This window comes from Sarcophilus harrisii, chromosome 5 (assembly GCF_902635505.1).
Source record: "Sarcophilus harrisii chromosome 5, mSarHar1.11, whole genome shotgun sequence".
In the NCBI taxonomy this organism is placed as follows: domain Eukaryota; kingdom Metazoa; phylum Chordata; class Mammalia; order Dasyuromorphia; family Dasyuridae; genus Sarcophilus; species Sarcophilus harrisii.
In genome coordinates, this window is record NC_045430.1 from 25,126,620 (window position 1) to 25,414,977 (window position 288,358).

The 288,358-nt window shown below is 36.4% G+C and overlaps 5 protein-coding genes across 11 annotated transcripts in view; 2 read left to right on the top strand and 3 right to left on the bottom strand.

Annotated features, from left to right (window-relative positions):
• Positions 1 to 33,315: 33,315 nt before the first annotated feature.
• SLC17A8 (solute carrier family 17 member 8) lies at positions 33,316 to 86,539 on the bottom strand. 2 transcript variants are annotated; one of them, XM_003771063.2, is made up of 12 exons: positions 86,439 to 86,539; positions 70,456 to 70,708; positions 62,891 to 63,009; positions 58,931 to 59,045; positions 55,788 to 55,875; positions 48,366 to 48,452; positions 47,323 to 47,462; positions 47,053 to 47,202; positions 44,412 to 44,544; positions 39,851 to 39,961; positions 34,815 to 34,942; positions 33,316 to 34,067 (listed from the first exon to the last, which is right to left on the bottom strand). In XM_003771063.2, the coding sequence occupies exons 1-12, from the start codon at positions 86,537 to 86,539 to the stop codon at positions 33,723 to 33,725; spliced, it is 1,770 nt and encodes a 589-aa protein (XP_003771111.1). In that variant the 3' UTR covers positions 33,316 to 33,722. The 2 variants fall into 2 exon arrangements, with proteins under 2 accessions (XP_003771111.1, XP_031794233.1); XM_031938373.1 differs by lacking the exon at positions 47,053 to 47,202.
• Positions 86,540 to 96,208: 9,669 nt separating this feature from the next.
• SCYL2 (SCY1 like pseudokinase 2) lies at positions 96,209 to 158,074 on the bottom strand. Of its 3 annotated transcripts, none has more exons than XM_031939587.1 (19): positions 157,990 to 158,074; positions 142,703 to 142,907; positions 121,574 to 121,731; positions 115,232 to 115,376; positions 113,596 to 113,745; positions 112,386 to 112,607; positions 111,884 to 112,000; positions 111,254 to 111,379; positions 110,107 to 110,283; positions 109,812 to 109,823; positions 109,585 to 109,707; positions 107,702 to 107,815; positions 106,462 to 106,594; positions 104,552 to 104,670; positions 102,077 to 102,177; positions 100,781 to 100,847; positions 100,544 to 100,636; positions 98,476 to 98,595; positions 96,209 to 97,837 (listed from the first exon to the last, which is right to left on the bottom strand). In XM_031939587.1, exons 2-19 carry the CDS (start codon positions 142,877 to 142,879, stop codon positions 97,196 to 97,198), a joined length of 2,796 nt encoding a protein of 931 aa, XP_031795447.1. In that variant the 5' UTR covers positions 142,880 to 142,907; positions 157,990 to 158,074; the 3' UTR covers positions 96,209 to 97,195. The 3 variants fall into 3 exon arrangements, with proteins under 3 accessions (XP_031795447.1, XP_031795448.1, XP_031795449.1); XM_031939588.1 differs by lacking the exon at positions 157,990 to 158,074 and adding an exon at positions 157,244 to 157,765; XM_031939589.1 differs by lacking the exon at positions 109,812 to 109,823.
• A 118-nt stretch (positions 158,075 to 158,192) lies between these two features.
• On the top strand, positions 158,193 to 182,049 carry DEPDC4 (DEP domain containing 4). 2 transcript variants are annotated; one of them, XM_031939591.1, is made up of 10 exons: positions 158,193 to 158,382; positions 159,847 to 160,258; positions 160,349 to 160,494; positions 169,537 to 169,723; positions 171,818 to 172,044; positions 172,390 to 172,532; positions 172,628 to 172,753; positions 176,086 to 176,164; positions 176,261 to 176,337; positions 181,014 to 181,100. In XM_031939591.1, exons 1-9 carry the CDS (start codon positions 158,247 to 158,249, stop codon positions 176,311 to 176,313), a joined length of 1,509 nt encoding a protein of 502 aa, XP_031795451.1. In that variant the 5' UTR covers positions 158,193 to 158,246; the 3' UTR covers positions 176,314 to 176,337; positions 181,014 to 181,100. The 2 variants fall into 2 exon arrangements, with proteins under 2 accessions (XP_031795451.1, XP_031795450.1); XM_031939590.1 differs by lacking the exon at positions 176,261 to 176,337 and having other exon boundaries at positions 181,014 to 182,049.
• Positions 182,050 to 184,930: 2,881 nt separating this feature from the next.
• Positions 184,931 to 221,110, bottom strand: ACTR6 (actin related protein 6). Its single transcript, XM_003771061.4, has 11 exons — positions 220,901 to 221,110; positions 216,251 to 216,368; positions 213,591 to 213,659; positions 211,888 to 212,011; positions 209,053 to 209,188; positions 208,701 to 208,757; positions 207,263 to 207,361; positions 207,096 to 207,174; positions 203,376 to 203,547; positions 189,808 to 189,946; positions 184,931 to 185,544 (listed from the first exon to the last, which is right to left on the bottom strand). Exons 1-11 carry the CDS (start codon positions 220,966 to 220,968, stop codon positions 185,415 to 185,417), a joined length of 1,191 nt encoding a protein of 396 aa, XP_003771109.1. The 5' UTR covers positions 220,969 to 221,110; the 3' UTR covers positions 184,931 to 185,414.
• Positions 221,111 to 263,066: 41,956 nt separating this feature from the next.
• Positions 263,067 to 288,358, top strand: part of UHRF1BP1L (UHRF1 binding protein 1 like) — a 77,514-nt gene continuing 52,222 nt past the window's right edge. For 2 of the 3 annotated variants that reach the window (XM_031938875.1, XM_031938877.1), the window contains exon 1: positions 263,067 to 263,146. In XM_031938875.1, coding sequence (XP_031794735.1) covers positions 263,103 to 263,146 — 44 coding nt within the window. In that variant the 5' untranslated portion in view covers positions 263,067 to 263,102. Of the gene's footprint in view, positions 263,147 to 281,254; positions 281,394 to 288,358 lie in introns of all 3 variants that reach the window. The other variant, XM_031938876.1, reaches the window with a different exon arrangement.

Consider the following 288,358-nt stretch of genomic DNA (forward strand, 5'->3'; position numbering starts at 1 on the left):
TTACTTGTGTTCTATCATATTTCATTTTGTTAACTATTTCAATTACATAGTGGGGCATGCTAGGGCATGTTTGACAACTCTCTTTTAGACTGGCAGTTCTCAAATATATTAATCTCAGGACCCTTGTACAGTTTTACAATTATTGAGAATGCCACTCTCCCCTAGAGCTTCTGTTAATATAGATATCTATCAGTATTTATCATTTTGAAAAAAACACATTTTATTATAATTATTAAAATAATGTTGATCCCATAGACCTGAAAGGGTCTTGGGGAATTTCAGGGATCCTCTGAATTTCTGCTTTGGAACTTTCTATTCTTTGATTACCTGTAGTATTTGAGAGCCACATCTCACCTCTTTTTCTCTTGATAATCACTTTTTCTTACTGACTTTGTCATATCAAGCTTCTTCTTTTTTCCTTCCTCTTGATCCCTTCTCTCCTTTCCTTGTGCCTTGGTGCTCATTTTCCCTCTTACTCCCTCCAATTCAAGCTATGCTTCTTTGGATTATCTTCAAATTCCGAATTTCTCTTTCTTCAAACTCAGTCTCTGGGTGCTTTGTTTTGTTTTTTAATAATGCCAAACCCTGCATATTTTATTTTACAATTTATTTCTCTTTATCTTAACTTCTTATTTCTTCTTTTCTCTTCCCTTTTCCCCTTATATTTGATAGATATAAAAATAATTCATGGAAGTGAATTTTAGAGCGGCAGAAACAGTAAAAGTCAGCGTAAAGCAGTCACTGAGCCTAAAACAACTTGAGGACACATTAGGTAAGATCTGATCTCCAGCAAACCATAGGGGCAGCCTCAGCTTCTGAAATTTTCACCCTCATGAACTGTGTGAGTTGAGGCAGGGGATCTTTCCTCTTGTCCTGGACTAGAGATCCAGATACTGACCAGATACAGACCAGTTAGTGGCTGCAGGGGAGGAGGAGCAAGCACATCTATGAATGTGGTCTCAGAGGTGGACCTTGCGGGTTGGGGTCACTCCCAAGAGAGCAGAGTCCCTGGTTTCTGTTTCTGGGCACAAGAGGAAACTGATACTTGTAGTCACAAGGACTGCTAGAAGCAAGAACATTTGTGGTGGAAGTGGTGCTAGGGTCCCTGGCTTTGGTTCAGAAGCAGAAAAAAATGACCAAGGTATGAGCTAGAGAAGTAGTGACCACATTCAACTTTGAATTTACAACATTAAAAAAACCAAGAGGTCAAATGTCCCCAGAGTTCAAAAACCAGCAAAATGAGAAAATCCTAAAGCCTCAGACATTATTCCTCATATCCTGGGAGTACAGTCTGACCCTAACATAAAGTTAACAGCCAAGAAATGAGTAAATAACAGAGAAAGAACACAACTGTAGGTAGTTACTAAGTGATAGAGAAGATCAGTGTTTAAATGCAGGAGAAGAAAGACAGTAAAGTCAACCCAGCTATTTGTAAAGCTTCAAAGAAATATGTAAAATGGTCAGAAGTCTAAAAAGAGCTATTGGAAAGCCTTTAAAAGAACTTTAAAAATCAAATAAGAGAGGCTGAAGAAAAATAAGGGGAAAAATTAAATGATTGCAGGAAAACCAGGAAAGTTAAGAAAAGAAAAAAACTTACAAAAGAAATAATTCCTTAAAAATTAGAATTGGGCAAGAGAAAGCTAATGATTTCAGAAGACATTAAGAAATAATAAAGTAAAATCAAAGCAACTGACCAGGAAAACATTGTTGGACTATGTGAAAGTTATGATAAAAATCATAAAGAGTTTATACTGTATACTTCAAAAAATTATTAAAGAAAATTGCCCTGAAGTTTTAAAACTAGAAGTAAAAATAAAAATTGAAAAAAAATCTACTTACACTGCCTGAAAAAGATCACAACCTGAAAACTCATAGGAACATTAAGGCTAAGTTTCAAAGCTCCTGGGTCAAGAAGAAAATATTATAAACAACTGGAAAAAAAATGTAAATGTTATAGAGCTGAGTTGCAGTTTCTACATTAAAAGATTGAAGGGCATGTTATATAGTACTCTAATGAGCAAAGAAGCTAGGTTTGCCACCAAGAATAATCTGCCCCAAGCATCATATGTAATGGGGATAAACTGGAACCATTCCCAATAAGATCAGAGGTGAAACAAGATTGCCCACTATCACCATTACTATTCAATATTGTGTTAGAAATGCTACCTATGCAAGAAACTGGGAAAACATTTTTACGGTCAAAGGTTCTGATAAAGGCCTCATTTCCAAAATATAAAGAGAATTGATTGTAATTTATAAGAAATCAAGCCATTCTCCAATTGATAAATGCTCAAAGGCTATTAACAGACAATTTTCAGATGAAGAAATTGAAATTATTTCTAGTCATATGAAAAGGTGCTCCAAATTACCATTGATCAGAGATATTCAAATTAAGACAACTCTGAGATACCACTACACACCAGTCAGATTGGCTAAAATGACAGGAAAAGATAATGATAAATGTTGGAGGGGATGTGGGAAAACTGGAACATTGATACGATGTTGGTGGAACTGTGAACGGATCCAAGAAGAGTAATTTGGAATTATGCTCAAAATGTTATCAAACTGTGCATACCCTTTGATCCAACAGTGTTTCTACTGGGCTTATATCCCAAAGAGATCTTAAAGGAGGAAAAGGGACCCACATGTGCAAAAATGTTTGTGGCAGCCCTTTTTGTAGTAGCAAGAAACTGGAAACTGTATGGATGCCCATCAATTGGAGAATGACTGAATAAATTATGGCATATGAATGTTATAGAATATTATTGTTCTGTAAGAAATGACCAGCAGGATGATTTCAGAGAAGCCTGGAGAGACTTACATGAACTGATGCTGAGTGAAATGAGCAGAACCAAGAGATCATTATACAAGAATATACAATGATCAATTCTGATAGATGTGGCTCTCATCAACAATAAGGTGATTCAAACCAGTCCAACTATTCAGTGATCAAGAGAGCCATCTATACCCAGAGAGAGGACTGTGATCCACTGAGTATAGATCACCACATAGAATTTTCACTCTTTCTGTTGTTTACTTGCATTTTTTCTTTCTCAGGTTTTTTTTTTCTTCTTGATCCTATTTTTCTTGTGCAGCAAGATAACTGAATAATATGTATATATATATATTGGAGTTAACATATATTTTAACATATTTAATATGTATTGGACTACCTGCCATTTAGGGGAGGGAGTGAGGAGAAGGAGGAGAAAATTTGGAACAGAAGGTTTTGTAATAGTCAATGATGAAAAATTACCCATGCAATATGTTTTATAAATAAAAGCGTTAATAAAAAAAATTGAAAAAAGAATAACCTACTCAACAAAGCTAAGTATAATCCTGCTAGAGAAAAAATTTAATTTAGTGGATTAAAGGACTTCCAGGTATTCTTGAAAAAAAAAACATAAGTGACCAAAATTTTTGACTTCAAAAATCAGGAGGAAGAAAAAAAAAAGTAAACACAAAACACTAATCATGAAAAATTTAATAAACTCTTTATTACTTATTTGAGAAAATGTTATTTGTAACGCTTTAAAATATTATCATTACTAGGGTAGTTTGAGAGAGTATATATAGATAGAAGACTCAAGGTTGAGTTGATTAGGATAGGATGATTCTAAAAAATAAAATTGGGTAGGGAGAGGTAAAAAGAAAGCAAATTATTCATACAAAAGAGGTTTGAATAGAAGAATTATTACAATGGAGAGCAAGAGTGAGTGGAAGGTTGGTAATGTGAGAATCTTATTCTCCTCAGAACTAGATTGAAGAGGGAATAAGTTATACTTCTCATTGGGTATAAAAGTTTTTTTATTAAACTTATAGAAAAATAGGAAGGCAAGGGGATGAGATAAAGAAGGGATTTTTAGAAAGATGTGTGGATTAGGGACGCAGTAGAGGGATAGGGTAAACAAGAGGGATAGGAAAAGGATAAACAGTGAGGAAAAAATAAGATAGTGGGAAATATTCAAATAGTAATTATACCTTTGGATATGAATTGTATAAACATCCATTAAAACATATAGTATAATGGATCAAAACCAGAACCCAACAATAAGTTGTTTGTAAAGAACAAATTTTAAAATGAGAAACAAAAAATAAAAGGCTAGAGTAGAATTTATTATGCTTCAGCTGATATAAAAAAGCTGGGATAGCAATCATGATCTCAGACAAAGTTAAAGCTATAACAGATTTCATTAAGAAATAAACAAGGAAACTACATTTTGTTAAATGGTACCATAAAGAATGAAATATTATCAATACTACACATATATGTACCAAATGCTATAATGTCCACATTTTTAAAGAAAAGGTCAATTAGTTAATTATAGGTAGAAATAAATAGCAAAAGTATAATAGTATAGAATTTCAACTTTGCTCTCTCATAATTATTTAAATCTAATTTAAAAATACATAAGAAAGGGAACAAGGAAATGAAAAAGGATCTTAAATAAGCTAGATATGATAAATATCTGAATGGGGAAAAAAGAGGAATATACCTATTTCATAATGGTTCATTGACTATATACTAAACTATAACATCTTTTTACTTAAATGCAGAAAAGCAGAAATATTAAATGAATCCTTTTCAGATCATAATGAACTATCAAAATTATATTTAATAAAGAACAATGGAAGCACAGATTAAAAATTAATCAGAGATTTTATAACACAATCTTTTTTTTGTTTTTTTTATTATAACTTTTTATTGACAGAACATATTCATGGGTAATTTTTTACAACATTATCCCTTGCACTCACTTCTGTTCCGACTTTTCCCTTCCCTCCCTCTACCTCCTCCCCTAGATGGCAGGCAGTTTTTATAACCCAATCTTAAAGAATTAGTGTGTTAAAAATAAATCATAGAAGCAATAAGTAATTTTATTAAAAAGAATGATAACAATGAGCTAACATACCAAAACTTATGGAATACAACAAAAGCAATAATCAGAGGAAAAAATATATATCTAGCTGCTCATGTCAATAAAACTGAGAAAAAACATAATTAGGCATACAATTTTTAAAAACAAAATTTTCCTAAAAGAACAAATTTAAAATCTCCAATCAAATAGTTTGGGCACTGTTGCTAACCTGTTATGTAATCTTAGGTAAGTCACTTGCTTTGTCTGGATGTCAGTTTTCTCTTTAGTAAAATGGAGACAGAGTGATCTCGCAGGTTCCTTTCAAGCCTAACATTCTATGGTTCCACTGGAATGGTCAATTTTGAGGACTTCTTAAGGAATGACCTCACAGGAAGGTTTCCAACCAGTGAATACTAAACTAGAAAAGGGAAAGCTTTTGAAAGATAGCCAAAATTGTCACCAATTTATAATAAATTTTATCAGAGCAAGATAGCCAAGTAATCCCCTTAGATAAGCGTCTATCAGGAGACCTAAATCAATTGAACAAAGTTTCATTTGCCAGAAATGGTTTCCGTAAAAGCACTTGGTGGCCATTAACAAACAATCCAGATCTGTGATTTCCTTACTGTGAAGAATTCCCATTATGGAAGCTACTTCCACTAGGATGGGTTGACAACATAATAATATAAATGTAGCATCATAGATTTAGAGATGAAAGGTACACAGATGAAGAAATGAGTCCCAGATATGTTAAGCAATGTACACAAAGTCATACATCCTGGTAGCAAGAACAGGATGAGGATTATGGTTTTAGAGAGGGGCTTCCTAATTTTTGGTGTCAATGGCCCTTCTTCTGAAGCCCATCTCTGAATAATATTTTTGAATGCATGAAAATATGTAAAAGTACAAAGAAAACTAATTATATTGAAATACAACTATCGAAAAAATTAAAAACAAGTTCACATACAATCTTGGTACTGATTCCACATATAGTCAGCAACTAATAAATGTTGATGAAATACAAAAAAACTTAAATGCATACTCTTTGTTTTATTTTCTTTTGTCTTTTTCTATTCTGTTTTTTTCTTCTTTTTTTGTATTTAGTTCAATAAAAATTAATTAAAAGACCTAAGTTAAGAACTCTTCTGAGAGTTGTCAGAACCACTGAGAAGTACAGTGGCTTTTCTGGAGTCACATAGTCAGCATTGTCAGTGGTAGAACTTGAATCCAGATCTCAAAAGCTGGCTATACTTTTTCTTGACATAACCCACCATCACTCTTAGCAACATACATTTTGATAACACATTTTAATTTTGAAAAGTCAAATTAGCTTAAATCAAGGTTTTGTTTCTCTTTTAATTGCCCAAGATTCCCAGAGGCATTTCACCCTTGCTCATTGTCAATCTCTCTTGACTAATTGTAAACTAAATTCTGGCTTGTTGTGGGGGAAAAAATGTTCTCAGGCTTTCTTTTATAAACAAAACAGAGGAAATACAGATACCCTACAATCAGGGAGGGCTTTCCAGGACTTGAGTCAATCCAATGAAAAAACATACAATTTATTCAGCCTCTGAAGACCATGTTTTTACTATCAAAATGTATTCTGAGAAAGACACAATCAACTCCAGAAAAAAAATAGAAATAGAAGTAGTTCCAACTAGCTCTATATTGAATAAAGGATGAATGTTTTTTTGAAGAGTGTTCAAATAATGCACTATTGTTATATCTCTGAAAGAACCAAGGATAGTTTAATTAACTTTTTTTATGTCTTTCTGACTAATCAAATGATTGGATAAATTGCTCAACCTCTTAAACCACCAACTCAAACAGGCAGACCTCCATATTGACCTGAACGGAATCTGCAGTTCTATAGGAGTTTCTAAAATTGTTTTTACTGCATGATCCCCAGTACGATTGTCAAGAAGAAAAATGAGGAGTTAGAGTTCTATCACAATTAGAGAGCCTTGAGTATTACCAGAATGTAAGACTTATACAACTGACCCTGGAAATCTAGTCAAGTGGACCAGAAAGCTGGGGTGATGATACTTATTAAATTGGATTCCCAGGAGTACTGGTATATTACAGATATATAGGAACAGATATATGTAGAAACAGATATATAGGATCATAGTTATAGGATAGGAAGTGACCCAAGTGGCACACTACTCCAACTTTCTCATTTTAGAGATGATGAAACTGAGCTCAAGGAGAATAAGAAGACACTTGCCCAAGATCACCCAAGTTGGAAAAACAATGAGCAGAGGTTGAATCTGAACCTGGAACTTTGGTTTTGGATGCCCAAAACCTTCCTGAACCAATATAACTTAAAATTAACAAATAACAATATAACTTGGAATAAAATAACAAAACTTAGGATTTTATGATTTGGGTACTAGAAATCATATGATCTAAGAATTCTTAACTAAAGGTCCAAGAACTTACATATTTTTTAAAAATATTTTAATATCTATTTCAATATAACAGATTTTCCTTGTAATCCTATGTATTTTATTTTATACATTTCATTTTTCTTAAAATGGGGTCCATAAGTTTCACCAGACTGCCAAAAAGGTCCAGGTCCCCAAAAAGATTAAGAACGCCTGATTTACACCAACCCCTTTATTTTATAGATTAAAAAAAAAACTACACTTAAAGAGATGAAATGCCTTGTCTAGCATCTCATGGGGAAATAAAAAAATATCAATATTCAAAAACAGAGGATTTGAGTTTTAATTCCACATTCTTTCCACTGGAGATAGAATTTGGAATGGCATGGGACTGAACCAGTTGATCTGTGATTTCACTGATGTGATTAATCTCCTATTAGGAAACTCTGTCAATACAAATTGGTACTTTTTCTGCAATTTTCAATCTTGAAGAGTTGTCTAGAGTAGTGGTCCTCAAACTTTTGCTCTCAATCTCTTTATCCTATTAAAATTAATTGAGGATCTGTCCAAAGAGTTTTTATTTATATGGTTTATAGTTATAGATATTGATCACATTAAAAATAAAAACTAATTATGAATTTGTAGACTCTCTGAAAGGATTTCAGAGATTCCCAGGATGCTCTGTACCAGACTTTGAGAACCATTGATCTAGAGCATCGTAGTGACTTATCTAGGATGACACAGTTGATATGTATCAGAGGTAAGATCTATATCTAGGTTTTTCTGATTCTAAGGTCACTTCTCTACATTACCCCTCAATGCCTCTCAGGATGGAATTCAGTAGGGATATTTGTTGTTCATTAGTTTTCAGTTGACTATTCATGATCCCTTTGGGACTTTTCTTGGCAGAGATATTGGAGTAGGAGGCCAACAGGGTTAAGTGACTTGCTTAGGATCACACGGATAGTAGATAAGTTTTCCTGACTCCAGGCCCAGAGCTCTATCCACTAGCTGGCTAGCTGACCAAAAGAGCACCCCAAATTCAGAACTAGGAAAAATGGATGGTGATGGCTAAGAGAGAGCTTTCAATTAAGATCTAAAAAAGAATATCAACATTATGAATACCACAAAGAGGAATGGGATGTTATGGCAAGGTAGTGAGTCCCTTCCACCAAAATTGAGGTCTTAAAGAAAGACTTGTTTAGTACCTTGTTGAGGGGGATTTGACTAGATAACCTCTCCAATGCTGAGAATCTGCATGCTTTTTATCTGTGTTCCACTGCTTCTTTCCAGCCTTTTACCATAACCAAGAATTATCCATCAACAAGCATATTAGTGCATACATGGCAAACATTGCTCTAAGGAATAGGGAAAACAATAAAATGTAAAATTGGCTCCTATCCTCGACAAGTTCTCATGCTAACAAGAGAGACAACATGTGGACAATTACAGATATACAATGTAAATATACCAGGAGTAGAAGACAGTCTAAGAGGAAAAAAACCTAGAACAAGGCTTCTTAAACCAGCATCCATGTCTTATCCATGGACAGATTTCAAGGAATCTGTCACCTTGGATGAGAAAAAAAATATTTTATATAATTTAAATTAAGAAACTAATTTAATTTAACTAATTAAGAATTGAAATTTAAATAATTAAAAATCTTTATTTCCACAATCCCATAACTGAAATTTGGCATTTCTTTTAATTATGAATCTAGGTAACAAGCCACAGAGGTATTCAAAATCCCTGTGGCTTTGTCAACAGTAGAAATTGCAGGTATTTTCTTTTCACTTTGTAGTTAGTACAAATCTCTCAAAATATTGTTTCCATACTGATCCCAATTTCCAAATTACCATAGCTATTAGACCTGCCACTAGATTGTATGTGATTGAAGTCTTCCTGACTACAGACAATGTGATTGTCTGTATTTGTATTTGTGTGTATTAAGTATTGTATTTAGTGCATTTAAAACTTGATTCAAAGAAACGATCCCTGGAATTCACCAGACTGTCAAAAGGGTTCATGACCCAATCAAGGTTAAGACCCCCATTGTAGAGCTTCTCTTCCTTTGTTCTGCAGTATAGTGAAAGTTTTCAGATTTCATGCTGGGTCATACTTCGGTCATTAACTTCATAAGTCCTTGGAGAAATAATTGTTCTATGTATTCAATTCAGTTGATGAATAGTTCTATCAAAAGAGACTAGTATAAAGAGATGGCCTGTTTCAAATCTAATTCCTCTTCTCCAAGTTTCCAATTGGAAATTCTCTAAATTGAGAATCTGGACAAGCCATGTCATCCACCTTAGAATAAATGGTTCTGATTAAAGATTATACTTCACTTTTAAGTTATATATTTACATAATTATTTGGATTGCATCAACTTCCCACCTACCCATCCAAAAAGTCATTCAATGTTTTCAATTTTTCTGTGTATAGTTAAAGATGCTGGAACATCTCAGGTTAGAGGCAGCCAGTGAATTCTGAATAGGGCAAAAATGATAGCTTTTTAGAAATTGTTAAAATAAAATTCTGATCAAATATTGCTAAAACAGTGGGTTCTTACAGCATATTCAAAAAAGAGGAAACATAATCTTCCTAAAACTTGAATCGGAGCATGTTCATTCTATGTAGTCCAGTTCCATTCAACAAACTCCAATGGCTACCTAGAACCATCAGAATCAAATATAGAATTCTCTGATTATCTTTGATAATACTTCGTAACTTGGAATTCTCCTACCTTTCCAGTCTTCTTATACTTTATTCACCTCCACATACTTTGAGATCCAGTGACACTGGCTTCCTTATTTATTTTTGGGTAGGACAATCCATTTCCCAACTCTTGATGTTTTTGCTGTGATACCCCATGCCTCGATTGCTCTTTTTCCTCATATCCACCTCCTGGATTCTCTGGCTTCCTTCAAGTCTAAGCTAAAGCCCCATCTTGCCTCTGTTGATAATTTCAAATTTGTCCTGTATGCAGCTTATCTGTAAATAGTTATTTGCATATTGTCTCTCTGGACTGTGATAATTTCAGGGTCAGGAACTGTCTCCTGCCCTTTTTTGTGTCTCCAGCACTTCGCACACTGTCCGACACAAAGAAGGTGTTTAATAAATGCTTGTTTTGATTTGATGGTGTAGTGAATCAAGTGCTAGATGGAGTGTAGTTGGGACCTCTCTGACTTGATGGATTTCCAAAGATTTAATGAGTCATTATGTCCTTTATCATATACTGGCCTGATGACTAGAACTGTTTTCCTATATGGAGACAGACAGACAGAGAGATAGATAGCTTCTCCTACTCCAAAGAGTAACACCAAATGTTCACCTGTCCAAAATGAATTCATAAAAGAACTCAGAAAAGACTTTAAAAATCAAATGAGAGAAGTTGAAGGAAAAATTTCAAATAAGAACAATTTAAGAAAAATAAAACAATTATGAAAAGAAAATCAATCAATTGGAAAAGAAGGTCCAGACTCTCAAGAAAGAAAATGATTCCTTGAAAATTGCAAACTGAGCAAGAAAAGTCAGCAAAGTTAAAAGATATAAAGAATACTAAAACAAAATATAAAGAATGAAAAATAGAAAAGAACAAGAAAAAGCTCATAAGGAAAACAACCAATCTGGCAAATAGATCAAGGAGAGAAAACATAAGAATAGTCAAATTACCTGAAAGCTGGGATCAAAAAAAAAAAAAAAAGAATCTTGATATAGTAATATAAGAAATAAATAAAGAAAACTGTCCTGAAGTATTAAAACAAGAGGGGAAAGTAGAAATAGAAAAAATTCACTGATCACTACCTGAAAGAGATCCTATGAGGAAACCTACAGGATAATCAAATTCTAAAACCTGCAAGTCAAGGAGAAAATACTACAAGTAACAAGAAAAATTTCAAATATGGTGGAGTCACAATTAGAATCACACAAGACCTAAAAGTGGCTACATAAAAAGACTCCAGGTCTTGAAACTCTGTCTATCAAAGAGCAAAAGAATTGGGGTTCTAGCTAAAAATACCATACCTACCAAACATAAGCATGATCCTGAATGAAAAAATGAATATTCAATAAATTGCCAGACTTTCAGGGTTTTGTTGCAAAAAAGACCTAAACTTAATAGAAAATTTGATATACAAAATCTAAGAGAACCATGGGTAGACATCAAAGAATAATTATAAGAGACACAACAAGGACAAACGGTTATTGTTTTATATATGGAAATGTAAACTGTATTTCTAAAATTGTCATTAGCAATTGGGCAGTTTGAGAGAAAGTTGGGATTAGAATTAAATATAATGTAATTCTAAAAAGCAAAGCACATCATGTGTAAGAGAGAGAGAGAGACAGAAAGAGAGAGAGAGAATGTGTGTGTGTGTGTGTGTGTGTGTGTGTGTGTGTGTGTGCGCGCAGGCAGGCACACATGCGTGCCTTCTAAATTCAGAAAGAAATAAGAAGGTAAAGGATAGGTAATGGGTAAAAGATAAGGTAAGATTTTTAGAAAGAACACTACTCACATCACATCTGGGTTAAAGAGAGAACAACATAGACATTTAAAATGGAATAAAAGTCTTCTAAATTTATAGAGAAGTAAGAGAATGAAGAAATAGGATAAGGGAGCAGCATAGAAGAGTGGGTAGATTAAAAGGAATGGGATAAAGAAGGAACAACATACATATTTGGAAATTTATGAAAGTCTTCTAAATTCAGATGGAGACAAAAGGGCAATGGGAAAGGATGAGGGAAGAAAATAAGGGAGGGATCTTTGGAGGAGGGGATTAGTTAAGTAATAGGAGGGCAAGATAATGGATAGAAGTAAAGCAGAGGGATCAGGAGGGATAGGAATTAAAAGATATACATAAACATTAAAAAAGATCAGGAGTAGAATTTATTATGTTAAAAAAAAAGCAGGGGTAGTTGTCATGATCTTAACATTAAAGCTAAAATAGATTTAATCCAAAGAAAAAAGTAGGGAAACTATACTATTTGGCAGCCATATTAATCAATATTGTTTTTCAAATATTTATTTAAATAATGAGACATTATTATAAGATTGGAATATTGTAGTGTAGGAAATGACAGAAAAATATGGAAAGACTTGGACTTATGAGGGAAGATATTATCTACCTTCAAAGAAACAAAGAACAAATAAACATAGTATGGTTTTACATATATATATATGAATGTGTAAGTTTATATATATATATGTGTGTGTGTGTCTGTTTATAGATATTTATATGTATGCATATGTATTACATGTGTATGTGCATGTCTGTGTGTAAGTACATATGTACATGTACACACATATATACATATAAGTACATTGTGTTTGTACACACACATATATACATGTATATAATCTCTGCATTTAATTATAGCCTTCTGAGAAGGGAGGGAGGAAGGAAAAGGGAAAAAATAAGAAAGTTATAAGTGCATAGTACAGAACAAAAGAAAATCTACAAGGAAACAAAGAAAAAATGGACAGCTCTGAATAGAATGTATAATGTTTATAATGGAAATGGAAACATTGCTTTATATTTTGAATCCTCTCTTGTTCTGCTGTGCACATGGCAATGTTTGTTCTTTTCTTATTGTGTATTTGTTTAAAATAAATTAATTTAAAAAGAAAATTTGACACATTAACTACTTCCTAATGAACATGCAATATGCTGTACTGATAGTCCACCATTTTTCTGTGTTTCAACATGCATCTTCTGGACTACAAATTGCATTGATATGAATTCTGATATCTTTCAGTATTTTTTAAGTTCATTTACATAATCTAGGTCATTTTAAATGTTATCCTTCTTATTATGGTACATTCTACATCAGTTCATGTATGTCTTCCTAGGTTTCTCTCGATTCTATTATTTCTTAAAGCATCTCCTGCCATTTATTATCATGAAATCCCCAATCAACAAGTATATACTTTATCCCTAGTATATTCCTACCACAAATAGTGCTCCTACAGATTTGTTGTTGTTTAGTAATTTCAGCCATATATGACTCTACATGATGCCATTTGGGTTTTTCTTGGAAGAGACATTTGAGTAATATTTTTTTTTTCTCCAGGTCATCTTAAAAATGAGGAAACTGAGGCAAAAAGGATGAAATGACTTGCCCAGAGTCCATAGCTAGTAATTGGTGAAACCAGATTTGAATTCATGAAGATGAGTCTTTCGGATTCCAAAGTTCAGTGCTCTATCCATTGTACCGCTTGGGTGCTACAAACATTTTGGTGTATTTTGGTGAACCTTTCTTTGTTGACCTCTCCAGAGTATATGCCCATTGGAAAGACTGCTATTCCCTATCATTGAATAGCTCAGTGACTGTTCACACCATTCTGAGCTGGTTTCCAGTAAGAAGAGGTTAGATCCTCCAACATGGACCTTTCCCTTTCTTCAATTGTCATGCTGTTATTGTTATTTTAAAATAATAATCCTGGGGCAACAATGTTGGTACAAAAATGAATGTGTAGAAGCTAAATCAGGACAACTTCCAAAGAAAAAATTTGCTGATAGTTGTCTCCCAGCCTTCCCTGATAGAGAAAAGGGACTATACAATGTTATTTGAAAATAGAACCCTTCTGAGAATACTGAGTTGTGTTGAGTGAGGCAATTTATAAAAGCCAGCTGTCCAGTGACTTGCAATTATTTTTCAGGTTCATTAATAAAGATTAATTATAGTTAGCCCTTTCAGTTTAATCAAAGTAAGAAAAGTACATGTTTTAAAGACTGGAGAGAGTGTACTTGAGCATGTAAGTAAATGATTCCCTGTTGGAGATCTCACATCTAATATTCTGTCATGTAACTCGTGCATGGAGCCAAGAAGTGACTCTCCATCAGTACGTATTCATAGAGACTCTGCTGTTTCCAACAACCCATATTCCTTTAGCATTTTCTTCAAACAGAAATTATATGAAACATTACAAACATCATCTTTTTCTGTTTTGTAGATGGGAAAACTGATGCTCAGAGAACTGATTTGCCCAAAGTCACCTAGTTAAACAAGTGTCAGAATTCAAGTCCTCCAGACCCTGCAGAGTCTTGCCTGAAGAGTTACTTGATTTGGTGGAACCAAATTGGTTCTCAGTCAATCATTAAGCATTCATTAAGCACCTACTATGTTCCAGGCAGTGTTTGAGCACAAGGAAATAAAACAAATGCAAAGGATATTTCCAACCCTCAAAGAAGTCACAATTTTTGTTAATTAATCTAATTAAGCATATTCTGTAAAAACTTGGTTTATAACAAGAGCCTTTGTGGCTTCATACAATCTAATAAACATTTATTTATTTGTTTGTTTATTTTTTGCTGAGGCAATTGGGGTTGTGACTTGCCCAGGGTCACCCAGCTAGGAAGTGTTAAGTGTCTGAGACTAGATTTGAACTCAGGTCCTCCTGACTTCAGGGCTAGTGCTCTATCCACTATGTCACCTAGCTGCCCTCTAGTAAACATTTATTAAGAACTATCTATGAAATGCCAGGTACTGGAAATATAATTAATGAAAAGATAGTCTATACCCATGCTAGGAAGCCACATGAATTACTTAATCTAATTAATTAATCATAGCCTATCAAAAACAACTAAAAAAAGTCCAGTTTAACTCAGTAAACATTTATTTATTAAGCACCTATGATATGCTAGCCACTGGAAATACAGTTAATGAAAAGAAAGACAATTCTTGCCCTCAAGAAGCTAACAATCTAAAGGAGGGAATGACACATAAAAGGAGGCAGGAAAGGGGAGGGATGGGACACCAGAGATTCCTAGTGTAGGGGCACCTTGTTCTGTGGAGTTCAAACCAGATAAAGTAGCATCTTTTGCTTTCATCAAGACAAAATGGTGTCAGATTAACTCATTTCCTTTTTTGACATGATTACTAAACCAGTAGATGAGAGAAAGCTTGTACATATAACTAACCTATATATTAGCAAAGAATATTTTAAATCTCTTATGTAGGCTACATGATGGCCTACTCTATTCATCCCAAGTTGGTCAGTCAGCCACTCAATGTTTATTAAACTTTTAATGTATATGTGGTACTGTATTAAACCATTCTCAAAGAAAAGTTAAGGTTTAAAAAGGATTAAAAATTATCAACCAGGAGTATCAACCAGGAAGAAGATTAGGGCCAGATTAAGAATGCCAGGCTAATGAATTTGGTTCTTTATCTTGTAGGGAATAGAGAGCCACCAAGTCTTTTTAATAAGAGAATAATTAATGTAAAAAATACTAAACCTTTCAAGAGGAATCTGGCAGCAGTATACAGAAAGAGGAAGCATTTTAAGAAGGGGAGTGGTCAGTTGAAGGTTTCAGAGGGGCCAGGAAGAAAGTCTGAGAGAGGCCATTTAATTTGTCAATAAATAGGTTTAGTTTTCTTCATGATGCTTTAGCAATAAAACTATATATAAACATATAAAGCACTAATAAATGGAGTGATTCAGGAACAACAAAATTACATGATTAATTTTGATGGACGTGGTTCTTTTCAACAGTGAGGTGATTCAGGCCAGTTCCAATGGTCTTGTGATGGAAAGAACCATTTTCACCCAGAGAGAGGACTGTGGGAACTGAATGTGGACCACAAAACAGCATTTTCATCTTTTTTTATTATTGTTTGCTTGCATTTTGTTTTCTTTCTCTTTTTTCCTCTTTTATCTGATTTTTCTTGTGTAGCATGATAATGGTGGAAATATGTATAGAAGAATTGTACATGTTTAATATATATTGTATTACTTGCTGTATGAATAGGGAGGGGAGAGAGGGAAGGGAGGGTGAAAAAAAATGGAAGACAACATTTTGCAAGGGTTGAAAACTGAAAATTATCTATGCATATATTTTGAAAATAAAAGCTTTATAAAAATAAATGCTAGTGATTATTGTTGTTGTTATTATAGGAGGCAATTGGGGTTAAGTGACTTGCCCAGGGTCACACAGCTAGGAAGTGTTAAGTGTCTGAGACCAGATTTGAACTCTCCAGGGCTGATACTCTATCCACTGAACCACCTAGCTGTCCCTCAGTAGAGTATTTTTTGAAGGGGTTATTTGGATTATTACAGTCATGGGTTGGTTAATCATTTAAGGATGCTAAAAGCAAGTTATTATTGTTATTATTATTATTACTATTCTGATATAATACTATTCTGAAGCAATGTGACAAAGATCAGAGTTCTAGACCAGAGAACAGAAGAGAGACCTGAATTCAAATTCTATCTTTAACAGCTGTGCATGCACACAGGGTTAAGATTTTAAACCTGTGTCTCAGCTTTCTTACCTGAAAAATGGGCACAATAATATGCACCAACTTCTTCATGAAGTTGTTATGCAGAAAGTGCTCTGTAAGCCTTGAAATGTATAACAAAAAATGAGTTTGTATCATTACCAGATAGCAAAAAGCGTTGCTATAGATACATCTGCTTCCCATGTTGATCAATAGAGGCAGGAGACAATAGGAATCTTTGACAAGTTTAGTCTCTGGCACCTTCTAGACATAAGAACCTGAAGGTCTGCACATTTTCTTACTGGTCATCAGGAGAAGAAAATAAATCTCCTTGAGGGCAGGAGCTGACTCATTTTTGCTTTTGTATGTCTAGTATTTCACATACTGGCTGACTGCATTCAGAGCCATCTCCAGTCATCTTGATCTCTATTCAGCCAGTGGATCCAATAGTTTTGGAGGAGAAAGTATGATGGTTCTCCCTCACTTAGATCCAATTTACTTGTAACCATGACATCCCCTCCCTGATATTATGGTCCCCTTTGGGAACAGAGGACAAACTACAACAACGGCCCATAATAGATACTAAATAAATGCTTGTTGATTTAGGCTGGATGTCAGGTATACATTTGCCTCCCTTCATCTATCTGAGCAGGGAACCACCAACCAAATACAAGTTATTTGGAAGGAAAACAATTAAAATGAAGCCTTAAAATGGCCAGATCAATCAATTGGCACTTTTATTAAGTTCCTTTTATGGACCTCGCCCATGGGATTCAAAGTCGATTTTAATTGAGGGAGACAACATGTGTATACATGGATTGTTTGCCTTCTCATATCAAAGGGTAATAGATTTCGAACTGGAAGGAAGCTGGGAAGCCAGCCAATCCAAACCTCTTATTTTCATGGAAGAGGAAACAACGGCCCTGGTAGGGAAAGTGGCTTGCCCAGCTACCAACCCCAACAAGATTCTGACCCTTTAAGAGAGAATGGTGAATGACTTCATCATTATAGAGAACTGCTAGAATGGAAAAACATTTCCCCAACATTGGTACTGATGAACTCGACAATTACCCATTTCTGTCTTGAGGAGCTTCCTGGGAACATTGATAAGACAAATGACTTTCCCAGGATCAAACAGCTGTATGTATCACGGCAGGACCAAATGTCCTGACTTTAAAGCCTGACCTGCATCCATGGTATGAGGCTGCCCCTCACCAATCAAATATGCCCTTTATAAAATCAGTTAAATATTTGTTATAAACATTTTCTTTTTCTTTTTTTCCTTTTCTCGTGGAGGAAGGAGAGAGGAAAAATGTAAATACATGTTCATTAAAAGAATTCAATTTTTAAAAAAATGGCTAGTGACTGTTATCATTTTTAGGAAAAGAAACCGAGGTAGGTGATAGAATTCCTGACTTTTTCTCCTCTTCCTTCTTTTCATTTTGCCTGCCAAACTCACTAGGTCTCAGACTTGCCCAAGGAAAAAACTGTCTAATGAGACTGATAAAAATTCACATCTCCTTAATTAAAAAGGAGATGTTCAACAGCCCCATTCTTACATAATTACACCAGGTGCTTCTGGCTTATTTCAAATCCATAGGCGAGTGCACAGGAGGCTGGGACCCCCAGAGGGCTCCCCAAGCCCACTGTCAACCACTGAACAATGACAGGTGAGGTCTCTAGCCCACAGCAAGCAACCATCCACCTGCTGTCCCCAAAGAGGTTCCTTCTAGATAATTATCATAGCTCATTAATAAGAAACAGTACCTTGCATTGGCATAATGCTTCCAACCCTTCAGAGCACTTTTTAGCTAGCAATTAGGTAGCACTTGATGGATTGCATGCAAAGTGTTTCACATCCATTGTTCTCTCCTTTGGCCCTCATAACAACCCTGAGAGTAGGTGCTGTCATAATTTGGCCAGGGTTTTACAATTAGTAAGTGAATGAGTCAAGATCTGGTCTCAAATCTCCCACCCTCCTGGACCAACATTCTAACCACTGTGCTTCCTAGTTGCCTAGGACTTAATCATCTCAGTTGAGATTCACATCTCTCTAGGAAGCAAATGGAGTAGATGTCAATGTGCTAATTTACAAAAGCCACTCTCCTCTGTACCATGGACAGCACAGTGAGCATAGAAAGGTCACCCTGCTTGAGAGCTGGAAGCAATTTCAAAGATATTCTTACAGATGGGGAAACTGAGGCTCAGAAAGATCAAAGGTCCAAAAAAAATCACAGATCTATAATAAGAAGGGACATCAGCAATTATCTATGTCAATCTCCTTATTTTATAGGTAAGGAAGTTAACGCCAAGGGGAGTGAAATGACTGTGCCCTTAGTCACCCACGAAGAAATTTCAGAGATGTCATTTGAAATCAGATTCTCTGACTAAAGTTTTTATCGTTGTTCAGTTGTTTCATTCTCTTTGTGATCCCATTTGGCGTTTTCTTGACAAAGATACCGGACTGTTTTACCATTTTTTTTTACTTCTCCAGCTTAATTGACAGATAAGGAAACTGAGGCAGACAGGTTAAAGTCACTTGCCCAGGATCACACAGCTAGTAAGTATCTGAGGCTGTATTTAAATTTAGGTCTGATTCTCCTAGCTGCCTCTAGGTTAAATGACTTGCCCAAAGTGATAAAGGGTAATATTTGATTCCCAGGTTGCCCAGGCATTAAATTGCACCCCACTTCTTCCATACCAGTTTAAGTACTGAAGTGTCTATGGTCACTTTATTCTCTAGTAGTAACCTACCATAGAAGGATTTTATTGGGGAAAGAGAAAAACAAAACTTGTAAAAAAACAACAGAGAGCAGCTAAGTTGTATCATGGATAGAGCCCCAGGACTGGAATCAGGAAGATCTGAATGAAAATTCCACTCCAGACACTTATTAGCTATATGACTCTGCACGTCACTTCCCCCTGTTTGCCTCAGTTTCCTCACCTGTAAAATGAGCTGGAGAACGAAATGGCCAATCATTCCAGCATCTAGCTGTGTGACTGCACAAGTCACGTCCCCCTATTTGCCTCAGTTTCCTCACCTGTAAAATGAGCTGGAGAAGAAAATGGCAAACCACTCCAGTTTCTTTGTCAAGCAAACCACAAAGAATAGGACACCGGTGAGACAATAATAACAAAAGCAACATAAAAGGGGAGAAGCTGTTCAAGCCAGAGAGGAGAAAAATGTTTTTTGTGTATTTTCTTGAAATGTTTTTGCCTTGAAGTCAGTAGTTCATTGTCAACGTAAGTGGTGAGAATGCTTTCCCCACCATGCTGAGCCAGCCTCCCCTGCCTCCCAAGATGTTGCTTAATTATTGACTCAGGGTTTTCTGATCTGATTCTTACAGTTCTTGAGCCCTTTAGAAGTCAATAGATAAGCTTCTGGAATAAACAAAACCTTTGTCACTGGCTTGCTTACTCCCTACTGCAGCAATTTTTGACACAAGGGTGGCCAAATGCAATTGCAACAGGGACCTTTGGACAGTAGGAACCATAAACAAAATGGTCTGTTTAGAAGGCTGTCATTTTTTTCCCAGGAAAGCAACAGGAATTAACAAAATACAGCAATTCCAAGACCGTCTCCTAGGATACCTCCTTTCATCTACCCAGAGACTAGTGGGAAAAGAGTTTTATATTTCAGAGGGAAGAGAACTAACTCCAGAATCAGAGAATCTGGATTCACATCCCAACTCTGCCACTTCCTGTGGGACTCTGTGGAAGTTGTTTAACCACACTAACCTTCAGCTTCCTCATTTGTGAAATATGATGGATGTGGGGGAGTGGGGATAGGGAAAGGGTGTGTGGGTGTAGGTGTGGACTCAATGGCCCTGAGATCCATTCCAGCTCATGTTTCTATAGGCTTTCAAAGCACTTTCCTTAAACGTGCCAAGGTAGATGGACAATATTAGTGTCTCCATTTTTACAAATCATGCAATTGAGGGGCTCAGGTAATTATCAAATGATTTATTTTGAGTTCCCCTAGCTAGGATGTCAGAACTCAAATTGAAAACAATGTTTCCTAATGATACATCTAGAGCTCTTTTTTCTTTCTTTCTTTCTTTCTTTCTTTCTTTCTTTCTTTCTTTCTTTCTTTCTTTCTTTCTTTCTTTCTTTCTTTCTTTCTTTCTTTCCACAAATGTATTTCTGCAATGTTCTCTTTGGGGTAAATGTTACACTATTTAATAACAAGATTTTCAAATTCATAAGGAAGAATTAAAAAATTATGCTAATAGATTCTGCTTCTTTTTAAACAAAGAACTAACTCCCCCAAAAAGAAGCATATGGGGTAATAAGATAAAGCTAACCTCTCAGAGAAAGAACCAGATTCAGTTCCTCCTTTGACACAATCTGGCTATGTGACCCTGGTCAAGTCATTTTTAATGCCCTAAACAATTCGTTGAGACTATTAGTTGTATTTTTGCACAGATTGAGGAAATGGCTTCATCAACGCCAATTAAAAAATAGATTCAGATATCGTTCCCCTCCCATAAAAAAAGAGAATTCTGTCTGCTTGAAACAAAAAAATCCAAGAATGTTTCCAGACACCAACAAGATTTCCATCCTTCATATGACACAATTAAAAAAGCTGTATTCACATCATTAAAGGTAAACAACTGTAGTAGATAGGGGCCTATGAAAGAAATATCATAAAGTAAAAAATTGACTGAATGGTTTAGCTTATTAAATGGCCAGAAAGAGACCTGACTCTAGAGCCATATAATCTGAGTTCAAATCCTTCTTCCAGCACATACAATCTATGTGACCTTGAGGTAGTCATCTTAACTTCTATGAGTCTCAAGTTGTAAAGGGCTGAAACTCTGGGTTAATGTACTGAGGTCAGACAACCAAGTACTTAAGGCTAACTCCCGATTGGCCAATACTCTATTAGCATATACTTGGAAAATGGCGCTTCCCACTATTCTGTGCTGGTTCAATCTTTTGGTGTATACAGAGAATTGTAGGAAGGATTAGGGGGTGGAGTAAGACAAGCCAGGGGGACTTGGGCAATAGAGGTGGAAAAGGAAGGTAGTGGAGATCCTGTGTCCATCCAATTCACTTCTACCCCTAAAGACCAAGAATAAAAACCAGGACTTTTGCTTATCCTGACTCCGGCTGTTTCTAAGGTATCCAGAGTGCTAACTCAGTCTTCACATTCAGTTTCCTCACTTATAAAAACAAATTGAACATAATGATTTCACGGATCTCCTCTAGCTTTAAATCTGTGATCCTATAATGGGGAGACTGAGTGGACTGTACAATGCAAGTCCAAGTCCTTGGAGCATTTTCAATGGATGTTGTGGTCATATATGTTCATGTGCACATGTGCATACACACACACATACACACACCTTCCATGAGCTTGACTGGAACTCCAAATGAGCCATAGACTTTTCATTTCCATCCTACTAGAAATGGAATCAAGAATTTCTAAGGAAAATGGTTATCACTTGTTGGTGGAAAAAAAAAAAAGTCATTAAAAATGTGGTCTTCCTTTACAAATAATCTCTAAGGGAAGTAAGCAGAGATGTAGGACCACAAAGCCAGGCTCATCAAAAAGGAATCAGGAAAATCTCATATTTTCCTCCATAGTATTAAAGATTGTTTTTGAACAGCTTCAAGAGCAACCATGACCAATCCTCTCAAAGACTAAGTTATGAAAACTGCTGTGATTAATGAAAAGGCTCGAATGGTTGCTCTTGCTGTGTGTAATCATGATCATCAGCTGAAAACAGAAGCATAATAAATACCATTAAAAGAAAAAAAAATGTTCTTTCACTTAGAAGGCTTACCTGAGTTTTAGGCCGATTTATTCAAAGTGCCTCATCAGCCTTTCAATTAACTCCTCCCAAGGACTTTCTCATTATCTTTGTGGGAGGTTTCCATTAATGCATCCTTCACATTGTGTGGTCAGTTCTAAAGGAAGGGTCTTAAGTTATAATCGAAGAGTTTAACGCCCTTTTCACTCCCCAAATATACTAAATCATTGGGTCTCAAGAAGAAAAAGAATTGGAAACATCCTCTTCTGCCTAGGCAATGTAAAGTGTCTCAAATTACCACCCATGATGTCATTGTTTTTCATTAAAAATGAAGAACAAATCACAGCAATGGACTTTGAGCAAGTCACTTAACCTCTTTGACTCGGTTTCCCCAATTGTAAAGTGGGGATACAAATAGTACCTGCTTCATGAGGCTGTTGTGAAGATCAAATGACATAATGTTTTGTAAAGCAGTTAGCAGACCGCCTGACATATAATAGACACCTAAATAAATATTAGCTATCATCATCATTATTATTATTCTATTATCTAAAGGAAAGGAAGTGGGGAAGACCAAGAGTATATTCCTAGAATGGAAGGAGCAGAATGAAAACCACAGAAAGATAAAGAACATCTTGTTTCTTTCATCCTCTATCAATCACTGACCGACTGTATGACGGACACTACAGTCACAGTCAGACTATTAAAAGATTTGAGTAATTCATTCTCTGGGAAATGTAACCCATTATAATTTAGATGGTTATAAAATACAGCTTGAGGGTCATGAATGGTCACACAGTTAGGAAACAATACACGAGTTAAGACTTCTATAGTCATGGGTTTATAAATTTGCTTTGGAAAGGAACCTGAACATCTCCAAACTGCTACAGAGAGTTTAAGTGAATTGTCTAAAATCTGTCAATAAATAGCAAAGCCATGACTTAAAGACAGGTCCAGATACAGCAAGTGAACAGTGCATTTTAATTCCTGTTTTGACTGAGTAGAATAGAGTAGTTCCATTAGAGAGGAATACGGCAGGTGTAGTATAGCAGCTTCCTTCCTTGTCTTCTCTCTTTATTTGAATCTTATATCCCTGGCTCAGGAAGCACCAAAGACCAATAGAGAAAAATACTTTAACTATATTCCTTTCCTACTTCCCAGGAAATTGTGAGCTAGGCAGGTTCAATGGAGAGGTTAGTTCCATTTGGCCTCAAGCACAGTCAGGGAGGTGATGCTATCTATTTCCAGTATGGAACAAGAAAGAGTAAGATGGAAAATAAGTCTTTTTTTTCCAACTCTACCAAGTCAGACTTTTATATCTTCACAATGCACAAAAAATTGCTAGAAAACTGGGGGAAGGAGTCAAACTCCCTTTTGACATCATATAAAACCTCCATCAAAAAGAATACTTTTTTTTTAATTCAAGCACCCCAGTGTGTATGTTTACACAGGCAAATGATAACAGATATAGAGGACTTCAGGGTTTACAATGAATTTTACAAATATTATCTCATTTAATAATCACCACAACTCTGAGAGGTAGGTGTTATTATTAGCCCCATTTTACAGATGGGTTAACTCAAGATGTCTATGATCCAAAGGAAAGGAAAGTTGGGATCTATAAAGAGATGAGTCTGAGAGGTTAAATGACTAGTCCAAAGTGACAAGGCTAGAGCATGGTTTGGATAGAATTTGAATTCAGATCTTTCTGACTTCAATTAGAACTTTATTCACTATTTCGAGCTGCCTGTCAGACACTACATACAGTTATACTGTGGCTTCATTATATTAAATTGCTTTGAATTCCAAGAAATTCACCTATCTACCTAAATTCAAATGTAAAAATGTATCTTCAAGCCAATTAGAAATTATTTTTTATGTCATCTAGGATTATAAATTCTGTTCTCTAATAGTCTGATAATGTAACATTGATTACATATTTATGAATTTATCATATGTAATTATATATTGGGCAAATCTCTCATCAAATTTCCCCTCATTTTTTTCTTTGTTCCCCCAAAACATCCTCCCCCCATTACTTCTGGATTTCCTCTCTTACCTGCTGCAATTTGTAAAGGCCACCTACCTGGTCTCCCTAATTCCAGGATGTCACCATTCCAATCTGCATCATGTTATATCCGATGATAGGCGGGTTCATCTCAGTGTATGTTGGAGATTTATTATATTTTAATGTGTGAGACAATGTGGAACCTTGTTTTAATCTGCTTTGACTTGTCTTCTTTATCCACAGGAGATAAGGAGTGACAGGTCAGCTCAGAGATCACATAGGAACGTGGGCAGATAATCCTGTATTTTCTGGATTAAACCTAACATTACAGAATATACCAGTAACTCCAAGCTATAGAATCTTAGTGTATAAAATTGTAAAAGCCGGATGGGATGAATTAAGAATTCTTATACCTGGAGCAAACTCAGTCAAGAGCATTGGTCTCCAAGAAGGGATAGTACATCTCCTAGAAAATCCAGATTGTGCCAAAAGTTCCTCCCCTCTCAATTTTAGGAGAATATAAAGTGAAAGTGGGATAGGATCCCAGAAAGGGGAACTACAGAAACAAGGTGACCATGGACTAGATGAAGGAGCAGGATGGGGATCAAGGGAATTCCTTGATGAAAAAGTACCTTGGATAAAGCCCTGACTATATCCAGTTAGGAGTTGAGAGTTGGGAATGCTGGGATTTGGTAATCTGAGTCAGCAGGTGCCATATGTGTTGGAGACCATAATTGTGAGAAATGGATGGGCATTTATTTGATTTCCACAGTTATGAAAATTAAATTGGAGAAATGAAACTTCAATTAGGAAACTGAAGCTCACTAGGATATTAAAGAATAATCAAGGGTGAAGATTGTAAGAATGGAAGCTGCTTGGGGCAGGGACTGGCTATGTAATGAGGGATGGAGATTCAGGTCATGTAATTTCTGTAACGTCCAATTAACGAGGAATCAGGGAAGTAAATAGGATAGGAAATAAAATATGTCTTTGGAGTTTCAAAAGTATGTCTACTAACTTAGGCAACCATTCTTACAAAAATATAAATTAAATATTTTCTGCATTCATTAGTAAGTCTGCGGAATTCTTAGTAAGATATTCTGTTCCTTACAATAAGGTAGCCAGATACTTTTAGCCTAGAGGAAGTTATAATGGGTCAAACTGGTACTGGAGAACTTTTGGGATAATCTCATTTTGATAGAATAGATGTTGCTAACAGTATGAATTTGGATAAGAAATTTGGGAAAAGCTAACTAGTCAGATGACCTGCTTTGTCCAATTGTATTATGTTTAAAATAAATTTATGTATTTTTTTTTCATTCCTCTCTTCTGTTATAAAAATCAGCTCTGTAAATCACTTCTTGTCTCTATCACTTAAGAAGTCAGATGATCTGGCTTAATATGCAAATGTTTGCTTTGCAAATTAAATCATTGGTTAGTTTAAAAAATGAAGAAGAAAACTAGCTTAGGAAGCTGGAAGACCACCTACTCTTGGACTAAGTAGATTTCTTTTACATGTTAATTTCCTTATTCTGCTATATTATTTGTAAATTTGTATATTCTCTTTTCTCTTATGAATATATCCAGGATTTTTCTTGTGCTGTATGATAATTGTGGAAATACATATAGAATTGCACATGTTTAACATATATTGGATTACTTGTTGTCTAAGGCAGGGGATGGTGGAAAGGGAGGGAGAAAAAAACTGGAACACAAGGTTTTGCAAGGGTGAATGTTGAGAACTATCTATGCATGCATTTTGAAAATAAAAATCTTTATTAAAAGAAAAACAGAGTGGTTGGGAGTTACCTTTAACTGAGAGAAATAAAGACTATAACCACTGAAAAAAATTTTTTAAAATATATCCAGGACCTCCAATTTCATTGAATAAGAGAATATACTTTATCTATATGGTTTACAATCTCCTTTATCAAAAAGCTTCTTAAATTGTGAATTGTGATTGCATATGGGGGGCACATAATTGAATATGAGGGTCATTTATGATTTTATTATTTATTTATTTATGATATATTTATGACTTATGAATTTATGATTTATTATCAGAAATTTTGTATGCCTAATTTATACATCCACGTTGTATAAATTTTTCAGGTGAAAAGGGGTTATGAGTGGAAAAAGTTGAAGAAATCCAAGATATAATAGTCTTAAAGAATAGCCTGAGGCACTGTCAGAGAATGTCAGAAGGGAGAGTTGAACCCAGGTCCTCCCAGCTCCACAATCCCCCCTGCACACTAAAACCTGATACCTCTTATCATGTTTAAAAAGACATGCACACCAGAAAATAAACTTTTGGCGTCTGAAGAGAGAGATTTAAAAGGATGATGGAATCATACACAGCTGGGTGGTGCAATAAATAGAGCACCAGATATGGAGTTGGAAAGAAGTGAGTTCAAATCCTGCCCAGACACTGACTGGATATGTGATCCAGACTGAATGGAAAATTAGATATTTCTTCAAAAGGAAAATTATAAATTAACCAAGCTATGGAATTAGGTTCCTAGTCTCCCCTGCCTTTCCACATTGGCAAATAGTTCCCAGACATGGGGAGAGGGAGCAATTCTGGGAGAGTGTAGAGCAGCCTGATTCAACCCTAATGTACGCAGCTCATACACTGAAAGCCCGTGTCTCAGGGTCAGTAACAGGTATGTCTGTTTAAATTTGAATCTATGTGTTGCTTCCCCATTCACTGTAGTTTTTGCTCTTAGAATGTAAGGTCACAATCTCAGTCAATGAGAATAAGGGGGAGGGGAAGAGGAGAGGGTTAATATTGCATTAGGGAACCTATATATTGTCCCTTCTGTCTGCCCTTAGGGCCCCCATTTTCACCCCTCCAGATGGTGAGAAAGAGTGCCTTCGGAGAACCAAATAAACTTTCTCCTTGCACCTTAAGAGATGGCTGAAATTTACTGGGTGAATTGCATACCACACACTGTAAATCACAATTACTGTCTGCCTCAGTTTCCTCATCTGTAAAATGGGAATAATAATAACAACCCTACCTGTCTGGATTGTTGTGGGGGGAGCAAATAAGATATTATTTATAAATTGCTTAGCACAGTAATTACCATATAAATATTTATTCATTGCCTTTCTTAACACTCTCTTTGATGTAGACTTGGAAGGGATTTCCCTGTTTCTCCACCAATCCCCTCTCCCAGACAGCAAGCACAATGAAAACAAGCACAATTCTTCTAAACATATTTCTACATTTGTCATGCTGTACAAGAAAAATCAGATCGAAAGGGGAAAATAACATGAGAAAGAAAAAACTCCAATAAAAAAGGTGAAAATACAGTGCTTTGATCCACATTTAATCTCCATAGTTCTCTCTCTGGAGGTGGATGGATCTCTCCATTACAAATCTATTGGAATTGCCTTGAATCACATCATTGTTGAAAAGAGCCCCATCCATCACAGTTGATCCATCACATAATCTTGTTGTTACTGTGTACAACATTCTCTTGGTTCTACTCACTTCACTTAGTACTGAATGTCTTCTAAACACCATTTTCATTAGTCTAATAAACAAAAGTATCTACTTGTGACAGAATCCCTGAGGCCATTTTGTCCTAATCCATCCATAGCCAAGAATATTCCATATTATGTGTGACAATCTGGGTTTCCATTTAAAGACCTACAGATAGAAACCTTTGGAGATAGCCCTTTCCACTTTTGAATTAGTATTCCAAATCCAAATTCCTTATATTTCTTGGTCTCTTATAACTTCACTGGCTTCCCCTTGCCCAATTCTAATTTTCAAAGAATTTTTTCCTTCATTAAGACTCTGGATCTCCTTTTCTAGTTATTTAACTTTGTTTTTCATAATCTTCTTGTTTGAATGGTTCCCACTTCCTTTTTTTAGTTTTTCCTCAATCTTCCTCATTTGATTTTTGAAGTCTTTTCTGAGTTCATTAAATTCTTTCTGGACAGGAGACCTATTTTATTTATGTCTTACTCTGAAAATGAACCCTGGTCTTTCCTATTCCAGCAGTAAGTTTTTATGGTTGGGTTCTTTCTTTTTTGCCTGTTCATTTTTTTTTAATGAGCCCTTCCAATCTTGGGACGGAGAGATGGTGTCTCTAGTTCACTTCAACTCTCCCTTCTGTCCTGGAACACCCAACCAAGAGTTCCCCCATCCTGCAAATGTTGGCAGGCAGCTACATCCCTGCCTCATTGTCTCTGCACTCACCAGGTTTGCTGGTTGCTTCTCACTCATCTCTGGGCCTGGCATTCTGATCAGCCCAAACTCCCTCAGTCTTCCCGATGGCAGACCCCCCAGATCTGCACACAGATTTTTCTTTGGCTTGGATTAAAGATCCATCCAAACCCAGCTAGCCTCAAGGTATTTCTGTGGAGCTAATCTGGAAGTGTCTGCATTTCATACTAGTTAATCCATCCTCCCTCCCCTTCTTCTAGTCTTCTTGGATTCTACAGGAAAATTCCTATTCTGCCCCAAGTTTTATTTATCATTATTCCATGTTCGCCCTGAGGGGTAATTTTGTTTCATTTGTGGGGAAAACCTGAAATACTTGGAATTTTCTGACCTACTCCATCATTTTCCCAGAATTCTTCCTCAACTGTAAAATGAGAAGGTGGGATTAGAAAGTCCTTTGCAGTTCCAAATCTATGATCCCATAGAGAAGGTGGTCCAGTGGATAGAGCACCAGGTCTGAAGTCAAAAAGACTCATCTCCCCGAGCTCAAATCTGGTCTCAGACATTTACTAAACTGTGTGATCCTGGGCAGGTCACTTCAACCTGTTTGCCTCTGTTTTCCCCATCTGTAAATGAGCTGGAGAAGGGAATGGTAAAACACTTCACTATCTTTGCCAGAAAAATCTTAAATTCGATCACAAAGGGTCAGACAAAAATGAAAAAATGACCCAACAACAATACTGACTCTTATCATTCCCCTTTTTTGTTAAAGTACAGTGGAGCACAAGCTCTGAAAGCAGAGATTCTGGATTCAAATGCTGCCTCTAATGCTTGGAATTGTTTAAATCACTGAATTTCTTTGAATATCCTTCCTCATCTGTAAAATGATGAGGTCAAGCTATATGCTTTCTAAGATCCCAACCAGTTCTAGAGCTATGATCCTATGAGTTCTAGCACCTAATTATGCATTTTCTTGAAACACCCTCTCATCTTTTATGGACATCTGTTAGGGGAAAGGAATCTCCTCAGCTAGACAGTAAATGCCCTGAAGACAAGGACTCTATCATATATTTCCCAGATCATTTCAATATCCAGCATAATTGAGTTCTTGATTGAAATGAGGATGATGTGGGGGCTATATAGAACAGAAGCATATTATGAAGCCTAAAGTATTGGGGGGAGGGTATTAAATTGTTCTTGCTGTGATGTGGCTGTTGATCACGATATCCACATAATGTTTTTTCTCCACAATATTCTACATTTTGAGAAGCAACATATTATTTTAGAATTTAAGAATAAATTCATTTTTTAGACCTTGTTATCTGATTTCTGCCTACCCCACTTCCCACTTCCTACTTCCTAATAAAGTCCAAGGTTTAAAAATTAAAAGAAAAAAAGCCTTAAAAAAAAACCGGGGCAGCTAGGTGGCACAGTAGAGCACCAGCCCTCAAGTCAGGAGGACCTGAGTTCAAATTTGACCTCAGACACTTAACACTTCCTAGCTCTGTGATCTTGGCCAAGCCAGTTAACCCCAATTGCCTCAGGAAAAACAAACAAACAAAACAAAAAACCCTACCTCCTCCCTCAACCTACCTTGTTCAAAAATTTCATAAGGTCATTAATATTTCTTGGTCCCCTCCCCTTTCTTTATTGGCCCAGAAAGACTTACTCAAAATAGTCATCTGTGTACCTTTCTTACCTTCTTCTCAGGTGTGAGGGACTATGGGTAAAAAAAACCATATGTAAACTGCATTTATTAGTTCTTTTGAATGCTTCCCCCGATTTCTTCTTTATTCTTTGACACAAAGGCTTCTTCTCTGGGCTTCATTCTTAACAATATGGACTTTCTTTAGCCAACATAGAAACCTCTTCACACTGAGAGGTCACGTTATCCATAGATTTCACACACAGAAAATACCCAATGATTTTCAGCCTCTCTCTTTCATTGACCACTTTCTCTCAGAACTTCTGTTTTAAGAGGATCCTCAAGTCAGCCATATCCTCTCCAGGCTACTCTCCTAATTAGCTAAATTTTCTTTCCTATTGTCCCCCTCCTCTTACAGATATCAGGTTCCCCCCTTCACTTTCTTTTTACACAATGTCTTCCCACATTAGAGTGTAAGCTCTTTGAGGGCAGGGATTGTCTTTCTGCTTGTATTTATATTTCTAGTACTTATCACAGTACTTGGCAATAGTAGTCATTTAATAAATGATTGTTGACTTAGTAGAGAAAGAGGCAAAGAAAGATACATTCACAAATAATGAAAGCGACATAAAAATAAACAATTGTTAAAAATTTTAAATGGCTATGAGTGATCAAACAGCTGCTCATCATGTGAAACATATGGCCTAGCAAGTGGGTGGAGACAGATGCAAATATCATCATCTTTCCAACATACTCGTAAAGCAAAAGACATCATACAAAATAAAAGTTTCTCGTTTTTTAATACCATTGACTAGGTTTTCTTGACAAGTTTTGAAATCTTAAATGACGTTGTTTAAATGACATTTTGTCCCCAAACTTGAAATTCCTATATGTGAAACTGTTCATAATCCAATAAAAGGACATTATATCATGACTTTCAACAGAATCCTATGGAATTCACAGGATTAGAAAGCTTCATCTCCTCTTTTATTGTCCTAATGAAACATAAAATGTCTGAAACCATAAATTATTCATTTTTTAAATCAGGAAAACAATTATATATATTTTAATTTGCCACAATAAGTTATCTATAGATGCTAACAGGATAAAATGATACAGCATGCTTCATTTTTACCCTTAGAGTATCCAAGGATGGTTGATAGTCTAAAAGTTATTGATGACTTTAAATATATACACACATACACATATATATGCATATTAATGATACAGTGCATTAATGGATCATTAGGTCAGTATGTCAAAAATATTTTCTTCAAAACATGCTGTTTCCTTTGGTTCAATACAGGGACCAGAAACACTGAACAGGTTAAATTCTGAACTAAAGGTAAACTTCACCTTTGGCCCCTCACGATTAGAATTTTCTTTGGAAAATAGAAATGTCGTTTTAATTAACAGTAGACATAAAAGGTCTGTTTTTAAAATAATACTCCTCTTCATGTCAACACTGCTTACAAGAGACATTAGATAGAATATCTTATTTTATTGCCTTATAAGTTCTCCATGGGTGAAAGCCTCCATCATGTTGGGGGTGAGGGGCAATTAACCAGACATGGACAAGAGGTGAACAGGATAAGAAAGCATAGCCAGGTCACAATTGGTAATTCAGGAAATAATACTTACACATGGTGAGATCACAGTTCTGTGTCAAATCATAGACATCACACATGTTTCTAGAAAAAGGATCAGTTAATATTTCCCAAGATGACTAACATCTTTTCATAACTAATTAATGTAATATGTTTGCCGTATCTTTAAAATTCCCTTGAAAATTGGGGTTTTGTTTCTTCCTCCTATATGAGATCTCTACAGATTCCCTCGATTATTAGCACTGCAATTTTTCTGTATCCCCATATTGATTTCACATTCCACATTTCCATATTTATCTGCACACAATTGGGCCATCCTGACTGTTTTCATAAGTGTCTCTCCTTCCCCACTGCTGGATACACAGTATTCTTTTAATGATAGCTCACTGATTTAAATTAGACCATATCTTTTATTTTAGAAATCAATCCTTAATCTTCAAATCAGCATTGTTATGGACAAAAGTATTAGATGCTTCATATGGGATTTTGCTTTTTCCATCAGATCTTCTGTTCAACTACCAGCAGAACAGATTGAAGAAATAAAATAAAAAGTGGGAGGATTTTAAGAAGCATCCCACCTAAGACAGAATATAAATTTGTCACTCACCATGTCAAATCCACTTATAAAAATTCACTTACTTTTCTTTTTTTTTCTAAACATCTATAGGTGGCTATCTGCCCAATCAATAAACATTTATCAAGTTCCTACTATGTGCCAGACACTATGCCAAGCACTTCGGATACAAAGAAAAATAAAAAAAAATTCCCTGATGTCAAGAAGCTCAGTTTAATCGGAGTCCTTTTCTTTTTGTTACATCCTTGAGATAATGAAGAGGTAAAGTTGGCAGGATATCTGAGCGTTGGTTCTTACCAACACTGAGTAATGCTCAGTTTCACGGGCAATTGGTTTCCTAGACTGATAAATCTCCCTTGCTACATAAGCATCTGAATCTGGATTCTATCTGACCCCTCTACACCTACAACACTCTTACTAATTATGAGTCCTACCAACCAAGAGTTCACTTCTAGTATATCAGCTAACCCTTTGCCATCAACCTAAGCTAGGGGAATTGAATCCCAAACCAATTTAGTAGATAGATTAAATCCCTGAACAAAAACAGTATCTCAAAGTCACATTTTGATATAGTAGCCCAAATACCCAGGGAAATACCTCATCTCAGAGGTGGAGAAGAAGCCTCTGAGGTCAATTTGTCCAATTTCTACTGGACCAAGAAGGCATTCTGCAAGAAATTCAACAAGAAGTCATCCAGAGTTTGTTAAACATTTCCAGTGAGGAGAAACCAATCTATTCTCGAAATAAATGGGGTTATTGGTAAGAAGAGGAAAATAAACCTACCTCCTACATAATGATAGTGTCCCCCAAATCTCAGTAAAGTTAGAAACTATTAAAGTTTAAAACTGTACTAAGACTTTTGAGACACCCTATGCATATAAATGTATATTTACATAATGTCATGTTTATTTGGGGGATAAATTAGACTATAAGAAGAAGGAAGGAAAGAAGCAAGGAAGGAAGAGAAAGGAGGGAAAAAGGGAGGGAGGAGGAAGGAAGGAAAGAAGAAAAAGAAAAGGGAAAAATTAAAAAAGGAAGAAAGGAACTTGAAGGAGGAAAGTAAGAAAAGAAGGAAAGTGGCTAATCTATCGCCTAAATAAATACTGGAATAGACTTATGATTTCATTAGCATAAGGAGCACCTATTAGGAAATCTCTACCAATGGGGATGGATACTGGCTTTGCACCTTAAAATCTAAGAAAATTCCTAGAAAATGATTGAATGATTTGTCCAGGGTCACAGAGCCAGTATGTGTTAGAAGTAGGACTCAACTCCACATCTCTCTAACTCAGCAAATGAGAGCAGATCTGTAGCGTCCCACACCATTGTTGCCTCTTCATCAAACATGGGGTCCCATGTCTTTTCTTTTCATCCTATAGCACTCAATGTCTTGGCAAGATCTGCTAGGGAGGAAGCAATAGCTATGGATACTACAATGTCTGGTTTCATGGTACACGGAGGCCTGGAATGCTGAAACAACTGGGCATTTTCTTACACTAGGACGTGTCTGGGAAGTATTCCCCTTCATACTGATAGGATGATTGCTCTTCCTCATCCATCATCAGTCCCCTCTGCCCCCTCCATTCATTTCGCTGGATTTCACTATTCTGAGCGGTTGCCCCATAGGACATTTTTTTCCTCGGACAAACAAAAGTCCCGTGGTTCAGTTCCATCTCTTCCACCAACTCATCTTGGTCAATAATGCCACACTTTTCCTCACAGAGATTCTCTGGATCTGCCCATTCCTGTTTCTCCCCGGAAGCAAAGACACCATAGAAGATCACGCCACTGTAGTGTACCAGAGCAGCTATGAGGAAGACATTCTGCCATTCTTCCCGGGTCTAAACAATTACATTAAACATTGTTAGATATTTCAAGCCAGAAACAAAAAGAACCCATTAAAAATAGCTTCTGCTTTCCTTGCTGTTCACTCAATTTGTCAATGGCAGAAGAAACTGTATGCAGGACTTCTTAAACTTTTTTCACTCATGACCCCTTCTCATCCAAGAAATTTTTATATAACCCCAGTATATAGGTATATAAAATAGGTCACAAATCAAATATTTTCTGATAATAAATCATAATTTTGCAATCCCCACATTCTGTTATACAACCCCATATGGGTCGTGTTTAAGAAGTTTTTGCTCTAAGTGATGAACAAGAAGCTATAGAGAAAACAGGGTTGACTTGGGTGGACCAAGATTCATATCATAATTAGGAGAGCTAGAAAAGGGCCTTAGCTTAGTGGTCATTGAGTCCAATACTCTCACTTTTCAGACCAGGAAACCGAGGCATAGAAAAGTCATGTGACTTGCCAAAGTTACAGAGCTAATAAGTGACCCAGGTATCCCTGAATCCAAGTCTAATACTCTATTAAATTATATTGGTTTCTAGGAGCTGAGAAGTCTGCTCCCTTTAGTTGACAAACAGGATCAGATAAGAGGGCTGATTAAGTGACAGAACTGGGACTAGAATCCAGGTCTTCTGGCTCTCACTCTGGTGGTTTTCTCATGTTCCCATCTTGTTTCCCAACCCAAGGATAACAATAAAAAGAAGGTCCATTGGTGTCTTTTACAAAGAGCACTCACCTTGTGCTTAGTCATTGCACCAACAATAAGAGGGCAAACCATTCCAGAAAGGGTCCCCACACCATTGGAGATCCCCATGAGAATGCTCGCATAGCGTGGGGCAATATCCAAGTGGTTAACGTTAAATCCTAGGACAAAATCAACACATTAAAGTCACTTTTCTAGATGAGGTCAAACACTCAAGGAAATCTAGAATCTGAGTTGGATTCCCTGGCCAAGAATCACTTGACCCCTAGACTCAACAAAAGGTCATTCTCATTTGTGTCATACATCCCAAGAAGAGAACCTGCAACTTCTAGAGCCAGTTCATTTTTGAATACCTTGAATTGAGAGCTGGTGGTATAGTGGTATAATGGCTAGAATGTTGGACTTGAGTCAAAAAGATATGAGTTTGAATCCCACCTCAGACACCAACTAGCTAGATATATAGTAAGTACACAATCCATGGCTTTTTCACTCATTCATTCATTCATCCCACATGACTTTCAACTACTTGAAAAAGAATTTTTTCTAAATGTCATTGTCTTCTCCAAGTCAAATATTTGCACTTCTTTCAAGCAGAGCCTATATTTTATGGTCCCTTACCACCTCGTTGTCCAGACTGTCCTCATCTGGATGTGTTCTAGCTTGTTAATGTTCTTTCTTTCTGTATCAGTTTCCTAAACTGTAAAATGGGGCTAATAATAGCAACTACTTCAATGTTGTTGTGAGGATCAAACGAAATAATATTTGTAAAGTGTGAGCACAAAGTAGGTGCTTATTAAATATTAAATAAACTTTCTGTCTTCCAAAAATTTGATCTGATATCTATGCTTTCATACATGCTAAAGTTTCAGGGTATCAGGATTCTGAAAAAATTTGAAATTTTTTTACTTTAAAAAAATTTGGTCAATTTATCCATAATGCCTAAAAATGTATGAGGGGAAAATCATTTTTCTGTCTCCCTATTTGGGATTTTCTTTTTTGACCTCTGTTTCTGGAGAATTTTAAGAAATTTTCCCCCACTCCCACCAATCTCTCTATTTTTTTTATTAAGCACACCTCCTCTTTTATGTCAGTGTGCCAAAGTACCAGACAACCAGAATATAAAACAGCAGTCAGATTAATTATACCTACCGCCTGATTGGGATGTGATAAACACTTTATTAGAAAAGAGCCCAGAGATAAAAAGCAATTAATATGATTGTCAAGCATTATGCTCAGATACAAAGACTGTGCATTTGCTTTTAGTTGGAGATAATACAAAGAAAGTCTTTGAGATTTTAGTAGCATATCCTCTGGAGCTTGAAGGAGATTAAACCATTAGTAACCCAGAGAGGCTGATAAATATTTGGTTGAATATGGCCCGGACCTGTCCCCTTACCAGCTATGAGAGAATTAGAGTGGGTAACTCAATAAGTTGAGTTCCAGTCTCAGCTATCTCATTTATTATCTGTATAATCTTGGGCAAGTCATTTTCTGAACCTCAGCACCGTCATATACATGAAAAAGTGAGGTTGGGTGAATGATTGCTAAGAACCCCACCCCTTTTCATAGGCTAAGAATCTATTTCTGTCATCAAAACACTGCAGTTGTTTTATGTTGAGTGCCAGACTTAGCATTAAGGAAATCTGGGTTCTAATTCTACCTCTAATCCTTACTGGCTGACTGACCATGAGTATAATGCAGGGTCATAGATTTAGAACCATAAGGTTCTAAACCATAGCTAGTTTAATCAGTCCCTTCATTTTACAGATGAGGAAACTGAGGCTTGGGAAGATTATATGATTTGTTGTCCACAGTTATATGGACAATAATTATCAGAAATGGGATTTAAACTCTCATCTTTTGCCTCCTGAGCCTACAGTTCCAGGATGTATCCTGACTGGTTAGAATCACTCTCAAGATTTGTCATAGATGCAATCAACATGAATGAATGATTTCCTATACCAGGCATTCCTTACACAGAGGAACTTCCAGATCCTTCATGGAACGGCCTTCATCCTGTCCTATCTATCAGAAGTCTATTTGTGGAGTGTCTCCTAAAATGGCCCCATCTCCTTTTCCCTCACATCCCATTTGACAATCATAAATGTACATCAAGGACATACAATTTTATCCTTATAGTGAATTCTGAAACAAATCACAAACCATCTAAAACAAGAGTTCTTAACATGGAGTCCAGACACTGCCAAAGAGTCTGAGGATAGATTTCTGAGAATACGTGAACTTGGGCATGGACATGAACTTGAATGGGGGACAAAAGTGCATCTTTTAATAATTTCTTTCCTTTATAATTCTCTCTATATTTTATTTTGTACAGCTAAAACCATAATTCTGAAAAGTGCATAGACTTCACCAGGCTGCCAAAAGGGGTCCGTGACACACGCAAAAAGATTAGAACCCCTCCTCTATCATTTATAATTCCAGAAAGTTGAGGATCTTAATAGCAAACACTTAAATAAAGCTTTTAAATTTGGAATCTCAGAAAAGTCATGGAGGATCATACAAGTTACATAGTAATAATAAGAAGAATGAACTCATATAATACTTTAAAGTTTGGAATCCTAGAGAAGTGCTTAAGGATCCTAAAAGTTACAGAGTAATAAAATAATAGCTAACACTCATATAATACTTTAAATTTTGGAAATCCAGAAAAGAGTTTGGGGACCCTAGAAGTTACAAAGTAGTTAATAATGAGGACCCTAGAAGTTACAAAGTAATTAATAATAATAGCTAACGCTTATATAGCACTTTAAAATTTGGAAAGTGTATATACATGTGTGTATACATATATAGATGTGTATGTATATATATATATGGGTATGTGTATGGATTTTATTATTATAACATATTATTAAATTAAATTTTATTAAATTATTAATATAATTTGTTGGTTTATAATGATAATTAAATTATTAAATATTACAGATGTGTATTTTAGATAGCTAGATGTACCAAGTGAATTAAGTAGATGGTATTATCCATTTTACAGATGAGGAAACTAAGGCTGAGCAAGGTTAAATGACTTGCTTAGGTCACAGAGTTAATAAGTAAAAATCTAAGTCAAGATGTGAACTCCAATTTTCCCAACCACAGATCAAGCACTCTAGGTATCAACCAGGCTACCCAGTTGACCTGGGTCACAAAACTTGTTAGTGCCTGAGACAGACTCTGAACCTAGTCTTCTTATACTCCCTTCCCTCTGTTACAGACATGTCTCCTTTAATTTTATATGTCCAGTCACTTGAAGGCTCTATTCCATCTTGCCCTAATTTCTAGCTGTTCATCTGCCCTTAAACTTGCCACATCTCTATTTCTGATCAAGACACCTTTCCAAACCAAGCCTGACCTGTTCTACTACATATTGATAGATTCCATTCAGCTCTGAAGCTGTGCTAGTCCCCCCAACCCCCCATTATAATTCTATGTAATTCAGGCTTCTTAGTGCCAAAAACACGAACAAATTGATATCTTTGAACACAGGAAATGAATCTTCACTGTGTTACTAAGTTATCATGAAGTGAGAGGCTATTTACGTCATTCGGCTTTTCATAGCATCCGAAAGGTGGAAGAGACCTCAGAGATCACCCAACTCACCGTCTCTTCCTTCAGTGGACGTTTATTAAGCTTGAGAACTCACTACTCTCCAAAGCAGATTGTTTCATTTTGGGACAACTCTAATTATCAGGAAATTTTTCCTTATATTATCAAACCTGACTTTCTGAAAATCTACAAATCTTGGTTAATTTTGCCCTGGCTGATTAAGCAGACCAAGTCTGAATCTTCTTTCTTGTGATCACTTTTCAAATCTTTGAAGATAAAACAAAACGATGATCCATTTTATAAAACTTATCTCTGAACATCTTTACTTTTTCCCTAATTCCTTCAATCTACAAATCACAGACTTGGAACTGGAAGTGAACCTCAGAATTAATCAAATAATTGATCGACTGATCAAGGGCTATTTATTATATATCTATTATGGACCAAACACTGAGGAAATCACCCTATCCAGTACCTTAATCATTTTCAAGTTCCCTTATCATGCTGACTATGCTTCCCTGGACACCTATCAGCTTGTCAGTGTCTCTTTGAAACTTAATGTTCAGAACTGGACTTAATTATATCAGTGTGATCAGACTTGGGCAGAATAATGTGAAGCTATTACCCTCCCTCACTATATGTCAACAATTTAGCAGAAGGAAATAAGATTGTTTAGCTGGGGGAGAAGACTCAAGGGGCCCATAACTACTCTCTGTCATGTGGGGAGGGATTAAATTTGGTTTATTCCACCAGGAGGGGAGAAGCAGGGGCAGCAGGTGAAAGTCTAAAAGAGATTGATTTAGGCTTGATGTTAAGAAAAACACTGTAACGATGAGAGTTGTCCAATATTCGAAGAAGATTATCTCTAGAAGGGGTAAATTTCCCTTTGGAAGTCTTCAGGCAGAGACTGGAAACTTGTTGGGGATCTTGGAGGATGATTTTTCTCAAGCAACTGATGTCATCAAATCCTAGATTTATAGTTTGGAGACCATCAATTCTACCTTACTTTCTTATATTACAGGTCTGGAAACTGAGGTCTAGAGAAGTTAAATGTCCACATTCATATACCTAGTGTTTAAAATAGGATTTAAATCCATATCTTTCTCTCTCCAATACCAATATCCTATTTGTGACTATTGAGGTCACCTGCCCTTCTCATATCTTGTGGGAAAGGGAGAGAGGAAGGGAGAAATGGAAATCAAAATCTTCCATTCTAGAATAAATGGCCTGAAATGAACCCCAAAAGGACATATGATTATGGCCTCACATCATATTTCAGTTTTTGGCTGTCATGTTATGCTGTTGACTCATATTAAGTCTGAAGTCCATTAAGACTGACGAGATCTTTTTCAAATGAATTATTTTCTAATATAACTGGAAATGAAGACTATGCAAGTCTTCTGTTGAGTTCCCACTCTCTTAGATCTTCAAGCTATCATCAATGATATCACAAAGGATGTTGCTCCAAACAAAGCCCTCCCACCCAGCCCCCCATAGACCTAATATTTTACCTGAAATTGCAAAGCCACTGAATCCTACAGCCAGCACTAGGAAGGAGATGGCCACACCTTTGGTGTGAGAGAAACCAACCACTAAGAGTAAGGTGGCTTCCATGCCAAAACCTGCAAATGGAAAAAAAAAGGAGGGGGTGGGTAAATTTCATTTTATTCCAAGTAATCTAAGTATGGATTGTCCTCAAGCCCCCATATTAATATGCCCACACAATTCCTGCATATGATTCATAAACTCCGATACATTATAACATCCCATATGTATTCCAGGAACATACCAGTCTTCATAAATTCATAACTTCATAATCTTCATAGTTATTCAATTTTTAAATGTTAAGTATTCATACTTCAATTCTGTGATTTGCTGGTATGAACACTTTTATCAATGTTCCATTCCATCAAGATTTTGTTTTATAAGAGTCAATATAGGGATAGCTAGGTGGTGCAGTAGATAAAGCACTAGCCTTGAAGTTAGGAGAAACTGAATTCAAATCTGGCCTCAGACATTTAACACTTCCTAACTGTGTGACCCTGGGCAAATTACTTAACCCTAATTGCCTCAGGAAAAAAAAAAAAGGAGAGAGAGAAAGAGAGAGAGAGAGAGAGAGAGAGAGAGAGAGAGAGAGAGAGAGAGAGAGAGAGAGAAAGAAAGAAACACACACCAATGTGACCACAATATTCATCACAATATTCAATTCTACCTTATATAGCCCATCTTAGCCAGGAGAACTGGAGAGAAGACTCTTCAAACTTACTAAGATGGTACCACTGAAGGATTTTAAGCAGAGGAATGCTGGGATCAGACTTAATTCGACACTATTGGGAAGGATGAATTGGAGGATGGAGAAACTAAAATAAGGAATATCAGTCACTTCTTTAAACACACACACATACACACACACCACAAGTTGGTTTTTCCTTTTGTTCTGATTCTTTTTTCTCAACATGACTAATGTGGAAATGTGTTTATTATGATTGCCTTCTTGGGAAAGGGAGAGAGGAAGGGAGAAATGGAAATCAAAATCTTCCATTCTAGAATAAATGGCCTGAAATGAACCCCAAAAGGACACCACTTTCTGTAATTTTTGTCAAGTAGTGGTATATTCTTATAATCAAAGTTAACAACTCACCCCTTCTTGAAAAGTCTTTACTATCCATTATAATTAAAATCTCACCTTAGTCACAAACACCAGCCGTATGACCTCAGACTAATCATTTAACCCAGATTATCTTGAAAAAAATCACAACTCTGAGGTCAATTTTTAATCCATTTTGTCACATTCTTCCTGCTTCAGAAAGGGAAACTAATACAGAATGATTCTTTCCAGTTCACTAATTTAGGTACTTGGAGTGGCCCTCGTCTTCATGCATATATATATATCATATAAATGTGATATAAAGTCCAACAAGATACATCACCTCAAAGAATTCAGATCTGGAAGGGACCTTAGAGACCATTTAGTCCAATTTCTTCTGTTAAATGACAGATGAGGAAACTGAAGTTCAAAAGGTGAAAAAACTTGGAACCATAGGATCATAGATTCAGAAACCTTAAAGGTCATCTAGCCCAGTCCCCATCTTTTTAAAGATAAAGAAACTGGAGTGAAATAATATATCCAAAGTCAGCAAATAGCAGAACCAAGATTCAAACTCTAATCTTTTGACTCAAAACCAGTCCTCTTTCCACAATATCATGCTGCCTTCCCACTAATTTTGAGGCTAGGACAAAATGAAATTGGGGTTAATATTCAATAAAATGGATTTATATTATCAAAAGAAAGAACTTTTAACTAGAATGGATAATAAAGATTTCTCAGGAAGGGGTGAGTTACTGCCTATGACTACTAGAATATACATATACTTGACCAAAGAAATTAATGTCTTTTTGGGGTCTGTTTCAGACTACTTATTCTAGAATTCTGACTGTATTGCACCATAACACTTTCCATATGTATCTCCATGGATCCATCAAGGAATATGTATGCTATATTTAAAATAAAATGGTCAGTGCTTTAAATTCTGCTTCCATGTGTGTTGGAAGAGATCATCTTTTTGGAACTTCATATTTTTTCTTTTAACATGAAGGTTACCCAAAAGATTTTATTCTCCACTTCCATCTTCCTCCAGCTGCCTCAGTCAATGTACAATCAAACACATCTGTTCACAGCCCTATCCCTCTAAGACCTAAAGCTGGAATTTCTTGAGTAGGTTAATTCTCAGCTCTAGCAATTGTGTGAAAATCAATAGGGGGAGGGAGCTGATACATCATTAGACCTGAAAAAAAAAAACTCCAAGAAGCAAAAACCCAACATGAGTTTCTGTAGGATGGTTAACTAAGTTTTCAAAAGCAGGTTATCAACTTGTCTATTTGTGTCTACTTGTCTTGTCATAAACAGATGTTGAGAACTACATTTCCATTGAGACTGGATGGTCTTTAACTGTAGGGTGAAAAACTCAGAGAACTGAGAAAAAATTAAGGGAGAGACTCATCAAATGAAATTAGAACCAAGAATAAAATGGAAACTTTAGAGTTTTTGCCATTTGATGGTGAAAATCCCAATTTAGACTGAAAAAGCTTCAAGCTGACTCAAGAGAACCAAGGCTATATTTATTTAAAAGCAACAATAACAACAATATATATCACTTCAAAATTTAAAGGAACTTTATGTTCTTTCATTTGATTATCACAAGAACCGTACGAGGTAGGTACTATTTACCCCCATTTTACAGTTAAGGAAACTGAGGCAAAAAGTGAAGTGACTTGTCCAGGATCACAGGTCTTTCTAGTTCAATATGCAGAGGTCTACTCAATGTACTTGTTAAAATTCCATATGAAATGCCCGTGTTCATTGGAGAAAGAGCAAGGAAACTACTCAGAGTGTTTAAACAAGAAGCGCTCTATTAAAATTCAGCAGGTATGGTGGATAGAGTGTTATATTTGAGATCAGGAAGATTTGTCTACAAATCCTACCTTAGGTATTATCTGTGTGATTCTGGACAATTCATCTACTCTCTCCCAGCCTCGGTGTTCTTATCTTAAAAATGGGAATAATAATAGCATTTCTCTGCTGAGTGAAGTGAGTAGAACCAAGAGAACATTGTATATAATAACAATAAGATATGTGATGATTAAGTGTGATGGGCTTGGTTCTTCTCCACAATATAGTGGCAATTCAGGGCAATTCCAATAGCCTTGGATGGAAATAAACTTAAACTTTTATTTGGCATTAAAATTGTATAGCATTTATATTGTTATAATTATCACCACCCCAAGCTGGAAGACATGGAGAGTCATTATTAGTTCTTTTATTTTGTTTTACCTTGGTCAAGTAACCAGAAATTTCTTGGGACGAATTACTTGAAAGGCAGTCTCGGTTGAGAGAAATACAAAGAAACTGACACACCTGAACAAAAAAGCTACTGAAAGAGCAGGGGGAAAGGAGAAGGACAGAGGAGAGATCGCTCTAGCCCACTATCTTGGTATTTTCCTATTATAACTAAATATTTTACTAAGCTCTGTTCTTATCTTCCTGGAACATTAGAATTGCCTTTAGCATCTTCCAAATTCAGGGCTCTAGGGCAAGGCACTAGTCACCCTATCCTAGTTATGTCTCTGAACATAAGACAAGAGGAAGCAATTTGCTCTAGAGTGTCCTGTTTGTTCTAAGCAGACATTGCTTTAACTATTGTTTCAGGGCATGAATAGAATGGGTCCTAGAGTCAAAAAGGCAAGAGTTCAAATCTTACCTTGGATGCTAGTTGAGTAACCCTGAGCAAGTCACTTAACCCTACTTGCCTCAGTTTCCCCATCTGTAAAATGAGCTGGAGAAGAAAATGGCAAACCATTCTAATATCTTTGCCAAGAAAACCCCAATGGGGTGATGAAGAGGCAGACATGCCTGAACAACAATGACAACAATAACAAAATAACTATTGCTTGCCTGTGAGAAGAGATGGAGGAGGGCCCAGATCTTTATAGAGTCAGAAACAGTTATCAGTAAAAAAAAAAAAAAAAAAAAAAAAAAAAAAAAGGTTTATAATGTGGATCCAGGAGCATCATCCCTGGAGTCAAGAAGCCCTGAATACAAATCCAATCTCAAGTGTCTGCACTTGATACTTTACTAGCTGTGTGATCTTGGGCAGGTCACTTAACCCCAATTGCCTTGCCAAAAAAAAAAAATTTAAATTCCTCTAAAGAACATCACAAGATAAAACTCCTTATTAGGATTGATCCATCTAGTTCAGATAGATTCTTTCTCCATAGCTTTACCCCCTGGCACAACATAGATCATATAATCCCATGACCTTAAAGGGCACCTGGGTAGAGTGATACTGCAGAGTCATTAGTTTGTATGGAAAAGATCTTGGGATATTAATGGTCTACACACATATTCATTTAGCATCACTGCCGATAAAGAGATGGCTTTCATTTCAGGCCTACAATTACCAACTATTAAATAGATTTATTACTATTTATTATATAAATTCCATAATGTTTGATATTTAAGATTAATTTTCATCCCACAAAAGTTGCATAAAACAGCTCAAAGATTCACAATACCTCCACAATTCATGATTTTGCGTACAGCTGTTGTTGTTAAAATCTTTCTACTTCTTAAATAATCAGCCAACTGTCCTCCAATGGGCACAATGATTGTCATGACCATATGTGGGACTGCAGACAAAAGACCCACCTGGAATTAAAAATTAATAATAATTAATTACTCATATTTTTGTCTACCTTCTTTATCATTGGGCTAGCTAATTGTCCTGTATTTCTTTAGTTGTGGAAATGTAAATCAGACTCCACTGTTAGGCAGGAACAATAACAACAACAGTAACAGCAGCAACAAACTTAGAACTACTCTTTAGCAAAGAACTAGAAACACAATAGTAGAACATTGAATGATGAAAGGCTAAAAGAACTGTGATCCATGAACGTAATGGCAGGTGAAGCAGTGGCTAAATTACTGGGCCAGGAGTCAGGAAGAATTAAGTTCAAATCTGACTCTTATTTCTGCTTGCCTCACTTTTCTCATCTGTAAAACCTGCAAAAATTAATAGCATCTACTTCCCTAGTTCATTGTGAGGATTAAATGAAATAAAAAATGTGAATAATAATTGCTTAGCGCAGTGGCTGATACATAATAAACACTATATAAATGCTAGTTATTATTATTAGCTATAGTTATTAAGGGAATTTTGCTGTGTTGTAAGAAATGATGAATGGGATGAATATAGAGTAGTAGGGGAAGATATATATGACTTGATTCAGAATTGGGCTAGCTAATTGTCCTGTATTTCTTTAGTTGTGGAAATGTAAATCAGACTCCACTGTTAGGCAGGAACAATAACAACAACAGTAACAGCAGCAACAAACTTAGAACTACTCTTTAGCAAAGAACTAGAAACACAATAGTAGAACATTGAATGATGAAAGGCTAAAAGAACTGTGATCCATGAACGTAATGGCAGGTGAAGCAGTGGCTAAATTACTGGGCCAGGAGTCAGGAAGAATTAAGTTCAAATCTGACTCTTATTTCTGCTTGCCTCACTTTTCTCATCTGTAAAACCTGCAAAAATTAATAGCATCTACTTCCCTAGTTCATTGTGAGGATTAAATGAAATAAAAAATGTGAATAATAATTGCTTAGCGCAGTGGCTGATACATAATAAACACTATATAAATGCTAGTTATTATTATTAGCTATAGTTATTAAGGGAATTTTGCTGTGTTGTAAGAAATGATGAATGGGATGAATATAGAGTAGTAGGGGAAGATATATATGACTTGATTCAGAATGAAGTACACAGAGCTAAGAAAATGAAATATATCAGAGTTTCTTAAATCTTTTCCACTCGTGACTCCTTTTTGCCCGAGAAATTTTTATACAATCCTGGGTATATAGATATATAAAATAAATATGCAAATCAAACATTTACTGATAATAAATCATAAAGAAATTTATTTTAAAGCAATTCTTTATAATTTTACCACTTATTAAAAAAAGAAAGCAAATTTGCATACTGTTAAGATGGATGTCCTTGTTTATTAAATCTTGGTGGAACATTCAGTACTTTTTACTGTTGTCAAATTTTTCATGACCCCTCCCATTCAGTTACACAGCTTCATATCGGGTTGTAATCCACAGTTTAAGAAATTTTGATATAAATGAAGATTACAAAAGAAAGAACAACAAAAGAATAGAAAATGAGTACACAAAATTATAGTGACCCAAACCTCCCAAAGAGGAGGTTTGAGAAAGTTTCTTCCCCCACTACTTTGCAGAGATAGGAGATCATAAGAGTAGAGCATTGCATATAACATCAGACTTTTTGATATGTTGGCTAAGATTGTAGAATATTTCTATTCCCCCCCCCTTTTTTTTTGGTATTACCTACTCTGGTATCATTTCTCTAGGAAGGGGAGGAGGGAATAATACATGGAGACGTGTAGGTCACATAATAACAAAAGATATCAATAAAAAGTCCCCAAACTTATATATTTCTTCTCACCTTCATACTTTTGTACAGTGTGTGAACTCCTTGACAAGGAGCACACTCCTTGCCCTCTGCTTCTATTGAAATCTTTCTCTTCCTTCAAGGGCCATCCCAGTGCCACCACAAAGTGTCATAGATTTCAAGCTAGAGAGCATCTAATGTAAAATTTCCCTCTTACAGATAAGGAAGCTGAGGCCCAAAGGAACTAAGTAAATGTGCCCAGGAGTCATGAAGATAGTACATCACAGAGTGGGGATTTGAGCCGCAGTCCTGTAATTTGAAATCTTTCCACTTAACCAAACCATAGATAACATTTATGTGCTTTGGGATTGAAAAAGCACATATCTCATTAGAGTCTCATGACAACCTGGTGAGGATGATACAGAAATTATTATACCCATTTTACAGATTAGGAAAATGAAACTTGAAGTGTTTAGACGATTTACTCAGTCTCATAGCCAGAGAAGCAGAAGGTCTGAGATCTGAATCCAGATCTTCTAGACCCAAATTCAGAACTTTTTCCACCATACCAAACAAGAGGAACAGGGCCTGAGGGTGGACAGACATATCCAGTCTAGACAGCCAAGGGAGAGGGTGAGAAAATAAGCTGCTAAAATGGGTAATTCACAGGTGTCCCAAATCTGCTACAAATGGTTCCCAAAAGCATTTACTAGAATCTGATAAGGTACACTTGCATTTACCTTGCTTATTGCAAAGCCAAAGACTTCTTCAAAGTAAGCAGGCTGACTGATCAACAATAAATAGAAGGTCCAACTCCGACAAAAGTTGGCCACAATGATGGCATAAACGGGCATTGATGTGAAAAACCGTTTCCAAGGTGTATTAAATTTCTAGAAAAGAAAAATCATGAAGTTTTTGATGAGGAAGATTCACTCTCAAGGGAGCTAAGTAGCAACTAGGGAAAATTCTTATGGAGAAGAAGCCAGAGGCTGATGCTGAAGGATACTTACCTCTAGACTGACTAGGTTGGCACCTTCTCCTATACTTGTCTCTATGTAGGTGCGCTCTTCCTCGGAGATAGTTGGGTGAGAAGCAGGGCACTCATAGGCATGCAGCAACCAAAACATATACCAAATAATCCCAAACATCCCTGTGTGGGGAAACAATGATGGTCTGCTCACCGGCACAGAATAATGCTCACTTCTTATTTACTTCCACCTCTCTTAAATATTCAAATTTGAAAACACCTTTCAATAGCCCCAAACAATTTTGCACAATTGCAAGCAACCAAGACAACTGATTTATGGGACAGGAAAGAAGAAGCCACTGCCAGTAGCTCCAAAAAGAGGCTTCTTTCCTCCCTCCTTTCCTTTCTCATTCCTTCCTTTCCTCCCTCCCTCCTTTCCTCTCTCTCCATCTCTCTCTCTCTCTCTCCCTCTCTCTCTTACTCTCCTTTTCTCCCTCTCTCTCCCTTTCTGACTCTCTCTCTCCCTTCCTCCCTCTTTTTCTGTGTGTCTCTCTGTGTCTGCCTCTGCTTGTCTCAGTCTCTCTGTCTCTCTCTGTCTCTATTTTTCTTTGTGTGTATCTGTCTGTCTGTTTATCTCTCTGTCTCTCTCTATGAAAGCAAAGACCTCCCAGGCTACTAGTGTTCCAAATTTGGTTCTTATATTGTTGTTCAGCCATGTCTGACTATTTTCATCCCATTTGGGATTTTCTTGGTAAATATACTGGAGTGACTTGCCATTTCCTTCTCCAGTTCATTTTATAGATGTGGAAACTGATGCAAACAGAACTAAGTGACTTGTTCATCATGTTCATTTTTAGTGACAGTTAAATAAAAATATTTCTGAATTCATTTCAAAACGCCCATTTTGATACATAAAATACAAAATTTTAAACTGTCTTTTTTTGTATAATTTATTTATTCCATTTCTGTACTGATTTTTTTTCTTGTTCTTATTTTCCAAGAGTGTAATCTTAGACAAACACCAAGTAAAGTAAAATGTTATCTCTCTGAGTCAACAGGATAAACTCGTGAAGTAAAATAACTCACCATAAATATAAAAGACCGAGGACCATCCAATATACTGCACTAATACTCCAGCCAATGGCATGGCAACCACTGCCCCAGCATATGAACCTGGGAATGAGAGAACCATGAGAAATATTGACCATCTAAAATATTAGCTTCTAGCTCTGCAGAGACAGGTCAGATAAACACAAGGCCATGTTGAATTTTGAATAACAAGACTGGAGAACACGCCAACTCTCGTGACACCATTAAAGAAGAATTCCGGGAATGGAAGACCAGTATTTCTTTCAAATACCATTCATGTCATGAAGAAAAAATTGTTTGGAAGGAAGAAAAGAAATGAAAATGTCAAATGAACATTTTAAGAATACACAGAAGAAAGCAAAAGGAAGTTCAGAAGGGGCAGCTAGGTGATATAGTGGACAGAGCACCAGCCCTGAAGTCAGGAGGACCCGAGTTCAAATTTGACCTCAGACACTTAACACTTACTAGCTGTGTGACCTCGGGCAAGTCACTTAACCCCGACTGCCTCAGCAAAAAAACTAAAATAAAATAAAATTTTAAAAAAGTAATTTCAGAAGAAGATATGAGCAAAAGATCACATTGTTAATTTAAATCGACACGTTAAAAGTTGTATTAATCAATAAACAAGCATTTATTAAGAGCCCATGATGGGTTAGACACTATACCAAATTCTGAAGATTCAAAGAAAAAGAAAACACAATCCCTACCCCGAAGCTTACATTTTGTCATGGTTATCCTATAAGATCAGTAGTAGAAATATTTGTAACTTTAGTATGCTAATAAGGAACTTAAATTTCAGAGAGGTTAAGTCACCTACTTAGGGTCGCACTGGATACTGAAAATGTTTAGAAACATTTTAGAAAAATACACAGGAGAGAAGGGAGCTTAGAAAGGGGCCCAGAGAACTATGTTAAATTAAATTTATTTCAATACACACACACACACACACACACACACACACACACACACACACATATATATATATATATATATATATATATATATATATATATATATAGATGGTGTAATGGATAGAGCTTTGGGCCTAGAATCAAGAAGACTTGAATCCAAATTTATCTTCAGACATATGTACTAATTGTGTGAGCCTGAGCAAGTCACTTAACCCTTTTTGCCTCAGTTTCCTCATCTATAAAGGAGCTGGTGAAGGAAATGACCAACCATTCCAGTATCTTTGTCAAGAAAACCTCAGATGGGGTGATAAAGAATCAGACATGACTAATCAACAAAACAACAATAAAATATACATGTACATATTTATACATATAATTTTTTGCTAGTTTCACACTTAAGGCTCACAGATCATAGCTGTACAGTAACCCCATTACCTCCTAGTCTTCCGGAGAGCCACCTCCTTATCATGCATGACCTTTGCTATTCCATAAACCTTGAGTCCCATTTTCTAAAGGGTATTTGGCAGAACCTTGGTGTATGTAAATAAGGGCTCCATGAAAAGATTCTGATTAATCATGGATAGACCAGCCTCACTTCTAACTGGGAACAGGGGAGAGACAGGGAGAATGAGAGAGGAGAAAGTCCAGAACCACGATTAGTGCACTATGCCAGTGAGAGAAACTCTGTACCGGCTTTCAGAGGGGTGAAGCTTTGGATATTCAGGATTACTTCCCAATCCTTTTAATGGCAACTGTTCTACTCCTAATGCTCTAGCAAGACCCATCCATCTCTTCCTTCTATGACCTATTTTTTAACTTTACTTTCTATTTTTAATTTTTTTTCTTGATAGTATTTTAATTTTCCAAATCCATATAAAATAGTTTTCAACATTCACTTTTGTAAGACTTTGTGTTCTAAATATTTTCTTCCTCTTACCTCTCCCTCTCCTAGATAGCAAGCAATAGGATATAGTGTAAACATGTGCAATACTTTTAAACACATTTCCAAGTCTATAGCTCTCTATACCTATACCCATTTCTTCATCTGTAAAATGAAGATAATAATGTACTTCCCTTCTAATGTTAAGGTAAAGACCAAATGAGAAAACACTGGTAAAACACTTTGCAAATATTAAAATGCTATATATATTTTGAGTATTATTTTTAGGGGAGAGGCAATTAGGATTAAGCTAATAAGTATTTGAGACTGGATTTGAATTTAGGTGTTCTTGACTCTAAGGCTGGTGTTGAATCTACTGAATGACCTAGCTGCTCCAAATTGTGGATGTTATTAATGTTCTTAGAATCATATAGTTGGAAGGCACTTTGGAGACCATAAACTTCAACTTCCTCAGGCACACGGTAATTAGGGAACTTGTTTAAGGTCACACAGCTATTAAGTGGCAGAACCAGGATTTATTAACTTGTAGATTTGTACTTATAAAGATCCATAGAGAGAGCCAATGAGGAAGAGAAAGCTGAGACACAAGAGGTTGTTACTTTTCTTAAGTCATCACACAGCAAGGAAGTAAATTATCGGGACGGTCTTGAACTCAGGTTTTCTTGATTGCTGACCCAGGGCCCTAATCGACTTTATCAAATTCCTCCCTCCAATATTAGTATTCTTTACACTAGAACCTGTTTAATCTGGTAAATACTTATCTATTGTGGCCGTTTATCATGTCTAGACATGATTATAAATTTTACAAGGCATTGACTAATTTTGGTGCTCTCTAATCCCATAATTCCTAGTCTGGTGAGGGGCATCAAGTGAACTTCCAATAAATATTAACTCAATTGAAAAACTCTAATCTGAGATTTACCCTTGACCGTGGATAAGAAGTAGCGGGCTTTAGGAGAGTCAACAGCAATTAGAAGCAAATTGCTCTTCTTACTCAGTGCTTCCTTCTACCTTCCATAACTCTAACCTCTTATTTCAATTCATCTCAAATCTGTATCTGTTGGTTCAATCTCTATCCTAATCTCAAATCAAATTCTATGATAATTGATAAAGCAACAAATTAATAATTACCTTTGTTCCAGCTCAAAGGCTTTTGTCTATTATTATTATTAATATATCATAATTAATTAGTCATAGATTGTAGTTTTTAATCTGGAAGGGACTTTAAAGGCTTCACATACAGGAAAATAAGGAAACTGAGAAGATAAGTAATTTGACCAATATCACAGCTATATCATCAGATCATAATCTTTGAGCTACAAAGGGTTATGGAGGCTATCTAGTTCATCCCTCATGAGGAAACTGAGGTCTCATAAGATTGAATGACTTTTCTAGGATTATACAACTATGACAAAAAGATCAATTATTGATTAAATTATTATTAAAGTATTGATTATTGATTAACTCTTTATTAAATGATTAATTGTTGGTTAAAAGTTAGAAGGATGTGGGAAACCATCACATCTAACCTTTCATTTTACAGAAGAGGAAGAAAATCAAAGAGCTAGACTTTCTCAAGATCACACAGCTATTTTGTACCTGAGATCACATTTGAACCCTGATCTTCTTACCACCAAGACCACTAAGGTCCCAGAAGAGACTCAAAAGCACAGGTAAAGGAACAAGTCTTAGCAAGAATGATGAACCCTTCTTAATCACAAAAAGGTCCTAGTAGAAAGGGGGAGTAAAACCATAAAGGGGTTCTGCTTAGAGAACAGCAGCAGAAGGAACTTGGCTACAGAAGGTGCAAGGTCACCTGCTAAGAATGAATCAGGTGAGAGGAGGGCCAGGTCCCCAGAAAAATGCAGAGGAGCAAAGCAGCTGCTTTACAGAATGAGATAAATAGATTCGAGCAAGTAAATGATCAGGTTTCCAAGTTAAAAGGGGGACCAGCTGAGATTTGGTGAATGGTTGTAGAAGACCTTATTAGCACAATCACCCAACATTTCCCAGTAACTACCAGGAGTTAAAACAAAAAAGCTACACAGTGGAAGGTGTTGAGATCTAGGGAATGGCAAAAGGATTGGCAGAAAATCAAAAGGGTGAGGGATTTTAGGGTGGCTGCAAATGCATCATTGAATTAGCTGGCTATGGGGTGGCAGGCTAGGCAGACAGGCAAATGAAGTCATAATTAGGAAGATTTGTTATTAAGAATTTAAAAGATTAGAGGATTCTATGAAAGTCAAGAGCAAGGGCAGTTGGTGTGAAGAAGTGGGTTAGCCATTGATTTTAGTCCAAATGGGTGATTTTGGTGTTTTAGAACATACTGGGTTAATGTCAATATGGAAGAAGTTATCTATCCCGAGCATGACCATTGATTTATGAGAAACCCTGCACTGTTTAGCCATTTTATAAATTACTTGAATAAAGACTCATATGATTATATATTATTATCAAATTGATAATTTTATTACAATATATATTCTATATAAAATATATAATTATATATATATATATATATCCCTATATTGATACTATAATATCAAATCTTCAGATGACATAAAGCTTAAGGAAATAATTTAATTAAATTAAATAATTAAAATGACAACGAAGAGGTAGGATTTGACAACACTTCAGCAGATCTGAAGTTTTTAGACCAATTACCAAAAAGGGAATTAAATTGGAAGAAAAGAAAACACATTTGGGCTCAAAAATAGACTTTAAAGGCCTGTTGAAGAGGATGAGAAATAAAAAATATCATAGGGTCAGGGTTAGTGAATTGCAAACTCATCATTTTGACTCTGGTGAAAGCCGTGGATTCCTTCTCAGAATAATTTTTTTAAAAGAAATAATAAATTTTAGTTAGATGCCAGTAAAAATAAAGATGTTATTTTTTCCCCATCCAAGTTTATGGACAATGTGAAATCTATCCATAGACCTTTTCAGGTTAAGGACAAGAATTATTTTTGCCTTTTTCTATATTCCCAGCACATACACAATGCCTGGGACATAGTGGGTACTTAACACTTTTTTTGGACTGTTTTATTATTTGCCCTTTTGTATCCCCAGCACTTAGCACAATGCCAGACATAGGTAGGTAATTAATAAATGCTTATTCAATGATCTTTTTGGGGGGTGAGAGGGGGATGGGACTTTCTTTATATCCTGAGCACTTAGCATAATACTTGGAACTTGCATAATTGATTTGATTTAAGAATCCTTGACTTAGGGAAAATGTGATAGTTGTTTTTAGGTATCTGAATAACTGAAGACTGAAGAAGGAATGATTGGGTTTTAACTTGACAAAGGTCAAGGGCTTTAGATTTTCTAGCTAAGGTGCGGCCTTATCTTAAAAGGATTCTCCAAGTTGAAAAAGTTCTCAAAATTATCTTACCCAATCCCTATATGATTATGATCTACTTTACAACAGCTCCAATGAGTAGGTAGACATCTTTATTGGAAGGGTTCCCAGATGGGGAACTGACTACCTTGGAACAACTCTCAAGGTTAGGAGGGTTTTGTTCGGATGTTTTTATCAGAACCAGGAGCTCATTCATGGATGGGACTCCCAGTGAGAAAACCATCCATCCCTGGAAGCTGATCAGTAATTACTCTCCAACTTCTAACAATTCTCTTTGTAACTGCTATCCAGTCCTCCAATTCCAACATCTAGGGCCAAAACTAATCCTTGTCATTCTTATACCTAAAGATAGCTATCACATTCCCCCACAGAGAGGTTATGTTATTTTCCCAGAATCACCCATCTAGTTTATGTCAGAAAAAGAACATGAACTCATTTCTTCTTGGCTCCAAGTTCAACAATCTTGCTGCCATATTACATTACCTCTCTAGAAAAAAAAAGAGCCAGAAATGAGTTAACTAGGATCTGTGAGATCACTGGAATGGGGGACCAACAGGTGAGGAAATCCTCCTCCCACAATAAATTGATCCCTCTCTACAGCACAGTCTTAGCTACGTGGGACAGAGAAAAATGTTGTGATTTTCCCACAAGCACACAGGCCACAACAAGGCCTGGCTGACCCCTAAAACCAGAGACCCAGGAACTATATCACACTATTTCTGTAGAGAAGGAACCAGAAAGGGACAAATTTTAAAAAGACTTAAAAATTCCAACGGACAAAATCCTTGCCCAAAGGCAAAAGTAAAAAAAGTTCTCAGAAAGAAACCTGACATGCAGGTTCTCTCTGGAATGAGTCACGAGAAGTCCCATTTACATTCTGATGAGTGTTTCAAAACATTCCCCAGTTCAACATGTGCTTTTAAGCATGAGAAAGAATATGGAAGAAAACATGAAATGTTCTCTTTCTCACTGGAATGACTAGAGATATCACCTAAGCAGCTCCTTTAGGGACAACAGGAGTATTGTTTAAGAGGAAGAGGTACCTCTCTAAAGTGAGTAGGGGATTGCTGATTAAAAATTAACCCCTTGTCCAGGATCTGTCACTTCCTAAATACTCAAGATTTCCTTTGCTCCTTATTCATGCTAAGTAAATCCATGGAAAATTTATTTTTAAAATAAGTGATTAATTAATCATCAGTCCAAATTAATTAAAATTAATTATTAACTTTTAAAAATTTATTAAAGTATCTTGAAAAATGATGTGAATAGGGTAGAAATATATAGATAATATGTACAGAACATGGGATTAAGGGATTCAAATTCTGACCTTGCTACTAACTCTCTGAGATGTGGTTTCATCTTAGAAGTTATGACATCCAATTATGTCATTTTACAGGTGAGGAAACTGAAGACCTAAAAAGGAAATGTCACCCCTGATTACCCAAGTAGAAAATGGCAAAGAAGAGATTTGAATCAAAACACCATAATTCCAAATACAGGGTTTTTTCTATTATAACGGAGTTCTTTTGCCCATCATTTACTTTCTTGGTATGGTAGATAAAGTGACAGGTCAAACTTGAGTTCAAATCCAACTTTAGACACTTAGTATCTGTGTAATCCTGGGCAAGTCACTTACTTCTATTTGCCTCAGTTTCCTTATCTGAAAAAATAAGCTGCAGAAGGAAATGGCAAACCATTCCAGTGTCTTTGCCTAGAAAACTTCCAATGGGGTTATGAAGAGTCAGACATGACTAAAATGATTGAATAATTACAACAAACACTCACTTATAGTGTTGATTTCTTCCTCTGTAAATGGAGAGGCTGAACTCATTGATCTCTAAGGTCCTTTATCAGCTCTATGTGAGCCTATAATCCTTCAAAAAAGCTGGGGGAGACTTACATGAACCAATTCATGATGAAGTAAAAGAATTAAGAAAACCATGTGTGCAATGACTGTGACAACTGAGGCAGAAAGAACTAAAAAATGAAAGCAACATTATAATGACAAAGTATCTTGATCATGGCAAAGAGTTGAGAAAATGTCCTCCTCTCTAGAGAGGGAGAACTATGGATGTGTCTGTTGGTTTCCCCAAACTGCCTTTTTTTCCCCTCTATTTTCAAAAATTCTTTGCTATAAAGAATGGTTCACTAACCAGAAAGAATATATCTGCAAAGAAAGGCAGTAGAAAAAATAAAATGATACCAGTAGGTAATTTTTAAAAATTTTATCATTCAAAAGTACTTACCACAGAAGGAGGTAGTTGCCAATCTGCTTCTTTCAAGTGGGGGTGCCCATTTACTCCACATCCCATGGCATGCTGGGTAGGTAACACCCTGGAAAATGTGTCAAAAATAAAAAAGCATTATTTGACCTGGCTTCTTTTCCTTTATCTCTTAACCTGGCTCCTCCTTATCTAACATGAGTCATTATTTTTAGATGCAGACTATATGAAATCCCCAACAATTCCATTTAATTAATTAATAATTGCTTTAGTTTGCGGTACACTGAAACGAGACCAAGGTTTCTTTAACACCCATCAAATCCCAGAATATTAGAACAGAGAGAGTCCCAAGACGAGCGACTTAAAATCAAGGAAAGACTTTTGAAAATCATTTAGTCCAACTCCCTTCTTACCCTACATATGTGAAAACTGAGATGCAAGGAAGTTAATTATTCATCTGTCCTACATCCTTATGTCAGATGAGGAAGCTGAAACCCAAAGCAGAGGATAATTTACTCCAAATTATCAAGTAAGTTTAGAACCCAAGCCCTGTGATTTCCAGTACACGTGTCCATGTGAATGTTTTGCTACATTGTGCACCCTCCCCTCTCAAGCAAAAATTGCCCTTTGAAATTCATACATTTACCCCCAAAATCAAATGTTTTGAGCATTTTATGAATGGTAGATTCATAACAGCATGGTGGAGAGAAAGCTGATCTTCATGTTAAGAAGTTCTATCTCTAACACATGAACACATGCTGGATGAGTTTTTTACCCTCTCAGTACCACAGACAAAACTCATAAAATAATTACAAAACAAGTACTAATGATCATTGATGGAGGGAACTTCCTCATCAAAAGTTCCCCCTCTCAATGAACTCAAAAAATCTATTCCTACAACTCACCAAAAGAGTAGAAACCACACAGGTTAGGGAATCAAAAGATCTGGGGAGAGATTCTCAATCTGCTACCAATTAGAAGAATAAACAAATCACATAATCTCTATTGGATCCATTGGTTAGATGAGAAGACTAGGCTAAATAAAATAAATGACCAACCTATTCCTTCTAGATGTAACATTCGGGGCTTTGCAGAACTATTCATCCCATGGCATATTGTACTAGCAGACCACATGGAGGACTGTGTTCAGTTCTGAGCACAGCATTTTAGGAAGGACATGAATAAGCTGGCAAAGAGGGCAGCTAAGGTGGGGAGGGAATTCCAAATCATATTTTATAAGGATCCCTCAAAGGATTTGGCCTGGAGAAGTGGAGATTGAATAAAGACATAATAGCTGTCCTTGAGTATTTGAAGAATTATCACATACTAGATTTATTTCAAGGCAGCTAGGAGGCACAGTGGATTGAACATAAGACATGGAGTGAAGAAGAGCTGAGTTCAAATCCAGGTTAGACATGGACTAGCTCTGTGACCCTGGGCAAGTCACTTAATCCCATTTGCCTCAGTTTCCTCATCTATTAAATGAGCTAGATCGGGAAATGGCAAATCCCTCATTTCTTTGCCAAGAAAACTCCAAATGGAGTCAAAAAGAACTGGACATGACTGAAATGACAGAACAACAAAAGGATCACAGGGACACATATGTGAGAGGCAAGATTTGAACTCAGGATCACAAAGGCCAAGTCCAGCTCTCTATATCCTATGCCAGCTAGCTCCCAAGTTATGGGAATGCAGATCTGTTTCAATACAAGAAGGAAATTGGAGAAGGCAGCTTTACAAAATGGATAAAAAGAGGTAACCTGAATGAGCGAGAAGAGGGTTCAAACAAGGTTTTGCAAAGGTGAATTTTGAAAACTATCTTTGCATCTATTTGGAAAAATAAAATACTATCAAAACGGATAAAAAAGAATGAGGTTCAAGGCCTAAATTCTGACCTTGAATAAGTAATTATAGGCAAATAAATTAACTTCTAAACCCACAAATTCCCACCTCTGATGCTTATCATCTGAGTAACTTAAATGTAACTCATACAACCTTTGTGGATCTCAATTTCCTTATCTGTAAGAAGAGTGTGTTGAAATAAGTCCTAAGTTGTATCTAAGGTCCTAAGTTGTAGAAAAATTGCTGAGATGTATTTGTAGGAGGAGTTTCTTCATAGGTGGAAAAAATTTCCTCACCAGGAACTTCAACCACCAATGAAATCACATGTCCTAACAAAAAAAAAAAAAAAAAAAAAAAGGAAGAGTTTATAATGATTAAAGGAGTCCAAGATTAAGATGGGCAGCCTCCAGCTCTGGTGAGCTTCCTACTACTTGAAATATTCTAAGATAGATGTTCTCTATTTGTTGTAGAAAAGATTATTTTAAAATGGGAAGTCAAAGAAGAAAGAAAATGGAAGACTTTGTGGTATCTCTATGCCTTCTAGTTCAAAGTACTTTATGATACTATCTATCACCCAGTAGAAAGAATGTTTGATTTGCAGTTAGAAATGCTATTATTCAGTTTTTTTCAGTCATGTCCAACTCTTGGTGATCCCATTTGGGGTATTCTTGGCAGAAAAACAGGAGTGGTTTGCCATTTCTTTCTCCACCTCATTTTACAGAGGAGGAAACTGAGGCACACAGATTAAGTGACTTGTCCAGGGTCACATAGCTAGTAAATATCTGAGACCAGTTTTGAATTTAGGAAGAGAAGTCTTCCTGACTTCAACCCGGCATTATATCCATTCTGGTGTTACCTACATACACCTTGAAGTTAAAGTCTAAATATTGTTTCTAGATGATAGACTCTGGCCAAGCCATTTTTGAGGGCTTGGTCTCCTCATTTGTAAAAATAAGAAGATTGGACTCAATGGCCTTTGAGGTACCATCCAGTTCTAAATTTGTGATATTGTGTGAAATAGTCAACCATTGTGTTTTATCTTGAAATGACATGGGAACATTTTGGAGACAATATTCACTTTTCTAATAATAACCAGAAATTGAAAAAAAGCAGGAAAATAGTCAATCAACAAGTATTTATTAAATGTCTACTATGTATGAGACACTACACTAGGTGCTTGAGATATAAAAAAAAGTGAAACAAAAAACAAACCAGAAAAGTGGGCATGGAGTTTCCATCCTAAAATTATACCAATAAAAATGACATTTAAAAGAACTCCATTATCCAAAGCAAAATATAAAAGTAATGGAAAATTGTTCTCCTACCTCCACCAGACCCTGTAGAATCCTGACTAGCATAACACAGCCATAATGCACTCGAGCCGCAGAAGGGATGAACATATTCAGGGTCGATGTTAAGAAAACAGCAGCTCCAAATACCCTAAAAAGAGAAAAGGAACAAAGAGATACTTGTGACTCATGAACATGGTTGTTTGGGGGGGAAAAATTAACCCTGGAAGAAAGAACTAATACCTGCAATAGATACAAAATTAACCCAATAGAATATGATTCCAGTGCTTTCTGGAGAGAGGACAGAGGTATACTCCAGAACCATGATTTCCTCAATGTAGGCGACTTCTGGGATGTAAACTCCATTTACCAATGCAGATTAGCAACTCATCTATAAATAAATGTGTTTTTTCCTATAATCATTTGTCAGTTGTGGTTGAAAGTCTGGGGTTTTCTTGACAATGATACTGAAATGGCTTGCCATTTCCTTCTCCAGCTTATTTTACAGATGAGGAAAGTGAGGCAAAAAGGGTTAAGTGATTTGTTCAGGGTCAAACAACTAGCATATATCATATGAAGGAAAACTGCTAGTGTTTCTCGTTACCTTCTTCAAAAAAAACCTTATCTTATATTTATTTTGTACACATGTTGCAAAAATATATTGCCCACATATACAGACAGTTGCCTAAATCTTGTCATTTTTCTCTCTCCAATATCTCACTTTTCGATTCACACATTCTTGATTTACCTTCTCATCACTTCTCACCTGGAATATTGCAATGGCCTCCTAATTGCCTTCCCTGCCTCTAGACTCTCCCCTAAACTCCCAAAGGAAGTGATTCCCCCATTCCCCCCTCACACAATGCCTTCCAGTAGCTTCTCATTAGCTCTAGGATCAAATCCAAAAGTTTCCATTTGACTTTTAAAACTTTTCAGTCTTTTTACAAATTTTTCCTCTTTACACACTCCACTGAATTTCTCGTTTCTCACACACAGGCTGCTGTTTCTCACCTCCATGCCTTTGCACTGGCTGTCTCCCATGCCTGGTATGTATTCCCTCCAAGCTTCCATCTCTTTGAATTTCTAACTTTCTTTTAAAAATCAGCTTCTGCAAGAAGTGTATATCTGTCCCCCTCAGCAGCAAGAATTATATCTTATGTTTACTTAAGGTAATGGAGACAGAACATGCTCAGATTTTCCCTTCCTGGTGAATTCTAGAAAGTATGTAGAGATAGGTGGTTCTGCTCGGTTCTGGTTCTCTATGAGGAGAGTTGGAGAGAGCCATTCATGACTCAAGAATTTACAAAAATTCCCTAATTGAATCCTGAGCCAGAACTCAGTAAACTTACCAAAGTTTCTTCTCTTCTCTCCCTCCACACACTCTACCTTTTCACTCTCTCTTACTTTTGGCTTTTAAGAATTAGGACTCATTTGAAATATCTCCTGAGAACTGAGCATAGGAAGGGGACAAAACCAATTCCCATCCTTGATTGTCATGTGTACATGAGCACATGGCTGGCTTTAGCATTTGTTCATTTTTTATCTGTGGTGACTGAGTATCTTGAAGAGGTAGTCTGGGTCACCTTATGAGTTTCCAAAGGTCCAAAGATCCTGGAAGGTTTATGAGGTGATACTTGGATTGTAAAAAGTGCTAGCATTGGACTCATTAAGGACTCAGACCCCAGACTACAAGCTGAGCCCCCTGCTTGTCTAGCACAACAATGGATTAAACCATCCAAGGGGGATACTTCCAGAGAAATTAAGTCATATTGTTGATAATAAATACAGCTAAGATTTGAACTCAGATCCTCTTGGTCCCAAATCTAGATCCCCCCAAAATATACCATTTCTTCTTTAGTATTCTCGAGACCCAGATTAACTCAAAAATATCTATTGAATACCTACTGTATACAAAATTGAGATTGACATTTTTAAGGAATAAAAAATATGCATCTTACAAACAATAACTATATTTTGTTTGAATTTTTTTATTATTTATGCTTTTTGGGGAATCTGGTTTACAAAGTATTTTCTGAAGAAGAACTTAGTCAAATGCATCTCTAGAATCAGAACTTGCTAATGTGAGAGCATTAAGATAATTAAATAATATATAATATATTGGAGAAATAAATCTCTTTTGCCCCAGATTATTAATCTCTTTCCATATATAAATAAAATTATACAAGTGTAAATTTTACATATGAACAATTATATTTACACATATATCCCAAACCTCCTCAGTTTTAAATCTCCTCAGTTACTGATTATATAATTTATGTTAATTGTAAAGTAGTAAGTAATAACAGAAAGATGGCATAATTATTCATTTAGCTATAAGAAAAATCACATTCAGTAATGCTTAAATTCCTTGGTGTAGAGACAGCCAGATAAAATAGTGGATAAAGTACTGAATGTGGGGTGAGACAGACATGAGTCTCAAACTTATCTCAGACATTGAAAAGGGGCAGGTCATTTAATCTCTTTAAAATACTACCTCACAGATTGAAAAGAGCAAATAATTTGCAAATTTTTAATCACAAGCTAAATTTCACCTGTCAATGTTGCTAACTTCAAGTGACTTCTAGAAACACAGTCCCATCATTCATTTCACTCAAAATAAAATCTCTTCTCAAGGTTTTAGGGTTAGAACTAATTCTAACTTTAAATTCTCTCAATTTTTTAAGTTAAATTAGTTCTCTCCAAAAAAGTTCTGCCTCATTTACTGTGTTATCCAATTTCTCTAAAACCATAGTTCTCTTTTTTTTAAAAATAACTTTTTATTGACAAAACATATGCATGGGTAATTTTTTACAACATTATCCTTTGTACTCTCTTCTATTCCGACTTTTCCCTTCCCTCCCTTTACCCCCTCCCATAGATGACAGGCAGTCTTATACATGTTAAATATTAAAACCATAGTTCTTTACACATTCCCTGGTGATTGATCAAGATAGCTCCAGGAAATTATCCCCGCCAGAGGTAGCGTGTTCCACATCTGAACATTTCCCTGTGTGTCTTCCCACCATCCAGTCTTGGTCTGCTTCTTGGTGATTTAGACTTCTTATTCCTAATGGTCTCTTTGGGACTAGGCAGAATTAAGCCTTTAAACTCTCTTCCTGGGACAATCCTGCCAATGTTTCTATGTTACAGAAATCAATTATCTTTCCCCATCTCCTTAAGACCTTTCTCCTGGGAATTCATTATCTCCACTTCCTGCAGTGCTTCTCATGTAGCACGATGCCCAATTTGATCTAATGGTCCAGTGACCATCCTAGTCACCCCTTTCCAGTTTACCAACGTTCGTTCCTTTAAAAAATGACCCCTGAAATGAACGAATGAATGAAGAATGAATAAGAAAGCATGTATTAAGCCCTGTGCCAGGAAATCAAGACAGCTCCTGTCATCAAGAAGTTTATATTCTAATGAAGGAGATTTGGGAAGGAAAGGAGAAGACATGGTTTGGAAGTGGTGCTTAGGGGATACAATGAAAGAGTCCAGAGTGATTCCAGGGGCTCATTCCTAGGTTCTAGAAGGACAAGGATGAAGAGGATGGGAACAATGGTGAGAATCCAGACAATATGGCTGGGAAATGATGATCAGGACAGAGCAGGGTGAGACAAAAGCCAAGAGAGAAGTTACTTAGGATGTCATAAGATTCAGAGAGCGAAAACTGAAGAGGACTTTAGAGCACAACATTCCCAGATGAATAAAACAAGCCTAGGAAAGGAAAATAAATGACTTTCCTAGAGTCATAGAGCAAATCATTGGTACAGCCGGAGCTAGCACCCAGATGTGCTCTTCCTGCTCAACACCAGTCAAAGGAACATGATAAAAGACCTATTTTATTTAGCAAGGAATACACTGAGTATCTGAGGATTTCAGACCTCCAGGTAGCCCCTGGCCTTACCACTAGGGAAAACTGAGAACTGGACAAATTTTGTAGACACACAAAGCAAAATATAAAATTGATGAGTGTGTTGTTCCAGGGATTCTTACCTATTTGCAGCAAATTTATTTGAGATGAAGCCTCCTGGAATTTGTGTCATTATATAGCCCCAGAAAAAAGATCCGTGGATGAGTCCAACTGTCTCTGGGTCCCAGTTAAATTGGGCACTCTGCAAATGAGAAAATAAATCATCTGGGATTTGTGAGCCATCAAACAAAGTCTAATAATCATTTTCACTGACTAGCCCAGGGGTCCTCAAACTTTTTAAATAGGGGGCCAGTTCACTGTCCCTCAGACTGTTGGAGGGCCAGACTATAGTAAAAACAAAAACTTTGTTTTGTGGGCCTTTACATAAAGAAACTTCATAGCCCTGGGTGAGGGGGTAATCATCCTCAGCTGTCGCATCTGGCCCACGTAGTTTGAGGACCCCTGGTCTAGTCTATTCAGGGAATTTTTGCCTGGGGACCATGAACTTTTTTTAAAATATATTTTGATAATTATATTTCAATATGGTCATTCCTTTATAAATCAAGGTATTTTATTTTACGCATTAAAATGTGATTCTGAAGAGGAATTTATAAGCTTCATCAGATGATGCAGTGGATAGAATGCTGACACTAGTTGTGTGACCCTAGGCAGGTCATTTCATCCTATTTGGCTCAGTTTCCTTATCTGTAAAATAAGCTGAAGAAGGAAATGGCAAACCACTGTAGTATCTTTGTCAAAACAACAACAACAAAAAAAAGACCTCCAAATAGGATCACTAAGAATTGGACAAGCTTAAAAATGGCCAAAGATTTCAAAAGGAGCCCATGATATCAAAAGAATAACAATCCCTAGTCCACTGGAATGGCTCTGTTAGAGTACTAGTTCAGTTAAAAAAAAAAAAAGACATAAGTCATAGTTCCTTATATATTCTATATATAGTTCAGACATAAGTCTGAAGGGATCTTGGAGACAACCCAGTGCAATCTCCTCATTTTACATATAAGTAAACAGAGGTTCAGGTAAGTTAAACTAAATTCAAAATTGAGATCCGGTACAACAGTCTCTCATCTGTTAAATGATAATATCCATCCTACTCACTTATCAGGTTGCTGTAGGCCTGGAATGGGAAGACAACATTGTCCAGTGGAAATTGCTTTGGATCTGATATCAGGGGACCCGAGTACAAGCCTGGGGCCTTTTAGGGATGATAGTAATTCCTTTTGTAAAATGTGGAAGCTGGACTTTAAGGCCTCTAAGATTCTCTCTTAGTTCTAGACCTGTGACTTTACCCAAGCTGACTTGAACAGGATGCTCATCCTTCTCACTTCTGCTATTTGGAACCACAAGGTTCAGCTCAAATCGATTTCCTCTCTGAACCATGCTCATGTCTGCTGCCCTCCCACCAAACAAATTGCTTTGTTTTTGTGTGCATACACAAATATGTACACACACAAATATTTGGGGGTTTTTGCCTATGTAAACCAAGTATCTGGTCCAGATGTTGTTATTATTCAGTCATGTCCAACAAGATCCCATTTAAGGTTCTCTTGGCAGAGAGATTAGAATGATTTATCATTTCCTTCTCCAGCTCATTTTACAGATGAGGAAACTGAGGCAAACATGGGGAAGTAACTTGCCCAGAATTAACAGAGCTAGATATTGGAATGGTTTATCATTTCCTTCCCCAGCTCATTTTATAGATGAGGAAACTGGGACAAGCTTGGGGAAGTAACTTGCCTAGAGCTATACAGCTAGTACGTATCTGAAACTAGATTTGAACTCATGAAGATGAGTCTTTCTGATTCCAAAGTCTAATGCTCTATCCACTGCACCATCTAGCTGCTAGATAATAGGATCATACATACATGTGGAACTGAAAGAGACCTCAGAGGGCATCCTATCACCTTCATTTTATAGATAAGGAAAACAGGAGGATAAGTGGCTTGTCCAAGATCACATAGGCATATTGATGTTCAGTTTATCTTTTAAATTGAAGTGAAAATGCTACAAAAATTCAAAGTATTTTGAATAGATTAGCCTTGAAATAATTCTCAATACTCTTGCCTTCTTCCTAGGCTTTGATTATGGTACACTTTAATCACATTTTATTTTATATATTTCTCTGTTGGATTTAAACAGACATTTCAAAGAGCAAATGTTAAGGGATTTCTACCAAACTGAGTTGAATTAACTAGTATTCTGGAGACTGGACAAGATAACCTTTCCATTGCTGTGATCCAGGATGGCATTTCTTCTCCTCATGGAAATGGAGATTAGAAAGCATTTCAGTTCTGAGCTACACAGGAATGAGAACGAAATTGACAAACTAGGCCCATTTCTCAGATTTGTTTTAAATATTGAAAAAATGAAAACCATATTCATCCTGGAACTAATAACTTGTGCCACTACCAAGATGATGAAGTTATGTTTCTTCTCTTCTTCATAAATTTTCTGATTACAAATATAGTATTCATTTATTTAAAAAAGAAGAAGAAAGGAAAGAAAGAAAAAGAGAGAGAAGGAAGGAAGGAAGGAGAGAGGATAAGAGGAAGGAAGGAAGGAAGGAAGGAAGGAAGGAAGGAAGGAAGGAAGGAAGGAAGGAAGGAAGGAAGGAAGGAAAGAAGGAAGGAAGGAAGGAAGGAAGGAAGGATGGATTTTAGCATAGACCATCTAGGTTCCTCCTCCTAGCCCAAGGATTTCTCCATAGCTTCTCTCTCTCTCAGACATTTCACTCTTCATTATAACGTTGAACACGTTCAGCTATGGCGATGAAGTCACTTTTTTCCATTTGGTTAAGAGCCAGCTCTCTCCTTCCCAGTCCCACCCCTACTCACACACAATGTCCTCCGGTTCCTCATTTTCTGCTTAGCCCAGCAAAACTGTGTCTTCTGTCTTCTTGCTATGCTTGGGATTTATGGTCAGGAAGAAGTGCTAGACTTGGTTAGAAAGACTGATATTCTAATCCCATTGAAGAGTCTTACCTGCTACAATCCTAAATAAGTCACTCAATCTATATCAGCTTCTGTTTCTTTATCTACAAAATGGGAATAAAAATAATACCTACCTCACAGAGTTGCTGTGAGACTCAAATAACATCATGCATACAAAGCAATTTGCAAACATTGAAATGCCACTTAAATGTTAGCTATCATTATCCACCAAGGCATCATGGGATGATACAAGGACTCTTGCCTTGGGGTCCAATGGACCATTGGTAGATTTCAAGGGATCCATGAATTTGGATGGGGGAAAACATCTTTATCTTCTAAAGACTTAACATTTCTTTGAATTATGAATGTGGGCCACAAGCAATCATTCTGAGATGGGGTCCTTGGGTATTTCCAGACTGCTAAGAAGATCCCTGACAAATAAAAAGGAACCCTTGGCATAGTATTTACCATTCTAGCCTTGGAGAGACTTGGGCCCAAGTCCTGAATCTATCACACACTGGTTGTGCATGCTAGGCAAATTACTCTCAGGACCATAGGCCACTCTCTAAGACCATAAATCTCAGAAAAAAAATGGTTAAAGAGAAATTCTTCAGTTGGGCATTTTCTATACCAATGACATCAGGGGTCAATCTCTGTCCCTATTTTCATTCACAGGGTTTTTGAGAGAATCAGATGAGATAAAATATAAAAATATTACATTGGATCATAAATTTGTAGCTGGAAAATCTAATTCTCCTTCTCCCTTTCCACTTTACAGATGAAAAAATTAAAACACAGAGGAAGTAAAGCAATTATTTACCGAAGGTCACATGTAAATGTGACCTATTACCATAATCATCATCGTTATCATTTTTTTATTATCATCATTTTCCTCTTTCTAAAAAAAACTAGCTAGTAATATGGAAATATGATTAAAATGGTTGTACATGTATAACTTATACCAGATTGTTTACTGTATTGGGAAGGGGTGAGGTAAAAGAGGAAGGAAGAGAAAAAAATTCGAAACTCAAAATCATACAAAAATGAATGCTGATATTTAACTTTCATCAGATTGTTTGCTGCCTTGAAGAGAGGGGAGGTAAATGAGGGAGGGAGAAAAATTTAGAACACAAAGTCTCACGAAATCAGTGTTGAAAACTATCTTTACATGTACTGGAAAAATAAAATACTATTAAAAAAAACCTCATTATAACAAATAAAACTAATTTTTTAAAATATTTTCTCTCAAAAAATGAATGTTAAAAATTATCTTCATATGTAACTGGAAAAATAAAATCCTTTTGAAATTTTTTTAAGTTTTAAAATAAATAACCTATATCAAATAGTCAATAGCTGTATAGAAATATTAAAGTAAAAGACAGATGGAGACCAGTATAGTTCATAGACATAACTGGCCTCCAACAACATCCAAAGTAAGAATTAGATCCGACATAACTGGCCTCCAACAACATCCAAAGTAAGAATTAGATCCCAGTTTACCATATGTTATACAACTTGTGAGCTGGAGACTGATAGAGGCTGGTGGAGGGAGAATATATTAGATTAGAATCGGTTTTTCCAGGGGGTCCTAGTACAGATCAGGGTGGGCAGCTGGAACTATGGAAACTGCCCAGCAACCATTGTTCTGGGCAATTTTATCAAAATGTTTTTCCACAAAGCCAGAGCTATTGACCCAGCCCTATTTTTCCAGGCAATAAACAAATACAAAGCATAAGTCATCTTTTTCTAGGCTTCAACGGAGGGCTTTTAATTAGCTGGGCTTGCTAACAAAGGACTGAAATAAGACATGATACACATCTGAAACCACGCTGATATACATGAGCCTTCAGAAAGAATGCCTGAGACCCAGTTCCTGAAAGGCTCCAGGGGATTCTTAGAGCACACATCCCCCACTGGAACAAAAAGGGAATAATTAGTAAGAAGCTTCTCTGTGGTTGTATTTGCTCAGTGTGGGCCATTCACCACCAAAAACCTGTGATTGCCGGAATAAAGGGAGCTTCCATCTTGAAACCCTAAAATCTTCTATGTTTCTAAAGTCCCCTAAACTAGATTTGGTTAGAGCACAGTAGTTTCTGACTAAAGAAAGTATCTTTCTTCCCTTTACTGAAGAGTGGGCAACTACTGAGGGATGGAAATGAGCTTCTGTATTGGTTAGTTTTGCTGACCGTCTTTCCCCTCTTCTTATCATTCTTTTCTATTCTTTGCTAAAAGTTCATGGGGAGAGATACAGAAGATATCAACTTGGAAATGAAAGTGGTTTAAAAACAAATATGGATGAAAATGTTATTTAAATATCTATTTTATTTTGGATAGAGCCTGAGAGAGAGAGAGAAAAAGAGAGAGAGAGAGAGAGAGAAAGAAAAAGAGATTGAGAGAAAGAGAGAGAGAGATGTGTTTGCATATGTATAATATATAATATACCCCTATATGTAATACAGCCGTATATTTAAACAAATAAAAATATAAAGATATTTTATATGTGTGTATATGTACATATGTATATATGTGTCTCTCTCTCTGTGTGACACTTTGTCTCTGTACATATGTTTCTATTTCTGTCTCTGTCTCTATCTCTCTGTTTCTCTCTGTGTACACACATACATATACATACATACACACACATCTATATAAGATGTCCAAAAAGTACTAATGCAGTTTTAAGCTTTAATAGACTTCTGAATCACCCTGTTAGTGTAGATATATAGTATGTGTGTATACATACACACACACAAACAGATGCACACATTCTGAAGAGAAAGAAGGATGAGATAGGAGGGAAAGAGAGATGGGGGAAAAGGCAGAAAGAAAAAGGAAGGAGAAAAGGAGACAGAGATAAAGAGATAAAGAGAAGATGGAGAATGGGAGAGTGAAAAAGGAGGGAGATAAAGGGAAGAAGAAATAGAAAGAGATAAAGAGAAGGAGATAGAGGAGAGAAATGGAGACAGAGGAAGGGAGAGTCTTTATTAACTACTTACTATATGCCAGACACTGGGGATATAAATACAAACAACCAAGACAGTTTCTGCTCCCAAGAAACATAATTTAATAGAAGGCAACACACAATGATTATGTGTTAATGTTGGGGAAATGATGGGAAACGAGGTGAAAAGCCATGAGTATATTCTTGGTCACTGTTGGGTTGGAGCCAGGGATGGAAGCTACGACTTTAAACTGCATGTAGGAAAAGACTTAGGAGTTCAGACCAGTCTCAATCCTGACCCTCTCTGACTATGTGACAGGTCACAGGTAGCAAGCGGCACAATGGATAAAGCACAGGGACTGGAATCAGGAAGACCTGAATTCAAATGTGACCTTGCTAGCTTTGTGATCCAGGCAAATTATTTGTCATTTGTTTGCCTTAGTTTTCTCAACTGTAAAATGAAGATTTTTTTTTGTCTACTGTTATTTTATTTTATTTTTAACATTTTATTTATTTTTTTCTGTTTATACATGCATGTTAACTTTTTAAATATATATTTCTTTATGAACCGTGTTGAGAGAAAAAAAATCAGAACAAAAGGGAAAAAATACAGGAGAGAGAGGAAAAAACAGAAAAAAGGAGTGAACATAGCATGTGTTGATTTACATTCAATCTCCATAGTTCTCTTCCTTCCTATACTGTAGGTTTTCTAAGGACAGGAAACTTGTCTTTCTTCATATTCCTAATGCTCAGCACAATTTCTGGCACACAGTACCACATAATAAATGCTAACTGATTTTGGATAGAGCACCAGAGCTGGAGTCAGGAAAACTCATCTTCCTGAGTTCAAATTTGGTTTCAGACACTTACTAGCTTTGTGACCCTGGGCAGATCATTTAACCCTGTTTTCCTCAGTTTCCTATCTATAAAATGAGCTGAAGAAGGAAATGGTAAACCATTCCATGTCTTCCCTGATACAAAATAGAGCTTATTTTTTACTTTGTTTCCCCAATGCCTAGAATGATGTCTGGAACATTTTGTTTTTAAGGAAAGACAAAGATGGAGAAATGGCCTCTGAGTCAGCATGACAAATAAGTTGGATTGGAGTCAGGATGATCTGAATTCAGATCCTGCTTCTATAATGGCCATGAGCAACACATTTAACTGCCTCAATTTCTCTTCATAACTGAAGAATGTAAGCAAAACAAAACAATGCATCAGACAAGTTTCACAATAAATGTTTCATTCTGTGCTTATAGCTGTCCACCTAACTACTAAAATGAAGGAGGTAAGACTTTAAAAAAAAAAAAAAGAGCCTTGTTAGACCTCAATATGGGAGCTGTGGTCAAAATGACTTATATTCTAGTCCTGCTGACACATATTATTTCTAGGTGAAAAGAAAGTTCTTTTACCATTGGAAGTCCATCTACAACAAGCTTACTCAGAATCACACTTCCCATATCGTGTCAGAGTTGGGACTTGAACTTAGGTCTTCCTGGCTTTCAGACCAGCCTTATCTATTATATCATACTACCTTGATGACTATTTAATAAACACCTTTTGTTTAACTGTTCTAGCCTAAATGGGATGACATAATCAGGATAGCCCTACCATTCCATATAAACTGAAATGGACTCCATCTTATAATCTCTACCTCATCAAAAGCATCCAATTGGAAATTAGTGATTTGAGGGTAAGGGTTTAACCAAAGAATTATCTAAGGGGGATGAATTCACCATATAAAACATTCACCTACCTGGACTTCTGGCTTCCCATCTATATACACAGTACTATTATTGACCATCTCCACAATGGCAACGCCAAGGTTACAGCGAATCCCAAATGAAATGCAGAAACCCAGGCCACTCATGATGGCAATGATGTAGCGCTTGGGTACCCCACAGCAATAGCAGTCACATCGAGGGCCACTCTGAGTTGGAACCTGCACTGGCTGCCCATCTTCATTCAGCTCAATGTTGTCTTCCTCCACATTGGTCCCATCAATTTTTCTGAACAAGTAAAAGAAACAGGAGAAAAAGGATTAGATTTAATTAAAGAAATTCTATTGAGCATGGAAGGAATAAAATAATTATAATTATAGGAGCAGGTCATCTAACTAGCTACCATCTGCCATGTCCTTGAGAAGCCAGGTGACATCATGAATTGACTTGAATTAGTCAAGAAGACATGAGTTCAAATTCTGCCTCTGACACTTATTAATTATAAGATTCCACCTTCAAGTCAAAACTTCTCTCAGCCTATTTCTGCATCTGTAAAAGGGGGCCATAATTATTCCCATTAGCATCTATCTCATTGGATTGTTATGAGGATTAAAGAAGATAATACATGTAAAGTGCTTCACAAACTTAAAAGTGTAATATGATTTCTAGTTATTATTATGCATTTTTCTTATATGTGTCCATTTATGTATATTTTATCACCTCAGTTACAATGTAAACTTTTTGTTATCTTTCATTAAAGTCTTTTCTTTGAATTCTTTGACAGTTAGGTGGCAGAGTGGATAGTGCTAGTGTAAAGCCAGGAAGATTCATTTTCATGAATTCAAATCTGGCCTCAGACACTTACTAGCTGGATGGACCTGGGCAAATCAATTAACCTTATTTGCCTCAGTTACCTCATCTGTAAAATGAGTTAGAAAAAGAAATGGGAAACAGCTCCAAGAAAACCTCAAATAGGGTCTTGAAGAGGCAGGCACCACTGAACAATAACAGCAACTTAACATAGTACCTGGAACATAGTAAGTCCAAATAAATGCTGATTGATTGATTGATTGATTGACTCTTATTTTTAATTTACTTATTTAATATTTTCCCTCAGTTACATTCAAAACAATTTTTTTACATTGGTTTTTAAAATTTTTGAGTTCTAGGTTCTCTCATCCCCATCAACAATTAGGAAATCACTAGTTATACAAAACGTTTCCCTAAAAGTCAAGTAGGGAAAGAAAACATAGATTTCCCATCCTAATGAAAATAAAAACTACAATAAAAAGTAAGTTGAAGTAAAAAGAGAGGACTCTCCTTTTTTTCTGAGAACATCCTGCTCATCATTTCCCATAGAACAATAATTTTCCATCACAAACAAATACTATAGTTTATTGAGCCATTCTCAAATTGATGGGCAGCTCCTCAATTTCTCATTTTTTTGCCCCATGCTTTGAATAATTTTTGTACACAGAGCTCATTTTCCTTTTTTAAAAAATTCTCTTCCTCTGAGGTTCTCCTGACTTTAGGGCTGGTGCTCTCTCCACTGTGCCACCTAGCTGCAACCCTCCTCCCAGCATTTCTCCTATAATGAAGAAACCTTATCCAATACATTTTCAAAAGTTTTTTTTAAATCTTACCTCCTTCATTTTAGTAATTAGGTGGATAATTATAAGCACAGAATAGAACATATGTTGTGAAATTTGTCTGCTGTGTTGATTTTGCTAAGGGGAAGTTTGCATATTTAAGATGCCCACAAACTCTTGTGCCATTTTGAGTTTTATAGGAAGCTCTTATGCAAACTTTACATGAGAAGATGGAGGATCTTTTGACATTACAAAGGAGCGGGGACTACTCCAGCTATCCACCTGCTACCAACTCAGTCATCACTCCACCAGCCTATCTCCTCCTCTTCCTAGCATCCCTGCCATCTTTTACTCTCATTCAGATCTTTATTAATTTTAAACGGCCCTAAGACTTGGGATACAATGTCTTTTATAGATTCTAATTGGTAGAAGCTTTCTTCTCCAATAAAATATCAATTCCTTGAGGGCAGGGACTGTTTCAGGTACTGTCTTTGTCTTCTGAATATCTGGATCAAAGACTTAATGTGCAAATACACCTGACCCATCTGATGGCTAGATAAGCCCTCCAGTAGTGCATGTGGCCACTCTCCCACACACTGTGGTACTTGTATGTGTTCTCCCATAGGTTCGTCATAGGGGGATATACCCAAAATACTATCGTAGCAGGGGTCCTCAAACTTTCAAAATAGGGGGCCAGTTCACTGTCCCTCAGACTGTTGGAGGGCCGGACTATAGTAAAAACAAAAACTTTGTTTTGTGATCTTTAAATAAAGAAACTTCATAGCCCTGGGTGAGGGGGATAAATGTCCTCAGCTACCACATCTGGCCCACAGCCTGTAGTTTGAGGACCCCTGTTAAGAGAGTCTCATTTCTTCTGACATAGGCTAATCAATCAGAGGAAGAAAGACAAAAATAAAAGACCCTTTAACTTTAAGAAGTCTACATTCTAAGGAGACAGTAGAAGCATATGCAATATATACAAAAGTGATCAAATAATTTCATGGTAATTTGGAGGTGGAGAATCATGTGACATTACAAGAGTATGGAGGAACACAGATGGAGAAACTGTAGTGGACAGAAGTTTAACAAGCTATAGTCATATAGCTCACAATCGATGTTGAATTTGAATTCAGGTTTTCCTCATTCTCACTTTCTGAAAGAGGGCTCATCTTCTCTCCCTAGCATATATTTCCCTAATGACTTCTTCTAGGACAATGCCTCTTAAATTGTGGGTTGTGATCCCATAGAGAGTCAAGTAAATGAATGTAGGGTTGCAAAGAATTTGGCAACAGTAAATGGTATCAAACATACTGCCAAGATTTAATTCTTTATGTAAAAATTAAAAAGCACCTCCATCTCATTAGTATGCAAATATGCTTTCATCTTTAATAAATGGTAAAATTATATATATTTACATACCAAAGAACTGTTTTAAAATAAATTTCTTTATGATTTATTATAAGTATAAGCTTGATTTGCATACCTGTTTTATGTACCTATGTTTCCAGGGTTGTATAAAATTTTCTCAAGTGAAAAAGGGGTCATGCATGGAAAATGTGTAAGTCCTGTTCTAACACTAACAGTGAGCACTGGTTCTAGAATGAGGAAAACTCGAGTTCAAATTCAACCTCACTTGTGAACTATATGACTCTGGGGCTTGCTAAACTTCTGTCCACTATGGTTTCTCCATCTGTAAAATAGGGATAATAATATCTACTTCCCAGAGGATTGTAAGGATCAAATGAGATATTTGTAAAACTCTTAGCACAGTGCCTGGTACACAGTAAGTGATTGATAAATACATGTTCCCTTCCTCTTCCCTTCCCCAAGATATTCCCTGCTCTCAAGGAGTCAACAGTTTTTTTTTCTTTTTTTATTAAAGCTTTTTATTTTCAAAATATAAGCGTGGATAATTTTTCCACACTGATCCTTGCAAAACTTTGTGTTCCAAATTTTCCTCCCTTCCCCTCACCACCACCCCAGATGGCAAGTAATCCAATATATGTTAAACATGTTAAAATACATGTTAAATCCAATATATGTATTCATATTTCTACAATGATCATCCTGCACAAGAAAAATCAGATCAAAAAGGAAAAAAATATGAGAAAGAAAACAAAATGCAAGCAAAGAACAAAAAGATTGAAAATACTATTTTGTGATCTACCCTCAGTTCCCACAGTTTTCTTCATCACAAGATCATTGGAACTGGCCTCAATCATCTCATTGTTGAAAAGAGGCACGTTTTTCAGAATTGATCTTATTCATATAATCTTGCTATCGCCATGTCAATAATCAGAGTTAACATTCTAATAGAGGGAAATAACCAAATAGGGGATCATTGGCTAGGGAATATGGGAATTTTGGTCCAGAAAGATACAGAGGTGGTCAGTGGATCCATAAGTAACTTGACGTACATTCTTAAATTAAGAATTCAATTACAGAGCAAAATTTTCTTGAATGCTGTCATTCATCCCTTTATATAGCAAGAGTTCAAATTGACTCATTGCATTTATTGCCTTCTTTTTTTATTAAAATTATTTGGTTGGAGAATTTTATTACATGATAGTTTTTTCCATAATACCTTCGGTAGGCCTTATTTCAGAAGTATTCCATTTAACAAATTATTTCAAACAAAACTATTCAATATATGAGAAGCAGAGTGATGTAGTGGAGAAATAGAAGTCATGGGGCTGGTATAATTTCACTTTCTTCATTGGTCTCCCATTGGGAGGGCGGGTTAGGCTCACTTTTCCAGAAAGAAAGAATTTTGAATTTTTAAGGAAAAAACCGTGTTTCAATTGAGGCACACATACATTATTCTTCATTCATTTAAAAAAGAGACTGTAACTCAACCTAAACATCATTTATCAAGAAGAAAAATTCTTTGTACCTTTCCCATTGGCAACACTTGTAATGGTATTTATAGAAATGTTCTGCCTCTGACTTTGTCTCTTCCTTCTCCAGTTAAGCAGACAATTAACAACCAAGTCCCCTGACTCAAAAACCAGTGTTCCTTCCATTGTAAGGAAGCCAAATAGTTAATGGGAGAGTTCAGCTAAAATATAAGTCATTAACCATCCAACCTCCCTAAAGTACAATCTTGGCAACTCCTCATGCTCCCGGCAATTTGCAGGCTCCAAGCGCATGTTAATTGGAACAAGAAGATGGTAACATTTGCTCTGATACATATGCCATTTGTTCATCCTAAAATAATTTAAATCCTTACAGACCCTGGTCATTTCAGATACTGCTTTGATTCACACTGATGTGTGTGTGTGTGTGTGTATCTATCCATATATCTCTATATATTTATCTATGTCTACCTATATAGCTATCTACCCATCTATATCTATATATTTATATCTCTATACCTACATATACCCATGTATGTGTGTTTATCCCTTTAGCAGCCAGGTGACTAGTAATTAGCCATGACAAGAGTGGAGAAAATGAAGTATTTGCTCAAGTCATGCAAAACAGAGTAGAAAGTATATAAAATATACATTGATCTTTGCAAACAGGTCATGTCATTAACATCCCAGAACTTGAGGTCATCTGATCCAATACCCTCACTTCTCAGAAGGGAATGCTGAGATCCAGGGCAACCAAGTGACATGGTAAGTCACACAGGCTACTGTGTTAAGAGATTTGAACCCAGGGCTTTTGACTGTTTCTACAAATACTCTTTCTTTAGAGGCAATTTCAGATTCTCTCTTTTAATACAGAAGTCATTAGTTATGGTACTGTTGGCAATAAATCACTTTGGTATGGACACTAAGTGAATCTACACACACACACACACACACACACACACACTCACACACTCTTATGAGGTAGCATTCTAGGAGTTCAACAATTCCACACACAGCCAACAAGAGCTCTGAGTCATTTTGTTGTACTCATGGGCTAAACACACAAATCCACACTCATCATTTCTGGTGGTGTTATTATTGTTGTTGATGCCTTTTGCATCACCTTCTTCTCCAGTTATATCCCTCCTCCCTCTCCTTCTCCTGTGAATCATCTCTTTTAATGAAGAGTTTAAAAAGAAAGAAAATAGAAAAAACCCCACAATTTGTCAAAAACTAACAGGTATATCGTTTTCTTTTCAAAGGGTTGCAGAAAGCTATGAAAAACAACCTCTCACAGATAACACTTGAGAAATGCTGAACTGATTAGGTCCAGCAAATATCTTGTCCAAAGTGCAAACCACCAGGAAGATAACTTCTGGGCTGTCAAACAATGGCCTCCATCAAAATCTTTTCACTGTTGTATTTTGAGGTTCAAAAACAGTATGTTGTTAAGGTAAAAGGTAGAGGAAGAAGTATTGATTTGGGAGGAAGGGAGGGAAGGAAGAAAAAAGGAAGGGAAGAAAGGAGAGAAGGAGGGAGGGAGGGAAGTAAGGAGTGAAGGAAGCTTGTAGACAGAGAGATCACATAGGTGGCTATTGCAACAGACCAGTTCAGGTCTCTATCAGAGATAGAGAAATCCTGAACTTGGAAGGCATTTTTGTTGTCATTCTGGAAAAGAACTATGACATCAGGAACATGATGCTATGACATGCAAATGAATTGGTTTTGAGTAAGGGGGAGGCTGTGCTGCCACCAGCCTTATTTTCTTCTCCAGAGCCATCTGGTTCCAGTGACCAGATATAGATCAGAAATGGAGATGGCCCCCTGAAGGTCATTATATGAGTAAAGTGAAAGACACAAATGCAAGAGTTGTAAAGGGGGATTTGAGAAGACTTGGCAATTGATTTGAGATAAATGCGGAATGGAGATGGGTAAGAGAAAGGGTCAAAGATTACCCCAAAGTTGCAAAGTTGCATCTAAAAGGATGATGGGGCCTTTGAAGTCGACTTATTGACTTCCTAGAATGCTACTTCTTAGAAGGGGAGTCATCTGCTGTCCTGGCTCAAAGTACAATTAAAGTAATTTCGTGTCAGTGGTCCTATAACTGCCATCAGAGGCAAGAATTTGAAATTGCTTCTGGAAAAAGTGCACTGGTTCTGGGATGAGAAGACCTGGATTCAAATCCCCCTTGTGACACTTGGTATCTGTGTGACCTTGGTGAATTCAAAGGAAGAAGTATTTGAGGAAACAGGGCAGAAGGAAGATAATATACTCCATTTTTAGACACATTGAGTTTGAAATGTCTGAATCAACCAAGTGGCCATTCTCCAGCCAGTACTTGGTGATGCCCAGAAACATTCAAGAAATCACTTGAAATGTTAACTTAATAGTTCAGCAAAATGTCCTTAATTTATACCTCATAAACTTGGGGGCTTTGCCTGAAGGGCTGAGCTACAGTTTACTTTTGCTTTCTAAGAATACTTATAACTCAGCATGGTTAATGGCAAGATAGTCCTACTTCTGACACATACTAGCTGTGTGACCTTAGGAGAGTCATTTCATATGTTAGGCCCTTAAAAATTCTTAAGATGCTAAGTTGAAGAGCAGATGTTAATAAATACTGGCAGAGAAAGCTTCCTCATTGAGAGATGAGGAGAAAGAGAAGGAAAAAGAGGAGGAAGAAGAAAAAGAAAAAGAGAAAAAAAGGGAAGAGAAGGAAAAACAAAAGAAAAGAAAGGAAGAAAAGATAAGGAGAAGGAGGAGGAAGAGGAGAGAGAAGAGGAGGAGGAAGAAGAGGATGAAGAGGAGGACAAAGAGAAGGGGAAGGAAGAAGAAAGATAAGAAGGAAGGTGAAAGAGAAAGAGGAAAGGGAAAAAAAGGGGAGGAGAGAGATGGTATTTGTGTAGTACCTACCATATGTCAGGCATTGTGCTAAGCATTTACAAATATTATAGTTGCAATATGAATAGTATCATTTTTATTCTCACAACCCTAGGAGGTACTTGCTGTTGTTATCCCATTTTACTGTTGATGAAATTGAGGAAAAGAGACATTAAGTGATTTTCTTGGGGTCACACAAGTAGTGAGTAAATGTGTATTTGAATTCAGATCTTCCTAATTTTAGGTCCAATCCTCTCTTAGATGAGCCTCCTCATGGTCACATATACAAAATAAATACAAGAGAATGAGAAAGAGGGAAAACATTAGCACCCGGGAGAGGGAGCAGGGGAGATAGGTAGGTGGATATTGTGGATAGGAAAGATTAGATTGCTTCTAAGGTCCCTCTAAGATTTTGTTTAATAGATAAATTTTGGAAATTGCCAATAGCTTGAAAAAACCTCCAGGAATAGAAGGTGAGTCTATCCTGGAACAACTATGCACTGAGGAAAAACAGTGATCCTGGATCAAACAACACATAGGTTCAAAAATCCCATCTATGATGTTTGCCCTTCATGTGTAACTTTGGACAAGTCCTCTCACTTCAACAGGCCTCAGTTTCCTTACTTGTAAAATGAGGGATTTGGACTAATGTCCTCTAAGGTTTCTTAAGGCTCGAGATCTATGATTCAGTGAACAAAAATGATTATTTCCTTACTAATTTTCTTGATTTTATGAGTTTCTGAAGCCAAACAAGAAGAATCCATTACTTAAAGGCCAGCCTACAAGTGGAGAGGTTCTTGGAGTTTAGCTAGGCTGGTCCTCCAACCCTTCCCAGTGTGAAAGAAGCGGCTGAAGTCTCTGCTTTTCTATGATAACTTTTGAAAACTCAATATCACCCCTATACTATGGTGAGTCTTCAGCAAAGTACTTAATTGGGAAAAAAAAGAAAGTACAGCTGGTAACCAGAACTTTGGCTCAGGTCTCAGAATTTTCTAACAATAACTGCATTTACAAGTCCTTTAATCATTCTGCCTTGAGCTGCTCTTTCACCTATGCTTACCACCCCAAGGTAGCCTGGGATCCATGGTCCCCTACATCATGACCCAGCAACAGAGGTAACCCTTTGGGCCTCTTGCCCCAAGCACTAAGATATTTAGTTATCACTCAGAAATGAATTTCTTCCTAAGAATTAGTCACTGAGTTTGTCAATCAACATTTATTGTTGATTATTAAGGAGCTTACAATCTAAGGATTTTAATGACCTTCTCTCAAAGCTTCTTTTACTCTTTTTTTTCCCCTGAGGCAATTGGGGTTAAGTGACTTGCCCAGAGTCACACAGCTAGGAAGTATTAAGAGTCTGAGATCACATTTGAACTCGGTCCTCCTGACTTCAGGGCTGGTGGTCTACCCATTGCATTACGTAGCTGCCCCATTTCTTTTACTCTTGAGGCCTCTCAAGAACAGGTCTTGAGATTTGTTCAGTCTTTTGAACTACATTCTTCACAGAGATGCCAAACTCTTGTTATTTCTCTAAATACAGGTGAGGGAGCTCTGTCGGCTCCATTAGTGTAAGCCTTCCTTCTCCATAGACAATTATCTACGGAACAGGGAGCCCCACTTCTGAAGGAATGCTAATGAGACATGTACTTCAGCCCTTGGGAACTGCCAAAAGTATTTACTCACAGTTCAAATGTTCACAGTAATTGTGGAAAAACTTGGGGGGAAAAAATCTGGACCAACAGTGAAAGCACTTCCATTTTATTCAACCCATGTGCTAACTTACCTTTAACATACTATAGTTGGCTTTCTACTTCCACCTTTGATTTTTCTTTTGCTCCAGCACAGCAGTGATGTGCCGAGGGAGTCAATGTTATCAAGTGGAAGAAATGTTGACTCTAGAGTCATAGCACAAAAGTTCAAAATTCTTCTGTGGAAATGTCTGTGTGATTTCAAGGTAACTCCCTTTATTTGTTAAAATGACAGAGCTAGAATACCGGAAAAAAGCAATATATTTGGAGACAGAATATGAGTTCAAATTCTGATTTTCCCCATTTCCAAGGTCCCTTCCAATTTGGAAATATAATACATTTCTAGGACAGGAAACTCACTACTTCACAAGGTCTCCTATTTTATGATTGAAAAGTCCTCAATGATTAAATGAATGGACTTTCTTTTCTATTGAACTGAAACTTGCCTCCTAATTTACTTGTGGTACTCTAGGTAGAGTGCTGAATTTGAAAATAGAAAATCTTGGATTGGAATTCCACTATAAACCCTCTAGAACAAGGAGAGCCACTATCTCTAGGACTGATAGTTTACTCATACATAAAAACAAGAGCTCTAACTCTAGAACTAGCGTGCTACATGACCCTACCACTTCTTTCAACCTCAGTTTCCTCCTTTGTAAAATGATCATAATAGTGTTGAGGTCAGGAACCAAATGTTGAGGTGTAGACCACATGTTTTGGTCTACATTTGGGGTACCTAAATGAAATTAGGGTTTAGTTAAGGTCTAGTGGCAGGTTTGGGGTACAGAGAGTCAAACAGAGTTCCCCTGCAACTCCCTTGGATTTGGTCCAAGGATACGGCGGTATATGAGGTCTAGTAGCGATTCCCAATAAAGGCATTTATTGGCCCAGAGAACTAGACTGATAAAAGAGGTTTATTATTGAGTTTAGGAGTAGGAGATAGGTGAAGGTAGAGATAAGGAGGGCACTGGACAGAGGGTCCAGTGGACAGAGGGTCCTCACATAGCGACCATGTTTGGAATCTCTGCAAAGAGGGATTCCCAATGTGGTCCTTTTAAGTCGGAGACTTAGCTCGAGGGGCTTTGGGGTGTAGCCCTAGAGTTGGCTCAGATCCGGGTGGGGCTGGGACAGGTCCAGACCTTCTATTGGAATTCAAAGGGACCAGGATTTGTGTGTCAAAGGGTAATTTACATTAGCTAGGGGGGTTGGGAATCAAAGATTGGAATCTTTCCTGCATTATTAGCATCTACTTCCAGCCTTACTTTCTCCCAAATGATCTATTTTTAATGGTTTTAAGTCTCAACTCCTAAGAGAATACGCAGTAATTCTAAATTACCGATTGCTTAAATCTTGTCATTATGTGCTTGTAAAAGAGCCTTTTATATTATTGTTGTTCAGTCACGTACAACTCTCTGTGACCCCAACTGGGATTTTTTTTGCCAAAGACCGGAGTGATTTACCACTTCCTTCTGCAGCTCATTTTACAGATGAGAAATATGAAGCAAATAGGGTTTGTGACTTGCTCAGGGTCACACAGCTTAGAGGCCAGATTTCAAGTCAGGTCTTCTACATTTCAGGTACTAAACTTTTATTATTAAAATTATGATTTTATTAATATTATTAATATTGATTATATTAAACACTAGTTTGTGAATAGGAAATAAATACCTGCACTTACCTGATATATATTATACATTGAATGACTTTCTATCCCCCAATTTGTGAAGACCCTGAACATGAGATAAAACCCAATTTTTAAGCATTTTCCCCCAGAGCATTGCAATGGAAATGTTAAGAGTTCAAGAAAGGAAATCTAACCCATCTTTTAAAGCTAGTGTTCTTAAGATTTTTCTAAGTCATGAAACTCCCAGAAGTCTGATGAAATCTACAAACCCCTTCTCAGAATGATGATTTTAAATGCAAAAATGCATAGGATTACAAAAGATATCGATTGTATTGAAAGATACTTATCAAACTTTTTGTTAATGTTTAGATTAAATAGGTACAATTGTTTTAAACATATTTGTCATGTTGTGTGAGAAAAATCAGACCAAAAGAGGGGAAAAAATCAAGAGAAAGAACAAACAAACAAATAAAAAGCTGAAAATACTATGCTTCAATCTATACTCAGTTTCTATGGTTCTCTCTCTAAATGCAGATGGCATTTTCCATCCTAAGTTAAATGGAATCATCAAACTATTATCTTAAGAAAAAAAAACTAAGGGCAGCTAGATGACATAGTAGATAGAGAGGACCTGAGTTCAAATCTGGTCTCAGATACTTGACACTTCCTAACTGTGTGACCCTGGGCAAGTCACTCAACCCCAATTGCCTCAGCAAAAACAAAAAAATAAAACCTAGTTCATGGATCCAGATTAGAACTCTTGTGTTAGACAGTGAGGTTCCACTATTACTTTACCCAGTGAAGATGATGAATGTCAGTTCAATGCAGAAGACTACATAAATGAAGGATCTCTCTTTCATTACTGAGCCCAGTAGCCCTTCTAATTGTTACATTTGCTGCCAAAGGTGAAAGTTTAAATAGTGTATTAGAAATGGAAATAATCACCACCCGACACCGGTGGTCCCAATAACAATAATCGCTGAAATTTATATAGCATTTTGAAGTTTGCAAAGCACTTGATATATTATCTCATTAGATTCTCACATCAACCCTCTGAAGAAGATCTCGAGGTATCATTGGACTCATTTTGCAGATGAGAAAGCTTCTGTCCAAGAGCATTTACCACAGCCCCCTGCCATGGGGACTATGTAGCTGTGACAACCATCAGGTCACAGTTACACGGAGCAAAAGGAAGCCATAGATCTTGATCTTGGGAAAGAGGCAACTGTACAACTGTTCCTCCTTGTGGAGAGCAAGGGCCAATGCATGGAACTTATTTCCATTCTAAAGAAATGCAAATTTTAAGGAAACTTCAACTCTGAAAAAACTAAATTTCCATTGCATTTCCTCCTAAAGAAGCAAAGGTGGCGGGAATATTAAGTTTTGCTATGACCACCATTTATTAGCTTGAGCTAACCCTTTTCAAAGGAAGCAAAATCTGGTGGATCTGATTTCAAGAGAGTAGGACCTGGGTTCAAATCCAAAATGGGAACTAGCTAAACAACTATGGAAAAGTTATTTCATTTCCTTGAGCCATTTTCTCATCTATAAAACTAGACTGATAATACCTATGGAATCTCCCTTGTAGAAAGTTCAAAAGATATAGATCGAGTGTTAGAAAGGACAGTGAAGGGTACCGATTGAGACAAATAGTCTCTTCTTATACATTTGGAACCTGAAGCACAGGGAGATTTAGTGACATGGGAGTGGGGTGGAGAGTGTCACATAGCTAATCAGGATCCAAAGGCGAATCTGGATTTAAGTCTTTCTGACTGTAAGTCCATTGCCCTCTCCACTACTTCACACTGCCTACATATAAAATATTTGGGAAACCATCAAAGTGCTAGATAAATGTAAGGATATTTGGTGATTTGCTTTTTTTTTTTTTTTTTTTAATCTGTGATGTTTTCAGTGAGGAATTAATTTCTTCCACTAACATAGACTAGCTACTTATTTGTAACCTCTGTCTTGGGTAACCTGGGGGAACCCAGATAGGAGAGATGAAATGATTTGTTCCTGGTCACAGAGCTAGTATGTTTCAGAGACAAGATTTAATTCTTCTATGCATTATGTTTCCCTCCTTCTCCTAAATGCCACTTATAATGATTATTGTTGTTATTATTTCTTTTTCCAATATCTCTTAAAGTTTTTTTGTGAATTGGCCCCCTTTGATAGCAGTCTAGTAATAGCTATGCATAGATGCCTTCTTAGAATCATATTTTTTAAATATATAAAAGGCATTGGATTGCAAAGGAAATCAATTATATCGAAATATAGTTTTAAACATAATTTTTAAAAGTTGAATCTCATAGAGGAAAAAACAATATAAAGGCATTAGATGGAGGAGGAGGAGGACTGGTATTTCTGAAAACTTACATTGGGAATGGGTTAAATATGGAAACATGCATATATACATACACACACACATAAATATATATACATACATACACCATGGAGATAGTATATAGAAGAGTGTATAGATTTATGTCTGTGAAACTAGATGTACAGATTAATGGGAAAGGGATAAAAAAGGAAGGACAGGGATAGAATAAGTAGAACAAAAAAGGGTGTAGTAGATTAAAGGGAGTGAGATAAGGTGTGTAGAATACTGGGAATGGGATAAAGAGAGAAGGAAAAGATGGGGGGGAAAGATAAGGGAAGGATTCATGCGGGGGGTGGGGAAGGGGCACGGATAAAGTATTAGCAAGGCAAGCTAAGGAATAGAATTAAGGTTAAAAAAAAGGAAAAAAAAGGTTGGACCTCATGTTAATAACCCCTGTTCTAAATGGCAAGCAAAGGCAGAAGGAGCTGAGATAAAGTACTAAGGGATGGGGGAAGAATTGTATGTTTGTTATTTCTATAACACTCTCGCAGCTATCACATAACCCATGTCTAGGCATTATTCAAGGAAGACTTTCAGAAGTATTCCTCTGATCTCTTTTCCATGAAACAATTCATACTAGAGAGAAGATTATATTCCCTAAGAGATCAGGAAGTTGTTTAGATACATACTTTAAAGTCACCTGCTAGCCTAATTGCTTGTAACCAGCATGGGGATTCAAGAATACTGAGGTCTTTGTTTTTCAGATCAAAAATTTGGGGTAGGTGGGTGGGAAAGGGGAAAGATAATACACCTATAAGAAACCAAACATAATTTAAAAAACCCCACCAACTCATCAATATTATCAGAATGGCAAATTTCTAACATCTTGAAAACAATCATCCCAATCTGTGTGACAATATAATATTTATAAATGCTGTAATAAGGAGAGTTTCCAAATGGGACTTTTTAATTTGTTCATTGAAGGCTTCCTGCCTTGCTTCTACAGCAATTTAAGTCATATTGACTGTCCTATTTAAGAAAGGGGAGGAACTCTTTTGTGTGGTTAGATTATCATGGAAGCATAGATTCAGAGCATTAAAGAACCTAAGAAGTCATCTGTGCACACTCTCATCTTACAGAACAGGATTCCGAGGCCCAGGGAATCAATGAGAATTGCCCAAATAAAGTAATAAAGTAGCAGAATTGGGATCCAAACTCAAGTACAGAGAAATTAGAAATTGTCTGATGGGGCACTGGGGTAAAAAAAAAATCATTATGTTCACGAGAACCTGTTGTAAGCATTTCCTAGGCATTACTCTTGGTAATGAACTAGCATTCAATCTACTAAAGGTTTATTGTGGGTCTGGTAAAACTTTGGATCAAGAGGAAATTTCAACCAGGTACTCAATTCAATTTTTCTAACAATATTTGCTTAAAAATTTTTTTTAAAGAATGATTTCGCCATCGAGGAAACCATCTGGTTCCTTTCCACTATCTTTTAGGACACTCAGGCTTAAGAGAATTGTGATTATTTAAGTATAATGAAATTATTAAATTAAGTATTAAATTAAATACCACTGCATTAGTCCATACACTTAAGGAGAGGTTCGATTTAATGCATTTTGCAGAGAGGTTCTCTTTATGAATCAACTTTTCAAATTTAAGCAACCACAAATACTTATCAAAATCTATTTGAAACTGACAAGGTGTGTGTGTATGTATACACACACACATAAATATATATATATATATATAATACATATGTATATGTGTGTATATATGTATATATACATATATATATATACACATAAGTATATAATAGATATTTTCTCATTCCTAAGGAGAAGTGATCAGACCACCACAATCAGAATACTCAGATCTTAAGAAAGGGAGCTTACTTTTGTTTACATGGTGATAAAACTGATGAATCACTTGTATTTTATGTTCAAAGAAAAAAAAAAAACACCAATTCTTATCACAAAAGATACACAGAAACTTAGTGTCTCTTTTCAAAACCCATAAATTAAAATGTCCCATCCTTTCAAATATTTGAAACTATTTAATCATCACCAGATAGTTTTTTAGAAGCATTTCTTTTGATAATCACACATTGAACTATACTTTTGAAAATGGTTTTCTTTCTTTTTGCACAAGCTCTGAGAATCCTCCATTTCCCATGACACAAATCCTTAATCTTTGCTTCCCTCTAAATGTGAATGATGGGCTTTTGCTTTTTGATGACCTGATTTTATTATGCTCAAACTATTAACACTTTATCCTTCTGACCTTAGAAAAATTACACGTGGAGATACCTCGGTAATTTCTAAGTTTAAAACACTTGTATTTTAAATTGTGAAATTTTGTACTGAAATATTTCATTAGAAACTTAATATTAAAGTGCAACCCAAACAACTCATCTTACTGAGCAACTATTCAAAATAGCATTATCTGTAAAAACAAAACAAAACAAAAGCTAGAGCTACCTAAATGTTCTGGGAGAAGGGGAATGGTTAAATAAATCGTGGTCCATTCACATCATAAAATACTGCAGTGCTCTTATGACACAAGTGTAAGTAACATAAAGAAAGCTGGAAAGACCTTTCTGAAATAGTGCAAAGTGATGTCATCCCCATTTACAGTAATAGAATTAAGACTATTCATCATTTAGAGGGTAATCAAATTTTGCACGAGAGCTGCATTTTAACCAGAAGTCCTGTCCACCTTCAGCATTGCCATCTTAGCAGGAAATGTAATGCCCTCCCCCCAATCTTCTCTAGCTCAGAGTTATAGGGTACCCCCTTTATACCACATTTTATTTCTTCAATTTCCTTTCAGTCCCACTGAGGGAATGGAATACATCTCTGGGTGTGTTCTAGTCTCAACACATAGATTTGGGATTTCTCTTAAAATCTCTTATAAACATACTACACTGCCTGATCTGTTTAGCCCACAAGGTAGAATTAAGCCTTAAACTTGAACTTAGCAATCAAAACTTTTACCTTTGGAAAATGCCCAGCGAGTCTCCAACCGCATTCTTCACACCCTCCTTTCCAGGCTTCAGGAATTTTTCTTTGAAGGTAGTGAACCCCTTAAACGGCATGGTGAATGAGGGACCCCTCTAGTGGGTTAGCAGCAATCATTCACTGTCGGTCATTCTTATTCATTTCAATTTGAGATGCCCATGCAGAGCCCTCCCAGGGAGACAAGTAACCACTCTTTCCCCCTGGAAATATCAGGAAGATGAAATCCAATCAAGTTCTTCCAAGATTTAAAAAAAAAAAAAAAAAAAAAAAAAAAAAAAAAAAAAAAAAAGGCAATGGGATATGGGGTCTGACAACAGTCAGGCTGGGGAGACTCCTTAGGAGAGCTAAGAGGGAGACAGGATGCTGGGAGCTCTCTATGCATCGGCAGTGAGGCTCAAGGCAGACTCCTAGGGGCTGCAGGTGGAGATGCTAAAGGGGATCTCACTGGGTGACCTGGGAAAGAGGCAAATCCCTATGTCTTTGCTTCCCGCTGGTCATGCCTTGATTGGGTCCGAACTCTGGGCTCCACCCCCACCTGCCTTTTTCCTGAGCTCAGCTGTGTGTCACTCCCAGATCCTCTTCAAGGGGATGCTATAACCTGCCCCTCAGCCACTCGTTATTAATAGGCTCTCGTCCAAAACAGGCATCCAGGAGCAAAGTTAATTAAACATTTACAAGTTCTCTTCCAGCATGGAGAACAGACACTCTGCAAACAAATACCCAGATACCTTTGGCTAAAGAACATCACTCCTCATCGGAGAGGCAGTGGGCATGGGGCAGAAAAAAAATGAGTTTAAATTCTGACTTGGTCACTCACTACCTGTGTGAATTGAGTAGGTCCCTTAATCCATCTGGGTCAATTTCCTCATTTATAAAATGAGATGTTAGGGCTGGGTGGCTTTCAAGATCCCTTCCAGCTCCATCAACAGCTTCAACAGGGACATGCGGGGAACATTTCAGGAGAAAGATAATTATTACTTTACATTTTGAAAAACTTAGCAAAGTTTATTTAGTTTTTTCCTAATCTGTGGTTTAATCATTTTGGGTGTCCAATTCTTCATGACCCCATTTAGGGTTTTTGTGCCAAAGCTACTGGAATGGTTTACTATTTTCTTCACTTCGTTTTACAGATGGGAAAACTGAGGTCACACAGCTAGATACTGGAGTGGTTTACTATTTCTGTCTCCGGCTCATGTAACAGATGAGGAAATTGAGGCAAATAGGGTTAAGGGATTTACCCAGGGTCACACAGTTAATCTCTCCAGCTGCCCATCCTTCCTAATCTCCTTGTACAAGAACATAATGTATATATATATATATATATATAGAGAGAGAGAGAGAGAGAGAGAGAGAGAGAGAGAGAGAGAGAGAGAGAGACACACACACTCTGACTGATTAAGGTAGCCAGTGCTCTAAGGTCACTATCCAAACTATAAGTGAAAATGGGATAAAAATCAGATCAAAAGGAAAAAAAAACCACGAGAAAAAAAGGCAAATAACAAAAAAGGTGAAAATACTAAGCTTTGATTCACATTCAGTCTTCACAGTTTTCTCTCTGGATATGAACGGCACTCTCCATCACTAGTCTATTGGAATTGTCAAGGCATAGATTTTACAGTATGCAAAGCTGTTTGTACCTATAGCTATCTAATACAGTGGGCTTGGAATCAAAAAGGCTTGAGTTCAAATCGTCTCAAGCACTTCTTTGTTTGATCTTGAGCAAGTCATTTACCCTCTGTCTGCCTCTGGATCCTTTACTCTAAAATGAGAATAATAATAGCACCTGCCTCCCATTGTTGGTGTGAGAATCATATGTGTATATTGCTTAGCACAGTGCTTGGAACAAAGTAAGTATTTAATAAACATGTTCCCTTCTCCTCTAGTTAAAGTTTTAGAACTAAAAAGAACCTTAGAAGTTTTGTAGTTCAATCCACTTTTTAAAATGTTTATTGAAAACTTATTTTTCTTAGTACTTTCATTTCCAAATATCTCCCTCTAGTATTCTACCTAGTGGAACATTCAAAGGGGAGGGGGAAAAGGAGGGGAAAGGAGGGAAGGGGAAGGAGGGAAAGGGGAAGGAGAGGAGGAGGAAAGGGAGAAGGAGGAAGGGGGAAAGGTGGTGGAAGAGGAAGGGGGAAAGGTGGTGGAAAGGGAAGGGGGAAAGGTGGTGGAAAGAGAAGGGGGGGAAGGGAGAGAAAGAGGGAAGGATGAATTTAGGAAATTTAACAATATGGTGACTTGAACAATATATAAGTTGTTCTACATCTATCTTCTTCAGAGAAAGGAAGTCTCCTGTTCTCTAAAATCCATTTGTTGTTGTTTTTCACTTGCATTGTTATAAGAATAATAATAGCTAGCCTTACATAGTACTTATAACGTGCTAGGCACTATACTAAGTATTTCACAAATGTCAACTCATTTAATCTTCACCATCATCCTGGGAAATTATTGTTCACTTGTTTCAGTCAGGTTCAACTCTTCGTGACCCAATTTGAGGTTTTTTTTGACAGATATATTAGAGTGATTTGCCATGTCCTTCTCCAGTTCATTTTACAAACAAGGAAACTGAGGCACAGTCTCACAGCGAGGCCGGGTTTGAACCCTGGAGATGAGTCCTCGAGTCTGGGCCTGCTTTATTTCCCTCAGTCTTCGTGCTTCCTAGGCCTGGGCTGGGAGGAGACTGACCTGCAGCTGCTTGTGTGCCCTCGCTGTTGCAGACAGGTATCCCTGAAAATGACTTGGGCTACAGCGACACCTCCTGGCCACCATGAAACACGGCACGTTTGCACAACTGGCTGAAGCAGAGGGATTTTGCTGTTCTTTTGTCAAATAGAAAGGTTTTCTCATTTCTTGGTACTGGGGGAGAGGGGGGAAAAGGAAGCGGGGGAGGAGGAGAGGGAGAAAGAATCTACTACAAGGTAATAAACCTGTTGAAGAACTACAAGATGTTTCCACAGACTGAGTCCCACTTCATCTCAGGTCAGCTCAGCTCACTGAGCAGAGGATCACAGATTTACAGCTCCAAGGGCCCCAAGAGCGCACTGAGCTCAAACTCCTCATTTTATAATAGGAATTACGAACCTTTACACACAAAGCGCTTTATTCTAGTCTCCCCAAAACCTTCTGAGTGTGTTTCTCCACTTGCCCGGGCCAGCCTTCATGACCACAGACCATGAGGACACCACGGAGAGCACTCACTCCTTCCTCTGGTTTAGGGCTTGGAGGCTGAAGGGTTGAATTTGTGGAAAACTAATTTGTCATTTTGTGTTTAAAATGTGTGGCTCAGATTCTGACTCGGTCTTTCAGGGGGCCTTCCTTTGACCGCTGGAGGACGGCAGGGTAGCCGACACAGAGGACAGAACGTTTGATATGGGGCAGCACCGGTGTCATGCACACGGCCTAGACGAGCTGCTCCATCCAAGCTGCCAGCCAGCGCTCTCACCTCTAAACCTGGCCCAAGTGGATCCATTTCTGCTTGGGGGATGGGAGGCCAAGGTGGGGGGGGGGGGACTGTTCCCTAATGAAACCGAAGGACTAAAAGAAAATATCTGTTCAACTGCTATATCCAAGGGACTGTGCCAGCCAAATCAAAGGCAGATGCAACGTAAGGTCTTTCCAGGAGATGGCAATCTAATGGAGGAAAAGGACACATACAGATGTAAGAGGCAGCGCTTGGAGTTGGAATCAGAGGGTCTGGTACACTGTGCGACCCCAAAAAAGTAAACTCTCAGAGGGTCTCAGTTTTTGCCTATGCAAAATGCAGCAGTTGGATGGGGCCTTCTAAGGTCTCTTCTGTCTAAATTGAAGACCCTGATTCAAACAGTTCTAAGTTCAGGATCAAAAAAGAAAAGTGTAGGTGTGGCCCCCACACCATTAAGCAAGAATGGTTATCAATAAGTTATCAACAAGCACTTGTTAATCATCTATTATTTGCCAAGGATTGCACTAGGCACTGGCTATATAAAAGACAAAAATGAGATTTTGAGTTCTTGCTTCTCAAGTTTACATCTTATGGGAAGTGGGGGAAGAAATATGAACATGATACAAAATACATAGAAAGAACATAATTCAGAAGGGAAGCGATGATAGAGGGATCAGGTAAAAAGTATCCAATAGGTGGTATTAAAGCAATAATAAAGTGAATTAAGATTGTAATTATACATTTTCAAGTCATCATTCATCAAATATCTCCAAAGGGATTATTCCAAACAGATTATAAAGGAAGGGAAAAGAACCCACAGGTGCAAAAATGTTTATGGCAGCCCTTTTTGTAGTGGCAAGGAATTAGAAGCTGGGTGGATGCCCATCAGCTGGAGAATGGCTGAATAAGTTATAGGATATGAATGTTATGAATATTATTGTTCTGTGAGAAACGACCAGCAGAATGATTTCAGAGAGGCCTGGAGAGACATGAACTGATGCTAAGTGAAGTGAGAAGAATCAGAAGATCATTGTACATGGCAACAAGATTATATGATGATCAATTCTGATGAACTTGGTCAGGCCACTTCCAATAGACTTGTGATGGAGAGAACTATCTGTATCCAGCGAAAGGACTATGGGGACTGAATGTGGATAACAATATATTATTTTCACCTTTTTTGTTGTAATTCACTTGCTTTTTGCTTTCTCCTTTTTGATCAGATTTTTCTTGTGCAGCATGATAAATGGGGAAATATTAGAATTAGAATGTTTAACATATATTGGATTACTTGCTGTCGGGGGGGTGGGGGGGGTGGTAAGGGAGTGGGGAGAAAATAGTAAACTGGAATTGACAGGCCTAAATTTATGATCCCAATTTTTCTTTTTAATATTTTTTGGTCAATTGTAAGGCTTGTAAACCAAAAACCACAAGAGGGGCAGAATTCCGGGCACTGTCATGAGCTGAATGCCTAGAATGATTTTCCCAGTTTCATCTCTATCTCATCTACCTTCCATCAAAGGTCAAGTTCCATCTCCTACCTCAAGTCTTTACCGACATTCCCCCTATTAATCCCTTCCAAAATATCTCATGTTTACTTTGTATATCCATGTACAAGTGGTTTTCTCAACAGAAGGTTTTTCAGACCTTTTTATTTTTGTCTTTGCACTCCAAATCGAATATAGTTGCTAGTACATAATAAGTACTCGTTAAGTGCTTGTTCTGAGGTCCCTAAAACAGCATTTCAGATATACTACTCAGGTGAAATCTTTCCCAAGAAATTAAAGTGAAATAACTAGCAGACAAGATCATGCATATAAATCTCCATTTCTCCCATGGTGTCCCCCTATTAACACAAGATCATAAACCAAACTACATAAAGATTCCTAACAGCTGATTCACATTAACCCACAACATGTGGTTATTTGGTCCTATCCCTCCATCACAAGTTATCTTCTACAATCAAAGTCAAATACACAGATTTATAAAATTGGGGGGAGGGGGAAGCAAGCTTGGCCAAAGTTTGCACAATAAACCTGCACATTAATGGCAATCTGGAAAATGAAAGTCCCTAAGATTGGATTTCAAAGTGATTTAAAACTCTGAATGCTTCAATACTAATAATCCCCATCATTCTGTGAAATTCATTAACTCACTTTTTCTTTTATCTGAAAACTAATCTTCTTAGAACTAGCAGAAGTTTTCACTGGAAAGCTGCCATGGCAGTTTCTGAGAATTCAGTGAAACCCCATTACTATGGGAAGGCATTGGAGTAAAGCTTTAGTTGAGACTGTGCTAAAAAGAATTTCTTAATTATTTGGAGAACTGCTGAAGAACACAAAAATTCATTTTGACTTCAAATTTAGATATGCCAGCAAATAACATTTCTCACTAATTCAACTAGCATTAAGAATTTTTATTTGTCAGGTCCTGTCAGGTCAACAATGAAAAAATTTAACAACTCATGCTCTCAAAGTGTTTGTAGATGTAATGGGATAAATATTATGTATACATGTGTGAAATATGCACCAATCAAAAAAAATTCAGGAGACTTAAGTATCATCAGCCTTATTTGGATGAAGGCACTCGAGTTATGCGTTTAAGAGAAATTTGGGGGATTCGAAAAGGTAGGGGAAAGCTTACTAGGCATTGACAACAGCCAGAGCAAAAACAAAGACGAGTGTTGTATGTGAAAAATGACAAAATGGGCAATTTGACAGATTTGTAGAATGGGTAAAGTACAGTAAAGCTGGAAAAACAAGTTGGAGCCAGATCCCAAAAGTACTCCAAGTAACAACCAGAGAAGTTTGCATTTGACCACTTAAGTAGGGGAGAACATGGTCCCCAGTCCACTAAAAAACATACTTCCTAAAGTGTTCTAAAACAGCTTATGTCTTTCATCTAGCCCACATGGTTCCATAATGTCTTTAAATATTCAGTGAGAGATAGTTAAATGCCAGACTATGGCCTACATTATTCTACTCTAGCTATGATTTAGTTTCCAAGTTTTAATAGCATATAGTACCAAAGGCTCTAATGGCTCTACTCAGTTGAAAGGCTCAAGTTCAAACTCATTCTCCTGACATTCCGAGTTCCCAGATACATATTTTTCTCCCACTATTCTATCCATTTAGGGCCTAAAGGCATGATCACACTAAGTAGTCAATAAATGCATACTAGATGAATCTATCATACACTACAATTTCAATGCAAATGTGCATCCACTTCAGACAAGAATTGCTCTTCTGGCTGATACAGATTAAAAAAAAGAAATAGCCCATAAGGCAGTAGTAAAAACCATGTTGCTGTAAACAGGAGAAAGGAACAAATGAGATCACAAATGGCTTCTTGGAGGCTATGTGTACCTTAATATATGAATGTTCATACAACAAGGAAAACCATGTGTGTAAGTACAAACAAGTAGCCTGAATACTGAAGCTGTAAGCCTGGCTCTTCCATTAACTCACAAAATACTCATGGGAAAGTCTATTTATTTTCCTGGTCCCAGCTTACTTCTCCTCCAACAAAAAACTGAAAACTGAGTGGAAATGGAGGGAAACACCTATTAGTTGGGGAACAACTAAACAAATTGTGGTATATTTATGTAATGATACAGCTCCACACGCAGAGCTATTATCATTACCATCATCACTGGTAAGAAATCATCAAGGGATAAGCCTCAGAGAAACTTGGAAAAGACTTCTATATAAACTGATACTGAATGAATTGAGACAATCAGAATATAAACCACAACATTGTAGAAATAAGCAACTTCAAGAACTTTAATCAGTGCAATGAGCTATCACGTACCTACCTTGTGGCAAACAGATGATGGACTAAATGTGTACAATGAGATACACACTGTGGGCATGGGCAATGTTGCAATGTGTTATGCATATTTATTATAAGAATTTTCTTTTTCCTTTCTGTTTTTTTCCTGGGCAATAAGTGAAGCAGGAAAAAAGGAAAAACAAATTTTAATTTAAAAAAGGAGGATGTAGGTCAGTGTCTCAGGTAGTACCTTTCACCTAGAAAATTCTGATTTTAACATTCTTATGAATTTACTTCTGATAATTAAGTCTGTAAGAAATGTAATCAAAACCAAAACCATGTTTAATTTAAAGTATGTCAATTCAATTATTGTTCAGTAAGAAATGACCAACAGGATGATTTCAGAAAGACCTGGAGAGACTTACACGAACTGATGCCGAGTGAAATGAGCAGGGCCAGGAGATCATCATATACTTCAACAACACTATATGATCAATTCTGAACCAGTCATCTTCAGCAATGAGATGAACCAAATCAGTTCTAATGGAGCAGTAATGAATTGAACCAGCTACATCCAGCGAAAGAACTCTGGGAGATGACTATGAACCATTACATTTAATTCCCAATCCCTATATTTTTGCCTGCCTGCATTTTTTATTTCCTTCACAGGCTTAATTGTACAATATTTCAGAGTCTGATTCTTTTTGTACAGCAAAATAATGGTTTGGACACACATACTTATTTTGTATTTAATTTATACTTTAACATATTTAAAATATATTGGTCATCCTGCCATCTAGGGGAGGGGGTGGGGGGAAGGAGGGGAAAAATTGGAACAAAAAGGTTTGGCAATTGTCAATGCTGTAAAATTACCCATGCATATAACTTTGTGAATAAAAAGCTATTAAAAAGTTTTTTTTTTTAAAGTATGCCAATTCAAATGCTTGCTCACAAAGGATTTTTATTCCCGTTTACCACGAAGCTTTGTTCAGTTAATCTGCAAGAAAGAAACCCATTTACAGAAAAGGAAAATAAAGTCTACTTGTGTTTCCTTTTGGAATGTTCTATATACTCTGGCTTTTTTTCCCCATCAAAGAAAAGTATGAATTTGGTAGAAAAAAGGGAAACACACAATTGTTCATAAAAATACAAATTCCCCTTGAATTCTGAAATCTATTGTAAACATTAGGATTCCAATTCAAGAAGACAAAAATGATCTTTGCAATTTTTAAAAAATGTCTGTTAACAAAGCCCCCAATTCCTCTTAAAACTTATCATAACAGTCTTCTTCCCAAAACAATTTCTTGGTAGAACAGAGCAGTGGCAGTAAAAGCAAATGATTTACTGGAGATTCTATAATGTGGATGAAATAAATGGGAGAATGACTTTTTAAAAGTGATGGAACAGATCTCAATTATATTTCCAAAAGTCTGAATTTTTAATTAAAACCAAATTATCAGGAATTCAATATTGCAACAGCCCTTATGTTATCAGGCTGGGTACTAATCCTCCACCAGAAATGATCACAATCCTCTCCAAGCTTCAGCAGATATTAATGAATTGCTTGTGCCCACCACCAAACTGTCTATGACCAACTCCTTGGCTTTTTGGTTAATTAGGAGAAGATATCTCTACATTAAGTAGAAAATGCCTCTACTAAACAGCGATTACTTTAATTATCACAAAGAAAATATACTTCAAATATTCATTCCATGTGTGAATTCTCCAAGCATGATTCAAATCCAATAGTTACAAAAACACTCTTACAAAGAATGCAATCATATTTACAAATACATTTTTCTAGGGCAAAATGACTGTTCTTAATGTTTATCATTTCTGAAGTAATAATCACAAGTTGTTTCTAACATAAGTCATTTCTAAGTTCAGATATAATAAAGTACAGCTCATGCAGAAATCAGATGTGAAAGTTGATTTATTATTTTTTTTAAAAAGTCCCCTCATATCATATGTTGGCAGCAAGAACGTTTTTTATCATCCAATCACATTTTATAATCAAATCAGCATAACCCAGGACACTTACCAAGAGTATCATTTAGCACACAAAACTTCACACGGTTTATTTAAAACCAATGCTGGTCCCAGACAATTCAAAATAAAAATATGAAGGCAGCAACCATATCTCTCTCTCTCTCTCTCACACACACACACACACACACACACACACACCCTCACACACTTCTTTGAAAGATGAATTTAAATTTATCACTGCATTAACTGTGGAAATATAATTTAACAAAATACAAATCACATTTACAGCATAAGGCCCTGTGGTTTTTTTAAGCAGCAAATGAAAAAACAGTATCAGTGAAAGGCTTTTAAAAAATAAAGCATGTAGGTTTTCTGTAAAAATGTTGAAGAATTAATTCTTTCCTTCCAACAAACGGACAACTCTGAACTTCAAAATGTTAGAATAAAGGTTCCTGAAAATCTTAAGAAAGAAAGAATTAACATTCAGGGGCATTAACAGAGAAGAGGTCAGACTGTAACATGGGCAAGCTGAGCATCACTATGGGCAAGCAGAAGATACAACTGCTCATTTTTGGAGAAGTAAAGTTTATTACATTTGGAGCAATACAGCATAAATTTTAAAAGTTTATTCACCAAATACACTTGGATTCTTACAAATCTGCCTTGGAAAATGCAACCTCACAAGTTTCAGTTCAAACATAATAAGAAGGCAAGAAGACACAGGGCAAGGCCCATAAAAGTGAGCTGTGCCAAGTGACCGTGCCCTTTCTCCTGGGCTCCTCTGCTCTGATGGGCACAGGAAGAAAGAATCAGGATGTCAAACACTCCCCAGGGAATGAAGGAACAAACTGTGCAATGAGGCTGGCCATGCTCAGCCAGGTTTTACAATGAATTGTCTTGCACTGAAAATGGTGTATGATGAGGCTTTTACTGTTTGAACCAATGAGAAGCAAGATGAGAAATTTTGCAATCTTTGCTGAGAACTGTCTCGAAAACAACAAATACATAAAGATTGAGAAAAGCAAATGACCTGATCCTTTCTATACACTTACAGTTTGCTTTACTTAGAGAAACACACCAATTCAGAAATCAAATCAAGCAACTAGGGAAAGAACAAATTAAAATTAAGATTTAATAGCTGTGACATGGGAACTCTGGCAGCACTGAGCAGAGAAAATCTGCAAATGCCATGGACACCTTTCTGTCACTGATTGGTCATACCAAGTTATGATGATGAGCCACTGACAGCAATGTGTTCAGCCCTGAATGAGCCTAGTTTAGGGCCATGTCTTCAGATCACTGAGAGGAGGAGAGGATGTGGGAGAAGGCAGGAGGGAACAAATCAAACTGCATTCAATGCGTACAAACGACAGGATTCTACATCACTACAATGCTGACGTGGACGCCCTTTTTTTCCTCCACCAAATCTCTCAGACTCCTTCCGGTGGGAAAAGTTCCTCCAAGCCAGATATTCAATCAAACATATCAAGATGGAAATCAGCTTACCCATGATTAAAATGCAATCAATTCTTCAAAATGAACACCAGATGCCTTAGCCAAAAAGATCTTTTAAATCATTGCTAGCTGAGCTGCTACTAGTCATATTGGCTGGTTGTGCAAAGTTCTGTGGATTAAAGAAAGGATTGCCCTGCAAACTAAAGGCAGGCTGTCCTACCATGTTCAGTTGTGTTCCCATTACTGAACTGCCCGTCCCTGGGGACCCTTGAGGAGGTACAAACTGATTAAGCCACTGGTTTGGTTTCTGTTGAGATAACTGGTTCATGCTAACTTTGGGTTTCTGAGGACCAAACAGACTGTCCAGAGCAGACATATCAGTGGGTCTGTGAGGGGTCTGCTGTGACATTCCAGCTGAAGCCCTTCGAATGTGCAGGTTCGGTAAACTAGAAGGCGTACCCAGAGTCATCTGGGCTGCTGCCGGTGTGCCCGGGCTGCTGAAGAGATGCTGGTTTGCACTGGTTGGCAGGTTGAACGCTGGTGTCTGAAAGCCCATATTGGCAGTTGAGCCATTTGTCAAACTTCTCTTTGTATTATCAACCGGTGTGGAAAAAGCCAAGCCCATCCCCATGTTCGGGACTGAAGAAAAGATAGTAGAAGGCGAAATTTGGGGAGTGTTAACAGAAAGGCTGGTCAAAGAAGACATGTTATCCATCAAAGTTTCTGTCAAATCCTTAGTCTGAAAATATAAAACAAAAGTATGATTATACTATTTACATCAAGTCTATACTCTTAAATCACATAAAGTACATTAACATTTGGCAGGAAAAATTCAGCTTAAGCAGCCAAAGTCAACTAAACTTATTAAAATGCTTTGTTTATAATATATAATTTTACGTTGATTTCTCCATTTTTCAGAGGGAGAATTTTTTTCTTCATTTAAGAAAGTCTTCTAAAAAAAAAATCATGTCAAGCACAAATTCAAAATATTCCTGCTATTAAATGAAGTTGTGTGGAACTTATAAAACATCAAGGATCACTTCCCCAAACTGTATGTATTTGGACCTGCCACTTTTACTATTCTGAAATCTGAGTATTTAAAAAATAAAAAAGCAAAAAGAACAGCTCTACTCAAAAAAAAAAATCAACAAAAAAATCAAAAAAAACAACATCAACCATCTTGCCTCCTTTACAGAGAACTGAACACTGCATTTGTCACTCACCTTTCAGCAACAATCTTTTCCGCTCAATCCAAACCACAACCCTCCAAGAAAATACAATTTAAAGAGTCTTTAAAAATACACCTCTTGGAGATAATTAACTTTATATGGTCTTAAAAGAGAGCAAATAAAAAACTACCAAAGAAAATAAACTGACCTGTTTGACGGGCGCCACAGGAGTATGGACTTGGGGCTTCAGTGGCTGCTGACTTTTCAACTTCTGGGCCTGTTCCTGTTCCTTTGCTAACTTTTGCTTCTCTTCAAGTGTCAGTGATGCCTTCAAAGTGAAAAAAAAGATAGTTGGTGCGACAATCTTAGATTTCAGTTTTTTTTTTTGTTTTTTGGTTTTTTTTGTTTTTTTTAAGGCAAAGATCTTCCAATTAATCCTGAATTTTCACAGGCTAGATTTTATTAAGGGGATCTTTGCCAAGTATACCACAGAAGAAATCTTGGAAGACACTGCTCAGCCTCTAGGCCACAGACTGAACAGCATCTGAATGCGAAAAGCTCACTACTTCTTAGAGGCACGGCTTCCTCATGCATGAAGAGAACGTGATGATGCTGGCCCAACAACTCACAGGATGGCTACAGAGCAAATAATTGCTAAACTCAAAGCTCTATTAAAAACATGAACTGTTATTAATAACACTTGGAAAATGTAGTTTTGACAATAATTCCCATACAGTCTGAGCAAGATTTAAGTTTGTCCTGCTTAAGACTGGTACATTTCTTGTTAAAAGACTTTAACTATATAGGACTTTCTGACCATACTTAGAACTGTTACTTAGGAAAACCTAAATATTGGAGCCAACTTCGGGGTTATAGGAGTAAAGGTCCATTACTTCAAGATCTATTCCACAAGGCATTGTTGCTTAATTTTCATTTACTTTTATGTCAGAAGAACAGAACGACTCCTAACAAATCAGTTGCTAGTTAGGTTATTTCAGAACACTATATAAAATTAGATAGTTATGCATATCTTATTTCGCTGGCATCTTAAAGGAAAGGTTCCTAGCTTAAACAGCTCTGCATTCTATATAGTATCATAATACAGTGGATATTCAATACATAGGAATTAATTAAAACTGATCTGAGCATAAGCTTCTTAAGTTAGCAAATGAGACAAATGACATTTTATAGAATTGGAATCAGAGGAACCAAGACGAAAGTTCGCCTCAGGAAAACAATATGTCATTAAACTTGGCGATTTATCCGAGTTAGAACTAAACCGGGAGGAACAGTGTTTGAGAAGAAACTGAAAGAACAACAGCTTGTCATATAAACATGTTCTTAAGTGTGGTGGACTACAATTATCCAGGTCCTGCTGAGAAAGGGTTCTAATTTAGAATAGACATTCTAATCAGGAATAAAGCAGCTAAGAGATAAAGACTCTGCCTCCTACCTCTCCCACCCCAAAACTGATAGTCAATAAATGGCAGAGATCTATGATCCCTTGGCACATTGTATAAGACACTTTTAAAAAAGTTTTTTTTTTTTTTTTTTTTTAAATAACTCATTCTATTTAACTGATAAATGCCATCATTTGCAAATGGTTTGACATTCCATAGGTAAAAATACATATAAGTCTGCAATTAATACCCAAAGCTGCATAAAATTACAGTTTTATAACATAAAAACTAAATGCTATTTTAGAAACATAAAAATGCAGTCAAGCCTTCCCCAAATATACAAAGTATATCAATAGATATTGCAACATGGATTAAGGATAACTAATGTTTCCTTATCTGTAGAATGAAAAGACTGCACTCAATTGCCTGTAAAGTACTTCCCCTCTAGAGGTATGGTGCCATAAACCAAATCTACAATGTATAGCCACTGACAACTTCTAATAGTAAAGCTTAACATTTTTTCTAAAGCAAATTAAATACTAATGATATAAAATTTTAAGAAAGAAAGCTCAGAGAAAACTTTAAAGTGAGGGAAATAGATCAACACCAATTACCACTGTTTAATAACTGAATCTGAGGGTCTCAGAGATATATTTTAGCAGTTATTTATTTTATAATACATTGAACATGCAGTTTCATTCTATCCACACATGTAGATTCAACAAAATTCATTTACTTCATGATTCTCAGAATGCATTAACATTTAAAGTGTTTTCCTGGCAAAATTTTATCACATTCAAATGTCCTAAAAGGAAAAAAAAAAAGGGGGGGGGGGAAGAATAAAATAATTGAAAAAAAAAAAAAAGAACAACTTACTCTTTTCTGCATATTTTGTATCCCATTCTCTTTATTGTCTGATCCACTACCAGTTAGAAGGTCTGTTCCAATATTATTAAAGACCTTGTCAATCTGTTGAAATTGAAAATTACTTGGTTAAAAAGACACATAAATGCATTAATGTCATTATTTTCCCCATAAAACCTAAAAGTATAGAATTCCATTTTCAAGCACTCTATTAAAAAAAAAATTGAAGAAACGTCAAAACTCTCTTACCTGACTACCAGCAGTAGGAATTTTTGTCTCTTCAGAAGCATTCATTTGATTAGTGATATCCAAAGATCTGCAAGGTCAAGCCCAATTATTGCCAAGTGAGGGAGCAAAAAAGGAACATGCATATCCCCAGTACTCAGAATAGAATGTGACCCACAGCCAGTGCTTAATAAATGTTTTGTGGCTGCCTGGAGGCACTCATGCTGTCAGGTTCCTCACTCCCATGCTGACTGAACAAACCTCTAACACATACTGACATCCTGGGGTGGTGGACACCTCATCTGATGGGCCAGATGGAGGTCCAGAACTAGATGAAAGTACAGTTGGGTGGAGAGGTGGGAACGGTTGGGCAAGGAGATAGAATAAAACACACAAAAGGTAACTCCAAGAGTTCCCTTAGGGAGGACACAAAACAAAAATAAGAATGTTGCAATTTAAGCATCCAAATATGTAGAACAGACAGCAAATACAATCAAAGGGCTGGCTAAAGGAGGTAATCATGAAAAATTCATGAAGAGGATCAGATTCAAGCAATGATCTTACTATGTGAAGGAACTTCTAATTCAATTCTCTTTAATACCTCTCAGAAACAGTCAATGTTTGGCTTTTAAAAAGTAGATTCTGCTACAATTTAGATGGGCAGGTAATGAGTCTCCCTGGCACTTCTTCCCCTAGGCAGGGCACTGTCTAGAGAAGGAGCATCATTCCTCATCAAGGGACTGCAACAGTCCCTGAAGCAGAGGCATCAAACATGGGGCCCACAGCACTCCTGAGGGCTCCCCAAACCAGATTAAAATGTTACTAGAAAATATTTAATAAATAAAAATAGAATTCAGCCAAAAATACTACTACAAATAGATAAGTAGTTTCCTAAGTCACCATGGGGTCTGCACAGATGCATTTTTATTTCCACTGGATAGAGGATCAAACTAACTCATAACTACTCCAAAAGCAGAATAAAGAATCTATTTTGTTTTTGAATGCTGTTCACATCCCTAGTGGCCTCATTATACATATGGGTTAATACATATTTGTGATGCTAAGCACTGTTGATGGGAGAATTTCTCTGGGATGTTACACAAGAAAGCCACTCTTCCTACTAAATTAATGTGCTCGTTTTTAAACAATCTCCTCTTTTAATCTAATCTTAAAGCTAATCTAAATTGAAAGGAAGAGCAAAATACTTGACCTGTGATTACATTAAAACCCAAATGTTTTCCAGATAACTGATATCAGCCAAGTTGGGGAAAACTGACTATTCTCACAACTGAAACACCTGAATTCCAGAAGGTGACTCACTTTTGCTGTTCTTGCATTATGTGCAGTTGCTCCAGTTTGGTTTTATGTTCCACTTCCAATCTATGAAGCATTTCTTTGATGACCGAAATAAAAGAACTGAACTAAAATTAAAAATTAGACAAGATTACAATTTTGAAAACTGGTAGTAAATAAAATAAAGCAATCAGTTATCAAAATATTATTTATAGTTACTTCAGCAAATTTTGCTATACACTGGCATTGGAGATTGGGATGTACCTCTGTTACATGCTCTATAAAGCAGGCCTTTAAAAAACATCATCAGGCTCTTAATCCCTATTTTTCCATTTAACTACCTCAGGGAGTGTGGCCAAGTGACTTTAGTTTGATCATCTGTAAAATGAGAAACTTAGATTGAGGAACTTTTTCAGACTCCCTTCTAGTTCTAACCTACCACCTCATAACTTTCTAGATGAAATCTGAATTTGGACTTTTATATCCCAAAGTGTCTTGAAGCTGGCTATCATTGGGGATTTTATTTATATGGCTACTCCGAATTTATGATTTATAGATTTTCAGGCAAACACCCACATCAATTCAAACATTTGGAAACATCCACTTTTTAAAATTGACACATTCTATTTAGACACAAGAGCCTGAAATTCTAGGAAACCTGATTAAAATCACCTAGAGCTAAGAAACTGAAGGAAAAGTAAGCCATGGTTTCCCTGAGGGTTTTTAGAACAAACACTGCAACTGCTGTTTCCATCTTTATGGGGATCAAGAATTGAATGCTCAGGGTGGGAGTGGGATAGGGAAATGCTACCTCTTCTTCCTCAAGAGTCTTGCTCCATAACTTCTAGCTTCATACTGACATTTTTGGTCTCAGGAACAGGGCTAAGGGCTTTCTACTAGCACCACAAGGGAAAGCTATGGAGACAAGACTTAAATTGATAGCTGTTTGTTTCTATCTGTTTCAATTCAATATAAACTAGGACTGCCCAGACCATAAATTCTGCTCTTTTACTTTCAAGGATTCAAGTTTCTATTTGTGTCTTCTCCCGACTAGGCAAAGCTTTCATGTTTCACACATTTTGCTCTCCATTTCTACAAAAACAAGGCCTGATCAGGAATGGAATCATCTTGTGAGGATGGATGGGCTCAGATTTCAGTCTTCTCTCAAGTAACTTAGCTTAACAGTGGAGACAACATGTCCAGAGCTACCTCCAGGCAGACACAGAAAAACCAGATGGAACTAGGGGAAGGCCCTGCCTCTATCTAGCAATTTAAGGCTTGCAAAGCATTGTATACATGCTTCTTTCACTGGATCCTGACATCCATCTGGGGAGGCAGGTACTATTATAAAAGTCCATTTTACAGATGAGCAAGCTGAGACTAAGTGCAGCAAAAAGAAGTGACACTCAGGTCTTCCAAACAATAAGAGCAGCACTTTCACCTAGCACATTTACATCTATGTCCCCAGCAGGTGGCACAGCTTCTTGCATGTAGTAACCCCTTAATAAAACACCTTTTGAGTTGAAAAGACCTTCAACTGAAAGTCTGCTACCTTGAGGACACACATTTTACAGAATCAGAGCACAACTTAGAAAAGGACCTATGGGACCTTCTACTTTTAACTCTGCACTCTATAGGTCAGGCCAGAGAGAAAAGACACAAAATCCATTAGTGGCCAAGAGAGCAGGGCCAAGAATTTGGCTGTGAGCCCTTGCCTGTTATAGGCAGTATCTCAATGGCCTCCCACTTCTGATCTAGTCTGGGCACTGCTGCCATGAATGCATGAAGGACTGGCCAGCTTGGCCGGCCTAGGAGAAACAAGGCTCACCACCACCCCTGTACCCAAAGGAAGGGCTCAGTGGGGACTGATCACCTCCTAATAACGAAGTCCAGCAGCCTGGATTTATACCATACTCTCTACTTTTCTCCATCATTCCAAGCAGGCCACCATCTTTTCTCTTCCTGCCGCTCTGAATGTGGCCACATCCACCCAGTTTAAGCTCTCCTTCCCCAAGCAAAGGATGCCCAGGACCAATTTTCTGAAGCATGACTCAGAATTCTGGGATATTAGAGACTAAGCAGACCGCCCTCACCCCCACATCACACAAGGAGCTGCTCAGTGGTAGCTTTCTATTATCTGCCCAGTCAATTTAAAACGCCTCAGGCTGGCAATATGAAGTCCATGGCCAGCTAGCTCCAATCACTTTTGATCATCATGTCCTATGCTGCAAACCAACCAATGGGATCACCCCATTTCTGGACACGTCTAACTTTTCTGCCACTCCTCCCCCCCACTTGTCAACATCCTAGTTCTCCTTTCTGTTTGCCATGTCTCCAGGAAGCCTTCCCCGGCTGCCCTGCCAAACGAGGCCCTCTCTTCTCAGAAGAATCGCTCTGAGCCATTTCCTTGCCTTTCTATTTCCCATCCACTAGAGAATCTCGGGGCTTCACAGAACAGAAATTCACTACAAGAAGAATAAAACCCACCAACAACAGACTCACCTGATTGAAATTAAGATTATTTTCAATACTCAGAGGAATCAAATGAGGCAACACTTTCCCAGCAAGCTGCTCCTTGGTGATTCCCAACTTCTTATGAGTAAAAGTACATTTGTAAATACCTAATATAAAATGATTAAGAGAAACTATTCTTGAATCACGTATCAATAAAAGAGAATTCCCACCCCCCCCAAAAAAAAAATTCCCACAGCTCTCAAAAGCTGTGCTTTAGAGTAGAAATGGGGACCCCAAATTATACTGAAGTCTGCTGACAGTTTCCTGTGTATTATTCCGACTTGGTCAGGGAAGTTCAATCCTAGCTATTTGCAAACTAATGCCCTTGCCTGTAGGCAAGCATAAATTCTCTGCATCCCTTTATCCTTATAGTTAAGTGCATAGTTCAAAACAATTTCATATAGAATATCTGGGCATATCAAAAATCAACAGCATTTCCCAAACACAGCAGCGGTCACATAACACAATAGTTTTCCAAGTGCTACTATAATTTACCCATCAAATGCTGAAATGTTATGCTTAAAAGCAGCATGGCTCTTAGAGGTTCTTAATCAGCTTTTATCATTGACTGTCATTTACCATTGACAGATTACAGCAACTCAAAGGCTTTGGTCTTTGCAGAGTCTCAGTCTATACTTCTTTTCTTAGAGAACTAGTTCTCTCTCTCTCTGAAGATTTGGTTATCAATTTAAAGTTTCAAGCAGTTCTCTCACCCAAGTTCCAGTCTAGAAATTCTAAGTATCAACATACACAGCCAATGGGAGGTACATCTCTAGCTCTCCCACCTAAAAACCTTGGGAAACATTTTTGTCTTTTTCCCTCTTCTTTGCCCATGAGAACTAGTTACCTCCTGCTGTTTATTGTTCTTTTGAGTTCATCCCTGCTATATTTCAGTAGTCCCTCAATACCACCATTTTGGTACTAACACTTCACCCACAGATTACTTATCCTAATTACGGCTCCACAACCTAATTACTTAAAACAGCTTTAAATCATTTGCCTTTTGGGGAAAAAAAAAAAAAGCATGCAGCTCTTCAAAGTGGATTTCTTCTAATCCAGTTCTTCAAAGTCTTCCAGGAAGGACTGTGTCCTTGCCCTCTTACCCCCTTCCCTCTCTCTACTCCACCTCAAAATTCAGCTCTATCTACCAAAGAGGCAGGATGGAAAGGGCAGTAGACTTAGAGAGAAAGTGGAGCTGAGTCTGATCTCTGACCCTGCAGAAATCACTTCTCTCTGGGCCTCAGAAGGACTGGCCTGGATGTCTCCCAGGTCCCTTCCCACTGCAGAAGCAGTGATGATGATGATGAGCACATAGAAGCAAGCTTCACTCCATCTCAGGTGCCCTTCTTCATCACCCATGCATATCCAGCATGTGTCACAGCTTCCCTAAGATGCCCTTCCCCATTACTATAGTCATCATCCATCTTCTTTCTCTTGTTCTTTGGTGACCCAGAGAATGCAACTTTTTGTAACAAAACATCTAACATGAGGCTATGTTGTTTTTTTAAGTAAATCTTCATCCCAAGAAGGGAGCTTTATGAAGACAGCCCAGTCTCTTACTATTATTATATTCCTCGTCTCTCTAAACAACACAAGTGTGCAAATTAACATCTATAGAGTAAAACCACTTTATTTAGTTTTGTGAGACTAAAATCGTGCCAACAATAGTCTGCTGAATTCACACTAATGATCACAGCACATGATGAAATTAAACATACTGTCAGTTGACATTACTGAAGAGCAAATGCAAAAGGAGTGATTCAATTAAATTAGCTAGAGAAGATAAAGAAAAGTGAAGATTGTGCAATAATTCTAAAGGTGAGATTTGATTTGTAATGGTTATTTAAGCTATAAATTTGATGAAGTAGCATAAAATAAAATTTAAAAATTTCAGCTACCTAAAATTCCCATGAGGACTGCAGGTTCCTTGGATGGAATTTGTTGTAGAAAGGGCAGAATGTCATCAAGTACAAACCATTTATCCATGTATTCCAAAATCTTTCCTAAGCACACTAATGAATTTACACGAACCTATTAAAAAGGCAAACTGTTAGTAAATTAATATTCTTTGTGGACAAGAATTAAATATTTTTATAAGTCCTAAGTTTTAAACAATAAAAACACAATTTTTCAATGTTTAAAAGACCAAAATAGTATTACTTTGAAACAAAAAAACCAGGTAAAACATGCTTTAAGTTTTGAAATCTGCTTCTATATGAATAAAAGATTAGGCAATTTTTTTCTAAAAAATTAACACAAAATTAAAAGGAAAAGTTTTAGGTCACTAGGTGGCCCATTGAGTAGAGCACCTGGCCTGGAAAAGAGAAGACCTGAGTTCAAATTCTGTCCCCAAGTCCCTTAACTTCTGTTTTCCTCAATCTTCACATCTACAAAATGAAGGTTAATAACAGTACCCACCTCCCAAAAATGTGATAAGATTCAAATGAGACAAGAATTATAAAGTACTTAGCATAGTGTCTGGCACATAGTGAATACAACATAAATGCTAGTAATTATTATGATGATTAATTATATTTTATTATTTACATTAATATGTAAAAAGACAAATACAGAATTCCAGTACTTTCCACAGATTTAAATGCAATGTCTAGTGATTTTTAAAGTTATAAATACTATTTTCTAACTTTTGCTAATGCCTGATTCCCCCAACTCATTGAGTCCTATAAATGATGATAAAAGTTGTATATTCATTTCTTTAGTTGACCTTTAGGAGCCATGACCATAAAAGTTATTTTTAAAAATCTTTAAAAAAAAAAAAAGCATTAAAAGTGGAGAGTTCTATCTTAAAAAACAGGCTCTCAGGGGCAGCCAGGTGGTGCAGTGGATAGAGCACCAGCCCTGAAGTCAGGAAGACCTGAGTTCAAATCTGGCCTCAGACACTAAACACTTCCTAGCTGTGTGACCTTGGGCAAGTCACTTAACCCCAAATGCCTCATTGCAAAAACAGAAATCAAAAATACAAAACAAAAAAACAAACAAACAAGAAAAAAAAAAGCAGGGTCTCATAAGAATGCTTTGACACAAACTGTCCAGGAGAGATGATATAAGGAAAAATGATAGAAACATAAGAAAGAAAGAAATATCAGGCAAACATGTAAAAATTTAACATTTACTTACAGCAAGGGAAGATGTTTGTAAACATGCATTTTTAATTCTTGGTATCAAAGAATTTTTCATGGATGGATAGTCTATAAGGTTTGCAAAAGTTGGAATGATGTTCAGGCAAAGTTCCTATGAAGGAAAAAAAGATCTGTGTATCAATCTCATAAGAAGAAAAATAATTTAAAGCATTTCAATATACATCAATATAATCATAGTCATAAGAATGACTACAATTCACACATCCATTAAACCATCCAATGCTCACAATACCCCAAATTAAGTCAGATCTTAAACCTGTTTCTTATAGGCAAGAAAACCAAATTTAAAAGAGATGAAGCAGAACGTATAGAAGCCAAGTCTGACTTCAATCTGGCTACTCTCACACCTTTCAATCCTTTAATATTGATTTTTAACAATAAAAAGCTTTATTATTCCTCATGTTGAGAGAAAAGAGGTCAAAATTTTATCAAGACTTCCTGGAAATTAGTTTTTATATTTAAGAATTAAAAAGAATACTATGGGAAATACCAAATCTGAAGCCAATGGAATGTATCTTATTTAGTTTAATCACGAGAATACCCAGAAACTAGTCTTTAATTGCTTTTGGCTTCCTTAGGAAGGGCAATAGAATGAAGCAAGAAGAAAGGAAACAGCAAGAACCAGAGGGCCAGTTTCTATAATATTCTCCTTCTCTACTCTATATGCTTCACTTCACTAAAAACACATTCTTATCCGAGAGGACAAAATAATGTCCTCAAAACCATTTCAGATCTATAACAGCTTCATCTTTTAAGCCTGATTATATTTCTAAATCCTTTCCAAGACAGGATCTCAGAACTTCAGAATAGAAAGAAAGCTCTGTGGCCCTTTAAGCCCAAGTCAAAAGTTGAAAGAAGTTCCCTCTACAAACTGTCTTGATACATTGTCCCTGTGCTGCTGTCTGAAGAAATCCAGTGACAAAAACCTGATTGCCAGGCAGTTCATTTCCGTCTCTGCTCTCAGGGGCCAGCTTCTTCCACTTAACTCTTTCCCAAACTGAAAACACCTTCCACCATATCCTCTCTGACTTCCCTCTTCTCAGCTTCCCCAGCTCTTTACACTCATCCTCAGATGACATGAATTCAAAGTCCTGCATCATCTTGGGCTGCTTGCCTCTGAACTCTGTCACTCATCAATAAATATCTTAAATGGCTACTAGGGCTAAAGACAACATCCCAGGAGTATGACCAGTGCAGACAACAGAGAAACTTTTCTCATTCCTGAAAGCTGTGCCTCACTTAACAGGCCTATTCTTTTTTTAGCACTACATTTTGGTTCAAACTTTTTGGAAATAATTGTCATATCATGTGACCTCCTATATGATTCTATGCACTCTTGTGATTTATTAAATGTAGATAAAGTTGGGGAAAACATCCTCACTTTTTTCTTCTAAGTTCAACCACCAAGCACAGTCAGGTCTTTGTATTAAGCAGGTCTTTCAAAATGATATTGATCCTGTGGTTAAATTATCTGCTTAACAGAACTACTTAAGTAAATATTAGAAAGAAGAGTTTCAAGAGCTTTTCAATAGAACAAATCACCTTGAAATTGCCAGAAAATATATTTAACATACAATATTCATTAGCAGTTATAATATGAGCTGAGTCCAATGTTCTGATTCCAAATCAAGAGGAGGGTAATATAGTATTTGGAGCTCTTTGAAAATAGTTAGCAAATCCTACTCTGATGCAACTTGTATGAATTTAATATTGCCCCCAAAGAGGTAGCAATCAAAATGGTCTAAGTGGAAGAAGAATAAATGTTTCAAGCAATTTTTCTTCAAAAAAGCAAAACTTATTTCCTATATTTCTTTTGCTTCAAGAGCCAAACTTCTTAAATTGTCCTGTCAGCAGTCTTACCTGGATTTGAATGGAAGGGGCTTCTAAGGCTCTATATACCATTGGAAGAACACTGTTTTTTATTTCATCCGGAGGTGTTTTGGTTAGCAATAAATCCATTTTTTGCAGGAAAATTAACAAAATCTGTTTTTGAAAGAGTAAACCAAACAAAAAGTTTGAAGGTTACCAAGAAACACAAGGATTCTAAATAACCCAACAGGTGAAATAGCTTAAAAAGAGTAACTCACCATGTTGCTGGCCTGAAGGCATGAAAGACAAAAAATACAACCAACTCAAGCCTGATTGCATTACATGAGAACATGCCCAGTCTCATCCTACAATGCAATCTATGTTTAAGGATAATGAAAAAGCCTCCTATTTCCTAACTGATAAATCTATCTCACTATCTTAACCCACTATTTTCTTTGATGCCTGAAGGAACTAGTTTCTCTGTTCCAACTGGCTGACCATGTATACAAGTCTACAAAGTAGTTACCAAAACTGAACCTAATACACAAAAACACTCCACACACATATACACACCTGGATAGGCTCCTGCTGCTTAAAGACAGGTCCCAGTTCTGGCAGAATTAACTTGACATATTCTTCTTTGGTGCATTCCTCGGCAATTAAAAGAACATTGGGCAAAACGAATGGTACCATATCAGGGTTTACAAATTCTGAGGTTAAGCAAGGCAAAATTCTTTGTACTATCACACGCTGCAAGGGGGGGAAAAAGCACATGAATGGCATAAGAGGAATATATATATTTTCCTATGTCTAGTATGAACATTTTTTTAAAAATAAATTGGATATATCCTATAGGCTTTGCAGTGACCACAGATTCCTAATAGTCATGCCAACAGAGCATAACCTCTTGAGCAGGCCTGATACCATATAGGGAAAAAACTCTACAATGTGAGGACCAGTATCCCTAGGTAAGAGTAGAGACACTGACTCACAACATAACTAGGTGTCAAGGGATAAATCAACTCATAAAACTGTCCTCTATGATAAGACTGTGAAGGCTCCAACAAATTCAAGCCAGAAGAGACCTGAGAAATCATTTAGGCCAAGTTCTGCATTTTACAAATGAGGAAAATGAGGGTCAGGTAAGAAAACTGACTTGTATAGGTATAATAAAGACTTTTAAGGAGCACAGCCCAAATTAAAGCCCAGCTCCCCCCGTACCAGAGCTACAGTTCTTCCCAGTACACATTTATATAGGAACCTGTCCTCCCAGACAGAAAATAACCTCCTTGAGGGCAAGGAGCCTAAGCCTCAGCAGGTCCTTAATAAACATCCAGTTATGATTGGCCCAATCAACAAAACATTTACTGACTAGTAAGAACATTAACTTTTAGGCCACAAGGATTCATTCACTAAAAATTTCTATTTAGGGCAAAAATTCTAACAATACTGACCATTCATTTAAATTTTCTATCCCCGCAAGAAACCTTTCCCTGGTGTGACCAATCCAAAGCCCATTTCCATCTTCAAGGAATCTCCTGCCAGACTAAGTCTCCTAGGTGGTTTTAGGGTTAAAGTTGAGACAGTCCTCAAGAAGCCTAAGCTTACAAACAGAAGCCTCATTTCTCTGGGACAACCACTAGGTTAAATTAGCAATTAGTTTAAGATTTTTAAATCTAGGTCACAGTAAAAAACTGAAGAAAAAAAATAACAAACAAACCTTAGGTAGTTTGGGCAAAACTTTTGGGAGTCCTTTGAAAAATTGTGATTTCTGAAGATTATCTCTTTGGAATAAGGAATCAAAATATTGTAGAGTGACTGCACCAACATCATCAAAGAAAGGAATCTAAACAAAAGAGAGCAGGTGACAATCAGAACTTAGTGGTGAATTGAATTTTTTCTGTTATAACCAAGACCCAGAGACAATGAATGACTCATCTAATGCCAAAGAGATGACTATAGACCTGGAAAAAATAATGAAATAATTGATAGTTCCTTTGCTTGTATTACATCCTCACTCACTGTTCAATTCTCAACACTTTAAAAAATTTTAAAGACCAGTTGTGACATTTATCATTTATTACTTCAGTAAATGAATGTGTGTGTGAGAGAGAGACAGGAGACAGAAGACAACAATCAAACTTATAAGGATAGTATTCATTTGAAGAATTAGTTTCACCAGCAAAGTTATACAGATATGAAAAGTTTTTATTGTTTCAGTCTGCACGAAGAACACAAGATGTTCTTCAGACACATAAAAGTATCATCTATAAATAAAATGCTGATTATAAATGCTACATAGCAAAATAACTGAAAATAAAGGCTTCATCCAACTGAGACATACACTTACCTTTGTCATTTGATCTGCATCTGGCCTGACAGTCGGAGTTACATTTAAAAGTAATTTCACATGTTCCCGGACTTCCTCAGGTATATTCTGAAGAGAACTGGATCCTAGACGACTTAGCTAGTCAAAAAAAGATTAAAAACCAACTCATTATTTTCAGATAACCCTTTTAAAAATTATTAAAAGCCAATCAAAATATCATTCTACTAAATATACTAAGATCATACAACTAATCCAATGCTACTAAAAAAAAAAAATCACAAATCTTCTTATAAAGATCTTATGTATTCTGAAGATACTTTTTAATAAAGCATTGCAAAGTTAAATTTCAAGTCGCCACAACAAAGCGACTTGTTACTCATCATGTTACATTTACAAAACTAATTCAAATCTGATTTACATACAATTTTAAAATGCAATACTATAATCTTATTCCATTTTAGATAATTTGCCTTCAAAACAGCTCAGAAATTAAAATATATGGCAGCTACAGTAAAGGAAATACCTGATCTAGTTGCCTACTGAAGCTCTTATAGATGTCTTGCTTGTTGACTTCAAAGATAGGTTTTCCTTTATTAAAAACAGCATACACAACAGCTCCTAAAGAGTACATATCACTTGCTGTCTCACAGCTCACAGAAAGTATGTATTCAGGAGCCAAATATTCAGGATTTGGTAGGCATAATGAAGGCAAATTTGGATCCCACTCTTTGCAAGGAAACTTAGGCTATGAAAAAAAGGAGGGAAGGAGAAAAGTATATGCATTAAGAACTTCAAATTAATATTTAAGCTTAAGCAAACAAGTTATTCCCAAACTCAAAATCAACCATACAAACTGGTGTGACGCCACCGCTTCCTTTTCCTCTCCTTCTTGTAAGCTCTAACAAAATAATCAGTAAAATAAGACTAGGGCACGAAAGAATGTTAATAATATTCATGAGGCTACTGAAATTGACTTTTCAAATGCAAATTTATAACATTATAATTAATAGTAAGGATTGGAATATTTTCTGACAAGTACTCAAAGTTTTATAGAGTAGAAGACTCAAGATTGCAGATGTTCCTATATACATTATAATACAGACTGAACTTTTTGAACAGGGTTTATTTTTAAAAGTTCATTATTATATGAATTGAAGCATAGCATACGTAAAATTATGGGTTACACTACTTACAGTAAATATCTGTTACAACATGCAGTTCAAAACAGACATTTATGTACACATTTGTCAAAAGTTAAAAAAAAAGAATCAATTTCTACTGAGTTATGTAACTTGTTTTCTAACAATAACAGATTTACATATAACATTGAGAAGTAATTGTGTGTGAGAGACAGATGTGAAATCTAGAAGCTGCAGAAGTATCTTATTTTGATAAGGCTAGCTTTAGGACCAAAGGCCAGTAATCTCTCTTAGGCTCAATGACTTCATCTCTACAATGGGAATACCAATAGAACCTGCCACAAAGGACTGTTGTGAAGATCACAGAAGATTTTGCTCTGTAGTGTGCTTTGCACACTTGAAGGCAATTCACAGGTAACAATCACCATCATTATTACAGTCAGGCTATTTTCTGAAAACAGATTTCGTAACTTGAGCACTTTTATTACTACTTACACTTGTATTATTACTCTGAAAGGTTTCCAAAGAGAATATATTTCTAATTTAATAATTAAGGTATTTTTCTGTTTTTTACATAGGAAAAAAAATCATTACCTCTTGTTCAGAAGGATTCGTTGATGGTATACAAAAATCAAAGCCCATTATTTTCCAGGCTCCTGTTTTATTCAATATTATATTTTCTGGAGTAAGGTTTCCATGAACCATTTTCACACTACTATGTAAAAATGACAATCCTTCAGACACCTGTAAATGGAAAAAGGCTTATTTCTTGCTAATAATACTTAAATTTAAACAAGTTTTAAAAAGTTATCATTTATAGTAAAACTTGATGACTTTTATTATCAGAAATCCTTAGATTTAATATTATTTATTTAATGTTTAAATACTTAACATTTAATTTTTGTTATTTTTAATATTTAATATTAAGAAAAACCATACTAGCCACTCTCAAAACAAATACTTTAAAATATTTTTCTATAAATGCTAGTAAAGAAAAAATAAAGAAAATTTAGATGATTATTAATAACCTCCTCTAAAATTTTACTACTTGAATTTTACTACATGCTTTATGACATCCTACATGGAATTTAACAATTAATCTTGTACATATTCACCTTTTAAACATTAAATTTAGAATAAACTAACTTTACACTAAATTAGTATCTTCAACAGTTTTAATATTTATATCCAAGATTACTATTAAATTTATGAAAAACCAATAAAAACGGCTGGTCTGTTTGTTAAAAATGAAATAAACTATTGTGTCTATCTCAAATTCTCTTCTCAAATTTTTTCATTGTGGAATATAAAAATAACAAAAAAAAATTACATTTCTGAAACATTTTTTGAAATGTTTTTTCAACACAGAAATAATTTCCAAGTACCTCAGGTTTGCACAGATTATATTTATTTTTCTTAATCAAGACAGAAATTACATAAACACCAGTTTCAAAGACACTTCATAAGCCCCCCAAAAATGATTTTCTGAATGATATCAAGATCATAATATTTGAGGCAACTGGGTAACACAGTGGAGAGAGCAGAGGCCCCAGAGTCATTAGAATCTGAGTTCAATTTAACCTCAGACACTTGGCATTTATTAGCTGTGTGGCTCTGGCAAGTCACTTAATACCACTGACTTTTCAAAAACGAAACAAAAAACCCCTCACAAAACAAAAGAAACCTCAAAGATCACACTCCTTAAGAAAGACTACTCAAAGTTATGCTGTGGCAATATAATAAAAATGACACTATTACCTAAGTTAATCTATTTACTTAAGTATGATATCAAGGTATTAAAGGATTACTTTACATAGCTAAGAAAAAAAATAACAAAACCTATATGAAGGAAGAGTCTTCCCTATTGTCTGTGTTATTCACAAGAACTCAAATTTAAAATAGTTTAATGAAGAATACTTCTGTGTATATTCATATATATTTCTGTGTATGTATATGTATATTCATATATATTTCTGTGTATGTATATGTATATATATATATATATATATAAGAATTTTGTAAAGTAAAAAACACTACACAAATGTAAAATATTATTGCATGAAAGCTAAAGCTTAAGGTAAGGATGAAATTTCAAAATTAAAGTTAAAAACAAGTCAATATTAATATATAAAGGGAAATATACATAAATTAGTCTCATTGATAACATTGTTTTTAAAGTTAGTTTATGCATTTCTTTAAAAAAAAAAATCCAAGAGAGATATGCACATACCTGAAGCAATCCATATTTTGTTTCTACATCATAAAGTTTATAATCTTTAATGTCAGGAGACCCTGAGGAAGGTAGATTTTCCCAATTCCCAAGAACATTGGCTAAACTTGCACATACTGGTTCTGTACAAAATGCCAGGCAGTCTCTATAGAAGACAAAGAAAATTATACTTACTATAACATTTTTCCCACATTTAAAATTTTTTAAATATATACAAAATATAATGGGGATACCTAGTCTATTTGTTTTATGACAAAAAAAAAAAAAAAAAAAGAACAACCATGCCATGTTAGTTTATGTTTAGTACAAATAGGATGATGTTCCTTTAGGCCAGCAGCAATATCACAGTATCATAATATATTTGTTTATGAATCAAATGTGATGGAACGAACATACATGAAATATGTTCCCAAACCCCAGAAAACCATTAGAGTAAGTTTATTAAGCCACTTTTTACAGTCATATAACATTCAAAAACTCCATGTTAATCTTAAATTTAGGTAATACAAAATAATTTTACTTACAACTTATTGCCTAGTCACTTACTGGCTCTCACTGATGAAAGCTATTCAATATACATAAAGCATCAACCACCATGTAGAAGCAATGGTACCTTTTAAAAGGTACCTTTCAAAGTCTTTCACAATTAAAAAATGTCAATAACTTAAGGATTTCATGAGTAAAGATTTGGCTTCTACCTAGACCTGCCTTGAAGTCCATGTAGTTAAAACATGTCGAGGGATAGTGGGAAGATGAGGAAGAATTCATGAAAATCCAGAATGCTACATTATGATTCACTGAAAACTCATAGTAATAACAAATCTAGGCATGAGGAAAAAAAAATATCCCCTTTTATCTGTCCAAGAGACATGCTCTTTCCCTGTGTTCCAAGTCAGTGAAATAGATGACTCCCAAATATCCAGTCTTGGTCGTTCCAGGCCACCTTACCAACTGCCTACTGAATATCTCAAACTAGATTTACCATACTTACATCAAGTTAATTCAATTTATCCAAAATAGAATTCATTTTGTTACCCTCTTAAAGACATCTCCTCCTCCAAACTGTCTGATTACTGTCAAGAGAATCACAACCTAACTATCCTCCTAGATCTCAAACTCAAATCATTCTTTTCCCCAACTCATGTCATATGTTCAATCAGTTGCCAAATAGTCTTTCTATTCCCACACCCTATCTTGTAGATGTCTCTTCCTTACCATGTATATAGCCACCACCTAGTTCAAGTCCTTATTGTCTCTCATCTGGACAACATATCTCTGCCTCAAGCCTCTTCCTATCAGACTCAAATCTCTTCACAACCCAGCTCCACTATCCCTTCTCAGTAATTTCCTATTTTTCTCCTTCTCTCACACTCTGACACAGATATACAAAAGCTTATCTGGCATTTGGCACGTAGAGCCCTTTATCCCTACCTTGGTACCTTTTCCCATAGGATGGTCTACAAAGCACTCTTGACTCAAACTCCCTGATCCCTGATTCTTTTCATTTCCTTCTGCTTGTGCACTGCAATCTACAAGTGGTCCTTTCCATGCCTCCTCCCAAAAGAGCCATATATATTCATTTTGTTCATATTCTGAATATATTTGCATATATACAGGTTATATCCTTAATACTATCTAAGATCTTTGGGAAGCGGGAATCTTTCAAGTTCATCTTTGTATTCTCAGCAGCTGATCATGGTGTCTGGCATACATATAGTTGGCACTTAACTCCTTTCTGATTGATAGAAAGCAGATGTGTACTACTGGTGTGTTACAGAACAAAAAGTCTAGATGCCAAAATTTAAACAACCTTTGTTTTTTTGAAATTGTTGATATGAAAAACTTTAAAAGGAGAGTTCTCCTTATTCTAATTATTTCTCACTTCATTTTCTCCTTTTCCTTAAATAAAGTTGGCAACTCCCCTGCTCCCATCCAAACCCCAAACACAGGTGAAAGGCAGACAGATATAAACTTCCTTCTATGTTTCCAAATACAGCCACCTATGTCAGTGACATGGCAAATATGTCTCATTACTGGAAGCCCAAGTTTGCATCTTAACTACTACCTCAACCCACACAAGACCTTTTCCTGACTTTTCAAAGGACTTTTGCATCTGGCTTACCTACTTCTTCATTTTATTAACCAATATCTTCCTGAATTACATTCATGTCTTATATTAGTGATGCTTCATCCCCTTAAATCTTAAAGCGCTTGACCTTTCTTCCCTTTAAATAAAGCCATATTTATTCCATATCATTCATACAAGCCTAAATACTGTCAACAACGGGCACTTATTCATCTCTGTGGAAGGGTGAAGGCTTGGATCTTGAATCCATTACTACTTCCCCATTGGCCAGACCCCATCTTATCTACTATGTCTCCTGTTCTTCTATCAAATCCATGCAATGTCATCTTCATGAGGTCTTGTTTCCTCATGAGTGGTGGAGGAAACAAAATAACAAACAAGGCCCTTCATAAAACTTCTATGCACTTGTCACGAAGTAGCTCTTTTATATGCACTTTAATCTGCTTCCAGGAGCATCATCAAACAAGTCACTGCCAACCTCCCTTGTTAGTTACAATGCTCTTTTCTCTTAGCAGAAAATCTAACTCCCTGCTTTTGGAGAACACTGACTCAAGGCTGCTGCAAGTCCTTTGTTTGGTGCTCATATTTAACATGAGCTATTACTGCCAATACCAGACAGTAGCCAGTTATTAATAACAACACTAAAAGTCCACATCCATATAGGGCTTGAAGGTTACAAAGCATTTCCCCTCATAACAGCCTTGGGAAGAAATTAGTACCAGTATTATTTTCCTAATTTAGAAACTGGTAGAGCAAATTAAGATGAATTTAATGATAATTAATAATTACATAAAAACAAAATTAACGATACTAACTTTTCCAACTCAGGTTCCAAAGTCAACACATAGCAAAGGTAAGCCTCTTACTCAGGTCTTCTTTCCAGGAGATGCTGCAGCTACCTTCATAAGGAGCACTGAAGAATGCTCTCCTTGCTACAACCAATCAATCAGCATGTTTTTTTCCGTTTAATGACTCATTTCAGTTTCATTCTATAGCACATTGTCATTGACTACACAATTCTTTTGCCTCTCTACTAATTCAATTTCCCAGTTCACTTAGAGAATTTAATACTTATTTAACTATATCCTACAAGTTACAAGGTACTGGGTGCTATATACTCTCTAAGAAATTCAAAGGTAAATAACAGTCCCTTGAGAAAAGTTGAAATGCGAGGGGTGATGAAACATTCACACGCAAAAATATTAAAAAGTCTTTAACTTGGGGCACAAAGAATACTATCCTAAGGCTGGAAAGATGAGGGTCTCCTCACAATTGGCACTACATGTAGAGAAATAGAACTATCTACCAAAGGCTTTGAACCAAAAAACAACACTTTTAAAACAACACTTAGTATGTTCTAATAAGATAATTATGTTGAGGATGGATTGCAGAGAGACTACAAGCTCAGCGGTCAAATCAAGTAGGTTTCTTTCTTTTCAAGTGCTTCTCTTCTTCCTCCTTTACATGCAGGCCAGGAATCATACGGTGTACTTTTTTAGAAAATGTGTCTTCTTTTCAATGATTGAATTTCACCTGTGCTTATGATTCCCAAATTCGTATCACTAGGCCCAACTTCTCATTTATACCTGCTTCTCTCCACTTGGATGTCTCGCTGTTACTTCATACTTAGCTGTCTCAATTCCACCTCCTCCTCCCTGCCACATTCCTTCAATCACCTAGACTAGAAACTTGGTAGTCTTGTCTAGCTATTTTTCATCCACTTACACTAGACAACCCTGAGCAAAACAAGAAGACTGAGGCAAGAGAAAACAAAGAATAAAACAGTCTTGTCTTGGCGGAACTAACCCCAATATCACATGGGAGGACGCAGTTGGTATATGAGAGACAATAAGGGCTGGAGAACTTCTGAGAAAAAATATGTTCTTATTAAAGATGGTGACCTTCTTCATGGAGGAGACTAGGTCTCCTTCTTTAAGCTAGTTCTAAGCCAACTTTCATAAATGACAAGATTTAGAGAAAACGAAGTCCTCCCAACTGCAAGGAACAGCTTGCCCAAAAGTGCCAAGGTAGACATGCTCACAGTATTTCTCGAAAAAGATGACTAAGACTGGACAAAGCAAAATATATACATGAAGAAAAAGTGAGGGGAACTTTGGGCCAAGATGCTTGCCTGTAAATTATGAGGCAGCCTTTCTCCCATACTCTTATTCCATTAAAAATCTAAAAATAATACCAGATCAAATAAAGATTGAGAAATTCAATAAGCAACTACATTAAGTGGCTTCACCACCCCAAAATGCAGAAAAGGTCAGCCAGAAGCTGACAGGCAACAGAAAAGAGCTTTGCCAGGACTGTCAAAGTCCACTCTCAGGCAGACAGGCAGGCTGCAATTCATTACAGGCATCAGAGACCGGTCAGTCTAAGATCTCCTTATGCTGTATCCAAGAGGCAACAATAGGCAAAGATTCAACCATAAAAAAGAAACCCAAAGCAGGGACTTTGGAAGCAACCAAACACTTCATAAGACATCTTCCTGTCTCCACTCCCCCTACTATTCCAGTCTGTCTTACAGAAAGGGAGAGGCTGGGAGAAGGGATACAACACAATCACAGTTAAGTACAGGAAGACAGTTTTAGCTTTATGTAAATTTGCATTGCACAAATTCAACTTCATGTATAGAATTCTAAAAAAAAAATTAATAATAATTCAAAAAAAAGGAGAAGAAAAAAACCAAATCCACCTATATTAATTTTACTGTGCTCCCTGTTTCTGGAGAAATAAAAATTCCATGAGTAGACTCATTTGTCACAGAGGTCCCTCAAGTAGTGTTTACTTTAAGATGGCCTACTTAGATCTCAGTAAAATCAAGATCATCTAATGACAAGAACATGAAGGTGAGATCATTAACTTATGAAGTGTGAAATAGTTCTGCAATAATCAGGAAATATAACGGGGTGTCAAGCACAAATAAAAAGACAACAGAATAGCTGTGAGGGTCCAATTGAGACTATAAGGAGCTTACAATGGACAGCATTTTGAACTTACTAGAACAGAAATTCTTAAATCTTTGTGGTCGTAGAGCCTCTAAAAGTCTAGTTAAGTTCTTTCTCCAAATATTGTTTTAAAATAATTAAAAGAAATGTCAATTTTCAGCTAGAGGTTATTGAAAACAAAGAATAGTTTTTCACCTTATACTGTAGTTACAGAGTCTTCACTAATCAATTCATGCACTCCAAATTATAAACAGACTTTTAAAGCAAAATCTAGCAGACTAAGAAAACAATAAAGAAGAGAGATTAAAAAGAGAGCAGGGTCATGTACTGGTAAAAACAAAGTTTTTATTCTAGAGTCAGATAAAGTTAGAATCAAGCTGATTAAAATAAGATATTGAAAAATCCAAGTTTTTAATCAATGTAAAGAATAGATTTAATACGTTCAAGGAAAAGGAGATGGGAGATAGGATGTTTTAATTAGAGAAGCTCCAAGTTGTAGATCAGAGAGATTTTTTTAAGAAATATGATTTTCATACCATGCTCCAGAAAACTGTTGTTCAATTATTTCATATTTCCTATTGCATATAACAAAATCCTCTTCCATTTACATACATATATATGTGACATATATATATATATATATATATATAATTACATAATATATACTCAATACAATTCTATTTTCCACGCTCTCTCTAATATAGTAAAGCTTACTGACAGTTCTATGTTGTGCATACTATTGCTATGTCCATCTATCCCTATACTCCTACTATTTCCCCTCAAAACACCTGAATACACTCTCTTTTCTTCTTCAGTCACCAAAATAATTTTCATCTTCCAAGTCCTACCTTCATCATCACCTTCAGCACATCTCTCTCTTATGCATTTGTAAAGCACTGAGTACCACCAAATTTAGTACACAAGTAATCTGCCATCTAAGGAGTTTTCTATTTATTGTCTCTTCTCTCCACACCATTTAAGGAAAAGGACTCTTTTATTTAACTTCTGTATTAACCACACTGCCTAGAACAATATTAGTTAACCCAGAAGATGCTAAATGGCTTGTTTACTGAAGTATTAAGAATAAGTCTTATTAATATCAATTCTTCCTACTATCATCAGTCTTCTCAAAGACAGATCAAGGAATTCTTCAGTTAGATCATTTAAGTTTTTTATCAATTTCCATAGTTCAATTTGTTAGAACTTCTATTTATATTATTACTTCAAATTCTGTAAATAGATTCAAAAAATAAAGTAATTTAATCACTTTATTAAATCTATTTAAGTTACATAAAAATTTACCTGGATTCTTCTAAAGGATGCTGGACAGTAAGAAGTCGAGGATGTCGAAGACGGGTTAATTGTTGAACTCCTCGTTTAAGAGAATCAATGATCTGATCTTTTTCAAACTTTTGATATTTGTCAATCTGCTTTTTATCAAAGACGAAAACAGCCACTTCCTAATAGAAAAATTATATGTAATTGATTTTATTTGAAAACACATACACAAGCAGTCTACCTTTGTGTGACAAAAGCTTATCAAACAAAAATACACTAAGAACTTACCACAGTTTTGTTAGACAATATGTGCAAGTCAAATTGAAACAAAGTATAATATTTTTCTAAAGAAGAAATCCATTTTTCTTGATTGGAGAAAAGCTAAGTTATTTGGGGAAAAAAGTCTATCTACAACATAAATCTGATTTTTAAAAAATATGAGACATAAATACCTTTCTTGGGAAACTGAATTTATGATATCAGTACTACATACAAAATGAAAGTATGTAATACACTATCTACCCTTGTGTCTATAGTAAATGTTCACTTATCTAGAAGTCAAAACGAGAAAACTCAATGCATTACCTCATAATGCTATATTATAGGTGTTCATAATGATCAAAAGATCCCTGAAGTAAATGTGAGTTAAAGAATCAATTCAGTACAAGCATCTCTTGAAACAAAATGTCTTTATATATGAATGGTCATATTATATTGTACACTGTCTCTCCTTAAACCCAATCCAAATCTATTTCAGATCAAGGCCTGGTTGGTGGTCAGTAAAAAGAACTTGTTCCCTATACTTTTTCTTTACCTTCAGTTTTCACAGCTTATCTAAAGCTGACTGCAATAAAAATCTAATATTAATTTACATACATATGTAAATGTGTGCATATATAGTACTTTTGTTATTAGTTTCCTCAAGAAAATCTGCCCTCCCCATTATATTTGTAAATCAAAAAAAAAAAAAATAGTATATCTGACAGTATATGAGTAGTTATGATACTGCTATATCATGGAACTGGAAAGCCCTAAATCTTGAAATAAAATGTAATTATAATTACCTATACTATCAGCCTCTAAGATACTTGAAAATTACTCAGAAATCACCTTCAGAACTTCATTAAAATATCCTCCCCTATTTTAATTCTATTTTCCTGAAGCATTTTAGAAATAACATGAAATCTCCATGACATTCTGGGATTAACCTGGAAAATTAATCACAATTTATAAGAATTGTTTTCTATGAAGAATTATGTTCCAAATTTCAAAACATGGCCTGACATATAAAGGAATTATTCTATTAAGGTGAAGATCTATGATTCATTATGAAATTATACAGAATTTTATAAATCTCTGACAAATGGTAATCAATATATAGGATAATTAACTCTCAGTAATTAGGGTAGTTGGTTCATCAAACCATCTCATTCCCCAAAGGTCACATGCAGACTATTAAAGAAAATACTAACTTTCTGTCTCTTTCTTTATAACATATAGCACACATTTAAAAAATAATTTATTTAAAACTAAATACAAAATAAAAAAAAGGAAAATTAAAAAATAAAACATTGTCATGTGCACAGCAGAACATTAGCAGAAATATATAATAATAAATTTCCATTTCAAGAAAGCATATATAATAGTAGAAATTATAAATAACATGAGTCTCCATCTTTGCTTTACTGTTACTTTTGTTCTCTGCTGTACACTTTTTGTTTTATTCTTTTTTTTGCTTTTCATCACCCTATCTCCCCCAAGCAGGCAACAATTAAGCAGGGATATATTTATATACGTATACATGCACACCCACATACACATCTATATATACACATACACACATAATATATATGCATTACACAAACATCCATCTAAAACAATATTAATATGATTGGCATAGTGTAGATTTCTCTCTTGATTGAATCAAGTTTGACTTTGAGATCAGTAATATTAAGCGCTATTTTTTTTCCCTAATGAATTCTATTCTGGATCCTTGTTATAGTGTTTATGTATATCTCTTAATTTCCTATCCCTGCTAGCTCTTCTACTTTAATTCTACTCCTTAACTTGCCTTGCTAATACTTAGCCACCTTTTCCCTTCTTTAGCCCATTCCCATTAGTTTACATAACTTATTCCACTCCCCTTAATCTAAACACTCTCCGGTTTATCCTATGCCTCCTGCTCCTCCCTCTTTATCCCTTGCACATTAATTTACATACCTAGCTCCACAGGGAAAATCTTCACACTCTCCTATACTCCATCTTATTATCCTCTTCTCTCCCCCTTATTTCTTTCATGATATATAGATGTATTATTCCCCATTTAACCCATTCCTTATGTTAAGTTTTCAGAACTACTAGCCCTGCTTCCTCCAATACCTCCGTTGGTTCTTCCTCTGTACTTCATTTGTACAACATAATTACTTTTTGAAACTTATTTCTAGATAGTTTTACTTTTTTAAGAGTCACATCATACTTAAATTGCCTCGGTCTTTCTTTTGAGCTACTCAATTACTGAGTAGTAGTAATTACTGTCAATCTTAAACACACAGTATATACTTTATGTAAAAATCATATATGTAAAAATAAATTCTTATTGAGTCCCCTGAAATTAATCTTTGATATATATATTGATATATATATATATATATATAGTTGATATATGTCTTATATTACATTTTCTATTCAGTTCAGGTTTATTAATTGAGACAAAGCCCTGAAAATCTGCAAGCGTGTCCATTTTTTGAGCAGAATATTATGGTTAGTTTTGCTGGATATGATATTTTGGCCACAGCCTTGTAGCATACATTTTTAAGAAACAAGGCCAAAAGATCAAAGTGGGAGAGAGTTAACTATGAAAAGCACTGGTAGATTTTATTTCAAACTCTAAAAGAACAGCAAGCTATACACAATAAAGACTTATAAAATTTTGTATAATAATTTTCTTCCACTTTTTAATATATGTGTATATATTTATATGTGCAAATGTCCTCTAAATGTTGAATTTAGGAATAAAAATCAAAATTAATTAAAATAAAAAGAAATTTGGCCAACAAGTTTCTTTTTTCCAAAAGATAAGGAACTTTCCACTCGTTCTTAATTTATAAGATTTAGCCTAAATAAAGTAATTTGATGTTTTTATAATTGAATTCCTGAGTTAGAAATGTAAAAGTTGGGATCACGCGATCATAGATTTAGAACTGGAAAAGAAACCTAGCTTACCTAGCTGAAGCCTTTCACTTTACTTTTAGGAAATTGTGGCCCACAAAGATCAAAAAAAACTTGCCTGACATCCTATAAGTAGCCCGTGGCAGAACTAGGAATATCATTTATTTTAGCATATAGTAAAAACTGGAAGTTACCTGACACTAACATATTATTGTCATATATTTCCAAGTTACTGAGAAACAAAAATAGATTTTTTAAAAGCAGTATTCTTTCTGGTGATGCTATATTGTTACATTGCACAAACTACCATAATCTCTAAATAATCAAAATAAATAGCCATCTGAAGTTTTACACAGAGAAATAGTATGCAACATTAGCAAGATTAGATTACATGGTATTAAAAAAAAAAAAAAAACCCAAAGTATTAAAAAGATCTAATAAAAGTTTGAGGAGAAAAAAAAAAACAGTGGGGAGGTCACATATTGAGAACTATAGGTCATACATTAATTCTTTTAAAAATATTAAAGGACTTAGAGGAACACTTCTAGCACACTGAGTGGTTCCTACAAGGGGGATCATTGAAATCAAGATCTACTAAAATATCATTAAGTTCCCACAGAGCCCATATTTTTCCTCAGTGTAATGTGCTTGTTTCTCTTGAAAACGCAGGCAAGCATAGTGGTTGAAAGTACTTTAAAGGATCACTAAAGATAACTTTTCCACTAAAGCCAGATAAAGATCTCAAAAAGACATTCACACACAGAGGTTTGAATGGTCTCCTCCCTAAAGGCCATAAGGTATAATCTGGAAAGAATATCTTTGAAAAGTCACTATAACTAATGACCCAGATACATAAGTTTTTGTGCCTCATGATCATTCATGTGCATAAATCCTACTTTAGAGGAAGATGTTCTATCACATTTTATAAATGCATCTAATTTAAACGTGTTTCTTTTTTCAAGCTGTTATGTCTTTGCTAAACTGCTTTTTTTTTTTTCCCCTTTTAATACTTGATTAGAAGAAATGGATGGAGAAGGGAATTATTTAAAATATCTCATTAAAATAAAATTTTTCTTTTTTAAAGTTTATGGCTCTGGGGAATTAAAAAAAAAAAGGGGGGGGGGGGAGATAGACAAATGACAGTTCCTGCCCTCATTATACACGATACTTTTAAATTTTATAAAACACTTGTTAGAAGACAATGTAGCAAAGACAGATATAATAAAATGAATGCAGAAAACTTCATTTTCAAATGCTTCTTCCAACAATGTACATACCCCTGGTAAATCACTTTTAAGCTTCCCAAGATTATTACCCTCTATATCTTACAGGCAAGAAAAAGATTCAAATAAGTGGACTTAATATTAAGTCATATAGACAGAAAGGAGTCTTTCACTAAGACAAGTCTAACTTCCATTTATCCTTTTCTGTTGTCTTTTTAAGCTATCTATCTACTCCAAGATTTTCTTTCTGAGCACACAAATCAGGTTCTCAATAAGTTTAATAAACAAATCGCTTATACTTAGAAAAGTCTTTGCCCAAGTTCAAACTCTTTGTTTACTTGCTTATCATTACACACTGGTAAAAAATGTTGTTAAAATACTTTCTAGTGCTATATACATTTAATCTACTTTTAAATAATATTTTCTTGGCTCTGCTTAATTCACTTTCAATAAATTTATATAGATCTTTCTACACTTCTCTAAATGCATGACTTTCATCATTTTTTTTTTTAAGCAGCACAGTAATATTCCATTATATCCACGTTCCATAATTTGCTTAGCCATTCCTAGTAAGGGAACATTTATGCTGTTCGAATTCTTTACTATCATAAAAAGTGTTGCTATAAATATTTTGGCACATATTCTTCTTATCAATGGCTTCCTTGGATTAAATTACAAAATTGAAGTTCTGGTTCAAAGCCTTATTCAGGCTTCCTTTAAGTCCCTTAACATTCCTTCTTTTACTGGATGCCTCCCTAAACCTTTCAATTCTAATGTCTTCCCTCTGCTAATTATCTCCTTTTTATACTAAAAATAGTTTGCTTGTGTAAATCTTCCCCATTATAGCAGGGACTGCCTTTTGTCTTTTTGTATCTCCCAATGCTTACCTGATAAAGACTAGGTACTTAATAAACATTAATTGAAATTGTCTTCTCAAATAATTGTGCTGACCACCACCTCGTCTCTACCAATAATGGACCAGAAGATTTCTCTTTCCACAATTGTTTCAAAATTGATTATTCCCCATTTTTTGTCATCTTTGCCAATTTGCTGTGTAAAATCCTATAATAGTTTTCATTTAGTATTAGTTATTTGGTGTATTCTTTCAATATGGTTGCTAATATTTTACACTTTTTCTTTTGAGAACAGGAGCAACAGGAAAAGTTTTATTTCTTCACCTATTCTTATGCCTTAATTTTTTTTGTTCTGTTCAACCGCTGTTGCTAACACTTCCAGAACTACATAATATACTGAGGAGAGTGGATTTCCTTATTTTACTCTCACATTTACTGGAAAAGATTCTAGAATATATCCACTATATGAAATATTTGCATTTAAACACATATAAATCCTTTTATGCTATTAAAAAAGGTCCATCCACTAATACATTGTTATTGTACTTGTGAAATGATCCAACCATTCTAGAGAACAATTTGTAACTATATCCAAGGGCTATAATAAAAGTATACCCTTTGATCCAGCAGGGTCTGTATCCCCAAAAAATCATAATCCCAAAGAACAAAAATATTTGTAGTAGCCCTTTTTGTAGCAGCAAGTAACAGAAAACTGAGTGGATGCCTATCAATTGAGAAATGATTAAATAAGTCATTGTATATAAATGTAATGGCATATTGTTGTTCTATAAAAAAAGCCTGGAGAGACTTACATGAACTGATGATGACTGAATTGAGCAGAATCTAGAGAACATTGTACACAGTAACAACAAAATTATGTTAATGATCATTTGTGATAGACTTGGCTCCTTTCAACAATTAAAGTGATTCAAGGAAATTCTAATAGACTTGATGGAAAGTGCCATTTGCATCTAAGTAAAGAACTATGGGTCAAATGTGGGTCAAAGCATAGTATTTTCACCTTTTTGTTATTGTTTTCCCCCCCTTCTTTTTCTTTTGATTTGAATTTTTCTTGCATAAAATAATAAAATATGAAAGTATTTTGAAGAACTGCACATTTTTAACTTATATGGGATTGCTTGGGGGGAGGGGGGGTGTTAGGAGAGGAAAGAAGGCAGAAGAATTTGGAACCTAAGGTTTTACAAAGGTGAATGTTGAAAACTAACTGCATGTCTTTGGAAAAATAAAATACTAATTTTTTTTTTTAAAAGGTCCATCTATGTCTTTAATTGGTGGGGTTTTAAGCATAAATAAGTATTGTACTTTTACTAAGACTTTCTTTATCCAGTGAGAAAATTGAGGTTACATGGTTTTGTTTTGAATATGATAAAGTATTGGTTTTCTAATACTGAACCATCCCCACATTTAGTTTGACAATATTTTATTGAGAAAATGTTCATCTATACTTATTAACCTATAGTTCTTCCCCTGTGCTTTATTCTTTCCTGGTTTAGGTATTACAATTATGTTTGTCTCATAAAAGGAATCTAATAGAATGCTTTCATTCTCAATTTTTTAGAATTTGTACAGCACAAACACCAATTGTTTTTTGAAATTTTATATAATTCTACTTTCTTTTCTGACATTTTAAATTCTCTATATAATCTGTAAATCTGAACATTGTATCTTTGAAAATATTCCTCTTTATCTTTTGTTTTCTGTTTTGTTAGCATTTAACAGTGTATATATAATAGGTTCTGATTATTCTTTAGTTTTTCTAGTTTTGATTTCAACTTGCTCACTGGCTATTTTATTGGTCTGAATTTTTGCCTTCTTTTTAATTAGAATGAAAGTATATGAATTTTATTCATTAGTCTTCAAATATCAGCACTCGAATTTCATTATTTCTTGTTTTCTGGTTTCAAGTTTTTCTATTTCTCCTTTAATTTTTGCAATTTCTCCTTTTGTACATAGTTTAGGTTTATTTGTTGGCTAATTTTAAAATGCACATTCAATTCATTAATCTTCATTTTTTCCAATTTGTTAACATATGCTTGTATGATATGATCCTTCCAAAGGACTACTTTAGTTGCATCCCAGCTATTTTAGTATTATTTTTCACTTACAAAAATTCTTTTTGTTGTTTCTATGATCAGTTCTTTGGTCCACTCATAATTAAGTATTTTGTGGTTAAGTCTCAATTTAGATGTCTTTTTTGTTTGTACTCCCTAAATTGACTATTTTCATTCCATTATAGTTTATAAATGATTCTTTGTCTTCCTATATATATTTTTTGTAATATTGATGTGCCCTAAAACATGGCAAGTTTTTGAAAAATTCCAAGTATTGTTGAGAATATATACAGTCTTGAGCAGTTTTTTTTAGAAGCCATCAGTCTTTTGGCTATAGCTTCTCCAACAATTTATTTAGCGCTATATTTTCTTTTTTATTTATTTTCCTATTAGACTTATCCATCACTGATAAGTGCAAATTACTAGTTACTATTTATTATTGTCTTTGTATGCCAGTAGGTCAGTTAGATTGCTTCATTAAGGATTTAGATGCTACGGGCATTTGAACACGTGGTGTTTTGGGGTTTTTTGTTGCTGTTTTTTACATTTATGGAGTAAAATAGCATTTCTTCTTATTTTTAGTTTTTCACTTGAATTTGTTTGCAGCCTCCCATTCAAAGCAAAACATGATTCATCTGGGGGTGTTGAGGTTTAGTCAATGATGGTTCAGGCCTATCTACCATCACTTCTATGAGAAATATGTTTTCATCCTTCTCTCCTTACATTTCTTTATGCTTTGTTGTTGTGGTTATTGTCCTAGCTTGTTTATCCACCTTTTATTTCTCTTCTCCAGGATGCCGAGATTCAAAAAATTTCATCATGCCTGATTTTCTTTTTAGAAATGTTTCGAATGTCTTTTTTCAACCGAACATCCATTTTTCATTTCTGCTCAAGCTCAGATTTGCAGAAGGTGTCATACAGAGCTACATCTTGAGATCCTCTGACCTTTAGAATGTTTTGTTTCTTCCCACAACATCAGGTGAGTTCAAAATTGTCTTTATATTATTTGAATTTTCTTTTCTTTATATGTGATGGTCTTTCTCTGATTGCTTGAAAGACACATTGTCTTCTCAGTAGAAATATTAAATTTAAACATTATGTCTCTTGATGCTGAGAGTGTAATTTCAGAAGTGGTTTGTGCATTCTTTCAACTGGCACTTCCTTTGGATCTAGGCTGTTTTCTTGAATTATGATGTTCAGGTTTTCTGACTTATTTTGTTTTGGTCGATATCAGAGATCTTTAAGTTGCCTCTACATAGTATGTCTTTCAAGATCAATATGGTTTGTTTATATGGAGATTAAGCTTTCTTTTAAATCACTGCTTTTTGCTTCTTTTCTTCCAGATTGTGAATGTAAATATACAGAAATGAAGGACAATCAACTACCCCCCTCTTTTGTTTATCACTTCTGCTGTGAAAGCTAGAAATTATAAGTTTATAATTCTTATTCTTTTAAGCAATTCAGGAACATCTTCCTATGATTTCCTGAGTCCTCTGCCACACCACAGGTTGATTCATTGTACTTTTTCTTATAAAACACATTCACAGATGTGTGAAATTTTTACTTTATTTAGAAGCCATATTTTGTTCTGCTATTAAATCTTGTCTATTGGTTTAAGTGCATATGCTAAAGGTTGCACAATTAAGTTGTCTTCTTCCAAAAATTTTTGGTCAATTTTAGTTTTTTTCATCACTTCCCCCTGTGATTCACTTTTCTGATAGTTTCCTTGGGAGGCTAGATCTCCTCACACAAGTTAATAAGTTAAGGTTTACCAACTTCAGAATTTGCCTCAAGTGAGTTCTGGGGAGACAGAATTAGCCCCAAATGGATGCTAGGCTCTTTCCCTTTAGTTTAATGAAATGACATATAGCCATACATGTGCCTTGCCTTCTTTCCTCTGGTCAAGCTCTGATATGGCACAGAGCAGCACCCTAATGCTTCTATCACTATCTGAGCAAATTTCTGTAGTTTGGATATGTGCAACATGAGGATGTAGAGTTGAAATTTTTTGTAAACTGTGCATTATCTTGTCTAGCACTACTATAGTGGGTGGTAATAGAGTGGGCACTGAAAAAGCATGTTGGGGTTAAGAAGTCTTTTATTATTAGATATCAAATTTCTACCTATGAGTTCTTGGTAGCCCGGAGAAAGCTGAAACTGCTTTATCTCTTGCACTTAATTCTTATTTTGGAGGGGTATAGAAGAGTAAAAAAAATGCCTAGTTCACCATTTTGGTAGTTATGTGATTTGGGGCACGATTTACATTTTAGAAAGCCATCCCATACCTTTCTTTAAATACTTCTATGACTTCTCCTTTCCGGGAATTCCATAAAAACTAGTAACGTATACCACTTCAACGACATTTAACCATATACTGCTTTGTATTACATTGTTCATGTATTAAGCATTAGGTATCCAAAAATCTAAACAAACAAAAAAGCCAGAGCATGTTAATTCAAAACAACCTACCAACCTGTAATCAACACTACATCATCCCTGCTCCTCCATCCAATTCCTATCCAATTTGGCATTCTTTAGACAACAGTATCCATACCCTAATCCCAAAACTAAATATACCAAAAACCAGTCTTTTCATCCCAACAACTCAATTTCAGAAATTTTTACTAAATGCTAGGTAAGTTTAAAGACAAAAATCACAATTATCCATGCTTTCAAGAGACTTTCTCAAGAGAGAACGAGGGAGGGAGAGAAGAAGGGAGGGAGAGAGGGAGAGAAGGAGGGAGAGAGGGAAAGAAGGAGGGAGGGAGGGAGGGAGAGGGGGTAAGAGAGGAACGGGTGAGAGAGGAATGCGCGAGGGAGGGAGAGAGGCAGGGAGGGAGAGAGGCAGGGAGGGAGAGAGCAGAAGCATGCGGGGGAATGAGTGCAAGCGCGCCAGGGAGAGAGGGAGGAGGAGAAGAGGAGGGGAGGGAGGGAGAGAGCGAGGGAAAGAATGAGGGAGAGAACGAGGGAGCAAGGGAGGGAGAGGGAGGCATGGGGGAGCGAGGGAGGGAGAGAGGCAAGGAGGGAGAGGGAGGGGAGGAAGGGAGCAGAAGCATGTGGGGAGTGAGCGCAAACGTGCGGAGGGGGGAGGGAGTGGGAAGAGGAGAGGAGGGAGCAAGGGAGGAAGCAAGAGGAGGAGAAAGGGAGAGAGCAAAGGAGGGAGCAAAGGGAGAGGGAGCAAAGGGAGAGGGAGCAAAGGGAGAGGGAGCAAAGGGGAGAGGGAGCAAAGGGGAGAGGGAGCAAAGGGGAGGGAGCGAGAGCCAGCGAACAAGCAAGAGAGAGAGAGGGGGAGGGAGGGAAGGAGAGGGAGGGAAGGAGAGAGAAAGAGAGGGAGGGAGATTGAGAGATTTTTGTGGGGAGGGGAAAAGTTTATTTTTTTTAATTTAAGCTTTTTATTTTCAAAACATAAGCAATGATAATTTTTCAACACTGACCTTTGCAAAACCTTGTGTTACAATTCCTCCTCTTCCCCCGCACCCTCCCCTAGATGCTAAGTAATCCCATATATATTAAATATGGTAAAAATACATGTATTCCAATATAGCCATACATATTTATATGATTATCTTGCTGCATGAGAAAAATCAAATCAAAAAGAAAAATGAGAAAGAAAATAAAATTCAAGCAAATAACAGCAAAAGAAATGAAAATGCTATGTTGTGATCCACACTCAGTTCCCACAGTCCTCTCTCTCTGGATATAGATGGCTCTCCTCATAAGATCATTGGAACTAGCCTGAATCATCTCTTTGTTGAAAAGAGCTACATCCATCAAAATTGATCACTGTGTAATCTTGCTGTTGCTGGGTATAATGACCTCCTGGTTCTGCTCATTTCATTTAGCATCAGTTCATGTAAGTCTCTCCAGGCCTCTCTGAAATCATCCTGTTGATCATTTCTTACAGAACAATAATATTCCATAACATTCATTATACCATAACTTATTCAGCCATTTTCCAATTGATCCACTCACAGTTTCTAGTTTCTTGCCACTACAAAAAGGGTTGCCATGAACATTTTTTGCACATGTGGGTCCCTTTCCTTCCTTCAAGATCTTTTTGGGATATAAGCCCAGTAGAAACACGGCTGGATCAAGGGTATGCGCAGTTTGATAACCCTTTTGGTTTCTAGAATTAGAAAGTTCTAATTTCTTTAACCTATTTTCCTTCTCTTATTGTTAAAGCCAACATTTCTAAAACAATATTAAGTAGTAATGGTAATAGTGGGCAACCTTGTTTCACCCCTGATCTTAGTGGGAATGGTTCTAGTTTGTCCCTATTACATAGGATATTTGCTCATGGTTTTAAATAGATACTACTGATCATTTTAAGAAAAACTCCATTTATACCTATACTCTTTAGTATTTTTAATAGGAATGGGTATTGGATTTTATCAATACCTTTTCTACATCTATTGAGATAATCATATGATTTTTGCTAGTTTAGTTATTGATATAGTTAATGATGCTAATAGGTTTCCTAATATTGAACCAGCCCTTCATTGCTGGTATAAGAGAGATTTTTTTAAAGAAATAAAATAATTAAGAGTACATTAAAGAAAATTTCTCAAATGAGAAGATCTCAAGTAAGTCCTAAAGGAAGCCAGACATTATAAGAGGCAGAGGGGATAAAAGCGTACATTTCAAACGGAGTAGATAAATAACTGGGTTAGTCCATATTTCAAAACAAATCCCTATTATCTGTCTCCTGTGTCTGAAATGTACTCTTTTAATCCCCTCAAAAAAATCTCAATCTCTCTCTTCCTTCTTTCCTCTCTCTCCTTCTCTACCCTTCTTCCCCTCTCCTTCCTTCTCCCCCTCCTATTTACTTAGTATATGAACAATGGCAGGGATAGCTATAAATTGACAAGACAATTAGACAGATTGCCCTATGATTTTGCATCTTCTTCATGACAACCCTGTGAGGTAACTATTATACCGGTTTTACAGATGAGGAACATGAGATACTGAGAAAAATTAAATCTCCTAAGGACCCACAGCTAGAAAGTTCAATTAACAAAATGTACCTAGGTGTTGTTCTACTTTTAATATTTCAACAAACTTGTCTTTTTAAATTACCATGAGAAATATTTTTCAAAACCTAATAGAAATCTTTCCTAGAAAATTAGTTATACTTTAAAAGTGGCAGGTAATCAACCAACTGTAACAGATTTTGAAACGTCTGGCCAGGCAACATTACTTAATTACTTGTAATTAGTAAGCTACATAGAAGGTGTTTTTAGTGAACAGGGTTGGCATCTCATGAGGCAATATGGTACAGTGTACAAGACAATTAGGCACAACATTAGTAAAACATATTCAAGGCCTATAATCAGATAGCAGTCAAGTGACAAAGCAATTCAGTTAATCTCTTTTCAAAGAATTCTGCTATATACCTTAATATTACTAGAAATAGTTTGCATGGATAGTATCAAAACTGGCCATTTCTGACTTAACTGCTTTGCTTCAGCACATTATTATTATGCTTCACAACATGTTTTCCTTTAATACCAAAAAAGTATAATATATTTATGTGTATAGTTCATTAAACAATATTAGCAAGGCAACATCCACAAACAGGAATGCTTGAAAAAAGAATTTGGATTCTGCCATGGTAGGGACTATGTCCAACTCTACATGTGATATCATATATAAAACATGATTTGCAATCAAATGCTTATTGCAGAACAATTTTTCCACTAAATACCCATAATTATCATATTAAACAATATGGACTACAGAGAGCTATAAAATCCCTAAAGACAATCACAGTAATAGGAACTGATGTGCCTATCAGAATAACTTTGAAGTACTCCTTTTTTCTAAGAGAAAGAAAAAGGTCAACTCCAAAAATAGACATGTAACACTAGCTTGTAAATTTTGGTAATTTATAATAAACACAATTTTTAAAATGAGAGAGAGAGAGAGAGAGAGAGAGAGAGAGAGAGAGAGAGAGAGAGAAGCACTATAAAGGCAGTTAGGTGACACAATGCTTAGCCTGGAGTCCAGGAGACTCATCTTCCTAAGTTCAAATTTGGCCTCAGAAACTTACTAGTTGTGTGACCCTGGGCATGTCATTTCATCCTGTTTACCTCTTTTTTCATTTGCAAAATGAGCTGGAAAAGGAAATGGCAAACTACTCTAGTATTTCTGCCAAGAAAACCCCAAATGGGGTAACGAAGAGTTGGACATAACTGAAATGATCGAGGTAAAAGCAAACTCATCAGGAACACAAAAATGTTCTCAGAAACATACTTTGATAATTATCTTTTTAAAAAATTTAAGTTGTCTAACTTAAAATTATATCCTGTAACAATGTCCGAGAGTCACAAAAATTCATGACATTATCACATGAAGAGAAGACTATATACCTGTCACTTTGATCTTCGGAACAGTGCTACATGAAAAGCAGCAAAATTGAAATCTTCTAATAGTATAAAATAACTTAAGAGTGACTTTATTGGATGAAGAATTCAAAACTCTGATTTCACTAGTATAGAAAACTCCTAATGTGGGAACTCTCTACATCAATACGATCTTACAGAGTTGCCTGGGGCAAAAAGAGCAGTAAGTGATTTGATCCCAATTACACAACAGGATAGAGGGTATGTGTCAGAGGTAGCACTCTACCTCGGGGGTTAATACCTATTCCTTATTATTGTTCTGTAAGAAATGACCAACAGGATGATTTCAGAAAGGCCTGGAGAGACTTACATGAACTGATGCTGAGTGAAATGAGCAGGACCAGGAGATCATTCTATACTTCAACAACAATACTATATGATGACCAGTTCTGATGGACCTGGCCATCCTCAGCAATGAGATCAACCAAATCATTTCCAATGGAGCAGTAATGAACTGAACCAGCTACGCCCAGAGAAAGAACTCTGGGAGATGACTAAAAACCATTACATTGAATTCCCAATCCCTATATTTATGCCCACCTGCATTTTTTATTTCCTTCACAAGCTAATTGTACAATATTTCAGAGTCTGATTCTTTTTGTATAGCAAAATAAGGGTTTGGTCATGTATAATTATTGTGTATCTAATTTATATTTTAATATATTTAACATCTACTGGTCATCCTGCCATCTGGAGGAGGGGGGGAGGGGGTAAGAGGTGAAAAATTGGAACAAGAGGTTTGGCAATTGTTAATGCTGTAAAGTTACCCATACATATAACCTGTAAATTTGCATAATGTTATGATCTCAAAATATTTCACTGGTTCTTTACAATTTACACTCTTCCAAGTGGGTGACTGGGCTTTCATCTGATTCAGTGTAAACTTTGAAATATCAGGTTATAATGCAGATGTTTGACAGTTTTGGAGAGTGTCAACTTGTACAATTGGAAGGAATTCCTCATTTGAGGACTCATCAATAACCAATTAAATCAATGTTCCAGTACTATCACTATCTCTAATATTTTTATTAGGGTAATAAAATACCCATTTGAAACTGGGATATGGAAAAGTAAAGTAAAATTGCCTGTTCAAATTCACATCAGAAGCTGGAACTACAAAACAAATATTTCCAACCTACATCTGAACTTATTTGTGTCCCCCTTAAGTACATATACCTACAAATTGCAAATACAATCAAAAACATCCTTCTCTCTACAAGCTTGCAAAACTTGCCTACTCATACTCATCATATTGGCAAAGCTGATTTAAAAAAATGTTGGAGGGACTGTTTAAATATATACACATTAATATCTCTACAGTAGAGCTGTGAATTAGATCAACTTTTTTAGAAAGCAATTTGGCACTAACCCAAAAAGTTCCCAAAAATTGTATAATACAACTACTAGGCCTATCCTCCAAAGTGACTAAGGAGAGAACCCAACTGTATTAAAAGCTTTTTTTGTGGTGGCAAAAAAAACTAAAAATTGAGGGAGTACTTGAGAAATGGCTGCACAAATTAGGGTAAATGAATAAAATAGAATAATGCTATATTGTAAGAATGTACAAAAAGACCATTTGAGAGATACCCAGGAATATTTGTATGAATTGATGCAGACTATAATGAAAAGACTCAGATCAATTTATATGTTAACAACACGATGCATACAACTTTAAAAGTCTTAAGAACTTTGAGCCCAAGAACCAACCATAATTCCTACTGATCAATGACATATGCTACGTTGTTCTGACATAAAGCAGAATTATATACATCTGTGTCTTTATATATTTATATGATATATATGCACATATGTGCACACACATTATATACTTCTATGTGTCCTTTATATATATATATATATGCACACACATTTATATAAGATCCATGTGTTAAATACATTTGTGTATATACACAAACTTAAGTATACATATATAGCCAAAACAAATTTATTTTGCTTGACTAAGCATATTATAAGGGTTTTTTCTTTTTTTTTTTTTTTTAATTCCCAATAGGGGAAAAAGAGAGAAAAAGACATACTCACTGAAAAAAAAGATAAATGTAAAGAAATCAATTGCCTAGATAAACCTAAATAGAGTTTTTAAAACAAGTTGGAAGCTTAAAGCTTTTTTCACAGTGAATGCTCATTTGAGATAAGGAAACATCTCAAAACATAATTTGTTTAAACAAACAAACAAACAAAAAAAAAAAAAAAAAAAAAAAACTCCTGGAAAATGTTAGGCTACCATAGCTTATAATCCCAGACTAAAAAGTATATGCTATACTAATAAATGAATTTGTGACACTGCTGTAACGAAAATACTTGTGTTCCTAGCCTAATTTACTATTGATCAATTAATAAATTTACTTTAAATTAAGAGCTTTCTATGTTCCAGGCATTCTGCTACTCACTGGAAAAACAAAGATAGGCAAGACAGTTCTTTGAATATATTTCATTTCAACAAAAACGAAATATATCTGAACTTCTATTCTCAAAGAAAAAGTCATAACATTCTAAGTCATTATTTAACTCTCTAAATATTCCCTAGAAATCAAGTTACAAAATAATGTTTTTCTTAAAGTTATACAAATAAGAAAACTACAAAACAGACTAGGTTTCAATTTAAGAATAACTGAGGTTCACATTAAGTAGTCTCTGCTGCCAGGACATATCTAACATCATTAGCTGAAAATGCCAATGAAATAAGTCAAAGAAAATTCCATTTCAACTTTTAATTTTTTTTTATTGAAAAAATTTATTCCAAATTTTTAAAAAATGTTCACTGCTAACTCTATATAAAGAAGTTGCATAAAAAAACATTCTTCTCTGGGAGATGACTAAAAACCATTACATTGAATTCCCAATCCCTATATTTATGCACACCTGCATTTTTGATTTCCTTCACAAGCTAATTGTACAATAATTCAGAGTCTGATTCTTTTTGTACAGCAAAATAATGTTTTGGTCATGTATACTTATTGTGTATCTAAGTTATATTTTAATATATTTAACATCTACTGGTCATCCTGCCATTTAGGGGAGGGGGTGGGGGGTAAGAGGTGAAAAATTGGAACAAGAGGTTTGGCAATTGTTAATGCTGTAAAGTTACCCATGTATATATCCTGTAAATAAAAGGCTATTAAATAAAAAAAAAAATAAAAAAATAAAAAAACATTCTTACAACTGCAATCTTTTATGAGCAATTTTATTTCTGTAGTCCTAACAACTATGATTCATTATAACTTTATTAATTATTCAAAATGAAATGTTCTCAGTAAAAATGACCAAATGTAAGGAAGAACAGAGGAAATTGATTTAAAAAAAAATCAAAAGAAACCCATACAAATCATGACTCCTATGTAGGGGCTTACAAGTGTACCCTTCTTTCCATCTGACTGAAAAATCAATCTTAATGGCAGCATGAAATCTTTTCTAGTTATTCCTTTCACACACTCTCCCCACCCCACCAATCTACACATGAAAACTATAAGTAAAACAAAGATGCTAAAAAGCTAGAAATAACTAGCTTGGAAAGAACCCAGCACACCAATAATCACTTAGCCTTTTTAAATATGCTGCAGAATCCAATTCACTCTCTTCACACACATGATGATTTTTCTTTTGCTCTGCATTTTTTTGGGGTAAGATACCCTACCCTTTTCAACCATTTCTAAAACTATATAAATAAGAGAGATCTTTGAGGAGAAGATAAATGGGACAGGGGAGCACTTGAATTTAACTTGCTATGTGAGATTAACAATATATTAATTTAGATTGTAAGGCTATTTCAATATTATACAAAGAACAGATTATTTATTTTTTTATTTAAAAAAAAATCCTTTCATCTCTTTAAGCCAAGTAGACAAGAATTTTCCATCAAACATTCAATCTTCCACTGCAAAATTGATGTCAAATTTAACATGTTTCTATAGCAACAAGAAGCCATCAATATATGTATATGATATTGAATGGAAAAGAGGGAAAGTGTAAAAGACATGATGTTCATTGTTTCTTCATGATGAAGCACTGATCAGACATTTTTTTCCTTATTCTTTATTTCTTATTTTTTTCCCCTATATCTTCTTATTTGCCTCTCCATTCAATGAGATAAGAAAATTTTTAAGTGCCTAAAATAAACTGATCTATGTATTTCTGACTGTGCTAATATCCCCTCTCGGTTAACTGCCTATGAGCTAAATGAAAATCACTGAGGTACAGAGGTAGAGGAGCTTAAGCAAAAAACAAAACAAAACAAAACAAATAGAGAATGCAAATTGACTTAGAAAACCACAAATTAATATTATCTCTGTTTGCTATTTTGACTTTGTTAAATATTTCCTAATTCCATTTGGTGGGGTGGAGGAACAGGCTTTGATTGACCCCCTGGTATATAATGCACTCATAACTCAACATCTGCAAATCAGGGAGGTTCCATTCCTTAATATATTGCAGCAATTATATTCAAATGCATTTTTTTTTAATTATAGCTTTTTATTTACAAGATATATGCATGGGTAATTTTTCAGCATTGACAGTTGCAAATCCTTTTGTTCCAACTTTTTCCCTCCTTTCCCCACCCCTTCCCCCAGATGGCAGGTTGACCAATACATATTAAATATGTTAAAGTATAAGTTAAATACAATATATGTATACATGTCCAAACAGTTTTTATGCTGTATAAAAAGAGTTGGACATTGAAATAGTGTACAATTAGCCTGTGAAGGAAATAAAAATGCAAGCGGACAAAAATAGAGGGATTGGGAATTCTATGTAGTGGTTCATAGTCATCTCCCAGAGCTCTTTCCCTGGGTGTAGCTGGTTCAGTTCATTGCTGCTCTATTGGAACTGATTTGGATTATCTTCATTGTTGAAGAAGATCACGCCTTTTTTTTTTTTTTTTTTTTTTTTTTTTTTTTAAAGAATTTTTAAGTTTAGCATCATTTCTCTACCACCACCACCTCCAGTAAATACGACACCAGTATTTCAGGAACGAATTGTGAAGGAGTCTTTTTAGAAATGAATCTTTAAGATCATCTTTGGTTCCAGGAACTCCTTGTGAAGCAACTTAAAATTAAATGAGGAGGAAATAAAAAACTTCAATGTAGATCATTATCGAGTTTATCAATTTATAGTCTTCAAGAGCTGTCTGTGGCATAGAGGGCTCAACCCAAGGCGAGTTTCATGGTCAGCACATATCAGAAGAACAATGTGGACATGAGTCTTTCTAACTCCAAGGTCAACTTTCTATCCATTACATCAAGATATCTCACAGGAGCAACTATCTTTTCAATGAAAGAAATCAATAACCTGTGTGAGTGTGCTTTTATGCTTTTGAGACTTATAATTTTATAAATTAAGTAGTGATTTTTTTTAACGTAATCCATGGCTAAATAAGCCATTCTTTGAATGGGATAATTATTAAGCTAGATAGAAAAAAACGACAAGTTACATCAGACATTTTAAAAGACAAAATGATTAAATATCCTTTTAATAAATTCCTGATATGGATTCTGGACCTCAGACATTTAAAAAAGTAGTGATGAAAACAAATATAAGCAAGATTAAAAACTAACCACTGACTGTAAGGTAAATTCTCCTTGATTATATAGTAAGTTACTTTCTCATGAGTAAAAATTTTATTTTATATTTCAGTTGATACCTATGAAACCCCTATGCAGAGATACTGAAAGATGGGGGACAGGGGTGTGTGTGAGGAGGAAAAGATAGCATTTATAAAGATTATAATTTATAAAGATTTATATTTATAAATTTTATAAATTTATAATTTATAAAGATTAAACTTATAATTTATAAATTTTATAAAGATTATAAAGATTTATTTATAAAGATTAAATTTATAAAGATTAAAAGCTGTGTTACAATATAATGTGGAAATATGTTTAATATAATCATATATGTATAACCTATGTAAAATTGTTTGCTGTCTTGGAAAGGGAAAAAAAAATTAAAACTCAAAACTTTATAAAACTGCTGAAAACTACTTTTACATGTAATTAGGAAAAACCAAAATAATATTAATGGGGGGCGGGGTGTAAACTATGTTGACAAACAGCCCTTTACAGATGGAAAAATTTTCAAGCCTTTTCCTTTTCCAGATTAAAACAAACAAAATCAGAATGAGCCTGAATGACTTGCCCGAGATAAAAACCTATGGCTCCTTATTTCCTAAACTATATCAGATTATTATTCTAATAATTTCTAAAACTAAAATATTACGTCTATTTGGATAGCTTTAATACCATCAGCTTTATAACAATCACTCAAAAAAAAATTCATGATTCCCTATCAAAAATAAAAGCCACCCACCAACTACTTTTCAATCAGGCCCTATATATTAATAACAATATTTACCCTGTTACCAAAATTAATTTTGTATTTAAATTAGCCAAAAGCCTGGCTCCCTGTTCTTTTGCAATTCATTCTTAATCATAAGCATAACTGTTCACAAAAAAGTTAAATTAAAAAGCAAAGGATAACTATGCACAATACAGTCATCTATTCCAAACCTTACCACATGTGCTTTGTATTTATGGGAAAGTAAAAAGATGCTAGCTAATAATATTTTAAGACTATGTATTAAACGTAATTTGGGAGATGTGGTCAACACAAGAGAAATTTGTTTTGTTAGTTTGTGCATATCTGTTAGGAGGATTTAGGTTTTCTTTTTTAGGGGGAAGTGAAATTAATTTTTTGAAAAAATAAAATGTAAATTTACCAAATATATATCTCAAGCATTATTAACTTGAAGAGTACACTAGTCCATGTCAATGCCTCTCAAAAAAACTATCAAAAAGTGACAGCACTCACATTTCTACAAAATTCTAACACTTATCCACTGATATTTAGTAAGGTAATCTAAACCTGTCTCAAACAGCTAGAAATGCTTACCCCAAAAAAATTTTTTTAATGAAAACCTCATTTTAAAACAATGGATTCATTAACTATTCCAAAACATACTAATCCTTATATTATACAATTTTTACATTCAAATAAGGTACAAATAAAATCTGTCCAATAACAAAAAAGAGAAAATCATATAGAATTTTGCATTTACTCAAGAGAGAAAAATGTTAGTCAGTAAGTGAAGCCAAAGTCACAGCTAATTATAAAAAATTCAACAAATAATTTTGCCATAACACATCATTAAATCAGGAAAGTAAGCTAAAGGGGCAGAACCTCACTTCTTCTAATACAAAGTCTTCATATTACAAGATATATCTTAGTTTTGTTAACATATGCCTATCTCATAAGACAAATAAAATTAAACTGTAGGTTGGTATGACACAGAAAAATCTGCAAGTAAGTAGATCAAAACAACAAAAATAACATGGTTTACCTGATAGTATTTCTTAAGATAAAAGGCACAAATTGGTATCTTAAACACAATTTTTATTACTAGCTTTCATTTCAAGCTTACCTGTTTAGTTGACTTTTTTGTGCCATTGAAAATCTTCCAAGCTAGCCCATTGCCACCACTGGCAACATGTCGACCAACATCGAATTCTCTGGTGACAGGATTTCCCATTACTGCACTGGTGACATCAGCTGTTACTTTTGTAACTGTACTCTTCAATTTATTCAGCATGGACTCCATTGTTGCAATGTTTTGCAATTCTATTTACCTAAATATATAATGAAAGGGAAAAAAATGCTTTGAAAATTGCAACAGTATGCAAAAGAAGAGCCTTAATTCTCAGAGATTAACCATGATGTTTGTAAAAAGTTCAACACCCAAAGGTTTTATTTCATGTAAAATACAATACACATACATAAAAACTATAGAAGTTTATAACAAGAAAAAGAACCCAGTCATATGTCCTTGGTAAGTAAAAACATAAGCCTGGAAAATAAATTTTCCAAATTTTAATTGCAATCAAGATCGTACAGAAAAGTCATAGAAAGAAAAGTGGTCAAATGATTTGAACAAATATTTTTCAAAAGGCAAACCATCAGCAACTGTATGGGGAAAAAAATCTTCCAAATCACTAAGAGAAATGTAAATCAAAACAAGTTTTACTTGACACATGACAAAAATGAAAAATGATACAAAGAGTCAATGCTGGAGGAACAGTAGAAAACTGGGTACACGAATACAGTTATTGTAGCTGTGCTTTAGTTCAATTCTTCTGAGCCATGATTTGAAATTAGGCTAGAGAAATCACTCAACTGTTCAATTTTGGGGAATCTCTACTGGCCATACTATTTCAAAAAAGTAAAATACAAAGACAAAACATAGACCAAACTATCTGTAACAACACAAAGCTGAAAACCTAATAGCTTTACTAGAAGAGGGGATTAACTGAGCTGTAGTAAGCAAATATAGTGAAATATTAATGTACAATTTTTTTTTTTTTAAAATGAGTAACTCGAAGAAAAAGACTCGCATGAACAGATGTAAGGAGAAATGAGCAGAACTAGGAGACTATTCACAAAGATTTTTACACAACACGAAGAGACAGAAAAACAAATTGCTGTGACCAATCTCAATCCCATTGAACACAGATGAAATACATAATTTGCTAAGCTATGAGATGGAGGAATATAGGACACAGATAAATGCACTGTGTCTTAAATGCATGCACATTCTTAAATATGGTTTAACTTAATTGTTTTTCTTTGTGAGAAGAGATGGTTTCAATAAATGAATATAGTGTAAAAATCCAAAGGTATCAAACATTTAAAGACCACTCATGAGAAGTTACATCCTTCAAAAGCAGCTTTTCCAAAGTTCACATGAAATTAAAATCTCATTTACCAGATGTGGAACATGGTAAACTAGAGAAGGAAAAGGAAGAATTACCAGAGGTGAAATGTTGTAGTTATCCATCAAATATATCTACTGAATCTACATAAAATGACAGTTACCATGTACATGGAAGCACTTACTGTGTAAGTCTTACTCATTTTATTCAGTCTTTAAAACCATCAATTTCATGGGGGATGACAGTAATACAAAAATGCTATTAAAAATCTAAAAATAAAATATTGAATTGTTCCAAAATTTAAGTGATGAGCTTCCAGAAGAAAAAAAAAATATAAGAAAAAAATTGATTTAAAATGTTGCAAAAAAGACCTCAAATGCTTCAATTTTTTTATAAGAATTTTACCTAGTTTACTTTCATTCTACCTAAAAATACTTTTAACATGATCCTTTAGCAAAACCTCAGTATCTCTGATTTTGGAATAAGTAACAACTTGAATTTTTCCCTACTTTTATGAATACAACTATAACTATTTATATCTACAATTGCTAATTCTCAAATTGTAATTTGTTACTAAAATAAATTTTGACTACTTAACAGAAACATTTCTCTTTACAACTATCTTAATAATGATCTCCTTCCAGAACTTAATTGCTCTGCTAGGTACTTAAGATAACATTGCAGTATATATATAACTATACATATAAGTTGTTCTCCACAAATATCTGCTATTAATTCAGATACATAAGGCAACTATAAAAAGAGAATAGATGTTAGAAGAAAAGATAAACTGCTACTAAGGTAAAATGAAAATTACATTTCAGAATGTGGACTGAACTTAGCAATTTTGAAATATAAATTTTAATCACCACCAGTAACTACTTAAGGGATGAACTATCATCACAGAACCTAATATAACTAATTCTTAAAATTACATACAAGTCATTCTAATCCTTTATTTTCAAACCAAGATTCACTTCTCTAAATTAAAACTGAACAGAAGCCATAAACAGTAAATTTTAAAACAATAAAACCAAACCAGCTGGCACTTTATACTTTGTTTACAACATATGCTATGAATCACAAAAAGACATATAACATAATAACCATCTTACAAAAAAGAAAAAATTCAAACCTTTTCCACCTCTAAATTATGAACCAAAATAAAAATAGCACTGTTTTTAAAAAGTTCAAGTTCAGTACATACAAGTAACAAAGAGTCCACTGCCACCTCATTCTGTAAAAATCTAGCCTCTAGTAGAACAAAAAATAAATTATTGATTCTCCACAGTCCCAATGAGAGACTATCTGCTATCAAAGGCCCAGACTACTTCAGAAAGAGAAAGCCAATAGACACTGGATTAGGAATTTTTTGACCTTGGCAAACCCATGAAACAAAGAAAAGTACCAGATGGTCCTGAAGCTATTCTGCTCTGCAGGAACAGTAGTGGAAAGGAAGGCAGTGGACAAAGGAGGCAAAGACCACAAAGTTTTCACACCATCTATAAACACTGATTTAACTGTTGGCAATCACGGAAAAAGACATGAAGACACTGTACAATTGAAACAAACTGCCAATTTTGAAAAAAATCAGAAATGCACACAGGACAACAAAGTGCCATTGATTTCCACCATTTCTTCCAGAAGTTTAGTTAAGAAAAAGGAAATCATTTTTTTTTATTTCCTTCACAGGCTAATTGTACACTACTTCAAAGTCCGATTCTTTTTGTACGGCAAAATAACTGTATGGACATGTATACATATATTGTATTTAACTTATACTTTAACATAGTTAACATGTATTGGTCAACCTGCCATCTGGGGGAAGGGGTGGGGGGGAAGGAGGGGAAAAGTTGGAACAAAAGGTTTGGCAATTGTCAATGCTGAAAAATTGCTCATGCATATATTTTGTAAATAAAAAGCTATAATAAAAAAATAAAAATTTAGATCAAAGAAAAAAAAAAAGAAAAAGGAAATCACTACAATGAGGCAGGGTAAAGAACCTTTATCCTGTGTCAGTCTACAAACTTTTTTTTTTTGAGAGAACAGGACAGAGAAAGGCAAAAAAAAAAAAAAAAAAAATTAGAATATAGACTGAAAAACAGAAATGTGAGCAAAATATTTTCCCAGAATAGTAAAGGTGAGAAGGAAGATAAATCACAGAAACCCAAGATCTTACCAAAAATTTAAGATGGAAAAAGAGGCATTCACTTTTGGATATGGGTAATGCTACAGTAACTTGTTTTACTTATCTTTGCATATGCATTACAAGAATTTTTTTTTATATTGGGGAAAAGGAAGTGGGAGAGTAAACAAATATTTATTAATTGAAAAATAAGGTAAAGTGAAAAGAACTTTATCATGCTAAAAATATTGTTAGCTTAAGTTGGAAGGGGCAAGTATAAATTTGCAATATTTCTATATATATTTATTTTTATTCTTGATAACAAATGAATACATTTCATCCCAAAGGATCTAAAAAGGGTAAAGTTGGGAGAGCTAGATGGGACAATGGCCCCAGCTGTGAAGACAGGTGGACTTGAGTCAAATTTGATCTCTGATCCCCCCCCCAAAAAAAAAAATAATAAGAAGGGGATAATCAAGAATCACTTAAATTTTACAGGTTATCTAATCCAACAGGATTATCCACTGTAACATACTTGACATTCATTCATTTCTGCTCAAAGACTGCCAATCTAGGGAAAGCCAGTATCACCTAATATAGCTCATTTGGCTTGTGTAGAGAGAGCTCTGTTAAGAGTTGTTTTTTGTTTTTTAAACAATTTTTCCCTAAAATCTGCCTTTCTGCAACTACCACCAATTTCTGCTTTTGTCCATGAAGGTAAATAAAAACAATTCCAATCCCTAAGCTCACAAACTCCTTAAATCTTCTCCTGCCTAAATTTACCAAATTACCTGCTTAAACTTATCAAGTAAACTTCATATGTTGGAAGTCAGAGGTCCTTATCTATCTATCCTGTCTACTCTGCTCTAGACTCCCTTTTATCTATGTCCACTTCAAATAATGGTGCACAGAAATGAAAACTATATTCTCTATGGGTTCTGATCAAGGCAGACTTTTTAGAGGGCTCCTGACTTGACTTCTGCAAACTGACCTAAAGTATCTCAAGACTGGATTCATTGGGCATTGTTAGTGAAGTCGTGAAATGATCTGGAGAATAATTTGGGCACTATGGCCAACTGACTAAAAAATTGAGCATACCCTTGGTCCAGCAGCACCAAAAAGACCATAAAAAGGGGGATAGGACCCATATGTGCAAAAAAGTTTGTGGCAGCCCTTTTGTAAGTGGAAATTGAGTGGATTCCCCTCAGTTGGGGAATGGTCAAATAAGTTAGGGTTTATGAATGTTAATGGAATATCATTTTTTTTTTAAGGCCGATTTCAGAAAAGTCTGGAAAGATTTACATGAACTGATGTTGAATGGAGTGAGCAGAATCAAGAGAGCATTGTACACAGCAACAAGAAGATTATGTGATGATCAACTGTGATGGACGTGGCTCTTTTCAACAATGAGGGGATTCGGGACAATTCCAAGACTTGTGATGTCAAGTGCTATCCATATCCAGAAAGAGAACTATGGAGACTGATTGTGAATCAAAGCATAGTATTTTCATTTTTTTGTTGTTTGTTTGCTTCACTTTTTACCCTTTTGATCTGATTTTCCTTGCACAGCGTAATGAACATGGAAATATGTTTAAAAGAATAACATTCACAATAATTCAGAGTCTGATTCTTTTTGTACAGCAAAATAATGTTTTGGTCATGTATAATTATTATGTATCTAAGTTATATTTTAATATATTTAACATCTACTGGTCATCCTGCCATTTAGGGGAGGGGGTGGGGGGGTAAGAGGTGAAAAATTGGAACAAGAGGTTTGGCAATTGTTAATGCTGTAAAGTTACCCATGTATATATCCTGTAAATAAAAGGCTATTAAATTAAAAAAAAAAAAATAAAAAAAAAAAATAAAAGAATAACATTCTTCTTCCTTAGAAGAATAACCCATATCATTTTGCTTGCTGTCTTGGGGAAGGAGGAAGGAAGAGGGATGGAGAAAAATTTCGAACAAAGTTTTACAAAGATGAATGTTAAAAACTATCTTTGCATGTATTTGGGAAAACAAAATATTAAAAACAAAAAAAACACCGGATTCATTGTTTTGGATGCCACATCACAATGCTGACCCAACATGCACTAAAATCCCCAGATTCTTTTGCCATAAACTTTTAATACTATTCTAGAAATCTATTTAAAGCAAAACAATTTTAAAGGCAGAGGAATTATTTTCAAGATAACTAAAGTGTGATGCCAAATGATTAGAAACATGACAAACAGTACTGTTTTCAAAAGGGCAAATAGGTTACCATCTTATCCTCTATGAAAATGAGGAGGAAGCAAAAGGTTTCCAATTAAACTGTTTCTGGACAGCAGACCACATCTTCAGTGAAAAGTGAACACAAAATTCATCAATGATTCCACTGAACCACAGATCTGGAGCTGGAAGGGACCTCAAAGACCATCAAGTCCAACCCCCTTATCTGACAGGTAAAGAAACTGAGACCTGGGAAGGTTAACTGTCTTTCCTAATTAGCGTCAGTAAACATCACAGGAAGAATTACTGATCTTCTTTCCATACTCCATTGACTCTATACATCAATATGCAGCCTTAAAAGGTTGAGATGACAGCACCAGGAAAGTGGCCGAAGTAGGGTGTGAAGTGTCATGTGATCCAATGAAAGGGAACAAGCCCACCTTATGAAATCTTTCAGTCTTACCTTTCCATAGCCCTAAGAGGTAGCTTAAAAATAACTTGGTCAAGTCATATGCTTAACTGAGAAAATACAAAGTGTTCCGGCTCTTTAACTTAATTCTTTTTACAAAAAACACCATTGGTGCCCTCCATGAAGTAGGCTGGCAGCTCCTTGAAATCAGCTTGAAGGTTTCATTTCTGATTTTACTTCCAATTCTTTTACCACAATTTCTAGCAAATACAAGGCAGTTAAAAACTAGTTGTGAAAATACAGTGAGGTTTAAATAGTTAAATATATATTAAGAAGTTGAATTATAGATAAGTGGTAATGTTATTCTGCAACACAAATTTAAAAAGAGGATATTAAAATCTGTCTGACAGTATTATTTTACATGCCCTACAACTGGACAGTAGCAGATGTTAAAGACTAGAAGAATGGCAGAGATTAAATACTGAAATCTTGACATTTAAGTTAAAATGCTTTTCCTACTAACAAAATTTTAAGCATACATTTATGTAAAGCAAGAGGTAGTATGACATGATGGACATAGATTACAATCAGACATACAAAATCCTAAATTCAAATTCAGTCTCTGACACTAGCTTAGATAACCATGGGTAAGTCACTTTAGCCTCTTTGTGCCTAGAAAATCTTAAAAGCTAAATTAACGACAGGTTATGAACTGAAATAGTCAAGGGAGTTACCAAGCTGCTCACAATTCCTCCATAAAATAATAATTTTATTTTAAAATATTACTAAAATAAATTTTTGGACTGAAATTCAAAGTGATATTCATTTGATTTTAAATATTTGTTGCCAAAGAATAACAATCCAACAATAAAAATTTATTAAGTGCATACTATGTAGCAGCCACAATGTTAAATGCTGGGAATACAAAAGATAGATTAGTATGTTAAGGTTGAGGGCATGCACTAACATGGTTTTTGCTTTTGAAAACTATTCAAATAAAAATTTTGGACTGAAACTCAGTGATATTCATTTGATTTTAAATACAAGTCAAATGAATTCTCATTTAAAAACAGGAACCCATTTTTGGCAAGCATTTCTGTCAAAATTGTGTAATCCTACTACACATATAATATATTTTTGAGACTTGAGTAAAGGCGTCTATAAAACATTCTGAAATATTTCATCTTTGGAAGTAATGTATTAGCATACTAGAGATTTTAAGGAAATTAAATTTTCCAGAAGAAAAGAAACAAAGTAGCTTTAAGGGAAGAAGACTTGGGTTTAAGTTGTAACATTGACCACAGACTGGCCATGTGTACTTCAAGGCCCCAGAACTTCTCTGAGGCTCCCCCAATGATTAAGGAAGTTCCTCAACAGGAGTTACCAATGGCATCACAAAGTTCTACCTCTATCCTATGTTTTCCAATACATTTCAGTCACAGTCTTCAATCACTTCTGCTGGATCTTTCTCAATTAACTTAGGTTATAATTGTACAATAATTCAGAGTCTGATTCTTTTTGTACAGCAAAATAATGTTTTGGTCATGTATACTTATTGTGTATCTAAGTTATATTTTAATATATTTAACATCTACTGGTCATCCTGCCATTTAGGGGAGGGGGTGGGGGGGTAAGAGGTGAAAAATTGGAACAAGAGGTTTGGCAATTGTTAATGCTGTAAAGTTACCCATGTATATATCCTGTAAATAAAAGGCTATTAAATAAAAAAAAAAATAAAATAAAAAAAAAAATCAATTAACTTAGCTTAAGTGCCACTTCTTATACTTACTTATTAAATGATCCAATACCTCCTACCACTACACCCCAACTTGCCTGACTCCCAAAGGAGCTCCTTGAGGGTGAGTGCTGTTTTGATTTTGTCTGTGTATTCAGAGGACTTAGCACAGTGTCATTTAGGCATTTAATCAAATGCTAACTAAATTGAACAATAAGATATAGCACAAGGGAATATAAACATAGCATAAATTTTGACCTTAAAAGATGTTGTAACTTACAACAAATAACTAGAATTTCCTCAATAAAATCAAATATCTATTATTAAGTACTAGGTTCTAAGTGGAATATTAGACATAAATAGACAAAAAAAGCACAGGCCTCAGTTTTCATTATCTTCAGGGAGAGGAGGTAATATACATGTGAAAAACTAAACAAAACTTAAACATCAATCTAAGAGATATAACAATTTAGTATTTTGAAAGTGCCAAATAAACATTACAGAAATAAATGGTATAAGTTCAGAGATGCATAAAACTAGTGTGGGTAAGAATGAATTTGGAACACTTTACAAAAGAAGTGGGATAATAACACAAATCCCTATCAAATATTTATATGTTAATGGATATCTATTTCAGAAAATGCCTATTTATGAGTAAATTACTGAACGCCTATATACTTAATAAGATATATGGATCTGGAATCAGAATTTAGAATAAAATTTCACTTCTGAAATCTATCTGAATGATCTCTGGATTTCAGTTTCCTCAATTATAAAATTAAGTGATTGGACACTTTCTGTAGCTAAATCTATAATTATTAAGATGATTTCTTATGAAAAAATTTGAAACTGGGAAAGTGCTATCATTTTCAATTCTTAGGTAGATCATTTTTGGTCAACATCTCCAGGGTGTCAACTGCTCAAAAAGTACTATCTGTAAGTTTTCCACTAAAGTTCTATACCCAGAGTTTATGGTGACATAGAAATGAACATGAATTCTTAAAGAGGAAGCTTTCCCTAGAGCCCCCTTCCCCCCAAATTGCTTATCTACAACTATGTAAAGTGAAAAATAAGAAATAAAAGTCAATAAGTTAAGAATTTAAGCATGCTATTTTAAATACTACAAATGCAAAGAATAAATACATTGCTACTTGCTTGTTAAAAACTTCCTTTTTTTTTTTTTTTTTTTGAGGCAATCAGGGTTAAGTGACTTGCCAAGGAACACACAACTAGTAAGGGTCTGAGGCCACAATTGAACTCAGGTTTTCCAAGTGGACCTTATCTCTAGAGTGAGTACTCTACTTACTGCACCACCTGGCTGCCTCCCAACTCTCCTTTCTTTCAACAAACAGAAAACTGTTGAATGTGAGGATGTGTCCCAACTCCAATCATTGTTTTATACTGTTCTGTTTAACTGTCTTCACTGAAAATAATCATATGTATAACTGATTAAATTTAGCAATTAAAAAAATCTGAAGACAGGACTAAGTGTGAAGAAATAACACCTAAGAATTGACTACCAAGAGAAGAATTCTGCAATTAAATCTAAGCAGAGATCAAGGGATGAACACTTGAGAATGACTACCAAGTGAAGAATCCTGCAATTAAATCTACTTAAGCAGAGATCAAGAGGTAGATGAATACTATCCACACTAAATAAATCAATAAATAAAATCAAATATCTCTGAAATAGCATTTATGAACACCATTATTTGGAATTCCACCAAATGTAAACATTTACCACCACAATCAACATCTTAACCACTTGATAATTCTTAGTTACTATAGTCACCTCTACAAGAAAATAGTAATTCCCATTATATTATAGTTATTTGAACTCACAAAACAAAAGCAAAAAATTTAATAAACAGATACAGAACATACAGAATTACATTTAATTTTTCTTTGGATATCCCAAGAAAAATAGGTATGAAAAAAAGTTCATCTTCCATAACAATGGCATCATTTCTGGAAAAAAATTTAATTTCAAATTCAACTAAAATTGAACAGAAATGTTTTTCTGCACTGATTCCCAGGTCCCTAAATTCTCACTCACTACTCAGGTATTTTATTTGCATTCCAACTAGTTTCCCAATCTGTAGGGTCTCCTCTAACCCATATTCCCATTTAACTAACACTCATCTTCCTACTCTGAGAAATTCATGGTAGAGTGAATAGTGCTGGGTGTCTACACCAGGAGGATCTCTATTCAAATTCAACTTCTGACTCTTCCTCACTTAGTAATAAAGAGTCACAGGACCACAGATTTAGAATAGCAAGAACTTCAAGAACTCAGAGTTCATGAGTCCTATACCTTAATTTTACAGGGAGGAAACTAAGACTCGATATTAAGTGACAATATCTGAGGTGGGATTAGATGCTGGGTCTTTCAGTCTCCAAGTCCGGCACTTCACTACACTACATATCACTTTATTTCTTTGATTCTTAGTTATTCATTTGTAAAATGGGGATAATAATACCTGTAGTATCTCCTTCACTAGATTTGAAAATAAATAAAATAGTAGATGAAAAGTAATTTTACAAACTTGAAAGTATTATGTAAGAGTCATTACTGCAAACCAACTCATATCACTCTTATTTCAAAAACTTTCTATAATTCCACAAAATCTATAAAATAAAATCCAAAACTTTGCTTGGGATGAAAGGTTCCCCATAATAGGACTTCCTACTCCATGACTGGAAGAACTGGTATGATGGGAAGCATATACAAGTATCCCAAAACCAGAGAAAAATGGCATGTAAACACCTCCATAATATATTATCAAAGGAACAGAAATTTTTTAAAAGAACCATAAATTAAATATGAAAAATTATTTATAATTATTACTAAGAGAAATGCAACCCAAAATAAGGCTGAAGTTTCAATTTATATCCAGCTGATTAGCAAAGATATAAAAGATAAAAATGCCTAGTGTTTTTTGGGTTATACAAAGACAGTAACATTAATGTACTGCTGAAGTAGCTGTGAACTGGTCCTCTCAATCAAGAAAACAACTTGCATTTGTTGAGAGAAGTTATTAGCCTGCAAACTAGCTACTGGGCATATACCTCCAATAGATCAAAGAGAGAAAGCCCATAAATATACACAATATTTCAAGCAGCTCTTTTTGTAGAAAAGTTAAAAAAAAGTATATATTCATCAGTTTCTTCCTAGTCTAAACAAATTATGATATATGCATGTAATTGAATTTTGTTACACAGCAAAATATTTTAATTCAGAAATAGATGGAATATTGTACGTAGGAATCAATGAAGAAAGCAAAACTAATAAAGTAAGTTACTGAGAATGCACAATATCATAAATTAGACCACTACAAACAGCAGCTAAATTACTAATTAAAGAAAATGTCCAATGAAGGATGTAGAAGTTAGTTAATAGAACACTTTTCCATTCTTTCAGTAGAGATTCATTATAGAAGCAAATGTTGGAAATTTTATCAGATAGTTATTGTGTGCTTGTTTTGCTTAATCTTCTATGTGACAAGGAAAGAGTGCAGGTAGGGCAATAAAGGAAAATATTTTTGTCATCAAAATCAAAAGGCATTAATAAAAACAAAAACAAAATTCGCAATCAAGAGGCTAGCCTTTGAGTCCTAACTCTTCCTGAAGACCTACAAAGTCATCTTACCTCTCTAGATAGACTTCAGTTTCCTGATCGGTAAAAATCCTTTTAGACTTAGGAAGTGATCCCACAATTGATTCATTCCATTCATCCTCTTCCATGTGAACCTCCTTTACATATTATACATATCAAACTGAATTGTATTTCCCTGATTTTATCCTGTTCTCTTCCACATCCATGTCTACATTAACCACTGCCCCTCTGCTCTACCCATTTCTGGGAATGCTGATGATGCCCAAGTCCAAATCTGCTTACAAGATTTAGTTTAGATTCCACCTTCTCCATGAAGTCTTCCCTTATCCCCCAAATTAGGAACAAATGCTATATCTCTTCTATGCAATCATCATATTAAAGAATTATAATTATTCCTGTACAAATATACAGTTCCCTGAGGGAACACATTTTTCCAACTATTCCCAAGTGACTATAAAATACTAATTAGTATCTGTTGAAGTGAATGTACAGAGTTTAAATTCAATGGCTAACAATTCTTGAATGATCAATATAATAGATATCAGCAGAGTGGTGAAGCAGACTGTGAAGGATCTATAACTTTTTCAAGTATTTATTTGAAAAGATTTATTGGGGGGAAGCTGGGTGGCCCAGTGGATAGAGCACTAGCCCTGAAGTCAGGAGGACCCGAGTTTAAATCCAGTCTCAGACATTTAACACTTCCTAGCTGTGACCCCAATTGCTTCAGCAAAAAAGAGAAAGAAAAGAAAATGAAAATATTAAGTATCTTATGTGGGAGGCACTGGAGATTCAAAGATAAAGATGAAAAACAATTCTTTCATTCTCAAACAGGAGAAACTTCCAAGATACAATCCCTCCACTGAAACGGATCACAACCTGCCTAGACTTAATAAATACAGGGTTGCTATATATCTAGTGTCATGAGCAAGATCTGAATCTCAACCCTTCAAGCAGAGTATTCAATCCACTAATGCAATGCTATTATGACGTACTGATGGCACATAAGCACACATATTTCTATGGAATGAATGTTCTGGAAAAGAAGTTCTTTGTGATATAACCCTCTGTAAATCATGGGAAGCACAACACATACATAAGTGCCATCAATGATAAAAATATCTTCCCGCTCAGCTTCTATTTATCCCTACAAAGTTGTGAAATCTTCAAAATTGGTCCAGCTCCTGACACTTCATCCCCCTCTCTATTTCAGGCTGCTTAAATGTTGAAGAAATGACTAGATATACATTGTAATCAGAACTGAAAAGCATCTTTAGTGATCCAAGCCCTCCATTTCACTAAAGAGCAAAGTGAGGCCCTTAAGTGAGTCCAAATTCACACAGCAAGAAAACAGGAATAATAAATAATTTCACATTATCTCTTTATTGATAAGTCCCTGGACTCCCTGGCATGGGCTTCAAGAAGTTCATGACAACAGAAAAGTTTGCCTATGTCCCTTAGACTTACTACAGATTCCTTCAGCAATGGATCCTCCAATCCAACTTATAAGCTAAATAACAAACCCTTCTACACCAGACTTCAGAAGTGAACACTTCCAGCTCCAGAGTCCGTAAAGCCTCAGCACAAGTCCAAATCATACCCTCTACTTAAAATGCTATTATAAAGTCCTCCTGTCTTTTTCCTAAGACTAGGTCTAAGGGACACAGGAGTTTCAGGGTTCAAGTAATCTTGTTAAGATGATATGGTTGAATCTACTGGTCATCCTGCCATCTGGGGGAGGGGGTGGGGGGGTAAGAGGTGAAAAATTGGAACAAGAGGTTTGGCAATTGTTAATGCTGTAAAGTTACCCATGCATATATCCTGTAAATAAAAGGCTATTAAATAAAAAAAAAAAAAAAAAGAAGATGATGATGATATGGTTGAAAGAAACATGACAAGTCCAGGAGAGTACAACTGTGGGAAATTATTACTATCTGTATCTAGATGGGGTGGGGGAAAATCTTTGAGTATTTGGTTTAATTAAAGAACTCAAAAATCTATTCTAACTCTAAAATGAGATCTGTGGCTATTGCATAGCATCTCCATGCTTTATGAAAAGCTTGAACTTCCAAATTACACTCAAAAATATCTACTCTCACCTAATGTATTTTAAATAGTATTTGATCAACCAATCTCTTTAAATGCACAAAGTAAAATAATATCTAATAAAAGGAAACATTTACTTAGCACTGAAAGGTTTATAAAGCATTTAACATGTTATCTCATTGTAATACATCCACATTAGTTTTATTTGGTCTTTTTGGACACATTTATCTTTAGTTATGAAATAAGTAGATAATATGATGGAAGAAACAAGACCTTGGACAGACTTTGGGAGATAGGAGAGGACAGGAGGGACTGGCATGCTCTGGTCCATTGGATCACCAAGAGTCAAGACACAACAACAAACAACAATATCTTTATCTATATAGTATAAGTAAGTGTATACCCTAATAAAGGTCATTTGCTCAATTTAGACTGGGATTCTAGAGTGGGGAACAGAAACAATGTCTTCAGTATACAATCACAGCAGATACATTCCTCCAACACTATTTTTTCCTCCCCCACAAATATCTGTCTTGACTATTACCACTTTGTTGTATTTTTAACAGCAACATTTACAAACAATACTGTTGCACAAGTCATTCCTATGCTTCTTTCAAAACAAACCAACACCATCTTACCTTTATACTTCTAAAAAAAACCTTTTCCCTTTCTCCAACAACCCTATGAAATACCTTCTATTTTTATATCTCTGAAGATAATAAATCAAACTTTTTCTTGTAACAACCATTTTTTCCTCTCCAAACGTATCTTTCACGACAATAATAAAACTTACATATAATATTATTGCCTAAGCTATTCTTACTTTTCTTTCACAATAACAATAACCCTAACTCTCCATTATTTGTTATTCCGAAGTTCTCCTCTCTTTGTCCAAATAAAATACCCTAAATCTTTATTTCTCCATGAGCCAAGTCAACCAAAACACAGATCACAAGGCGAGCCCCAGTCCCACAGCTTTTAAGCTACCACTGGAAACATATCGGGAAATATTCTTCATCATGCAAGTTTACACTGTGACAAATCGACAACAGCCCAGACCCACTTTTAAGTTACCCAGTGCAAAAGTAAAAAACAAAACAAAACAAAAAAACATTACTTTTTCTTAGTGGAAGTTCATAGCGACAAACTGACAAACTTGGGAGTGAAGTTGATTTTTTCCAAAGTCCATTTTAATACATCATGGTGAGCCACGTTACTTATTAGACTTTTAAAAAAGTAATTTACGGTTTCTCAATCATCAAGAAACACACGCTGAGAACGAAGCCGCAAATTTCAGGTACAAGAAGCCTACTCCGTGGCGCGCAAAGGGGACGGAAGAGAAGCCGGAGGCGGTCTCAGCTCTCCAGGAACTCCCGGTGGGATGGGGGACAAAAACAACACGCCCACATCCACAAGGAAGTCAAGGCTGTGGAACTCAGGGAGAGTCTTCCTTTTTAAAATAAACACGCAAACAAGCCTTCGTTTGGCCGCTTATTTAAAGGCTCCGGCCAGAGTCGCCGTCGGGGGCCGAGGAGAGGCGGAGAGGGTCGTCACTAGGCTCCAGCCGCGGGCTGACCCCCCGCCGCGCTCCTGGGGGGAGGGGGAGGGGAGGGGGAGGGGGGCCCAGTAAGAGCTTTCTGAGAACTGGCCGGGTCGGTGCTCTCCCCGTGGGCTCCGCAGCGAGGGCGGGCCCGAGACCCTGGAAGCGGCAGGAAGCGCGGCCCTCCCTCCCCGCGCACCCTCCGCCGTCGGGCCGCGGCCTCCCCGGGGGCGACACCCGATAACCGCAGTCGGGGCGGGCCTAGGCCGGGCGGAGGCAGCCGGAGCGGCGACAGCTCCGTGGCGCGAGACCCCGCGGCTCACCTGCTCCGGCCGACGGCCCCGGAGGGGGGCGGTGCAAGGGTTCGCGGCGGCTACTCTACCGCCATCTATGCCGCTTCCACGGCCCTAGCTGCCGAAGCTCCGGGAGCCTGGAGGGAGGCGGGCGAGGGGAGGGGCAGGAAGGAGAGCAGGTCCCGCCGGTCCGGTGAAGTCACTTCCGGTCCTCGAGGAAGGGGCGGGGCCGGCCTGCGAGGCGCCGGAGAGGAGGAGGAGGAGGGAGGAGGAGGAGGAGGAGCGGGATGGCGGGGCTTTTGACTCCGCGATTCCGCAAGCTCAGCAGCCAGAGTGAGCTCCGACTTCAGCGGCGGGAGGGCCTCCGGCTCCGGCTTAGCAGCGGCACTGGTATCACTCGGAGGAGAAAGGCAGTTATCACAGGTGGACCTTTTGTGGGGAAGGGGAAGGCACCAGACTTGAATTCAGCTTCCTCAAGAGCCTCCCCACCTCCTGTGCCCAGTTGCACCTTACTTAGCCCCTCCTTTTTTTTTTTTTTTTTTTTTTTTTTTTTTGCGTGGCCCTGCCCATCTTTGCCTTGTCCCCTCCCTGTTTCACCCGGCCCTTCTCTTCCCGTCTCTGCCCCCCCCTCGCTTGGCCACGCCCCCACCTGACCTGACCCTGGGGAGCCTCGGTCCTGTTTCCCGAACCTCCTGGTTTAAGCGCCCATTTTCTGCCCATCTCTGCCCACGCGCCCTGCCTGACCTTTCTTTGGGCAGCCATTTTTTTGCCTGCCCCCTTCATTGCCCAAGAAGACCCCAATCTCTTGTACCTGCCTATCCCTGCCCAGCCTCTCTAGGAACCACCTACTCTTTAATCCCTCTTACCGTTGCCTGGCCCCTCCCCCTCCCATTTCTCCCCAATTTCCTCCGCTGGCCCCCTCCTGCCCCAACTCTCCCAGCCCCCTCCCTAGTACTTCATCTACCTAATCCTATTCAGCCCTGCCGTTCTTTTTACCTGCCCACTGGTTGCCTCAAGCGATGTAATAATTCCTGTCTCCTTTTAACTGCAGTTTGTAGTTCCAAAATGGGCAGCTTTTGCCCTGAAATGCACTTACAACTTTATGCCGTTACTGACAATACCAGGATAGATGATGTTAAGGCAAACTTGCAGCTTTCTTCTGCTGCTCCATGGAGGGAGAAGGTGTAAGGATCCGTGGCTGCTACAGTTGTCTAATGGAATTAGGAATTTCTTCCTTTTTTTTGTTATGTATCTCTACTGACCAGAGTCCTGGAGAAGAGTAACACGGATGCCCCAAAGCCTAAAAGATGCGTTAGTTTCTCCTCCATCCCCCTGAACGTCTTAAAAGATACTTAGAGGGATCTTGATTGATTCTGGCCTCCTCTCTGCTGTCTGCAGAGCTATCCTAGTAGTGTGCTGTCAAATGGATGCGCTAATGAGCAATAAAATGTCTAAAAGAGAGGGAGAAGAAACGGGATAGAGCATCCAGAACTCAATGAGAATTGACATTATATGTCAACCAATATGTAAATGCAGAATGAAAATTAGGTCAATGCCTAGTTTCAGGGGAGGTAGTGAATTCTCACATTTTAGAGGCATCCAGAATACTGACAGTGAATCTCAAATCAATGAAGTTCAGTCACATAGTTTGAGTGCTATTTTTATCTCCAGAGAGGAATATTATGGTGAAACTATTTTAAATATGGGTCATCATCATAAATTGTGAATTTATGATTTACATAGGTTGTATAAAAGAGGAAATGAAATTTATTATGAAATAGGCAAGAATATATTTCATAAGAGACGTAAGGTTCACAAAAATAAGTGATATTTTGTATACATTTGAGTAATCTAAATTCCACAGCATCTGTCTAAATGTTTTTTTAGGATGCTCCGGTCCTTTTCAAGCTACTCAGCTCTGGAATAGTATCATTTACTCCCTTCACACGCAGGTGGAAATAAAAAGAAGACGACAACATTTCCGAACTTATAAAGACTGTTTTACTGGTTCAGACGCTGTTGATGTAGTGTTAGGTCATCTTATGCAGAATATATCCTTAAGCAGCACTGACATCTCCCGTCTAAATGGAGTGCGTCTTTGCCAAGCTCTCATGGATCATAAAATATTTGAACCAGTTGGAATAAAACTATTTAAAAGTGAAAAGGAATTGGAATTTGAAGATACAAATAGCAGTCTCTACAGGTTTCTGGACCAAAATCCTGTTTCTGGTTTATCTAAAAGAAATGAGGATCCTAAAATTACGGGGCTTGGTCAAATACAAGCAGAAGGACTCTCCAGGTTAGTGACAATTTAATATTACATAATGTATGCCTTAAACATTTGGGCTTCTAAGAGAAAAAAAAAATGAGTGTATTTTATTTTTAATAGAATAGAAGATGAAACGATTTCGAATCCTTTAGCACAAGAAATTGATGAGAAGACAATTGAAGAACTAATTCATACTCTAAATGGGCATGCATCTTTCACTCCAAATGTAACAGGTGATAAACCAGTCCATTTGCTTTCGAAAAAAGGTAATTGAAGAGCTATTTGTATTTGTAAGGGCTTAACAGAATTGTTTTAAGGTGGTGATAATTAGATGTGAAAAAAGTTATTTGTGTAAACCTTAATGTAGTGTGGGGAGTAAGATTTTAGCTGGAGGATGCTGCATATATTCTTTGACCGGGTTTAAAAAAAAAAAAAAAAAGACTATATAGCTCAGCCAATTCAATAATTATTAAGTGCCTTTTACATACAAAACAATATAATAAGCACTAGAGATACCAAAAAAATATATAGCCCCTCTAAGAAATTTCCATTTTACTTTAAACCCATTATCAATTTTTAACTCTATTTTAAATGAAAAGTACTATCTTTGGTCATTTTTATCTGAAGATCTGAGAACCTCTCTTAATGGCTGACCAAGGATGATCCTTGAATGTCAGCACGTCCTTTGTCTATCATATTTCTGCATAGGCATTTAGTTGCAGGACATGTATATCTTAAAATGTTTCTCTCCAGAAGAGCATATATTATATCCATTGTACAAATTCAAATCACATTTGTGGCTAATATAGACAATCTATAACCCATACATGGGTCACAAACTGAAAAGATAAAATTTAAAATAGTAAGTTGGGTTTCAAAAGATTAACAGAGCAAGAAAAAATATTTCATCATATCAAAAGTTGAAATTTTGGAGGTACATAGAAGACACATAACGTCCCAGAATCTGTAAGCTAAAAGGGGCCTTAACATGATCCATACAGACTTGAGTCCTTCTACAGCAGATGAGAAAATTAAGGCCTGTACAGGCATTTCTAAATAACTTTCCCTGGGTCACACTACTGATCACTAGCAACATCCAAACTAGAACCCGAGTCTCCCATTTCAAGCCCCTTTTTTGTAAAGTAGCAAACTAGAAAATGTAGAAAGTTAGAAACTAGAAAAAAGTTTGACCTCTCAAGATTTTTTGATATCTGTCACAGGACTTAATTGCCATACTTTTAACAAGAAGGGGAAATTAGTATTTTAGTTTGCAGAGAGATTACTTTTTTTTAGCCTTTGTGTACTTTAATAAGTCACTACTAAGGAATTTTCCCGTGTTCAAAGTTCTGTCAGAGACTTGTTTTTAAAAAGACATGGAACTTTTTCGTATAATTTTCTAATGTCTAACATAGGATCAACACAGCTTGTTTAATGTATTCATTTTTTTTCCCCTAAAAAATAAAACAGCCATAATAAAGCTAGAAATCACTGCAAGCTCATAAGGATGTGTATCTACTTTGTCTCCTGTTCAGTTATGGGTGACTGATACATAGTATAAGAGTACAAATCAAAAGTTAAGAATTTTTAGAGTTAAATAAGATTTGATTAAAAAAAATAAAAACATCTTTTGAAATCCCTGTAGAACAAGGCAGATCAGGCTTGAGCTGCACTAACAGTGGCTCTTAGTCATTGCCATTTTATTTTGGTGCCATCCTGGACAGAAAAGAAAGATTTAAACACTGCCTTGGCTGCATTGTAGAAGATCTTCACCAAGACTTCCCAACATTAAGGAAATCACGAGTCTCTTTAAAAATAGACTCAGTTAGAAATTGTAAAATAAATTTAGACCTGCCTCTGTTTTTTTAATTAGATAATTAGGAAGCCATATTCAAAATTCATTATTTTTATGTTCAGCATATGCTTCCAAAAATTTGTGATTACATCAAAGTGGCTGGCTACTCTTTCCACCAGTGTGAAGTTGTAATCCTTTCAAAGATGAATTGCTTTTGCCAAAAAATTCATCCTTTGGTGATATTTATGGCAATCACCCTGCCCTCTTGGATGCCTGCTGGGATAGTTTTTAGAGAGGGGACACTCGGGCCATCATGGAGCCCATAGGCTCAGCTTTTCCACTTGGAGGCCTGTCAGAGCTGGTCCTCTGCTGCCGTCACCTTGAAAGTACAGAGTCCTCTCCATGTCATAACAAGACACTGGAGGAGGACTTTCTTTGAAGTTGGAAATTACAGTAAGTTAAGGAATTGCATTTGGCCTCTTAGCCTGTCTGATTTCAGTGGGATTCCAGAGTCTTTTGGGAGGCATCACTGCAGAAAGGCCAATGGCACCACCTCCAAACACTTGGCAGATCCCTGTAGTTTGGAAAGTTCCTGGGTTAAAGGTTGAAAGATATGGCAAGCAGTGAAGCAATAGGAGTCAGATGACATTAGTCTGCTTTGTCAGGCCTGGGTCTGAGCACAGAAGATGAGGGAGCTCCCTGAGCTAATTCACCAGAGCAGAAGGAATCATGATTGTTGGCTAAAGAGTAATCTCTGCTGACATTACAAACAAGACCACCTACTATGCGCAAGTCCTTTTAGTTATACAAAGGCTCAGAAGACTATCATTTCTGTTTAAGAGCCCACAGTATAATTGAGGAGGTTAGAGATGAAATAAAATAAGAAATGTATTTTTTAAAATTATGATACAAATAAATATTTAAATGTAGTACCATGTCAGAGAGCTCCAAATCATGGGTGTCCTTACTTGAGCCCCCTTAACTTAGTCCCTTTTAACTTGGGAGTTATGAACTCTAATATGAACTATTTCCCTTAGCTTCCTTTTGTCAGCAGAATATCTAGCTTCAGGCTAGTAAGCTTCACTTTAACCTTGCTGCTCTTCAACAGTCTTTATTCATCATTTGATAAGTCTAATAGTAAACTCCCCAATCTTTCTTCTCAAGTTTCTGTCACTTCTCCAAAAATTACCCTGTTTCTAACTTTGTGTGCTAAGAACTCACTAGATGCTTGTTGAGTTGAATTCACTCCTGTAATCTTTTGAAACTAATGACATAGATCTGATCTTTACTTTTTTTTTTAATAGTATTTTATTCCTTCAATCACATGCAAAGATAGTTTTCAATATCTACCCCTGCAAAACTTTTGTGTTCTCAATTTTTCTCCTTCTCCCCTTCCCCCACTCCTCTCTCCAAGATAGCAGGCAGTCTGACACAGGCTAAATATGGGCAGTTCCTCCAAATGGATTTTCATATTTGTCATGCTATGCATGAAAAATCCATTTCATCTTTTATAACCTTACAGTATGGCTTCAACTTGCTTCTCCTTCCTTATTTCAAATCATTCTTGCTCCTGTACTATAGACTCCAGCTAAGCAGACTAAATTGACATTTCCCATATGTCTCCTTTCATTTCCTGCCTCTGTTTCTTGTCCTGACTCTCCCTCTACATTACCCCCTGGGAATCCTCAGTTAACCTCAAAGCTCAACTCAAGCACTTCCTCCTACAAAAGATCTATCTTGATTTCTTTCCATTATTAGGGTGCTTGACTTAAGATTACTTTGTGTCTCCATTCTACTTACTTAATCTCTCCCCAGCAGAGTATAAATTCTTTAAGGATGCCATACTAGGCACATAGTAAATAGTTGTTAAATTAAATTTTTAAGCCACAGTGTTCTTCCTTATCCCTACCTTAATACAGGTAGAATTGTAGAAAGCTGGAAAGAGCTCCAGAGACCATCTAATCTTCCCCCATTTTGCAAGTGTGGAAACTGAAGCATAGACTGCCCAAAGTCATACAAGTAGTACATATCAGAGGTAGAATTTGAACCCAAATCCTCTAATTCCAGATTACATGTTCTGTTCATTGAACCATTACTGTATCTGTCCTCTGAGGTTCTTCCTCAGGGTATGAGTCAACTTCTCAGGCCCAGGACAAGTCACAAGGGATACAGTTGCCTTTAAGGAACTGACATCACACAAAGGAAATACAAAGGGAGTTTTGACCAAAATGGTCATAGGATGATTGAGGATAGATTGTCATACCCTTTCCAGGAGCAATGGTCACTTCAATTTGATGATCGTTCCCAGAATAAGAGGTGAAATTGTGAGGCGTTGTATTTGTGATGGCAGAAGAGGGTAGGATGCTTGCCTTGGCCGGGCCTTGGCACCCTTATAGATGGCTAGATGGAATGAATGTTATCTACGATGGGTCAGATCAGAGAAAAAAGCCTTCCTTCCCTTCTTGAACTTTAACCTTTCTGCCTGTGACCTAGATCCCATTTCTTCCTGCTTTTTCTTATCTTCAATTTCTTGTCCTCCTTCAAAAGTACATAAGTTGCCTTTTCTTGAAAAAACTTTCACGTGATTGTGGATCTCCTTATGTCATAGAATCTGTCTCTGTCCCTTCACCATCCTGCTTCTCCAGTGAACAGGCTGCTCTTTGTACAACTTTCCTTATTGAAACTGTTCTCTTCCAGGCTATGGCTGACTATTATTAACAGCCCAATAACCTGATTGGCTGTCATCATCTGTCTCAGATTTTATCTCCTTGATCAGCTAAGTATTTCATGAAAGAAACCCTCTAATCTTGTAGCCTCTTGGATACTTTTTGTCAAGTCTTCCTCTCATCTCTGATTGCCCATTTTCTTCATCTCACAAGAGATGCTTTTCCATCTTTCATTTCTGTGCCCTGTTATTTATTTCTCTATTTCCAATCCAGTTCAGTATTTGCCTGCTCCTTGGATATTCCTGTGTGGGTTTCTTCCAAAAGGCCTTAAACTCAGAACTCAGAAAAGGGACTCATCATCTTCCCCTTCATTCCCATCCAAAATAAAGCTCTCCCTTCCAGTTTCCATTTTTGTAAGTCTCCTAGCCTTGGATAGTTTGAGTTACCCATCGCCTGGTTTTTCACAGCATGACTTTGAGCTCATCAGTCTTATGGATTCTTCTGAAATGCCTTCTGGAGCAAACCCCTCCACTTCTTCCAACTCTAGCCCTAACTCAACTTGTCTCTTCATACCTAAAGCACAGCAGCAGCCTCCTCAGGGATTCTTATCTCTGATCTTATCTATTCCTCCAGTTTATCTGACATGTCACTCCCAGTTCATTTCCTTTGGAGTGTGTCATCCCCTTTTTCAGAAACATTAGGGGTTCCCATTATTTATCAAATAAACTTTTGACAATCAGGATCTGCCTCATTCTGGCCTCATTCTGCCATTCTAGCTTCATTGTACCATTCCAGCCTTATCCCTCCCCTTCCCACTACCATTTATTCCAAACCCCAGTCAAACTAGATGGCTCATTTTTTCTCAAACCATGCTTTTTGCTATTCCCACTTTCTTTGCTTGTTAAGTTTCCTTTGCCTGGAATACCCCACCAATCCAGAGCCAAGCCATCCTTCCAAATCCTTTGTGATCAAGGGCCACGCCATTCATGAAAATTTCCTGATTGGTCCTAGCAGACAACCTCTCCCCATCCCTATGTGTGAGCCTTCCTTATTATCACTATCTGTAGTTTTCTTAAAGTACTTTCATTTTCTGTCAGTATTATGGTTGTTTTTGTTCATAGCTTGTATTCCTTGCGAAATTGTAAGCTTCATGAAGCTTGTCTCATTCTGTCACCTAATGCAGTGCATTGTAATTTTTGTTATTGTTCATTTCTGTCCAACTCTTCATGACTCCCATTTAGTTTTTCTTTTGTTTTGGCAATGATATTGGTGTGATTTGTCATTTCCTTCTCCAGCTTATTTTACAAATGAGGAAACTGAGGCAAATAGGGTTAAATGACTTGCTCAAGATAGTAGGTAGTCTGAAGCCAGAGACTTTTTAATTGATTCAGATCTTCTCAGCTCCAGGCCCCACACGCTGATTTAGATCTTCCCAGCTCCAGGCACCCTAATCACTACACCATCTAGCTGTACATTTTGTCCTAACTGGTGCTTAACAAATGAATGACTTCAAGTTGACCCGGGGGCACCAAGAAAAGTATTTGTTTGGTGGTGAGAAAAGTACCCTTGCTGATTTTTTTTTTTTCTTGATTTGTCCCTTCACGCAACTTTTCATGTTAGCTAATACTGAGGTCTAAGAGACTACAGATGTTCCGTAAAGGATTTTAAAAATGCATTATGAAGACCCCTCCCTTCTGAATGTTCATAAGGCCATGCATGGTTCATACTCTTGGAGGATCCTCAGAGGCCATCAAAGCCAACTTTTAATTTTAAGCTGAGGATTCTCTGAGGCCTGTGGAGATGAAGGCAATTCATTACCTGACTTCACCCAGGGAGTCCTGGAGCTGGGATCTGAACATTGGCAGCTGACTTCACCATACACTGTCTCTCCACATTAGCATGCAGCCTTCTTCAATAACTATCGATTTCAAAATATATATTTAACATATAAAAAGGAAAACAACAAAATTTCTTAGAAAGCTAAACAGGAAACAAAGTTTGACTATATTTTTAAGCTGAGGACTTTTAAAATCTAGTGAAGAATTTGCTGTTTGAAGAATTAGAGAGTAAAGAACATCACCAGCATAATCAGCCTTTCTCCAGTGGCAAAATGAAATTATAGAAAAAAACAGATGTCAAGATATTTTTAAAAAAGGATCAGGTTGACTTTTTAAAATAGACATATCATACGCTGAGCCTTATAATTGTATCATAATTTCAATTCCCAAGTTAGTGGATAAAATCTTGTTTGAAGAATGTCAATTTCAAGCAGTGCTTCTTGGCCCAGTATTTACTTAGTGATCTAGATGGATGAATACAGATTTCAGCATCTTGATTTAATAATGTTTTAAGGAAATACCCCATAAACTTTTTTAAAAAGTAGAATCATGGCATTTTTAAACTAGAAAGAACTTTACAAATCATTTAGGCTAAGGGTTCTTACCCTTTTATGTGTCATAGATCCCCTTGGTAGTCTTAGGAAGCCCATGGATCTGTTTCTTGGTGATTTTTTTTTTGAATTGACAAAATATTTAAGATTACAAAGAGAATCCCTGACCTAATCTAATCCCCTCACTTTAAGAAGGTAATACATTATAATAACAAGGACATGGAACTTTTAAGAGTTTTGAGATCTGCCTTCCATTCAGACCCCCATCACTAATTGCCTTTGAAAAAGTCATTTCTCTGCCTCTCAATTTCCTTTTAGGGAAAATGAGGATAATATGACTTGTATTATTACCTTCAGAGGATTGTTGTGATGAATAAATGAAAGAATGTGTGTTAAGAGCATCTTGGGCCTGGAAGGAGCTCTGTTATGATAGAATGTTCCCTGGTTTCAGGCACAGATAGGCCTGGCCACAATATTACTGCCCTTTCTGCCTTTTCAAAAAGGCATTTTCTTTATACAAACCCGTCAACATCTTGAAACATATCTTTTTGTTAGTTATTTCTTTATATACCTTTTTTTTTTTTTTTTTTTTTTAAGTAGCATAATAATTTGAGGCTTTTGAAGTATTTTCTGCAGCCAAGGGGTACAGTGGATAGAACAGTGATACTACAATCAGGAAAACCTGCCTTCAAATCCTATTTTAGATATTTACTACTTGTGTGATCCTGGGCAAGTCACTTAGTCTCCATTTGCCTCAGTTTTCTCATCTTTAAAATGGGGAGATAGTATTTCCTCCCAAGACTTTTGTGAAGATCAAATGAATTAACCTGTAAAGCACTTTGTGCTGCTGAAGGTATTGGGTAGATGCTAGCTTTTACTGTTCTAACAACACTGTGAGGTAGGTAGTTCAAGCATTTTTGTTCATATTACTAGTAAGAATGCATAGATTCTTCCTAGTCAGATGATTTACCCAGGATGAGACAATTAGTGTCAGTCAGTCCATAGGCCCCAAGCATTTTAAAAGTACTTAATAGATGTGCTAAGCAGTGGGGATACAAATACAGCAGTAGCTTAGCACTTGTCACTTTCAAAACTCACCAAATTTGGTTTTCTACACATATCAAGAAGAAAAAATGCTTCAGCACTGGATGCTCACTCATGGTACTTGGTTGAGCATTCAGGATGTGAGGTTGGCCAGGGCATACGGCCCGGCTCCTGTAGCGACCATTATCACTCTCAGCTGTAGGAGCTCCTCCCCAGGGAAGGTAGCAGTACACAGGGCTATCAGGTTGGAGCCTCGTACACCAAGATTGTCTGCAAACAGCTCTCAGGGCAGTTCCTGCAGGACAAGGTGACTGCAGCATCTAGTCTCCAGGCCCCCATAGCAGTAGTACTGGAAGGGCCACAGAGCTGCTGGAGCTCAGCAGGAGGAGAAGCTCCAGAGGACTCAGGACTCCTGGCAGCCCCAGGTGGCAACTGAGGAGTGACGGCCATGGGACCATGACTTTGGCCTCCACATCCAGGCTCCACCCAATCACAAGGGAAGCTTGGGGCATGACTTGGGGGAGGGAGGGGGAGGCAGGGAGACAAGTATAAAGGCCAAGGTTCCTCTCAGAAAATAAGTTGGGTTAAGAAGAGAGGAGCCCAGCTAGACTGATTTGTTTCTCTGCACCTGGAAGCCCCACTTACCCTTTGGGTAATTGGGTGCAGAGGGATGGTTAGACTTATGGGGAGATGTTCTCTTTATGGGCAAAACGCACTTGTCATTTTCACTACTTATGAACCAATACAAAGATACAACTGTCCCTTAGGGAGCTTACATTCTAATTGGGAGACAAGACAAACAGGTGTGTGGACACAAAGTTTACCCATTGTCAAAGGGACATAGTGTCAGAGGAAGGATTCTAGCAGTGGGTGGAACTGGGTCAGCATCCTGTGGAAGATAGAATTGAAGGGAGCAAAAAAAGCTTCCTAGGCAGTGAATAGGGAGAGGGAGTGAATGTGGAGACAGACTCCACACCAAGAATTCCCTGACCCATGTACAGGGTTCTGGGGTTCCACTTTATTCCTATAAACCCTGTGCTCTTTGTCTTGGGAGACTTTGTTTGTAATTTGCAGAATTGCATTATTTATAGTTTTCTTGTTGAAAATTGTCATTTGTTTCCTATATGCAAAGGATGTTATATTCTTACAGTGTACTAAGAATTTTTTTTTTTTTTCATTCTGCATATTGGGAGACAGAATGGCATAGAGGAGAAAGGGCTGGACTTAGAGCCAGCATGACCTGGGTTCAAGTTTAGTCTCTGGTATAGAATGCCTGTGTGACTCTGGGCAAGTCATGTTGCCTCTTGACATCCCCAGAAAGTTCCTAAGACAACAAGCTGAAGAGCATGTGTTGAGTTGATTGGTTTATATGCCTTACTCATGATGGGTTTTTTTTTCCCTCTCTGCCTTTTTTAAGTTGTGGAAGATGTGTGGAAAGAGCAGACACTGTTAAGACTACTCCAATTAATTCACCTTCCAATCTTAGAAAATATTTTAGAGCCTCCAGTAAAAAACCAAAATGTTCAGTTGAAGCGAGAGGAAGATCTCATCATCTCCAACACTTGGTTAGATAGAGATGTTATTCATGGCCTCAGTTTATCTGAGTAAGTATGAGTCTTTATTATCAAACAAATAAAAGGTTATATAAATGTCATTATCATTATTACTAAAAGCTTTCTTGCTTATATTCCATATTCAGTGATGTAAGTACACAGAAATACATAATAGAATGTGACATTGTTCTAATAAAAAGTCTAGGTAAATTCTCTTGCCTTTCTGTATTCAGTATATATGTGTACACATAAACACACACACAGAAACTCATCAGATCCAATTTGGCTGAATTGTGTACTGTAATATCAGGACTGATGATTCTCTTTTCTTTCTGAATTGGCCCGAGTTCCTGTTGTTCTTTGATAGTATATAAGAAAATGAACAGAGTCAAACATGGTGTTCATCTAGCCTTTCTGTGTGGTTCATGATGATTGGTTTGTATGGGGTTTGGATTCTTTGTTAGGTTTTTTAGGAGGTTTTTAGTACTCAGATACTTAAGTGGAGCTATGATTTCACTGATGTAATTCCTCTGTGGACCTCAGTTTTTAAATAAAGGAGATGAACCAAATAGCCTCAAATCCTATGATCCTTCCAGGGAAGTGATCACAGTCTTTTTTTTTTTGTAACTTCCTCTGAGTTCACCATAGCATGTCCATGCATTGTTTCTGACGTCTTCCTTCCTTTGTGGCACTTTGTGGCACTGCAGTGCTCATTGAGTCACCCAACAATTATCCCAGCTCTGGTCACTTGAGTAGCTCCCTTCTCTTTTTTGCTTTAAATGGTTCTTTAAAAAAAAAAAAAAAAAAAAAAAAAAAAAAAGTATTGATATCTTTTGGTCTTTATATCACTTTCATTTCTAAAACATCCCTCTCCCTCTCCTGTCTAGCAGTTTAACAAAAGTTGAAAAAGAAAGAGTTCAGTAAAACTAACCAAGTGTGATAAAATAGTACTGGTTGTCCTCAAAGTGTCAGTGCAGCTTTAAAATCTAATAGTTGCGTAGTCTTGGTGACTCTTTGTTTATGCAGTATTCATGCTTCAAATCCCCTGCCTCTGCAAATAAAAGAAGAAGGTGGCCTTCTCAAAGCTTCTTCCCTGATACAGCTCCATTGTAGGCTTTGCATGAGTTATGTTCATGAGTCCACTGAGGTCACTCTGTGTCACTTCATATCAGTCTTCCCATGAGATTCTGAATTCTTCATGGCACTTCTTATGGCACAACAGTGACCTCTTACATTGTGGTATCTCCATCCATTTAGCCTTTCCTCAGTCTACTTTGTCTCCCAGTTCTTTGCTCCAACAAAAAGTATTGCTATGAATATTTTGGTGTGAATGGAACCTTTCTATCTTTTTCCTATTTGGGTATACATCTAGCAGTGGGAATCTTTGGGTTGAGGACAATGGATGTTTTAGGTATTTATCTTAGCATAATTACAGGTTGTTTTCCAGAATGTTTGGACCAATCCATAAATTGACTTAACAGTATAGTAGTATGCCAGTGTTTCCACAGTCTGCCATCATTAACTGTTCCCATTTTGGGATCATCTTTGCTGGATATGAGATAAAATCTCAGAATAATTTGAGTTGCATATCTCTTATTTTCAGTGATGTTAAGAGTTTGCACTTATTTTCTAATTTATGTTCTTTGATCACTTGTCCCTTGCAGAATGAGCCTGAATCTCTAGTTCATAACTCAATATTGGCTCATAGCTCAGTGTTGCCCCTAGTCACATCTTCCATGTATCTCGCTTGCCCTCAAATGATGCTCACATTTAATTATTTAGGGACTCCATTGTCTTATGTCTTGCAACCTTATTGCATGAATAAATTGTAGATACTTAAGTTAAAAACTTGAATTTCAGAAAGAAGTTTGTTCCATAAAGGAGCTCAATGGTTTCTCAAAGGCAGTACTGCCCTCTCTCCTGTTTAATACTGGGCCCAACATAACTGATGGAAACAAACCAAGTCTTAACTTTGATAATCTTAAATATCTCTCGCTACAGTTGGTTATATAAATATAGTTTTATTTAAAACTTTATATAATACATATATATATATATATATATATGTATGCAATTTAGTATTAAATAATGCAATTAATTTTTTTGTAATTAGAAATATTAACCTATGATTAATTTTCCCCCCAGGGTTGACAATTGGCTCAGTGCAGCAATTGAATGCTTGGAATATTTCCCGGATCAGCTACTAGTGATGGTTAGTCAGCAGTTAGTTCAAAATGCTAACGAAGACACAAAACTGAATGTTCATAAGAAGATATTCTTTGATGTTATAGTAAAATATTATAATCAAGAAAGAGAATGTTTACTTAATGACAGTTATTCTGATGTTCATTCAGGAATTATTGAACTTCTGGGTAAGAGTGAAATTTCAAGGAGGAAATATTTAATCTTAAGTTAATTTTTATCACATTAAAGTATATTTAAATTTAAAGATGAAGATGGAAAAGTTTAATTACTTTTGCATTTAATACCTTATGTTCTTTGAATCTGGTAACATTTTAGCAAGATTCAGACTATCAAATGATTTTTTTACTGATAAGATTTTTCAAGTGGGCACACAATTTAACAACCAAAACAAGTGCTTGATTTTATAGTATTTATTCAGTTACTTCTGTCCTGTAGCATACTGATACTTAAAACCCAAATATTGCTACATTCACTGGTATATATTGTGAATTGTTTTATAACACCTCTAACAGAGAATGGAAAACGAACAGAAGCTCTGGAAGCATCACAGCTCTACCTGAGGCTCCTATTCCCTCACATTAGGGAAGAATTACGCAGACTCCTGACTTTTATGTCCATAGCCTCAGACCCTCATGGCTACAAGTTACAAAAACAGGTATAACCAGTATTTAAAATGTGAATGTATTTGCATTTTTCTCATGTTCTTTTAAAATTTGTTGATTCCTGTTAACTTTATTCTCTTTTTTGCAGTATGATAATACAACAGTGGTCATGAAAATGCTTACTAAAGCTGTTTTGCAAAACAAGTCATTATCAAAAGTACAAACAGAACAACTGGTCCAGTTTCTGCTAGAGAACCATTGTGATCTTTTTAAGGTATCTTTTTTTATCTTCTCTTGGCATATTTGCACTAAACATGCTTTATTCCATTTTATTGAGGTAGTTGTTTTTTATAAATATTTGTCATCTCTCCCCACCCCCACGAGCAATAAAAATAAATCCTTCCTAACAAGTTTGCATTTGCCAACAAAACAAGTTCCCACACACTCTTTCTACATTTTCAATCTATCCCTCTGAAGCAGGATGAAAGCCTGCTGAAGCAATTCGCCTGACTTCTCAGTATTGATCAGATTTCAAAAGTCTTTCAAAAGCATTTTTCTCTTATAAGATTGTCATTATATATGATGTTCTCTCATTCTATGGATTCAGTTGTTTTAATATCCAAAAGTTAAATGATAGATGAGATTCATCAGGCTTTTGGATATACGTGTCTTTTCTAATTTAAATAATTATAGCATTTAATGAAGGTTGTGTGTTTAGAATCCCTTTTATTTTTAAACCTCAGTACTGACTCCAAGTCAGTTGCTTTTTTTTTAGTTGCAGAGGTATTAATATATTATTTGAAGTTTCAATTATACTGTGTATCACATCTCTGGCAAACAGTATTTTTTTTTTTTTTTTTTTTTTGCGGTACTGTGGCAATCCCCCAAGATCTCTCTGTTTTCTTATCTTTCACTTGATTATAGTCAGAAGACTAGCCATTAACTATGTGACCAGAGACTAGTTTTTGAATCTCTGAGTTTTGTAGTTCTCACTTAAAAAATGAAGACAATAATATTGACACATTTTGGAGAAGGAAATGTAGGGCAGTTATATTCTTAGTTAGAAGATCTGGGTCAAAATCCTAGTTGTATGATCATGAAACTGTGAATCAGCTGAATTTGTTTTAGAAAACATCCCAGATGACAATAATAAAATTTTCATAGAGGAAAAGAAGGTCAAAAATTTCAAAGGATACAATGAAAAAAATTGGTTAGTACCTAAGCAGAACCAGATCTCAAAATATTATAAATCAGGAAAACAGTTTGATTCTGATTAAGAAATAAGGTTATCAGTGAAACAGGTTAGGTATACACAGTATATAAATCCAAAGATCCCAGCTAATGGAAAAACAACTCAATATTTGACAAAAACCTTTGAGAAAACTAAAAAAGTTTGGCAGAAACTTGGTGTAGAACTTAGGACTTAGCAAAGTGTCTAACACATACAGTAGGTGCATATAGCCAGATAAATTTGAAATAAAAGTACATGTAATAAACAGATTAGAGAAACAAGGAACTGTCAGATCTGTAAGTGAAGAAGAATCCACCTTGAACAAATAAGAAATACAGAGGTACAAAAAAGGTAAAATTGACAATTTTGTTTACATAAAATTAAAAAGGGTTTTTGCACAAAGAAAACCAATGTGCTATAATTAGAAGAAAAGTATAAAAAAAATTGTAGCAGGTTTCTCTGCTTTCTAAGATATTTAGGTAACCAATTCAAATACATAAAAATAAGATCTAGTTCCTAACTGATAAATGATCAAAGGACATGAATAGGCAATTTACAGAAGAAATATTTGGTCATACATAAGATGTACACCCAAAAGAGATCAAAAAGAGGACAAGGACTCATGTACAAAAATATTTGTAACAATTGTCTTTGTGATGGCAAAGAATTGCAAACTGAGGGGATGCCCATCACACGGGAAATAGCTAAACAAATTGATAAATGGATACAATGGAATACTATTGACTAAGATGATGGTTTCAGAGCCTGAGAAGACATGTATGAACTGATAGCAGAGTGAAATGGAGAAAAACTAGGAAAATAATTAATGCAATGATAGCAATACTGTAAAAAGCAAGCATTCACACATGTTTGAACTCTGATCAACACCATAATAGACTGTGCACAATTCCAGAGAACTCACTATGAAGCATACTTACCACCTACTAACAGAGAGGTCATGTACTCAGAGGACAGATTGACTTATTTTTTTGGACAACACCAATGTGGGAATGTGTTTTGCTTGTTAATATTTGTCAATAAGGCTTTTTTTCTTTTTCCATTAGACAACAGGAGGAAAAGAAGGTAGGTTTTGGTTAATTAGGGGGGAAAAAAATTAAGACCTGATTCAAATCCCCACCAGAAGAAAAAAACTTAGAATTAGATAAGAAAAGTCAATAAATTGTTAACTACCTTTGACCCAACAATCCCCTTACTGAGCATATATTTTAAGAAGGTCAAACACAGGAAGAACATTCTCAAGTATTCCAAAACATTTACTGCAGTATTGTTTGTGATGGCAATAAAACTAGAATGTGTCCATTGAATGGAAAAGGAGTGAAAAAAATTGTAATATACAAAAGTATTTTATTGTTGTGCTGTAAGAAATGCAAATGTGAAAAATTTGTATACAAGAGAGAACAAAGTACACAGCAACTATAATAATGTTTAAAAAAAAAAAAGGCACCTGGGCTCCAGGTAATCATAAAGAGTAATCCGTGTTGATTTTAGAGAACAAATAACCAAGAAAAAAAAAATTTACAGTTTCCTCCCCCAAAAAAGTGGTGGGGAACTACTGAATCACCTACTTTGGGGTTGATTGATTTTAATTAACTGCTTTCCTATTTAAAAGGGAAAGTTCAGTGGCTAGAAAAAGGTGACTGTTTTGGGAAATGACATTAAAAGGAAGGGGAAGGAAGAGAATCAGAATCTACCAGTAACTACTATGAAGAATAAGTTGAGTCCCTGGCAACTTACTTCTGTTGGGAATAATGTCAGATATAAATCAAATTACAAGAGGAGCATTTCTCGCCTTTATGAAAATAATGTCTTCCTGCATTTAAATGTAATTATATGAAAATAATGTTTTCCTGCATTTAAATGTAATTATGATGGAGGCATTAATTAACAGTGCTTTTAGAAATGCTCTAATTTGTTAAATAGAAATCATTTGTAAATTCATTACAACTGGACTTCTTGGCCATGGATGGCAACCCTAGTAAAATAATGAAACATTTTCTTTTTAAAATATCCTTTAATTTTTACTTTAAATTTTATAGAGCTTTTAAAATTTGTAAAGGGCATTATTTTCAGGACTCAAAACAAATCTGTGAAAAAGAAGAGATATCATTTCTGTTAAACAGAAAAGGAAACTGAGAATCAGAGAAGTTATGGCCTAGCCATGCTCACACTGCTAGTATCAGAAACTAGATCTGTCTTGATCCCAGGTCTGTCTTTCTGACTCTGTACATCACCTTATCCAATGAGCCTTCAGTTAATATAGAAATTAGTTAGGTTTTACTATTATTGGACTCTGGGCAGAAACTATACTTTATCTTTTTAGTTCTAATTTAATCAAATATTGTGTTTTTATATAGACACCTTTGAATTTGTTGGACTTGGTCAGTAGAAAATTCAGAAGCCTTCTTCGTGGAGAAGATCCAGATTTTATATCAGGTACACAACTGAACTGTGTGTCTCTTGCAGCAGTATTCAGTAAGGCTATATTGCTTAAGTCCTACCAACATTTAAGGCACTCTATTTGCTGTTCAGGTTACAAAAATAGAGACCCTGCCTCCAAGAAACTTAAGATCTGGGGATACTGAGAGGAGAGAGAGGAGCTGAGACAGGTACACCAATAACTGACATGTGAATTTTATGTTAGATTTTAGTACATAGGAAAAATAAAAATGGCATGGAAGGCTGGCTTCATAGAAGAAGCTGGAACCTGAGTTTGGTGTTATGCATAAGAAGTATTTCAGTAGAGACATTATCACTTCAGAAACTGAGGAGGTGCGATGTGCATGTGAAGTTTGAGTGTTTTATCAAGTGTTCAAAGGTAACTCAGTTAAACCAACTTTTTCTCTCCATTATTTCTAAGGCAAATGGAATGACCTAGTTCTTTCTTACAGAGATTTCATTATACTGTACTTTTGCCAAGTGGGTGAAGGCCTCTAAAACATTTTCTCATGACTATTTTCTGATCACTTTATTTATATTCTTTCCTCTTCTTATTTTTAGTTTGACTTCCTTATTTTTGTATTGTTGGGGAAAGTTTTAAAGGTCAGGGTGGGATTAGACTTAAGGATAGGGAACAAGGCCCAAGAAAACTATCCCAATGCCTTTTCTTTCTCATATCAGTTATGCCAAAGAACATCTTAGGAACATGCAACTAGTTCTTCTGATCCTAATTATTAACATTCATCTTTGCAAAATTTGTAATTTAAGTTCAGAAAACTATTAACTTTTATCTATTCATCAAGCTGAAAAAACAAAACAAAACAAAAAAACAGTAGTAATAGCATAGGAAGAATAGCACTAAAAATCCCCAGAAAGTTACGAGACAATTTTTTTTTTAAAATGAGCCATTAATAAAATCCATGGCTTCAGATATCTATTCATAAATGTACAAAATCCAGCTAAGATTCAAGGTGAACTAAATATCAAAGACTGGGAGGAAAATCTGATATTTTTCGTTATTACTAAGTAGTGGAATCTGGTTGTTGAAAGGAATACCTTATTCAAAAGAAGGAAGATCTGTCCAGTGGGAATAGTGACATTGTATGTTAAGAACTTACAGTTTCTTGTGAGGCAATTCAGGAAGTGGACAGAAGGATAAGCAAGGGTAAGAGCATTTGGGTAAAGGTCAAAAGAGCAAAACTAGAACCTGTATTGTCCAGATTAGTGATTCTCAAATTTTTGTTCTCGGTATCTTTATACTATTAAAAATTATTGAAGATCTATCCAAGAAATTTTAGTTTATGTGGGTTTTATATATATATATATATATATATATATATATATATATATATATATATATATATATATATTTTTTTTTTTTTTTACTATGTTAAAAATAAGAACAGATTTTGATCATCTGAAGGGTTTCAGAGATTCCCCAGGATTCTGTGGACCCCACTTTGAAAACCACTGGTCTAGACCACCAGGAAAGAAGAAAATAAATGAGTTTGGAAAAGGCACAGTGGCATTTAAAATTAATTGAAACATTATCCTGATATGTATTAGAGTACTCTCTCTGAATAATGTTCTGTTTGCCTTAATAACCCCATCCTTCAGTCAGCAAGCATGTATGAAACACCTTCTATGTGCCAAGCACTGTTTAAGGTACTAAGGATACAAATGCAAAGAATGAAATAGCCCTTCTTTTCAGAGCTTGCATTCTTTTTTTTTTTTTTTTTTTTTTTTTTTTTTTTTTTTTTTTTTCTTTTTTTTTTTTTTTTTTTTTTATTTAATAGCCTTTTATTTACAGGATATATACATGGGTAACTTTACAGCATTAACAATTGCCAAACCTCTTGTTCCAATTTTTCACCTCTTACCCCCCCCTACCCCCTCCCCTAGATGGCAGGATGACCAGTAGATATTAAATATATTAAAATATAACTTAGATACACAATAAGTATACATGACCAAAACATTATTTTGCTGTACAAAAAGAATCAGACTCTGAATTATTGTACAATTAGCTTGTGAAGGAGATCAAAAATGCATGTGTGCATAAATATAGGGATTGGGAATTTAATGTAATGGTTTTTAGTCCTCTCCCAGAGTTATTTTTCTGGGCATAGCTACAGAGCTTGCATTCTAGTAGAGGGGTACAATATATCTCCTAGAAAGCGTGGAGGGATTAGCAAAGGGATCTCTCTTCTGGACCTGCTTTTCTTACCAATGAGAAATGGCTGCTGGAATAGAAGTGTTTGTAGCTTTAGCGGGAAGTGGCCATTTGGATTCAGAACTTGTGCTAGAGAAGGAAGTCAAGTTGAGTCAACCATGTACTCCAGCTTTTGGGAAAGTGAGTTTTGAAGGGTTCAGAGAAAGACTTATGGGACCATGGCTTTGGAACTAGAAATTCAGAAGCCAGCCTGTCGTACCTCCTCATTATAAAAATAAGAAAACTGACGCTTCTAAGGGGAGGGTCGCGGTGCCCAAAGTCACACCAGGCAGTATGGTCAGAGATGGGAGTTTAGCCCAGGTCCTTCAGCACATTTCTGCTATAGGTTTGTTGGTGTAGATGTCAAGGACAAAACTACTAATAGAGGAAATAGAATAGGAATCAGTTTCTCTCTCTCCCCCACCCCTTTCTCTTTCTCATTCTTTGTGTCTCTGTCTCTCTCTCTCTCTCTCTCTCACTCACTCACTGTCTCACACACACACACACACACACACTTCTTATGAGGAAGAAAAAAGTGAAATTGTCTAAAGAATGTCCTTCTTGTTAAGGAAGATCATGGGAAATTAATTCAAAGGCATTATATGGATGGGCAGCTCAGGATCTAGTAAGGCTGGCAACCCAAAGGAAGAGCACCAAAGAAGCCACAGGCCTGCCCTTCCAGATAGGTGTCATAACGACAGTAAAAGGCAGAGGGTAGAGCTACTGAAACCCCATTTTCCTTTTCTTTAGTAGGGAGAAGGAACTGATAGCAAGAAAGTAAGCTGATTGTAAAAAATGAATCTGACTCAGCAGTCTGAGGAACTGCATACTAAAGCAGCTAGTAGAAGTAAAGGCAGAACCATGATCAATGATCTTTGCAAGTCAGTGGAACATAAAAGAGGCATTATAGAGCTGGGAATGGTCAAATCTTGTCCCAGTTTTTAAAAATGGGAAGACACAGTCTACAAAGTGGGTCACTGAGCTTAACTTGAGCACTTTTTTTTGAAGGGATATCCCTTCAGCCAGTAAAGGGAGTGGGTGCTCTTTCCAGAATAAGTTCAGGACCAACCTCAGAATTATTAGACTAGCAGATGAGGCAACTGTTAGATGGCCTAGGCATGTAGAGAAATTCAAAACGAGTCAAACTGTCAGACCAGAAGAATAGTTAACTCAGAAGATTTCTAGCATATAATAAGCACTTAGTAAATTTGATTGATTGATTGATAATGGAACACCCCAGTGATCTTACTAGGCTCTGGGCTTTTGACACTTTCATCAATAAATTATCAGGAGGAATAGATTAGAAGATGCAATGCTAGAATGACAAAATCAGGTTCCAGATTTTTCCAGGCTAGAGCAGAGTAATAAAAGCTAATAAAATCAAATTTAATGCACATAAATATAAAGGCTTACACTTGGGTTCAAAATAGTCAGTTTTTCCACGAGAAGCAGCAAAAGGCACAGTTAGATAGCTAGATCTAGAGATCTTAAGGGATTGAAAGCTCCATCGGAAATCAGTAGTAGGATGTAGGAATTAAAAGTTAAGTGTAATCCTAGGTTGTAATGAAAGTAAAGCATTAAGGGCTAGGTCGATGAGATTCTCCACTCTGTTCTGTCCAGCCATACTACACGCCATCTCCAATACTATATTCATTTCTAGGTATTTCCACATAGGAAGGACATTGCTAAGTTTAGGATCATGTGTAAAGTTATACAACATGGAGAGGGGTTTAAAGAATTGGATTAAGAAAATCCTGGAGATTAAGAAAATCATCCCAGCTGTCAATTTAGTGTTTGAAGGGTTATCATGGAGAAAAGAGATTCAAAGAGGCAAATGAAGGCATCAAGGAAAACCTTTTTAAGAGCTGTGGTGATTGTTCAGTCATTTCATGGAACATGGATTTTCTTAGCAAAGCAAGTCAAGATTTCCTAGAACTTTCTTATGACATAGAATGAAACACTGAATCATTTCAGATGACTATGAAAATACCTTGAATTGGAAATAGTTGTGTGACAGTATTATAATTTACAGCTCTTAGAGGGAGGTGAACCATGTCCAGTTTACCTTTGTGTAACTGCCAACTCATTGTCCAATGACATTTTGAGATTTATTCATGTTGATAGTTTTCCCCATTCTAGGTAATGAGCCTAGGAAACCTGAGGCTACCGATTTACAAAAGCATTTAATTCCCCTTGAGAATTATATTGAGAGTGAAATATGATGAGTATCAGACTTGGAATCCAGGGGACCTGAATTTGAATCCTGCCTGAGTAACTCCAAGCAATTCAACCTTTTGGTCTCTGTTGCCTCATCTGTAAAATGAGAATAACGATAGCATCCATGACATGAAACTGTTATAATGATTAAATCAGATACCCTGTGTGAGGGATTCTGCAAAGCTGTGAGTGCTATAGAAATGCTGTTAGTCGTGAAGTCATTTGTACTTTCAGATCAAAGAAGACATTATTAAGGACAATATTTAACATAACTGCCATTCAAATCTTGGGGGGAAAATGTATTCAGCATGAGGCAGTCTTGTTCATAAATGCATTTTAGTGTAGTACAGCAATGTGTACATATTTATATATGTAAGTTATTTTGTTTTCTAAATGGCATGATTTATATTTTTTAAGGTTTCACATTTTGTCAGCGATTGACTCTTGAAGACTATGAAGAACAAAAACAAAAGACAAACGAACAGCTCCAACAGTTGATCCAAGAGATTAACATCAGTTCCAATATTCCTTTCAAACAGAAAAAGAAACTGATAAAAGAATTTCAGAAACATCATCCATCAGCTTTGAGTTAACATTTTAGGTTCAAGAAATTGGATGCAATTTTGTATTCTGGACTCTTGTAAAAGGATAGAAAGCTTTTTTCTTTATACCAATTTTTTTTTAACCTGTCAAACTAACATATTTTAGTAGAATTCGATGAAAAATGTAGCCTCCAGATACCATGTTTATCCAGTAAACATTTAAAAGAGAGAAGCTCATCCCTCAGTTATGCTACTGAATTGCTTATTTGTGCTCTACTGAATAGTTGATGCTACTGAACAATTTAGAAGTTATGCTGCTATTTTGGGAGTCTTGATACAGTCAGATCCCAAAGAAGTCTTTCTGGATTTCAGTGAAGAAACATTTCTGGTTGAAGCTCTGGATAAGTGTGTCTACTTGGGTGTCATTTTGCCTTTGCCTGCTAGAACATAATGACTCAAGGTGATCTAGAAGTATAAAAGAGCATAGCATCTTCAGTTTGGCCACTCCTTCCTCTCATGTAGATCATAACTGTCCTTATGTTTCTAGCTTTTGCCATCCTTGTTCATGCTTTTCAGTAAATCCCGCAGAGGTTCATTCCATCCCAAATATCTGAAACCTTTCTCTGCTTATTTCATGTAGCACTTAACAGTGCTCACACAGTGGGCGATTCTTTTTCCCTCTCTTGGAAAATGCCTTTCTTTTCTAGGCACAAGCTTCCTTGATTATATCTTTTTTGCTATTTTTGAAAGTAATTTATTAGTAATAGGTTACTACCTACTATTGCCATCATAATTTTTTTTAATTTTAATATTTTCTCCAATTAAGCATTTTTCCTCTCCTTCCTAATCCTTCCACTGAACAGCGAAAAAATTTTTAATTTAAAAAAAAAAAAAAAAAGAGGCAGCTAGTTGGTATAGTAGATAGAGCACCAGGACCTGAGTCCAAATCTGACCTCAGACACTTAATACATCCTGGCTGTGTGACCCAGGGCAAGTCATTTAACACCAATTACCTCAGTCAAAACAACAACAACATCTTCATAACAATCATGCAGTCAACTAAGAAAAATTACCATGTTGACCATATCCAAAAATCATGTCTCCTTCCACATTTTCTTTCTGTCATCTTCCTGGCAGGAGGTGGCTTACAATTTTTCATCTTTCAGCTTTTAATCAAGATGTAGCACTGAACTCATCAGAATTTTCATTTTTCTTCAATCTAAAGGTTTTATTATAATAAATAATTATTGTATGAAATTTTTCTCCTGGCTCTGCTAACTTCCCTCTCTTCTTCATGTCCCAAAAGTCTTAATAGTTTCTCTCAGAAACTTCCCTTTTTGTTATTTCTTATGACATAAGATTCCGTTATTACATCTGTGTACCATCATTTCTTTAGTCTTTCCCCAGTAAGTAAAGACACCCTGCCATCTTAGTTTCAAAAGTTTTGCTACTGTACATGTTTTTGTACATCTGATATATGGGTCTATATCTGGGATATAGACTTAATAGTGTTAATATTGAGTCAAAAGGTATGCCTGGTTCAATATTGGATCAGAGGTCCAAACTGCTTTCCAGAAAGGCATGACCAACTCATGGCTCAAACAACATGCATCTTTTCATTGTGTCACCAATTTTGATTATTCTGAGAGCGTGGTATTCCATAATTCACAACCATAGAGGATTACTCACTGATAAACCTTTAGCATTAAAATGATTTGGTTTTGTGGCAAAAAGCCATTTAGAATTATTGGAGTGGTTAAGTTCCCCAAATAAAATATATTCATGTTTTCACTTATATAAATCTGAGCTGACTCATATACAACAGATGGATTAACTCACTGAGTTGATCCAACTGAATGTTATAAAATGGACAATATATCCACTTCGTTTTGCAACTGTAGATGGCTCTTCTATCAATCAAAGGTGGGAAACGGCATCTATATCGTAGGGGTATTGGGAAGATCAGATGAGATCATTAATGTGCACAGAATATTTTATAAATTTTATATCTTGGCTATTGTCTGAAAAATAAATAAAATTTAATTAATTATCAGACAACCACATTCAGAAAAGTGCCTGGCATATACATATAAGTCCTTGCCCTGAAGTGTTTGCCCTTCTCACTATCACAAGCAAATCCCTATAGTATAAAACACGGAGGCTGTTTTGGTATAATGGGTGATAAAATGGACTAGTAGTCAAAGACTCAGGTTCTGAGCCCAGTTTGATCACCCACTCATTCTGTGACCTTAAGGGAAGTCACTTCCCTTCCTAGGGCTGTGGTTTTGTTATTGGTATCATCTCAGTTTTTTAAACTATTTGAGTCATAACCCCATATGGATTCTTGTAACTAAGTGGGGTGAGGAGAAGGTTGTGAAGTTATGATTTATTAAAATAATAATAAATATTTGATTTGTATACCTACTTTATGCACTTTATGACTCAGGATCATGTAAAACTTTCTCAAGCAAAAAGGGGTCGTGAGTGGAAAAAGTTTTAACTTGCTCCAAAGAACAAACAGCATGACCTTGATGTAGTGCCTCTAGAGCAGTACAAAGTGCCAAGAACCATGGAAGTTCATGACTTTGACTTGGGAGAGAACACATAAGGTAGTACGGTAACAATACAGCGCTGCAAGTCATAATGGTGCTTGTGGACTGGCTGGAGACCAGCAATGTACTCCAACTGGAATACAAATCATATATACAAGACAAAGCAAAACACAACTGGGAAGAAGGGTTGAGCTGGGCTATCTTGTTGAGTACAATTGTACTTTATTCAGTGAGCCAGTGGAGCATGACTCCACATCTCTAAGGTGGCAGACAAGTTTCTTTTGCCACGTTACACAAGATTAGTTTGATGAAGAACCAACCTAAAAGAGTATTCATGGTCATAAGGCTGGCATTTGTTTCACAAAAAGGCTTGTGATCATGAAAACTACTGGGCAATTTGGGGTAGCCCAGTGTCACTGCAATGTGTTAAGATAAATGTCCAGACTGACCAGTAGCATAGCTTGTCTACTGGACTGCACCCCATCTGAATAAGAAGCACTGCTTCATCCTATGTGGGTAGTTAGGCTCCATTCCTTTCAGTGGTTGTTCATCTCATTTGGAGGCTCCACACTATCCTTGGAGTTACTGCAGTCCAAGTGATGTTATCCATAATCAGACTGCAAAACTTAGAAAATACCCATACCTACCTAAGCCTGGGCCGTTTCCATCAATTCCAAGAATAAGTACACATGGAAAATGTCTGAAAGTCTGAGAAAGGGAGATAGCAACTTTTTACAAATATTTTAGAAGACTGCCTCTTCACAGACTGAAAAGTGTAGGATGAGAGTTTGTTAATGACTGACAAATATTTGAGTTAAATGTCTTAAATCATGTCCTCTAACCAAATGTCTTCCTGTCAGAATTATGACAGATACTTTAAAAATATATATATGAGAGAGAAGTGTGTCTGATAATACTTGGATTACTAACTACGAAGAGACATAAAAACAGGGCAATATATACTTTTCAAAGGCATTTGCCCCCATCAATGTAATAAAGCCAAAGTCAGGTCTACATTAATTCAGATTACCCAAGAGACTGCAGGAGTCCAGATCCTCCTCTTTGTTTATTTCATTGTGCTGGATACATCTAGCCATGGACCAATGCAAAACCTCCTAAATTTCTTCATAACCTTGACAAGCTGACATTCTTTTCATTCAAAAACAATATGAACAACAGTGTTTTGTGGAATGAGTGAAATAAAACATTTTTTAAAATAAAAACTGAACAGAAACAGAAATCATACACTAAAGGCAATTTATTAAATATGCTCTAAGTAAAAATTAGAACACTTTAAATTATCATTCCCATCATATATACATACACAATATATAAAAGAATATGAAAACTAAATGAAGTCAAAAATTTCCAATAACAAATGCAAAAAAATGAACTATCAAAGACTAAATCTGTTCTTTTAACTAAAAAGAATAAAATTTTAAATGCATTTAGTCTTTCATTCATCAATGAAAAGTAACCTGCCCTAAAAAAGATAGTGCAAGCCCTGACAGAAGCCTCGCTCCTAAATAAGTGTACAATAAAAGTACATACACCTTTTTGTGTATTTACCATTTATGGTATGAGTCACTGAAGCTAAGCTTTCCAAAGCGCTAACATAAAGTATGTCAATCAACTCAAGATACTTTCCAAGATGAAAGATTACAATAGTGCTCATTAGCTTCTTTAAAAAGAACTGCATAAAGACATCCATTCAGGAACGTTCTTTAAATATCAAATTTCTCTTCACATATGCAATGTCCATTTTCTTCATAATCTTCTCTTGTTACCACCATATCTTCAAAATCATCATTCTCTGATATTAGCTTTCCACCTTCCCAGGAATAAGTAATTGGACTGAAAATAAAAATAAATGAACTAAGATGAAGTTGCAAAAGCTACTAGCAATCTTTATCCAACTATGAAACAAATTGTACTGAAAAGGAAATACTGATGTCTTCCCTGAGAAGCTGAATAACCTAAACAAGGAACACATTCTGAGGGCAAACATAAAGACGAGGTTTTTGGGCTTTCATTTTGGGACAAAGTATTCAACACCACCTGGTAAGTCTTCCCCTTCTTCACCCTGTACCTGCAGCATTAGATTTTTGTGACTAAATACAAATACTAATAACATGGCCAGAATCTCCCCTAGTAATACTTGTAGCTTTCACTTCCCCTAGAAAGGCTGTTTTTAATTGAGAACCAAGGCACAAAGGGTAATCATATCAGTGTTCTGCTGTTTGGGTTGACACTCACCTTTCTCCCATGTGTAATGATATTATCCTTCATAAAAAAATATAAATGATTAAAACCATTTCTAGTCACACAAAAAAAGTGCTCTAAATCACTATTGATTAGAGAAATACAAATTAAGAAAACACTTGAAGTACCACCTTAAAACTCTGAAATTGGCTAAGATGACAGAAAAAGATAATAACAGATAATGGAGGGGATGTGGGAAAGCTGGGGCATTAATACATTGTTGGTGGAATTGTGAATGGATCCAACCATTCTGTAGAGCAATCTGGAACTATGCCCAAAGAGTTATCATACTGTGCATACCCTTTGATCCCGTAGTGTTACTACTGGGCTTATATCCCAAAGAGATCTTAAAGGAGGGAAAGGGACCCATATGTGCAAAAATGTTTGTGGCAGCCCTCTTTGTAGTGGCTAGAAACTGGAAACCGAGTGGATGTCCACCAGTTGGAGAATAGCCGAGTAAATTGTGGTATATGAATGTTACAGAATATTATTGTTCTATAAGAAATGATCAGCAGGATGATTTTAGAGAGACTGGAGAGACTTATATGAACTGATGCTAAGTGAAGTGAGCAGAACCAAGAGATCATTGTACACAGCAACAAGAAGATTATGTATTTGATCAACTGTGACAGACTTAGCTCTTTTCAACAATGACGTGATTCAAGACAATTTCAGTAGACTTGTGATGGAAAGTGCCATCTACAAGAACTATGCATACTGAAAATGGATCAAAGCATAGAATTTTCACCATTTTTGTTGCTATTTGCCCAATTTTTTTCCTCTCTCATGTTCCCCCCCCCCCCCGATCTGATTTTTCTTGTGCAGCATGTTGAATATGGCAATATGTTTAGAAGAACTGCTCATGTTTTAACCTATATCAGATTGCTTGCTGACTTAGGGAAGGGAGAAGGATGGATAAAAATTTGGAACGCAAGGTTTTGCAAAGGTGAATGTTGAAACCTATCTTTGCCTGTATTTGAAAAAATAAAATACTATTAAAATCTTTTTTAAAAAGAACATAAATGACAACATTTGAGTTAAATTTTAACAAACTTTAATTAAAATTAAACTGAAAACAGATGAACATTCCTGGCTAGAGAGCCAATCTAGAAGTTAGGAGCATTTGGGTTCCTGCCACGCCTTTGATACATCCAGGCTAAGTGAGAATCCTAGGACTGACTTACCTTCTCTCTATTGGGAGACAGAATTCTTGCAACCCAATTCCTTAACCCAAGCTTGCATACAGTGTAGTCATAAAGAATGCCTTGTGAAGGTTTGGAGCAAGGATGCAGAACTAGCATCAATCTACCTCCACAGGGTCAAAAAAATAAAACAAAATAAAATAACCTGCCCCAGGGAAGTAGCAAAAACTGACTGACTAGAGGCTTCCTGATCAATCACCTCCCAAGTCACGCAATCCTTTCAATTCCTGTCTGTAGTACAGAAATCATTTTTAACAAGAACAGTAATGCAGCCATAGGGCAGATAGCAGGCCTTCACATTAAGAAGACACCAAAGAATGGCTTCTATCTCATGCCTACTTTGTGACTCTGGGCAAGGTCTTTAACTTTTCCACAGCCCATGCCACTTCTAGGACTCTCTCAGCTGCAAAACAGGGGCCAATCTACATGGATAGAAGGGTTTCTTTACTAGAATTTCCCTTTAACAATGACATCATAGAACTGGTCTAAAAAAATTAAGGCTTAACAGAATTAATGCAAGTCACAAAGTATTTGTAATGCTGTTACTTTGCCTAAAAAAAAAAACTCACATAAAATTATGCAATATATAAAAATATAAACTCTAAACTCCAACATCTTAACAGGACTTAAAATTTGCTGAGGTGATAAAACATAAATTAATCTAAATTGAAGACACTAAGTCAAAATAAAACTGTCTTGAGACAATAAATGCAACAGGAACTTAAAAACAACATATTCAAAGATCTGATTTTGATCATCCACAAATGGGGTTAGGACTCTCCAACTCTTGGAGGCCATCTGGTTGATGTGGGCACAGCACTGTTTGATGCTTATTCACTGTTCGACCATGGGCCCTCACCCACAGCAGGCAGCCTCAGTCCCCTCCTCTGTACAAAGATGGAACTGGACCAAACATCTCCAAAGGCCCTTCTGGTCCCATATTAGGACTTTCTTTGTTCCTATTTCCTTTCATACTCATAACTCAAAATTTAACTAGAAAGGAAACAATGCCATCTTTAATCATGCTTCCTCACATATCCATAGTACTCAGTAATATTGCTGCAAGCCTTTTTTTTTTTAATTCCTGAGTCCTATAATATAAAAATGCTCAAGACTTATATTTAAGAATATACAAGGTTCAATCAGATAATTTAAGTAGATATGAATGTCTATATTAAAAGATATGCAGTTTTAAAGCCTTAAAAAAAGAACTGAGTCAAATTTATAAAAATATAAGTCATTTCTTACTGATAAATGGTCAAAGAATAAAAAGAGGCAGTTTTCAGAAGAAGAAAACAAAGTTATCAATAGTCATTTGAAAAAAAATACTTTAAATATTGATTAGAGAAATGCAAATTAAAGCAAATTATAACATCTCACACCCATTACATTGACTGATATGAGAAAAAAGGAAAATGATAAATGTTAGAAGGGATGTGCAAAAAGTGGAATGCTAATAACACTGCTAGCAGAATTGTGAACTGATCCAACCATTCTAGAGAATAATTTGGAATTATGTCCAAAGGGCTATAAAACTGATATCCTTTGATCCAGTGATACCATTCATAGACATGTATCCCAAAGGGAGCAAAGAAAAAGCTATATAGACAAAAATTTTGTAGCAACTCATTTTGTGGTAGCAAAAAATTGGAAATGGAGGCAGGGAGGGGCTATCAATTGGGGAATAACCAAACAAGTTATGGTATATGATTGTTAGAGATGATTATTGTGCTAGAAGAAATAAGCAGGATTCTTTCAAAAAAAAAACCCGGGAACACTTTTATATGGACTGATACAAAGTGAGCAGAACCAAAAGAAAACTACATTTAACAGCAATTGTAAACAATGATCAACCAATTGTGAATGATTCTGAGCAATACAATGATATATTACAAAGAACTTCTAATGAAAAATGCTATCCCACCTTCAGAGAGAAAGAAATGATGGAATCTAAATGCAGATGAAAGCATATTTTTTTAACTTTATTTTTCTTGAGGGTTTTTTTGCTTTCCTTTTGCAATATGGCAATAAGGAAATGGTTTGCTTGACTGCACATATATAATCTATAGCAGCCTGTGTGCCTTGTCAAAGAGAAAGGAGGACACAGAAAGAAAGAATCTGGAACTCAAAATTTTTAAAAATGAATTTTTTTTATATGTAATTAAGAAAAAACAATTCTAAAATAATCCAGAGAGACAATATGGCATAATGAATAGGGTTCTGGACTCAGAATGAAGAAGAATGAGGACCAAATCTCATATCAGTCACTTATTAGTGGAGAATGTGCTACTCATTTAACCTCTTCCAGTTTCAGTAAAAAAGGAGATAAAAATAGTATGGTATATTGTTCATAAGTGACATTAAAAATTGTTTTTACATATAATTGAGAAAAAATTAAAAAGGAAAAAATCAATGGCTTGTACTCAGGGCTATATTTGAAAAAACTGACATGTGTAAAATGTAAACAATAGCCAATACAATACAGTTTTGTACTAAAGATTTAAGAATATGTGGGGTTTTTTTTTTTAATTATTCTTAAGGATTATGGCTGGTTTCTGAAAAGGATGAATCTGTAAATGTGTCCTCCAAACCATTACCATCAATAAAAAGAACTCCAGGACTAGTCCCACTCCCATCAGAAACTCACACTTACTTTTCAGGAAGCACAACAGAAACATCATAATCTGTTGGCGTGAGACACCGAACCTCTGAGTAAACTCGATCCCTGAATCCTGGAAAGAGGGTGTTTCCTCCAGTCAAAACAATATTCTTGAAGAAATGGGGCTGCATTTCTTGTGAAGAAAAAAGGTAGAGTATTAATAAAAATTTAGTTTCAGTGTAACGGGCTGAAACTGAGCAGATGCACTTGGACAGCTGAGCACTTAATGCTAATTACTTATTGGACAATACTCTATTAACATATGCTTGGAAAATGGCCCACCCCACTGTTCTGTACTGGCTTGATCTGTTGGTATATAGAGAGATTTGGAGGAGGGATTAGAGGGTGGAGTGAGACAAATGAGTGTGACTCCTGGCAGAGTGAGGAAGAGGAGATTCTTGTGTCCATTCCTCTCATTTCAACCAAGAATAAAGACCAAGGATTTTTGATTATCCTGACTCCGGCTGATTCTAAAGTATCCAGGGTGTTAACTTGGTCCCCACAATTGGCATCCAACATGTGGACCAAGGACCCTACTTTCACAGAAGTCCCCAATGACCAGGAAATTGGGTGAGTATTTTAATAGACAAACAGGAAACTTATTTGTTAAGGACTAAACTAGTAACCTTTTCTAGCTGAAATGGAGCAGATATTAGGAAAAGATTCTCCCCCATCCCCATCTCTAACCCTACCCCAAAGGAGATCTGCAGGAAGCATACTCAGACTGATAAAGAGACAGGGTTTAATTATGACTTGGGAGGAGATTGATGGATTCCTTGATACTTTAGAATGTACAAGCCCTTGGTTCTTCAATGAAGAAGATATAAGGGCAGATAACTGGAAACTTGTAGGAGATCAACTATGTGAATATTATAATGATAATGGTTCCAATTCAATTTCCAAAGAAACATTCTATATATACAACATAATACAATTGGCCTTAAAAAAAAATCCTGCAAGTTATAGAAAAAAGAAAAGTTTTCAGAAAAAACGAAGGGAATGGGGGAGGAAGAAAAGAAAGTTTAATACCATTCGGAGGGCGAGGAGTTCCAAGGTTCAAGGGTTTATTTTTTTCCCACCCTTCCAAAAGCGAAAATTGGGAAAACCCATCAACTCCATCTTCCAGGATGGAGGGAGGAGGAAAAGGAGAAAAGGTACCATAAAGAATCCCCCTTCCTCTAATTAAAAGATTAAAAGCCAAGGGAGGAAGGATAAGTTAGTTGAAACTGAAATGACCTGTGACAAATAATTCCCCAGGTCAAGAAAGAAAGTAATTTGAAAAGAAACTTAAAGACCTAAAAAAGGCTTCTTTTTTGGGGAACGGGCAAGATTTAAAAATTTCATAATCTTAACCCCTTACGGAAATCTTAGAAGGCATCTGAATGACAAATTTGGGTTTTTCTGAATATAGGACTTGTAGGATACAAGCCCCAAAAAAAGTAAAGGGAGTTAATACTAATCCGGAAATAAAGGATAGGTTCCAAACATTTCAGAAATTAAAAATAAAAATAGCAAATTCCCGAAGAGAGGGTTTCCACAATCAAACAAAAAGAGGGCCTTAAAAATTAAAACCAAAATGAACCTTTGGATTTTGTGGGCTTTGGCTGTTTACGCCTTTGAAAAAATACAAACATAACAACTTCAAAAGAAAAGTACGAGGGGAGGAAAAAATTTATTAGACAGCAAGGATGCCCAGAGGAAGAAAGATTGCCCAGTGGGCAAAAACCCTTTTATAGCCGGCAAAGGAGATTCCCAAGATTCCAAAATGGGAAAAAGGTCCCTTCTGGCGGACTTCCAGGAATTTGTAAAGTTTCAATTTAAAAATCTTAAACCCCAATTTCAGAGACAGTATGATAAAAACGGGTGGGGAAAAGACCCAAGCCCCAGTCCAAAATGCAAACACTTCCATGCATCAGAATTGACTGTCGGGAAATGGAAGGGGCCCACCCCCAGGGCCCCAGGCAAAAATACTTGGGGGTGGGGCGGGCCTTACAACCCAAGGGAAATCCAGACCCAGCAAACCAATCACCAGGAAGCTCTAGGGGGAGAAAGGGGAACCAGCCTCAGAGGAAGAATGATGGGGAAAAGGCAACTTAGGGAGAAGGAGTTTTTACTGGGAAACAGTCCCCTGGAAGGTGGAAACTTTTCCCGCCCAATTCCCTTTGCTCCAGGGAAACAGTGGCGACCACAGAGACCATGTGTCAAAAAAAGTGATCCAAAGAATGTGGGAAATTGGGGCTGGAGAAAACCCCAGCAAAAACGGAGACACCAATACAGGAGCAAAGTGGACATCAACAGGGAGAAGATAGAGGGTTTAATGAACAGCCCCATAAGCAATTGGGAAGTTGTTTGTAAGCCAAAATCCGGAATATCGCCCAGCACGGGACCTAAGCCCAGCTCATTTCATATAAATGGAAAAAGGTTTAAACAAGAATGGAAATTGAGGTGCCAAGGGCCCAGTCACCAAAAGGAGAACCTAATACGGAAGAGGATAAAGAGCAAGTTGACCCTTTAATGGACTGGGGAAATAGTTTTTTATTTTTTAACAAAAAAAATCCCCATCAACAGGAGGGAAGACTTTTTAAAAATTGGAAAAATAGATTGGTTTTTAGGGAGGCAAAGGAAAGCCTGTCAACCCACCCGTTTCATAAGGGAAAATGATACCCACATGGATGAAAAGTCAAAAAGCGAAAAATTGGGCCTTTTAGATATTACAGGAAATTGGAATTTAACCCTTTAATCCGAATTTCCCCATATTTTTAAAAAAATTGGAAAAATGGAGGTTTGACTATTTGAAAGTTAAATAACAAAGGAAACTTGGAATTTTAGTGACTCCATTCACCAATTGCCCAGAGAAGGGCCTCCCTTTAGGTTTGAATTGATTTTTTTTATTCGAAAGGAGGATATGAAAAATTTGTTTCATGCCCAGATTCTTAGCTGGCCTTATAAAAATTGGGAAATTTTGCCCAGGGAAAGAAAAACGCCCCACTTTTAGAAAAATGTAGTTGCCCCTACCCAGTAAAAAAGATTTAAAAGTAATTTAATTACAGGATAATATTGGGGCCCACCTAGGAAAAAGTCAAAGGTATTCTAAAAAGACCTAAACCTAAGGAACAAATTTGAAAATCCAGGAAAATTCAAAAATTCCCAAATTATTTAGGATTGGAACCCTGGTGTTTACAAAAAAACTTTCCTTAAAACAGGAAGCAAAACCTTTAAATACTTTGAAATGAAGGAAAATCCGGATGGTATGAGGCTTGACCCAATTTTGCAAAATTATTAAATTTAGGGGAATGTTTAAAATATATGTAAGTGAGAGGGAAGGGAAGGTTAAGAGGTTGAATGGTTTTATATTGGTTAAAGGCTAAAATTTTGGAAATTGTGCCAAAAAAAAAGTTTTTCAGAGAAGTGTAAGGGGCTCCTTCCCAGACAAAAAGGGCCTTTCCCTTGTGCTTTTGGGTGAATTTTTAAAGGCTTATGAGTAGTAATTTTTGGGATAAGATAAAGATATAATTTTTATAATTAATGAAAATTTTATAAAATATCCCGAAAATTTTTTAGCCAGGCCCTTTTCAATGGGTTCCCTTAGATAAAAGATTTTTAATAATTTAAATGGATTTTGAAGAAAAGGTTTTAAAGTTTTTAGCCAATATTTTATCCAAATAAATATTTTAATATTTCGTGATTTAACTATAAAGAGAGAGAGTTTTTTAGTCCATTTAAGAATGAATTGTAGGAATATTCTAGTTTACTTTTACCCAGGAGATATAAATATTATTGATTTATTCAGTAGGTTGGTAAAAGATAAAAGCCCAAATAAAATTTGCAGCTTTAATATAATCAACCTTTAAGAACCAAAGAAGTAAAAAGAATTAGGTAAGATTTATATTTTGATGTCCACTCTGTAGACTCGGTCCTTTTCTGATGGTAATTAAAGGAGATAGCCTTTGTATGTTGGCCAATACCCTTTTATTCTGAAGCCCAAGAATTTCATTTTAAATATCATGGTGTGGTTTTACGTTACAATTTGAATAAAAGAGAAGAAGTAGGGGTTGTGTCAGCTTGCCTTTCCTTTCCCGCCCACACGCCTAGGGAAGATCCCGAGTTTGAGAACCAATGAATTTCAAATGGATGGACCCATTATAAATCTTTTGGTCACCTTGTCTTTATCCAGTTGTAGACACTTTTTGGATCACTTTTGCAATACCAGCAGAAAAGAGAAAGCCGAGGGTTGAGTTCTTTTTCAAGAATTGATTGGTGTGCCACAAGCAATAAAAAAAATGGACCTGATATATTTCTAAAATTTTGACACTTTTGTGACAGTATAAGATTTTAAAAAAGGAACCTTTAATCTTCAAGGACAGGCAAGAAAGGAGAAAAGAGAATTAAATGCTCCAAAACCAAAAGAAAGGGGGAGCCAAAGAACCCTAGAAACTTAAATTTAGCCTTTCACTATTCTTGATTTTTTTTTATTTAAAAATTTTATGGACAGAACCATGCAGGGTAGTTTTTTACAACATTATCCCTTGCACCCTTCTGTTCTGATTTTTCCCCCTCCTCCAAATTTTCCCCAGATGGCAAGCAGTCCATACATGTTAGATAGGTTACAGAATCTTGGATAAATATGTGAGAAAAAGTTTTCTTGTTGCTCAAGGAGAATTTTTGAAGGTATAAATAACCTAAAGAAACAAAAATGCAAAGTTTACATTCATTTCCTAGTGCTCTTCTTTGGGTGTAGCTGCTTCTTCCATCCTTGATAATTGCTCAGTTGATCTTGTCTTTGTTGAAGAAATCTCATCAGAATACACCTCATAAGTATCACTGTTGAGGATACAATGATTTCTGGTTCTGCCATTTCACAGACGTTCTGCCAGTCTCACCAATCCTCTTTGTATTCGCCCTTGTTTGGGCTTTAAGAACAATAATATTCATAAATTCATATACCATAATTTACTCAACCATTCTCCAAATGATGGGATCCATTATTTTCCAGTTTGGCACTAAAAAGGGCTCCCAAAAACATTTTGGACATACAGGTCCTTTCCTTTTTAGTATCTCTTTGGGGGAAAGCCAGTAGAGACACTGCTGGATCAAAGGAGCAAGTTTGATAACTTTTGGGCATAGTTCCAAATTGCTCTTGGCTGGATGTATTCATACCCACCAACAATGTATCAGTGTCCCTGTTTTCCCATCCCCTCCAATATTCTTATTATCTTTCCCCTCCCAAATCTGACAGGTGTATAGTGGTTCTCAGAGTTGTTTAATTTGCATTTCTGATCAATAGTGAGAAACACTTTTCATATGAGAAATTGTTTTAATTTCATTCTGAAAATTGTTCATTCCTTTGACCATTTATCAATTGAGAATGGCTTTGATTTCAAAATTAGAGTCAATGTCCTATTTTTGGAAATGAGTCCACGAACCTTTATGTAAAAAAGTTTTCCCAGTTTATTGTTTCTCTAATCTTGCCTCATTAGTTTTGTTTGTACAAAACTTTTCAATTTATAGTCAAATTTTTCAATTTTGTAATCAATAGTATCTCTAGTTCTTCTTTGGTCATAAACCTTCCTCTTCCAATCAAGAGGTAAACATCCTATGCTCTTCCAATTTATTTATGATCCATTTTATGCTTGATCATGAACCTATTTTGACCTTATTTGTGTACGTGTTAATGTGGGTCAATTTAGTTTCTGCCATACAACCAATTTTCCCAGCAATTTTTAAATAATTATTTTATCCCAAAAACTGGGGTCTTTGGGTTTGTAAAACTAGATAATTAAATTTTGGCGTTCTGTTTTGAACCTAATCTATTCCATTGACCAAAGTCTATTTTTAGCCAATACCAAATAGTTTTAAATCCCTTTATAATATAATTTTTAGATCTGGTAATTTAGGCCACCTTCATTTGATTTTTTTTCAAACCCTTTGAAATTTTGGACCTTTTTTATGAATATTTGGAATATTACTGTTCTGTGAAATGACCAAAGGATGATTTGAAATAGAATTTAAAACGATGCTGAGGAAATGAGAGGACCAGGAGATCAAATATAAACAAAATACTTATACCAGTTCTGATGGACCAGGGCCATCCTCAGCAACGAGGATCAACCAAATCTTCAAAGGAGGTAATGAACTGAATCCAGCCCAGAAAAGAACCTGGGAGATGACTAAAACCATTAATTGAATTCAACCTTTATTTATGCACACCTGCATTTTACTTTCACAAGCTAATTGTACAATATTTCAGAGTCTGATTCTTTTTGTAAGCAAAAAACGCTTTTTATGTATACTTATTGTGTATCTAATTTAATTTTAATATATTTAACATCTATTATCCCCATCTAGGGAGGGGGGGGTAAGAGGTGAAAAAATTAACAAGAGGTTTAATTGTTTCGTAAAGTTACCCATGCAAATATCCTGAAAAAAAGGATATTAAAAAAAAATTTTGACCTTTTTTTTCCATATGAACTTTGTTGTTATTTTTTCAGGTCATAAAATAGTTTTTGGGAAGTCGATTGGTATACCCTAAATAAATAGATTAGTTTAGGTATTGTCATCTTTTTATATTTGCTCCCAAATCCAAGAGCATTTAAATTATTTTTAGGTTAGTTCAGACTTAATTTGTGGGAAAGTGTTTTGTGTTTTTCTATAAAGTTTTGATTTTCCCTTGGCAGATAGATTCCTAAATATTTTTTACTATCAGTAGCTTTTAAAATTTTTTGAATTTGACTGTTGGATTTTTGTTATGATATATAAGAATGCTGATACTTAGGGGTTTTTTTGAATTTTAAAGTATTATTTCTAATAACTTTTAGAATTGGGGTTTCTAAGTATAATCATATCATCAGAAAGAGTGATAATTTGGTTTCCTATTGCCATTTTTTCCTTTAATATCTTTCTTCAGCTCATTGCCTAGCTAGATTTCAATACAATATTAAATAGTAATGGTATAATGGCAACCTTTTTCATCCTGATCTTATTGGGAATGGTTGCAGTTTGTCCCTATTAATATGATGTTTAAAGTGGTTTTAAAAGATGCTGATTATTTTAAGAAAAGTCCATTTATTCCTATACTCAAGTGTTTTTAATAGGAATGGATGTTGGATTTTATCAAATGTTTTTCGCATCTATTGAGATGATCATATGGTTTTTGTTATTTTTTAAATTTAATTATGTTGATAGTTTTCCAATATTGAACCAGCCCCATTCTGGTATAAATCCTATTGATCATGGTGAATTATTGGGGATGATTTTCTGTAGTCTTTTTGTAATATTTTATTTAAGATTTTAGATAATATTCATTTGGAGATTGGTCTATAGTTTTTCTGTTTTCAACTACCGTTTAGGATAAAGTACCATGTTCGTTATAGAAGGAATTTGTGGGATCTCTCCCTATTTTATCAAATAATTTATATAGCATTGCAATTGTTCTTTAAATGTTTGAAATTCATGTAAATCCATCTGGTCCTGGGGATTTTTTTGGGAGGTTTAATTGCCTGTTCTATTTTTTTCTGAAATGGGACTATTCCGCAATTTACCCTTCCCTCTGTTAGTCTAGGAAGTCATATTTTGGGGTAGTCATCCATTTCACTTAGGGTTATCAAATTTATTCATAAAGTTGAGCAAAATAACTCCAATTTCTTAATTTCCCTTCATTGGTGGAAAGTTCTTCCTTTTCATTTTTAAGACTACTAATTTCATTTTCCTCCTCCTTTTTCTAACGATTAAAAGGTTTATCAATTTTATTTTTTTCCAAAACCAATCTTAGTTTTATTTATTAGTTCAATAGATTTTTTAGTTTCAATATTATTAATTTCTCCTTTTAATTTTGAATTTTGTTTAGTAATTGATTGGGGGTTTTTAATTTGGTTTTTTAGTTTTTGTTGGTTCATTTTCCTTTTTTTTTTTTTGTTCAAAAAGTTTAAATAAAGTTTTATTCCGCGGTGATCCCCAAAATTTTGGGTAGATGTTACCGTTATTATTTGAGGAAGATGTTTTTAATTTTTTTTCACAATTTTTGAGATTTTTGTTTCCAATTCTTTTTGTTTATTTACCTTTTTTGTTGAATGTAGTTTTTTGATTGTGATTGAAAAAGCTTTCATTTCTTTCCCCGATTTAATTTTGGAGGTTTTTGTTTTTATGGTAATTTGTAGGTTATGAGTTGAGAAGAAAGTGTATTTTTTTTACCATTAGTTTTTCCAAGATTATTCTTAGTTTTTGTTTTTTTTTTTTATTTTTTTTTTTGTTTTGTGATTTGATTTATTTTAAATTGAGTGTGGATGAGGCCCCTTTATTGTTTTTGCTTTTCTTTTCGAATTTCCCTTAATTTTTTAGGAAGTTAGAAACCACGGTATATTTTAAATTGAATTTGTTTATTGTTATAGTATTTTTAGAAGATATAGTTTTTCCTTTTTTTAATTAGATTATTTTGTTTCTGATTTGGGGATGGCATTTTTTGATTCACCGGAAGATAATAGTTGGATTTTTATTGTATGTTCTTGTTTTAAAATGTGTTTTGTAAAAATTTGTAGGGTTCTGATTTTTATCCAGTTTGTTATTTTATGAGGAGTTTCCCTTCCATTTTTAAGATTACTTTTTTTTAATCCTATTTTAAATTATGTTTTTTTTTGCCCTCCTTCCCCTTTTAGTATTAAATTTTGGTTTACTTTGGCCCCAGTTTCCCTTTTAGTACCCTTTTCCCTTTAATTTTTCCCTTTTTGTATTTTTTTTATTTTTTTCCTTTTCCTTTTTCCCTTTCCACTTTTTAATGGGTGGGAAGATTTTAAAAAAATGTTTTTTTTTTTTTGGGAACCTGATGAGAGTAAGATTTTAAATGTTTCTTGTTCCCCAGAATGATAGGTTTTCAATAGAAGTTTTTTATTTTTTCTTTTACAATTTTTTATTTTTAGCACGAACCAAAATAATTTTTTTAAAAAAAAGTTTATTTTTTATTTTTTTACCCATTTTTGGAGATAAATTTTTGTTTGTTGTTTTTTTTAAAAAGAAATGTTTTGTTTAAATGTCCATCTTTTAAAAAGCTGAGTTTATTTTTTTTTGATTTCAAGGGAATTTAAGGCCTTTGTTTTTTGTTAAAAATTTTCTTTGATTTTTTTTATTTATTTGAAAATGTTTTTTCATTTTAATTTTTTTTTTAATTTAAAAATTTTGGACCCTTTTTTGGGTTTTTATTTATTTTTTTTATTGTTTGCGATTTTTCCGGTTTTTATTTTGGCTTTTTTTTTTTTAAAATTTTTGGTTTTTTTTCAATTTTCAGTTTTTCTTTTTTTTATTTTTTCAGGTTTTGTTTTTTCAATAAATAACCTTTCCTTTTTTTTTCTGAAAACCCCGCCCAGAGCGTTTTTTTTTTTTTCTGATTTTTGTAGTTTTTTTTATTTTTTTTATTTTTTTTTGCCCAGGATTTTTATGTGTTTTTTGGGGGTGGTTTTTTTTAACTTTTTTTGTGAGATTTTTTTTCTCCACCTTTGTTTTGACTTTTGGGGGTTTTTTTCCGGTTTTAGGGATTGTTTTTTTTGTTTAAATTTTTTAATGGTGGGGCTTTTCTAGCCCCCAAGGGATTTTTTTGAGGGGTGGGGACAAATGTTTGGGGTTTCCTTTTTCTTTTGGTTTTTCTGGGTTTCAATTTCTTTGGATTTTTTCCCTTTTGTTGGGGGGTTTTTCGGGGGAGGTTCCAGTTTTTTGAAGCAGGGGATGTGGAGAAGGTTTGGTGGTAAAAAGGGAAGAGGTTAGGTTTGGGAAAGAGTTTTCCTTACGGTGAGGGAGATGGGGTTTTCAAAAATTTCCGTTAGAAATGACGTTTTGGGAACTGGAGGAAGCACTTTATGGGAAATTTTGGGGTTTGGGATTGGGGTTGAGGTGAATGGATTTGGGAAAAGGTTTGCCCGGTTTGGGGAATTTTTCCCCAGGTTGGAAACCCCCAGGAAAGAGGGGCAGGCTTGCCCCGTTTGGAGGTTTGTAAACTGGGCCAAACCCCAAGGGATGGGTAGGGTGTTTGTGCCTAGTTTTAGCAATTTGTTTAGGGGGTTTTGGTTTTTTTTTAAAATTGTTGGGGTTTTTTTGGTACTGCTTTGTAAAGGCAAAAGGGTTAGTTTTGGGAATTTTTTTAAAGGTGTTTGGATTTGTTAGGTTTACCCCGCCCCGGATTTTTTTTAAAAACCGTTTTGATTATTTGTTTTATTTATGAATTAAATTTTTAGGTTTGGTAAATTGGTTTTAGGGGAGGGGAGGGAGTAAAGTGGTTTTTGGGGATTTGGCTTTTCTTTTTTTGGTTTTGGGAAAATACTGGGTTTCAAAAGAAACCCAGAAATTTTAGTAATTTCTTTGTGCTTTTAAACCCCGGGGTGAATAAGGGGAAGAAGGGTAATTCTTTTAAAGTTTTGCCCTTCTGGAGGAGGGGGGGGTGGGTTTTCTTTTTGGGAAGAAGGCCCAGGAGAAGTATTTTTGGGGGCTTTCTACTTCCCCTGAAGAGAGGGAGGGTTACCTGGTTCAAAAAAAAAGGAAATGGTTTTTGAAACGAAAGATTTGGGATTTGAAACCCTGGAATTAGGATTTTTGAACATTAAGGTGTTGAAAAAATTTTGGTTTTCAAACTATTTGTTGTGGCTTAAAATCAAATTGTTTTAGAAAGAGGGATTTGGAAAAAGGGGGATTTGGGGGTATGTAAAGAATAAAAGTTTTTAAATCTTGGTTAGAAGGGAGTTTTTAATCTCTCTTTCTAGGATTTAAATTTTTTAAAACCTTTGATTCAAGTTTGTTTTCTAAAGTGTACCAGTTTGTTAACCGGCCCCCTCGGGGAAGAACCCAATAGGGCATTTTTTTTCTAATTAGGGTTTTGGTACTTTTTAATTGATTCGAGAAACCTGAATCTTCCCGGTTTTTCTTTTGGATGGGGAGGGAAATTCATTTTTCTATTTCCCCCTAAATTATGTATCATTTTTGGGTTGGACTTCCTTTGGGCCACCTCCCCTGGAAGTCGGGAGGGTTAACCCTTTTTAAAAAAAGTTAAAGGGTTAAACAAAATTTAATTAATTAAGGCATATTTAGACTAATTAATATCTTGGGTGGCCTTCCATATTTGTCCTAAGTTTTTAAAAATTTTAAGAAAAATAGGGGTTTAAAAAAATAAATTCGGAATGAGGAAAGGAGTTGCCATTTTAACCGGGTTTCCGTATATTCTGTTTGGGGAACTGGCCCAACTGGGAAAGTAAAAGATAAGCTTTTAATTACCTTCAAGAAAACTTGGCAATTTTAAATTTAAAAAGGAAAAAAAGATTCATTTTTTTTAGGGGGTGGATTTTTTTTTCCCTCCAACCTGAAAATCTTTTTTGTAAACTCTACGTAAACCATTTCCGATGTTAAAGCTTTACTTTTTTGAAAAAAAAAAAATTGAAATTAAATTTCATTAACAACTTTTATGGCCCAAGATTAATAAATCTTTTCTATAAATACAAAAATATTTAAAGAAATGGGCTAGGGTTTCAACAATTAAATTTTGATGATGGAAGAGTTGCCATAAAGCTGGGTGAGTATCTGTAAATATTTCAGGGGAAATCAGAGGGAGCAGGACATGGGAAGATGGAAGATTGTTGCAAATGCTCTACTGTCCCAAGGACCTCTCACCAAATAAAAGACAAAAAGAGATCATTTTAATCTTAGCCTTCAGTATTCCTCCACCTGCAAAAATCTCTTATTTCCATCAAGCATTCACTGTGTAAGGCCAAATTTTCCTGCCATGTTTAAGCTACTTCTTGGAAGAAGAAAAAAAATCTGAATCATCATTAACACTTGTTGACTGGCCCCCTGAGTTTTATTTAGTGAAATCTTAGTTCAGTATATTAAGTAGGACTCAGGAGATATCTAAAAAGCATTACTCTTCAAAACTCATTACAATTAGTTTACAGACCTATGAATAATCCAAAGAGGTTGAGAATCATTCTACTCATTTTCTTTTTTCATTTGTTTTTGCTGAGACAATTGGAGTTAAATGACTTGCCCAGGGTCACACAGCTAGGAAGAATTAAGTAAGAACTCGAGTCCTCCTGACTTCAGGGCTGGTGCTCTATCCACTGCGCCACTTAGCTGCCCCCCATTCTACTTATTTTCAATTGAAAACCATTAAGATGACAATTTATAAATATCTCTAACCTAATTTGGACTAACTTAAATAGTATTAAAATAAAGGTCAAAAATTAGGATCCATATACTTTGAAACTACTAGCTATCTCAGTAACTATTTATTGGAAAAGCCCTCTGTGAGCAAGAAAGCATGATAAATGCTCAAAAAATGTGAGTTATTCACTGAAATAATCCTCTGAAATATATATCCAAAATTCAAATTAGTCATGATTCCTTCATACTAAAAACATACAAAGGACTGATACAGGAAAAATATCAGACGATAGTATGGAATCTCCTTTTTTCTAATACAATATTAAATAATAGTGGTGATAATGGACATTCTTGTTTCTTATTGGGAATGTGCCCAGCTTTTCTCTATTACAAATAATGCTTGCTGATGGTTTTAGACAGATTGCTTGTCATTTTAAGGGAAAACTCCTTTTATTCCTATGTCTCTAGTGTTGTTGATGTTGGTTTTGAGGCAACTGGGGTTAAGTGACTTGCCCAGGGTCACACAGCTAAGACATATTAAGTATCTGAAGCCCAATTTGAAGTCGGGTCCTCCTGACTCCAGGGCTGGTGCTCTGTCCACTGAGTCATCTAGCTATCTTTCCCTAGTGTTTTTAATAGAAATGAGTGCTGTATTTTGTCAAAAGCTTTTTCTGCATCTATTGATATTATCGTTTGATTTGTTAATTTTATTGTTGATATGTTTCCTGATATTGAACCAGGCCTGCATTCCTGGTATAAATTGCACTTGGATATAGTGTGTTATACTGCTAACAAGTTGTTATAATCTCTTTGCTAATATTTTATTTTAAATTTTTGCATCAATATTCATTAGGGAGATTGGCCTGTAATTTTCTTTCTCTGTTCCGGCTCTTCCTGATTTAGATATCAGGACCATATTTGTGTCACAGAAGGAATTTGGCAGAACTCCTTTGTTACCTATTTTTTCAAATAGTTTATATAGTATTGAAATTAATTGTTCTTTAAGTGTTCGGTAGAATTCACTTGTAAATCCATCTGGCCCTAAAGATTTTTTCCTAGGGAGTTCTTTGATGGCTCTTCTATTTCTTTTTTTAAATGGGGCTATTTAATATATTTCCTCTTCTATTAACGTAGGCAACTTTCATCTATTTTAATTAAGATTGTCAGATTTGCTGGCATACAACTAGGCAAAATAGCTCATAATTGTTACTTTAATTTCTTTTTCTCTTTTTTCTTTGTCTTTGTAGTTAGATTTTTATCAATTAGAATATGTTAAATTAAGATGCTCTTTCCATAATCCTTCCAATTGTAAGAGCATGTGATTATACTATTACTGTTCAATATTTGGTGGGTCAAGGGCACACAAAGGAAGCACAAATATTCATACTTTCAATCTACAGCTACAGATCAGAACATCTATGTAATTATAACTGTACCTTCGGGCAGATTCTGAATGGAATAGACAATAGCTTCTGGAATTCCCATTTCTTGAATGCCTATATCAGAAGGATTAAAAAGTATTTCTGGAACAGCAAATCTCTCATTTGCCAAACGAAGAATTTGTTCCCCAGACTTATACTTTCCACTTAATACCATCTCTTCCCTTGGCTAAAAAAAAGAAAAACAGAAAAATAAATTAAAATAAATTGAGATTACCTAATTCATATATTATTAACATAAACAGCAATGATACTAGTAGATAAGAAGGTTCATAAAACCTGGAAGCATAATCTATCTCTAGATGCCCATAACAATAACTAGTTCAAAAAGAAAAGTCTAATCCACAGACACTAAAAAGTTTAACAAACTGAGTAAAGCAGCATCTACTTGGATTTTATTATCTATTTTCTTTTCTTTCTTTCTTTCTTTCTTTTTTTTTTTTTTTTGCTGAGGCAATTGGGGTTAAGTGACTTGTCCAGGATCACACAGCTAGGAAGGGTTAAGTGTCTGAGACCAGCTTTGAACTCAGGTCCTCCTGACCTCAGGGCTGGTGCTCTATCCACTGCACCACCTAGCTGCCTTATATTACCTATTTTCAAAGCAAATTTCTCATAGACAAATTATACTTTCAAACTTCAATGCATCTAAGATTTTACACCAATCTAGGTTAAGTGGATTTTACTTTAAGAGAACAGGGAAGCCCAAGATACAAACTTGAAAACATTTATAACCAAATTCAAAAAGAAAAATGCTAATTATACACAAACCCAATAAACCCAATAAAAATTCGTGGAAGAGTTATAGAGAGAATGGTAGAGAAAAAATTAGGAAAAGAAATGAGAGTGATTCAAGAAAATTATGAAAAGAGAATTTAACTAGGCAAAAGAGGCACAAAAATAAATTGAAGAAAATAACATCTTAAAAAAACAGGACTGGCTTAATGGAAAAGGAAATACAAAAGCTCAATAAAGAAAATAATTCCTCAGAAATTAGAATTAGAAACCTAAAAGCCCATGACTCCATAAGGCATCAAGAAACAATAAAACAAAATCAAAAGAATGAAAAATATGAAATATATGTTGGAAAAATAATTGACATAGAAAATGCATCAAAGAGAATCTAAAAATTACTGGACTACTCAAAAGCCACCATCAAACAAGGGGGCTTAGACACCATTTCAAGAAATTGTCAAGGAAAATTGTCTCAATATTTTGGATCCAGAATATGAAGGAATACATTGATCATCACCTGAAGAGATCTCAAAATGAAAAGTCCTAGGAATTTTACCACCAAATTCCAGAGCTCCCAGTCAAAGAAAAAAATATGGCTAGAAGCAATTCAAATATTGTGGAGCCATAGTCAGCATTACACAAAATTTAGTGGCTTTCATGTTAACCAAGTTGAAGGTATGAAATATGATTATTTCAGAAGGATGAAGGGAAATGCACAATAATCATAACTGAGTGTAAGTGGAATTAACTCTCATATAAAAGAGGGATAACAGAATGGATGAGAAAGCATATGCTGTTTACAAGAGGCATTTCAAACAGAAAGACACACATTTAAAAAAATGTTGGAGCAGAATTTATTATGCTTCAGCTGAAGTTAAAAAAAAAAGGGTTAGAGACTGTGACTTCAGACAAAGGAAATGCAAGGAAAGATCTAATTAACAGATATAATCAAAGAAATTTTGCTTAAAAAGTACAATAAATAATGGAATAATATCCAAAAATATTTAGAACAAGTTTCTCTAATAAAAGGCTTTATAAAATGGAGTCAAATTTGTAAAAAATAAGAGCCATTCCTCAAGTGATGAATGGCCAAAGGATACAAACAGGCAATTAATTTTCAGAAGAGGAAATCAAAGTTATCTAAAGTTATGAAAAAAAAAAAACGCTCTAAATTGCAATTGATCACAGAAAGGCAAATTAAAACCATGTTGAGGGACTTTACATATCAGAAATGACAACTGCTGGAGAAGATGAAAGAAAATCAGGCACACTAATGAACTCTCAATGGAGCAATGAACAGGTTCAGCCATCCTGAAAAACAATTTGGAACAATGCCTAGAAGGCTATAAAACTGAGCTCCCTTTTGGACCCAGAAATATTACTATTAGGTCTGTATCCCAAAGAAAAGAATGAAAACAAAAAAAGGACCCATCTGTACAAAAATATTTATAGCAGGTCTTTTTGTGGTAGCAAAGAACTGGATAACGAAGGGATGTTCATTCAACTAAGGAATGAGTGAACAAGTTGTCACATGATAGTGATGATTGCGATAGACTACTACTATGCTTTAAGAAACGACTGGGGGAGACATTTTATTAAAAAAATATGGCAAGACCTATATGATCTGATGCAAAATTAAGTGAAAAGAGCTGGGAAATCACTGCACACAGTAACAGCAATGCTGTGATGATGACTACCTGTGCAAAAAATTGACTATTCTGATTAACACAATGATCCAAGATAATTCCTCATGAGGAAAAAATATTGTCTACCTCCAGAGAGAGAGCTGATGAATTCATGCAAAATGATATATAATTTTCTAACTTGCTTTATTTCTTCATTGCTTAAACTGTTATTCTTAGGAGATCCTGAGTTCAAATGAGAGTCTCAGACTAGCCATATAATCTTGGGAAAGTCATTTAACCCCAGCTGCCTCTTGGTTAAAAAAAATATATATATACAATATTATATGAAGGTTTTATCTTTTTAAAATGAGTATTTCAAGTGAGATGTATTTTAGTCACATAAAAATAAGAATTTTGGAAAAAAGAACTTAGACATAGTTATTTTAGTTACAAAAGTAATAAATATAGGTCACAATCACTGCACAGCTCTCATCAATCCAGTTCTGGTAGCATCCATTAAGAAGTGTAATTACTATAAACTGTGCCACTCTTTTAGGAAGCAATCAGCATCATCCATCACTTAATCCTGTTCAACTTAGGTCAGAGAAGAGGTTATAGAGAACATAATAATGCTGCACAAAGGTATCAATTTTCAGCAAACAGCCCAAAGCAAGGTTCCTGTTACTTGTGATCATGGAATCCATAAAGACCATATGAAGGCTTTTCTACTTACAAAAATGAGAAAATATTTGTGATAAATGCTTTTAACTGTATGGATTTTAAAACTCCTGAATACAAAGCACTGAAATTCCAAATTTTAACAACATCCTAACTAAAAATCATTGTATGACACTTATGTCATTCTTTTCACATATCTTTTTTTTTTTTTTTTTTAAATTGAGGCAACTGGGGTTAAGTGACTTGCCCAGAGTCGCACAGCTAGGAAGTGTTAAGTGTCTGAGGATAGATTTGAACTCAGGTCCTCCTAATTTCAGGGCTGGTGCTCTGTCCACTGTGCCACCTAGCTGCCCCTCTTTTCACTTATCTTAACCAATATTATCAAGTGGTTCAATTTTTGTGTTTGTGTAAAAATTTCTTCCCTGTAATTCAAATTACATATTAATAAAAAACAAATACATGATGTCAGCTAAGTAAATACAAAATTATAATTTCAGAATTTTCCCTAATACATAAGAAATAGGTCTCCAAATACAATAAAACTTATGAACACATTATTAATATATTAATAGTCACTGGAAAAATTAGTATTAAAATGATTACTCTTAGTCTCCCTCTGAAATATTGCCAATCATGAAAACATTAACACTTAACTCAAAAACTATAACCTCCACAAAATTACCTTACAAAACCCCTTTTTAATTGTGCTGAAATCAGGCAAAACGTAGTCTACCATAACTGTATTTTCTTCTCCTTTTAATCTGAAAAAAGAAAAGAGATTTTAAAAGTTCAGTTTTATATTACATGACCTGCAACTGACTTCAAATATTAGTATATCAAGATGCATACTTTGCAATATCCATGTCCTTATAAAAATCTTGAGACACATAGCATACATCTTCTTTCACCTGATTAATTACATGTGTTTCATCCATGACATGTAGCTGTCTGCAAATAAATGAAATAGAGAAAATTTGAAATTTAAAATATGGGTCACAATGACTTTTTTTTTTTTAAGTTTTTCTTAAATTCTACATTAAAGATAAAAACAGGAAGACTTAAAGAATGCAATAAAAAACCTGAAAAAACTTATACAGTGCCTTACCCATATATATTTTGATAAAAATAAACATTTTGTTCCAAAAGAATCAAACAATAAATGTCTTGCATTTTACGGTGGTTTTTATTTCTTAAAACACTTTTCCCTCCATCCTTTCATTTGATTCTCACAAAACTATAGTGGAGGCAGGGATTATCCTGAAATTATACACATGAGGAAACTGAAGCATAAAAAATTTTAGTTACTTACCTATAGTCAACTTACAAAAACTTTATCCCAAATCCTTGGGCAACAAGTTTTTTTACATGTCAGTTTTCAGAGTTGAAGGTTTAACTTTTTAAACACTTTTTAAAGCTTTCTTTTCAGCATTTTGGATTGAAATCTAAATCACATTATAGATTCATTACTTATGAAATAAGAATATTGAACATTCTTTATCTTTGTATTAATGAGTCAAGGTCAATAATCACCAATACTAATGGTTACTGCACTATGCTACAATATAATGATATCCCTCCCAACCAAAAGGTCTAATGAAGTATATAGTGCTATTTCCCTTTTAATAAAAAGTCCTAAGATGCTGTGTTTTTTTTTAAATTTTTGGGTTAACTTTTTATAGTTTTTCTGACTCCTCCTCTGTAATAAACTGTCACTTTTAAAAGCTGTCACTGTGCCAGCCTGGAACAGACCCCCTTATCTATTTTAACACTTCCAATCTGCTCTGGGTTGGGAAACCCAGAAAACTCAATCTATTAGCATAGTATCTGAAATAAAAGCACACTAGCTCAGAGTGAGGGCCTGAAGGACTTTCCTACATATCAACTATGAGGACTTCACACCACTTGTTTTGGTTGCTCGGCAATCTTCTCCTGTACTCCCTAGTTCTCTTCTATATTCCAGAAGGGTTAATTAAGCAAGCAAGAAAGCTGCAGTTTACAACAGCATCTGCATCTTTTACTCATCATGTATTTCTATTATAATAGTCAACTTAGAGCAATTATACAACTTTCTCATTACAGTGACCTTAAATTTCCACACTGAGAAATCAAAAAGGGAAAATCAGAATTTATAGCAAATATTTCAGATTTTGTAAATCAAATAATCAAACACATCTAAAGCTGCATGACATGACATGTGATGTAGGAATAACTGAGAAGTGCCTCCATGAGAAAAGGGCACAAAGTTCATGACTTATCTCCATAAAAACCAAAGCAGAAAAAGTCTTACCTGTAAGAAATTATCTCCTTTAGATGATTGGTTAGAAGCTTTCCTCCAACATTAATACTAAAGAGGAATAATCAAATTTTAGTTCAGTAATCATCTTTATTTGAACACCATAATTCTTTTACTTAAAAAAAAAAAAAAAACCCTTTATTATATTTTTACCACTGATTTTTATTCCTGAATCTTTCCTTCGCTTCTCCCTAGTCTTAAAACATCCCTAGTAACAAAGATTTTTTTAAAAGGAAAATACAATTTTTAACAAGCAAAACTAACTAAGACACTGCCTAAGCCTGACAGTAATTTCAATTCAATAATTTATAACAATTTTTAAAAATAAAAACAAAAAGCAACTCACCGAATTATTGCTTCTTTTTTCTTTTTACTTCTGCAATATGGCACTATGTGTGTAAAGGAATAACCACTATCCACAATGATACAGCATAATTCAGATGGATTATCGCGGAAATACCGATGTGCACTCAGGCCCCCAGCTACAATAAAATAATCACATATTAAGCAACCTTCTGCAATACAATGTTTTTAAAGTAATGAGTGAAAGAAAGCAAAAAAAAAATGACTACATCATTTCCTCTAGCTGAAACATAAGAGCCTAAAACTTCAAGATTTAAGAAAGATAAATTTGTGAGACAGTCTCACTGCCACTAGAGAGGATCTCCACCAAGATTTGTTATAGTTTTTTAACTACTTTATGAACTACCTAGATTATAGATAAGATAGATGTACACAGCAAACAGCTTGTAAAGAAAAAATGAATATTCTTTTGTCAGCAAATATGGGCCCAGTTCATTATCCATGTGAAGCATCTCTCCAAGAATAAGGGACAATGAACCAATTCTACAGGATGTCCATCCAAAGGCATATCTCAATCTAGAAAACTGGCATTCTTCACCATTTGCTTTTATCTTTGTGCACTGTCAGGCATAAATCTTATTTCGGAATCTCTGCAGGGCTCTAGGGCTCCATACAATTAGGACAATGTCACATGCAGAGGCATGTAAAGTACTTCAGCACGATAGGATCCCCTCTTCCATGTGGACTTTGTACCCTATGAACCGGGTCTAGATTTGAACGGGAGAGGCACACGTGACTAAGCTGTCTTTGGGAAAAGATAAAGAGCTTGGAATGACAACAAAGGCTTATTTTTTAACAATGATGGTGTATGGCTATAAGTCACAGATACCAGACTCTCTAACCAAAGGACCATGGAGAAATAGTGCATGTGAATGGAATACAAGTTATCAGCAAACAAACATACAAGAAAAGATGCATAAAGGAAGTTATCCCAAAGATGTAGGATGTGTAGCCAAAAAAAAAAAAAAAAAAAAGAGAGTTGGTCACGTGTGAGAAAGAAGAGGAGAGCCCCCTGGGAGCATGTGATATTAAGAGCTCTAAAAAGGACCCTCAGGCTTTTGGTGGCAAATTTATGGGAAATAAGGACAAGAAAAGAGAGGGCATAGCAGCCTGCACTGGTGGAGAGAGTGTCCATATCACAGAGCTTACCCATCTGTCAAGTGCTAAAGAAGCTAACACAGCCTTCCTTCAATCTGGAGAGCCCACAGTGATTGCCCTTCTCAACTACAGCTGCTTGTACTCCTTTATCATAAGACCTGGAAAAATGCTACATTGGACACAATGTCCAACTGTCTAACTTAATTATTCTAAATCTTAATAAATTTGCTTTTAAAGATCATTTAAAGGTTATTTCCATCACAGCTACTATCTGTCATTAAATTTAAAGTTAAAAAATGCACAATTTATTTACATTCTTTAAATGAGAGGTAAGAGAGGAAAAGAAAGACAGAGAGAAAGACTGAGATAGGGGGAAAGAGAGGAAATAAAGAAAGACAGAGGGAAAGAGAAAAAAAGGAGGGAAAGGAGAGATAAAGTGGGAGAAAGGGAGGAGAGACAGACACTGAAAGATAGAGAAAACGGTAAGGGCCAAAGACCAAAAAGAGAGAGACAGGGGGAGGGAGAGGAGGGAAAGAAAAAAAAAAAAGAGAGAGAGAAATAAGAGACAGAAACAGAGAAAGAGAAGACAAGAGGAGAGGAAGGGGAAGAACAAGAACCTCAGAGGGAAAGTGGCAGGCATCTTCCAGTACCTGCAGGGATATTGTGGAAAAGACTCCTTCTTCAGAGGAGAGAAGATGCAGCAAAGCAGAATCAGGGCACACACAGGGGCGAGGCTGATGTCAGAGATGGGGCTCCCTCATTTGGTGGCATTCATGCAGAAATGACCCCCCCCCAGAAATGCTGCCAAGGGATATTTGTGTGGCCCCAGCTGCCCCACCTTCCCTAACTTGTGCTATCTGTGATTCCCCAACCTGAGCCCAAGTCCTCACAGAGCTAGTTTCTACCTCCAAAGGGAGCAAGGCAGGATACAAAGAGTCCTGGCTGATCAGAGAAGCTAGATTCAGATCCTGTTTCAAAAGCTCACCCTAATCAGGTCTGGGCCTTTTCTCCACTTGTAAACTGAATGTCCTACCTGACAGCTACAGAGGGCCCATTCAATAGGTAGGAACCCAGATCCTGCAAAGACCCCAGCCCACGGCTCTTCAGCTTTCTGAGCTCTAAAATGGACTGAGACAGAGATCCTTGAGGAACTCTTCTCCAGCTCTGGATTTCTGTGGCTCCAAGACGTACTTTTAGGGAGTCACTCTACTAACCTATATTTACTATGCCCTCCCGCGCCACTTAGGATGACCACAGGAATGACAAGACACACAAAGCATCCTGGTCTCCCTCCTCCCCTCTGCTTTTTTGAAAATTCCCTGCCCAGGTACTGAAGAAAGGACCCAAAGGTGCTTTTCCATCGCAGATGTACACAAATTATTGTTTCCATTTGACTAAAGATGCTCAAAAATGCCTGGGGATTCACTTCTAGCTACTCAGTAGCAAAGCGTCAGAGCCAAACAGCAAATCCCTATCTTCTGGCTTGAGGGCCATCATCCTCTCCCAGTCAGTCCCTGGGCCAGGCACTGGGGGTGGCCTCAAGCAGCCTACGATCTAGCACAGTACAGGAGGTTTACATAGAGATCCAGAGCCCAATAAAAGGAGGCAGATGCAAAGAACTCTCCAGTCTTATCTAGCCATTCCAGGATTGGAAAACTATATTCACCCCATCTGTGACCATGGCCGTCCAACAAAATTACATTCCCTCCAAACAACTCACCATTTACTCTAAGCACCGCTTGAAACTGATATTCTTCAAACAAGATTTCATTCATTGATTCTTGAATTGAAGTGAAGTTAAAATAAGGTTCTGTGATTATAATGTTTGTGTCTACAAAATCAACCTGTAAGAATACAAAACATATAAAGGCAGTCTTATGACATCAACAAGAATAGTGACAGTTGCTTATCAGCGATCTTGCTATGCCTGAGTCTATGAACAACAAGAATAATTATATGGGTCTTTTTTTCTTTTAAGAAAGCAGAGAAATAAAAAATGTAGGATGAGCTACAAGGCAGAACCTGGCTCACTCCTGAGAAGCATGAAACATTCTCTTAAGTAAGTTTTCACAAAACTCTCAGGACAGAGACTGAAGAAACACCCAGAACACAAAACTCTTCTGATGGATGAGCTCGCATGCTAAAAAGAAGTGGGAAATGAGTGATGTCCAGGGATGAGAAAGCTGGGCAGGTAGGTGGACTGGCCTTGCTAGCGCAGCTGCAAGTTCCATAGGGAAGGCAGGAGGTAGTGGGGGCTGGACACTCTGCCACCTCCCCCTACCCTAGTTCCCAGCTCCCCTTAGACCAAGCCCCAGAGCCATGGGAAGGGCCAGATTGTCAGGTCAGTGCCCACAGTACAATCCCAGCCCATGGGGAGATGCTACCTGGGACCTGCTCCTACAGGGGCTGTAGCCACAGCTGGGGAGACCCAGGGACGAAAGCTCTAGCCACCAAAGTCCTGGCTCTGCATTAGAAAGGCCTATCATTTTATCAGCAAAGCTGTCATTAAAGAAGAGGCCTGACCACCTGCTTTCTCCCTGTAGCCTAAGGACCAAAGCTTTCCAGCCAACTTGCATTTGAAATGTCCCTACATGTTTCCTTCATGTAAACATTAGCTCCTGAGAGCAGAGACTTAGTTTTTGCTTTTACTCCAAACTCTTGGCACAGCGCTTGGCACAATGTAGAAACTTAATAAAAGATTTATTCATGCATTCACTGATGCAGTAGGTGCTTCACTGTACCCAAAGAAGTAAGACAAGCATAACCTTTCATCTCTAAATCCAATACCTTAAATATGATGTAATCACAATACTGAAACCTGACAAATTCTAACTCTGAATTTTACAGTCTCTAGATGTGGTCAGCTTCCTTTTTTGCAAACTGGAAAGAGAAATCTGATTTACTTTACAGATAGTATAGCTAACAGTATAACAATCTTTGTGTCAAAAGGTATGAGTTCACATCTTGCCTTAGACACACAATGGCTAAATAGCTACAAGTATTTCCCTTAACCTCTTGGTGATCATAACTTCACAGATTATTGTACAGGCCTGTGTACAAACCCAGGGGTGTTTACAGAACTCTATTAATGATGCCCCAGCTATCTCTTAAGAGACTTTCATGACTGTAAGGAGTTTCTATGATAGTTATTTCCCATTATGATAAAAAATTAAGTCTAGACCTCCCTGCTCCCGTACCATCCCCACCCCTAACTCCAAGCCTAGAGTACTCTAGAAAATTCAAATCTAACCTACTTACAGACCAAATGCAAATGCATTAAATGTATATCTAATAATGCAGTTATTATTCCAGTATTATTTCAATTTCAATAACCATAAATAGTAACAATATTAACACTTTCAAAATAAAAATATTTAATATCTTAAAAGCCTTGGAAATCTTATTAAAAAGTATAATTTTTACCTGATACATTTCTTTCCCAAAAAGGTAATCCCAAACTTGTCTCTGGACATCCCAATTCACCAAATAGCCCTTGAAGAATTAAAAAAATCTTTTAAAACATCTAATGGAAAGAAGTCCAAAAAATAATAAAACAATTCAAACAACATACATTTATTAAGAAACTACAAAGTACAGAATTCATACAAAATGTTGAGAAAGTTTCTGCCCCCGTAAGATTTTAAGCCTACTAGTAGTAAGTACTAGTAGGTAGTACTAGTAAGTAGAATATATACAAGAGTAAGAATATACACAAACAAGCATAATATATAATTAGACACAATTCTCTAATAGAAAAAATGCATTAAAAAGCTGTGTGAAATTGAAAAGGGTAAGGTGGAGGAGTCAAAAACATGCCTGGAGATGTGGCATTTGAGATATGCTTCAAATGAGGGGAAGGATTCAAAACTGTGAAGTAAAGGAGAGGACTCTGAAGCTTTCTTCAGTTGGTGTGGCTGTTGCACTTCTGGGAGGCAAAGAATAGAGGCAGGAAAAGCTCAGGGCACATAGGGGACAATGAATGGGTAATCTAATTTGGCTACTACAGTGTATGCAAAAGAGATAGTATTAGATACGCTGTAACAAAAGAATGGAACCACTTTGTGGAGGGATCAAGTTACTAAAAAGCTTTGATCAATGTAATTTAACCATACATGCAAAATGATTAAGGCAGCAATGGTGAGAGAGGAAAGAAAAGGGAGATAAAGTCTTGGGGGATCCTATTATAAGAGTCCCTTTAGGCAGTGATGAAGGCCTATTCTAGGGTAAAAACAGTAAGAATAGAGAAGAGGGATCTAAAGCAAGATGCTGTCAAAGTAAAATCAACAGGACTTAGCAAATAATTGGATTTGGGAAGAGAGAGAACAGGATCAACAGTAATAATGCCAAAGTAGATGAGACCAATGGAAGAAAAAATGTCAGAAAGAACAGCAGGGGAGAAAAGAGAAAAATAAAAAGTCATCTGAGCACGCTGAACTGGAGATGCCAAAGGAGACATCTGGGGAATGTGGCCCCAGAGAAGCTGGCAGTGTGCCCACAGGAGAGCAAGTGGGCCAAGAGACCTCAGCCTGAACATCTGCATAGAGATAAAGGGCAGAGATGATGGGAGGAACTGAAATGGTGAAGAAGGAAAGCTGCTGAGAAGCCACAAGCACCAGCTCAGCAATGAGGAGAAGGAGAAAGAAAACCTAGGGGGCCGAGGGGAGGGGAAGGAGAAGAAATCCACAGAAGCTATTGGTATCACTACAGATAACACAAATTATTCAGCTTTCCCTTACTGACCTAGCTTCTCTCATTGCGGGCTCCACTTTAAGCCCTGTTACCTCAAAATGGACAGAAGTAATCCTTTAATAATTTAATAAATTAGTAATAATTTAAGAGATGAGAGCTGCCATTTTATATCTGCTTGTTTTCTGATATTAGAAGGGTTCATCTTGTTTGGCTTATAAAGAAAACTAGTACATTCACTCATACTGGGAAATCTGCTTGGATAGCTTCAATGAGCTTACCTGGACATAACCTCACTGCCATTTATTCTTGATAAACTTATTTGATTTCAGGAAAAATTTATTTGATGTTGGTAAAAACTTTAGTCGTTTTTTAAATTAATAACTTGCCTTTAATTTAAATTTATCCATAATTATTTTTAAAACAACAATCTATGCTAAAAAAAAATCATGGATGAAAAATGTACATTATTAGGAGATTATGAATTGCAATTAAGACAAATAGTCCAGTGATTTATACACACACACACACACACACACACACACACACACAAAATCTTAAACATATGCAGGAAATGAATAATGAACTAAACTCAGATTTGAGGAGAAATAAATCATACAATGCTGCATCTGGGAAATTGTGCAGTGTTTTCAATGGTCCCCACTGCAAAAGCTCATCTCTTTAACACTGTTATCTTTCTGATCTGTTGTGGCCCAAACCTGTGATTTCATTGGTTTCAGAAAATCCCTGAGGAGGAAACACTCCCCACCAATATAAATCAACAACTGTTCTATACTTTTCAGAGAGCTTAAATGTGGGGCATTTAAGGTTTGAGTGACTACCGAATCACAAAGTTAATGCCCAGGTAATGCTGGCTTCCCATCCCCTAAGCCTCTGCTGCCTCATATGTTAGTATGATACAGATCTTCAAATTATGAAACATTCTAATATTAGGAGCATCAAATTTCCAGATGACAAAAAAGACAACAGAAAGATTCAAGATGAGTATAAACAGGTTACAGATGACTTTGTGCACAAAGCATGAAATAAAAAGCATTCTCAAGTGGTTCATAAACTTAAAAAAATTTTTTGATAACTTCTGATATTTCACTATAACTACTTTCCTTTGTATTCCCATGACTTGTACTTTATGCATCTAAAAGTAGGATCTTAAGAAAGAATCTAGAACTTTGAGAGACAGCAGAAGCGTTCCAGGACACAAATGAATATACAGAACTCCTGATTCTATTTGCAGAATATGCTAAGAGTTGATCAAGATGGAAGGACACAGAAGGTTGAAATCTGCTCCAGGGAAGGGATCTGCCACACCAAAGAAGCAATGAATTACACTAGTAAATTATATTCATTGTGCTGGAAATTATGCATAATTTAGTTACCTTCTGAAAAGGCAGGATATAAAAGAGTCCAGAAGGGTCCTTTATTTCATCTATTTGATTGGCTGTAAAGGTTTTGAGCCTTGCTGTTTTTGACCGGAACTGACAATTCGGAATAACACTGTTGAAGGAAAAAAAAACCAGAAACTCCTTTAGATGTGAAGGCCTAGAAAATTTTAGGAAAACATGTTTCTTCCTACAAATTCCCCATCCCACCCCTATAATGGAAAATTTTGATAATAAGCATTCTGTTTGCATTTTTTCCAGTTTTTCCTCTAGATTTTATTACTTGTGGTAAAAGGGCCAACAAAGACCTGGCTAATGAGTAAAGCATTCACACTGGGAAAGGTAGATATATAGGGGGAGATCAGATTAGGAAGGGTTAAACAGGGGATCTAGGATTTCATTCAGGAGGCTCTTCAGTTGGGACATATAATAATACTCATAATTGAAAAATAACATGGAACTAATCTACAATAAAACTTCTTAAACTGTGGGTTGTGACCCCACAGAGTCACATGAATGTAAAGGCTGTAAAAAATTTGCTAATAGGAAAAAGTTTCTGAATGCTCTACATCCTTCAACGTCAAGTATTTCATCAAGATTTAATTCTTTATGTAAAAATAAACAAGCACATCCATCTCATTAATATGCAAGTTTGCTTTCATCTTTAATATATGGTAAAATTATATGTATACCAAAGAACTGTTTCAAAATCAAATTTCTTTATGATTTATTATCAATAAATGTTTGATTTGTTTACCCATTTTATAATACTTATATACCTGGAGTCATATAAAAATTTCTTGGGCAAAAAGGGGTAATAAGTGGAAAAAGTTTAAGAAGCTCTTTTCTACATGAATTAGACACAGCAGCCCAGGTTAATAGCACAATGCCTGTCATCAATCACTTCTGATCCAAAGAGCCAGATGGTAAGAACATGCCCTAGATGTCTACTCTGGCATAAGGTTCTATCACTGTTGAGAAACAAAATGTATTGAAGAACTGCTGTGGTGGTTTTCTTGGAGGCAGCCTTAGTCACAGTTGAAATAATTACTCCATTATCGCAGCCAGCTGGTAAAAATGCAAACGTTTATTTCTCCTTCCAAATTAGCCTGGTTAGTTGAGGCCTATCTCTCTGCCTGGCTCCAAGAGATCTTGCAGCTTTGTCCTTGGCTTCTGCCTCTGCTTTCTTCAGCCTCCAGCCAGCACCAAGTTGGAAGATGCAATGAATCTCTCTGTACCTCCAGTCAGTCCCACCAGAAGAAGTAAGTTCAAGCTTCAAAAGCTCCCTATATTTATGTGATCTCCCAAAGGTTAACTCCACCTTCTGGAGGGAGAGGGATTCTGAGTTATCTCCCAGAGTGCTCTCTGGGGAAGTGTGAATTCAGACTAAGCCCTACACATGTGAACTCCATTGAGTACTTAGATACTTATGAGCTCTCTAAAGGTGTGAACACAAGCATTGTTTCCATCAGTTGTACTTAGTACCTAGTTCAAGTTCTGGCCCAAAATATCTCTTTCTAAGATCAAATCAACTCCAATGTCTTAACACTTTGTAAAGATTCCAACAAACTGTGAAAAGTATTATTGGCCAAAAACTAGATATATAAGCTGTGGACAACTATTACTAGGTCAGAAAGCCCAGAGAGGAAGCAAAGCGCTGATCCAGCCCCTCTCTTGTCCAAAACCTATGGTTCACAAACACTTTCAAAGTGAAGCCCAAACTTCCTAGTCAAAGACTGAAAACCTTCCACAACTTACCATGGCAGCTTCATCTCTGATTTCTCCCCTCAGCTACCTGGGGCTCTGCCTGCAATACCTTCCTGCCCCCTGTCTGCCTACCCTCTGATGACATCCCTTCAATGACACTCCAAAACACCGGGAGATACTTATAGAGACTCTTAAGATGTGCAAAGTTGTTTCACATCTTTACACTTGATATTCATGATGATCCTATGGGAAGCATACAGGTGCCATCAACCAAGACCACGAAAGAGCTTAATCTCCCTGTATCACTTCACATTTGCCCATGGTTACACTTAGCAAGGGCTAAGTGCTGGATTAAAAATCAAGATTTCTGCTCAAAGCTTTCCTGTTTTCCTATGCCAAAAGTAATTATTCTCTCTTTTGTTTTCTCATGGCATCTTGCATAAAACACTTTTATAGAGCTTTTCTGTCCTGTATTATATGCATTTATGTACATCTCATGATTCTACATACTTTAAGGAGCTCCTGTATTTTTATATGCCTATAGGGTCTTGTACATAGTATATGATCAAATGTTTATAATAGAAAGAATGCATGTGAGGGGTATTAAGATTTCTACATTTTATGTTTGTAGAAGTCCCTTTTCTAGTGGCTAGAAACTAGAAACTGAGTGGAGGCCCACCAGATGGGGAATGACTGAATAAATTATGGTATATAAATGTTATTGAATATCATTGTTCTCTAAGAAATGACCGGAAGGATGATTTCAGAGAGACCTGAAGAGACTTATATGAACTGACGCTAAGTGAAATGAGCAGAACCAGATCATTATACATGACAACAAGAAGATTATATGATGAAAGTGGCTCTTGCCAACAGTGAGTTGATTGAGGTCAATTCCAATGATCTTATGATGGAGAGAGTCATCTGCACCCAGAGAAAAGACTGTGGGAACTGAATGTGGATCACAACATAGCATTTTCAGTCTTTTTGTTGCTGTTTGCTTACATTTTGTTTTCTTTCTCATTTTTTTCCTTTTTGATCTGATTTTTCTTGTGCGGCATGATAACTGCATAAATATATTTATATATATTGAATTTAACATATTTTTAAACACGTTCAACATATATTGGATTACTTGCCATCTAGGAGAGGGTGTGGGGGAGAAAAGGAAGAAAACTTGGAACACAAGGTTTTGTAAGGGTCAATGTTGAAAAATTAGCTATGCATATGTTTTGAAATTTAAAAGCTTGAATAAAAAATTTTTTTAAAGATTTCTAAATTTTAAACTGTTTTCCAAGACTTAAAAAATTCACAGTAGCTTCAAAAATTACTATCAATCAGCACACATCTATTATTATGCACATATTATGTATCAGGAATCGAAAGACACTGGGAATACAAATACAAAAATAAAACAATTCCTACTGAAAAGAAATTAGCATTCTTAGAGAATAGAGGTAGCAACAAAACATATTGCTAACAGAATTTTCTATCTTTAAGGCTACCGTTGCCTTTATATAATAAAAACACATTTTCCAATTTTAGTAATTTGTATTTATGAAGCACATTAACACGAACACATTTAATGTTCACCACAACTTCTTGAGGTAGGCGGATAATAATTTGTAATTATTAACCGCTTCGCAAAGCACTTTGAAAACATTACATTGAATAGAAAATAATAAGCTACTTGACAGCAGGGGCTGTTCATGCCGGTCTCTGTATTCCCATCAGCCTAGCACCTAGCAAGGCTGATTTAATAAATGCTTCTTGCCTGAATGATTGGAAGACACAAAAACGAGTTAACAGTCTTTGTGTCACACAGAAAAAACCCCAGCATCCCCTCCAGAAGCTTTCTTAGTTTTATACTTGTATCATTACCACCTGCCACTGGAGAATCTTTCATTCTCCAGGAGGATGCTTGTAAACTATAAGGTAAAAATCTTTCATTCTCCAGGAAGATGTTTGTAAACTAAGGCAAAAGCATCAGAGCTGGTAAAGAACTCAGCAAACACATAATCCACCATTCTGAAAAGACTATGAAGCTCCCTAGGCAAAGCCACACGGGGAAGCTGGGATGTCAGAGTAAGAGATTTGCACGCGGCAACCCCGTTCTCCAAAAGGTGCCATTTGGGTAATTTTGCCCCAGAGGCTGCGCGGGGCATCACAGGAAACGGCACTGAAGAGCCTGGAGTCTAAAAAGCAGCAATTATTAAACGCTTACTGTATGCAGAGCGAAGAATATAAAATAAAGACAATACACATCATCCTTGCCCATCAAGCTCACTCTTAACGGAAGGAAACAACCGTCGCACAAGAGCTATAAAAGTAACCTTAATTAGACAGGGGCATAAGGAAGTAAGAATGAACAGCGAAACATACTGGAGGCTCAACGTGAGCAGAGGCTCCAAGGAAGCAGCCGGTGGAAGGCAAAGGGGACATTCAGAGAAAAGGCAAAGAATCTGGAGGGGAATCGTCCCAGAGGGAGGGGGCCAGAAGCTGGGAGGGGGGAAAGGGGCGGAGCTTGGGGGGAAAGGGGCGGAGCTTGCAGCAGTTCGGACCCTTTCATTTCCTCCCTCCTCCCTGCCCCAACACGTCGCAGGCACTTGACAATTGAATTCATAAATGGGCTAGTTGCTACTCCTGAAGTCTCGGGCGAGACAGGTCCTCCTCAGGTAGCCGCTCCCACACCGTCCCCCCCCCCCCTCACTCTCACACACACACACACACCTCGGCCCCCAACCCCCACGTGTATAGGCGGGACTTCCGGCTGCAAACATAACAACCACCCCCACTTCCGGGTCCCCGAAGCCGCCACAAAATTGGCCACGGAATCTCCTTTCCACTCCAAAGCCGAGAGGCTCGGGGACCCGGACCAGATTCTCCCTGTGTCAGAGAAGCCCTTTCCTTCTCATCCCAAGCCGAGCAGCGGCCGCTCACCTGACGTTGTCATGACTGTAACCAATCTTGGCATTGTAGGCCCCGTTATCCAGCACGAGCGTGGCCATTACCCCTCCGCCCGCAGAGGAAACTACTGCGCAGGCGCCTTTTCTCCCCCTCCCTCCCCCTTTGGAGGCGGCCGCTCTTTCTGGCCCTCCGACTCTGGCTTCTCTATGGTTCGGAACCCAGAGGAATAGTTAGCTTCTCACTGCGCCGCTCTCGGGGCAGGGGAGCCTTTTGAAGACTTCCCCCGTCACGTGGTGAGGAGGGCCGGCGGATGCTACACGCCTGCGCAGTGAGGACTTATGAAGTCGGGCGCCCAAACCAGGGGGAATGATAGCGTTTGTCTGTGTGCCTTTCTTTGTAGGGTCCTAGGCCCGGAAGTGGGGCGGATCTTGGGAGTCCTCTAGTCCTATCCAGAGTGAAAGCGAGAAAGGGCGCTAGGACCGTAGCTCCGGAGCTGAAAGTGTCCGCTGACTAAACGAACGAAGGAAGGAAGGAATAAAGCCTTTATGAAAGCCCTTACTGAGTGCCAGGCGCCACGCTAAGCGCTGAGTCACTGATAGCAGGAAAAAATGCACGGCGCCTGTATTTTTTTCCATTCAGGTGGAAGCTAGGTGGCTCAGTGAGCAATTCGACCCATTTCCTAGCTATAACTCTGCGCAAGTCACTTAGCCTCAGTTTGCCCATCATTAAAATGGGGAGATAGCACGCACTTACGTAGGGGGTTGCGGAGGTCAAACGGAATGATATTTAGAAAAGGTTTGTTCTTCCTGCGTTCTGGGAGACGGACCGTGACAACAGGAGGGTGACGTCTTAACTTGCAAGTGACTCGGATTTAAGTGAGGGCTGTGCAGCCATCAGCCTCGGTCCTCCCATCGCCGGCCCTGGAGGCAAGGGGAGACCCCGCTCCCTTTCCCAGATTCCGGTCCGTCTGAGGCAAAGCCCCAAGAACCGAGGCAGAAAGTGACCCCGCTCGCCTTCACAAAAGCGTCAGGGTGGAGAGGACCTTCGCCAGGGTCAGTGTCACGGGGAGTGAGGAGGACAAAACATGGATGCGGTGGAATGGAAAGCGGAAAAGCCGTCTTGGGCTGAATGGTATGGGCATTTCATGGAATGGAGATCCAGAAAGCTGCTCACCAGTGGCTCACCTGAGGAGGAGGCTGCTGGGCAACCAGCGGCAGACGCTTTGTCCTTCCATTTAATAACAAGTCTGTCAAGGCTCCGTGTGAATGGTGTGAGTAAGTGTATTTGTGCTGAGGGAGGAGATGATTGAGGCAGAATGACATATCCTGAGAGGTGTGATCTTGGGCAAGCCAGATCTCACAAATCAAGGCGCCCCTCCGGGACTGTGCTGCAGAGAAGGTACTGGTTTCTATGGATAAAAGAAGTTCCTCATGAGCGCTCTCCACATTCATGAAATCATAGGGCCAGTTAAAAAAACAAATTCTCCAAAGACAGAAGCAATTTTCTTTATTAGGAACTGCTTCTATCCCTGAACAAGCAAATTCACAAATCGGGCCATTTCTCCCACCCTGTATCTCTCCTCCCCTTCTTCTCCCTCTTTCTCCGTCTTCCTCTTTCTGTTATACTCTTCCTCCCTCCCTTTGTCGTCCTTTCTCTTCCCCTACTTTCTTTCTCTCTCATTTGATCCTGATCTTAATTCTGGAAGATAGTTGGTAATGTTCTCTCTTCTCTTCTCTCTCTGTGTATCTCTTTCTCTTTTCTCTCCTTCTCTCTGTGTCTCTGTCTCTCTCTGTCTTTGTCTCTGTCTCTCTTCTCTCTGTGTGTATCTCTTTCTCTTTTCTCTCCTCTCTGTGTCTCTGTCTCTATCTCTGTCTTTGTCTCTGTCTCTCTTCTCTCTCTGTGTATCTCTTTCTCTTTTCTCTCCTTCTCTCTGTGTCTCTGTCTCTATCTCTGTCTCTTTGTCTTTGTCTCTGTCTCTCTTTTCTCTGTGTGTGTATCTCTTTCTCTTTTCTCTCCTTCTCTCTGTCTCTATCTCTGTCTCTTTCTCTCTTTGTCTCTGTCTCTCTTTTCTCTGTGTGTGTATCTCTTTCTCTTTTCTCTCCTTCTCTCTGTGTTTCTGTCTCTATCTCTTTCTCTGTCTTTCTCTCTGTCTCTCTTCTCTCTCTGTGTGTATCTCTTTCTCTTTTCTCTCCTCTCCTTCTCTCTGTGTCTCTGTCTCTCTCTGTGTGTATCTCTTTCTCTTTTCTCTCCTCTCCTTCTCTCTGTGTCTCTGTCTCTATATCTTTCTCTGTCTCTTCTCTCTCTCTCTCTCTCTCTCTCTCTCTCTCTCTCTGTCTCTTTCTGTCTCAAGCTTTCTTTCTGTGTTTCTCTGTGTCTCTTTCTCTCTTCTCTCGCTCTCTCTCTCTCTCTCTTTCTCTCTTTTTCTGTCTCAAGCTTTCTTTCTGTGTGTATCTGTCTTTCTCAATCTCTCTCTCCCTCCCTTTTCCCCCTACACACACATACACACATACACACACACACACACACGCATTTTAATTCAAACCCACTGAGGCATTATTTTTTTAAACTCAAATTACCACATCCACATTGGCGAATATATGCCTGCAGGGTAAAGCCATGCAATTATAGAACTTTAGAGCTGGCAGCAATCACAGAGATAAATTGGTTGAACCCTTGCATTTTACAGATGAGTGAGCCCAGAGCCAGGAAAATGACATGATTCACTCGGGTTCTCCGAGCTAATTAGTGGTACAGTGCCTTGGATATTGTGGAAGTACTTTGCTAGAGGGAAAATGATCTACTGGATAAATGTCCTGGAAAGTAGAGGAAATGTCTTTTGCTGAAGAAGAAAAAAAAAAAAAAAAAGGCTGGGATATGAGAACAAAGTGAGACATGTTTCATCAGCCTTGGTAAGCATATTGATTGATGGGAAGGAAAATATTCAGAAGTAAAACATCAGAAAAGCAAAAACTTAGAAATTAACAAGAAAGTATAAAAGAAGAAAGGGAACTTTATAACATACTTAAGATGAAGAATAAATAACTTTGAGGAAATGATTTTCAAGTCCCCATCCCTCCCAAAAACTGAATGAAACTGAATGATACAGCCTTCCTTTCTCCATCATTTTAATGCTAGTCCACCTTCCTTGTGCTGATTATTTTCAATTTATGTCTATCGTGTTTGCACATGATAATTGATATGTTATTACCTCCATTTGACTGTCAGCTCCTTGAAGGCAGGTTCTTTTTTGCTTCTCTTTATACCCCCAATACATGAGAGTGCCCGGCACATAGTGACCCTAAATAAATGTTCCTTGAGTTGACATTCCCTCCTAAATAAAAAGTATTTAAGTACTCATTGGAGTTCACATGTTTGGGAGATTTCAGGGTTTAGTATGAGATTTCCGAATTCACACCTCCATTAAGCCCTGCCTCCAGAAGGCGGAGTCAACCTTTTACACTCAGCATAAATAGAGCTTCAGTGATCCACTGGAGGGAGTTACTTCAGAACATTGACTGGAGAGGAGCACTCTGGGAGGAAGCCCACAAGCCCACTCTCTGAGGCAAGAGAGATTCATTGTATCTTCCATCTTGGTGCTGGCTGGAGGCTGAAGAAAGCAGAGGCAAAGGACAAAGCTGCAAGAGCTTTTGGAACCAAGAAGTTAACCTATCAGCTAAAATCCTACTTTAACTCTTTTAACAAAATTTCTTTGTTGTACTTAAATACTTTTTGCTTACATGAGCTCTCTAAAGGTGTGAACATAAGCATTATTGTCTATCAGTATTAGCTACTTATCACCTTGTAAGGATTCCCTCTAAGGTGTGAATCAATAAGCACTGTATCAATTCCATTGAGTTAACACCAGGATTCTGGCATCTCCCTTGAGTTTTCACCTTGTTTCGAGTTGAGGTGACACTAAGATTCCAACAGTACAACTCTTGTTGTGCTCATTAGTTTTGCCAATATAGTTTGCACCCTTTCTTCCATTTGCTATTCAATCATTCCTTCCTTTATTCAATGGACACTTTCAGCTCTGAGTTATGGTTCAGTCCCCACATCTAGATGTGCTCCAAGGTCCTTCCTTCCTTGAATCTGGAACATATCATGGAAAATAAGGGATCTTATCTTTATCTTTTGATAGGAAAAGAGGGGATAGAATTATTGGAAAATAAAGGTAATATACAAATAGAGGATAATCAATTTTTAAAAGTTTAACTTTTCCAGTCTTTCAAGCCCAATTCATATGCCATAATTTTAAGAAGCTTTTCCCAATTACCCACAGTTAGATAATATATACCCCCAGATATTTTCTCTACCCCCATGCTGCAATATGAGCTCCTGAATTAATGAAATAGCTAAAATATGTAAGAAGTTTTAAGGTTTGTAAAACACTTTACAAGTTTTCTCATTTGATTCTCACATTAACTCTGGGAAACAGGTGCTAATGTTATATCCTCATTTTTCAGATTAAAAAAAATGAGGCTGATGAGTCTAAGTGATTTGCCCAAAGTCACACACAACTAGTAAAATTTAAGACAAGATAGAAAACAGATTTTTCAGACTCTTAAGTCTTGAAGCCTATTCCATATGCCATCCAACTGCCAATTAATGGAAAAAAACAACTAGAATTTGTTAAGCACCTACTATGTGACAGGCTGGGCAGTTAGGTGACACAATGTGTAGAGTGCCAAACTGTGGGTCCTCTCCCTTCAAATTCAGCCTTAGGCACTTACTAACTTTGTGACCCTAAACAAGTTACAATTCTGTTTGCCTCAGTTTTCTCATCTGTAGAATGAGCTGGAAGGGCAAACCACTCCAGTATCTTTGCCAAAACCAAAACACAAACAAATAAATGAGGTCATAAAAATCAATAAAAACGTGTCAGGCACTCTGCTAAATGTTGTGATAGTTAAAGCAAAAAGAAGACCCTGTTCTCACAAAGTTCACAGTCTAATGCAAACAACTATATATAATTTAAGATAAAGTCAAGATGAATTGGGAGTAGAAGGAAAACCCTAAAGTTAAAGAGGACTGGGAAAGACTTCTTACAGAAAATGGGACACTAGTTGAGACTTAAAGCAATTTGGGAGGTTAGAAAGCAAAGTTCAGGTGGAAGAGTGTCCCAAGCATGGGGGACAGCCAGTGAAGGTACCAAGAGTCAGGAGATAGAGCATTTTGTGAGCAGAGCAGCAAAGAGGCCAGTGTCACTGGATCAAAGAATATATGGTGGGAATAAGGTATAATTCTGAAAAACTAGGAGAGGCCCAGTTTATGAAGGGCTTTAAAAGCCATGCAGTAGATTTTTATATTTGCTCCTGGAGGTAATAGGAAGCCACTGAAATTTATTGAGTGGGAGTACAAGGATGACTTGGATTTTGACAGCCAAGTAGAAGATGAACTGGAACAAAGAGAGATTTCAGTAGGAAAAACCAACCATCAGTCTATTAGAATAGTCTATTTATGAGATAATGAGGGCTTGTACCAGGTGTCAGAGAAGAGAACATGAGAGATGTTGCAAAGATAGAAAAACAGGACTTTCCAGTCAGTATAAGGGGTGTGTGGGAGGGTAAGGGATGAGAGAGTGAAAGGATTAGAGAATGACACCTGAGATTTGAGCCTGAGTGACTGGAAGGATTGTGGTCCCCTTGAAAGTGATAGAGATGTTAGGAAAAGAGGTGGGCTCAGGGGAAAGATAATGAGTTCAGCTTTGGACATGTAGAGTTTAAGGAATATCAAGGTTGGGAGAGAGGTGACATTAAACAAGTTGTTCTAAGAATCATTCACAGAAAGATAATCATTGGAATCTTAGAAACTGATAAAGTCACCAAATGAGGTAGTACAAAAAAAGGCTTAGAACCTGGGCGGGGAGTGGGGGGTTCTCGTGGTTAACAGGCAGAATCTGGTTGAAAACCTAACAGAACAGACTGAGAAATGATCAGACAAGTAGCAAGAAAAATCAGAAGAGTAGTGTTTGGAAAACCTAGACAGAGAGATCAGCAAAGAGAAAAGAGTGATCAGCAGCGTCAGACTGCAGAGGGGTCAAGAAGGAGGAGGATTGAGAAAAGGCCATTAGATTTGGCCATTAAGACACCATAGGTAACTGGAGAGAGCAGCTTCATTTGAATGATAAGATCAGAAGTCATAATACAAACAGCTAAGAAGAGAGTGGGAGAAAAGGAAATTGTGGCACCTACTGTAGACTTCTCTCTCAAAGAGTTTAGAAACTAAGGGCACAAGAAAAATAACACCAAGGAGGGATGGATGACTAATTCCTGTCCCAAAACCGGGTATGGGACTCTCCTGACCTGAATGAAGGCAGAGACAGAGTTGACAAGAGATCAGATAGCCCCTCGCCTCCTACAATCCATTTAGGAACTCCTCAAAGAAAGGGATTAATCAAGCTTTGAGTCAAGTCACTTCAAGCACTAACTACGGCTTCTACTTTGGAAGAAGATGAAATGGCAACAAGATTATACAACGGTGGCTCTTTCCAACAATGAGAGACCAGTTCCAATGATCTTGTGTTGAAGATAGCCATGTACTCCCAGAGAAAGGACTGTGGGAACTGAGTGTGGATCGCAACACAGTATTTTCACTTTTTGTTGTTGTTTGCTTGCATTTTGTTTTCTTTCTCATTTTTTTCCGTTTTGACCTTATTTTTCTGGTGCAGCACGATAACTGTATAAATATGTATACATAAAACATCTTTTTTAAACATGTATGACATATATTGGATTACTTGCCATTTACGGAACGGGGTGGGGGTTTGGAAAAGGGAGGGAAAAGCTCGGAACACAAAGTTTTGCAAGGGTCAATGTTGAAAAATTATCTTTGGATATATCTTGAAAATAAAAAGCTTTAACAAAAAAAAATTAAAATAGATATCAAAGGCAAAAAGGAAAATGAAAGAGGCCAACTATATTTCAGATATTTAGATCCTGTTTCATTTTACCTGACAGTTTTTTTCTTTTTTCTTTTTCTTTTTAATTTATGGAATAAAATAAGCATTTCCATAACATAGTATGATAAAAACAAAAGCAATTATAATAAACACATAAGCATTTCTATAACAACATAGTAATATGTATATAGTAATATATATATATATATATATATATATTTTTTTTTTTTTTTTTGCAAAGGCAGTTGGGGTAAAGTGACTTGTTCAAGGTCACAGAGTTAGGAAGTATTAAGTGTTTGAGGCTGGATTTGAACTCAGGTTCTTCTGACTTCAGGGCCTGTGTTCTATCCACTGTGCCATCTAGCTGTCCCCATAGCATAATTTTTTAAAAAGACAAATGCTTCCTCAGCAAAACCCACATCTTCCTGGTCTTTCTTACCTATAAAGACCAGTAAGTAAATGTACCATAACATCTTCAAAAGATTTCTCTTAACTTCCAGTTACAATGTCCCCATCAGCTGAGTGAGCAGATGTGGCATGGGACCATGGCTTCATCAAGGCTCGTCAGACCAGACTAAAAATATTTCCTTGTGTTGACAAGGTACTAGACCAGTGACAGGGAGCACTCTCCTTGACAAAGTCACAATATCCTTGTGATGCAGAGATTATATATGTGAATTTGCAAGTGGTTGAATGATCAGACTCAATGATTAATGAATTGATGCTAGAGTCCCTTCCACCTCTAAATCTATGATCCTATAAAGCTAATCTAAAATGAAATATTACTGGTGTAATTAGCAATTCTGTAGTTGACTCAATACTTAATCAATACTAAAAACTGACACAGAAGAACTTTGAAGTTATGGTACATCCTGAATTTTAATATTTCCTTGTTGAAGATGTCTGTATACATCCACTATAGGACATTAAATGGAAAACCACAAGATTTCATTTGGAGTGATTTAAATATTTGCATCTAGGTTGCCATTAATTTTGTTCAGGGAAATTTTATTTTAGCAAATTGAAAGAACATAATGTGTGAAGGAGGGAAGGCCAAAATTGAGTTTTTCTCTTCATAAGAAGGAACAAACAAAAGAAACCAGCAATATGATGCTCTGGTCTTCTAAGTTTTCATCACCTTTTTTCCCCTCCTTTTTTTTTTTAAATTTAAAATTAAATTTAAAATAAGGAAAAACAAAATAGAAAAAGAAAGGCAGGAAAGGAAAATGAAAAAAAAATTGTCTTGGCCCAGCAAAACATCAAGGAAGATTCAAATATGTAACAATAAATTTCCATTTCAAGAAAGCCTATATAATAATAGAAGAGATTATAAATTGATGATTGTCTATTTTTTCTTTGCCTCTGTGTAGATTATTCTTTTGTTCGCTGCTATGCAATATCACCTTTAATCTAATAAATAGTATGTCCTGACCTATTGGGTAACTATCTTCATAATTGCTTGGGACCTTACCAGGGACCCACAGAGACAAAGAATGAACACTTGAGGATTAATAACTCCCTTCCCTTTGGCCAATTTTGGGATGTTCTATTTGATTGCAAGACCTGCTAACATCATTTTAATTTTAAACGTTTCTTAATATGGTGAGTGAAGCTGTAGCCATCTCCTCTAGGAAAAGTCTTTAGGGAAGATCTTGATAAGACCTATTGTACTGATAAAAGGGAAGGACAAAGGTTGGAATAGCCATCAACCCCAAGTGCTAGGAAACACAGCAATGTACATAGAAGCCCAGGAATAAATAGCAGCAATGCATAGATACTTGGCCCTACTTCCAACCCAGTCCCCATATAAGTTCTCCAGAGAAACATCTCTTGTAGAAATAAAACCTGGCAACTTTCTCTGCAGGTACTGCAGCGCCATTGACCCCAAACTATGAAATGACTCAATATCAGAAAAGCACTTGGTTTATCACTGGAAAATAATCCTAAAGAAAAATGTATTATCATCTGCTTTGCCATCGTATCTCATGAACCAAACAACTTTTTCTTTTCTTTTTTTTTTAATACTTTTCTCATTTTATTTTTTTTTAATTTAATAGCCTTTTTATTTACAGGTTATATGTATGGGTAACTTTACAGCATTGACAATTGCCAAACCTCTTGTTCCAAATTTTCACCTCTTACCCCCTACCCCTTTCCTCAGATGGCAGGATGACCAGTAGATGTTAAATATATTAAAATATAACTTAGATACACAATAAGTATACATGACCAAACCGTTATTTTGCTGTACAAAAACAATCAGACTCTGAAATATTGTACAATTAGCTTGTGAAGGAAATAAAAAATGCAGGTGGGCAAAAATATAGGGATTGGGAATTCAATGTAATGGTCAAACAACTTTTTCATCTGCCTTGTAACTCAACAAGTGTTGGCTTATTGAGAGAAAGGACCTTCACACATTTTTTAAAATTTAGATTCCCAGAAATTGTATAGTGAATAATCTTAAAATTCAGAAGTAAGTTTCAACAACTCTACTCTTTGAGTGAACAGTCTGAACCTTAAGAATTTAAAAAGTTGGTCTGGAGGTGGGGATAAGGGAGAGAATCTGGAACTCAAAAAAAATTTTGTGAGGGATTATATTTTTTATTTTTTTTAAAGCTTTTTATTTTCAAAACATATGTATAAAGAGTTTTCAACATTCACCTTTACAGAACCTTGTGTTCCAAGTTCTTCTTACTCCCTTCCTTCTATCCTCTCCTCTAGGCTGCAAGTAATCCAATATATGTTAAACATGTGTAGTTCTTCTATATATATTTCCATAATTAATCATGCTGCACAAGAAAAATTAGATCAAAAAAGAAAAAATGAGAAAGAACACAAAAATGCAAACAAAACAACAAAAAAAGGAAAATACTATGTTGTGATCCACACTGGATCCCCATGGCCCTCTCTCTGGATGCAGATGGCTCTCTTCATCACAAGTCTATTGGAATTGACCTGAATCATTTCATTGTTGAAAAGAGCCAATTCCATTAGAATTGATCATCATATAATCTTGTTATCACTGTGTACAATGTTCTCCTGATTTTACTCACCTCATTTAGCATCAGTTCATGTAAGTATCTCCAGACCTTTCTGAAATTATCCTGCTGATCATTTCTTACAGAACAATAATATATAACTCAAAATTTAAAAAAAATAATGTAACAGGGGGGAAATTAAATAAATAATAAGAGAAAAATCAAATAATTTTAAAAGTAGTTTGTAGAAGAGAAAGCCTTTATTATAATCTTGAGATTTTATACTGTGAGAGAAAAGAATTAACAATGTTAATGTTTGGGAATCTGAATGGACTGTGTGCATTTTGATCTGGTTTTATAATATGGATTTTGCCAGTACTAGGATCTAAATTAACAGGGAAAAACATCTATAAAAGGATAGAGATAGTCACAAGGATATCAAGAATAGTATGGCCAGGGCCATACTGAAAAAAAAGGTTCCTCTCTCTAATCTAGGTAGATTATGAGCAAAAAACAATGCCCTTGCCACACTGATGATTTCATTTCTTCTTGGGAATCAGAATTATTGGAGGACTTGAAAGAGATTTATGTAAGGTGCATTCAGGCAATCAGTCAGCAAGTATTTATTAATCTCCTATCATGTGCTTGGTACTGTATTAGGAACTGGTGCTATAAATCCAAAGAACAAAATGATCCCTACTCTAAAGGAGATTCTGTTATATCAAGGGAGATCTGAAACCATCTCACTTGTCATTTCTTGTTGGAATCTTTACAAACTGTTAAGCCATTGGAGTTGATTTGATCTTAGAAAGAGATATTTTGGGACAGAACTTGAAACAAGGTATACATAAATCCATCAATATGGTAGGCATTACACATAGTTACATAAGCACATAGCAATATAACACAGGCTAGTAGCAATGTAACAAACAGCATGAATCAACATGAGAATTTGTACAATTGTCCATAAGTCCTAGAAATAGTCCCAAAGAAATCCATTGTCCATTAATGTGCCAAGAATCCAATAATAGATATTAAAGTTATTTTAACAGTCTCATTATCAGCCATGCTCTTTCAGTATCAGATGTTTCTTGAATCTTCTCCCTTGTTTAGAGGTTTTTCTCTTTTTCTGTTTCTCTCTGATGGACAAGGCAAATATGGCTCGTTGGCACCCATCTGATTCCTTCTCCTCCTGTAAAGATGCAAGCAAATCCTCTTCCCCCAGCAGTTAACCTATCTGGTCCCTTCCATTCACCACTTTCTGGATCTCTCCACATCACTTGGTGATTATCTAGAGATAGTGGAGCTGCTCGCACTGGACACTGCTCTTCTGGTGAGTTATAAAACCTGTCTGCTGGAGCCAGTGCATCTTTATCAAAAATTTAAAAATTAATGGTATACAGAACTAAATTTAGAAATTCTCTAGAGTTACCTGTGGCAATGGGGTACACTCTGGAAGAAAGCCTACAAGCCCTATCTTGGAGGCAAGAGAGATTCATCGAATCTTCTACCTTGGTGCTGGCTGAAGGCTGAAGAAAGCAGAAGCAGAAGCCAAGGACAAAGCTGCAAGATCTCTTGGAGCCAGGCAGAGAGTTAGGCCTCAACTAACCGGGCTATTTTAGAAGGAGAAATAAACGTTTGCATTTTTACCAGCTGGCTGCGATTTTGGAGTAATTATTTATTTTAACTGAAACTAAGGCTGCCTCCAGAAAAACCTTCACAATTTCTAATAGCACAATTATATTTCATCACAATCATCTACCACAACTTGTTCAGCCATACTCCAATTGATGGGCATACCATTACCTTCCAATTTTTGGCCAACACATAAAATGCAAATTATTTTCAATGGATGGGAGGGCAAAGATTTGGTCAAACCCAGAATGCTTAAAGTAACTTCTCATGTAAGTTCCTTCAACTCCAACTAGCAACATGTAAATAAGGATGTGTGAATGGTGACAGTAATTCTGGTGTGAGCTTTGGCAAGGGATGAACGATGATAGAACAATGGATAAGGAATCCAAGAGTAGGTGATGGTCTGAGATTAAGCTGATTAACTATAGAATCACTATTGGAAAGGGAGGAAAAGAGAGGCAATTCAGGGACTGAAAAAGTACTAAAGGGTGGAGATATTAGAGATCATCATGAAGAAAAATGACTTTAGGAGGAGTGAGGCATAGGGAGGGATAAAATGATGGGAATTTCTGTAGGATAAAAGAATAAGAGTTTTAATTGAGGAAGTCAATCCTTGTGGGCAAAAATATAAGGAGTGAGTATCCCTGTGTGTGGCTGTGGGGTGGGGAGTGAAACAGTAGATTGTGGAGAAGGTTCATCAGCATGAGTGTTGAAGGTCCTGAGTATAAAATAAAGGGCTAGAGATGAGAGAAAGACATTGAACTAAATTCCTCAAGAAAGGAGGCATAATAAACTTGAGAATGGGTACAAAACAGCCACCATGACTTTGAATAGGGCAGAACCTAGTGAATTGAGTGATAGAAGTGAAAAGAGAATCAAGTAGAAGCAGTGGGGAGCAAGGAGTATCCCCATTCTGATCGAAGGTGGGAAGTGGGGAAGACAATGAGAACAAAGGTGGAGCTGATGCAAGTGAAGATGTCCAGAGATACCATGTAACTGAGGGAAAACGGGGCTCAGTGAGACCAAGTAGAAGGAAGGTGAAAGAGAGGAAGAGATCCAGAATAAGAGAAAGTTTACTGTGGAAGGAGAATTCCAGAGGACACAGTGAAAGGACTAAGCGAGTTGGAGTGGAACATGAATGGGGTAAATTGAGAAAGATGGGAATGAAAGAACAAAAAATGGCAGTTGAGTATAGTTCAATGCTAGGTGACCTATGGTTAAATAATACAGGGATAAGTATAAGTATCAGATGTTGGATGTTTGTTATTTTTAAGGGTGGTAATAAGTAGCAGATGAACACTAATACTTACAAGCCTTGAAGGAGCATTATTGTGTGACACAAGCCAAGGATTTAGTCACCTCTCCTATTCATCTTATATATTATAGTAAAACTTCTTGCTATAAGTGACCTACATGAGGTCATGTAACTGAATGTAGGGGATTGTGAAATCATGATTTATTATCAAGAAAGGTTTAATTTGTATACCTTTTTTATATTCCTATTACCTGAGGTCATGTAAAAATTCCTGGAGCAAAAAGGGGTGGAGTGGAAAAAGTTTAAGAAATCCTGTGTTATAGGTTGTTTGTACATATTGATTTACTTCATCTCTCCCATTAGATTGTGAGCTTCTGAAGAACAGAGACTATCTTTTCCTCCTTTTTTTTTTTATCTTCATTGCTTAGCAAAGCACCTGGCATAGAATAGATCTTGATAAATGTTTGTTGATTATTATTGACCCACATCTGCTACTATACTAGGCTGACTGAATCAAATGGTCTTGTTGCTGGATCTCCCTGCTGGCTGAGGGAGTTTTCTTTAAATAATAGCAGCTTTTGATTTTTTAAAATACATGCAAAGATAATTTTCAACATTCTCCCTTACAAAAATCTGTGTTCCAAATTTTTCTCTTTCTCTCTGGCAGAGGGAGTTTAAGATGTGCTTTATAAGCCTTGAACTAACATATTGATGTCAGATATTATTGTTATTGTTTTATTTATATTTTTCTTTCCCTGGAAGATTAATTTTGTAACTGCTATTGGTCTGGCAGGTTTGGAGAAATTTATCTAATATTTAATAGGTCATGGAAATAATTCTTATAACGATTGCTGTACACCTTGTTGCAGCTGATGACTAATTGGAAATTTGTCATTATTGATATAGAGAAAGAAATAACTAAGAACATACACAAGATTTATGAAGCTTGTTTGATCAACTTCCAGTGTCTGATTATAAAAGGAGAAACTTACTTTGAGGATGTTTTGACTAGAGCTGCTTCTCCCATCTGCTGATAATCTAGCAGTAATTTTTGTTCTCTATACATTGTTCTGAACACTTCTCTTTTAGTAAATTAAAAAGCAACATTAAAAAAACAAACCTCAGACAAAATTAAGAGGAAATTAATTTTTAATTAATTAATAGGAGCAGCTAGGTGGTGCAGTGGATAGAGCAACAGCCCTGAAGTCAGGAGGACCTCAGTTCAAATTTGACCTCAGACACTTAGCACTTCCTAGCTGTGTAACCCTAAGGCAAGTCACTTAACCCCAATTGCCTTAGCAAAAAAAAAAAAAAAAAAAAAAAAAAGGAAATTAAACTAATTAAATCAAAAGACAAAACTGGAGCCAAAAAGTGTTACTGATAGAGGAAGAAATGCATGGCATAAAAGGTAAGAACTATGGGTTCAGGCCCTGGCCCAGAGGCTTATTATGTATATAACTCTGGGCCAAACATCTAATCTCAGTTTCCTTACTTGTAAAATGAGAGGATGGTATTAAGAGTTTTCTTAGGAACCTTCCAGTTCTAGATTTTTGTCCTATATTTGATCTGAAATGTATTAGTTGTTCAGTTTCATCTCTTACATAAATCGGGACTTGGTCTAGATTACCTCTGAGGTCCCTTCTTGAACCAGGATGTGGGAGAGATTGTCTGAGATACACTCATAAATGTCATTGTTTAGTACCTGAATACTTTAGGTCAGTCAAATCAAGTCAACTTCTCATTCTCAAAGAACACCATGACATCAAAATAGAGATACCATGCCATACAAGTGAATTGGATTGAAGTTAGGGAGGGCTGTGCAAGGTCACTGGGCTCACTTTCCTTCCAATGACCAGATATATAGATCAAGACCACTGGAGATTCTCCCATACTTGTGAACTCCAATGAGTACTTAAATACATTAGTAAGTTAGAGAATTTGCTAAGTATCATGCTAAATTGGGCAACTGACTTATCACTTTGTAAGGATTCACTCTAAGGCATGAACCAATAAGCATTGTATCAATTCCATTGAGTTAACACTAGGATTCTAACATCTCCTTTGAGTTATCACCTTGTTTCAAGTTCTGGATCATAATAGGAGATGGCTCTGGATACCTTGGCCTTTCTTAAGCTAAGGTCTTCAACAGGTCTCTACTGAGTACAGGGGATACAAATACAAGACAATTTGTGCTTTCAAGGAGCTTCCATTCTAAAGGGAGGAAAACAAAATACCATTGTGAGATGAAAAGCAAGGAAGAGGGTATGAGTAGTCCCTTCAACGATACAAATAGGCACCTCTCCATGCCTGCCCATCCTGGAGGGCAAATGTTCATATCCTCCCTCAAATCTTCCATAGGAGGTCCATCCCACATTCTGGGAGCCCTCCTACCCACGATGGACTTTTTTATTGCCTTTTGGGTAATCTCACTTCAGAGACTAGAATATTCCATAACTTGTAGCCATATACTGCCACCAGAAGAATATTGATAATTAAACTATTTTTTGATAAATTGATAAAAAACAAACTAAATGAATTCCACGGGTTGTTTTTTTAGTTGCATGTAATAATATTGATGATAGGTATTCTTTATCTACTTGTTTGTCAAATTTTTAAAATAATTAGACAAAACATATAAATTGGACTCACAAAAGTCAGTATTTTTATCTTGGTCATTATTCTTCACTGGGCAGCTCAGTAGTAGAGTTCTAGGCTGAAGTCAAGAAAACTCATCTTGAATTTGAATCTGATCTCAGACACTAATTAACTGTGGTACCCTGAACAAGTCATTTAAACATGTTTGCCTCAGTTTCCTTATCTGTAAAATGAACCAGAGAAGGAAATAGCAAACTACTCCAGTATCTATGCCAAGAAAACCCAAAATAGGGTCATAAAGAGCTGGACATGACTGAATTGACTGAACAGCAATTACATTTCATTAGGTCACATCCAATTGTGACTTACTTGATAATGTCTTCATAGCCTGAAATACAAATGGATGGGTCATGACAAAGATTTTCAAAATCACTATCCAAATACCCTATAAGTCTTTGTGACTCTGGTCTGGCACTCGATCAACTGAACTATATAGCTGCCCAGTGAAGAGTAATAATCAAGATAAAGATGCAGACTTATGTGAAGTCAATGAGCTCAGGTTGGTAGCATGAAATGTACTTTAGTTTCCTATGTGTAAAATTAATATATGAGCAATCTTTCTTAAAAAATAAACTTTTACAGGGCAGCTAGGTGGCGCAGTGGATAGAGCACCAGCCCTGAAGTCAGGAGGACTTTAGTTCAAATTTGACCTCAGACACTTAATACTTCCTAGCTGTGTGATCCTGGGCAAGTCACTTAACCCCAATTGCCTCGGGGGGGGGGGGGAATTATTAATCTCTTCTGTTTCTTATGTTTTCATAGTTATCCTCAGTATTCCATGTAACACATAGCACTTTTTTTAATAATAACTTTTTATTTTCCAAATACATACAAAGATAATTTTCAACTTTCATACTTACCAAACCTTCCGTTCCAAATTTTTCTCCCTCTCTTCTCTCCACCCCTCTCCTAGACAGCAATCCAATATATTTTAAATATGTACAATTCTATGCATATTTCTTTATCATTATGCTGCACAACAAAAATCAATTCAAAAAGGGAAAAAGTGAGAAACCAAACAAGACAAGCAAACAATAACAAAAGTGAAAATATTATGTTGTGATCCACATTCAGTCAGTCCTCTCTCTGGGGTGCAGATGTCTCTTTTCATCACAAGATCATTGGAACTGGCCTGACTCATTTTGCTGTTGAAAAGAGCCACATCCGTCAGAATTGATCATCATATAATTTTGCTGTTACTATAGCAATGTTCTCCTGGTTCTGTTCACTTCACTCAGCAACAGTTCATGTAAGTCTCTCCAGGCTTTTCTGAAATCATCCCGCTCATCATTTCTTATAGAACAATAATACTCCATAACATTCATAGACCATAACTGATTTAGCAATTCCCCAACTGATGGGCATTCACTCAGTTTTAATTCCTTGCCACTACAGAAAGAGCTGCTACAAACATTTTTACATATGTGGGTTCTTTTCTCTTTTTTTATGATCTCTTTGGGATATAGATTCAGTAGAGACACTGCTGAATCAAAGGATATACACACTTCGGTATCTCTTTAAGCATGGTTCCAAATTGATCTCCAAAATGGTTGGATCAGTTCACATCTGTGCATTAATGTCCCAGTTTTCCCACATTCCTTCCAACTTTTATCGTTATCTTTCCCTGTCATCTTAGCCAATCTGAGAGGTATTTAGTGATACTTCAGAGTTGTCTTCCAAATAGTACTTTGTTAAAGAGGAAAAAAGAATCATCACAATTGGTTGATACTTTGAAAAGTCCAAAAAATGGACCTCCTATCTCCCCAAAAGAGTATATTGTATCCATCTTCTCATATTTCCTCAACTGAATCATTCTTGATCTTTATAATTTTTATAGTCACTTTTTAATTTTTTTAGTGTGTGGCTGTTCTTTCTATTTACATTGTTGTAGTTATTATAAAACTTATTTCCTTACCTTTGTTTTCTTCACCTTGCATGTTCATGTAAATCTTTCCATGTTTTTCTATAACCATTATATACCTAATTTCTTATTCAGTAAGGTTCCATCATGTTCATTTACCACGTTTTGTTTAACTGTTCCCCAATCAATGGGTATCTATTTTTCTTAGTTCTTTACTATCACATACAAAAAAAAGTTGCTGTATTTTATTATATAAGGAGACTTTCTTCCTAGCAATAATTTTCTTGAAAAAGAAACCCAATAATGGATACTCTGGTTGAGAAAGTATAGCTATCTAAGTCACTTTATTTGCATAATTCCAAATTGCTTTCCAAAATGGCACAATTACACCAAATTTATTACTGTGCCTATCAATCTACAACACTTCCAACACCTTTTTGCACACCTTTGCAATTTTCAGGGTGTGAGATGGAACCCCAGGATTGTTTTGATTATTGTATTCCTCTTATTGGCAATTTGTAACATTTTTTCATGTGATTGTGAAGATTTGGTAATTTTGGGGGGCACTGTTTGTTAATATCCTTTGGCCAATTATTTTTTGAGGAATGGCTTTTAGTCAAATGTATGTGTATTAACTGTTTCTATATCTTAGATACCAAACTCTTATTTTAAAAATTTGATGCAAAAGTGTTTCTTTTTTTCATCCCACCATTTCTCTTTTTATTCTAGATACATTAATATTGTCTGTGTAGAAACTTTTTGGTTTCATGTAATCAAAATTATTTACTTTCTCTTTAGTAACTATCTCTATCCCTTGTTTGCTTAAGAAGACACCTCCTATGGGTATGCTGTTTCTTTTCTGATTTTGTACAATATAATCTTTAAAATTAAAGTCACATACCCATTTAAAATTTATTGTGGAAGGTAGTGGAAAATGTTGGCCTAAGCCTAGTCAATGTCAAAGTACTTTCTAGTTTTCTTAGTGATTTTTATAAAACAACAAGTTTTTCCCTAAATAGTTTATATTTTCCACTTTATTATACACTGGGCTATTGAGTTCCATTGTTTCTGACTTTCCCATGTCTAATCTATTTCACTGATTGAACTCTTTTTTAAAACCAATACCTGATGGTTTTGATGACTGCTGTTTTATAATATAGTTGAAATCTGAAAGTATTGTTCCTCCTTTGTTCCTATTTCTTTTCATTATTTCCCTTGATACTTGATGGCTTTTGCTTTTCCAAATGAATTATTTTAGTATTTTCTCAAATTCTTTAAACTTTTTCATTATTAATTTGATTGGTGCAGCATTAAAAGTACAAATTAACTTTGGTAGCATTATCATTTGACATATTGGTTTGCTTTAGATATGAACACTGAATGTTGCTAGAGTATTTTTTTAAAAATAAGTTCTTTATTTCTTTAAGGAACACTTTGTGATTGAATGAATGCAAATTTTTTGTGTGCTTTGGTAGACTCATATCTAGATATTCTATTTATTTTGTAATTATTTGGAATAGAATTTCCCTAGTAATTATTTCTAGCACTTTATTTCTATTTATTTCTAGCACTTTATTTGCTATTATTTTGGCACTAAGTTGCCATTAATTTTTTTAGTGCTTATTTTATAGCCTCCAACTTTGTTGAAGCTATTACATCTCTATTGGGATTTTTGCCATTGCCCTGTGATTTTCCAAGTATACCATCACATCCCTTTTACATATTTTTATACCTTTGATTTCTTTCTCTTGTCTTGCTGTTGATAGGATGTCTAGAACTAGATCAGATAATAACTGCTTTATTCCCCTTGTTTTTAGGAAAGGTTCTAGTGTATTCCTATTGCATATGATACCTGCTTGGACTAAATGATCTTACATTCTTTTCATGTATATGGTCCACAATGGTAAGGTGACTAACCTCAGGCACACAGCTAGTGAATGGCACAGCCAGGATGCCTCAGCTGCTTGATCTTCCAGTAAGTTGCACAAATCTTGTACAGTAACATAGGTTAAAAATATGCTAGACTGAAAGCAAGGAGAGGATCTGGGTTCAATTCCAGCTTCAGACACTAATTAGCCATATGATTATGGGCAATTTATTCCATCTCTCAAAGCCTCAGCTTCCTCATCCATAAAATGGGCGTAATAATATATGGCAATGTCCTCAAAGTTGCTTGTTAACTTTTAGAGACACAGAAATGTGTTAAATATGATGAGTGTTAGTATTAACTTAAGGGTCAAGCATTGTGTACTGGAAAAAAAGTTAGGGACTTACCCAGGGTCACACAGTTAACAAGTGTCTGAGTTCAGATCCGAACTCATTTCCTCCTAGTTCTAGGGTCCAACACTTTATCTGTTCTTCCAAAGTAACAATAGCATTCAAATAGAACTTTAAAGGGGCAGCTGGAGGCCACAGTGAATAGTAACATTAGTGAATAGTATTCTTGAAGTCTTGAAGTCTGGGGAACGTGAGTTAATTTAACAGTAACATTTACTAGCTGTATGATCCTGGGCAATTGACTTTACAATTTGCAAAGCACTTTATAAATATTTTCTTACTTGACCTTCACAACAACCTGGGAAATGGGTACTTTTTTGAAATCAATTTTCTAAATTAGGAAACTGTAACAGATAGCAGGAATTAACTTGCCCAGTATCACACCGCTAGTGTCTGAAGGTGGATTTTAACTCAGATCTGTTATGGTTATTCAGTCGTTTTCAGTTGTATCTGATTCTTTGTGACCCCATTTGGGGTTTTCTTGGCAAAGATAATAGAGTGGTTGGCCATTTCCTTCTCCAGCTCATTTTACAGATGAGGAAAACTAGTAAAACTGAGGCTGGGTTTGAACTCAGATGTGTCTTCTTGATTCCAAGTCTGGCACTCTGTGTACTGTGACATCCAGCTGCCCCAGATAATGAATAATTGCCCCAAAAGACTGCCCAAAAAAGAAGAGCTTATATGATCAGAGTTATACTCTAGAAATATGAATCTCTCATTGGAGTGTGAATGGAACTCTGTGGGAAAAGGGAACATTAGAGATAATTAGAGAAAAAGAGATCAGCTAAAGGTCAATGGCAATAGTGCTACTCACTGCAAATAATGAATTAAGGATTCCTTTAGTTCAAGGAATTAAAAAATGAGAAAATGAAATCAAGAGAAACAAGTTTCACTTCCCCATTTCAGTTTCTTCATTTGGCAACAAATGTTTCTTCAAATGAGTAATTAAGTAGTAACCATGAGTTCCTCAGGGGAAAAGGAAATTCACACATTAAATTCATATACTTAAAGGAGATGTATTCAGAGCTGTTCTTTGTGGCTGTCTAGGGATGGCATTGGGTTACTATTGACCTTCAAATCTGTATCTAGTATGTATGTAGAGTGTATCTATGTATGTAGACTGGAGAGATGGTGTAGCAGTTCCTGGATTATGGTATTATTGATACATTAGGGATGACTTCCCACCTTTTCACTTTTACAGAGGAGAATATGCAATCCCTGATTTGGGTTAGAGATGTTCCCTCTCTATCAGTCTCAGGATGGTGATTATTGCAGGAAGATGTTATTTGCTCATTGTACTTCCAGATCAATGCTTTAAGGGCCGTTACTGGTTGAGGGGGACAAACTATAGGAGCGGAATGCCCCTTGATTTACTCATTCTTGACTAATATGGATGATGCAGAAGGTCTTATGTACTATACTATAGAGATACTTTATCTATGAGGTTATTATTGGAGAAAGTCGTATGGTTTTATGAGTAAAAGCAAAGATCAAGAGATAGCTGACACATGCCAATTACCTGGTAGAAGTCAGGGGATTAGGAATTAATTGAAGAATTAAAGGTCTTACTTACAAAGGTCTTAAGGATAAATCAAAAAGCATTTATTAAGTACCTACTATACACCAGACCCTGTGCTAGGAACTGGGAATACAAACAAAAGCAAAAACAACCTTCACTTAAAGAGCTCATAATCTAATGGGGAAGACAATATGCAAACAACTATATACAAATGATAAAGTGGAAATTTTTTGAATAATAAGGTAGATAATATTGGATAAATTGGCAATAATCAACAGAAGGAAGGCACTAGAATGAAGAAGGATCTGGAAAGGTTTCTCATAGGAGATAGGATTTTAATTGACACTTGAAAGAATCCAGGGAAGCCAGAAGGAAGCAAAGAGGAGAAAACATTCTAGTCATGGGGAACAGCCAGCAAAAATGCAAGAAGTTGGGAGATAGGGTATCCTCCGGAAGCAATAGCAGGAAGGACAGCTTTATGGGAATTGCTATGTCAAATTCCTTAGAGAGAGAAAATAAACTTCCTCTACACAAAGATACTACCAGCAGAGAGAGTCCTTATTTACTAATAGCTATGAATAAGAGTATATATCCATCTCTTTGTAAGTATTTTATAACATACTATTGATTCTCTTATATTCATCAAAGGGAAGTAAGATAAACGTAGCTCCAAAATTCCAAGAAATATAACTTTATACACATTGTAAGAAAGGAATAAAGAACTACAAATGCCAGCCATTAAGGAAAGCATAGCAGAGGTTAAAGTTTTGCTGGACCTGCCGCAAATAGCCCAGGTGAGAAGTAATGAGGTCCTGAATTAAAGAGGTGTCTATGGAAAGAAAAGCTATGAGAAGAATTGCAGAAGGAGAGTCTACAGACTCATGGGATTGATCTTAGGGGGAAAAGAAGTATCAAATATAACTTTTAAAGTTTCAAACACTGATGACTGGACCTTAAATGTTTCCATTAGTGTGAACAGGAAAGTCAAATGGAAAAGTTGTTCTTGTTTTAAGTGAGGGAACAGACTTGAGGAGAAAGTAAATTTGATTTGGGAATTATTCGATTTGCGAGGCCAGCAGAACATTAAGAGAGACATGTCTCTCTGTCCTTTGGAACTTTGGAGCTAGTGATTACTGGAGATCAAAATCTAGAAAATAACAACATAGATGTTAGATGCTGATGGCAGTAAAGATGATAAAAGTACAGAAGGAGAAGATGTTAATGACAGTCTTTTTATGCCAATATTTAGGGGGATGGGAGAAGGAAGAATGAGTATTAAACGAACTAGAAAAAGAGGAAAAAGGAAAGAAGAAAATCATTATCCTACAGTGATCCTAAAGAAAAAAATGATCCTACTATAGGATCATTGGTCTGCACATTTGAGTGTGCCCTGCATTTGAGTGAAAAGAAAAAAAAAAAACATGATCCTAAACCAAAGGAGAAGAGTTTCAAGAATGAATGATGGGCAATTAAATTAAAATAAAGGATATACCAGACCAATTAGATCATAGGCATAGGAGACTCTCAAATGAGGAAAATCTTGCAAGTCAATCAATACCTTCACTAAAACTTCTGATCTTTGAGAATTCCCTAAAGGAGTGTCAAAAAACCAAATAGAAAGAGATTACTAAACTAAATATAACAATCTTTGAAGCTGTGTATTGATTTAGAAAAACATCTATTAGCATTACTATGTCCTACATCATTTTTTATTTATTTTGTTAAATATTTCCCAGTTACATTTAAATCTGTTTATATGGGCCATATGTTTGACACCTCTGGCTCAGAAGCTAAATGATTTGCATAGGGCCATACCACCAGGATGCCTGTTCTTGCTTTTTTCCCTTCCATTTAGTTTATTTGTTTTTAATACACATTGTTCTATGAATAATATTGGGAGAGAAAAATCAGAGCAAAAGGGAAAAAATTATGGGAGAGAAAAAAAAAACAGAAAAAAGAAGTGGACATAGCATGTGTTGATCCAGAGTTCTTTTTCTGGATGCAGATGGCATTTTCTGTCCAAAATCTATTGGGATTCTTTTGGATCATTGAACCACTGAGAAGAATCAAGTCTTTCATAGTTGATTCTCACACTTTCAGCACTTTCTCTTTCTACTACTACTACTCTACTAGCTCTCTACCCATTGTACCATGTTGGTTTTTAAATTATTATTTTTTTAAATAAGGCTTTTTATTTTCAAAACATATGCATGGATAGTTTGCACAACATTTTTGCACGTGTGAGTCCCTTTCCTTTCTTTAAGATCTCTTTGAGATATAGGTCCACTAGAAACACTGCTGGGTTATGGTTCTTAAATTAAACAACTATTTGCTAAGTCCTTACTAACTGTAAATAACTGTGTCTATGCCCTAGGAAAGGTTTGAAGTTAAATAAAACTTGGTCCTTATACCCTAGGAACTTATGGCCAAGGTCTCGCACTGCATTAAGGGCCATCACTAATGATCCTGATTTATATCTGGCTACTGGACCCCGATGGCTCTAAGGAGCTAGTGAGGCTGGTGACTTTATACAACCAGTCCTCTTTCACTCAAATCCAATATTTTTTGCCTGTTATGGCATCACCTCCTGATATCAGGGCCATATGGAGTTGTGAAAGAATCCAACTATTCTGGAGAGTAGTTTGGAACTATGCTCAAAAAGTTATCAAACTGTGCATACCCTTTGATCCAGCAGTGTTACTACTGGGCTTATATCCCAAAGAGATTATAAAGAAGGGAAAGGGACCTGTATGTGCACGAATGTTTGTGGCAGCCCTTTTTGTAGTGGCTAGAAACTGGAAACTGAATGGATGCCCATCAGTTGGAGAATGGCTGAATAAATTGTGGTATATGAATATTATGGAATATTATTGTTCTATAAGAAATGACCAACAGGATGATTTCAGAAAGGCCTGGGGAGACTTACACGAACTGATGCTGAGTGAAATGAGCAGGACCAGGAGATCATTATATATTTCAACAACAATACTATATGATACCAGTTCTGATGGACCTGACCATCCTCAGCAACGAGATCAACCAAATCATTTCCAATGGAGCAGTAATGAACTGAACCAGCTACGCCCAGAGAAAGACCTCTGGGAGATGACTAAAAACCATTACATTGAATTCCCAATCCCTATATTTATGCCCCCCTGCATTTTTGATTTCCTTTACAAGCTAATTGTACAATATTTCAGAGTCTGATTCTTTTTGTACAGCAAAATAACGGTTTGGTCATGTATACTTATTATGTATCTAATTTATATTTTAATATATTTAACATCTACTGGTCATCCTGCCATCTGGGGGAGGGGGTGGAGGGGTAAGAGGTGAAAAATTGGAACAAGAGGTTTGGCAATTGTTAATGCTGTAAAGTTACCCATGCATATAACCTGTAAATAAAAGGCTATTAAATTAAAAAAATTTTTAAAAAGATATCAGGGCCATATTCAGGAACGAAGGACAAATAGTAATAGTAGAAATTGATAATACCAAATGCCAATGGAGGATGCGAACTGATAAAAAAAAAAAATCTATTATGCTTTTATTTAACCACTAGAGAGCACTGTTGAACAGTTGCCTGATCCTGTTTAGTGATAAGAGTCAAGTAGCAGTCCATCAGTCATCCCCAGACATTGGTTTTCCTCCAACATCAGGGAACACTGTGATGTGACTCTAAGTTTTCTATTCAATTAAAAAAATTAATAATAATACATTAAAGCACTTGGTGTACTTGGCTGAGCATCTTTGGTCACACTCCAGATTTGGGCATCCATACTAATTATCTACGAGCGTATCCAAACCCCAAACTCAATCCCATGTTCTATTCACTGTCAAATCTCCCAGAACACCAATGTTCAGTCATCTGGGGTGACTTTGAAGTTCCAACTATCCTGACTAGTCTCTGTCTCCTACCAAAGGCATCTCAAAGCCTCTGCTCCACTGACAATTGTATTAGAGGCTATTTCCTCTTATGAGAAATCCATCTTTGTCAGATGTCATGGCAGCTTATTGGTTTGCTTCAGCTATGCCTTGTGTTTTTAGTGGCCGTATACGTTCTCCATTGCTTGTCCCAGAACCTGATCATGTCCTTGATATTTAAAGTTTTATCACAGGACCAGTTTGGGGGTAATCAGAGGGGAGAAGATGAAAGTAGTTTTCTTCTATGTCAATTATTTATTCTATGTAAGATATACAAGGTTTAAACCTATAATTTGACTATGGCAAAGTTATAAAGGGCTGAAAACGTACAGATGTACTTGGACAACTGAGCACTTAAGGCTAATTACTCATTGGACAATACTCTATTAGTATATGCTTGGAAAATGGCCTGCCCCACTATTCTGTGCTGGCTCAATCTGTTGGTGTAGACAGAGAATTGTAAGAGGGATTAGAGTGTGGAATAAGACAAGGGAGAGTTACTTTTGGGCTGTGGGGAGAAAGAAAAAAGGTGTGGAGATTCCTGTGTCCATTCCCCTGACTGCTACCCCAAAAGACTAAGAATAAAGATCAAGGGCTTTTGCTTATCCTGACTCTGGCTGATTCTAAGGTATCCAGGGTGCTAACTCAGTCTTCACACAAAGTTACATAATGGTTGTTACTAATATCTTCTTGAGAAAGTCATAAAGGTTATGGGGTTGACTTGAAATCAATTTTTTGAGGGTTCGATTCCTTCTTTTTTGTTTGAAAAATTCCATCCCTACTTTTCATCTCTCTTTAATCTTCATCTTTTGTTGTATCCCTTTGACCTGACCTATATGAGCATCTTGAAGACACTCTGCCTTCTGTTCTCTTGCCTCTCAACTGTCTCCTCTTTCAGAGTGATACAGGGAGGGAGTGTAGAATATTGAGTAGAAGAGTCATGTATACTTTGACATATTTAACATGTGTTGGTCAACCTGCCATCTGGGGAAGGGGATGGGGGGAAGGAGGGAAAAAATTTGAACAAAAGGTTTGGAAATTGTCAATGCTATAAAATTACCCATGCATATAACTTGTAAATAAAAAGCTATAATTAAAAAGAAGAAGAAGAAGATTGCTATCCAAACTCTTTCTTTGATTATGGTTTTAAATTGTTTCTCCTGGATCTGTTTTCCAGGTCAGTTGTTTTTACAATAAAGGATTTTACATCTTCTTCTAAAAAAAAAAAGGAAAAGAGTCATGTATAGTTTGGAAAAAATATATTTCAGTGGACTAGCAAAAGGGAAAGTGATCTGGAAAGGGGTTAAAGAGTGGCTAAGTGACTAGCTGATGAAATGGGAACAATCAATATAGAATAGAGGTATCAAACTCTCATCCTGTTGGCAATAATCCCCGAGTGTTGCTCGACTCACAGAGAAATATCTAACAAAATAAATAAAAATACATTATAACAGAGATAATGTTAATATATAGTTTTCTAAGTCAATGTGCCAGAATCCTTATATATGTTTTAGTGGCTCCTTTTTCTACTTGAAGAGAACACCACTGATGTAGACTATTCTTTCAGGAACAATGTGGTTCTTTATGTGTTCTCTCTCCTAATTAGAATGTAAGGATTTGAGGCCGCCATGCTTCTTTATAAATCTCGCCAGCTTGACACATCACTTAAGGGTTTTGCCATTTCACAAAATCATCAATAAAGTTAAAGAAAATACAATAATTTGAGGTAGATGGGTCAAAGGGAGGTATTTTGCTTAATTTTTAGGAGGAGACCTGACTGTGTTTGTAACCACAAGGGTAGAGGAGATTAAATTCAGTCTCAGAGGCAGCACAACAGAGAACAGAGAATTTGACCTGAAGTCAGGAAAACCAGAGTTCAAATCCATTCTCAGATCCATATTAACTGTGACTTTGGCCAAATTCTTTAAGTTCTCTCTGCCTCAGTTTCCTCACCTCTGAAATGGGGATAATAATAGCATCTATTTCTCATGGTTGTTGAGGATCAAATGAGATAATATTTTTATAGCTCTGGACAGGGATGCAGGCAGTAAATTAAAGGAAACTTCCCTTGTCCATATAGTAGAGGACATAGCAGGTTCCCTCTTAGAACTAGTCATGCTCAGAGAAGCTCATATTACATTTGTAAAGGGCCATCTGAATGCTACTTATAATTATTATGATGATGATTATTGATTTAATCGAGAGAAAAGAAAATGAAGACTCTCATCTTCTGAGAAGGATTATTGGAAGGACTACAATAACAGATTGTTCTGAGGACAGGGTCAAAATCAGCAATCCTCAATAAGTAACAGGAGAAAAATTTTACTGGAAAAGTATTTCTCTAATTTTTTTTTTGCCTCAGGATCCCTTTACTTTCTTAAAAATTATGAAGAACCCCCTAAAGAGTTTTTATTTATGTTTATATGGGTTATGTCTATTAACATTAACTTTATTAGACATTAAAATACTTTAGTATTATTATGAAAATAGCTTTTACCTCATTCCTCCGTGTCCCTTCTCCTGTCCCGAGGTTCTGGGCCACACTTTGATAACTGTAACTCTAGGGAGAAAGAATATTCTTCTTTGTACAAGACAGTACAACTATTATACTAAAACTTTGTTCCCCATGCCTCTGTTCCCTCAAAAACAATATTACAAGTCCATGAAATGTGTTGCAATTGGATTAATTAAAGAGAAAGGCACTTGTATGTGGGAACTTCGTATGCTAAAGACCCTGGGAGTACAAGGAAAATCCTGGCATTTAAATTACAGGAAAAAGGGAAAGTCATAGTGGAAAGGGAAATGGACCCATCCCCTCTTGAAGGGAAGGAGAAATAATGAATAAGTGAAATGACAAAAGCAAAATTCTTTCCCCTTGGGAACTGCTGGACCACTAAAACAGGAGGGTATGCTTTTCTACAAGGGTCCCAACTGCAGAAGTGGTTTCTGAACAGACTAACTGGAGTCTGTCTTGATTCCCAAAGACCCAAGGGGAGTCCAGCTTGAGGGTAAAACATCAAAACATGTCATCTAGGGAGAGGGGCAAGGAGGGAAAACTCTGTCCTTGACATATTGCTACCTTCCTGTGTACTCCGAGTCCAGTGTTTCTATAAAATATGGCAACTAATAAATCCCCTAGACCAAGGTTTCTTAAACTTTTCCCACTCACAATCCCTTTTCACCCAAGAAATTTTTACGTGGCCCTGGGTATATAGGTTTATAAAAGAGGTATGTAAATCAAACATTTACTGATAATAAATCATAATTTATTTCACGACCTCCCAGTTAATCAACCCCAAATGGGATCAGGAGCCACAGTTTAAGAAGCTTTACCCTAGACCTCTCACTGGATTTTGATTCTAAAAAGAGAGAACTTATATTCTCTTGGACAGCCATTGGGTGTAGTAGAAAAAGCATGATCTTTAGAGGTTAATGCTGAGATCAGATGATGACCTGATTTGTACTCAGGAAATCCCTGGAGCCAGAAGATCTGGAGCCAGTCATTGCTCAACCACTGTCACTGTCTATGTTTATAGTATGAGAAGCAGAATGTCACAGTGAATGGAGATTATTAATGGAGTCATTAAGAGGCAAGTTTAAGTCCTACCTGTAACACACTATGTAGCACTGGGAAAATAATTGTTTTAAAGTATACTAGGAAGATTTTTAAAGTTAGAAGTTGCAGAGAAGGAGAAAACCTGTGTGGGTTTTCTTACTTGAGAATTCCATTGGCCATTAAAATCATAGGTCTAGTCCCTCTGCCTATCCAAATGATAACCAGATTCTGGTAAGGCAACATATTTTTATGATATTTAATTTTAACAATTGGATGGGAACATTTTTTTAGATTTAAATCATTCCACTAGGAACTCTGGGGCTTGCTTTTTGTTGTTGTTGTTGTTGTTCCTGCCAAATCTTCCATTATGATAATTTAAATTTACTCACATTCCCCTTCTTCAACTCTCACCTACTTCTCAAACCTGTCTTTTCTTGCCTGTGAGATTCTTGTTAAACATCATCACTACCCTTAGCCACAAACTTCTCCTCTTTCCCCGTCCTGCAGTCTCATCATGTAAACTTAATCCTCATCATTCTCAGGATAATTTCAGCTCTTTTCAAGTCTTTACTTGATTTCATTGTGCTCTCTGAAACCTCTGTTCCAAGATGCCCTTGAGCAATCTTCTAGTTTCCCAATTTAGAGATCTGGCTTTCTCCTAAGGACACCATTCTCCTGGAAGACCTTATAGTTAGAGATCACTCCTGCCATTCCCTGCCAGGAGACAGAGAGATTGCTATACTCCTTGATCCCTGTTGCTGTTTTTAGTCTCATAGGATAAATTCAAGATTATTGTAGTCTGGAAAAAACTCTTTTTGTCTGGCCTAAATGTTCTCTAACAATCTGTTTCCTAGCCATGCTTCTTCCTTTGCTTGGTAAGTCTTAACTTCTGCTTTGCCCTCTTTGAGGGCAAATCTCTTTCCCAATATCTGAACCTATTTTAAGAAGTTTTCAGCTTGAACTTTTTAGTTTCCTAATTAATTGGTGCTTCTCTCCCTGTAATACAAGTAATTGGAAATCTATCTGAGATCTAGAATGTAGGAACCTTTTGAGGGTAGGAAATAATCGGGCCTTTCTTTTCTCTCCAGTATCCTTATGGACCCAGAAATTGTCAGAAAGAAACACTTAATCGATACTTGTTGATTGATGGACTGGACTGATTTTGATGTCTCACTATGAGGGATCAAATCTCAGCTCTATCATGAACTACTTACATTATCTTGGGACAAATCACTTAACTGTAGGTCTCAGTTAATCTCTGCAATAGGAAGGACTTCAAGCTCTGTTCCAATATACTGACTTCACAGTTCCTTGTTTTCCCATCTGTTCCAAGCACTGATAAGCATGGCCACATTTTGGACTTTCTCACTAAGCACAGGTGCTTCTTCAAAAATTTCAAATATAAAATTCCCCTTTTAGACCGCAACCTCTATTTATATGGTACAGTGGACTTAGAGTCAGTGGCCCTGGGTTCAAATTTCACCTTTGCAGCTTACTACCTATGGAACCTTGGGTAAGTAACAACCTTCCTGAGCCTGCTTTCTCACCTATAAAAAGAGAATATTAGACAAGATATCTCTAGCTCTTCTTATACCTTTAAATCTGTTCATCTTTCCCATTTTCCCCTCTCAAAGAGAATGGAATGAAGCAAATAAGTGTTTATATATCTACAAATGTTATCTCATTTGAGCTTTATTGAGTTTGCTTGGTAGCTACCCATTTTACATTTGAAAAAATAGAGGTAGAAATTTTACCTTTTACAAGGTTGTATAACTAGTAAATATCTGAAGTCAGATTGGAACTCAGTTCTTCCCAATGTCAGCCCAATACTTGAACCATTGTGCCACATAGCTGTCCAACATTTTTCCTTATTCCATCATCTCTTCTCTGCCTTAATTTGTCTTCCTGTTGAGATTGGACACCCTTTCTCTTCTGTAACTTCCACCATGGTGCCTGCTTCTCTGATTGATCAGCGCCTCAGGTCACCCAGCTGTATTTATGCAAGTTGTAGCCAGGCTTTCTATTTCTGTTTCTTTTTGTTTTGTTTTTTTGCTATCTTTGGTCTGGCTCAAATACTTTCCACATATTGTTTTCCAATTCTGGAACCATAAGCAAATTAATACCATCAATGCTACTGGAAAGGGGGTGTCTATCTACTCCCCTATGGCCCCACTCACCATCACTGGAATTTTCCAAAGCAGAACACTTGGCCAGCCCTGGACAATACTTCCCTATGTGGTCTCCCCCTACTAAAATATAAGCATCTCAAGGACAAATGATGGGTCTCTAGCGCTTGTCCCCAGAATTTCCTCTTCCTAAAAAACAGAAAAGGAGGAGATGATGGATCAGAGCCAAAGGTTTACTCAAAACTAGCTAAGGAATATAGAGCAATAAAATCTCTTATCTATTGCTCCTTATTTATTCTCTGCAAAACAAACAAACAAACAAACAAAAAAACCCATCCTGTCTGATTGACTATACCTTGGTAAAAGACATCCTGTCTTCTTACATGGATGAAAAGACATCTTGGCTCCTTTTTATCTCTCTTTCACAATTTTCAACCTTGTAGGCTGTTAGCTTGTTAGCTCAACCCAAAAATTTCGGTATATAAAGCTCTCCTTGAACTATTTTTAATTTTCTAGATTTCCTTTAGAGACTAGTGTTATGATTCTTACAAGGTACTAAGACAGTGGAACTGATAGAGACAATAATTATCTAATTTAGCACAGTACTTAACAGTTCTCTAGTTCACTAACTTAGTACTTATTAGAGTTCCACAAGATTCACACCTTTAAGAGAGCATATATAAGGAGGAGCCCACTAAAGGGCAAGCTCACTAAAACACAAGCCCACTCTCAGAGGTGGAAACAGATTCATTCCATTTCCACATTTGTGCTGGCTGGAGGTTGAAGCTGGCAGGGGCAAAGGATTAGTGGCAGGAGCTCTTGGAACCAAGGAGAGAGATAGGCCTTTAAGAAAACTAACTGAGCCCAAGGAAGGACAAGACTTGGACGGAGACAATAAAGGATTTGGACTCCTGGCTGCATTTGAGGTAATTATTACTCTGAACTGAAACGAAGGCTGCTCCCAGAAGCCCCCCAAGAAACCTGCTCCCAGAGAACATTATATTTTAGAGAAGAACATTACAGACTAGCTTATCAGCTATGGCATAAATAAACTTTTTTGTGACTTTAAGAGAATTTCTTAGAATTTTTTAAAACCTTGAACCATGTTTTCTCACACACTTAATGAGAATTGTCTTCACATTTGTATTTGTATCTACAATGCTTGGCACAGAGCTTGGAACACAGTAAGAGATTAATAAAGGCTTATTCATTCATTCGTTTATGGTCATTTTTAAGAAAGCTTCTTAAACTCTCAAGATTCCTTTGCCCTTCAGTGATGACCCCATTGTCTTCCCTTAGAATGTTGCTCAGGTAGCTGGAGAAAGTCACAAAGTCAAGTTTGCTCAGTTAATGCACAGGCTTTTATTTATTAAGAGCTTGTTGTTGGTTGTTGTGTGCTGGGTACAATGCCAAGTACTGAGAATACAAGGAAAGGCAAAAAGTAAAATTTTAAAAATCCATGCCCTCAATGAGACCACATTTTAATGGGGGAAAGAAATATGCAGAAATGAGGGAAAAGAGAAAGAAAGAGAAAGAGAGAGAGACAGAGAGAGAGAGAGAGAGAGAGAGAGAGAGAGAGAGAGAGAAGGGAGGGAGGGAGGGAGAGAAGAGGAGAGGAAGGAGGAGAGGAGGAAAGGAGAGAAGAAGAAAGAGGGAGAGAGAGAGAAAGAGAGAGAGATAGAGGGAGAGAATGTACATATGTGCATGAGCATGTTCATGTATGTGTGCACATCAGTATCGAGATGATGATAGAGTTCATGGGAGCCAAAGAGATGACCAAGTGAAATAGTATAAAGACAAAGAAGAAGAAGGCCCAGAACAGAGCCTTAGTGGCTATATGTACCATTAGCTTCCATCCTTGATACTCTATCTTCTCTAGGTTGTCATGAACCTATGGTGTTTTATTCTTCTCCCACCTTTCTGAGCATTCCTCAGTCTACTTTTCTGGATCTTCACAGACTCCAGGATGCAGAGAAGCTGCCAACATGCATTGACAGAAGGAACTCCTTTTACTAGTGTCATCACAGTAATAGCCACTCTCCTTATCTTTTTTCCTACTTCAAGAAGTGTTGCTATTAAGATTTTGATTTATATGGTATCACTGATCTCCTTGGAACTTATATTCAAAAATGGGATCATTGGGTAAAAAGTTAGCAACTTTTCTTACATTATATCAAATTGCAACATCTAACTAAGAACAACTAAACAAATTCACAGAGGAGCACTAAGCTACTTAGAAATAACAACAGCCTATGAGCATTGTCTTTGTGGTAACTTTCCGAGACATGTCATCGACACTTAGAAACGGCTACAGATTGATTGCCTCTACTCCATCAGGAACTGGATGTCCTTCCACTCTTCCCATAGTTCATAACGATTTGTAAATTTATTTGTGAACACATATTCAGGTTATAAGAATATATGATTCATCTCATTGCTGTTTTTAGAACTGTGATTTAATCAATGTATAGATATCCTGGAAATTTCCCTCTTCAGCAACATCTGTGTAATTTATAGCCTTAATTTATAACCTAGGTTTGCCCATTTATATGTCATGAACTTCTTTAGCCATCTGGGGAAATCTATGTATGGGAAAAAAAATCCCTCATTTTGAGAATTCTTCTCAGAATATTTTTTTAAATGCATAACATAAAATACACAGAATTGATAAATCAGAGCAGAACCTCTTATCTGTTGCTCCTTATTTATCCACTGCAAAAACAACAAAAATCTTATCCTGTCTGATTGACCTTGCTAAAAAGATATCCCGCCTTCTTATCTGGATGAAAAGATATCCTGGGTTTTTCTTTAGCTCTCTTTTACACTTTATACCCTTGCTGACTGTTAGCCTGCTAACTAAGCCTCACATTGTCAGTATGTAAGGCTCTCCCCAAACTATTTCTAACATATTAGATTTTCTTTAGAGACATCAAGTATAACATAAATAAACTCTTTTATGATTTTAAGAGAATCTCTTTGAATTCTTTCAAACTATGAAGTATGACTTTCATACACTTCAGGATTATTAAGGAAATCAATTATTCCAAAACATATATCTAAATATTAAAAAAAAAAAAAAACAAGTTAATGGGCTCAGGGGGTTAAAAATCCATGCTTTAGAAAGATGGCTAGATACAATGAATATATATGTGTATGTATATGTGTGTAATTTACTATGTATCAAGCATTATGTTAAGTAAACACTTTATAATTATCTCATTTGATCCTCACAACAACCTTGGGAGGTAGGAACTATTATTATCCTATTATTCAGAGGAAGAAACTGAGACAAATAGAAGTGAATTGACTTGCCCAGGGTCACACAGCTGGTAGGTATCTAACACCATATTTGACCTCCGTCTTCCTCACTCCAGGGTTGATGCTCTGTCCACTGTGCCACCTAGATCATAGACTCATAAGTCTCAAAATGGATGGGATCTTAGAAATGATTCCCTAGTTTTATAAATGAGGTAACAGAGAACCAGAGAAGTGAAATGCCTTGCCAAGGTCACCCTGATATTCAATGACAAATGACAAAGTGAGGCTTAAACTCAAGATTTTTTGTCTCCAAGACTGGTCATGCATTGAGTATACCATTCATTCTTGGAAAATGGACACTCTGTCCCTCAATGATTTGTCCAGTTTTTTTGCCTTTGATAGCACATTGCATATTTAGTAGCCTTATTGATGAGTCAGAACCACAGATCTACTCAAAACTGCATATGCTAAGGAATATGGAGCAATAAAATTTCTTATTTGTTGCTCCTTATTTGTCCCCTATAAAAACTCCATCCTGCCTGATAGACAATACCTTGCTAAAAGACATCCTGGCTCCTCCCTTATCTATATCTTGCTTTCTCCATGTAGGCTGTTAGCCTGCTAGCTAATCCCCAAACTTCAGTATATAAAACTCTCCCAAACTTCCTCTAATTGCTAGATTATCTTAGAGACTAATTTGTCAGCTATGGAATGAATAAACTCTTTTGTGATTGTAAGAGAATCTCTTTGAATTCTTTCAAACTAACTAGAAACCATGACTCTCAAGCACTTATGAACAATCAATTAAACAATCACCAATAATACATTTATTATTTATTATGTATGTATGTATTATTATTATTTTGTGCCAGGCACTGGGAATACACAGACTAAAATAAAAACCATTCTTGCCTTGGAGGAACTAGAATCAATGCTGGACACTGAGGTCCCCTCAACTTCCATTTTCTCCATTTTAAAATTTACTTGTCTTCAAAATGAAAGCATCTTGAGGGAAAGAACAATTTTATTTTATTTCTATAGCCAATATATAGTTATTTGCTTTGTATACTGTAGTTGTTAAGAAATGTTTGTTGAGGAACAACTAGATGATGCAGCGAGCTAATCCTAGAGTCAGGAGGAGCTGAATTCAAATTTAACTTCAGCACTTGACATTGTGTGACCCTGGGCAAGTCACTTAACTGCAATTGTCATGTCAAAAAAAAAGTGTGATGAATTAAAATGTTTGTTGAACTGATGTAGCATTAATAACTACCATTTTATCTCCCATTTATACAAAATCTTTATGAGAATCATCTGTATATGAATTGAAGACATTCTCCATTTAAATTAATAGGGAACAGGTTGGCTTCTGTGATATTCAATAATGAAACACATCTTTACCATCTCTCAATTAACTTAAAGATGGAATAAATATAAGATTCTATTGTAGATGATTAGAATGATATCTAATATTGTCATAGATTTTGCAATGATGCATTGTAAAGTGTTCCTGGGGAATTAATCAATTAATGCAGCGTCCTCTTTGAAAAAAACATTTGGGGGACTTTTGCATTGAAAAGAAATCCTTGTTTTGTTTGGATTTTGCATAGACCACAATCACTGACCCTAATATATACCTTGGACAAGTTTTTTTATTTCATTTTTTCTTGATCTCAATAGTTAATAGTTAATAGAACTCAATTATCTCTGTTCTCATTTTGATATGTGCCGGTGACACAACCTTGTTTGAAGATAGCCTTCTAAATTACCTTTTGTTCTTTTAAATAAAATCCTATTTTTAAAATCAACAGCAGAATATTTCATTTTTTCTGTGTGATTTTAGAGACCTTGACTGAAAATCATCTTTTAGACTGTCTATTCCTTTATCATGTTCTCAACGAGGACACTTTCATTGCATATATTGACAACTCTCATTAAGTCTCACAGAGATGGGAAAGCAGAGTGGTATGTATTGATTGCATCAAGTTTTAGAATGTCACAAAGCCTTCTTAATGAGATCCATAATCATTCCAAAGAGTTTGCCCGAACAATTCACACAGGAAAAGACAAGTGGATGAAGAATGCCTATTATGAAGACTGATTTGCAGCTGAATAGACCACCCCCTGAGTTATTCTGGCCAGACTGGTGCAGGCAGTGCAGATGTATGTCCAGAACTGGAGAGGAGGAAGATAACGGATTACTTTTGGGAAGCAGAATAGCACCGGCAATCCCAAGCCACACTCTAAAAACAAACCCCATCATTTTCAACTTCAATATTCTTCTGGTGATGGTGTTTCATTGGTAATCACTATAATCAGACAAAATTCAAAATTGCAAAGGAAACTGTGGAGGAAAGCCTGCCAGCTTTGGAAATAGAGAACTATTGTTTCTATCCTGGCCCTTCCACCTTCTATCAATGTGACTTAGGATACATCATTTCACTCCCCCCCCCCCCATTCTCACTTTATTCATCTATAAAATGAGGGGAGTAAGGGATAACCCCTAAGGTTGCCATTAGCTCTGACTCTAAGAACTTATCTCAGTTTGGTGGGCATAAGTAGAATTTAGTGTATGAAGAAAAATGTAGCTTGATGTACTACTTGAATGCAGCTGTATTTTTAAGCCAATTCAGACAAGCCCACAACAGTTCACTGTTCAATTTTCAGTATGATTATTTAGACCCCAGAAATTGGGGATCAACAAATCAGGACTTTATCAGGGTTTATTGTTTTACTGACTGTTTGGATTTAAGAAAGTATTAGATACATAGTGTGTGTATACATAGTTGGTAAACATTCACCAGCACATCTCTTTATTGCCCTATCAACTCTGCATGAGCCCAGTCGGAGTGCAGAAGAGGGCTCAGGGGTGACGTCATTACCAGAATGCAGGCTAATAATGATAATAGCTAGCATTATTATGGCTCTCCAGGGCTTGCCGAGTGTCTTTCATACATGCTCTCATATGAGCCTCATGGTCCCATGGTGTATATTGAGAAGTCATGCAAGAGAGATTGTCTGGGAAATATCTGATGGAAAAGAAACGGAGAGATAGATAATATGATAGAGGGAAAACAGGAATGAACTGGGTCTCCTTAAGGATTCTGATCCTTCAATCACAGATCACCTCATATCACAGGGCAAATGACAGCTTCTCTAGGAATTAATTTCCTTAGATGTAGAATGAATGAGTTGGGTTTGAGTAGCTCTAAATCTATGCTTCTGTGACACTGAATGACCTCTGAGAGCCTTTCCTAAATCTATGACGCTGGGACTTTAATTGACTTCTGTCTGTTCCACTGTAGCTGCTTGGGGTTATGACCCTATTCTAAGATCCCTTCTACGTCCAGATCTATAATAATGAGACCCTACTTGATCTTTAAGTCTCTGCTGGCTTGCTATCTATGTTCCTATCACCTTAGATGACTTCTAAGGTCTCTTTTAACTCTTGATTTATGACCACAGGATCCTGATAAAAAGGGAAGAGATAGTCTCGTATGAAGAGTAAGGGATAACAGATAATGACCCAAATGCTATATCAGTTTCCACATAATGTTTAGATAGTAATATGGTTTCTAGATAACATGCTGTGAGGAACTATGGGAGATCATGGGCAAAAGAGCTGCACTGAATGAAAAGGCACAGATGGTCAGGGAGCTTATTGGTTGAATGCCAGTCAGAGAGAAGGGAAGGGAGAAGGAAATGAACATTTATTAAGCAAACACAATGTGTCAGGCACCGTGCTAAGAGCTTTGCAAATATCTCATTTGATACAACAATCTTGGGTGATGGGTGCTATTATCTCCATTTTACAATTGAGGAAACTGAGGCAGATGGAACAGCTAGTAGTGTCTGAGGCTGAATTTGAACTCAGATTTTCCTAATTTCAGGCTCAAGGCTCTATCCACTGCTGTGGGTCTTTGGAAAGTATTGAAGGAGAAAAAGTAGGCAGTTCATATGGTATTTAATAACATTTCTTCGGATGTTTTTGGTTTAAGTACAGTTCATAGTCTTTTCCATTTTCTTGGTATCTTTTTGAGATTGATCAGTGTTTTGTGTCTAGCTCAGATTTCTTCTCTATGTATTTTTTCAGATTCAGCTATTCACTGGTTTCATCGTGAGTCTATTTGTGACTTCATCACACAAATATCCCATTATCATTGCCAGAGAAAATAGATTAATATTACACACACACACACACACACAGAGAGAGAGAGAGAGAGAGAGAGAGAGAGAGAGAGAGAGAGAGAGAGGCTGGTTTCACAGCAAATGTTTTCCTCTTCTAAGTTTTTTCTGTAAATGTCATAAATGTTAGGAGAATCTGGCTTAGAGGTATAACTCATGCTATCCTCTCTTCAGGTTTCTTTGCTCCTAATTTGCTTTCCCCCGTTTTGGGATGTGATGCTGCTGTTCTTGGTCATCTGTGAAAAGCCTTAGCAATGATCTCTAAATGAAGTATTTAAAAATGAGATTTGTGGGGATGGTAGAGTCCTGTTATGAGAATATAAAAGATCTCGATAGCTTCAATTTCTTTGCTGTTATCTACATCTCATTTTCCCCCTAGAATGAAAAACTTTTGTTTTGTTTTGTTTTGTTTTTTAAACAAAGAAGGTTACAGCTGCTATTATTGCACTCAGAGGAAATTAGCTTCTTCTATCCATTCTTAGTCACAAGAATATCTTAGTTTAAACCCCACTTCAGGAATATAATGAGATCAACTCAATTTCTTTAACTTTTATTTGCTTCTTCAAGAAGAACTTGAAAACCTTTATTTGCAAATTCTCTAAGTTTTCTAGATCTGTTGACAGTGGGACTCTAAATATGGACTTGGTTGAATTTCTCCAGTAGGGTATTAATTTATTGGTTGGTAAGTATAATTGAGCAATTAACAGTAAGTAACAATTGTCACTGTTTCAGTGGATAGAGCACTAGACCTGGAGTAGGGAAAACTCGAGTTTAAATCTTGCTTCAGCCACCTATTAGCTGTGTGACCCTAGGCCAATCACTTAACCTTTGTGCCTCAGTTTCCTAATTTGTAAAATGAGGATAATAGCACCTAATTCTCACATTAAAGCACTTTGCGAACCTTAAAGTGCTATACAGTTAGCTGTTATTAAAATAATGTGATTCTTAGTGACTTCTTTCACCTTTTCTAAAGATCCTTCTTCTCTCCTTTCCTCCACCCCTTCCTTCCTTCCCTTCCCTTTTCCCTACCAACCTTCTTCTTTCCCTCCTTCCCTCCCCTTTCTTTCTGTTTCTTCCTGCCTATTTCACATAACCAAGAAATATATGCATCAACTGGCTCTACAGCTTTCTGCTGATGTAAACTTTAAACAGTTCTAGAAGTGGTTATTACCACCATTAATGATAAAAATCCATTTAATACATTTCAATACATATCAGTCATCACATAACCAGACAGTAATGTGCCCATCCAGATCACTGGCAAGCTGGTAGCATTGACTCATACTCTTTCCACAAACAACTCTAAGGCTGTTTGTTACTTTTCCATGGCTTCCTCCACCCTGATAATAGACATAGGTATGATACCTATCACCTGCAGGCATTTATCTTGCCTTTACCTGGATAGAAATATTGTTGAGAAAAGAGAAGGAAACTGTTCTGATTGTTTGCAATGCTCTATGCCTGCTTGAGCATGACCAAACCTTCAATTCACTTCCACATTTCACTTTCTCTGTCTGCCTCTGAAGCCCAAAGACACATCCCATTTTCTAAATCTGTCCTTTCTAGCTCTTCTCACCACTTTCCCCACCCGTTTAGGACAGCCAGAGTTAACCCTAAGAAGGGGAGATATGTAGGGAGTTGAGTCAGGAGAAAGCAGGATGCTCCTTTAGAATAGAGGTTCCTAACTTGGTGTATGCATACTGCCAACAGGGTTCTTCAGAGGTAATTAACTTTTTAATTCTATTTCTTATGTGCATATCCATTGTCGACTTTAAAATACATTTCTCTTCACTCTGATTCTGGAGTAAAGTTGACTGGAAGTCAAGGGCTAGGACTATTGAAAAAGGAGAATTCATTAGTTCAAAGAATAAACCACAGATTGTGCTATCTCCTGACAGTGAAGTGATGGATTCAGGATGCAGAGGGAATATACATTTTGGACATAGATAAAATAGGAATCTGCTTTTGGCCAACAAGGCATGTTCATTAAAAGGGTTTTGGTTTTTCTTGTTTCTGATTTGGGGGAAAATGAGGGGAAGACAAATGCTTATTAATTTAAAAAAATTTTTAAAGATTTTTTTTTAAAGGAAAATATCAGAACTCTTGCCATAGAATAAGTGAAGCTTGGAAAGCCAGGGGGTTAAAAAGGGACCAAACAGAGGAGGAGACCGTTATTTTAGGGGTAGGGTAAATCTGTAAGTTGGAAGAAAATAAAATTCAAAAGAGAATGGTTTATCAACAACAAAAATCACCAAAATTTAAAAAGTAAAAGCAAATCAATCCTTGCTTTTTACATGTTTTTTTATCTATAAAATGGAAGGAAAAGTAGTCAGAGAGGAAGATTTGTAAGGTGCATTTAGACTCCAAATCTTAGAGTAGTGATGAGGCTGTCAGTGACTGAGGAGACAAAACCAGTGAGGGTGTGGGAGGGGGAAGTTGAGGCTGGTGGTGGGTTAGAGGATACTCAAATGACAAGGCTGGTTTCTTGGGGAAATTTTCATTGCTTCTCGGAGCTTCCTCCCCCCAGCCCCATTCCCCACTTCCCACTCCCTCAATTTCTTCACCCTCACAATAGTAAGGCAGGTGCAGATTTTGCTTTTCCTCCGATTCCCAGCTTTTAACTTCTATCCTGTTACATAATAGTTGCTTAAAACTACTGACTTGCTAATAGTGAAAGAAATGGAATAATTTCCCAGTGTTCCGGAGCCAGCTCAAACTGGCTCATTACCCTAATTCCGAACCAACTGTTAAATATTCAGCGGGAGCTTTTAAACCCAGAAACTAGCAAAAAGCTTCTAATGAAGGTTTTAGTTTGATTGCGAAGAAATAAAGTAGACCAAACTTCAAAGGGAGTTCTGTGTCCTTTTCCCCCTGGAGGGCTGATTGTTAAACTTTTACCTGCCGACTCCTGCTCCTACCTCTAAAGACAGATGTTCATCAAGCCCTTAGATCATGAGATACAAGGCTGGCAAATACTCAAACGTCTGAGTAGCTCTACTCCTTCCCAGGGCAAGTTTCCCTTCCTCTATTTTGCCTCTTCTCCCCTCCACCTAGCAGCCATAGATAGGCTCGCTTTTTTTTTTTTTTTTTTTCCCCACCACTCCTCGCCTCCATCCCCGAGTCCCGCCTCCCTCTGATTCTCTCCTTCTCTAAAGCAGGGCTTCCCCAAGCTCCGCCCCGCCTCTTCTGTGGCTCCGCCCCCGTCCTTGTAGCCCAGCCCCTTTTTTGGTCAGGAGTCTCTGAGCCCCTCCCCTCACCCGTAAGCCCCCTCTTCTAAGTGGATACACGTCTCTCAGCTGTGGGTGTCCCGGAGTCCCGCCCCTCTTCCCCTCCTCTCCTGGTTCTCTCCTCTCCTTGCAACCTAGAGCCTCGTTCTTATATCCGGTAACTGCCTTTTCCTCTCAGGCCCCTCTCTCTTTCCCCCTCCCGTAGCCCAGGTGATTCCCGTAGTTCCTCCCTTCCCTTTCCTCCTCCTGCTAGTCTCTCCCCTCCCTCCTGTAGCCTCCCTTCTGTAGTACTGCCCCTCCTCCCCGACTCAATCCCAGGGTCTTTTTAGCCTCGCCCCTCTCTCATTTGCCCCGCCCCTCTTCCCGTAACCGCCCCCCTCTTTCCGAAGCCCCACCCTCCCCCTGGAATGCCTGTCCTTTCCTTGGGTCTCCCGCAGCCTCGCCCCTCCGTCTAGCCCCGCCCCTCTTTTCCTTTAGTTACACCCCTCTCTCTGGACCGACCTATCGTTTCCCCGCGTCTCCTGTATCCCCGCCCCTCTGTCCAAGTGGCCCCACCCCCTGGGGGGCCGCTCCCCCCCCAAGAGTCTCAGGTGATGGTGCAGTCAAGATGGCGCTGGCGGCGGCGGCGGCGGCGGCGGTGGCGGCCTGAACTGGGATGAGCCAGTCCGCTATTTGGCGGTGGCGGTGGCAGCGACGGCAGCGACGGCAGCGGCCACTGGGGCCGCGGGGGCTGGGGCCGGGGCCTTGGGGCTCGTCTTAGGCCCGTCGCTGCTCTCCCGCGGGGCGCTCGGGACGGCCGGAGGGCAGACAAGGGAGCGAGCGCGGGTGCGAGGAGAGCGGCGGCGGCGGCGGCGGCGGCGGCTCTCCCCCTCGCCATGGCCGGGCTTATCAAGAAACAGATCCTCAAGCACCTTTCCAGGTCAGTGCGGGGAGAGACCGGGGGGGGGGGTCCGGGGAGTCTGGAGGCGCTATATCCCTTCCTCACCCCCCGTTCCGGGGGGCGACTGCCTCTGGGTAGTGACCGTGGCCTTGGGGTAAGCCCCCTCCCCCCCGCCCCGTGTGGCTTACCCGCCCCCTCCCCCGCCCCGTGTGGCTTACCCGCCCCCTCCCCCGCCCCGTGTGGCTTACCCGCCCCCTCCCCCAGCGATCGTGGCCTCGGACCTGGGAAGCCTCCTAACCCGCTACCCCCGGCACTGATGTCAGACCTCTCCTCCCACCTTGGGTCGGCGGTAGGGGGATGGGGCCGCGGCAGCAGATGACCCTGGGGGATACGCGGAGCCAGCTGGGGTTTCGCCTCTGGATGACACATTTTTGAGGAAGACGGGGACGAGCCCCAAGGAAAGCGGGGGTGAAGGGCCTTGCGAGCGCGCATTCATTCATTCATCCCCAACCCTTCCCAGGCGCCTGCTAGGGGGCCGGGTACCCCACAAAGATCCGGGACCCGCGCCCGCGCCAGAGAGGGAGGGCTCGGCGCGGCGCCGGGGAGAGCCTGCTCTGCTCTAGTCTGGGAGGTTTGTTGTCTCTCCCATCCCTCCCGGGCTTGTAGCTCCCTTAAAGTGAAGGGACTCGGTCCGGGGACCTCGGAGGGCCCTTTCAGCCTGCAGGGCTCCTGTGGTCCCAGCCAGTGCCCTCATTAGCCGGGCCAACCCATCCTTCCCCGAACATCCTTGCGCTGATTGCCGGGCCACCCCTTCTGGGACCTTAATGGACTCTGAGTCATAAATCAATGAATCCGTCAACAAGTATTTATTAAGGACCTTTGTTTCATAAACTGAGTTTCCTATTTGCCGGCTGGGTGACCTTCCAGAAGTCATTTAACTTCAGGGCCTCAGAATTTCCTCATTTGTAAAATGGGGGGTGGAGTGGGAGGTGGGAGTGGACTTCTGAGGTGCTTGTTACCTCTAAATCTTATGTAGTCTTTCAGTAAACAAGAAAGCAGTCAATAAACATTTGTTAAGCACTAACTACTTGCCATTAAGAGTTTATATATATATATATATATATATATATATATATATATATATATATATATTTTTTTTTTTTTTTTTGGAGGGAGGGGAGCGGAAAGCAACACAGACTTAAATAATTGCCATAAGTACTGTATTCCCCTAGAACTCTATTATCAGGAATCTTAGAGGAGTCTCATTAAAGAGCCAGGGAATGGTTTTGTTAGGTTTTGGTATTAGGAGAATAGGAAGGGAGAGGAAGAGTGATATATTGAGAGGGAAGAGAGAAGGGAGTATGGGAAAAATTACCCCACATAATTAAGATCAGAAAATAGAGGTCTATACAAATAAGGGGGAAGCAGGAGTGGATGACTCCAAACTCAGAAACACATCTGCACAATTGGGTACAGAAATAGGTTTCACTAAAAAATACTGTGTGTCCCAAGGGAATACAAAGCAGTTGCTGGGGTGGGGGGCATTAACTACTGAGGGGCTGACTCTGGAACTGAGAGTTGAAGGGAAGTAGGTAGTGCGATTGAGGTGTGCAAAGAGGGACATGAAGGTTTTCAGTGGGGCAACTGCAGCTTGGCAAGTTTAGCCATGTCATGCTTGTAATGGTCAATTGAAGGAACTGGGGATGTTTAGACAGGATGTGATAACCAGCTTCAAGTCACTGAAGGGGTTAGATTTGTCCTGCATGGGAACAAAACTAGGAGCTGGTGCAGAGACAGCCAGGGCTGCTGCTGCTTTTTTTTTTTTGTTTGTTTGTTTACAGGTATTTTTTATTATTATTATAACTTTTTATTGACAGAACATATGCCTGGGTAATTTTTTACAGCATTATTCCTTGCACTCACTTCTGTTCCGACTTTTCCCTTCCCTCCCTCCAGCCTCTCCCCTAGATGGAAAGCAGTCTTATACATGTTAAATATGTTATAGTATATCCTAGATACAATATATGTGTGCAGTCGAACAGTTCTCTTGTTGCATAGGGAGAATTGGATTCAGAAGGTAAAAATAACCTGGGAAGAAAAACAAAAATGCAAACAGTTTACACTCATTGCCCAGTGTTCCTTCTCTGGGTGTAGCTGATTTTGTCCATCATTGATTAATTGGAACTGAGCTAGATTTTCTCTTTGTCCAAGCTAACCATTTCCATCTTAGAATACATCCTCATACAGTATCGTTATTGAAGTATATAATGATCTCCTGGTTCTGCTTATTTCACTTAGCATCAGTTCATGTAAGTCTCTCCAAGCCTCTCTGTATTCATCCTGCTGGTCATTTCTTACAAAACACTAATATTCCATAACATTCAGATACTACAATTTATCCAACCATTCTCCAATTGATGGGCATCCATGCATTTTCCAGTTTCTAGCCACCACAAACAGGGCTGCCACAAACATTTTGGCATATACCGGTCCCTTTCCCTTCTTTAGTATCTCTTTGGGGTATAAGCCCAGTAGTAGCACTGCTGGGTCAAACGGTATGCACAGTTTGATAACTTTTTGGACATAATTCCAGATTGCTCTCCAGAATTGTTGGATTCGTTCACAACTCCACCAACAATGCATCAGTGTCAGCCAGGGCTTCTTAAGGAAAAAAATTGGGTGGTAGAGCTGTCCAAAAGGGAGATGGCCATCATAGAGCCAGAGAAGCTTTTCTCTCATCAAACGTACAGGCTTGGTTGACTACTTGTCTGGGAAGGGGATCCTGTAAAGAGAATTGCTTTTTAGGTATTCTTTGTCCTAAAAGGCTGTTGCCATCCTCTACAATATGAAAACTGTTTCTTTGAGTTTGTATTGCCACTTTGCTCTTTACTATTCATGTGTCTTTAGGCAAATCACTTCCTGGGTCTACGCCTCAATTTCCTGTTCTGTTAAAGGAAAAGGGAGGCTGAATTAGGTGTCTGCTGGGTTCCTTTTTTCATTTCTAAATCCTATGATCAATGACCTTGTCCCACTGACTTGATTTTCCATGCCACTGGAGTGGCTTTGGTTTGATGTGGTTTTTGAAGGCTGTTTACTATACCTGCCACGTTGTGCTTCCACTCCCCTTAGAAAGGGTTCCTTAATTACAGTCTCTTGGAGATGGGGCCATGATTTCCTGCAAGCAGTAGCTTGGAATGTTTTCCTGGTCAGATGTTTACTATTGTTATTAACTAACCAAACTCCTTATTAAGGTTCAGTTTTCCAAATATACATTCACTTAATGGGTGTGCTTATTTCCACAACCAGATTTGTGGTAAGTAAATAACCAGAGACATCAAGGTGCCCTTGATTCTGGATTCATTCTCTTGTAAGAGAGAGTTTCTAAAAGCCCAGGGCCTAAATTCTGGATATTGGCATCTACGGTGATAAACTTTAAGAGTCGTCATTCTTTCCATTTCATAATGTGGTTATAGTCAAGAATGACTCAGGCAAGCTGGCAATTTATTTCTTGCTTAGCTTCTCCATATTTGTCTCTTAAGTCAAAGGAGTGCTGAATAACCTTGTTCCAAGAAGTTACTCAGAAGCTTCTCATTGAGTTTTATTAGAGCAAGTCTCTTGCTTCTCTTTCCATTTATCTACTGACAAGTTAATCCTTCAAATGGAAATCTGTCAAGCCTATCATTCAAATTAATCTTTCATAAAGACAAACACAATTATGTATACATATAATAAAAGTTTTTAACTATAATAGAACTTGAGTGAACTGTGTGGTTAGCAGTTTTAAAAAAATTTTAATTTCACAAATCTAAAATGAGCAAATTTTGAAGAGTTTAAAGGGAGGGCAGTAATAGCCTACATGGCTCAAAGATCTTATAGTCAAATGCAAAATCAAATAAGACTGTATGGTATAGTACTTATAGAACAAATATATATATAAAGATCAATTTCTTTCTAACATGAAAGTTTAGAGTATCATACATTTTAAAAAGGTGTAAGTAGTCCAGAACCCATTGCAGAATTTCTTGTTGAAAAGGTTAACTTTTACTAAACTGAGGTTTTGTTTTTCTTTGGAATCCATAAAGTCTGATTTAAATCAGATGTCCCTGCCACACATTCCAGTACAAAGGTAGTGATTGTTTTGGCAAAGTAAGGCAACTACCACGTGTTCAGGATTGAACCCTGGGGTTACTTTTTAACCTGTGTTACCTCTAAAAGTTCTGTCATGATTTGTAATGAGTTTCTGAAACTGAAAATTTTCACTCATATAAGTTGTACATAATTTATTGACCCTACTATCATTCCTACCAACTATTAAATACTTCTGTAATCTGATAGCTGTATGTACCTACAGTAGGAGCAATTAGTCTGATCTGGTTTGATAATAAAAACTGAAGTGGCACCTTAGTGGCAGGGTGAATTAGAGAGCTGGATGAAAGTTGTTTAGTCATTTTAGTTGTGTCCGACTCTTCCTGACCTGATTTGGGGTACTCTTGGCAGAGATACTAATATGTTTACCATTTTTTCTCCAGCTCATTTCAGATGAGGAACTGAGACAAACGAGATTAAATAACTTGTCCAGGGTCACCCAGCTAGTAAGTGAGGCTGGATTTGTACTTAGGTCCTCCTGAGTCCAGGCCTGATCCTATATCCATTTAGCCTGCTCTTGACTGAGCGACCTGAGTTCAAATCCTGCTTCAGGCACTTATTAGCTACAAGACCCTAGGAAATCACTTAACCTCTGTGCCTCCTGTTTAAAACAGGTCCAATAATTGCACCTACCCCACAGGATCATTGTGAGAATAAAAAGAGATCACATATCTAAAGTGTTTTGTAAATATTATAGTGCTGTATAAATTCTAGTTGTTATTATAATGGCTGTTATAATTATTATAATTGTTATATTCATAGAAGTTGAGAGGTATAAAGAAAATGAAAGATAATTTTTTGTATCATTAACTCCTTTGGAAGTCTAGTGAAGTCTGTGATCCCCTTCTTAGACTAATACTTTTAAATGCCCATGACAAAATACAGAGGACTTTGAAGGAAAGCAGTTATATTGAAATAAAGATAAAATGTTTTTTCCCATCCAAACTCACAGACTCTGAAGTCCATTCATATACACCAGGTTAAGAACTCTTGTTCAAAAAAACCAAAACAAACAAAAAAAAACCCAATTCCCCCCCTCCCCCCCAAAAAAAAACCCAATAAAAAACTGTAAAACAAAGCAAAAAAAGAATGTTCTGGTTTAACTCTCTTAAAGACTTATCTAATGATGTTAATCCAGTGTTTCAGTGTATAGTTTATTAAGATAGACCCTAGAAATACAAATCTCTTTACAATATTTGTCCAATAGGGGTTGATAACCTGGAGCATGCATACCAAAGGTTACATGTGAAATGATTTGCAGGCCTATGAGTTAAGGATCAATAGCTCCTAGAAATAAGGTGAGTCTAAGGGCCTACACTCCCCCACCTTCTACACACAAAAAGGACCTTAATCTAAAAACCTAGGGAGCTGAAAGAGAAAGAGGAAGATCAGCTTGGGCTTCTGGACAGTGGTGCTGAAGGACAATGCCTATATAGGTTGGGGTTGGAAGAGAAGGCATCATTTGGGAGATGGCCGAAAGAGGCAGTGCCTGATGAATATTTTAAATCTGTGCCAAGCTAATTAAGTAACATGAAACTATGGACCTCTAATTTACTTAAGCTCTGCATAATTTGTATCCAAGATGCCATCATTCCCAAGTGAAAATGCTTCTTAGGATTTTCCATCTAGATGTAGAAGAGACCTTGGAAATTATTTATTTCAATCCTCTTCTTTTCAGTTTTAGGAAACTGAAGCTGAGAAAGCCTACTTAACATTACTTGCCCAAGGTGACACCATTTGTAGGTGACTGAGCCAAGATTTGAATGCTGGAAGCTGGCTTCAAATCCAGTGCCTTTCCCCCCACTTTCTACTCCCAGCACCCTTGTGTTCTCTGCTGACTGAGGTGAGGTGATTAAAAACAGATGCACTTACTTCCCTTGGCCAGTGGGCAGTAACATGTTGCCTAACAAATAGGGATGGGAACTCAGGGAAGCCTGCTATTTGGTAACTTCTCAGATACTACTTATTTTGTCAGAGCAGCATGAAAAGTACCAAGGAAAAATGTACTTATTTCAGGTTTACTACTCTCTGTAGTGGCTTACCGGTACCATCTGGCTTGCTCTCTTTCATCACTGACTCCCTCAATTCCTGCCCTGCTAGTTCCCAACTCAGATTATCGCTTAATATCCTGTTCTTTCTCTGGAACTGCTTTTTGGAAAAAGTCGCAAAACTGCACCCTTGCACTATTACTGTGTACATTTTATCCTTGAGGGAAGGAAGCCGCATCATTCTCTATGTCCTTGACTCTTGTCATCTTCATTCCATCTTACTCTCCCATCTGTTTATTGGTTTCTCCTCTGCCTATGTATTGGCTATTGGATTGAGGTGCTGTCATAATTTTCCTAGTAGAAATGGGGGTGGTGGCAAAAGGATGGCTTGTTAGGGTAACACGGTACCTTTCAGTTCTTGTGAGTGAGCCTTCTCAGTGGGACAGAGAAGGAGCCTTTATTGATTCAAAAGGTGCTTTTGGGAACTTTTTTTGACTCATTCATGGTCTTGGAAGAATTGGTTTGTTGACATTGGGAAAATGGAAATTAACTCATGCTTTGCATTCCCTGGCTCTCCACAAAGCTCTTGCATTTTAGGGACTCTGCCCAGAAACTTATCAGGCCCTAGATAATGTAGTCACTGTCCAAATAAAGGGCAGGTGGAGCTGATGGGAATGGGAAGTGAAATCCCTAGCTGGAGGATATGTTGAATCCTGCTGAAGATCAGTATTATAAGGAAAGGACTTGGCAGGGAGAGTGAGAATTAGGAACCATCCTCTAAAGTAAGAAAGCTTCTCACTCATCCTATTACTAAACCTTCCTTCCCCTCCCCTCTCTTCCTCCCCCATTTCCTTCTCTCTGGGTTTAAGCCTTTTACCACCTAGGTATTAGGGAGGTTTTTAGAAGTTGTTGTTGAGGGCGTGGTTCTGGGGAGCATACCTTGTGACTTAGTTTGGAGATGTGGACAGTTTTCCCTTTTTAGGTAGTAGCTAAGATGGGGAATTGTACATACCCATTGTACCAGGTTCTGTGATGAGGTAAGGAGAGGTGTGAAATTTTTAAAAGAATTGAGTTTGGCACACTGAACCTGTGCTCCACTCCCCACTGCACCCCATTCCATGCTTTGGCCTTCCCTATACCTAGTCTATTTTGTATGGCAACTAGATCTCACTTTTTGGCTCTTGAAATGGTTCAGCCTTTAGCTAGCTATAGACCTCTTTGCCACAATTACCATAAAGCTGTAGGCATTTGGTGAAATTTGAGTGTGAGATCTGAACAGTCTGAGCAGATAGGGCTTTTGTTTCAAACAAGTTCTCTGAGGAGAGGAAAGGGCCATAATGCTTTGGGCCTGTGATAACCTCATGAGCTGCTGGGAAGCAACTTGTGGGATTGGGCATCAAGAAGACCTGTTTATTTATTTTTATTATTTTTAAAAATAAGGCTTTTTACTTTTCAAAACACATGCAAAGATAGTTTTCAATATTAATCTTCACAAAACCTTGCGTTCCAAATTTCTCTCTCTCTCTTACCTCTTCCCTCCCCTAGACAAGTAATCCAATAAATGTTAAACATTTGTATTTCTTCTGAACATTTTCCCATATTTGTCATGCTGCACAAGAAAAATCAGATCAAAAAGGAAAAAAAAAACCACAAGAAAGAAAAACAAACAAACTAACAAAAACAACAATAAGTGAAAATACTATGCTTTGATCCACATTCAGTCTCCATAGTTCTCTCTCTGGATGCAGATCATACTTTCCATCACAAGTCTATTGAAGTTGTTTTGAATCACCTCATTGTTGAAAACAGCCAAGTTGTCATGGTTGATCATCACATAATTTTCTTTTTTTCCCTCTCTTCCTTAACTTTATTTTTTAAAATTAAAGCTTTTTATTTTCAAAACTACATAGATATTTTTCAACATTCATTCACCTTTGCAAAACCCTTGTGTTCCAATTTTTTTCTCCCTCTCTACTCCTATGCTCTCTTCCCTATAGACAATCAATCTAGTATATTAAACATGTATAGTTCTTCTATACATATTTCTACAATTATCTTTGCTGCACAAGAAAAATCAAAAAAGAAAAAAATGAGAAAGAAAACAAAAATGCAAGCAAACATCAACATAAAAAAGTGAAAATATTATTGTGATTCACACTCAGTTCCCCAGTCCTGTTTTGGATGTAGAGGCTCTCTCCATTACAAGACCATTGGAACTGGCCTAATCACTTTTCTGTTGAAAAGAGCCATGTTCATCAGAATGGATCATTGTATAATCTTGCTGTTGGCTTGGGCAGTGTTCTCTTGGTTCTGGTCATTTCAGGTGGATCTCTCCAGGTCTCTCTGAAATCATCCTGCTGTTGATTCTTACAGAACAGTAACATTCCATAATATTCATATATCATAACTTACTTAGCCATTCTACATCTGATGGGCATGCACTGTTTCCAGTTTCTTGCCAGTACAAAAAGGGCTGCCACAAACACTTTTGCACATGTGGGTCCTTTTCCCTTCCTTATGATCTCTTTGGGATACAGACCCAGAAGGGAGACTGCTGGATCAGTATGTACAGTTTTATAATTCTTTGGACATAGTTCCAAATTGCTCTCCAGAATGGTTGTATCAGTTCACAACTCCACCAACAATTTTAGTGGAAGACTTCAGTTTAAACCCTGACCTTGCTAGATGTTCTTGAGGAAGACCTTTGACTTCTCTCAGCTTTAAGTTTTTTATCTGCAAAATGGAGATGATAGTAACTTGTATGTCACAGGGTTATTGGGAAGATCACATGATGTCAGATGTAGAAAGTCTTCATTCCTCTCCAGGCTACACTTCTCTCTCTAGGCCTGCTTCACTGTGTCTCTGCACAGGTACCACCTCTTTTCTGTCTTCCTATGCTCCCAAGGTCATTTCCTTTTATCTGTCTTCTTTCCTCATTGGAATAGGAGCCCCTTGAAGACAAGAGTATCTTTCTTCTTGAAGTTGAATTCCCAGCCCTTTGCCCAATGTTGGGACAGAGAAAGTGCTTGAGAAATGCTGGTTGATTTAACTTGTTGACTTCGCTAGCCTCAAAGTACCATATCAGTATATGGATGCTGTATTGGATTTTGAGTTGGAATAATAGTGGGACTTGGGGGAAAAAGAACTGTAAATCAGAGGTATGCTTAATATCCAAAGTGATCAAATGGCAATTTCATGATGGAAAATTAAAGGATAGCTGTCAAAATCTGGTGAACTCAGGGTTGATTCATGTTTAAAGCAAGTAATTGCAGCAAAAGGACATTGCATATTAAGTTTTTTTGATGTGTTAAAATTACAAGATACATTTAATTATTTTCTTTTGTTTAATCAATTTGCACACTAATATTAATATATCTTGAGTTGGTTTCCTTCTTTTTGCTACCATTAACATTTTACTAATTCAAAACCTTATTAACAGTTTTACAAAACACTTGTCTGCCATGTTGAAAGACCTTTCTGTCTTTGTGCTTCTTGTTTCTGAGATCTCTAAACTATCGTTCATTGTTGCCCAAGTAATCTTTTTAATACAGGAAGGGTCTAAGAGCAGGAGGGAGGTAGAGAGGAGAAGGAAGAACATGTGTGATTAAATTGCTGTCCTGATTTAAAAAAAAAAATCTGGTGGCTTTAATTGCTAAACTCTTAATGACATTCAGCCTCCTCCATGGCCTGCTTCCAGTTTTCATTTGAGAAGCTTAAGCTACCTTCCTGCACTAAGTTTTTGGTGCAGGAACCCTTTTTTGCCCCCAATCTCTTTCTGAGTTTTCTCACTTCCATGCATTTGCACAGTCTATCCCCAAGTATGGAAAAGGCTTCCTCTCAATCTGTTGTAGAAATCTTGTGGTTCCTTCAAGGTCCATCTGACCTCTTCCTTGAGGCTCTCCCTTATCTGGTTTGCCCTGCCTCCATTTAGAAGTGATTTCTTCCTCCAAGGCTCTTATTTGATCACTTCTATGTAAATCTCTCATTCTAACTTTTTTTTTCTTTTAGTACGGTACCTGTATATTCATAGATATAGGTAACCCCTGGTGAGAAAATTCTCCTATATAGGTTAGCTCCTGTTCTGTACTTTAAAGTCTTAATATGTACTAGGTGTTGAGAGGTTAAATGACCTGTCCAGAGTCATCCAGCACAGAGAGAAGCAGAAATTGAATCTAGATCTTATGTCCATGACTGGATCTTGATCACATACTGCATTGGCTCAGTTGTTCTAATTTATGTTGTATTCAGAGTGATTGTGGATCCACCTCATTTTCCCACTAGCCTAGAATTTCTTGAGGACTGGATTCTTTTGTTTTTCTTTGTTAATCTGAGTGTCTAGCACATAGCAGGTGTCTCTTGCTGTCAGGGTAATCTTTGCCACTTTTGCATTTGGTGAGAATACAGTAAATGTTTCTTAAATTGAATCTTTCTCTCCATACAATTGGTCCTTGATCGTTTCTCAAGTGCTAAGTATGTGCCCAGGTACTGTGTTAGGTTCTGGAGACAGAAAACAGGGCCTGCTCTTACAGAGAAACAATACCCAGAAAATCAAACTCTCCCTGCTAGCATTATATGTATGCATGTCTTATTTGGTGGCAAGGAGATCAAATGAGAGGCAGGAAACCAGGAAATGTAATGTCAGGATAATTCCAGGAGTAAGGGCAGGGATCACTGACATGTGGACAGAGACAGAAAGACAGACACAGAGAGAGAGAGGGAGGGAGGGAGAAGGAAGGAGGGGCACGGAGGGGAGGGGAGAAAATGTACAATACAAAATTGGAATAAACTGCATTGTAATTTGAATGAAACATTCTAAATAGTTAAAAATATATTAATTTGCATTAATAATAGTTTAACCAGAGTTGTATATGATCATGTAAGATACATTTTATAACATTTATGTAACACTTTAAAATTTGCAAAACCTGTGCTTCTGTTTGTCTCTTGCTCTCCTCAATAATATTTTATTTTTCCAAATACTTGTAAAGATAATTTTCAACATTCACTTTTGTAAGACTTTGTGTTCCAAATTTTTCTCCCTCCCTCCCTTATCTCCCCCCTCTCCAAGACAGCAAGTAATCTGATATAGGTTAAATATGTGCAATCTTGTCTTTCCTCCTCCATGCCTCTCTCTCCCTCACTTTCTTTGTGGTGTAACACACACACACACATACACACATATTGATTGAACCCACAAAAGCTTTAAAACAAACAAAGATTTGGCAGGATATATGTACCTTCTGAATTATTGCTGACTTCTGATGTAAAGTATATATATTTGGTTATGCATACAGTCTGTCTTACCAAAGGTAAATCTCTTAATGTCAGAAACATGGTTTTGCATATGATTTATATAGAAATAATATTAAAAAGTAGCTGAGTGAATGGCTTGGGGGAAGGAGCAGGTCATTTTCAATAACATGTTACTTTTGACCATACAAAATATGGTCATTATTTTTGTTTAAGAACATTGTCTTTATGCCTATGTGTGTATCATACTATATTAAAAGCAATTTTAAAATTAATTTTAAAAATGCTAAATGGTATAACCAGAAATTATAGTCACAGTATTTTTGCTACCGTTTTTTAAGGACATTAAAAAATGGAACTGTGACTTATTGAGAATATTTCTTTTTAATGAAAAGTTATTAATAGATGCTAATTTCCGTTTTTTAATGTCAGAGAATCACTAAAGAATTCATGACATTCTTTTAAAAATATCAAGTGCAGGTGTTACTCATTTAATTCAGGAGATGTTTCTCCAATAGGTGCTATAGAAATTCCGTTATCTTTTAAGTGTACTCTTTAAAAAATTGAGTTTGTATTTGTATCCGTTTATATTTTTGATTCCAAATTCTTTCCCTCCATCTCCTGCTCCTTCCTCATGCATTGACAAGACAAGAAATGTGATACCCATTTTTCATATGAAATCATACAAAATATAGTTAACTATGTTGCCAAAAATAAATGAATGAATGAATACATCAGGAAAAATAATGAAAGGGAAGAAAATACATTTCAGACTGCACTTAGAGCTCATCAGTTTTCTATATGGAATTGGATAGTTTTTTTTTTTTTTAATCAAATCCTTTGAAATTACCTTAGATCATCATTATAATCTAAGTGTAGCTAAGACATTCACAGTTGATCTTTATTTGTATTGCTGTTACTGTATACAGTGTTTTCTTGGTTCTGCTCATTTCATTTCATGTAAATCCAGGTTTTCTAAAATCACCTTACTTGTCATTTCTTGTAGCACAGTAGTATTCCATCACAATCATAAACCATAGCTTGCTTAGCCATTCCTTAGGTGATGAGCACCTTCTCCGTTTCTAATTTTTTGCTAATAGACTTGTTCTTTTTAAAGGACTGCTGGGATAAAAATCCTTATGTAAATGGAATATTCTCACATACTTTATTGATTTCATAAGTTTGTATATTGAATTTTCTTAGAGATGTATGCTATTTGGATTCTTCCTTTTCTTCCATTTCTCCCTTTCTTCCTCCCTTCTTGTCCTTTTGTAACTGCTTTCACAACAACTATTTCAAGAAGGGCTCCAGCCCAGCTCTTCTCTTTCTATCCCATGCCTCTCTTTTCTCATTCCTTAACTTTTTTGCATCTTTCCTTTTTCTCTTTGCCAGCCACATTGCCTCCATATAAATATCCCCTTCTTTATTTGTTCTCCACCTCCCTTTTATGTGTCTTCTTCCTCCCAGGGTCACTCAGTCAGTGTTTGAGGTGGCTTTTGAATTCATATCATCCCATAGTGGTACAGTCTACCTATATGGAAACTCCTGACAGAAAGTAAGGACTATTTCATTTTAGTATTCTCCTGGTCCATAGTAAACATTTAATAAATACTTCATTTGTAGGTTAAATCCAGACTTTAACCATTTTTTTTTTTTAAAAAGTAGGTGCTCTTTGACTCTAGCATTTCCTTGGAAAATGTATCTTCTAATGTGGAAATTTCCATTGTTGCAAATGGCAAACTTCTCTGTCCTTTCTAGCTCCTCTGGATGTATCTGGGGCTCTGGGGTCCAGTGTCATGTGCCCATAGGTGCACAGCTAGTACATGTCAGAGTCAGGACTTGAATTCAGGAGTTTGTCACTCTGATGCTGTCTTCTGTTGACAACACACTGCCTCAAGATTGTCAAAGAATATATCTCAATCTCATTTCTGGACAACTTTTTTTTTTTTTTTTTATTAAATAACTTTTTATTGACAGAACCTATGCCAGGGTAATTTTTTTTACAACATTATCCCTTGCACTCACTTCTGTTCCGATTTTTCCTTTCCCTCCCTCCACCCCTTCCCCCAGATGGCAAGCAGTCCTATACATGTTAGATAGGTTACAGTAGATCTTGGATACAATATATGTGTGCAGAACCGAACAGTTTTCTTGTTGCTCAGGGAGAATTGGATTTAGAAGGTATAAATAACCTGGGAAGAAGAACAAAAATGCAAGCAGTTTACATTCATTTCCTAGTGTTCTTTCTTTGTGTGTAGCTGCTTCTGTCCATCTTTGATCAATTGAAACTAAGTTATATCTTGTCTTTGTTGAAGAAATCCACTTCCATCAGAATACATCCTCATACAGTATTATTGTTGAGGTATATAATGATTTCCTGGTTTTGCTCACTTCGCTCAGCATCAGTTTATCAAGTCTCGCCAATCCTCTCTGTATTCATCCTGCTGGTCATTTCTTACAGAACAAAAATATTCCATAACATTCATATACCACAATTTACTCAACCATTCTCCAATTGATGGGCATCCATTCATTTTCCAGCTTCTGGCCACTACAAACAGGGCTGCCACAAACATTTTGGCACATACAGGTCCCTTTCCCTTTTTTAGTATCTCTTTGGGATATAAGCTCTGCACAACTTTTGATGGAATGATTATTTGTAACTCTCAGTTTTTCTTAAAGGTCACAAAGGATTTTGAAATCAGTATAGTATTGGATTTTAAGTTAGGAGACTTGTGTCTGAATCTTGGACAAGGCACTTCTTTTCTGTGTGGCTCAGTTTTTGATAAAAAAACACTGGAACTCAATTTTGCCACTAGTCAACTAATTGAGCTGTTTGGCGATAATTAACAGATCACATCTTCTGTTTGTATGAATTTGTAGACAATGGTTCCTCCTTGATTCACACTGGTTGAAATTCTTCCTTTTTTCCTTCAAAACTCAGCTCAGGTTACCGCCTTTGACCATCTCCCTTCCTTCTCCCTTAGTAAGAAGTGATTCTCCCTCTCACTTTAATTTTCTGTTTTGGTCTCTGCTATGAATACATCTCCTATGAATTGTCTTTGCTAGATTAAGGTCTAAGACTTTCTGTCTTATCCTTCCTATCCTCCACCTCCTTGGTGCGCGGCCCCTCCCTCCCCCTCAATTCTTTGTTATCCACCTAGATTACTAGGTGTTAAATAATTTACTAGGGACTAAGTAGGGGCTAGTTTGGTGCAGTGGGAACAATGCTAGGCTTGGAGTCAGTTTAGGATCTCATTTCTGACACTCAGCTTTGTGACACTGACCAAGGTACTTACCTTCAGTTTGATCATCTTTAAAATGGTAATACTATGGTAACAACAATATTGTTGATGCTACTTATACCACAGGTCCATTGTGAGGAATGTTGCAAACACTTTGAAATTGTAAGCTATTATCATCATCTTTAAGTTTTCTCTGTGTGTGTATATATGTGTGTGTGTGTGTGTGTGTGTGTGTGTGTGTGTGTGAGAGAGAGAGAGAGAGAGAGAGAGAGAGAGAGAGAGAGAGAGAGAGAATTTTTATAAGTTATATTAGGTGAAGAAAAATGATGATAGTTGTTTCTCTACAAATTCTAGTAATACCAAATTGGCTCCTATAATTTTGTGCTTTTAATTTTTCAAGTGACAGGATTTTTTTTAAAAGGTGATTATTGTATTTGATACCAAAGGTTTTCACACCAGTTATTTATTTAGTTGGGGTTATATGTATAATGTCCATTTTCATATTTTTCTTTTGTGAAAATTGCTACCCTCCATTTAGCACTAATAGTAAGAATTTTCTTATACTGACATCTTCTAATTATGGAATAAATTCATTTCATCAAAGTGAGTAATGCATTTCTATAAATGAAAGACTGCTTTCCTTTTGCTATATGAAATCACAGCTTATTTCTTTTTTTCCTTTTTCTTTTTAAGATTGATCCTCCCTATCTCATTCTCTTTAGATATGCAGGGGCCACTAACAGCCCAATATCCCTTTGATTAGCATGAAAACTTTGATCTATTGTTTCTGACTTGGATGAGTTTATTCCTCCTTAGACAATCAGGGGCTGCTTCTGTTAATTCCAAACTTTGTTTGGATACCTGATCACTTTGACTCACTGAAACTTAGAACTCCTGAACTTAAGTGATGTGCTAGACAGAGACTAGTTTCTCCAGGAGGGAATAATTTCCAATACGTTGATTTGATAATTTTTGATGAAGGATGAGTAATTCATGTCACTTAAACATTTATTAATCAATATTATTAATGTATTAATCAATAAGTGTGTGTGTGTAAATAAATAAAAGAAAACATTTATTAAATGACACACTGTGTTAAATTCTGGGAATATAAAGAAAAACAAAAGACAGTTCTTGATCTCAAGGAGCTTGAGATGTAATGGGGGAAACAACATACAGATATCTATGTATAAACAGGATCTGTATAGAATTAATGGGAGATAATCACCACAAGAAAGGAACTAGAATTATGAGAAAGTCAGGAAATACTTTCTGTGGAAAATGGGTTTTTTTTTTAGGACTTGAAGGAAGCTGGGAAGTAGAGGTGAGGAGAGAATGAATTTCAAGCATGTGCAAAAATGCCTAGAAGTATTGTGTCTCTTTTGAGGAACAGCAAGTATGTGGGAAGGAAAACTGGAAAGATGGAAGTAAGGGTAGAGTATGAAGAGCTTTAAATGCCAAACAGAGGATTTTATGTTTAATCCTGGTGATGATAGGCATCCCCTCAAGTTTGAAGTGGAGCTGTGTGTGATACGCTTAATAACTAACTCTTGGGACAGCTGCTTGGAGAATGGGCTGAAGTCAACAGAGAAAAGTGGCAGGGAGATCAACTAGCAGGCATTCTAATAACCCAGGCAGGAAGAGAGAAGGGGCCTACAAAAAGAGGTGGTGTCTGTCAGAGGAGAGGAGATTCATGTGAAATTTTTAATGAAAGTAAAAGCAACAGATTGCCTATGGGGGTGAGAGAGTGAGAAGTTAACACCCAAGTTGTGAGCCTGGAAAGCAGAGAGAATGGGGGTACCTCAGCAGTAATTAGGAATGTAGGAAGAAGGCAGGGTTTACTGGGGAAAGATCATGAGATTTGTCTTAGATGTGTTGAGGTAAAAATGTTTGCTGGACATCTAGTTTGAGATGTCCAATATGGAGGAGGGAGAGGAATAAGCATTTTAATAGCCAGTATCTCTGAGGTACTTGCTAAGTGCTTTGATATAATTAATTGGAAATGGGAGACTGGAGGTCAGCAAAGAGATTGGGGCTGGATAAGTAGATTGGAGAATCACCCACATAGAGGTAGATCATTGAGTTCATGGGAGCAGATCAGATCACTAAGTGAAATAGAGGGAGTACAGAGGGAAAAGTGAAGAGGGCCTAAGAGACCTCTGAAAGAGGGAGGGTATCAGCTGGATTAAAGTCCAGCAAAAAGGAGACTGAGAAGGAACAGTCAGGTAGAAGAACCAGGAGAGTTTCCCCCCCCCCAAAAAAAAAAAAAAAAACTACTTTATATTAAATAAGAGAGAGTGATACACAATGTCAGGAGTACAGAGGGTTTAGGAAGAATGAGGATTGAGAGAAGACTTTTGTTGGATTGGGCAGTAAAGAAATTGTTGATCACTTTGAAAAAAACTGTTTCAGGGGAATGATAAGGTTGAAAGTCAAATTGCAGGCAGTTAAGAGACTAAAAGGCAAGAGAGTTGAGGCTCCACTTGTATACAAGGGACTGTCCGAAACTGCTAATGGAGATGTAGTGGTAGGCGTAATATATAATATATCCTGATTTTACTGAATTAGAAAAAAAAATAAACTTTTGCCTCTGCTGTCCAGATGTTTGAGTTAAAAATGTGGTTTCAGAATGATTTGGAAAAACTGCTGTATGGCTTTGTTCTGTAAAGCTGGTCTCTTAGCCAAAAAGATTGGATTTATGCCCTGACTCTGGCATGACTTGGCTGGGTTGTCTGGAGCCTTTTGATGATCTAGGTAACCCTCAAAGACTCCAAGTCTTAGAAAAGGTGTTGACCTGCACTGATAGGTACAGTTTTCTTATTTGGATGTGTTCCATATGTTGAAATTCCAGGTTCAGGTTCAGTTTCTGTCCCTGCCTGATAATTAATTTTTTTTTTTCTTTTCTCTCTAAATCATTTTGAGTAGAATGGGTGAAACTTGTGGGAAGGCACATTGAGGCAAGAAAAGAGTTCCTACCAGGAGAATGGGTCACTGAGAGAAAACCCGATCTCTGCTGTGGATTGGTTCGAGTGAGAATTCTAGTTTAGAGGATGATCTCAAACAGCCTCCCAAGTGTTTTCTTGCTAATTCTGAGCTCTGTTTTCCTGCAGTGGCTTCTGGATTGATTTCCAAAATCATTTTCTCTCTCTTCCCCCCTCTCCCCCCCAGCTTTTTAGTAAAAGAGGGCTTTTGTGATGTTTGGGACCTGCTTTGAGACTCAAATTTTTGAAAGACTCACTAGTGGAATAGTGCGTTTTCTCTGTGGTCTGGACTTTTGCAGTCATAATTTGCCATCAGGCAAAACTTGTATGTTGCTGGTGACCATTTGGAAGTCAGCCTAGAAATTTACGCATCTTAAATTTTCAGCAGATTTCTGTTCTACTTAATAAAAAGCAATGAATATGACTAATTGTTTTTAGTACACAGCGCTAAATTTTTTTTCATCCTTGTATCATTCCTCTTCTCCCTTCCCTTTAAACTTGCTCCTTTGTGTGTCCCCTGTGTCCCGTTCCCTGCAGCGACCCCTGCTGGCTGTGGTGGAGATCTGTTTGCTGTGCATTTCCCAATCTTGACAACCAGAGGAATCTAAGACCCTGGCAACTGACCACTTGCTTTCATCAGGAATAGGGACATTTTGTCTGAATTCCCTGACCTCAGGTAATATTCCCCTTTACAAATGATTTTTTTTTTAATTTAAAGATGAGAAATGCTGATGATCATTATTCCCAACAGTCACTTTTCAGGGGCTATATCTTTTCTTTGAGAAAGCATTGGATTTATAGCTTAGATTCAGAGCATTCATTTACCTTAAATATGGAGACTCAGGATCCCAGGATCCCAGTGTTCATGGTTGGAATACTTTTAGGGGTTTTCTTAAAAAAAGAAACCTTTTGCTGGTCTTTTAAAGGTTTGACCAGCTCTTCCTGGCTTTGTAAAAGTGACACCCTGACCTGCTGTTTGCTAGTAAGGATTAGCACTACATCAAGGGAGCTTTTAAGTCTATGAAGGTATAATCACTACGGATTGCCAGAGTGGTTAGGTGAAGGCTTCCTAGTCAACCTTCATTTGTAAAATGCAGAGGATCCCTTGATATCTTCAAAACTTTGTTTCATTCTTTCGTGCATCACCAAAGTCTTAGGACTTTAATACTCGTGTGCTCAATGCAAACCACAACTACTTGAAAGTGACTGAAATGACTCTTATAGAAAACTATATTTCTATATTCTATGAGTCTATATTCTTTCAAGATACATAAGAACTAAATGGGCCTGGTTGTTAAGGAAAAGCTGAAACTTAAGGGCAGTCATTTCAGTGATGATCCTAGTCTATGTTATATAGCTTGGCTTGAGTGACTAAGGTACAAAGCCTATTTTTCTAGACTGGAATATATATTGATTTTCCTGTGACCTTGGGGATGTGGACTTTGATAACCTAAGTGTATAAGGAAGATTCTGACTCTGTCCTGGTGCTGTGTACTTAATAAGTGTGTAGCAAGGGTTTATTAAATTGAACAGAGATGAGGACTCTTAATTTATAGTCCTTGTCACAACTATTACTATGGGTAGCCCACAGGAGGCCAGGTGCATTTCAGTGGTCTCAGGTGGTCTCAAGTGGTCTGCAAGCATTTACTCAGTGCTTATTGTGTGCCAGGCATTAGGGATTTACTAAACCCAGTAAGCCAGTCTTTGTCCTCCTGGAATTTATATTTACTCAGCTCTAAGGGTAGGTCATATGGTTTGAGATGGGACTCCCTATGTTTACTTGGGATTGACCCTGGCCTCTTAGTTCTCAGAAGTGTTCTAACTTTAACTGGTCACTGCAAGGTAATTCTCCTTTGGCTTTGTTTAGATTATTCAATAAAAGACATTCACTCTCTAGAGCCTATCCCCACATTAAATACATTGGGTTCTCTTGCCCCTCACTCCTTCATGTTTACTTTTGTAGTATTATCTATGTTATCTATAAAATAGAGATGAACTTTAGAACTGGGAAGAACATAAGTATTTTTATAAATACAGAGAATTAAATCTGGGGAGGATCTCTGGCTTCCCCAAAGTCATCCAGATAATTAGTATTAGAGCTGAGGTCATCTGACTCCCAGCCCAATGTTTTTCACTATAACATATGCAGAAACTAAGCAACAGATTAGGGTTCACTTCATTAAGAGAGAGAGAGAGAGAGAGAGAGAGAGAGAGAGAGAGAGAGAGAGAGAGGGGGGGGGGGGGAGGAGAGTGTGTATATGTATGTATCTGCTTCACATTGAGCATGAATGGTGGTGGGGAAAGAGTCTTGGATTTGGAGTCCGGGAGCTGGGGTCACAGGATAACAGTCTGAGATCTGAAAGGAGCATCAGGAACCACCTTCTATATCTCATGCCCGTGGAGAATCCCCACTTTAGCACACAAAGATCTCCGACAGGAAAAGTTCCCATCTTTCAAGGAAGCCTCTTCTACTTTAGGGCTGCTCTGATTGTGAAGAATTTTGATTCAGGTGTCAGTTGTCCTTTTTGCATCTTTTCTCCCAAAGGCTCCTGATGCTACCCTTTGGGGATAAACAGAACATGTCTAATCCCTCCTCCATATGACTACTCTTCATGCACTAGAAGAAACTGTCGTGTGTCTCAGATACTCCCTTCTCTCAGGTTCTACAGGCATGGTTCTTTAACTGGTTTGAGTTTTGACTGGGTTTCATACTTCTTTTGTGACCTCATCTTCCTTTTCTGTGCTTGAGTCTTCTCAACTCTAAAATGAGGGGCAGCTGGTGGCTTAGTAGATAGAGCCTGGAGTCAGGAAGACCTGAGTTCAAATTCAGCCTCAGACATTTTGCAGCTCTGTGATCCCAGGCAAGTCACTTAAATTTTGACTGTCTGTCAAAATGGATCCATTTGAGAATTAAATAGTAAATGATTTGAGCATCTTTTTCCAAGAAAATCCCAAATGAGGGTATGATGGGTTAGACATGACTGAGATGACTGAATGCTTCCAGATAAGGGCATTCTTATAGTCAACAAGGTCTCTTCAGCCTTGGCCAAGGATGATCAAGGATGATCAATGTTACTTACTATCACTCGTCACAAAGGCATCGCATCTTAACATCTTTATTACTGATAGATATTGGCCAGTACAGAAACTCAAACCCTAATGAGGGATTTCTTTGTATAAAATTATTTAGTCTGTGGTCTGAGGCCAGTAGGTCTATTTTTTTTTTTTTTATTGGTTTAATCTATGTGGGGCAATGAAGTCTCTCAGGACAGAATAGTGGGCCTAGATTCAGGAAGACCTGAATTAAAATTTGGACTTACCAGCTATGTGATCCTGGGCAAATCACTTAACATTTGTTTCAGTTTCCTCATTTGTAAAATAAGCTGAGAAGGAAATGACAAACCACTCCAGTGTCTTTGTTAAGAAAACCCCAAAAGGGGTCACAAAGAGTTGGACACGACTGATAGGTACCTAACTACCAGCACCAAAAAACCAATATAGATTATATTTCTTTATTCTTTCAGCTCATGATGAACTAATATGAGTTGAAAGTAATTATATCTTTGGTTCCCATATTCTTCCAATTTTAAAAGTGGGGTAGGTAGTATTTTACTACTGAAACGATAGGCCCTGGCTTTAAAAAATTAAGTTTCCTGAGTTAATAGCAAAGTTACAGTTTCATTCTGTTTCTTTTGACTACACATCTAGTGTTCTTTTTCCTATATAATTCTCTAAGTAAAATTTAAAGCATCCTTGAAGAAAGTTAGCTTTATTGGGGGACGGGGGCTGGCCGTCATCCTTTTCCCACCCTAAAAGATTTCATTGTGACAGTGTTTTCCATGATCTTTGGTCCTTGCTTTTTATGTTGTACTATTTCACAAATATATGCTTTAGTTACTTTTTAACTTGGAGGAGCCTGTAATCTCTTGTTCCAAGTTATATATTTCTTCCTATCCATACCTCTTCATGCTGTGTGACACCTATCCATGGTGAGGAATTAATTTCCTTCCTTATTTTGTCCTGGATCTTCTTGTAGTTGTATCTTGTGGGCCCCATTAGAGCATGCAGGCTCTGCGCTGTCCATCAGTTACCCCTTGCTCTCAATTCTTAAAGTGATCCACCTATTTCATTCATGTAACTCTCTAGTGTTGTTCTCTAAACTACTTTTCCTCTGTAGACATTGCAAGCTTTTCATTCTTACTATGTCTCTCTTCACAGCCTTTTGGGTGATCTATTTCTTCAATGCTTTGGAAACTCTGGTGTTCCATGACATAGCCATCAAGTATGGGGAAGACTATTTGACAAACTATCCTTTGCCTTAGGGCCATTAAAGGCATTTCCTCAGTTTCCTTAAAGCAATCTACTTTATTCTTCTTTTGATTTTGGGCCTGGCCTTTTACAAGTCTTTCTTGGTAGAAATATTTGAATTTATCTTTGTTACATTTCTAAAGGAATTTTATGGAGGAAGATAGTAGAAGATTATCAACAATGTCATTCCCTTACCATAGATAAGAGGCAGTAGAGGGAAAAAACCAAATTTACAAAATTTGAAATATGCATAGAGATAACTTCCTAGAAGAACTTTCAGGGCAGTATTTTTCTACAAAATCAAATTATTTTTATAATAATAATTTAAAAAAAACCTTAAGTACTCAGCACTTTTTAGTGAATTGTGTGATTATGAAGATAGCATTTGTAGAATATCAAGTCTGCCTGTTCCTTGTTCATATTTTTCTCAAGAATGCTCTTAGTAGTTCATTCAAATTAAGATTATGGATAGGAAAGTAGGCATATGGATCAAGTAATTATTGATATTTTCATTTTTCTTTTTTTTTTTTGTCATAGATAAATGATTATTTACCTAAGCACATGATATCCTTTTCTCTGTCTTGTATATTGAGAATTGATTTTTCATCTCCCTTGAAATTATGCCTGCTCTATCCCTGGCCCTATCTTAGATGACCAGTTTCCTGAGCTTGGTCTAGTTCAGTACTTTCCCCATCTTTGTCTTCTCTACTGATTTCTCAAGGTCATCATGTAGCACATAGCTCAGCCGCTGTTGATAGAGAAAAGTTCTTGCTATAAAAATTTTAAAAGATTTTTTTCTATTTTTTTTCATTTGTTGTTTTTCCAGAAACTGTCTTAAATGCTTATGGTTTATTTGAGATTCTTGCTATGTTTTTTACAAATCAATTTTTTCCTTTAATATTTTTTATTGTTTTATAGGGTGATAATTGCTCATAATATGCTACCTTCTTATCCATAAAATTCTTCACATTAGCTAAATTTTGCTGTTCTCTGTTTTACATTCCATGAATACTTTCTCTCATTTATTACCTTCTCTTGGAATTACTGGTGCCTTTGAAGACTCAGCCCAGGTGCTGCCTTCTATGGGGAACCTTCTCCCATCTTTCCCCAACATACTTCTCTCTCCCTCAGTTCCAACAGTCCTCTCTGATGATATCATCAGATATGTTGTTGCCATGTATAATGATCTCCTGGTTCGGCTTATTTCACTAGCATCAGTTCATGTCTCTCCAGCCTTCTCTGAAATCATCCTGTTGGTTGTTTCTTACAGAATAATAATATCCATAACATTTATATACCATAATTTATTCAGCCATTCTCCAATTGATGGACATTCATTAAGTTTCCAGTTTCTTGCCACTACAAAAAATGGCTGCCACAAACATTTTTGCACATGTGGAGCCCTTTTCCTCTTTTAAGATCTCTTTGGGATATAAGCCCAGTAGAAACACTGCTAAATCAAAGGGTATGCACAATTTGATAAATTTTAGAGCATAGTTCCAAATTGTTCTCTAGAATGGTTGGAACCCTTCACAGTTCCACCAGCAATGTACCAGTTTCCCAGTTTTTCCACATCCTCTCCAACATTTGTCATCTCAACCAATCTGACAGGTGTGTAGTGGTATCTCAGAGTTGTCTTAATTTGTATTTCTCTTATCAATAGTGATTTGGAGCAGCTTTTTATATGACATAGCTTCAATTTCTTCATCAGAAAATTGTCTGCTCATACCCTTTGAACATTTATCAATTGAATAATGGCCAAAGCATATTTTCTTAAAAATTTTTTTTGGTATCTCAGAGTTGTCTTAATTTGTATTTCTCTTATCAATAGTAATTTGGAGCAGCTTTTTATATGACATAGCTTCAATTTCTTCATCAGAAAATTGTCTGCTCATACCCTTTGAACACTTATCAATTGAATAATGGCCAAAGCATATTTTCTTTTTTTTTTTTTTAATGATTTTTTTTTTTTTTTTTTTTTTTATTTAATAGCCTTTTATTTACAGGATATATACATGGGTAACTTTACAGCATTAACAATTGCCAAACCTCTTGTTCCAATTTTTCACCTCTTACCCCCCCCCCACCCCCTCCCCTAAATGGCAGGATGACCAGTAGATGTTAAATATATTAAAATATAACTTAGATACACAATAAGTATAAATAACCAAAACATTATTTTGCTGTACAAAAAGAATCAGACTCTGAATTATTGTACAATTAGCTTGTGAAGGAAATCAAAAATGCAGGTGTGCATAAATATAGGGATTGGGAATTCAATGTAATGGTTTTTAGTCATCTCCCAGAGTTCTTTTTCTGGGTATAGCTAGTTCAGTTCATTACTGCAAAGCATATTTTCTTAAAAAAAAATTTTTTTGCAGTCCTCTCCTAGACTTTGTATCAAAGTCACTGAATATTTTTTTTCAAGTTTATAGAATTTTGTTCTTTAAAAAGCAATTTTAAAAAACAAAATTGATGGAGAATGGTTGAGTAAATTGTGGTATATGAATGTTATGGAATATTATTGTTCTGTAAGAAATGACCAGCAGGATGAATACAGAGAGGATTGGCGAGACTTACATGAACTGATGCTGAGCGAAATGAGCAGAACCAGGAAATCATTATATACCTCAACAGTGATACTGTATGAGGATGTATTCTGATGGAAGTGGATTTCTTCAACAAAGACAAGATATAACTTAGTTTCAATTGATCAAGGATGGACAGAAGCAGCTACACCCAAAGAAAGAACACTAGGAAATGAATGTAAACTGCTTGCATTTTTGTTCTTCTTCCCAGGTTATTTATACCTTCTAAATCCAATTCTCCCTGAGCAACAAGAAAACTGTTCGGTTCTGCACACATATATTGTATCCAAGATCTACTGTAATTTAATTAACATGTATAGGATTGCTTGCCATCTTTGGGGAGAGGGCGGAGGGAGGGAGGGGAAAAATCGGAACAGAAGTGAGTGCAGGGGATAATGTTGTAAAAAATTACCCTGGCATAGGTTCTGTCAATAAAAAGTTATTTAATAAAAAAATAAAAAATAAAATAAAAAATAAATAAAAAACAAAATTGGGCAATTGGGAAAGGAGGCACAAAAGCTCACTGAGGAAAATAATTCGTTAAAAAAATAAAATTGAGCAAAAGGAAGCTAATGACTTTATGAGAAATCAAGATACAGTAAAACAAATAAAAAAAAGAAAAATTAGGAAAAATATGAAATATCTCATTGGAAAAATAACTGACATGGAAATAGATCCAGGAGAGATAATTTAAAAATTATTGGTCTACGTGAAAGTCATGATAAAAAAAAAAAAAGAGCCTGGA

Bases quoted from the DNA above. Each gene is read 5' to 3' on its own strand.
- SLC17A8 (XM_003771063.2), bottom strand. From the start codon at position 86,539: ATGCCGTTTAAGGGGTTCACTACCTTCAAAGAAAAATTCCTGAAGCCT. The intron at 55,876-58,930 runs GTAGGAGAACAA...CACATTTTCCAG, and splicing joins TTCTACAGGGTCTGGTGGAG to GGTGTTACCTACCCAGCATG. The intron at 47,203-47,322 runs GTAAGTATCCTT...TTTCTTTTCTAG, and splicing joins CCAACCTAGTCAGTCTAGAG to AAATTTAATACACCTTGGAA.
- SCYL2 (XM_031939587.1), bottom strand. From the start codon at position 142,879: ATGGAGTCCATGCTGAATAAATTGAAGAGTACAGTTACAAAAGTAACA. The intron at 112,001-112,385 runs GTATTTCCTTTA...TTTTTTGACTAG, and splicing joins TCAGTAGGCAACTAGATCAG to CTAAGTCGTCTAGGATCCAG. The intron at 100,848-102,076 runs GTGAGTCACCTT...TTGACCTTGCAG, and splicing joins ATAATGCAAGAACAGCAAAA to ATCTTTGGATATCACTAATC.
- DEPDC4 (XM_031939590.1), top strand. From the start codon at position 158,247: ATGGCGGGGCTTTTGACTCCGCGATTCCGCAAGCTCAGCAGCCAGAGT. The intron at 158,383-159,846 runs GTGGACCTTTTG...ATGTTTTTTTAG, and splicing joins GAGAAAGGCAGTTATCACAG to GATGCTCCGGTCCTTTTCAA. The intron at 172,754-176,085 runs GTATCTTTTTTT...GTTTTTATATAG, and splicing joins ACCATTGTGATCTTTTTAAG to ACACCTTTGAATTTGTTGGA.
- ACTR6 (XM_003771061.4), bottom strand. From the start codon at position 220,968: ATGGCCACGCTCGTGCTGGATAACGGGGCCTACAATGCCAAGATTGGT. The intron at 209,189-211,887 runs GTGAGTTGTTTG...ATTTTATTGTAG, and splicing joins AGCGGTGCTTAGAGTAAATG to CTGGGGGCCTGAGTGCACAT. The intron at 185,545-189,807 runs GTAAGTGTGAGT...TTTTATTTTCAG, and splicing joins TCTGTTGTGCTTCCTGAAAA to TCCAATTACTTATTCCTGGG.